We start from the raw sequence: 235778 nt of genomic DNA, 5'->3' as shown, positions 1-235778 counted from the left end.
CATAGTTGTATTTTCATATAAAATGAAAAACCACCAAAGCATTTTTTAATTCACCTCTTTTGGGCTTATTATTATGTGATTGTTCAATAATATAATTATTGTTGGAGCCCTTTGGTCTACCATTTTAGGAATATGCAATTCCAAACGGCTCCCTTTTATTACAACACCAAGTCCTTCCCATTTCATGCAGACTTATGAGTGCCCAAAAGGGGTGAATTAAAAAATGCTTATAATAATATAATAATTGGCTTAACACTTTTTTGTATATTATTTCGCTATTTTCGATTTCACAGTTTTAATTTCACTTATTTAGACTCCGTGATTATGTTATTTTTACACTCTTTTAGATATGAATTCAAAAAACAAATTCAAAGCGTAGGTAACTATCATCGTATACTAACATTGTATTCTATATAATTCGACCCGGTCTAGGACATTTCGGCGTGGCTATCTCGGCGTGGCCGTTTCGGCGTAGGGTCGTTTCGGCGTATGGCCGTAAGGCCAATTTAAGAAATTAGGTAGGCCACTATAAAATATAAATATATAAATAATTTAAAATAAAGAGAAAACATTATATTTATTTTATTATTATTTTTGTATAAAAACTGTATATAATAATTAGATATATTTAAGAGAATGCTATAAAAATATTCAGGTCATCATACTTAAATTATGTGCTATTCCTCTTAAAAAACTCATAATATTACGATTATCATAATCGCTGACTAATTTTAAAATACATTTATCAACGTCGATATATATTTTTTTTTTATGGACTTTTGCCTGTTTCTATCTGCAAAAGAAGGGGTTTCGACCACTTTGTATTCTCCTTATTAAACACTTATTAAAATTTTGATTGCTTGTGCCATGGTGACTTCTAACTACTTGACTATCTTATATTACTCAATTATCGTCTATCGATACATCGTATAGGTTAACTACCTATATCTTTATTACTTATACCGTAATATAGATTATGATGTGTGACAGTATAATATATATTATTATTATTATTATTATTATATACAGTTCATACGGCACCGACGAAAGTGAGATAAATGCTAACATTACATTATCTAAACGCGATTAAAATAATTTTATGAAAAAAATGACTATACGCCGAAATAGACCCACGCCGAAATGTCCGGATCCGAGTTCGACCATATAATATACTCGTAATATTTGTATCCTGTACTCATCACCACTATTTTGTATCTTACGTCACGCGTCCACGTTAAATGTGATCGTTAAATATTATCTTGAGCTTTGAGCCATTTTCGACTCAAAACGTATAATTATTGAAACCCTCTGTTTATTCACGTCAGGTGTCACCTTGTCCATCTCGTTCAATACAAGCGTTTAAGTATGAAAAAACAAACTCAGTTCGCTTTTGAAAACAACATGATGTTATTATTGCTATAGTGATTTTCCTTTAAGAATATTTCAAACTCACAGTGACCTATAAGGTCCTCTATTCGGAGACAAACGCGAGCAAACATATATAATGACGAAAATACACTAATATTATACTCTAGTGACGCAAATAATTAATGTAGACTGTTTACATAATACCACGTCACATAAATTCGTAAATATATTGTGTTGAGGACATTTGAGTGATAAAATCGAGAGGGTAATGGACAAAGATAACAGTTTACCCCCGACAATTGCATCCAATTTTCGTGATTACGAGATTTGTTTGATGTAATAGTAAATTTTTATATTGAAATAAAAAATCACTAGAAATGATTCCTATGTATAAATATACATTTTTATATATTTTTTTAAAATAAAATAGAGATTTTATTTTACAAATATTTTTATATGCCTAATAAATTGTTTCACTTTTTAACTAAACATGGACTATAATATTTTTACCTAGGTAATATATTTATTTGCGGGTGAGTTTTATAACGGAACGAGAGGAACATATTTTGTTCACAACAACACGACTGAACTATTGTAGCATACATGTCTTTGTAATATAGGTATAAATGATTTATAGAAAGCAGATGTTTAATGTGAATCACATTGTATATGATTTTTACTGACATGTGTGTACTCGAATACAACATAAGTATTATTAAACATTGTCATTATCAGCGTTATCGCTCCATATATAATTGTGTTATGAAAATCAGAAAATGTATGATGATAAAGAGAACCACGAGGAGAATTTGGATGAGGACATACCCCATATAACATCATGAATTTATTATATGTACCTACACTATCTAATCAAATATCAATACTCGTATGTCGGTATTTGGTCAGAAAAAAAAGAACCAAGATTAGAATTTAGGACTAACGTGAAACTTGATAGTAATTAATCATTATCGTTATTGAAGTAATATTTTTTTTCTCAATGTGGCAAGAAAATTGTATTGGTTTTACTTTTACAATGATCTATCTTGTTTTGTTTCTGTATCTGTAAAAATACTTTAATCACCAACTTGTATTGTATTTTGAATTTGAAACTGGATCTAGTTGGATCTTTAAGAAATCAAAAGTAAAAAGGCGGGTAAGTCGTGGATGTCGCTCTGCTGTACAGTAGGTTACAAGTGGGTTACTGTAATGGATGGAATTAAATTTGAATCCAATGATATTAGGTATATCATTGTATACGAAAAACGATTCTGAGCGAAGACAATTTATCTGTCTAGGATATATTATAGATTATTAAAAATTTTCAAATCTTAGATTTAAAAAGAACATTTTTTATGAATTTCTAGTTTGAAATAATTTGCGAATTTTCGTGATTTTCGTGATTTTTACATTTGGTGTCAAAATTCTTACTTTGAATCCTTGTAAAAAAAAATTGTGACTACGCATTTCTTTTATTTTTCAATTTCTATTGAAAAAATATATTATGAGCCTTGTATTAAATTTTCAAATCTTAGAATTAAAAAGAAAAACTTTTATGAATTTCTATCTAAGATAATTTGAACATTGCCGTAATTTTTACGTATTTAGTCAAAATTTGAACTTTAAATGCTTATAAAAAAAAAAAATTGTGACTATATATTTCTTTTATTTTTCAATTGCTATTGTAAAAATATATTATGAGCCTTGTATTAAATTTTCAAATCTTAGATATAAAAGGAAAACTTTTTATGAATTTCTAGCATAAAATAATTTACGAATTTTCACGTTTTTTAAAGTCGAAAATTTTTGAAAATTAAACTGTATATAGATGTCACTAACATTAACATTTGGTGAAAATTTCAAGTATTTACAGTGATTAGTTTTTGAATTACAACCATATAAAAATATCGATTTGGTCGAAAACTGGTTTTGCGTAAAAATTCCCGTTTTTCTGTCATTTTTTTTTGTTTTTCTCGATTTTTTTGAAAACTATTCGAAAATGTTTACTTTTGACCTCTATAATGCACCAAGGATCTTCAATTTTACATCGAAAACCACCTCCAAAGTTTGAAATCTAAGCATCATTTCGACTAGTTATGCACACACATCATTGTAAAATCAATACATTCATCACTTCGTTCAGAATCTAAAATATTTGTAAAAACAATAAAATTGAATAACCGAATTTTGTTTTAGTTTTGATTCAAAAATGAAAGCTGCTGTAGACTTAAATTTTTCATCAAATCAATATGTAAGAATTTTTTGTTAATATCTTAAAATATAACTTTTTATTAAATAATAAATATATAATTTTTAAAATTTGACCTTGGAATAATTAGTACTAATTATAAATATTTTAATTTCAGAAATTTTTTACTAATGGTAAAAAAGTTTTATTTGTCTTTTTATTCATAAAAAAACACACACACACACACACACACACACACAAATTGTCATTTTAATAAAGATCTCAAGTTCAATTATTGATTAATGATTATAATTGAATATTTAAACAACAACAAATCGATTTTAGTCATTTTCTTGTAATTCAAAAACACTATTCATAGAGACCTGAAACTTTCAAATTATCATAGTATCATACAGTATATTATTGTTTTTGTACACAATAAATTTAAAACAAATATTTTAACTATACCCAGAACTTATTTAAGTACGCAGTTCTGTTCTACATTCACAGAACTGTGATGTTATATGAAATATCTTAGTAATAAATTAATACATCATATTATATGGATTTTTTTTTTGGTCAAAAATCTATCATCATATAACTTTTATATAAATATATTACCCACTATCTATAATTTTAAAATAAATAATATGTTATAATAATATATTCTTAAAAATACAGGCGTACGATCTATCTCCGTTTAAAATTGTTCTTCATTGAATATTAAATTTAAAATATTAATTACGGTGCTTTACTGGTTGATGAGTACAGCATAGCTACTACAGAATTTTATTTTTTGGCGTAATGTCGTTACTAAACGCAGTCAATTAATAATATTGAATGAAATCAAACCCGAAATAATAACATCTTATTTATTGTAAGATCTCAATTCTCAATACTTACAAACAGAACGCAACCATAGAAGTATAAATAAATGTATATAAATATATAAATGTTTCAATACTCCTCATCGAGCTACAATACTTGTAGTACTATGGACGTATGAACGTCGATTTCAAACAAAATAATAAATATTTATTATACAAGCCGTCGCTGAAACCAGCTCTCGGTGTGTATGATAAGCCGTGCGCTACCCAACGTAATAGGAAACTGTAAGCAATACAAATCCGTTGCCCGGTGTCTCCACTAGATCTCACTGTATGTCACGTCTTGGAACTATTGTACCACACGTATGTGAATGATTATAATAGTCGGTCAATTATAATAAATTTATAATACATATTATGACGGATTTAGCAAATACTTTAATAATAGGTAAGTACCTCTGAATTTAGTTTTTGTAAAGTATATTACAATATATTGTCATTTAGGTATCTGAAATAATTTTTGAAATAACAAAACTTAAAATGAAACATAGTAAATACCCATATAATTAAATATTTAAAGAATGCGTGATATTTATTTTATTGAAACATGATATCCATTCATCGAATTACACCTTATGAACTTAGATGGGTATTAAAATATAAATACTAAATAATTAGATAGTCAGGTATTTAATAAAACAAATATATAATATATACAATATTAAATAGGTACATGGTACCTAGGTATTATAGGTACTATTATAGGTACTAGGTACATAATACGAATAATTATAAAAATTTTTAAGTCTATTTTCAGTCCCTTTATAATCCGGATTTTAAAATTATGAGCTTGATCACCCTATTGGTTAGGTATGTGTATGTCCTTTTCCCTTATCCCATACTAAATGTTTTTCACATTCTCGTGTTTTATAAAAGTAGTTTCGCATAAAATAAAAACTCACAAAACATTTTTTTCATCATTAAAAACGGGTAGGTAGTTTTAATGTGTGCGTAATTAAGATTTGGGTGCATGTTTTCGAAAATCAAGTTTTAGAATGCTGAGTTTTAGAAAAATATTAAATAGTGTTTTAGAAAATAAAAGAAATAAATACAGTTTTTAAATAAAATACAGTCTTTTTTTGTAATAGAATTTACGATACAGAGTGTAGAAATTATGTTACTTTTCCAAATCTGTAATTAGTTTATGTTTGATCGGGAAGACGGAAAATGTCAAAATACATTATATTTATAAATATAATGCTTTGTTACTCAATAATCGTTATCATTGTTATCAAGTTTCTATTTTATTGATATTGCCCACTATTATCGTAAGATATTATCGTTTAATAATTATCGTAGAATTATGGTTCTATATTGATATAATATATGATTATTTTATATCTAGTCGAATACGAGAAATATCAAAAAGTATTCTTAGTCTAGTGCCGTTGCCGTACATCGCGTACTAAATACCTACGTAGAGTTACATAAAATTTTATAAATTGTTGGCCAAAATGCAAAATACAATTTCTAATATTACATTGACGTTGATGAAATCGACTCATCAAAAACATGATATGTTAGATGTAAACAGGTTTTTATACGTTTTCAATAAAATTTATAATCGTAAAATTGATGGCAAAATAGTTTATTATTGGAGATGTCACGACTGTGCAGCTAAGTTCCAAACTACTATGATTGCCAACACACACATATCCGATGATAAAGGTAATTAAGTATTTCCGATCACTGTCATGGCCCAATTTCGCAGATAATTGAATGTAAAAAAATTAAAAATGTCATAAAAAGAAAGGCCGCTGAGACTAACGATACACCAAGTTCTATATATCAAGATTCAATTTCACAATTGGAAAAAATTATAGCTTCTCAAATTTCAAAATGCTCAGCTAAATCAATTGTTTTAAAAAAAGGCAAAGAAAAACAAATATAAAAAATCCAAACCACATTTCTGATCTTAATGATTTATCTGTTGATACATTGAGTGGAAAGAAATTTTTAATTAAAACTGTTAAACGAAATGATGATTATATCATGATTTTCACAACAATTGAAAATTGTAATTATTTAAAGAATTCACAATTTTGGAATTTAGACGGAACTTTTAAATCGTGTCCTAAGCTTTTTAAACAATTTAATGTTGTGCACTGTTCAATTGAGTTCAAGATGAATTTATTAATTCTAAAACTTGGTATTCTAAAAGTTTTATTTTCTAAAACATAGTGTTTCTAAAACTTAGTATTCTAAAACTCGACATTCTAAAATATGACTTTCTAAAACCTGCATCAATACCCGTAATTATAAATGAGTAATAATGAGATACATAAATTATATATGATTATTTGCTAGGAAACTTTACGCTTAGGTACTTGATACATTCGCCAACCACTCTAGATCTTACAAACTCCTAGGATCTTTTATCCAAAAATTGTTATACTTAAATACTCATAACTCATAACAATCGAAACTTATATACCTAGTTATTTTATAATAGTTTCGAATTTCTGGTTCCAAATTGAAAGACCAAGTATTATACTCTAAAAATCTGGTCCTAGCCGAAGAACCATTTTGCAAATTTTAAAAATAGCATTGCTAAATCTTATGAGTTATGAACAATAGGTACCTACTTGCAAAAACTGTGATAATTTTCAAACGGACAATTTTATGAACACATTTAAATGAGTTATTACTTATTAGATTCTATACTTTACATAATAACGTGATTTAAATAACAAATTGATGATAAATAAATGATACTAATGTACATCGATGTCTGAAATAAATTTCATGTATACCAGTTATCACCAACGGTTTTTAGAATCTATGAATAATTTTATTGTTTAATGTGTATCTACGAGAGCTGTAAGGCGTAGAGGATTTTTTAATATCGAAGGCATATAGCCAAATAGGAATATGTATAAATCACATAGAATTGTGAGTAGGACAAAGAAATTTAATTTTTAACCAGCCCCCATTTTTTAGTGAACCCCAACACAAAGTATTATGAAGTCTGGAATTGTAAATGTACACAACGGATTTGAAAAGTGTATAAGGAAAATATGTGAAGTAAAACTGTCATATGGCAAAAGGATACAAGACGCATGTTAATAGTTTTTTAATCGAATGGAAAATATTAATTTTTAAGAATCTAACTGAATAGGTTATGCCTTCGATTGAAAATAAATAATTGAAATGTCAAGCTGTAATTTTGAATTTAGTAGCTGCATAATGCATAAACAGATAATCATACAATTCCGTGTTATCGTATCCCGAAGATTACAACAATCCTTTTTTTGCATTTTTTTATAATAATAATTTTTTTTAAATGTATCCAAAAATATATTGAAAGAATTCATTCTTTACTGTTAAATGAATTTGTATTCATTTTTACACGTAGGTACAAGGTACTCTATTTTACCCCACTTACAAATATGAGGTAAATTACACTTTTTACCTTATCAATAACAATTTTCAGTGAAAATTTAAGAATTGAAATAAACTGATTTTTTTTTTATATAATAAATTTATTCACAATAACCATAACCTACAGATTAGGTAAATAAAATTTGATTTTTAATTGAACAATAGCCCTACAGACTTCAGTGTCCCACTTTTCCCCATGTTCTCCCACCCTATTTTGCCCCTCTTACGAATATTGGATGACTATGGCCGATTAAATGCGGAAACCTATTGTTCCAGCTTTCACAAATATTATTTGTACGGTGCCTGGAGAGTAATGTAACCTCGTGTACGTTCCATGTTTCAGGGGGATACAATGGTATTTTTCAGACCAAAGATGCAGGGTACCGTCGTCATGAAGGCGCCCGCCACGGAGACGCCTGAACGTTCTATTGATATTTTTTTTTTTTGCTTTTGTAAGCAACTTCAATGGTCTTATTTAATAGCATATATAAATCAGTGGTTGACAGCTACATTTTGAGTTCTACACGTGTTAACGGCTTTGTAGAAAAATAACAATTGACGGAATGCGGCTGGCGGCGACGATCAACCCAAGAGTGTATATTTATATTATTCCCAGTTTATTTCATTCCGAAAATGACCAGTCACGGTTAGTAATTCGTAGAAGGTTAATTCTATATCTGAAAATCAATAGCACATAAATAATATAAATGTATAAGAATATGTGACATATTTTTCAGACCAAAGATGCAGGGTACCGTCGTCATGAAGACGCCTACACGTTCTATTGACATTTTTTTTTTTTGCTTTTGTAAGCAATTTCAATGGTCGAATTTAATGCCATATATAAATCAGTGGTTGACAGCTGCATTTTGAGTTCTACACGTGTTAACGGCTTTGTAGAAAAATAACAATTGTCGGTATGCGGCTGGCAGCGACGACCAACCCAAGAGTGTATATTATGTATTTATATTATTCCCAGTTTATTTCATTTCGAAAATGACCAGTCAATATAGCCATGGTCAGTAATTCGTAGATGGTTAATTCTATATCTAAAATAGTGAAATATCAATAGCACATAATTATTATTATAAAATAAAAGATAAAAAAGACGCCTGCACGTTTTATTGACCTATTGTAACACCCAAAACTTCAGCAATCGATTTATCTTACTAATCGTTTATAAGGTAAAAAATAGAGAACACAACAAAAGTTTCAAAAATCCCTGTCGTATTCGGCGTCCATTTTCTACTAAATTTCTGCAGTTATACAACATACCGCATTCCTATTTTACTGTTGAATGAATTAATATTACGGTAGTCAGAAAAAAAGTAACTGGAAAAAAATCCACAGGAAAAAAAACCCAGAAATAAAATCCACAAAGATATTCCTAACTGTTATATACAGCTGTCTAAAATAATAATTAATAATAGTAAAAAATTTAAAATTTGAATGATATAACTATTATAATATTATCTTGATCACACAGTTAGATTACGCAAAAAATAAAAATAATTATTATGATAATAAATGAACTATATTACAAATATAAAATATCATATTGCACATAAAATAGCTGTATACTTAAACGAACTATATTTTGAACATCTCCATCTAATAAAAAATTCACAATATTTTTGACGTACGTAAATAAAATCTTTAAAACAAACTGTCATTTCTTTGAGTGGATTTAATTCTTTCCATAATTACACAGTCACAGAAATATAAAATTACTTAGAGACAAAGTGCTCTATACTACACTATGTACAGGGACTAGAAAAGTATAGGTACTAACCGTCTAAGAACCGTAATAATTTATCGTTAACAATAAGGGGAGTCGTGGAATAAAAGCCCAGAAAAAAAAACCTAACGGAAAAAAAGTATAACAAATATAGGCAATTTTATAAACCGATTACGGCTACTCAAATACAAAAATAGTAGGCATATAATATAGTCATATAAAGGTCAGTTGACTGTAAAATTATAACAATAATTATAATTTATAGTACAAATATTTTGTTTGGTATAGTGTAAAATGATATTAAATATGTAATGAAATTAAAACTCTGTTGTCATTCCAAAATGTAAAAAACTTATAAAATTATAAGGATAAAATGGTAAAACGGTATATTATAAGTGTTCACATTTATATTTATATTTCTGGGCTTTTTTTCCGAGGACTTTTTTCCGTCTACCCAATAGAGGTGGTTAGAGGAAGGGTAATATTAGTGATTAGTATTATAATGTTAGTGATATATATATACAGTTTAATTTTCAAAAAGTTTTGACTTTTTTTGAGTTATTTATAGACCACTAAAATTTTTGAAGTGTCGGTAAAAAAATGTTGGATGACCAAAAAAACTTGAAAATTTAATACAAAGTTCCTTATAAATTGTTCTTATTGTAGCTAAAAAAAATTAAAAATCGTTAGTCACAATTTTTTTTTATAAGTGTTTATAGTTCAAATTTTTACGAAATATATCGAAAACGCGAAAATTTGCAAATAATTTTGAAGCTGAAAAATCATAAAATTTTTTGTGTTTATAACTAAGGATTAAGAATACAACACTAAATTTTCCATAAGTTTTCTTTCGAACAGCTATAGAGAAAACTCGAAGCGTCGTTATAGAAAAAATTTTAAGTGCGTTTGAATTTTAAATTTTTTCGAAATAGCGTAACGATAACGATATATCTTCAAACGATTTTAAACATTTGTTATTATTCAAAAAGTATAAGTCGTAGATACTTAAAAGTTTTACCAGTTATTTAGATTGGCATTTTCTTTACATGATTTAATTTTCAAAATATTTTGACTTTTTTTGAGGTATTTATATACAAATGAAATTTTCAATTTTTCTGAAAAAGTTTTTTTGAAGTGTTGATAAAATTTTTTTGGACGTATCAAAATACTTGAAAATGTAATGCAAAGTTCCTCATAAGTTATTCACATAGTGATTAAAAAATTACAAAAATACATAGGCACGATTTTTTTTTATTAGCATTTGAAGTTCAAATTTTGATTAAATACATAAAAATTACGGCAATGTTCAAATTATCTTAGATCGAAATTCATAAAAGTTTTTCTTTTTATACCTAAGATTTGAAAGTTTTATATAAGGCTCCTAAAATATTTTTACAATAGCATTTGAAAAATAAAAGAAATATATAGCCACATTTTTTTTTACATGTATTCAAAGTTTAATTTTGACAACATACGTAAAAATCACGAAAATTCGCAAATTATTATAAGCTAGAAATTCATAAAAAATTTTCTTTTTAAATCTAAGATTTGAAAATTTAATACAAGATTCCTTACAAATTTGTCAATCTTTATCACAAAAAAAATGGCCAACGGAAATTCAAATTAAATTTTTATTAGCATTTGAATTTCAAATATTGACAGAAATTCGTCAAAACCATGAATATTTGCAAATTATTTTGTAGTTCAAAATTCATAATATTGTTTGTATTTATATCTATGGTTATACAATTTAACACCAAGTTTTCTATAAGTTTTGCTTCAAATAGCTATAGAGAAAATTTGAAGCGTCATTATAGGAAAAATGTTTTGAGCGTTTGAGTTTTAAATTTTTATGAAATCGCGTAATGATAACGATTTATCCTCAAACGAGTCAAACGAATTTAAATATTATTTGTTATACTTCAAAAATTATAAGTCATAGATACTTGAAAATTTCATCAGATATTTAGATCGGAAATTGAAAAATTGAAAATTTGTTCAATAATTGTACCACAGATTATAACACATATATATTAGACGAGATGATTATATTGTGATTACGAAATGTTTTCATGGATAATAGAGAAGAATTTGTTTGAAAATTTAATACAAAGTTCCTCATAAGTTATTTTTATAGTGATTAAAAAATTATACGAATACATATGCACAATTTTTCTTTATAAGCGTTTATAGTTCAAATTTTTACGAAATCTGTCGAAAATGCGAAAATTTGTAAGTAATTTTGAAGCTGAAAAATCATAAAATTTTTTGTGTTTATAACTAAGGATTAAGAATACAACACTAAGTTTTCCATAAGTTTTCCTTCAAGTAGCTATAGAGAAATCTCGAAGCATCGTTATAGGAAAAATGTTAAGTGCGTTTGAATTTTAAATTTTTTCGAAATAGCGTAACGATAACGATATATCCTCAAACGATTTTAAACATTTGTTATTATTCAAAAAGTATAAGTCGTAGATACTTGAAAATTTTACCAATTATTTAGATTGGCATTTTATTTACATCATTTAATTTTCAAAATATTTTGACTTTTTTGAGGTATTTATAGACAACTGAAATTTTCAATTTTTCTGAAATTTTTTTTTGAAGGGTTGATTAAATTATTTCGACCCCATCAAAATACTTGAAAATGTAATACAAAATTCCTCATAAGTTATTCTTTTAGTAATTAAAAAATTATAAAAATACGTATGCACAATTTTTTTTTTATTAGCATTTGAAGTTCAAATATTGACTAAATACGTAAAAATTACGAAAATTCGCAAATTATTTAAAGCTAGAAATTTATACAAAATTTTCTTTTTAAATCAAAGATTTGAAAATTTTTAATTATCTATAATATAACTATATATATTATATCTATAATTTTTATGACAAATCATCTCCGTTCAGAATCGTTTTTCGTATACAATGATACCTATCATTGCATTCAAATCTAACTTATCCTAGTCAGAGGTCCACCCCACCACCTAATGTACAGCAGAGCGACATCCACTTACCAACTTTGAGAATTTTTTTTTGAAGTGTCGGTAAAAAAATGTTGGACGACCAAAAAAAATTGAAAATTGAATACTTTTTTTTAAATTTAATTTTAATTTAACACCACTTCGTTCAGAATCTAAAATGTGACTACACATTTCTTTTATTTTTCAACTGCTATTGTAAAAATATTTTAGGAGCCTTGTATTAAATTTTCAAATCTTAGGTATAAAAGGATAATTTTTTATGAATTTCTAGGATAAAATTATTTACGAATTTTCGTGATTTTTACGTATGTTGTCAAAATTAAACTTTTTTTTATAAGCGTTTATAGTTCAAATTTTTTTTTTAAATTGTTTTTGTGAATTCCAACAAAATCCACAATACAGGTTTATGCAAGCTTTTTAAGAGTTAGCAACGAAAAACAACATAATTTAATTTACTATTTTAATTCTTGTATGACCACAGCTGCAGCAGCAAAACCCGAAATAAAACATGTAATATATTGTATACAAATCATTTACAATGAACCTGATTATATGCAGTGAAAATATTATGTTATATATGCATTGCAAAATATGCACAAAAAATTAAATTTAAAAAAAAAAAAAATACGAAAAATATATGATGATGATTGATGAAATTTACTAACGAAAAGTAATTTATTATATTACATTTACGTGTATTTATTTATAGCAGTGGCGGCTCGAAGGGAGTATATTTGAATCACGTGATTCACAAAAATATTAATGGGTGGTTGGGTGGGTAGGTCTTATGGTTGTCTTATGGTTGGAAAAGGTAGATTGGACCATTTTTGCAGGTTGGTATTTAAATATTAAATTATAAATAATAAATATAATATGTGTACTCAGCAGATAATGTACAATAATAAGTAATAACTAATAACTATATTTTAGGGTGGGTGGTGTAAAAATATTAAACGTGATTCGAGGGAAAAAAAGTTCAAGCCGCCACTGATTTATAGTTCTCGCAATTAGTTCAGGAGGTATCGAGAATGTACCTACTACCTACTATGTGGTATGTGTTTTAAGACATTTATTTAGTGTGTTTCTTGTATTAAAATACGATTATAATATATTACATTTTTTTTCCATATTAATTTTCAACTTAACAAGTTAAATTCATAATTCGTTAACTGTTAACTCTAAACTGAACTTAACTCGAGTTAATTAATTTCATAAACTTGCTAACCTTTGAGAGATATACGATTATATGCCATTATATGGCCATTTATGTACATCACAATCACAAACCGATGAAATATGCATTCCTGGTAAAAAAAGGCGATTATATGTAATTGCATACGCCGATATACAAATGATTATAATCCGCGGTCTACAATGATTTCATTTAATATATAAAATATAATATTATATATGTGTGTAGGTGTAGATGTGTGTGTAGGTACCCATGTCAAATGTCGACATGATTTATTTAGGATTTTTTTGGATACAGGCTGATTTTACACGCCCGATACAATACAACGATGTAATGCCGGTACCTACCATATTTGGGCAAATCTGACCCTTCGCCAGAAAATAATCATGTGTATTGTAAAAAAATAAAGCGTAATATCGTTGTACTACGCAGTAGTTTTACGATATAGAAACTGCGTAGTACCATGAAAAAAAAGGTCCACCTGCACATTAATATCACAATACCTACGTAGTATTATAAATCAACAATTTAAAAATGTACTGCGTAATTTTATACTTCTACAAATATAATTCTACGCGGTATTTATATACCCCCGCTGTGGAACGCCCCCAGCCAAGATATACTTGAGTACCTACATTGCGAGGCGCTGTTGAGCATTGTTTGCGATATCCATACTGAGAAAATAGTTTGTGTTATTGGAAATACATTTTATGTTGTTTATAATGTAATAATGATAATATTATGGGTGAGAAGGTTGGTGAAATGCTTCAAAAATTTTATTTTTAAAAGGCCACCGACTTCATAATTTTATGGGAATTATGTGCGTATTTGAATGAAGTGATTTTCAAATTTTAAATATTAAACGTTATATAATCTTATCGGTACTTGCTTAAACCGAACATAGACATAATTACCATGTACTTGTAAACTTGTATGATTTAGCTAGGATCATGAATATTGTATAATACACTATTTATATGCGTATTAAATATAACATACCTAATAATGTTGATGCGGGCCTTGGGAATTGCGGAAAAAAATCCCTAGCACATTTTATGTTAAGATATAATGGAAATAAATTTAATATTGCATATTATTTTAAAAATTATTATTTTATAGAAAAATAATAAAATTGCCTTTTACCCTATATCATAAATTTAAAAAAAATTATGCATGTAGTAATATAATATGACGTGATTATATTATCTAGTCAGCTACGAACTTATAAAAGGTAATAATAAATAATAATAATAAATTAAAATGTTATGTGATTATAATATTATTTATCTACGACAATAATTATAGGGTGCATGATATCCACTATCTACGATATCTTATAATCTTGTGGATTGTAAAAAATTAATGCATAGTATGCGTTGTAGTACGCAGTGGTTTATTAATACAGAAATTGCATAGTACAACGATGTAAGTGATATAACAATTTTTCAACCAGCACAATTATAATATTGTACACATAAATTTACAATTTTTGTTTTTTTTTTTTCATTGCTTATATAATTGTCGGTCCCGGCTCAAGGGGTAGGTTACGACGTAAATGTTAATGCTTTGCAATAGGCATTATAAATAAAATGCTGTACAATCATACCAGTGTAATATGAAACATTATACCGTGATTTAATATTCATTATAATATTATAGAATAGAATATAGAATAACAATAAATTATAAAATATTGCTGATACATAATACACAACATACACTACTATTTTTAAACTGTATTTTCATTTATTAAATTTCTAAATTTAATTATTAAAAAATTATTTTTTTACCTTTTATAATTTTAAAAATTTTATTTTTATTTTAAAAAGAAGACTTATCGCGGCCCAAATTTGGGTCGCGACCCACCGGTTGAAGACCACTGGGTTACGTCATTGCACTCCGGGGACGGTACATAAGTAGGAGTGGCATTTTTCAAACCGTGATTATATTATTTCGATTATGGGCAAGAAAATTTGTATAATATTCTTATGGGCCTAACCCATCACTCAATAAAATGTGAGGCATTCGATACTCCCTATATCACGCCACTGCTTGGACCAGCGCCATTAGGTACGATGGTACGAATAAACACATTACATTACTGTAATATAAATTGTTTGGTGGGCGGGAGTATTAATCGGTAAAAGCCTGTGGTATAATGTCACTTTTATTTACAGCCGGTGGAAGGGATGGCCATGGCTTCTACCACCACTAGCGATGAGACGGCATATAAAATAGCTTGCGAAGGGTGTCCCACTACCATATTGCAATCAGAATAGGTACCAACTTCTTACAGTTCACCAGTTCATCCGTCTCGTTTCTCTCACTCATCTAGATAATTTAATATTTTTCATCTGTTAGTTCGATTTCGTCAACTTTCTTCGTCGTCTTGATTGTCACCTACATATACAAAAGACTAAACTACAATGACGTCGATATTAGTAGTGATTATGTCATTTATCGTTATTTTCATTACTCCCAGAGAGGCAGCCATGCAATTAACCGATAATTTTAAACTTGGTAAGTACCAAAATGAATTTTCCTATTTCATTATTCGTTAAATTGAATTTCTAATACCACTAACCTTATTATAGATATTACTGTAGATATTAAATTTTATGAACAATTTTTTTTTTATTTTGTATAAATATTGTATTTATTTTAAATATAACTTAATACTCATACCTATTATAAACACAAAATCAAAATTATTTACAAGATGTTACAGATAGCCAAAGTTCACTTACCCGCAGGAGATGCCCCTGCCCCTCAATTGAAACAAGAAATTTTAATGTCATCTCTTATGATCAAAATTCGTCAAAGGTTGAAAGTTGTGCCACCATCGATTTCGAGTTTCAGACTAAGAACGACACGGAAATATCATTTTTCGTGACATTTGGCAGTTTGAATAACCTTGGACAACGTATGTGTAAGCCAGGTACGTGTTACAAATTTTTATTTTAGTTTTTAGTATAGTATAATATATTAAACAGGCAGGACCATTATTATGCATCGCATTTTTCGAAAAATGTGATACATTTAAATATTATGTATGTCGGTATGTTATATAGCAAATATATTATAACCATAGCAATGTTACTGCAAACTACAATTTATGCCTCTTATAATCTTAGTATGCCCCCCCCCCCCCAACCGACAAACTACTGAACACATTAATTTAGTATATTTTATTGAAATTGATATTATTATTATTATTTTTTTTTTTATAAGACTTCGACAACTGAGGTCATTAGCCTGGGGGAACTGTAGGGGAAGGTACTGTAGGTTTTAAACACGTTGGTATTTTTAGCAGAATTTTGAATGGGCACCCGTAGGTTTCTGCCATGCCCGGTTGGGGGGCGGCGGGCTCTCTCTCCAGACAAAGCAAAATGCCCAAAGAGCGATGCCGCCCGTGACCGAGGTTCGAACGGCGACTGCGTGCATGGCGACAGACGCCTTAGTCCGCTCGGCCACTCCACCCCCAAATTGATATTAATTTGATCAAAAGTATAAAATTCAAAAAGGTTAGGTATGCATTAATTGCGACTGAGTACGAAAAATTACATTTTAAATAAATTATTCAATAGTACCTATATTAAGTAGGTACCTATTTTAATATGTTACAATTTTTGAAATTACAATTTATATACATTATGTATTATTCTATAATATGCTTTATTGTATTTGAGTATTAATAATTTAATATAATTAAATTCTTAATTAGTATTTTTACTGTTTCTAATAGTGATTTATAATGTTCACATGTACATGTTTAATTAACATTGTAACACGAATATGATTTAATAATGTAATATCATAACACTTTCTTTGAACATGTGTATTATAATTCTGTTTTATTCTGCAGATAATGATCGACCGGTAATAGTATTTACCTGTGCGCCACAATCGGCTCCGCCGCCAGTAAATCCATACACTGGTAATTTGTTCATGAGGCTAAACGGCCGATTCACCGAATCGAATTACGGATGCAATAGATGTGCCGTAAGTATTTTGTGCTTATAATAGTTTAGGATTTTCCAACCAGTCCATCTGTATACATATTTAAATTCGTTATTAAAATTTGATTAAAAAAATCAAAATATTTTGAATTCCACATTATTATAATAAATAAGACGGATAGATTCTGCGCTGCATAGCAACGTAAAATTATTTTGATCATATAATAACATTATATAGCCAGAGGCGCAAACTAATTCAAATTATGGGGTACAAAACAAAAATACCCACCTATTAAAAAAAAATGTTTTCACTATGCTCACTTACAGAGGTATAAATAATAATATTAAGGGGATTGGAAGCGGTGATTTTCTGTCTTTGTCTAACACACGTAAAACATACAATACGCCTGATAAAAATTAAAGTAGGTACTTCTAGTTGCTCGATTTAAAATATGTAAAGATTTTTGAATTGGTATACAAGTTTACTTTGCATCAGTCGAAGCATATTTTTAATATATTTAATAAAAAAAATTGACAAATTTATAAAATTTAAAACATTTATTTTTATCAAAATATTGCTACAATTGAAAAAGTGCTTCGACCGATGCAAAGTAAACTTGTAAATTAATTAACTCATCTTTACATATTTTAAATCGAACAACTAGAAGTACCTTAATTTTTTTCAGGTATATTGTATGTCCCACGTGTGTTAGACAAAGACAGAAAATCACCGCTTCCAATCCCCTTAAAATGTATCAAATAAAAATATAATATAATACAAGTGTATTGATGTACGCTCATCGTAATGTCTGAAAATTGACCATCGAATATCAATCAATTGACCACCTACGTCCTACCTATCAAATGAAGGGGAGCAGTTGCCTCCCGTGTACCATTAGATTTGCGCCTCTGAATATAGCCTTAAGAGGGCACAACACCCGTATTCGTTGTCTCAGTCTTACAAACGCGTAACAAAGAAAATTTACGCTCAGCAGTTCATTTTTTACTCTGTTACCTTAAAAATTAAAGTGAATTGACTTATTATGAAACTTTATGATAGGAAAATTATCCTGTGTTTTGTTAGATGTATTTTTACGATAATCCAGTTTTTAAGTGAATAATGCTTGTATGATAAATTGTAAAATACAATTTGTCATAATTCACTTAAAAATTGAATTATCGTAAGAATACTTACAACAAAACATAGATAGTGTTCTTATTATCAAGTTTCATAGTAGTAGAGTATTCACTCTAATTTTTAAGCAAACCGAGTAAAACGTGAACTGCTGACTAGAGCTGAGCGAGAATTTGCTATGTTACACGCTTGCAACACCGAGACAACAAATACGGATGTTGCGCCCTCTTAATATACGGGATAAACATAGGAATCATACAGCATAATTACTATGGTGGTGTGACTGAATTAGATTGAATAAGAACTTTTGCCCCTAGATATACACGCTTCCCCCAAATTTCTTTTGTTATTTTCCTCACATAATATGTTTAAATTGATTAAGTTTTTTCTATTTATTTTGTTCTTACTTATTTAAGATATACAAAAACGTCGAAGGCATGATGTACCTGATGGCGATTAGCGCCAATAAATCATGTGATGGCTTGCCGCATATGTTGGCCAATCCACAGGAGAGTTTCCCCGAAGGGTACGCGTTGCTGCAGTCGAATATATCCAGATACAGTCAAAGACTGAGCAAGCGCTCGACATCGGACACAAAAAATACCATTAAAAATCACTCTGGCTCCAGATTTTTCTGGCGCACAGGTTAAAATTAGTTTTATATTTTTACATAAAAAAATATTGCCCTGATTCCAGTTTTTACATCATTTAATATCAAAAACATGTAATTTTGTACTTTATTTATCTTAAATTTATCTTGGCAGTAGCCAATGTTTAGCAGACAAAAGCATTTAAATTTTCTGTAAAATAAGTGATCAAGGGTACTTTACTTTTCATTTATGAATATTATTTTCAATCATTGTATTTTATAAAATTGTAAAACATAATAAAGAAATATTCATACCAAATATTTGAAGTTATGACATTATTATCAGCCAATAGGTATTTTAAACATATTTTTATTTATATATAAAATTCTATCAACCGTAACTTATAGCCTATAGCTATTAGCTATAGGAGTGCTTAAATTTTAACACAGTGGATAGCACTGTGTGTGCGTGGTGTGTGAATGTGAGCATAGGACTAATCATGAAAAGATAAATAATTCATAAATATGAACTCAAATTTTAAATGTGTGATAACTAAAATGTGGTTGTGTATGTCATGCACGCAAAAGCTTGACATAAAAAAAGATATTTTTCGGTTTTCGATCTGATCCAAGGTCTGTCTGAAGAGCCAATTTCGAAACTTTCTATGAATACATATTTTACATTTATTTTTTAATATACTCGAAAATAAATAACATTCGTTGGGTACTTGAAATCTTTACTCAATGTTTATTATTTTATAGTTTTCTGTACACTTAAATTTTTTCAAAACATATTCAAATATTCAATATAATCAATATCATTATTATCAATATTTTTGTCCGTATTTGTAATAATGTAATAATAATAATGTATATATAATATTAAGTATAAAATTGTGTTATTTAATTTAAATTTATGATGCTTGACTGCTAAAATTATCATGAATTTCAAATTTAATATTTCACTTTCGATTTACCTATACTGAAATTAGATTTATTTAAAATAATTTATATAGCAAAACAAAAAACGTTTGCCTGGTCATTTAGTAACTACCTAATAATATTTCAATAATTTTATACATTATTTGTTAGACATAGATATACTTTTTATATGTAGAGTTTAAGTTTTTTTAAATATGTTGGAACTAATAGGTATTTTGAGTCCTCGATTAGAATATTTTTTGATGATATATGTTGACTTATTTTTTTAATGGATCTAGCTTTTATATTGTATTGTCGGTTTAGATACAGATTTGCAATACCCACAATAACGGTTTTTTATTTTGATATTTTCTCATAATTCATTTACAACTTGCTACCAATAACCAGTAACAATAAGAAAAACTACTGGCCCCACAAATTTATTGTTACTAATATTAAATGATCACTAAAAATTAACTCAGATACTACAATAACTAGTACTGATTTCAAATTAACTAAGAATGCAACTACCTAATAATATTATTGTAAATTATGTATATTATTTTATAACTTATATATGTATCGAAAATATTTAAAAAAAACTTTATTATTTACTGTTGTAGTGTTGTCATCTTAGGAATATCTTGTTTTAAATTGTTTTATTCTGCATATTTTTGTATGCAGTACACAAATGGGTGCTCCAGTTTGATGTCTGAGAGGTATATTATACTACTAAAAAATTATATGAAATATTATGAATATAAGTATCATTTGACTAAACTTTTTGAAACAAACTTTAGGACACATATAGCTGGTAATAAAATATAATATTTCAAATGTATATATTTAGGTAATTTTCAGTGATCACCACTTATTTGACTCACTTAGGGTTCAAACTTTTTCAGTCCATTCACCGAATTATCCAATAAGGGGAAAAGGCACCAAAAAATATTTAGTATTCTTTTGACTTCAAAATATTTATTCAGATTTTAGTTATTATTTAATATTATTTATAATACTAAAAATAATTTATGGATATTTAATAAAAAATATTTGTTCAATAAAAATTAAAGTAGTAAAATATTACTTGTATAATCGTATGCTAGGTTGAACTAGGTAGGATACCTACCTGACGATTTTTGATAAAAATCCATCCAAATTTGAAATACAAATACCATATTGAAATATAAAGTCTAAATCTTGATATTCCTACTCAGAAAATTACTTAAAAGTTAAAATGTATACATATAATATATTATTATGTATATATTTTAGTTTTTAACATTTGAGATAATGACATATTTTATACGTAAAATTACTGTTTTAATATATTTTACTAAAACTATTTATTTCAATAATTATGGCCGGTAAAAACTTATAAAACTTGAATATTCTATGTGAGGTACCTCATAAAGTTTTCTTAGTAGAAAATAAAAAAAGTTAAGAGTAAACCTCCAGTACATTTTTATAAGCATGTGAGGTTAAAATTATTGTGAAAATTTGCAATTTCTTTGGTAGTTAATAGAAATTCATTAACCTTTTTTGTATTTATATAGCTTTTACACACCATCACACATCCATTACTGCAGTGACCCCTTTGCACACTGCAGTACCTTTAGCAGAGCAGTACTAACTTGCCCAAGCTTTTATTTTTTTAATTAAATATAATTTTTGATTTTTCTTATTTTATTTAATTTTTTTGATTTCTATAAATATACTTTTTGTTATCTATTGTGTTTTAGGTCGAGTCCTACCTTGTATAGTGGTTATACAACTTATGTGTAAAATATTATGAATTTGTCGCCCCTATCGTAATGTTTCGTTTCAGTCACCAAATGCATGTAGACCTAATGTTTAGCGATTCTAGAGGATACATGTCTATTTATGATACATCCATAGATAAAACTATTTGAACTATTTGAACTGTTTTCCACCAGGAGAAATTAGTTAAGTTTTATAATGCCTTTTCATGATCAATCGGGAAGGGTCATATTTTTCCAACCAGTTATATTATCACTGACCAGTGTATCTTTAATCGTACTTATAAGTTAGAACTCATCATAAACTACTCGTGAACAATTTTATTTTAAAATATTAAATTACATAGGTAGTACAGAGTATCCAGATAAGGAATTAAAAATGCAGTTGTCACTAAAAATTATTAATAATAATATGTATAATAATTTATTTATAAAATCTTTTTCTTTTTAACAACTTAATATTAAGTAAAACCAAACACTTTAATAGTTTTTGTTCTAGTCTTACGTTATATAGATAACTTGGTATAAATTCTTTTCAAACTGGCCATTATAATCATTGTTGGATTATGATATTTATATTACATTATGTACCTATATATATAATATATATATAATGATATTATACTTGTCATCGTTAAGTAGTTGTACCGGCATGTCGGAATCATCAGGTTGGTGCACTTTATTACTATCAATATCGTATAATTAAATATATTTGTATGTATTTAATATTTATATTCAATTGGTTTGAGTGGGTCACTATTGGTTTTGTTATTATTACCTATTTGTATAATACATTGAGCCCTCTGAGGTCAGTCAGTGTCCACCATTATTTTAAATTGTTATAATAAAACTTACGATCTATGAATACCTATTTTTTGTTTCTAATGCATTTATGCATGTGCCAGTGTGACAAGCTACTTTCATATTTTAAATGATATTAATTAATTTTAATTATAAACCTAATTTTGAAAATATAAAACCGCACGGAAAAAAAAAATTGGTTCAATCAAATGTAAATATAGTAATTTTAACTTAGTTTTATAGTTTATATACGACTAACTAAACTTTCTATTAAAGTAACTACCATTTATTAGTTGGTGACCAACCAACATTTATAGGCAAATTAACTAAAGTTATAGTAACAGCAAATACATTTATTGTGATGATATTGTGATTTATTAATTATATTTTACAGTCTATTGAATAACAATTTATAGTAAATTTAAATAAAATATATGTTTTTATGTTTGATCTATACTTTATCGTTATTCAAATTAAACGTTAAGTTGCCTTAAATATATTTATATTTATATCTCAATTATGCTTTATAATTGATCAAATTAAGTTTATAGTGAATGTAAATACATTTGAGATAGCGCCTGAACTATATTTTTTAGTCCATTTAATTAAATTTCAAGTAACTATAATTCAATTAGTCTTTATATTTCAACCGTATTTTGTAGTCCACCAAATTAAAATTTAAGTTATTTAAAAAAAATAAAAATAAAGATTTTACTATTTTTACCTATAATTTTCAGTAAATAAAATAATTTTTTGATGACTCTAAATATGTGGGAATTATTATTTTAACTATGTTTAAAATAAAATAATAGTAAGTGCAACAGTTGCTATATGTAGTTGTTTGATACCAAGGTCTACTTGTGGGGTTAGGTGGTTAACCCTCCCCTTTCACAGGTAGCACAAGTGTCTATGAATAACATAGAAAATACAATTTTTAAATACTGAAAAAAAATATTCCATATGTCAGATCATCTTGAAACACCCTGCATAATTACTGATTTTGGCTATCTGAAAGCAAGCATAATTTTATATTGCTATTTTTGTGGTGTAAGTCAATTTATGTTTTTGTTAGTTTGAACAAATCATACATTTGTTTTATTACTTCAACATATATATCAGTGTCCAGTTCTTATGTCTAAATCATAATAAAACATTGATTAAAAACAAAAATTATATTAAATAGATGTGTTTAAATTTTTAATAAAAACTTTGTCAATATAGGTACTTAATTTAATAACAAATTTTATCTTCTATGTCTATTTACTGAAATCAGTGAAATCTGATATGTTAATAGATCTTACAACATTTAGAATAAATACTGTCGAGCTACGTAATGAGTGTAGTGTATTATTTATATGTGTATTATCTGTATGTTATATGTGTATATGTGGGTCATTGTGTAGGTAATGTGTATATAATAATTAAACTAAAATTAAAAGAAATTATAACACAATTGTTGGTGAGTAATAAGTTGTTGTATAAATGTATAATAAACTGGACACGTAGAAATAAATATAATATAAAATTCACAACAGTATTAATAATAAAAATAAAGTATAATTCACGGTAGCTACTTGAGCTGCGTGAGTAGGTATACTGTAGGGGATAGCCCTTCTAGCTCAACAGAATCAAATATAATATAAAACAATTCGTGCAAATTAATCTGCGGTCCTTATGACCAAACAAATATAATATTTTGCAAATTTGCAGCAACAAACATAAATATACAAATAATATGCGCCCTTCTGGCACATCAGAATAATACAAAATATATAGCCCTTATGGTACAATGAAATTAAAACTATTTTAAAGAAATAATTGGGAAAACGAAGTATAATGGCGTATATGTAGACATTTGCGAAAAAATAACGGTTTATCATCGTTAATAATTATTTGGTATTTACATTGTACACATGTATGTATATTTTTTATAATCGCGTCTGAGTAGCTATACTTTTCTCAAGATTTAAGGACATACATATTATTTTAGTTTTTGTTCTACACTCATAAAGTTATTGTATCTGTTATAACAGAGTATGAAATATAACAATAAATAATAATATAAATATTAAATACTGTACGGCCCTTGTGGCACGATAGAATATTATATAATAATAAGTATATAATTATATATATAATATATAATAATTATTATTATTATTTGATGCTCGGTACAAACAACTTAGTAGTAATTTTTGACTTAATACGTTGAAAAATTCAGAAAAAAAAGTAGATTTTTTGGTACAATACTCTAAAGTCGTATCTCGTATTGATAACGGTTATCTCGTAAATTGTGTGGTATTATAGTAGTATTTTCGAATAGTTGAATTATCATTTGGTACAACTCTCTCATTTCGACTTATGATTCTATTATTTTTAAATATAAACGTATGAAAAATTAAAAATCACTCAAGTCAAGTTGCGATTTTATAGCCACTTACAATATACATTTTAATAAAAATCAATATATAATTTATTATTATTGATTGGTTAATACTATTTAATTGTTAAGGTAATTAATACAAATTAAAAACGCACTGTTAAACACTTAAATAGGTAATCAATCTGAATTTTCTGGACCAAAAAGTACATTTGATAATGTACACAACTTTTATTCAACTTCTTGAACTTCTTCTAGTAAGTATAATATTTAAGTTATTGTTTTCAAATAATTATTATATTATGAATCATTGTTCTGAAATGGTACTAATTATTATATACCAACCTATAGAAATAATAATTATTGTATTTATATTAAAATAGACTCAACTAACCCTACCGAAACCAATAAAGACATTTTTTCAAGTAAAGATTTGCCATTAGTTACTTATAATGATAGTAGAAACAAAGTACCGCCTTTGCAATCCTCTAGGAGAAAATGTTAGCAATTTAGAATTGTATGAATATCTAGAACCTGAATTTCAAATATTGCTAGAAAATAATTTTGAAGAAATTGAATATTATAATATTGATAATTATATCAATGAATCAGTTGACAAACAATAATTCATGAAATAGTGGAAATAGTGGTATTACAAGTAAAAAAAAAATTACAATGGGCCTTTAGCAATATCGAAAGAAAAAAAAGAAAAATTTACTAGATCTGCTACCTCCAATTCCACCAATATTACATCAACTCTATCGTGAATTTAAAACAACAAATGAGACTCAAAATAATGACCCAGATCTTGATGAAGATAGTATTGATGGAGAATAAATAAAATATTAATAGATATTGCTAATAAGTAATTACTAAAGTGTAATTTTAAGACTGAGATTATTTTGTATTTAGTTAGTTTTATTAAAATTGATTTTTTCATAATTTTATAAATATAGCTCTGGTGATTTTTATTTTATAATTTTGATGTAGTTCTTGTTATTAAACATAAAAAACCGTGTTATTCATATTAAGTTATCTATTAATTGAAGCATTAATTTATTTTATTTTGTGTTATTGAAAATATGATGTTCATTTTATTATAATTTGTATTTGTTGACATATTATTATTTTTTGCTAAAAGTAAAAGCATTTTTTTTCTTGAAATATGTATACAGTGATATTTTTCTTATAATAGTATGTGTATATATTTTTATTTTTTTAACAATGTGGGTCGGTGCCATTACAATATTTTAGTTAAGTTGTTAATAAATTTGTTATACCAAGTAATAACACCAATCGGTAATATTGTGGTCTTAAATAAGTATTAAATCATGGTAGTAGTCAGATATTATTGTCTTAAAATTAAGACTCTTAAGTCATAAAAAAAACCTTAAATTTTAAGTAAATTGCATTGAATACCATATAGATACATAATAAGTCACACAAGTATCATATCTAACCACATAAAGTAACTCATTATTTCACTCATGATTTTACAACATTTTTCAAACTTTAAATTGCTTCTCCTGAAAACTAGATATTTTTGACTTATGTTGTTTGTACCGAGCATCAAATATATAACCCTTTTGACTTAATAGAATATAATAATAAGTAAAACAAATATAATAAAAATAATAATAATAATATAAAATAAATAACTCACAGGTTGTCGGTGCACTGCTGGCCAGCCGCTGCCTAGCTAAATAAATTTACATAAAAATAAAAACACGTGAAATGGTGTTAACACACAAATGTAATAAATTGGCGACGTGCCGACACAAAGGTATAATAATTTAATTTGTATAACAATATAATAAGTAGGCCCTTCTGGCGCTAATGATTAGAATAAAAAATAAAATTTGCACTATTTTGAGAGGGAATAGGTATAATATATAATAATATTTTGGCACACGCCGTGTTAACTCGACTACGCGTGTGTGTGTGTGCAGAGGCGGATTTAGCGTCAGGCAAAGTAGGCAGCTGCCTAGGGCGGCAATTTTAGGCCAATATTTTATTGAAAATATACTCTAGGTTTTTTTTTGATTTTCTTATGTACGGTGATTACTTTGAAGGATGGAAAATGAAAATGTTTAATATTTGTATAACATAATATTCTTGTTAATATAATTTCTTCATTATTTTATAATACTAATACATAACAATAAACGTCCAAGTAAATAATCGAACGACTGCCGGAACGTATATTATCTATTATCTAAATACTAACCATAGATTACATACAGTGAAAACTCTCTATAACGAATCTGAAGGGACCATGTGATTTCTTTCGTTATTGAGAGTTTTTGTAATAGAGAGTAATTAATAGGTTTTAAATCAAACCAACCATTATAAGTTAACTTAATGTTATTTACGTAAAATAGAGTTTTTCGTTATAACGAGTTTCGTTATAAAGAGTTTTCACTGTATTTCGTTATTTTGTTTTTTTACTTAGTCGCAATGGGGCGGCAATTGTGTAAATCCGTCTGTGTGTGTGTGTGTGTGTGTGTGTGTGTGTGTGTGTGTGTGTGTGTGTGTGTGTGTGTGTGTGACCAGTTATCCTCATTGTCCGATATTAATTAATCAAAATATAATATTTGCGTCGTAAATACGATGCGGCCGCAACATTCACCCCCGTTGATAATCATCACATTCAACTGGCGTATCCTCAGACACCGGTAAGCGACATAACATAACTACAGGTTTCCTTATTTAAATTCCGCTTGATGTACGAAGTGTTACTACACAACTACGCGTATGATCTCGTCTTTCCCTGGATGCACAGCCGTTATTCTGCATAATTTACATTTGCTGGGCGAAATTCAGTCCTTCTTCTACATCTCCAACACGCATCAGAACACGCACATGTTCGGTTCTGGCAGCAATAGTAAGGGTCCATCAATTAACAAATGACCAGGAGTTAGAACTTCTTTCTGTAATGTGTTGAGCTCTTCCAAATTGAGACAGCTATCCTTTAATATGTGATTTAAGTGGTGCTTTCTGCTTTTTACAGCGCTCTCCCAAAGTTCCCCAAAATGTGGGGTTGATGGCGGGTTGAACTTCCACTCGATTCTTTCACATGTCAACTGTGAATCACAATTCTGAATATATGAGGTAAGTTCCTTTTGCGCACCTACAAAGTTGAAGTTGGTTCCATTGTTGCTGTAGATTGTTGAACACTTCCCGCATCGGGAAATAAATCGACGTAGAGTGGCTATAAAGGCTCCATTTGTTAAACCAACTACAGCTTCTAATCACCCTTGTGGAAAAACATATAAAAACTGCAACTCATGCCTTTACACCAGTGATGCGTTGAACTCCACTGCAAACAACCAGTGGACCTGTAAAATCAACTCCACTCACGGTAAACGGCCTAGAAAGCTGTACCCATGCCTTCGGTAGCGCTGCCATAAAGGAGGCGTAAATGTTGGTCTTGCCAGGATGCACGTAACGCATTTTTTTTTTCACAGAGCGAGCCATGACTCTTCCCCTCAAGAACCAATACCACTCCCGTACACTCGCTAATAGTTGTTGTGGGCCACAACGCAAAAGCCTCTTGTGCACGTCTTCAAAAATTAATCTAGTTATTTTATGATTGGATGACAAAATTATCGGGTGCTGTTGTTCTTCAGCTATTTCGGCGTTATTCGATCTGCCTCCTACTAAGATCAAATTGTCGTCCCTAAGTAATGGATACAAACACTTCAGCTTGCTGCCTTTCGATACTTCTTTTCCTGTTTTTAATGCATGTAGCTCTTCATTAAAATTGTACAACTGTGCTCGCTTTACTAATCCGTTTTCAGCCTCTCTTAAATCGGCCACATTAAGATACTTTGGTAGGGTGCCGGCGTTTCTCGTATTCTTGAACTTGATGAACTTTAATGACCAGGTGGCTGCTTAGACTAGTCAATGCCAGGTTGAGAAGTAGTTCGTTGGGACTCTTGTGGGCTCTAATGCGATTAGCGCTAGACGAATAGGCTTTTTTCTAGTAGAAACTCTTCCTTTGGTAGTAACATGAATGTACTTAACCAATTATCTGATTTCTCTGACAGCCACCGCAACCGCGGGCCTTCCCACCACTGTCTATGACATTTCAATTCATTTGGAGTCAACCTTCTTGACAGAGCATCTGCTGGATTTTCGTCTGTCTTAACGTGCATCCACTGCTTAGGAACTGTAATCTCGAAAATTTGCTCAACACGATTCGCTACATAAGTTTTTAATCTACATGATTCGCTATTGAGCCATCCGATGACAACCATAGAGTCTGCCCATAAGTAGATGTTACCTTTTTCCAACTCTCATGCTTCAGCTGTTTTCTTGGCCAATTGAGCAAGGGTGAGTGCTCCACATAACTCTAACCGTGGTATCGTTGATCCTTTCAATGGCGTGACCCGTGTTTTTGCGCATATCAACCTGACTGTCCAGTTACCCTCCTTGCTTTGCACGTAAATGGCAGTTCTATAGGCCTCTTCGGAAGCATCGCAAAACCTGCTCTCAGAGCTAAAACTCGGAATACATTTTCTCGGAATAGGGATACAGCTAAGCTGATCAAGCCCTTTATAGAAAGCCTCCCATCTTCTGCATCTAAAAGTTTGTCCAAATGGATTTTCATCTGCCACAATTTTTGCAAAAATATTTTTCCTCGCACTAATTCAGGAGCTAAAACCCCCAGTGGATCGAATATCTTGTTGAGATCGGATAGCAACATATTTTTTGTTGCCTTAACTCTTAAAGCGTCGTTTCGACTGTGAATTGGAATTCATCTCGTACCAGCTAAGCCCCAAGGACTAAACTATATCGTTTGAATTAATTTTTAATGCAAATAGTGAGTCAGTGTTTGAGTTCCCAATATACTTCAGAACATCACGAGAATTTGAGCACCATTTCCGCAAAGGTAGTTTCGCTGAATCAAGAATCATATTGATTTGCTGCTGTATTTGACAACATTCTTCAGTTACATCGGCACCAGTCATCCAATCTTCCATATAAAAGTCACGGCGTATTATTTTAGACGACTTTGGATGACTCTCTCTTGCTCCTTCCACCAACAATATTAGACAATTGGTGGCCATAAAAGATGCTGCCGTCGTGCCATAGGTTACGGGGTGAGGCGATAGGTTTGAAGTGCTTCATCTGGTTGAGATTGCCACATTAATCTCTAAAAATCTTGATCTTCTGGATCCACCTTTATTTGTCTAAACATTTTTTCGATATCTGCTGTTATAACAAATTGATATCTGTGAAACCTTGTCAAAATTGAAAATAGATGATCCTCTTGCACTGTCGGCCCACACATAAGAACATCATTCAGTGATACATTCGAAGAACTCTTAGCTGAAGCGTCGAATACAACTCGCAGTTTTGTTGTGAGCCTCAAAAATTTAATTACTGGGTGGCGAGGAAGATAGAATAAAAATTCTGGTTGATCTACCTTTTCGCACACTCTATCCGTGTGACCTGCGTTCTCAGATATTCTTCCATAAAATTGGTATATTGAATCTTCAGCTCTTCGTTCTTTTGAAGCCTTCGCTTAATGCTCAGGAATCTAGTAGTAGCCATTTCTAGTGTGCTTCAAAGCTTACGTTTTTCAGGTTTATATGGCAGCCGTAACACAAACTGGGCCGTCTCATCTCGTCTCGAGGTTTCTTCAAAATGACTCAAAGTTCTATGTTCTTCAATACATCTCTTGTTGGACTTAGATGGTGTTTGGTATGCTTCAAGCTCTTCATTACGCAAGATTCTGAAGCTGCTCTCACATGCTTGTCCAATAGAACGTTTAGCCAAGAGTGAGATAGTAGCCATTTCTTTTGTCACTACCCAACCAAACTTTGAATATTGCAAACATACACCTATTGTTGGTAATCGAACTCTCGCTGGCTCAAACAAATCAAAGAATACTCCACCACCGATGAGTAGGCCTACCTTGCCCGAGACGTCAAAGAGAGGATCAGCCAGTTGTGACATCAGATCTTAAGGTATATCCCATTCGCCTTTTGGTTTTGGACAACTAGGTAAGCCATCAACCACTATTGGCAATACATGACAAACCAAATCTACTTCAAACTCTTTTACACGAGACCTTACCTTAACAGACATACAAGAGACAGACTGTATTAGGTCTGCTCCAATTCTTAAACTAATAATATATATGTACACAAAATGTATTAATAAATGTGCTTTAAAATTCTACAGAATTTAGTACCTATACAATATTATAATAATTTCTTCAAAATGTAAATTTTGAATATATTAGAATTAAAATTTACTTTTAAATTAAATAATAATTTATAGATTTCCTGATATTAATTATATTAAATATATTTCGTCGTGATGTCAGCATGATAAAACATATAATTCCATAAGCTTCAAATTAATATATACATAAACAACATTATTTAGGCTCTGGGGGGGATATATCCCCCTCACCCCCACCCCCTTAATTACGCCCCTGGTACCTAGTGTATTTATATGTGTATTATCTGTATGTTATGTGTGTATAATGTATATATGTGGGTATGTAATGTGTATACAATAATTAGACTAAAATTAAAAGAAATAATAACACAATTGTTGGTGAATAATAAGTTGTTGTATAATAAACTGGCCACGTAGAAATAAATATAATATAAAATTCACAACAGTATTAATAATAAAAATAAAGTATAATTCACGGTAGCTACTTGAGCTGCGTGAGTAGGTATACTGTAGGGGGTAGCCCGTCTAGCTCAACAGAATCAATCAATCAAATATAATATAAAACAATTCGTGCAAATTAATCTGCGGTCCTTATGACCAAACAAATATAATATTTTGCAAATTTGCAGCAACAAACATAAATATACAAATAATATGCGCCCTTCTGGCACATCAGAATAATACAAAATATATAGCCCTTATGGTACAATGGAATATAACAATAAATAATAATATAAATTATGTACGGCCCTTGTGGCACGATAGAATATTATATAATAATAAGTATATATAACCCTTTTGACTTAATAGAATATAATAATAAGTAAAACAAATATAATAAAAATAATAATAATAATATGAAATAAATAACTCACAGGTTTTCGGTGCACTGCTAGCCAGCCGCTACCTAGCTAAATAATTTTACATAAAAATAAAAACACGTGAAATGGTGTTAACACACAATTAATGTAATAAAATTGGCGTTTCGCGCCGCACAAAGGTATAATAATTTAATTTGTATAACAATATAATAAGTAGGCCCTTCTGGCGCTAATGGTTATAATAAAAAACAAAATTTGCACTATTTTGAGAGGGAATAGGTATAATATATAATAATATTTTGGCACACGCCGTGTTAACGCGACTACGTACGATGCGAGACAAAAAAATCGCGGCGGCCGTGTTAAATAATATTCACGTAGCCGGTGTGACAATTCTTTTAAAATAAAATAATTATACTATAAAAATAACTATAACGGTTAGGTTCACTAACACTGGTTCCAAAACTGGGGGGAATTATTTTCCGTCTAAATATCTCATTTTATCAAAATTCAAACTTAAAAAATCTATTGAAAAAAAAATGTTTATAAGTACATAATTTTAAAAGTTTTTGGTTACAGTATGAAATGTCCTAAGAAACCTTGTTGTGATGAGAAACATTGTAATGATGAGTTTGTGGTTGAAGAACTAGTCGAGATTAATTTGATACCAAAAAAGTGATTGAAAAGATCTTAACACCAAGTTTAGCATGGGTAGGCAAAGTCACTTCTTATTCGGCGTTATTGGGGGCAACTTAAAACACGAAAAATTGTAATCGAATGGGAATTTATTTTACGAGTAGGTACCTACAATTGGAAAAACTGCTTACTGTCTTGTAACACCTGACTTATATAATAATAACAGAAACTGGTTTATATAAAACTAAAAATTTTTCTAAACGTAAAGATATTATATTTATTGATTGCAAAAAATTTGTTGCGATGGCCGGGAATCGAACCCGGATCAACTGCTTGGAAGGCAACTATGCTGACCATTACACCACCATCGCACATGATACATTGGGAGTGATAGGTATTTTATTTATGTAGAGTATCTAATATTAATATCTAACATCATTTTACAATATTCTGGATAGGTTAACCGATTTTTTATAACTCATTAAGACAGTATAAATATGAATTGTGTGAAAATGTAAATTAAGTTAATAAATAAAAGTTATTTTTATTATCGGTAACAGTTACATCAGTTATTTTGAAAAACAACAAGTAACTTAACATTGTTTAGAATCAGTTACTTTTTTACAGTTTATTTTTTTATTAGCTAATATAATAGTTGTTAATTTTGTATACAAACATGAATAAAATATTGGATATATCGATTGTATTTTTATTTTATCTATAATAACTTATAATAATGTTCTATTTAATATCAATTAGCTTTAGGCCATATAGGTATGTTATTTTCTGTGAATATAATTTGCATTGTGCAATAACATAAATTATTATTATAAAATTATTGTTTATTAGTTTATTACTTATTATATTTTAAAGTTATTCTTAATTTACTCATTTCAAATATTTTGCATTAATGAATTAATGCAATAAATTTTTTATGCACCCAGGTACTGCCTACCTGTTTTTATTCGATTTTGATTACTAATGGTGTCTAAAAATGTTTGAATCACATCAACAGTACAATTAGCAAGTGGCTATTTAATATAATAATATGATTTATAATTAATAATATTTAATATATATTCCCAGTTGCCAAAATTGAAAAAAATAATGTTCAAAAAAGGTTAAGTTTTAAACTCATAAGGTTTAATATTTATTAAATTAATAAATTTAAAAAAAAAAGTTTAATATCATGAAAAAAATAACTAAACATCATGATAAAATGAATAAGTTACTGCATATAGAAGGAAAAAACATTCAACTTATCAAGTTAAAAGTTATTAACTATTTAACACATTGTCTATCACTCCATGCTATAACAGTCATTATACAGTTTTGCAAAAATAGAAACTTTATTTTAACTTTTTAATTTTTAATGTCTATACTTGTATTTTTACATAGGTTTAATAGATTAAAGGAAACGTATGTATTACTGAACAATGTTGAATTGAATACTGTACACATTGTAGTATTGTACACACTGTATCCAACCAACCAGATATTGTAATTAGTTTTAAATAAGAAATGTCCCAATCATAAGAAATTTTAAATATAAATTGTCTTTTATTATTTAGTTATGGGCCCCAGTAGATATTAAAAATATTAAATATTCCCCGGCATTAATTATTTTAAGGCTCATTATTGATTTGGTGTCTAAATAATTAGTGTAGGAAGTTCTGTTATTTTTGTTCACTTATTTAACATTGATATTATGACAAATCTCTCACATTTCTTATAGATTTATCATCAAGAGTTTTTTTTTATGACTTCCATTAGTATTATAGTCTTAACATAAAATAAATCGATCAATACATGTTATTCAAATTTTTAAATTATATACCTACCTAAATTGACAATTTAAAACATACCTCTGGCCAATATGTTTCTATGACTATTTCTATGCCATAAACACATTTTCAAACCTCATAAAGCCAGTATAATTATTTACTTAAATCATTTGAACTTTGGAATATGGATTTTGTTCACTTTTGAATTTAAAAAAATATATAAATTAATAATATATATAAAAATGTAATTATATTAAAACTATTTGATTTTAAACTGCAATTTTTATTTAATTCAATAATAGTAAGAATATTACAAATGATAATAAATAAAATTAGCATTAAAAAAAATGTAGTAATTATTCATACAAACATGTATAAACAAACACATAATTATAAAATTAAAGTAAACTTCAATCTTAGAATATGTTATTTTTTTTTCTTGTCTTTTGTACATTTTGGACAGATCCATTTTCCTTTTGGCTTGGTAGTTAAATTGACACATGCAAAGTGGAACCATTCAATAACACACTACAAAATAAAACACACAATTAAAAAGTATAGGTACTATACAAAAACAAAAAAATTAAACTATGTTTACAATACAAATCCAACATTATTAAATTTTTAATAGTACCTAACAATATTAAATAAAATGTTTGTGTAAAATAAAAGGAAACAACGTATAAAAATATTTCACTGTTATAATTAGGGCTGGAGTTATTTTCGGTATATTGAAATACCGGTTAATCTTAATACGGGTATAACGAAATTTAATAAGTATACCGGTTTACCGAAAATCGGTTATTTGTTTATTTCGATTATTCGGTTATTTCGAATATTCGATTGTTTACATTACTAATAAACCGTACGAGGTTTATTTATTTGCAGCATTTATTTGTATATTTACTTTAATTTTGGAAAATAATTTTAATCAAGACGTTTTAACTCGTTATCGTCTTATCGTTAATCGATAATCATTTGAGTGTGACCATATTGTACCCACTACCTACCTCCACATACATCTTACGGGCTACGATTATCTAGTTTGATTGATACACCTTAGTACCGAAATACCGGTATCAATAACTTAATACCACCAGCCCTAGTTATATTTAAACTAAAACACTTACATCTGGATCATCACAGCCTATCATTTCACCGAAAGATACTTGGTTGCATAAACAAAATTTTGGTTCATTGGGATCGATAGGCATGTCTGCATCAGCCAAATTTACAACTCCTGTGTCAGTATGAGAACTACGATTTACTACATTAGCTACGCTATTGATAGGCTTTGGACGATCAGCGACAGTACTGACTGAAAATGGTGCACTTCTCGACTTTATACCCCCTAAAAAATATTATAATACCATTAAATAATTTTAAACAAGACTAAAAACATGATATCCAAATACTTTGTTGTTGTAAATTTCTAGTAGCATTAATGACAGTATCACGTATTTCAGCATTCAATTTCATTTGAGCTTCAAATTTAGCTATTTCCGAGTCTAATATTCTAATATGTTTATCCACCTGAAATTTAAGTACAATGGAGTAGAATAATTATAGTGTAACGATTGCTACATCATAACTTAAATCATATTAACACAATATGTAAAATAGATAGCTATATATTAATATATTAATATTATATATACATTTATATAAATATTATGCTGAATATATATTAAGCCCCTCATGTTTTGACACATATATTATTAGAAGGCTACGACCAAATATGAATATGTAAGAGAATACGTACACCTGAACTCCGAGACAGCCCAACATTTTGCTCGTAAGTAATAATAAACTTTTATGTATGAGCAATTATTTAGACCAGTCTGCATTTATTTGTAATATTAAAATCCTGAATACCCTTCATGCTCCCGACAACGGTTAAAGTATATTCAAAAGAAACTAACTTCTTTCCTAAATATCATATATTTATCTAGTCATCCCCGACCACGTTACAAAAGTATTAGGTACCTATATTAATAAATCAACATAAACATACCAACTCATAAGTTTGAATGGATAGTTGCACCTTGTCGTCACTCAACTCTTTTGCAGCATCAAACTTTTGTTGGATGTTTTCCATATTTTTTTTATTTTCTTCTGCTGAATTCTTTTTGAAATTTAACATATAATTGTCGGCCATTTTATCAATACCAGTCATCAATTCTTTAGATTTTGATCCAAGATCCAGCATCATAGTTAAATTTTGATTTAACTCATTGGGAAGTTCCTTCAAACCTAAGATCCAAATCTGTTAGTATTTTATTGAAATGCTATACGTTTAGTACTTACTGTCTTCCAAGTCTTTTAAGTTTGTTGCTGAAGTCATTATTATTTTATGGTTTGACAGACAATCCTAGTTTAAAAAAATAAAATGCGAAGCACACTCTAAAACAAACACAATCTGGAAATTGCTGTTTTATCAACAGGTTACTTCAAACTACTACAAAGACAACTATATACTACTTTTTTTTATAGTGTACACTACAGCTCTGTACAAGTAATCTGAAAACAAAATACAGAGAATTGATTGGTTGAATCAAATAGTTAGGTTGCGGTACTACCAGGTAACCGTAGTATTACCATAATATATTTCATATGTCAGATAGGAGAATCTAATCCTAACCATGGCATAATAAATGAAATTTACATTGTTTTTAAATAATTTTTATACAACTTACGTTATAAATACATGAACTAAACAGACACATAAATATAATAAATGAAAATTCTCGTGAGTCATACTATTTTATTTACGTGGAGTGCTGTTACAAGGAAGGTTCACTTTGTAGTTTATTGACCTTATCAAGTCAATGGGCAACCATTACACTACCACAGAATAACCAGACTATAACCAGTATCTGTGATACTACCTTAAATCAAGATGTACGGTTATATTTGCACAGCGTGCAAGATGTTCACTAAAATCGTAATACCTCCTAAAGCCAGCGACTTATTTTAATTGTTTTGGGACATTAAGTCATATGCTTATAAAAAATTAAAATATTTTGGTTTTTGTAAATAAGACCACGAGCCGCATACGACTGTGACGAGAGCCGCATGCGGCTCGCGAGACGTGATTTGGCCACCTCTGCCATATAGAATAATGAGGCCTATACTTTTCAACAGTTTCATATCTTAACCCCCTACCCTCCTCAGAGTAGTTGACAACAAGTTGACCATCACGTCAACAACAGATCAAGTTATATAAATCAAATTAAAAATTAAAATTTATAAAATATGTTGATGTTAATCAATCGACCATAAGCAACGTTTAAATTGATTGGCTCTTCTATGGCTCCACTATACAATTATCCTACTGGATACAAGCCTGATAGTGAACCTTTTCAACTATGTATTACATTTTTACAAACAAAATTCAAATACTCTATTTTTTAATCCTTTCAGATGTTTGTATTAAATAAGTATATTGAAAATAAATTAAACAATTTTTTTATCAATTTCAAAAATAATTTAATTTCTTTCCTATATCAAACGTTTACTATATAATTATCATAAATTATTATTAAATATTATTAATTGATAATTATAATTATTTCAATTATATTATTTGTTTAATATAGACATTTAATATTAGACCAATTTAATATTCCATAAAACAGGGTGAGGTATTAAGGAAATATTTTCTGTAGCTAAGTTCAAAATCCTAAAAATAGAAATTAATATGGTGTGAATAGTTTGATGTTATGCTAAACATTTCAAATTACGCAAGTAGTTAAAAATATTCACCGAGGAGATACATGATATACTATTTATATACATACATTAATAATAATTTTAATTAATTAATAACGTTATCTTCCAGTCAGTGGGGTATTTAGGAGGTACCTGGTTTAACCCCCACTCCAGAGAGAAAAAATAGTTACTCTATGTTAAATCAATATTTTATTACTGGTGTTTTGATTATTAGACTGACTTTGTAGTCATAATATACAAGGATATAATTTTTTTTTAATTTTATAGAAGTTGGGCCTTACCATATAATATCTTGCAATATTTAAAGAAAATCTAGTTGCTATGATAAAATCAATATTAAATATTCATACAAACTTTTAGAACCATGATATGAACATTATTTTTAATATATCTGTGCAAACTGAATTAACTATAATAATTATATTTAGTCATGGATCATTAAAACATTGACAAAAAAAAAAATGTGTAAATACATTAAATATAACAATATAACAGGAGATAAGTAACATTGGTCAAATGTACAGGGCCTTTGAGAAACTAAAGCATAATAAGAGAGTTCCTTGAGTAGCTCTAAGAATCAGTTATTCTTATTAGGTACCTATCTAAGTCTAAGCAACTTCATGCCAATAAATCCTGGTTTGTGACTTTGAGAAAAAAATGTAATTAGAATATTTTTTTTACCATTACAATTTAGTTATCTCTAGAATTAAAATATTTTATTTAATCATTAGAGCTACATTTTTTTTTCTTTTTAATACAATATCGACAGTTAAATAGTTAAATTATAATAAGATTACCTACATATAAAATAAATTTTTGTGATACCACTGTTTATTGTTTAATAAAATATCCAGAAACTGTTTTGTTCCTTGATATTATGATACTTACAAATCCCAGATTAAAGATATAAATCTGATAGAATAATTTGTAAAGCAAGTTTACCGCCCCCAAGGTAAAAACTTAAATTTTGAATTGTATTTGTTTTAATTTAGTAGATACCTAATTAATTTATAAATTATAAATGTTTTATATTTTAAAAATAAGTTATTAGTTATCACTGTTCAAATTATTCAATTATCTAATATAATATAATATAATATAACAATTGCCTAATAAACCGAAACCAAGCAATGTTTATACACATTTTTTTTTATTTACAACACCAAAATAATTATTATAGTTACACAAGTACCAGTGTATAATAATTATAATTATATAATATTAAGTAGATTAAACAGATCACTAACTTTGGAAATCTCAGAGATAATATTTAGAGATATTAGAAAAGTTAAAAGAATAGTTAAAACTAAGTTAAAAAATAAATCAAGTGCTAAATCCAATCTGTGACTTGTGGTTACCTATCTAGATTGAATTATTTCATAAAGCTAGGTACATTGACACTGTTTGTCTGTAACTGAGATGCACCTATACAACATATTATATACTATGCAGGATATTCTGAAAAATAAAAACTGCATTTGGGCGAAGCTGAGTAACTCAAAGGTATGTTCCTGTCTGTAGTATTGCATCCTTTTTTCTGAAATCAATGATGGCAAAGCTTTCAACAAAATGCACCAGTAGTTCTGACAGTGTTGTCAATCATACGAAAAAAAAAAAGGTTATTAATCGGTTTCATAGGTAGGTATAGTAATTTATATAGGAGGTAACCTTTTGTAAAATTTTTTAATTTTAATTTTTTTTGACCAATTTTTATTAGCTTTTAAATTGATAATGATTGTAATTTTGTAAAAATCCAGATTATTCAATTACAAACAAAAATTCTTTAGGATACAAATATTTGATGTAAATTAATTAGAAACATTTTTTTTTTTAAATATAGGATATAATTAAGTACCAAAAATGAATCTTGTTAAATACCTACCTATATTATCACTCTACCACGAGGTGGAGTGTCTTAAAACCAATTATTATGAAAGCATTTATATGTATGTGTATTTTTTTTATGATACCTATTATATACTGTAAAGTATAATAATATAGCGATAATAATAATTTGTCTCTTTACAACATTTAGGTGGCTCTCTATCCTCTAATTATAATTTTTACAGAAATATAATGTTAATTTAATTATTTTAATATATAATATTATTAAAAACACATAAATTATATTAAGACAACAAATTTAATAATAATTATGTATATAAAACTAATATTAAATGTTTTATGTTAAAGAAATAATATATACCTACCTATTAATCTTCATTATCATTATTTTTTCCTTTACAATTTCATGGCTCTCCTAATAAATTCTTGTGACACCTCTTGAAACTACAACACATAGTCTGATAACAGTTGAAATAAGCAGGAGAAAGAGGTTGGCTATCCTTAGGAACACTCTTGTAATGAAGCTGAGTAAGAAGTTATTTCAGTAAAACAAAAATTATTTTTAAAAGAATTTAGTATTAAACTCATTAGTCATTATATTTATAGTTTTGTGTTAGGTATTGAATATACCCACATTGTTTACTTTATAAATTGACTTAGAAGATAAATTTGATTATTTTCCACAGTTAGAAATAAATTTGGATCTTTATTGGTATTATTATGCTATTGTTTGGAGAACAAGGTATTATGGTGTCAATGCAACGAGGAAAAATTATTGGGTGTGTGGTGGGATACATTATTTCAAATGTTGCAGGGTTCCAAATATAAATTAGCTAATTAACCAATACCAAATCACTTGGAGACTCAATTACACCATAAAGTATAATCATTTTTTTAGTTTTTATTATAGGTTTCAAAAAAAAAAACCGTTTTGGCAACAGTACTTACTCTTAAATAATTAATTAAAAATATTCTTGATAAAATATTAAAAACTCATAAAAATGAAAATATTCCATTGACTTAGACAACTTGTACACGTTTTTTAACTTATGAAGTTAATTTAATGTAGTTTAATAATAATATATGTTTTAAAAAATACTTATATAAATATACAGCTATCTATAACACACACACATATATATATATTTAATAATAAGGAGGCAGCACAAAACAACTACCAATTACATTTGCATTTAAATCTGAATTGTAAATACTTGAATAACTAAGTATTCGTCTCCATATTCTGGTATTCGTATAAATAGGAACAGCTTCAAAGAAAAACTAATTTTCAAACAAAGTAATAATAGGTATGTGCTTTAAATGTCTGCTTTATAAATCAAACAAATAAACAATCGTATTTATCTGAAATTACAAAATGAGTAACAAAATTATAAAATGTAAGGTTAGATTACTACTTACTAATTAGAAAGAAGACATTATGAATTCTTATTTTATAGTATAGTATAGTTTAGAATTAGTTTTATTTTTACATATGGTACCTAAATACAGATAGACTATAATATACAACTACAACAGTGAAAATACAATATTAGTACCCACTAATGAGTTAAAAGTATAACAAATAAGAATATGAGATTACCAAACGTTTTTAGTGGTAGTGGAAATAAAACACATTTGTACGTAGTTCATGGTATCGACATAAAATAAGACATACTTACCTAAATACTTACCGTGGATGATGTATGCTATAATGAAACGATATAGACTCAATAAGAGGTACAGGTAGTCTAACAATATTAGCAAAACCAGAATCAAAACAACGAGTTCGGTTGAAAACTTATTAATTAAAATTTATCAGGGAGCCGTCGGCATTCAGTAGTCAGCACGCGCTGGGCATGGAAAATGCTAGAAAAGGTATACTAAATACTAAAGTAGTAAAATACTTTTTGGCGCATAATCACAGTATCACACTATCACGGAATATGCCGACTTTTCATAGGTAATTAAAAATCTAAAATCTATAATAATGCTTAAACTCAAGGATAATATTATGATCAAATGTATTTCAAGACTAAATTGTCGTTCTATGGAATATAAGAATTTCCAAGAATATATATAAATGACTCCTAGAATATATACATATACATATATATATTTAATACTTTCAAATTCTATATATAAATATTTAATAATAACAATATAATTATATCCAAGAATGAGTGTTATCTCGTGACTCTCTGGTCGCAAATAGGCAATTTGATACTAAAATAATACAGTACCTATACTACCGACTGATATTCCAATGGTTCACGTCGATTCGCGAGGTTGGTTGTTCTATCAGAAATATATCATTTTGCGTTCTAAACTTTAAGTCTATGTGCAAATCATTCGAAGCTAAGTAAAAATCCGGTAAGTAGAAAGTTTAAGTCAGTGTACATCATTCTATCATACTTTATCCGAGATTAGCGTTCTGAAATTATGCTTCTTAATATTATGTAATATTATTATATTATAATTATACATAGTTGTATACTATTAAAAATTATTTCGATCTGACATTTATAAAATGTATTTATTTGGAACAATGCTTGATTTAAGTTTATGTAATTAGTTCTACTCATTGACAACATATTTTAATATACTTCCACCCAAGCATGAGCATCAACGATAGGTTTTAAATACCTACCTTATTTGAAATAGCTAGTATGCCATCACAATCATTACAATACTTCCTATTTAGAAGAAATATTAAACAAAAAGTATTTACTTCATTAGCTCTCCGTGGTCTCCGTATCTAATTTGATATTTAATTAATTTCTTGATTGAATAAAATTCCAACTGCAACAATACTTAAATACTATATAAAAACTAAATTATCATTACTACTAAAGAGAATTAGCCACCTTCAAGCCAAAGGATATGTTGAGATCCTTGAATCTATTGATACAGTTTCTTATACTTTATGCAGGAAAAACTGAAGTTACATTTAAAGAATAAAATTATGAACTGTATATATGTTACTATAATACTGTGAATATCCGCAATTGGTGAATGCTGACAGTCACCAGATAAATGTTAACATACACCTAATAAATTAGTGAATGTTGAAAAATTTGAAATAATACAGAGATTTACTAGTGGATGTTGACATTTATTTTATGTTAGGATTTTGGTAAATGTTGACATAGGTAGGTAGTAGGTACGTATTCGCACATATAATATCATAGTATTATAGTAGGTTCTATAGTTGGATATATCATATAATATTATAAAATAGAAATAACATATTATTTTTAATTAAATCAAATAATAATAATTATATTATTACTTATAACAGCATGACAATGTGTACTATATAAAATGGCAACATTTCTACAGCTGCGATTTTTTGTAGATATAATTGTTTATTCAGATAAAATAAGAGTAGTTGGGTCAGGTAAAAAAACATGTGATCAAAATTATCAATTTTCTACAATACCTTATACTGCAGCATAGGTACTAGATAGTATAAGATACTATTTTTTAATTGAGACCCTTTCCGTTATTCCTAAATAAGATTAAATAATATTGGCATTACCAACATTCACCAATATTGTTGTATAAATGTCGACATTCACTAGTGAACGTTTACTAAAATCAAAAATTTAATCAATAAGCAAACATTCACTAATAATTTTGGTGTACGACAACATTAACTGATGACTGTCAGCATTCACCAACCGTGGACATTCACAGTAACATATACATTTTCTATTTATTATTTATTCATTATAAATACATTATATATTATGATAAATTAAATTAATGTAATTGTAAACTATTCAATAAAAACTTTAACACCAAATACAGTAAAACTTATCCTATGATTTATTTTATTACTTTACAATTTATTTACAATGGTTGGTATGAACAATAAGTTGTTTAAAACTATTGGAATTTTAAAAGTCTTGGGGATTAACTTTAAAATTATGAATTAATAATATTGCCCCGTTTGTCCAAAAATAATTGTTTTTAATTTACAAATATCTGTTTTAAAATATATTTAAATCTTGTTTCATGAGTATAACTATGAGTAAATAGTGAAGTAATAGTATTTTCATTTTTAAATAATAGTGTACAGACGAATAATAAATGAAGGGAAGTAACATTAAATATTTTTTTATTCTTTATTTAATAAATAATAAGTAAAATGAAACCATGACTTATCGAATAAATACTTAATTAATGAACTTATTATGATCTTCTATTTAAGTGTTCTATAAGCAGTACCTAGAGATCAATACCATACAAAACTATTGAATTAAATATTAAACCTTCATATATAAAAATGATCACAACAATAAAAAAAAAAATGTCATTTTTGGTTTTAATATGTACTTTTATCCAAATTTGAACTAAACATGTCTCTATCATAGAACTGTGTTTTTATAATATGTTAAGATTATTTTTGTTACAGTGTAGACTATTAATAAGAATCCTTGATTTAAATTTTAAATTCTTAGCTTTAAACATTGAACATTTTATATTGTATTCATCATAAAACAACAAAAGAATTATACAATTTTCGAAATTTTGATTAATTTTGACAAAATTTGAACTTTGAATAGTTGAAAAGAAATTCGTTACTATGGATTATTAATATTTCTCAACAGCTATTATAACTTCTTATGAGTTACAATCAGTTCAAAAAGTTATCATTTACAAAAAAAATTCAAATTTCAAATATTTATTATTATCTCAGAATATTTTGAAAATGTTATCATGAATTAGAAATGATAAAATAAACATTTGATGAACATTATATATATTTATAAGTTAGCTTATTGGTTTTTGAATATCATCAAAATAAGAAAATAGTTCTTTGTTTCGTTCGATTAGAATTTTAAATTAATCCAAAGAGAATTATTATCCAGCCAGAAATTAACATTGCTTTTGCCAAAATTAATTTTTTTCTCAATACCATTTAAAAGTTCCTACTTAATATAATAGCAGTGTAATCTACAAAACATAATATTTCTCCTTCAAAATTTTGGTTAAAAAGTCCATATAAGTAAATAATAAAAAGTAAAGGTCCCAGTACTGTACCCTGAGACATATTTTACAGGTCACTTATTTTTATTGATTTTAACCATTTGAAGCCTATTCGTAAATTATGACTTGAAAAAGCTTAGTTCAACTCCATAGTATTCTAGTTTTGAGACATTATGGTTAACAGAGTTGAACGCCTTGTTTATATCTCACAAAACATCAACTACTATTTTGTTAGTATATAATTTTTGGGCATAGTGAAGTATGTCAGTAATAATTGAATCTGGTTTTTACTAAAAACGTTAATTTTAGCCAAAGTGTCTGTCAATCTTCATTTTATACATTTTCCAAGCAGTTTAGTCAATATTAATGTTATTGGTCTATAGCTTGTAAAATTTTTAATGTTTTGATGGTAGTATAGCAACTGACTTTTGTAACTCAATGGAAATTCTCCTGTAGATTAACATTTGTTAACTATAATAAATAACAGTATACACCTCTAGAACAAGACTACCACAACTCAAAATCTATGTTTTAAGAAAAAGCGATTTGAAATTTGAATTAAGATAAAAGTTCTTAACCTGTGTGTTTGAAACTAAAAATTTCAATCATGGCTAACATACTTTACAATTTGACTTTTAAAATATAAAGTACTCTCTTCACGCAAAAATTTATACTTTTGGCTTTTTACAACAATTAATTAAATAGAAGACTACCATATTTTGAAGTGTACAAAGAAATTTATTTTTAGAGAGATATGGCAGTATTGAATTTAAATTGTGGCTGTAGCCTACAATATCACAAGTTACAAAATGCAATGCTGCCACATATCTAAATATTGCTGTTTTTCATTCAACATATTGAACAATATTTAGTGCAAGAACGCCACAAATCAAAATAAGGCAGTCTTGAACTTTGACTTTAATACTTAATTGAATAAATAAAAATAAACATACTGTCGTACAGTAAATGAATTTGCTTTCTTTGAAAATTAGCTAAAAATTAAATAATTTAATACTGATATTATGAAATGTAGTGTTCCTGCATTTTATATAGGTATTAGTACATTTTTTTAACAACAAGTTAGTCAACAATCCTTTATAAAAGAAAGAAGGTTTTTTAAATTTACTTATTAAATATAACTTATTTAACGAACTTCAACTGATTTAAAATAAATAGTGTTAATTAAATAACAATGATTGTTGAGTTGATTTCATTCTCTTCATTTAAAATCGTTTATATTTTAACTCCCATATAAGTAAAAAAAATATTAAAAATTTATTTCAACTTTATATTTCTCTGAAGTCATCAGTGGTGTATTTAAACCTGAATTTGGGGGAGGGGGATATATTTGAGTATCTTATAGTTTCCAATTTATTTATCATGTCATAACAGACTATGTTTACTAATTGTACTCATTGTCAAAAGATTTAAATTAATAAAAACACAAACTCTTTATTATTATTACTTGATGTTGTATAATATAATATTAATATTAAATATTTTGTACTGATCAACCACTTCTAGAGAGGAAAAAGGGTTGAGATACGCTACTGTCAAAAAGTAGAGGCCTCATAATCAATTTTGTTTTATGACTCAAAATACCTACATCAGACCCTGAAGGCCAATCACAGTTCTGTATTTTTTATTTTCAGAAATCACAGTGTACATATTAGTATACAACTATACAAGAAATTAGTTGTCTATGTAGCAGTGTGAAGTAACCTGTTGATAAAACAGAAAATTTCAGATTGTGTTTATTTAAGATTGTGTTTTATTTAATTTTTGTTTCTCTAGAATTTTTTCCAAACCCTAAAGTAATAATGGCTTCAGCATCTGATTTTATGGACAGTAAGTACTCTATAGGTATACATTTCAACGAAATACTAACAAATTAACATTTTAGGTTTGAAGGAACTTCCCAATGAATTGCATCGAAATTTCTCTCTGATGCTAGATCTTGACTCAAGATCTCAAAAACTTATGACCAACATTGACAAAATGACCGGCAGTTATATGTTAAATGTTAAAAAGCATTCGGTAGAAGAAAAGAAAAAAACTATGGCAAGGATCCAACAAAAATTTGATGCTGCAAAAGAGTTGAGTGACGACAAAGTGCAACTATCCATTCAAACTTATGAGTTGGTATGTTGACATTGATTTGTTAATGTAACATTATAATTATTGTTCTACTTTATTGTATCTGTTTCAGGTGGATCAACGTATCAGAAGATTAGATTCAGAAATAGCCCGATTCAAATCAAAAATTCAGTTGAAAGCTGGGATACGCGAATCTGCCTTTAATGCTAAAAAAAAGTTACAACTGAAAAAAGGTTTGTTGATAGCATGATTTTAGTCTTGTTTAAGGTTATTTTAATGTAATACAATATTTTTTAGGTACACAATTGACAAGTGCAACATCTTTAGTCGGTGCTGTCTCTGATCTAACAAGTCCTGCCTATAGTGTAGCCAATGTTCCAGTAGAGACTAGTTCCTTTACTGGCTCAGTAGTTGACGCAGGAGTTATACATGCGGCTGATGCAGATATGCCTATCGATCCCAACGAACCAACATTTTGTTTATGCAATCAAGTATCTTTCGGCGAAATGATAGGTTGTGATGACCCAGATGTAAGCATTTTAATTTTAATTTAATTATTACATATCTATACAAATTGTTTCCTTTTATTTTACATAAACGTCTAATTTAATATTGTAACCATTAAAAGTTTAATAATCGTCAATTTGTATTGCAAACATTGTTTCATTGTTATGTTTTTAGTAAGTGTACTTTTTTTCTGTGATCATTTCGTTTTAGTGTGCTATTGAATGGTTTCATTTTGGGTGTGTCAATTTAATTACCAAGCCCAAAGGAAAATGGTTTTGTCCAAAATGTACAAAAGATAAGAAGAAAAATAAAAAAATCTTAAAATGAATTCAATTTATATTGGTTATATTCATAGGCACATATATGTGTTTTATGTATGTATATTTATAAATATATTAAGTATATATATTATTTGATATTGTGTTGATTTTTAATATGAACAATTTATTGATTGTTATTTTATACATAGAGATGATAAGACATTGTATATAATATAGCCACTTGTCACAGTCTATGCAGATATTAAAAGATATCCATTCAGTGTCTATTTGTATTTTTCTCAAATTTTTCAACTAAATCTAATTCATGATACTGCATGCCATTTACAAATTTTACATATATTTAGAAAAATTAAATCAATATATTTCAAGCAAGTTTATCATTTTTATGAGAATTAAACATTTATATATGTAACTGAATATAAAATAAATATCTTTCAATGGAATGTATTAATTAGTATAGTATATACATTTTGAGTCCCTAGTATGTTGTTACATTTAATTTAACAAATGAAGTACAAACATGTCCCTATTGTTGGTCATCCAAAAATTGTTGCTAACTTCCAAATATCCAAAGTAATAACAAAACATATACTTTAAAGTATCACTAATTGCTAACAAGATCCAGAACTGCATATCATCTAACAAAAAATATGGAAAATATTATGTTATTTTAGAGCAAGACTATTTGGTAAGCAGTAAATAAACAAAATAATTAATTAACTTAAACTTAAACATATAAAAATAACCGTGCCTTCGATAATTCAGCGCTGCTGAAAGCATGATCATAACATATTGATGTACTTATATGGTAAGAACGTATGATGAATATGATTTTGATGATAATTAAAACACAATAATATATAAAATATCTTAGTATCATAGTATTACCACAGAATATATGAAATATATATATATATATATATATTAAATATATATATTCTGTGGTATTACAATTGGTATTTGATTATAAGTTCTACATCTGACATCATAAACTATGAATGAAGCCACAGCTTATTATACTTATACAAAATATTAAATAATAAAGCCGATATCAACGACGAGTCCCCGTCTTCCCGAATTAGGTGTTTGATATGCGCATGTGCAATGAAATTGATCGCTTATTTATCCACATGTTATATATTGTAATATTTTGGCTTTGAGTGTGGCATATGGATCATTTTGCAACGAAATAGATCGCGCATGCTCATGTCGCACATCTAATTCAAAGAATCATCGCAAATATTGGCATCAAAATAATACGCTGTAGCTCCATCCATAGAATGTGATCTAAGTTATAAACCACAGACTATCTTAGTCCGTGTTAAACGGTAAGCTCACAAAATTACTAGTGTTATCAGTAATTATCAATGTGATGGATTTAAAAAACACTATTTATCACATACAGCATAGTTTTGCTCTGAATTAAAAAATGTCAATTTAAAGATACTGAGTAAGCGATATAGCAGCGCTGAATTATCGAAGGCATGGTAACATTTATTGAGAGGTATTTAAGTGTGGACTATCAAACAGTGGCGCCGACATGGCCCGACATATTTTGAAAATTTAAGATAGGGCCGCTTCATATTGATCATTTTCTTCGACACGGCATGTCATTTTTTCCCATATTAAGATGTTGGGCCTCTTGAAATATTTTTCGCCCTACTATATTTTTAGGACTTCGACGCCACTGCTATCAAATCTACTAACTGTTATCCATGGCCGGATTGGCAAATTTTTTCGGCCTGGGAAATATATAGATCAAACCGGCCCATACAGCTATGCATCACAAATGTAACTCCTCCCCTCCTCTCCATGATATATTATACATATACATTTTTTAGGTACCTAAATTTTAATATATTTTAGGCTTAATTTACAAAAATATTATTTTTTCTAAAATATATTATAGGTAAGTTTAGCGATCCTCGCAAAAACCGGTCCATAGAGAAGATTCCCGATTTCCCAATTGGTCAATCTGCCGCTGTTGTTATCTTATGAAGCTTATTGAAAATGTAGAAAATAGTTTGTCTAAATATTTTAATTTTTAATTTACATTATTATGTAATGTCAAATTTTCAACTATAATTATGGTAACATAAATTTCAGAATATCAAAAATGTGTATCATAAAAACATTTGTAAGTTATAGTCTATTTTAAAATTAAATAAGAAATCTATAAAATCTATACTTACTAATAGTGTTAAAACAAGATCATTATTATTTTCATCATTAGTTGTAACATTACCAGTCAAATCAATTGATGAGATAGATGCAGTAGAAGCACTTTTGACAGATAATAAAGATAAATTAAAAACTCAAGAGTAATAAAAATTGTATTTTAACTAGCAATGTTAATATGTTAATATGTCAAAATTTAATAGGTATTTAATATAGTTTATGTTATCTGTACTTGAATTACATTTTTATAAAGATTGAATAGTTGTATTATTAAAATGTAACTATTATTTGTTTTCACTATAATATATTAATTGCATTTTTATAATATAATATATATAATATATATAATATATATGTATGTATGTATATACACAGGATTTTCAACTATAGCGATAACTCTTGAGATAATGAAAATATCAGAATTATGATAATTTAGATATATTATTCTACAAATCAAAATATGTATATTTATCATTGATAAATCAGCCTCCACTGGCTCCACTGCTCAAACATTTTTGAGCTAAGTCCTTAAAAAAAAACTTGGTTCTATAATTTGTATCTTCATTATAAATGTAAATACCTCTCTACAATATGTCTATAATTTTTACGTCTTACTCCCTTCTCATATCACTTATTATTATTTTCTTTTTTTTTTTGCAAATTATTCAATGCCAATATTTATTTCAGAATTAACTTGTATTTGCACAATTTGGTCCTAAAAGTCTACTCGTTAACTCATAAAAACCATTTCCCTAATCCATAAGTGTCTCCAGGATCTTGCAACATTATCTAGCACTTAATTATTACGTATGTATTTGCAAACTTACTTAACCATCCTCGTCCTGCCAAAATCGTTTTCCTAATTTACACGTGTCTCCTAATTAGGAAAATTAGGAGGTATGGGGTCATGGGGATAGAAGAGCAAATGTTGAGTTTTTTTTATAGTCTTAAAATTTCGTAATAAGGAGTAATCAGGTTAGTCACATGTAATAAGTGGTTAGTTATTTAAAACTACCTGCAACCTACTAGCGGAATTGATAGGTTTTGGTAGAGCGTAGGTAGTAGGAACTGCATACATGCGCACACTTATGCGCATGCGCTAAAATATTCACCTTCCAGATTTGGTTGTTATAAGAGGGATTGTCGTACTCAATTCGAATTGTCACAGTTCATCACCTGAAATACTTTGGCCGCTCGTGTCTTTCCAAGAAGGCTATTCTGTACTGTAGCAGAAAAAAGATAAAACGATGCTCACTAACAACAAATACGTCCGGGGGCGGATAATAGTCATCATACTACTGCCAGTCGTCTTCGCCCAAAACAAAGGTATGATACATTCATATAATTGTAAGGTATAATGTCGAATCAGCCTTCATTTATTTTTATATTATCTATATTATTTAATTTAAAGATTAAATGAATAATCTTTATGCAATACTAACGAAGGCGTGAAAATCTATACAGGTACATCGCACATTCCTATTTTTATAAGGGTAGTATATTTCTCTATTTTATAGTACCCCTTTTAGAATAATAATATGTATGACAGCTTCAGTGCCTAACACTAGCGATTAATGATGTTTTTTACGATAATTGTTTATTTATACAATTAGTATTGATGAGTATACAGTTAAATTGTATTCTGATGACCATGACGCGGTTTAAGTTCATTTGATATACAAGCATTTTTCAACTTCAAATGGATTTGTTGAAACCACATTTTTGAATTAATTTACAGGCTTATGTCATTTATCTCCTAAGGGGTACTGCAGATATATTAAGAATTATTTTCGTTTTTTTTTTTTAAAAGATAATAGATGTCACAGACCGGTTGTAGAAAATTGCGATGCTTCAGAGTCTTTTGTAAAAGGCTGGAAATTTACCGGGTGGTACTACGACACAGAAATGGGGGCATGCCGACCTTTGTACACAAAAAATGGATGGTATCTTTGCACGGAAAACTATAATCTGCCTTATACAAGAGAAGCTTGTGAAGAATTATGCGGTAAGTTACACTGATATTTTGTGGATGTATGGGCAGGAATACGATGAATGACAAATATTTATCATTTATAACTTATAAATTTTAAATTTGATTACTTTTTTTATTTTGTGTTTTTATCACCAAACAATATAACTTAACTTTACGATCATTAATATAATTAAGGAGAAAGCCATTGATGATGGCATGAATTTTTCGGATTTTTGGACTTATTTTTTTAATTTATTGTTTTCTAAATCAAGTAAAACAAATAATGAAACAGTTGGTAAAAAAATATGTAATCGCTGAATCAGAAAACTTGTGACTGATACAGGTGGAGCATTAGTCAATTATGACATCTCAATTTGTAACTCCCCCTCATTTTAATGAAAGGATGTATTTGAACAACTATAGTTAAGTTACAGGTGTAATCACTGTATCTTGCACAATACTAAAAAATATACCTAGTATAACCCACTCAAAAGTCAATTCATGATAATACTGTATAATGAGCTATAACGTAGATATAATATTCTTATAATATTTAAAAACTGCCGGATGAGACTCCGCTAGGAAAAGAAAGGTACGCATTACGACAATAATAACTAATAAGTTAGTAGGTAAGCAGTATTTAAATGTCTGGTCAAGTACTATCGAAATTATCAACAAGAGTTTATTCACTACTCACTAGGTATAACTAACAATATTGGTGAACTTATGGAATTTATTTATTTTTTGTTACAGCTGATCCGTGTACCATGACTAATGGCGCGCCCGGCATTTGCATGTACAATAAAATATGCAAGATGTATCATAATTGGCCCTCTGATTACATGAGATGTGGCAGTTCCAGCTTAAATTGCTGTCCAAAGGTACCCGACAAACACTTGAAATCACTTGGAGAACTTAAAGAAGACGGGAATGGTATCGTCCAAATTGGAGTCATTAACATCACAAACCCAGCGTATCCACCCAATGTTTTTAGTTATATATATTTTCTCCCGAGTAATTTTAGTATAGATGGCATACGTTACTATTAGTTTCTTGTGCCAAGTTTGGTATTCGTGCCAGCAGCATTGCGATTCAGTGTTACAAATAGTACCCAACTATCGGTTTTTTCTTTAATTAATATATTAAACATCATCATTTTTTAAATCTTATACCATTAATTATATACTTTATACCTATATTACCTAATAGTATACCTGCCACCTGGTATACGTTACACAAATAATATTCTATTATGCATTATGCGTAACGTCGCCTTATAGATTATTGGTACACTCTATCGAGTGTATCGTACAAAAATGAATTATTGATGAAATTCCATAGCGTTCGACCGCTTTTTCGAACAATATTGAACGTAGGTGAAGTCTATATTATAATAGGTGACGTTACAGTATTTATTACTTAGCAGGTTTTTCTTTAGATTTCGTATTTATGATGTACTTTAATTTTTAATTTTTTAAATTATAATATTTCATATAACATTATATTATGCTTTTTAACGTTACAGATTATAAAAATTAATCATTAATATTGCAACATTTGTATACATTTTTTGTTGAATTTTTTTCATAATAAACTAAATAAAAACTTGATAATATATTTGTCTTCATAGTTATTACTGTTATTAGTTATTATAGTTAATACACCATGTATAGGCGCGATTTCAGTTTTTGACTGGTGGGAGGGGGGCTATCCATATATAAATCAAACAGGACCCTGGTTGTATACAATATACAACCAAATATATTTAGAAATGTTTTGAAGCCTTTTTCCTACTTATACATTTTTCTCACTACTATTATAGTTTAACTGGAAAATACACATCCCTAACACATTTATAATTACTAACTAATAAGAAAATTATAAAATTACAAATATTAATAAAACAATTATATTTTATTCGTTTATAGTTGTAATTTATGATCATTTTTTACAAATTCTTTCAATATTTCGTTACTATCTATTTCATTAGACTTCTTTCAATATAAATTATTGATAAGTTAGTGAAACGATCTTGCTCCATAGAAGTGCGCAGCCAATTTTTTATCCCGTGCATGGCCGAAAATGACCTCTTATTCGATGCTGATCTTATTGGTATTATGAGCGCTAATTGTACAAGTTTAAATAAATTTAGATAAACAGCACGATTAACAACTATTGTTAAAGACCATCAATATTGATTTCATTTTCCTCATTTAATCTTAATAAACAGTTTTTTGTTACTTTCATTTCACCTTTTATAGCATCAATATCAATGTTCAATAACTCCTAAAAATTATATAATTATAGTTTTAAAATATTTGATTGAATATAATATTAAAATATAATTTTATTCAAATAGTTTTTTTCACTTACTTTATAATGTTCAATAAAACATATGCTGTCATCAAAATTAAGCTTAAGGAAATTGTCAACTCCAATTTTTTTATATTAAGGCTTTCTGATGATAATCTTTTTTCCAAGTTGGTAACTAGATTGTTAATTATTTGCAAGTAAATTATTCTTCAATGATCTTCTATTCCATTTTCTGTTTGTTCAGTTTGCATATTTTCAGCAGAAGTGGTAGGTAGTGATATAAATCATTAAAATTACTTAATTCTTTTTGATTGTTATACGTATTATTAATATAAATAATAAGATAAACATGTAGACATTTATTGTTAACAGTATAAATCGTAATAACGTACAGTAGGTATACTGGCTAATAACCGATGGACAGTCCCCACCGATCGTAATATTATGATACTTATGATTATTATTAATATAGACAGTAGACGTGTAATATCATAAATATAATATTAAATGTTGAATATGCAACAGAAATAAAGTAGCATTCAACCATAACTATACCTATTGAGTATAGTTGTATGTCACAGGGGCGTATTTAGAAATGTCTTAAGGGGGGGGGGGGCACAAACAAAAAGTTTAAATTTACGTACATGGGGAGTAGAGTTGTAAAATTTCTCATATAATAAAAATAAGTATAAAATACGGTGAATGGAGGCACGGGCCCCATGTGCCCCTCCCTTAAATACGCCCCTGGTATGTCATATAATTCGGCAAACAGCTATATTTACACTAGACCACACATAAGGAAAAGCAATGTTTGAACATTCATCTTTTAATGTTTTTATGATACAATTAATAACAGAAACAGGTTGTTCTAGCGTAGAAGACTTTCGTAACTGAGTACTTAAAATGTTCATTATTTGTAATATGTCTTCCAACACAATAATATGAAATATAAATGAAACTGAATTCATTATTGTCATAATTCCTATGTACATAAAAATGCATTAGGTATACCACATAAATTAATACAAATATTTTACAGGATACAGTTTATTTTATCTATAGCTTGGAGACATCTCTATCATTTGAACATTCAATCTCATCCTGTAAGTCGTAAGACACTGATTATGGCTTTTAAATTGTGTTTAGCAGATGTGCTATTACGCGTCCTACAGTTCCAAGGTTAGGTTAGCATGATATACTCGCATTAAGGACACACGATTTATTAATTTTTTTTTAATTAATTATTTATTAATTGAAAAGGGTATTTTTATACCCCCCAAGTTCAAAATTAGTTTAACTTTTGTTTTTTTTTTTTAGGTGTAACTATTTTTCTAATAATGAAATACAATACTATAAATTCTATGCTATTAAATTATAAAATATTTTCCAAAACATTTTTATTAATTTTGGTATTTTTATCATAATTAATAATAATAATAATAATATATTTATTGCGTTTGAAGAAATATATACAAGTAAAATGTAAATAAATTACATAGATTATTGTCTCCAAAGCCCAATGACTTGTTCAACAGTTATCATTTATCAGCTGAGTTTATCTTTATTCACAATTTAGATAATAACATTAATATTTTATTATATTTTAATAAAATAACTAAATAATAATAATAATAAGTAAATTAAATAAGCAGAATATTTTTTGAATCCAGTGCATTTGATAAATAAAAGTTTTTAACTAACAAGATTTGATCTTGCATATCTACTTTACATAATTTTTTTAGTTATCATAGCTATAAAAATGATTTATAGGAATGTCATGTAGCATACATGGTTTTTGTTCATCTCAAGGTACCAAATGAGTATCTATTACCATTGATTTTATAACATAATATTTTATAATATATTATAAAATCAATGCTATTACCTAATATAAAAATATATGTGTGAATGTGTGATCAAAATTTTTGGTTAATTATTTTTATACTAGTGGTGTTTATCATTTCCTAAAAGAAAGGAGAATATTAGAATTGGCCGCAGGCTTAGGTAAAATACTGTTTAAAAGTATTTTGAATACTTAAAAAAATTTGTAATACTGAAAAAAATGAATTCTAAATTTTTTCAATTACTTTTTTTTAGTAGATTTAGTGATTTTTTATTAGATTTCAATAACAAATTTTTTTTTTCAATTCATTGTTTATAAATAAACATTATAATAAGCTGGATAATACACACCTATCTGGCTATCTATTAGTTATAAATTATATTCAATTTCATTGGCACAACTAAAATCTATTTGGGTGGGATATATATTTATGTATAATTGAGTCTATTAAATATAGACATACAGATTGGTTTATTACTTCTTATATGGAAATCCTAGAATCAAAATAATATCTTATTGTCATTGCTACAAAATTGGAAAATAACATTTCTGTCCACCTAAAAATAATAGAAAACAAAATAACATATTACTATAAAATATTTTGTATGGAAATATATACAAGTAGGTACAAAAGCAATCTTTTTCCATACCAAAGACGGAAAAATAATGAAATTATTTTTTAAATATGATTGGACGTTAAAAAAGTATTCCAAAACTACTCAAGTTTGGAATAGGTTGATAATCCTTATAATAGGTAATACCTAACTAAAATATATTATAATATATACATATTAATGTGAAAGTTGATAAAGTGTAGTAATAAAAATTTTTATAGGTAGTGGCAAAATTAATAAAAAAAATAAGTGTATATTTTTTTATACATGTTGTGCTTACATTTTAAAAGTAATTTATGTTTACAAAATTGGTGTGTTATAGATAATGCTTTGAAAAACAAATTTAAAATTCTAAAGGAGGGAAAGTATCCCGTCGTGCCCCCCTGGGGACCCCCATATGTACTCTACAGAATCAGTCAAAATATACTTAATAAAATTGATGAAAACAAAGAACTAAATTAAAATAAAACGCATTAAATTTTATAATATTAAATCTACCATCTACGTATATAATCAATACTAAATTATAAACTGAATTTTTATATTTTAATTTATAATAGGTTTACTTTCACATACATTTTTTAACTTGAATCATAAATGATGATTTCCCAAATTTTTTTTTATACTAATTGGTTGTTGATATCATATTTAATACCTAATAGGTATTTATAATGAAAACATTGTGAAATAATATTTAAATATGTATTTGAGGTAAATAAATAATTCTGTAGCTATAGAATGGTCGTGACCAATTACAATAAGTCAATAAGTACTTTAAATCCAAATGTATAATTGACATAAAAATACTAACTAGGTATTTATTTATTAATTGAATATAGGCGCAAAGAGTGGGAAATCATAATAATATTTTTTTTAAATTTAAAACGTTCTTAAATTTTAAATAAACTTAGAATAATTTTCGATGCTAAGAAATATGTAAACTTAATTATTATAGGCCCACATTATGAATAATCCATTTATCCCTGTACCTATTTAATATTATAATGAATTTATACGTATTATAAAATTTAGAAGTAAAATAAATTTCATAGGAATCCAGAAACAATATAAAATTTTATTATAATATTATTTATGCTAAACATTCAGTTCGGGTCATTTGTTATTTTATAAATTTCAGCATTAACTAGGTAGCTATTAGCCAGCGTTCGCACATTGATTATTATAACATTTATTGTAATTATATAGTACTTATATAAGATGCGGATAAAAAAAAAATTTAACGACAAAACGGTTTGAATTGAGTAAAAATGTAATTCTGTGATTATATATGTCAAATCTTAATCTCGAAATCTAACATGAAATATCAAAATAAAATAAATTTTTTTTGTAGAAGGCCGTTTTAACACTTATTTTTACAAATACAAATTGTTGTATAAATGTAATAATAGGTAGTTCATCCGAAATTTGATTTTTCCTTCTGCAATATTACAGCTACAAATTGTATACACCTAGTGGCCTAGTGCCAAGTTTACGTTTTTTGTGAATACTGATTAGTTATAATAAAGGGTGATCTGTTTGGCGTAAATCACTCATTAAAACAAATAACTCAAGTTTGTTTATACTCAAAAACTCATTTCAAATTATGAATACACTTTTAACAGTCTTAACCTCCTTTTCAATATCCTTTTCTTATCTTAGGCACTACATTTAAGATCTACATAGTTTTTTAACTTTAGAAAATCTAGAATGAGTTTTTTTTATTTCACATCAATGTTTCATTTTCTATTTTTATTCATCTTTCATAAATTAATATGGTTTTCGGTTCACATAAAGTTTCTCTGAACAGCCCCTACTGGCCCTACTAACTAACATAGGTATTGAAATACTCCATTTAGCTTCTTTTCTTTGTTTAGTCTCACACTATAATTGTAGAATTTTTGCGTAGATACCAGATATTCGATTATTCTTACTATAATATTTGATAAATTATTATAATCGTACAAACGATTAACAATGTTTGTTATAAACGAAGTCAGGTCTTGTAGATGGATCGATGTTGCTAGAAAACTGACAACGTTGCATACAATGAGAATATTTTTTTTGCACTCAATCAGGCTGTTAAAAATGTGGCCTAACCGTACTCGATGCGGTAGGTACAACTGGAAATATTAACTGCGCATTAATTCGGATACACCTGCCTCTGTGAAGACCTTTTTTTGGAATTCCATTATAAATAATGAACTATAGAATGGTGTATAGTACCCACCTACCTGTAGTAGTATAGTACCGTATAAACGTCACATCAGGGCTTTTAAATTTTCTTTGCTAGATTCCAGCTGTACAAATACAAAAGCGTATATCCTGAACAATTGAAAATAACAATTTATAGACCTCGAACACACATGCAAAATGCTATATTGTAAAAATATACAACTACAGGAAACCATTAAAATACAATTTTGTAATATACTTTAACCAGATACCATGATGTTCGCGTTTATTTTGAATTATATTTTATAATTATACTAAAACTGTATATTAGGTGAAGAAAAGTTGAATGGGGACTTCACCACTCCTCTATTTATAATTTTTGACTCCACTAGTGCCTACTTTTAATAATTTTGGGTACTGGTCTGTTATCGCTTTGCTACGGGAACGAAAAATTTTATCGCCCTGCCAATTATATGAACATGGTAACACTATTTAAAACGTAGGTATATAGAAATTGAAATATATATATACTATACGAGTATAGTGTATAGAAATATCAGAAAAAATCATTTATTTGAAAAAATTGATTTAATTCGTTAATTATTTTCAAAACTACCTATATCATAAAAAAAAAATATGTATAAGTATATAAAATAAATCTAAAATGTAATACAATTTAAAAATATATAGATAAAATAAAATAAAATAATAATAATTACTGTATTATGGCGATTTTCACACTTTTAAGTTTGTAACAAAACATTTTTCGTTTGGAGAAAATATTAATCTTCATAAGAGACTTCGGAATACAAATCTTTTGAATTCATTTTTCAACTACTGCAATAAATACTTCAACATTGATACGATTGATACGAACAGAGCTTTATACGTACTGGACATACTGCTAAGTAAAATTACCTGAACTAATAAAATATAGCAATAATTGTCGTAGGTATAAATAAAAAAATGCGTTTTATATGGTTCGTAATTGGTGAGGCGATAACAGACCAGTACAATCATTTTATTAGTTATTCATCGATGTTTATAGGAACAGGACAAACAAATTAACGCTCTTCAATATTATTGTAATGCATTTTCATAATTAAATCATTTTGTGGCATAAATTTCATCCATTGAAGACATAATGTTATACTTGGTAAATATCTAAAGGCGTCTCGTTGACTCCCTCCTCCCTCCTGACATAGGAATTTTGGTAATTTTTTTCCATTGCCTTACCCTCTATTTGTACGTATTTATACGTGCAATATAAGCATTCATATCACTTTGTTCCTGGGAGCCATGGGGGTTCCCAGACATATTTCTAAGGGGAAGAGGAAAAAATAGAGTAAAATATAATTTAAAATTGTTTTACATTTATACTTATATTTTATTTATAGTACCTTATTATGTTTTGTCATTATTACAATTAGGTAATTAAGAAGGTAGAACGAGTGACTTAGGAGTGGTCTAGTGTAGACTGCCTGTATACACCCGTGTCTATTTTGCTAGAAAATCCCCATATATAAGTCCTCATCATAGTTTTATCATAGACGTGCCACGTGCGTAGAATCTAGCTCCAAGAGCAGCATGAGATTAATCCAGCCCATTTCTCAATAGAATATTTTAAAAAAAAATAAGGCTTTTTGGTGAACGTTTTCAAAGGGATTATATAAATTCAAGGTCATCACATGCTAATTACTGTCATAAAAAAATACAACATTGATTTTTTGTCATTTAGTTATTTGGGCCCCCAACGTTTCCACATATTTTCTAAAAAAAAATACAAAAATTGTATTCAATCATAATGTTTAATGTATATAATTTGCGTAAATATAATTGTATGTAAGCAAAATTTACTGCGGCTCTTCATTCAGTATTTAGCAGCCGGCAGCTGCCCGAGGAAAAGTTCAAAACTGCATAATGTACTGTATCTACAGAATGCCACCCCCGTTCACTCGTTACAACAGCTTCCTTAGGTCATAATTATTATTTATTGTATAGTTGATACGTAATATAACAGACAAAAGCAAATCTAAACACCTAGATCGCGTTAGTATCCCTTATTCGGTGATAATTTATATATTTGATATAAAATATTTGACTGCCATGTATTTTTTGATAACATAAATCACGATTCGTGACGTCGTATAAAGCCTAAACAACTGACGGATTTGATCTCCTTGGTTTACAAGACTACAAACAAAACCACCCTTTTTAGGTGGGATTTATTTATCAAACTTCATTTAAGAGTTTCATTTTCATTTTTTTTTTTTTGTAAATTATAATTAACATTTTTGAAAATAATAATTTGAGTTACTTTTATAAGCTCCATTTTTTTTTTATTTCTTTGGAATTCATAAAAGTTTCTACAAATGGATTTGATCAACGAAGTTATCGATGAAGATAAACTTGATGGTTGTCTACAAAACATTATCTTACAGGATAGCTTAAAATGGATTTTTGTCGGTGGCAAAGGAGGCGTTGGTAAAACTACTGTCAGGTAAACATTGTACCATACTAAAATACATCATTGATTTTACTTATTTTGCAATAAATTATTAGTGTGTATGCCTACTTGATATTAATAATGTGTCTTCCAATTTTTAAATAATAATTTCAGTTGTGGTTTGGCCATTCAATTAGCTAAGGTCCGCGAAACAGTTCTAATATTATCAACTGATCCAGCACACAACATTTCCGATGCTTTTGGACAACAATTCACTAAAGTACCTACTAAAGTTGAAGGTTTCAATAATTTATTTGCTATGGTAAGCATTTTAGTATAAAGGATATGAATAATTGTAAATGTATTGTTTAAATTTATTACTTAGGAAGTAGATCCTAATGCTGATGGTGAAAATGAAACTTTATTTGGACCTAACGACGGATCTGATACAATACGGTTATGTAACAGTATTATGAAAACCATGTTATCAGCATTCCCAGGTATTGATGAATCCATGAGTTATGCTCAAATAATGAAGTAAGTCTACACAAACATTCGATAATTTTCTCAAGATTTTAGTTTGGTTAAGATTTTTACTGATTAATACTGGCTTCATAGTTTATGTCATACCCCATTAAATCATACACCTAAATTAAAATGTTAAAACTATTCTGAATGCTTATTTTTATATTTTTAATAACTCTGATATGGTGTAAATAATCTAAAAATATAAAATTCTAAAAGTAATAACAATAAGATAGTCAAAATTCAATAAATTCACATTGTAAAACAATTGATAAGTCATATTACTTAACATATATTATAGGTTTTCAAAACTAGAACAAAACAATTGTATACTTGTATTTGCATTATTTTTTAGCTTAACTATTTTTATATAATTGGTTAAAATAAATTATAGAGTTATTCTTAAATTTTATGTTTGATTGTTGTGGTATAAATAATAATAATAATAATAATCTAGAGCCTCTTTGTGCTGCAATAATTATGATTATAATTATTATAATTATTATTATAGAGGTTTAGTTGATAATATATCTTTACGGTCCAAAACAACTGAAACTAAAATTCTTAATTTTATTGCAATTTTACAATTTATTTTATATCTATTAAAAATTATTTACAATTAATTTATTTTGTGTATTAATTATGATGGTAAATACTATTTTTTCTTTTTTTTGTAGAAGGGAAAAATTGTAATGGAGTAGAGTTAACACAATCCTACTCCCACATATGCCGCTGCAAACATTTACTATTAAACTAACTCTAGATATAAATAGGTGTAACATTATATTTTACTATTAATTGAGCTTGATTAAAAATAAATTTTGGTATTGCAATAATGTAAATTGTAAATATTTAAATAACACACTGAATAAAATAAATATTAGACCTTTTGAAGACTTATAAATAAAAACTGAATATCCTAATAGGAAATAATGTTTTATTAAATGATCAAATCGGCATTGGTTGCAACATTTTTTGTTTAATACAATGACAAATTAATAGACCACGAGATTTGTATTTCACATGATCTACCTACATATAAATGTATTATGAATGTATTATTATGAATTCAGATATGATTTCACTGTATTTCAAAATTATTTATTTAAATATTGAAAAATGTATGATGAAGTTCTTGTTTTGAAACTACTATTGTATCAGAACTTTAAGGCAATGGCTTTTATAAAAATAAGTTGAATGTGTATGAAACCTATATGGAATATCACATAAGCTAATCAATGTTGTTAAGTGTCGTATAAATTTCTATTTCTTATAAAATAAAAACTGAGATATGCCCAAAAAAACTAAAGTATGAAATAAATGTAAAAAGCTTCTATTATAGCATGAAAATTAAAAAATGTTTAAATTAATTTACTCTAAAAAGTTTTATTGTTTTAATCATAAAATCCAATCTATACATTTTTGCTTATTTAGCATATTATAAGCTAACCTGAGTAGATAAGTTAATGTATTCAAATTTAAATTCTACTCATTAACTTATTTAACAAAACCATAATTTTTTTTTTATAAACAATTGATTACGTTTAGAATAGATTTTTTAAGACAGTATTTTTGGATTCAAGTTATGAAAATTTTGTTGTTAAATTGTATTGCATATTTGTACTTTATTGTAATAATATATTATCAAGGCAGCATGACAACCATTTTTTAATATTTATGTGATTTTAGGTTGGTTAAGAGTATGGAATTCACAGTAGTTGTATTTGATACAGCTCCAACAGGACATACTTTAAGACTACTAACATTTCCTTTTATGTTGGAAAAAGCTTTAGGAAAAATTTTGGAGTTCAAAGATAGAATAAGTCCTTATCTAAATCAAATAAGTATGCATTTGGGATCTGGTATTAATCTAGAAGATATAGCACAAAAAATTGAAGAATTGTTGAGTACCATTAAAACTGTTAATCAACAATTCAAAAATCATGTAAGGAAATATAAAATATTTTTAAAACGATCAGAATGAATTTATAAGTATTTTGTTTTAGAATAAAACCACATTCATTTGTGTATGCATTGCTGAGTTCTTGTCGTTGTATGAAACAGAAAGGCTTTTTCAAGAATTAAACAAAAATGAAATTGACTGCCATAATATTGTTGTTAATCAATTATACACAAACAATGGAGATTCAGATCCCAATTGTAAAAAGTGTTCTTCCAGAAAGGAATTACAGCGCACCTATCTAGCACAGGTAAAAATATGATATATTATAATAAATACAGTATATATCATAACTATTTTGTTTTGTTTTAGATAAATGATTTGTATTTTGATGTCCACGTCACTAAGCTTCCATTATTAGAAAAGGAAGTACGAGGTGTTCCTGATTTAACAGAGTTTTCTAACCACTTAATGTTCCCAGATTATGATCCTTCCCGTAATGTAGAATAAGTAATGTTCATTAAAATAATTGATGATGAAATTAAAATTATTTTCAATAAAAATATCCTTATAATTATATTATATTTTACAATTAATTAATTAATACTTGGTACCCTATGGCCTATATATTAAACATTTAGTCATAAATTCTCTCATGAGTTTGCACTTAAAACAGTGTTTTATTTATTGAAATGATTTTATTCACTTTTCATCCGTATTGCTGTGTAATGTGCCCCCATGGCCCATTAATATTGGTCAAGGGTCACCTTTTTTTTATTATTATTAATTATTATATGACAAACATAGAGCATTGTAACAATCGTTAATTTACTTTAACTTTATGTTTTATCAAAAAATGTTTTAATACTTTTCATTATTATTTTCTTCAAATAATACAAATAAAAACTACATTTCTATTTATTCTATAAGACTTATTTCATAAGATTTAATTAAATTTTTATTTTCTTAAAAATTTAATTTTTTTATCTATTTTACTTGATTGTTACTTTTTTATATACATATGATATACAAATATAACAATAAGTGCTCAAAATAATTGGTGAGTCCAACACTTCAGTAAGTTGGTCGGTTTCTTTGGTTTTATTCTCATATTAAATCATTGATTAATTTAAAATACAACAAAAGCATTTTGAAATGTTGTCAATTCATCAATTATAATTATATATCTGTCTTAAAATATATAAAATAAAAGAATTATTATTTTAATATAATATCTTATTATTTATTTATTCATAAGTTATGTAACAATAATGACGTTTTTGTTAATCCGGCAGTAACATGATCTGATATTTATCAGATTACCGATATTCTACTATATTTTTATGTAAAACAATCATAGATATTCCATAAAAGTAATAGTGATGCAAGTTATTATTTAGTATAGGCTTATGGAGAAAATATGCTGAGACCATAGAATAATCATTGTAAATTGTAACACAATTATGCAATGATGACAAGAAGTGGAATTCTCATCTTAAGTGTATGTCAAGGTCATAACTTGTATGTATTTTTAAATTATATTTATATTTCCTAGTGTGTTAAATTAACAAAGGTTTTTTATGTGTAAGCAACTATTTTTTAAAAACAATTAAGTATATTACTGGATAAGTTTACTTACTATATTATGTACATTAATTTGATTTTGTTTTCATAGTAAATTATTAATTTATGTATACAATGATAAAAGATTTTGAAATTTTGTTTATTCACTAATATTTATATAAGCCTCTCATAAAGTATGTAAAATGTAATCTTTTTTTTTTTAAATTCAAATACACTTATTGTAATTACATTTAATTAAACTATGGAGGTATCTATAGTGTAATATTTTACCTACATTGAACATATAATGCATTTTCAAGAAATGATTGTAAATTTATATTACTTATAAAATTAATGTTTACCTACACATAAAATTCATTGATTTTAGCAAAGGGTAGTTTATCCCTTTTGATTAATTTAGCCTTTAATTAAATTGTCTTGATTAAATATTTATATTTATTATAGATATTGTATGAAATAAATATTATTAAAACATAGATATTTTATTTATCATTTATTATATCATTAAATTTATAATAAAACCAACAATCATGTCATCTATTATCGATTAAATGGCCTATTGATAAATGTTAAAAAAAAAAATTGAAAAAGTGGCCACTTAATTGTGAAAATTAATAACAATAAAAATACTATATAATTTATTGTAATATTAAAATTAATTTTTAAGTAGGTACTTGAAATGACGCATGGTGAATAAAACTAAAAATCGTTTGGTTTTTTAAAATTATTATTTGATACCTTAAAAGCACATTTTTATTTTATTTTTTTTATAATTAAACAATATGATAAAAGCTTTAATTTAATTTAAGTTATTATCTAGTATAATTAAAATCCATTTTACCTTTTTCAATTGATAACTATTAAATATAAACTATAGCTTTCAATTTGAAATTTAAAAAATAATTTTAAGGTTTATGAATAAATTATAAATTTGTTTTGTAAAATATTATTTATTAATTTGTTACATGAGCGTTTACAAACTGTGTAGGTGGTACATAAAATGGTTGAGATCCGCTGTGCTAGGCAATAAAGCTAGGTAGATACCAATGTATTTTTAAGGAGTTTTTACTTGGCAACAAAAAAATGTTTCCTCAAAAGTCAAAATAGATTTTAAGAATCCTCATAATTAATAAAAATAAATGTTAATGCTAGAAGAAAATAGGTAGGTAAAAGTCATAATATATTTTAAAAAAGATAATTAATATTATATAATCTAATATTTTTATATTATAATCACTTATTTATTCTATAAATTGAAAAAAAATATCAACAAATTATATTCAGACTTAAAAATATTATATAATATTTTTCAAAAATCTTTTTTATAAATGAACGATTTTTATATGTTTCTTGGTCTGGAAGATTGTAATGTCGTTCATTTTTTCTTAAAAACTTAGACACTGATGGTCCAGGATCGAAATTTGATACTTGGTTTATAGTAAAAGAAGTATTAGAATTTGAAGTTTCGCCTGGTAAATGTTGAGGTAAAATATAAGATTTAGGATTAGATGTTTTTTGTTTTTTTGAGAATACTCCAAAAAAGTCTGTAATGCGTTTAACCATAGCAATTAGAATTTGAATTAAGCTAAAATGCAATAATGAAAGAATTAAAAATTAAAAATTGCTTATAAAATGTATTTTATATACTACACTTATTCTCTTTTAAGAATATTTTTAACTTTTTTAATTATGATTTTATAATATAAAAATATATCGTATCATAAAGCATCTTAAGTATGAAATTAATGGTGACAATCAGTGGCGGCTCGTGGGTGCTGGTGATGGGGGTGCGACTTTAAATATAATACATTAATGCCCTGCCCCCTAGTCATAGATATAACAAATTGTCAAATTAAGTATAATGAAAATAATAAAATGAAACATTTATTATAACATTATTTGACATGTTGAAATAGGTAATTAAAATAAAAAAATAATAAATTGTTCACTTACAAGTTATAAGATGTATGCAATGACGACAATCTTAGCCGTTTCCTACTAGTCGCAGCCTCGCAGGCCGCAGAAGAAAATAGAAATGAAAATAATATTATAATTATATATAATTATATCATGGACGACGCTACCAGTCGTCAAAAACGCGTATATAAGACCGCAGTTCAAATGTACACGCATGTATACATGTATATATTATTTTATTATTAAAGTGTCATAAATAATAAAAATGTTTCAAGATAATAATCGACAATAACAATAGCGATTAGCAACCGATAACAACGAGCGTATACGGTTAATTTTAAAAATAAACACTAATATTTTTCTTTATGGACGACGCTGCCGATCGTCCAGACCCCGCAATAAGTTCGCAGCTAAAACGTACCCGCACGCACACGACTGCAGTGCCATCGGTTATAATGTACGTATTCAGAATTACGTCTGGACGACGCTGCCGGTCGTCCAGACACTGCTCGTGTGTGCATGCGTACCAGCGTACCCATACGCCTCCTGGTATCTAAGGGAAACAAATTTAATGTTCGTATACGACAAAATATACTAGAAATTTAAGTTAGGTCTTAATAAAAATTATTTTTTTTAAATTATAGAATTAAAAAAATAAATAAATTTTCTTCTTTTAATTAATTTTAGTAGGGGGTGCGATCGTCCCGTCGTCCAAGCCACGAGCCGCCACTGGTGACAATAATGATTATTTGATTATCACGACTCTGTATAATAATAATAGCAATAATAATTTTAGTATTTGAGCAAAATCCAAATTAAATATTACAACATATTATTTTGCAAACCAATGTTAAGTGACAATATATTGAATGTAATAATGATGCGGTGACGTTACACAGCCGACGAAGTCAATTATTGTTAGTTATAAACGGTCAACTTAAAAGTCTTAAATAAAGATTTTTTCCTGTGACCAATAACCCATTGATCTATATTGTATTCGATATTTAATGGGGCTGTACTCAGGGCTTGGCCGATCAATAGCGGCGCTTCTGGCAAAATAAAAATTTGCGCCCCCTCCTTTGATTTTCAAATTTAATTATATCAAATTTTGTACCCCCATTCCTACTCCATATTTTGCGAACGTGGCAGGCACCCACCTTTTCAGGCCCTCGGATGAAGCTTGCAGGTACCAATGTACCATAACAACCATCCATGCATTGGTGAATGCTGGTGTATCATTCGACTTACCACTTACCAGTGATTTATAATCAGGATTTGATGAACTAAGTTTTAATTTGATTGAAAAATGCTTAAACTCTAGTCTGATAGTTGTGTCCTTGTGTACAATTTATTCTTTTTGCACCAATATGTTTATTTATAATCGAATTAAATTGTTCACATGGATTACTATCTACGTTTTCTATCAAACTAACGGTGTTTATAGTGAGCCTATAAACTATATTTCGCATATCAGTAATTACCCCGTTCTCTCTAATTCAGGTACCAAATTTGTTTCTTCATTATTTTTTGATCCAGAGTAGAAGTACTAAGCACAACTACTATGTTCTCCTAAAATATGATATATGCTACTGGAAATATCTCTTCCAAGTCCTAAAACGATAACAATAATAGCGGGTAAGTGGATATCGCTATGCTATACAGTATAGGTTACTGTGATGGATGGTATTAAATTTGTATTCAATGATATAATATCATTGTATACGAAAAACGATTCTGAGTGGAGATGGTTTGTCACTCTAGGCTCTTGGATATCTGAATATGTAATATTATATTAATAATATTGTGTAGGTACCTATATAACCAATTCCTATAGGTAGTGTTCAACATTTTATAATCATAAATTGTGTCATTTAGGTTATAACTGTAGAGCGTGGATTTTTATGCACTAAAAAGTAAAAAGTATCAAAATATGTAGTCAAAATCGTAAAAATATATAATTAAATTTTAAATTAATTTAAAACTATTTCACGTTTTAATGGATTATATTAATATCAAATTAAAAATCAATGAAATAAAATTATATTAACTAAGTTCATATTATTACTTTTTTAATATTGGTACGTATATTTATAAAATAATTTGTATTTTATCTTTAAACAAAGTTTGTTTACGATTTTGATATCTATTTAAATTTTATTGACCAGTTATAATTTAAATAATATAATAATAAAGAAAAACAAACATTACAATAAATAAACTAATAATTAATAGAGCCGAGTACCATTGAAGTAATAATATTTAATATTAACCACAATGACATCATTCACTAAAGCAGTATTTCAAGTTTGTTGACTATAATAATAATAATTGTTCTTATGTATTAGATATGCGATAACAAAGTACGCCATATTATTAAATATAAATAGTCTATTGAATTTCAAGAAATTTGTTAAAAGAATTAAGAGGACGTCGTACCTAGAAAATGTGTTTTTCCATCTTACACACATATCACATAGCAAATATTGCAGATCATTCAATTTCTAAGTAAGTTATGAGTATGTAAAATATTAATATTCAAAAATATTCATAATATTTTAAAATATGTATGTGCCATATAATGTTTTTACCGGTTAAAGTAAATCAATATTGAGAAGCATATTATGAAAGGCTGAGAAAAATCCGCGGAAACACTCAAACATGAAAATACCTGGTACTAACTAGATACCAATCTACATTGTTCTGTAGAAGATACAACAAGCAATATTGCTCTCTGTACCTACATAACAAAACATATATAACACAACAACACATCCTTTTCGATTTCATTGTCGGCTATATGCGGGTCTGCAGTCGACAGATGTTCCTTTTATTCTCCGATAAGATGGAATGGCATTAAGGACCTTTATTGTCCAAAATGCAATAGGGTCGATGTTATTATTATTATTTATCATATTCAGTCGTCCATTGTATCGATTTTCTTAGAATGTATACTGCCATACATACCTATATATTTTATTTCAGACCGTTTTAATGGAAACGACTGTTATTGAATAGGTACATTATCGCAATACACGATCGGCGCCGCCAAGTCGCCTCACATCAAAAAAAATTCTGAACAAGAAGGTGGACACAAAGCGACAATAAATAATTGGATATAGAATAATAATATATAGGTAGTATGATTTCTTGTTGAATACGAGGAAAAAAGCATTTTTACCATCTACTATACAGGGTGATTTAACAAGCATATCCAGTGCTCAGTGCTCACCACCTATGTTATTCTTTAATAAATCAAATTATTCAAATTATAATGTCTAAAGAAATTATCCAGTAAATAATTTATGATCAAAAAGGGGGAGGGGAGATTCTCGTTTGAAAAATAGAAATCTGCATCGCTCTCAGCACGGAGGAAATACGTTTAGGCGTATTTATTTCTTTGCATATATTAACATATTTTAGTACTAAATCTGAGCCTACTAGGGATACCCCGAAGACACCGCAAAGAGCACAGTAATCTTTCAAAAATATTTAAATTTTTTTATTAAATGTCTTTATTCAATTTTTGTTCATTATTAATTTATTATTTATCAATATTATATATAATATTTTATGACTTTTTCTATCATTTTTTCTCAACATTGTTGCACAAAATTTTGTTGTGCCCAAAGGTGTTTATTTAAACACTCAAACATATTAACAATTTCAAGATAAATTGCTTTTACTGAGCCCAAGACATTATTTGTGTTCTCTGGTTTGTTTTTTACAATATTTTAATTTTTAAATAAGTTATGTGCATTTTCAGATATTTATACTTAACATTCACATTAAACATTTAAAAATTTTAATATTGTAAAAAACCAAAATATATAATATTCTTATCTAAAAGTTTGATTATGGCTCAATTCACTCTAAAGTCAAATTTAACAGCACACTATTGGAACTACCAGTAGTGAATGAAAATTTGCTATGTAACCTTACCTAACCTATAGTACATGTGTAAGACGGAGTCAACACACGCGGTGTGACGTCCTCTTAAGAGTTACAAAAAATGTCTTAATTGGAAAAAAATAGTCTTTAAGTACATATACGTAAAAACTTAAAAATCAGAATTTGATTTGTTGCACTATTAAAGGGAAAAAGGTGGTAAGCGTACTTGGTGAACCCACTGAACCCTCTTTAAATGATTTAATGTTTAGTACAAAAATCACACCGTATTTTGTATATTATGAATCACGATTGCTGTTAAACGTTTTAATTTTCGGTAAATAAGTCGCAGTCGGTAAATATAACGTCAGTAGCCAACAATAGTTAAAACAAAATCTACATCCTGTATTAGTGTGGTCAAGTATTCCAGTATAATCTAATAGTATAATAAATTATATTGTATTTCATTTGTATAATAGGAAATATCAAGATCTATAGAATAAGCATATAGAATATCTATATTATATATATTTATATACATAGATTCGTGGTAACTTACCAGTTTTGAAAATTCAGGTGAATCGTAGCACTTGCAGTTGAACGTCCACTATAAAAGTGGGCATTCAATAGACTTAGGTGTTATTAAAAAATTATTTATAAATATCCATACATAATAATATAATGATATTATAGTATACATGAAAATTATACTATTACTATACTAAATTATATTATACATGTCAATAGGATATAACATAATAAATATGGCCTATGTCAAAAATATGAAAAATTAAAAAAAATCTATAGACCCGAGCATAATAGTGTGTAATTTATTATATAATACCAATAATATATTATACACAGTACGTGATCGAGTATTCACGTGTGGTGGTGATCATTGGTAATTGATAAAATATTGTGTTGAGCGGAGGGTATGAGCTACTTTGCATGTCCTAGATAAAAAAAATTGTCTTCCAGATGCATATAGTGAGGAGGTATTCAAACTGTCAGGTTAAGTATTATACAACTACAAAAATTATTATTAAAAAAGCTAATATCTGAACTATAGTGAACTCTGAAAACGCCCATGATATATACGTGGCCTACGCTGCCACCCTGTCGGCTCTAGTTCTATGGTTAGTTAAAATTTGGTAGGTACCTACACAGTTGGCTATAAATAAAATCAGCGAAAATTGTTAATAATTTATCATTATAATCTACGTATCAATTATATTTTTATTCTGGAATATTGAAGATCAGAAAAAAAAATAATATGTTACACAGGTACCTAAGAATTTATGACATCTTTATAGTTATGTGTACCAGATTTAGGCCCGTAATCGTCATACTTTTAGGAAACTGCTAAATCAACCAATATATTATTACAAATTATTTGAATTGCCCAATTTTTTTCTACAAAAAACATAAGTGTAGATCTTCAAATCACCTGTGCTATATACACTGGTTAACACACAACATACAACAAACATTATTTCCGTAGAATCGAAAATAACAGTAAACAGATAAAAAATAATTTGAAATATTTTTAAAAACATAAGAAAAAAAATCCATAATGATTACTGGTCCATTCGTTCTGGATTCAACAAGAAGCTTTTCATTTTTATTGTTATATAAATTATCGTCCTTTTTTATAAATGCCTGTATAAATTTAATATAATATAATATTAATTTATATTATATGTTTTATTACAAACACGATATTTTAAATTTCGTTTTGTAGAAGATACAACAAGCAATATTGCTCTCTATACCTACATAACAAAATATATATAACACGACAACACATCCTTTTCGATTTTTATTGTCGGCTACATTCGGGTCTGCAGTCGACAGATGTTCCTTTTATTCTCCGATAAGATTAATGGCATTAAGGACCTTAATTGTCCAAAATGCAATAGGGTCGGTGTTATTATTATTATTTATCATACACAGTCGTCCATTGTATCGATTTTCTTAGAATGTATACTGTCATACATACCTACATATTTTATTTCAGACCGTTTTAATGGAAACGACTGTTATTGAATAGGTACATTATCACAATACACGATCGGCGCCACCAAGTCGCCTCACATAAAAAAAATTCTGAACAAGAAGGGTGGACACAAAGCGGCAATAAATAATTGTATGTAGAATAATAATGTGTAGTATGATTTCTTGTTGAATACGAGGAAAAAAGTATTTTTACCATCTACTATACAGGGTGATTTACCAAGCATATCCAATGCTCAGAGCTCACCACCCATGTTTTTCTTTAATAAATAAAATTATTCAAATTATAACGTCTAAAGAAATTATCCAGTAAATAATTTATAGTCAAAAAGGGGAGGGGACGTTCTCATTTGAAAAATAGAAAACTTAAAATTTTAATATTTTATGAAAATGCAGGTTAGAAAATATTTGTAATGTGATTAACCTACAGATATATATATCTTTATTTTTTTTAATATCGAATAGATTGTTATAAAGGTAACTGCGCAGGAGCTTGCCCAGAAATTTGGTATGGTGGGGGGATGTCTTAAATAAAAATGTATTATTTAAAATTTTTATTATTCTACAAAAAAAAAATTAGTAATCCAAAATTAGTATGTATATTTCGATATTATTTAGGTAGTTGATTTTTCGAGTCGACTTGCAAAGTTTTACCTTTTAAATCTATACGACGGGAATTAAATGAATAATATAATCGAAAATTTCGGATTATCAAAGTCTGAGCTATAAGGAATTGTGAACAATGAAAACGGCGGTGAATACATGTCCTGGATTTTTTTAACATTTTTTGTTAGGTAAGATAATTTTTTTCATTATCAATATTACTTACGCTTATTTTCAATTTTGAAACTATTGTGAGCGAGTCTAAATTCCAAAATTAACAATAAATCAATTAATACGATCGTTATATTAGTTTGACTGAAGAATATTTCTAAATTTAACCAATACGAGTCTGGAAGTTTCTATATGGTCACGCGTTTGTTTGTTTATTTTTATTTTCAAGCAACGACAAAATAAACAGTTATTATGAATTATGATTGTATTTTTATCATTATAGTGTTACTCTAGAAGCTACAGTCCATGATTAACTAACTTTATTAAATCAAATAATTAGTTATCATGCTACAGTCGTTGCCAGATAAATTGAGACGGTGGCGATAACGAAAAACCAGGGGTTCTCTGCATTTGATTTTCAGCTGAGTCATTTATTTTTATAAATTTATAACAAACTAATTGATGAGACGACTGAGGCACGCCGCATGGTCGAAACACACTGACTAGATTGGACTTCACCTACTGAAAAGCGCTGCCGCCGACGCCTACGTTTCAATTTATCTGGCAACAACTGTACTCGTGTAACTCATTCCGACCGTGTACCAATCTTGAAGGTAAGTTTTCAATATGATGGGTCCCATAAAAAAATAAAATATAACGAAACATACTTGAAATTTGGTCAGTCAGAAAGCGAAAAATCACAAGTATAATAATAATAGAATAGTTAAGATGTTAACGGTAATAGGTACCGTAATACTATTTTACACGGTATGGTATACGGACGCGATGATAACGATCCAGTAGCATAGACCTAATTTATATATATTTAAATAATTAATAAATACCAGGTGGTAGTTTGGGATAAAATAAAAAATTGAGCTGACTAAAAGAAAGATTTTACGTTTTATCATATTTATTAGGAAAAATGGATTCAACCTGTGCTTAAAAGTCCTTAATATAGGTACTGTGGTAACATTATCTTTTTATATTATAATAATGTAATATATTATTACGTAAATAAAAACAGCATGGAAATTTTTTCCACGAAACTGAGGGTTTCGTGTCCATGTGCCAAACATTGTTGGTGAAATGGTGTACGACGGTGCAGATCACTTTGTGATCTTAGCACATGGGTGCTTGGTTCGACCGCGATGGCAGCGGTTGTCATGTCTAAGTGAATTACAGACTCGGGTCGAGATCGAGGAACGAGATATTTGTCTCGAAGGAAGTCGAAACGAAAGAGATGGAGCCCAGCCCTGTACATTGTGGCATCAGCGAGGGCGCCGCTGCACGACAGATGTGGGTCGGTGTCGCCAACTGTAGCAGGAGGCCCGACTAGAGAGAGTATTTTCCAAAATATTTAGGTATGACAAGATCATAAATACAGACAAAGATTTATCCATTATTAGTTCGTTTTAAATTGTATTACTTTATAAAGTAGTAGTTAAGTCCGTGACCACAAAATATTATTACTACTTAGATGATATACCTGATTCCACAGAATGAAGAATGAGTACGTATTACTAAATAGTATGAAAAGTTCTATGGCGATAACGGTTAATTTGTATTACCACACTATCCTATTAAAAATTAAAGTCAATTTTGTTATTTCATTTATGTATTAATTACATTTCTTATTTGTTTGCTTAAAATATTCAATTCAATTTTCATCCGTTTCTTGTAATTTTAGCCACAATGGTGCCTTCATCAATACAATGGACGATGGCTCCTCCGGTTCATATTTTAGTGTATGTATTATAGTAATAATAATTTATTGGTTTGATTCATATCCTTTTTCAAGATAGCATATTATGTTATTAACTGTAGTGTGTAGTAAATACATATAATATTGTTTACGAAATACTTTTAGTAACGTAGGTATTTAATTTTTTTTCTCCATAGTTTTGAATTTATGACGTCATAATGTCATCATAAATCATGATAATAATAATATAATTGTTATATTTTAAACTACATTCAGTAATTAAGGAATATAATTAATTAACTGCATTGGCACATTTTAATGTTACTTAATGTTAAACTTCAGAGAACAGAAAGTAATATAATATATTTTATTTGATTAGTTATGATTTGGCGACCGGAGATAAATTAAAAGTATTATACTCACTCCATTAATTCGCTATTTAATCTTTTTTAACCATTGGCGTGTCCAGCACAAAATAATTGGTTTGGGCCGTTTTTTTTCTATAATGTGTTATAACCATTAGGGAATATTTGTCATATCACATGGTACATGGGTAGTAAATTGTTGGGTTTTCAGTTTTGACTGTTATGCTTTTTGTAGCATGGTAAATTTTTTAATACTGAGAATGTTAAAAAATCAAACATTATTTAACAATATTGATTGAATACTATGAGTAATATACTAAGAATTATAACTTCAGTTTTAATGCTTTATAAAATTTTAAGAGAAAACAACTTAAAAGTAACATAATTATAAAATTAAATTAAAAATAATATTTTACCTAGATTTACTTAGATTATACCTAATATGTGGTATTGATATTTTAAAAATGTTTGTAAAAATAAATCAGGGTCTAACTAAAATTTAGTACCTAAGTGATGTAATACTGTAATAAAAATAATAGAAAAAATTAAATGATCATTAGTAAACGTTATATTTTAAGTATGATCATATATAATATATTATAATTTAAAATTTAATCTTCCTTGACTTGATCGAGTAAAATCTTCACGATAACACGATCACGCGAACATCGCAGACATATTTAAAAGTGTTCAGCTGGTCTGCAGTGGTGATTCAAAATAAATACTTGCGTCATATACTATGGATGAAGCCATAGCGTTTTAAATCAATAAAAAATAATGTTCAGTGAGGAGTAACCGAATTAAGTGTTCAAAATATGCATGCGTAATCGTGACTCAACTTCTTTCATAGGTAGGTATATTATATTCACAAATGATTGTTATCAAATCACCATAAAATATTTTGAATATCATTTTATATAGAAAAAATATTATAATTTATAACACCTACTATAATAATTTCTGTCGATAGTAATCTATGGACACCTAATATTATGCGATGAGTTGCATCGCGCAAAATGTTATTCGAAGACTCTTCGCTAATATTGGTAACAAAATAAATAATGCGTTGTGGCTACATTCATATTTTATGATCAATGGATATACCATTATTTAGTGGTGATAAGCACATTCTATAATAACAATAAGATGATTGCGATTGCGACGGTTTTAGGTTCTAAAAACCATGATTTGTTAAGATATCACTGTATAGTGAGGCCCGCTGTTAGGGTACAAGCAATCATGTGTTGATTTAGGGTAGCATGCAATTGAAATTGAAGCCAGCAAAATTAAATAAATATCGGTAAAGAAGAGTGGCATCAAAATGTTCGCATTAGCGTGGTACATATCTAACGACGGGCATGTATACACTGCATAATTCTAATGAATTAGGCGATGATGTTTTTGACACTCCCTTAAAATGTGGGACAAGGTCTAGGCGCTCTTGCCCTCTTCTGCCGTCTTCCCCAGCATGGCTCTGATAATACTTATAAATAAGCGTTCTGAACATTAATTTGACATTAAATTATGTGTTAATTTCTTTAATTAATTTGACCGTCAAATGTGGTTGTAGTTATCCAATATCAAAATACGTAATATCACCCGTCATCAAGTCGCCCAAAACAATCGCCAATCGCCGCGTTCAACGCCAGACAGCAACGACCAGCCAGAGTTCCAAAATCGTTAGTCGTTGCAGCGAATCACGCTTCCGTCGTAGATTCCCCTACAACTATGGGTACTGCCAGTACTGGCGATCGCAAAAACACCGTCATATGCAGATGCATCTTTCGAAACGGTCTCCGTATCGCTCGAAAAAGTCTCCGTGTGCCTCGAAACGGTGTCCGTATCATCGGGAAAACGACTGCAGTAGGTCACAGCGTGATAAGCGCTGTGGATCACGGGACACGTGCAACAGCGGTGTGCGATCTACGATCCAACGTCGTGATAAGCAAGCACCGCCGCATGATCGAAAACAGGAGCAAGACGAGGACATGAACTTGGACGTGGTCATGCAGTCTGAAGAGGATGAAGACGAAGATGATGAGGAGTTGGAGGTGGAGTTAGAGGACTGCGTTTACAATTCTGATAACGATAACATCTACGACGATGACGATTACCACGATGGCGACGACGACAAAGTCAACAAAGACGAAAACAGCAAAGATGAACATGAAGAGCAATTGGAGTTCCAGTGGCCAGGGGCCCAGGAATACGAATATAGACGGTCAGACTACGTTGACGACACAACAATTACGTGCAGCTTGGAACCGAGGCTACCAGTCAGCGAGTTAAATAATCGAGTCATGCGATGTTCCGCTAATGTCGTATTGCTGGCTCATGGCAACCGTTCGCTGTACGTGCTCACGATTCAACGAAACCAGGTGACTTCGGTCGTCAGCACTTCCGTTCGTCACAAAAACCAACGTTCATCATCTAACACCGTGATCAGTTATAAGCTGTAAGTACCTATTTACATTATACATAATATGACATAAATACGATATACATATTACCTAAATTAAAGAACACATTTCATAAAGCTATTCAATAACAAAGTGGTCTCTAGTTGTATACTTGTATACGTACACCAATGCTTTAATAAAAATAAATGATCAAAAGGTCATATAAAACGTGATATGCACAACTAGGATTCAATTTCTTAGTAGGTGGCTATAATTCAATCCTCAATAGCAAAACGGTGGTGCTATTTAGGTTTTTTTTCCATGTCAGTGACAACATTAAAACAGGGCGGATTTTTTTACTATCGTACTATTTTTTTCTTAATCATAGTAAATAATAAAATTTAATGTTTTTATGGTGCGTGTGTGAGGAGGTTGAAGTGTCATTTATTTAAAATTTGTACGAATTCAAAAAATTGAAAAGTTATAAGTTGAAAATAGCTCTTGTCATGCATAAGAACAGTATACATTCATAAATATTATATTAAATTTACATTTGTACAGATTAAATTACTCTTATCAAGTTTCATTATATTACTATGTATTTCAACTTTGAGCATCAGAGCGTTAAATTTTATGGCAGACTAATATAAGCAAAAAAGATAAGATACTCCCACTTTCTACCAAAAGTGACGAACCTGACTTAAAACAACTCCCAGGAAATTATCCTTAGTTCTTTATACCAACTACAATACTACATACTATCAGACATTTTAAATTGTACTATATAAGCGTCAAGCGACAAATGTGTACCTATATTGATTTCACAATTAGGTACATTTATGAATGTGACACTAATACACTATCATGAACCAAATAAACCATTCGTACAAAATATGGTCAACAAAAATTCTATACACCAACAGCAATATTATGATTTACCATTTTTTTTACAACGAATTACTAATATTATAAATTAATTTACGTATAACATGAGAGAATAGGAAAAGGAAAATCATTTCATAATCAACTGTTTTTTGGGGCGTCGCATTCAATTTAGTCTCGTTTCAATTTTTTATACTTTTCCTATAGTGCTCCGATAACATTTTCAAGTCCAATAAGTAAATTATATTTTCCTACCTTTTTTATGCTCCGATCGCGTTCTACATTTATTGTATACTAGGTAACCATTAAATTATACTATTTTAATATGATTTTAGTAATAAGTGTTGAATAAATAAAATAAATAAATAAAAAAAACTGTTGAATACATTTGTAGTTCTAGGATCGATAGGATGGAAAATGAACACTTAGTCACAATTAGTAATTATTTTGTCAGAGATATTCAAAAATAATGACACAAAAACTATAAAAAGTGGTCGAAATGTATAGAGTTAAATAATTAAAAAATAAATATTCTTGTTGTTTTAAGTGATATAGTTTTTAAGTACTGTAAGGGGATATAATTATATTTTTAAACTATTTATTTGTGTATCAATAAATTCTTGTCTTTTATAAGTTAAAAATAAATAAATAAATAATTAAAAACGTTAATCTGTGTTTTAACGGTATAAAATGTTGATACACCCCTAATTTTACCCCACCCACCATGTTATGTAAAATTGATCTAACAATCTAACGTGAAAAATTGTTTGTTATGTTTTGGTTAGACCGGGTGGAAAATTCATTTTGACAGACGATGAGCAACACAGTTATCACAGAGATGGCAGAAATACATGTACTTGTCCCGATGATCAAAAGTGGTATTCGGCAGCAATTTCTCATTTCATGACACAGTTGACAGTAAAATAGAATTTATTTTTTTACAAACACATATCGTATAAATTATTATACTGTAATTTAGTATCATAACTTATAGGATATAATAGGTATTAGGTACTAGACACTTCCAATAGCTTAGGCTCAGAAACTTTCTACTTTCCGTATAGCCCGTATAGGTGTTATTTATAATGGACAATGGTACTATTATAATAGCCAACAGGGGTGGAGTGGCCAACTGGGCAACCGGGAAATGTTCAAATGTCTATACAAAATATGGCCCGTCATATTTCTATAATTCCATAATTTTGTAGTGCATTTAATTTTTGGTTATAAGCGTATAATGTTTGATTGAGTTTAAATTAGTATTATAATAGCAAGGAGATATCTGATATATTGAACTTATAAGGTATTAGGGTTATTAATAATTTATTGTCATAATCACATTTAATTGCAATTTACTGATAATCATTACAGTGTAGCAAGTAGAGGCCATTAAAGATATATCTGATGGAGCCTTGGAGGCATAGAGTAATACTATTCTACTAGTGGATGCCGATGATACATCCGTTATGATTAAAATTTAAATTAAACCAAATTATTCTTTGTTTAGCATACAATATGTAATCAAATACTCTTCTTAAGGATAAGTTTTATTTTATATCAAATAAGAAGATATTATATTAAACATTGTAAAGTACAGTCAAACTTGTTTAACTCAAAGTTGAAGGGACCGGAAAAAGAGTTCGAGTAGTTCAAAAAACCAAACATACAAAATTAGGTCTAGGGATCGGAGAAAAAGTTCAAGATATTATTAATGATTTCGAGTTAACCACGTTCGACTATATTTGTTATTTGTTTGAAACATTAAACTTTAAACCTTACACAATTTAATTTGCAGATTATTTACAACTAAAATCAAATAAAAATAATAACATTCAGTAAAAAATTTCAAAAAGATAGGTCACCAGATATTATTCACTAAAAAAAAATATTAAAATATTAAAGGCTACACTGGCCACAGCGTAGTAAAAACAAAAAAATTAATTACCTACGTCAATGTATGTAGAAATTATATTGAAAAGTGGCCTGAAAATATTAGTTTGCCCAATAAGAATTTTAAAGCCACTCTGCCACTGTACTATAATTTTATTCGTTTAAATACTTAATTGAATTTATAAATGTATGAATACACATAATATTATTAGGTTTTTGTTTCATGAATCATAAATATTCATAATTTACAATTTTATTAACATTATAAGAGTTATTACTGTTATTAGCTTAGTTAAATTTGTCATACTACTAAGACTGAGTGAGGTAAGGTTGTACACTCTAGACTAGTTGGTCATTAGTTTAAAGTATTAATTAATATAGATATACATTTTATATTATAATGGTAATGAACATAGATAGTATACAACAATGACAGGTCGTATTAAGCTGTCGAAAGTTGGTAGTTTTTTCGTGCATTTAGATAAATATGTGAAAAAAACTTCAAAGAGTCCGATATAAATTTTGAAAAAATATTTAAATTTGTTTCTATCTTGCCTGTAAAAAACTATTAAAATACCTACTTAGAGTCTTAGTTGTCCCTTCCTTTTCGATTCTGATCTCCACTTTTCCGATCTCTCGTTTGCTTTTGATCCTGCAAACTTTCCCACTAATTATTATATTTTTCAACTGCTAACAGACTCGTGGGCTGACGACTTCGACGACTACGTCTATGATGACAACAGCGACTGGACAAGCCATCGAGGACCAACCACAGTTCATACCACTGGGAAATTGGTATCGGACCCAGCAAGACGACGACTACAAGGTCATTTTGGCAGCCGGTGGCGCAAAGTACGACCAGCACAACCACAGTAACAGCAATTATTACCCGTACAAGCCGGCGCACGTCAGTCGCAAGTTGGCCGGCCACAAGCGCGTGTACGCCGTGCCGGATGCTTGCCACCTGTTCCCGGGCGCAGAGAACACGTTCCAGTTGCAGGCGCCATGCCCTAAGACCAAAACCACCACCACCAACACCAAAACATCCACCGTCACTATCACCACCACGTACAAGTGCAAGTTCGTTCCGCTGGCAAGGCTACATGAGAACAGCCGTCTATACGGACCGGTCTTGTCGTCGCTGCCGGCCGTCTTATCCAGGTAAGTCATACGTTGTGTGAGCACGTATTACGAGTATATTATATGTACAGTGGCATGTCCAAGGGGATTAGGGGTTTTAACCTCTCGATAAGTCGATTTGATCCGACATTATCTATTTATTATTTAATACAAATTTACGTTCAATTTTAACTCGTGTTATCAGTGTTTACAATGTAGGTAATACAAATTTATAGTTGCAATACAAACCACATATAATTTAAAAAATTAAAATTTTAAAATTGTTTAATGTATAGTATTATAGTGCACTTATGTTTTAAATTTGGAAACCTACCAACTCATTACATATCTTATATCATATTTTTATTTTGTCAAAGTGGCTTCAGAGTCCAGACCACATAATATAACAGTAAAAAACATTGAGCATTGAAAACTTTTTCTTTTTTAGTATGAACTTGGTTTTCTCGCCCTGAATTTGACATCGCCGTTTTACAATCGCATCAATGCGAAATATGGGAACATTTTTACTGTCAACGAATAATATCCAAGCATAATTGATTTAATATATTTAATTTGATACTCATGAATGGCCAGTAATAATGATACCCGCTATTATTGTCATGTTTATATGAGCTTTTTCGTTATGTTATAATGGTATTTTTTTTAATTGACATTATGTACTAACTTTTTTTTTCATTTAATTATGTAATCATTTTTAATTAACTTATATAATATATAATATACGATTGGTGAATTTTACTGTGTACAAAATACATTTAAATGCACTTATAAAATATCACGGTTACACAGTTAAAATAAATATATTTGAATTAAATTATGATATGGTTTTCTTAGAAATGAAATAATATAATATAGGTACCTATATTTTATTTTATGATATTATATTAAAGAGAGCAAACTTACGAAGATGATATTTCATATTGTTGCTGTATATTATTATAATAATAGCTGTTTTTAATCATATACGACTAACCTATAACAAGAACTTATAAGCATTAACTGAAATTAGTAATACAATATTATTATTTAATAAATAGGCATTAAGGACAAATTAATTATCAAAAGAAATGTAATAGAAATACTGCAAAGAGCAATATACAATAATATAAGAAATTAAAGCGCATTATTAATTCACTGCTCGAGTAATTTGGTAGTTATTAACTATATAATTTGAAAAAAACATGTTACATAGATTCATTATTAAAAAAAAAACCTAAAAAAAAAAATATGACATTAAGCAAATCCTTATTTCAATGTTCTTTACATATTCATTTTGAAGAGCCATGCTTATAGAATAGCTCATTCTCCAGCTACAATATGAATAAATACAGTGGACCTATTTTCAAATGTCACAAAACTGATACTAATCGCATGATTGAACTAAACTTTGAACACAATCTTATTAATCTTTTAAAATATATTAATTCCCAGTTTATTTCCACCATATAAAGTGTCCGTGATATACAAATCAAAAATCAAACAATATACAGTACAAAGTGTCCGTTTACGATTTACCTATAGCGTTTATGACTTAATAATAGGCATTACTACAGATGAAAGTATACGTCGATTGATAAAGTTACGTTGGTATATCTATAATGGATAAAAACATTTCTATATGAATTATGGTTACATATTACATAATATAATACATACATCTGCACGTTATTTAGTTTTTTAAATTTTTATTTGAACCTTGTGTTGAAAATAAGTGTAAATAAATAATAATTTATTATGTTCATGTTTATTATGTTATTCGTTTTCAATGATATTATTTTATAATAATTTATATTATTATTTTATTATATTATTCCACTATAGTTCAGACCCTGTTTTTCATAAAAATAAGTAAGTACCTACTACACATTTAATGTACAATGATATGATACAGAGCCGTGCGATGCAAAGCCCCTCCTTTGAAAAATTTTCATATGATAATAATTTTTAGTACAATATTAACTTTTTTTTTATTAATCAAATTGCGCATTAGGTACTATTTATTGTTAGATAGATACCAAACAATCAATTTGTTATTATATTTTATAAACTGAAAATATACTTATATCTGGTATAAGTCTAAAAACTATTAACAAATTATTTATTTAAATGTGGGATACCTATATGGTCCATGTATAAATCCATATCTAGATTTATATATATATATCAGATTCTTTATAGTCGATTGTAGTTGACGATAAGTGATAACTAGAAAGGAAACTAAGAAAACATTTTCTTTTTCTTTTTTAATTGAATTGTATATAGGTACCTACTATCTACTATTCTACTATTTAGCATTTAGTCTTATTTATTAAGGTACATACTTCACTAATTCGTAGTACATATTTCCAATTTCGAGCTAATGCTTTGCGTCGGGCCCTCGACTATCGGGATACTTTTATGTATCCTTATATAACTATTATTAGTTTTCATTATCTCTGGCCCTTTACTCCTTAGTAAGTTTATAGGTCTATGGATATAATTATAACGTCTCTTGTCGTCAGTCAAGATTTAGTATTTAGGTATTCTTTAATCTATGATCATTATGTAGTTTTTGTTGGTAAGTAGGTACCTTAACAAAATGTTTATATGCTATTTTTCATCATCATCATATTATTCAGTGTTACAGAAATTATTATAATATGTCCGTGGCGTTTTAAAAACGTTGAGGTGTGTTCGTGTTGAACACCGATTCTTATCCAATTTTTTGAATTTTTTTGAAATATTCATATTATCTGAAATCAGGATTTCCAATGATGATATTGGCAGTAGGTAAGGAATAGGTACGTAAAGACGTATACTTTGACAAACATAATCATTCGTGGTCTGCGTGTCTCAGTGTATATTTCCGATACTTCCGATATTGTTATATGTCCGAACGAAATATGTCACAAGAAAGTGATAATATAAAATTAATTACTGGTCAACGAGGCAATTTATTGGTTGTATTTAAAAATTATAAGTACCTACCCGTATAATAAAAATATAAAATACGCGTCTGGTGAAATAAAATGGAGGTGCTATAACAAAAATTGTAATGCATTTATAAAAACTGATTTAAATATTTAATGTGAACGATATTATATTATAATTTTTTTTTTAATAGCATATCATATTGATTTTCTTCACTGACGGAGTTTACAGTAAAAAAAGGTAGGTACTTGTGGCGGAGTTTACATGCGCCCAGTTATTTATATGTATTCATTTCGAAGACCTAAGCTTTGAATTTTCCGAAACCACTTGAATTTGAAAAAATAATAAAAATCCATAATTTGATACATAAAAATCAACTATAATCGTTGATTGAGAAAATTCTAAATATATTTTTCTCAATTTTTGTATGTATTTCCAGCGGTGTAACTATGGAGGTGTTAAAGGTGCTTAAGCACCATCCCCACTTGACTTTAAGCTCTCCAAATTTATGTCATTGTAATTCCAGATAGCTATAGTTAAAAATGTAATTTTTATTTTTAAGAATTCATCATTATTTTTTCTTATCTTGCATTCTATTAACAGTATATTTATATTATTGTATTATAGATACCTACTCTTAAATTACAATAAAATAATAATTAATGTACCTAAATTTATTATTTTAGTAACTTTATTACTTTCAGATATTTGGTCGAATCCCGGGAAAAAAATCCAAGGAAAAAATAACCAAAATAAAAAAACCAACAGAAAAAAAAACCAAAGGAAAAAAACCAATGAAAAAAAAACCAAAATACATAAAATAAAAGTTATAATAAAAATGAATCAAATATTAAGACTATTAAGTAATGTACTATACCTAATCGTAAAAGCAATCGCTTTTAAAAATGTTGGTATATCTGTAGTATTAGTATTATATAATATTATATAATAGTGTTATAATTTGTACATAATTGTTTTAATTTATTTTTAACGTCTTCATCAATTTTTCTTTTTTTTTGTACTATACCTAATGACGCTTGTGCCAATTTTGTTTCATCTGCTGCTATTTCCAACCGTATTTTATTTACCATTGTCCAAACTGTTGGATGATTTTGTACAACAAGTTTAGTAAAACGATGATTTCAACCCTCAGCGCTATATTCAAACATGTATCTAAAAATTTGAAAAAAGTATATTTTAATATAATATACTATAATATTTAAAATTTGGCGGTGGTATGATAAGTGGCATGATCTATGATAACAATTATGGTATGTGATTTGTGGTATGCTCGTATAGATACTACCTATATAATTTATATTTTGGTTTTTTTTTCATTGGTTTTTTTCCTCTGGTTTTTTTCTGTTGGTTTTTTATTTTGGTTATTTTTTCCGTGGTTTTTGCTTCCTTGGATTTTTTTTCCGCATACCATTTGGTCAGAGTTATTGACAATCTCAGCTGTGAAATACTAAAATCCAAAACAGCTACACTAGGGGTGGTTGGCAATGGGCACATTTCTGATTTATCGTTCTAAACATTCTTATCATTTTTCGAACCACTATCAGGATCTGATATTATTTATTCAATGATCTGACTTAAAAATTAATACTATAAAAACTTTTAAAGTATAATCTCGTCTACGCTCTACAGTCTACATTTAATGCTACTGCTATTATGAATTATAATTTTAATAAGTGGATTGAGTAGTTTTACTTGTGTAGTTAAGTAACATATTTGATATCGGATGTACAATATCTAAACGAATCTTTTAATTTACAAAACCCTAAATGAAATGTTTGTTTTGCTAGTTTTAAATGATTCAAAACAGTTTTTTACAAACTTTACATACAAAATCAAAAAAGAATGATGGTTACAATTTTCCAATGATTTACCTAAATACATTGCTTGGCACTGAAAAGTTCTATAAGGAATGGAAACAGGTAAATACATTTAAAAAAAAATAGTTTTAATTCATAGACATTTTATTATTAAATTTCTTATTACACATAATTTAGAGATGGCAAAATACAACAACCACCCTAGAAATAAAGGCTGCCGAAGTGCTGTTATTAAAAAACATATTCATTTGACTGGAGTTGGATGACCATTTGTTGTTACCAGTGTTGGGTAGTTAAGTTACAAAAGTAACATATTACTGTAATTATGTTACATTATTTGTAATTTTTTGGGAGCGAATTTAAATGCACTAAAAATCAGAAGAAATGGTTTACAAAATATCATTTAATACACTTATAAATATATTTTATAAATAGAATTATTCATTTTTTCTTTTTAGAGAAAATAAATATGCATTTTATGGTAATATTATAAAAGTTTGAATTATGTAAAAATAGTAAAAAATCGTTAAAAACCTAAAAATTCAACATAAAAGTTCAGTTTTTAATTATTTGATGAAATTAATTTTGTGGTTAGAAAGCGTTGTTTTGGGACATAAAAGAAATCAGTGTATTGTAAAATGTATTTAAATCAGTTCTTTATTATTATTAATGTATTACATAATTTAGTTAAAATTGTTCCCATGGCCAAAAATGATGAGTGATTCCTATATAATATTATAACGATTTACCGTTTCAGCTTGTTTAGAGTATTGTGAATTTAAAAAAAATAATAATAATCATTAGAGAGAGGATTTGTATGCATTTGCACATTTATTCTGGTTGATCGTATGATATGCTAAGTGAAGCACAAAATTTGTTTCATGATATAACAATTTAAAAAATAAAATTTTGTTAGTTCATATTTTTGCATATTTCGTCATTTTTCTATTTTAAGGGCTTATTTTACAATTTTAATTCCATATTTCATCTTTTAGTGCATATTTCAAAGTTTTTTTTGTTTTATTGGAAATTTCTTAAATTTATACTATTTTCAATTATAATATAAGAAAAAAAATATATATTTTTATAGTTTCGATTGTTTCGATTAATATCAAAATATCAAAATATTGTTAAATACATTTATTTTAGGAGACATTTTTGATATAAATTTATTTTTTTTTATATAGATTAAAGCTACCTGAAAATAGTGAAAGTGGAAAAAATAAAGAAAAGTGTTTTTAGTATTGTTCAATAATTTTTATTTATAATAATATATTGTATTAATTAAATATTCCAAAAATAAATTTTTTTATGCATATTTTAAAATTTTAGTGCATATATTTTATGCATATTTAAGATTTTTTAGCGCATATTCGATTGGTTTTTAATGCATATAAATTCGCGCTTTAATAATCATAATACTAATGCATGTCTATAATGCGGATATTGAGCTTATAAATAAATATAAAAGTTTATTTTATTTTAAATTGCAACAGTTCAGTTTCCAATGGTTTGAACCATGTTTTCACAAGAAAAATAATTAAATAAATAATATTTTTGCTCTCAAAATACAAAATAGAAATATATTTTCAATTTTCATAGTTGAATATTAGTAATTATTGTATATTATATATTTTTAATATTGTTAACTGTTTATTTTTTTTTTTCTGGCCTATGCAGGAAGAGCTGACATTCTGACGAATGAAATAACTTTTTTATAATCAATATTTAAAAAAAAATAAATTTTTTTCAAAATATTTTATATGAACATTTTTAAATACCATATGTACCTAAGTAACTTACCCAACACTGTATATCACATGAACTGAAGCTCAAATGGATATATTACCTTGTAAAAGTTGGATTTCTGCAAGTTGTCAGTTGAAAATGTCATAAAGTATAACTTCATTTAATGTAACACAAGGTAAAATTATTAGTATATACTATTTTATGTACATTGGTACAGTTAAAAAAAAGTATGTAAAAATTTAATATTTTAATGCAATGTATTTTTAGATATTGAAAACATAATATATATTTTCTAGTCTATATTGAAAATGGTCAAAAAAAATGTATTTATACATAAAAATTGCTTCAGATTGTGAATGAAATAGCAGAACTATCATTTTGAAGAACTAACCAAAATTGGAACTTCTAAAATAAGTATTAAAATATTATTTAAAATGTATTAACACATATTATAAACTATATTAAAATATTTATATCATATTGTTAAATTTTAAAGAAAAATCTTCAGTTGTACAACAATTACAAGCAAAAGATGATGTTGCAAAATGTACAGTCAACTTCATGGGCAATAATCAATTCAGCATATTATTTTAAAAAGTTAAAACAAATGGAAGATGGCAATTTTCTTTAAGTAATTTAAATATATTGTTGAAGTCATTCATTAATATAAGAATCAAATCATAAAATTAAATATTTTTAGTTATCAATTTAATTGGTACTCCCAGATTATCTTGACTACCCAAATATTTCTAGAATTACTTCTTATAATCATCGAGGTTATCTCGACTGCTTAAACATTTCCAAAATTATCTTGTATAACCTGATAAACTGCTGTTGGAATAAGTTGCTTGAATAAAATCTGTATAACAATGTGTATTATATGTACATTCTTAGAATCTATATCATTGTAATTTACTTAAAAAAAATCAATCATTTCTACAGAATTTTAAAATTTCTTGATAGTGTTTCTATAATGTTTATAAAAGGAAAAACCAAAAGAACTTCAAATTTCAGAAGTCTATAAATAGCTCAAAACTATTCAAAATATTTTGAAAATTTTATCATGTAAAGAATTAATAAAATGAACATTTAATTAAAATTTAAAGTACTTATGGCTATTGTTTTTTTGAATTATAACAAAATAAGAAAATTGTTCTATGAGAATTTATTAATTTATGGGCGAATATCCGATATTCAACATCTAATGCTTGTTAAAAATTAATTTGAATTTCCAGTAAACTTTTATTTTTGTTAACGTATAAAAACTTAGGAGAATTTTGTATTAAATTTTAAAATCTTAGATAAAAAAAGAACATTTTTTTTTCATATTTAAGTCAAAATAAATTGCAAATATTCTTAATTTTAAATTTCTAATTTCAAATACTCATAAAAAATTATTGTGATTTACACTCAACTTTTTTTTCTAACATCTATTTACGAGAGAACTTGCATTTCATTTTCAATTTTTTTACTGGGTTGATATTTTTTATAGACTTGAATAAAAAAAACTAATAATTGAAAATTATTACAAAGTGAATAATTCAGTAAACATTTCATATATCAACAGAATTTCTTTTTTACAAGTAGACTATAAACCAAAATCAATTTTGCGTAAAAATCTTAGTTTTTCTTAACTTTTTATTTATTTATCCTGATTTTTTTTAAAACAATTGATACATTTTTACTTTTGACATCACAAAATACTAATCATGTTCATTTTCTTTTCAGAAAAGATTTTGTTGAAAAAAAATTGAAGTATTTTTAGTGTCCTTAAGATGATGAGAGACAAAAAAGAACACCTCAATGTATAACAAAATTTCATCACTGCTTAGAATCTAAAATATGTGTATATCATTTAATAATTCTAACTAGAATTCATAAATTTTATTCTATTCTATGAATAAGCAATTTATTATAGTTTTATTTATTATAATTTATTTCTATAATATATATTATAATATATTAAACCTATATCTAAATTATTTGTTTCACATATTTAGTTTACATTTATATGTTATCTTGATTACTATTATAAAATCTAAAAATAGTGAAAACACTAGACAGTACAATTCAGAGGTTATTGAAATACATATAATTTATGATTATTAATTTTTTTTATATATCAGATATTTTTTTTTTTTAATTAATGTACAAAACATAATAATATATTATACTTGTATTAGAAAAAAAAACTTAATATAACAAATAAATTAATCAACTCATAAGTCATAAAGTCATAGGTTACTGTACATTATCACCGATCACTCAATTTATATATAACACATGTCATAGTAGATTTTTTAGATGTGATGCCCACCATAACATACTGCTGTGTATAGCATCCAGAATATATGTTTAAACTTAAAAATATACAATTAAATGTTACATTATTTATTTGTGGATGCTTTAATTTTGATCTTATGGTTAAATTATAAAAATAGGGGGAAAGATGAGGGGCTCTTGGTGTATGATGCCATAGTATATTTTAAACACTATTTTACTGCATACCAATGTTATTATTTAGGAAAGTGAATCGTTATGAAACTTCATTTTAATGTTTTATCTTTGATAATACCCAGCCTTAAAAACTAATCATAAAATATTAACTTTGCAATATAGAGTTTAGTACTTACTTAAATCATATTATATTTTAATTTTATATGTCCTAAATAAGAAATTGTCTGATAATTATTTTTATATTAGCACAATATTTGATTTTTTTTTTTTAAATTGTTTTTTTATGATTTTTAGTAGGTACTCTTAAAGTAATATAATTACAAAATTCAAAGAGGACAATATTATTAAATGTATGATATTATATCGGTTTCATATTTTACTATTATTATTATTTGAATTTTAAAATACAATAAAATAACAACAATTATTCTAGTAAATGCGTATTGTGTATGTTATGCATGGCCTGGAAAAAGACAATTTATACTGTGCTGATATCTACATAAGATGTTATATTATATCATATAAATGTAATAAACAAGTTTGAAATAAGTACCTATGTTCTTATTTTGTTAAAACAATAATGTTAATTTATATTTTTATAATTTATAATAATATTATAATATAATAGGTAATAGTAATATAATTTTAATATTATGAAATATTTTAAATTAAGTAAAAAGGGAATGAGTCAAAAATCACAAAGATTTAAAAACAGAATAAACTTCTTATTTCTTTAATAATTTTATTTTAAAATCATAATTCTTAAAAAATATGATATATATATATGATTTAATGTACAATGTCAAAAAGTATATCCATTATGTGTAGGTACCCAGCAAACACACATCCATCTATTTTAGGTATACTAAAAGTCTATCTGTCTACAGCGTCTACGGTCTATCGTATACTACAATTAGACGGTTTATAACATATTATAATGTATTGTCTACTAGACGTTATGAAAAATACTTTGAGCATATTAAATTAAATGTCTAATTGTAGGTGATTTTTAGACAGTTTATACTGGACTTAAAATAGACAGATATAGACATTTATTGGTTGACGAATCGTAGAGGGTTTTTATGCATTTTATAATAGACTGAAAATAGATAGTTTTAGACATCTACCTATTGTTCGACGATTTTTGATGAATAGTTTTAAATGTCTATGATGTTTAGACGATTTTGTATATATTTTGTATTTTGTTAGACATAGGTGTAGATGACATATTATTTATTTTATATATATATAATTAGTAGTCAATTTAAATTCCAAATAACCGGGATTTTATAATAATACGTGATCGTCGCAGGCCGTATAACCGCGCCCATTATTTCCGTGACTGTGATAGCCGCAAGCCGCGTCATTATTTATTATCATCAGGCGCGTTTTATCAGTTTATCACAGTAATACAGATTACAGAATATAAGTTTTATACACAATTTAAGTTTATCTTTATTAGTTTAATAATACTTTCACTTTAATAGTGCACGAACTAATTTATAGTATAATATTAAAGTCCGTTATTTTGTCGCCAATACTCGTTACTCTGTTTTCTTCTATAACTAATATCGTCAGTGCCCGTGGATCGTCTGAAAAACCCTGTGGCATGAAAAATAGTCATGAAAAAATAATCTAATCATCCTAATCTGAGGTGTGTAGTGTGTTGCCGCCATGCGTTAATTAACTGTTATTATTTTGTTTGTAATTTTATATTTATATCATTGTGGACGGATTTTTTGAAACTTCAATTACCTCAACATCGCATATTTACGTTATTAGTCTTGCAGTGTCCAGTGTCTACAATTTATCATTGGTAAGTACTTTAATTAGTTAAATTAAAATGCCTAAAAATTCGTACAAACTAGTCACCGAGTTGAGTAGAAGTCAACGATTCCGTAGGTTTTAAAGCACATGTATTGAAAATAATTCCAACATATCATGCATTGCTAACAGTAGTAACAGTCACATAACCTATAGTAATTTGACTAATACTAGTCAAGACACTACTAAATCCATTCCAATAACTTCAAATTCAATAAACCAGTGTAACAAATATAATCTTAACAATTTAAATGATTCAGACTTGTCTGATAATTTTGAACTTGATTCTTCTGATAGTAGTTCTGGAGATGAATTTAATTATGACAAATGTTTTGACCAACAAAATAAACTTTCTGATGAATTGCGAAAATGGGTATCAAATAAATGTATTTCTGCAAGCGCAGTAACGTCTCTTTTAAAAATTCTTTGTTCTTGTAATCCCTCTGATTTGCTTACTCTTCCAAAAGATGTAAGAACTTTAATGAGTACTCCAAGATTAGCTTTAGTCACAAAAAAGTAGGAGATTATGGGGAGTATGCCCATTTTGGCTTAGAATCTGGGTTACGAAATAAGTGGTTGAAGTACAGTAAGACTATTTTAAAAAATGTACATGATTTTAGAGTGTACATTAATTTTGATGGTTTACCAATACACAAAAGCTCTGGTGGTTCTTTGTGGCCCATTTCATGTGCAGTTATTGAAGTTAAAGATGATACGTTTGTGATAGGGTCATAGTATGGAACAAAAGAGCCAAAAGGTATTGAAGCTTATTTAGAAGGATTTTATTAATGAAGCGACTCATTTAACCAAGAACGGTTTATTTTTAAATGATTATCTAATGTCATTTAATATTGTAGGATATATATGTGATGCACCAGCTCGAGCTTTAGTGAAAGTTATTAAACGACATAATGGATATTTCGGTTGTGAAAAATGTGAAGTTGAGGGAAACTATATAAATAACCGTATGAGTTTTGCTGAAATTTCAGCTCCACATCGAACTAACGATCGATTAGCTGCCGCTAGTTATGATGATCATTGCCTAGGAAAATCTCCTCTTGTAAAAATTCCAGAAACTAAATTAGTAACTCATTTTCCGTTAGATTGTTTACACTTGATTTACCTTGGTGTTGTAAGAAAAATATTATTATTATTAACTAAAGGTCCTCTTACTGTAAGACTTTCAGCTGCTACAGTACAAAATATTTCTTATCAGCTTTTCGAATTAAGTAAAACTTTAACATCAACTAACACAATTTTTAAATGTATGTGATCTATATAATATTGTTTGTAGGTATTTTATCAAAAATTGCCAATTTAATGGAAAAACAATTGAAGTCATTGTCTGCTCCAGGATATTTTAAAACAGAATAAAACAACTTTAAAAGATTCCAGTACTGGTGTCCAGGAGAAGTTCAGAAATGTATTCAATAATTTTCCTCTTAGATGCCTTTCTGATATTGTGGAAATGGAAGAAAAATGTAAAGATTCAGCATCATATCATTTAATGGTAATAAAATATATATTATAAATATCTTCACTTTTATTAATAATTTATATAGAAAACCAGATTACGACAATGTGGGTGTTCTTCCAACTTAAATGATTCAGTTACATTAATGCTTCGAACCCTTTTTACTGATGAATGTGCAACGTATTACAATTTTGATGGCAAAAATAATTCGAAAAATGCTTTTAAGTAGTTAACCATTTATCATATAATAATTGGTAAGTAATATATTCAACATTTTCCAATTGAATTATAAAACTATAAATAATTGTGTATGTTGATAGATTAGATGAATTTTCACAAAGATGGCACCGAACACGATATTAAAACCAGAATAAGAACATGGTTAAGATTGGCATCCACAAGAATATCGAACAGACAACTAACAAAAAATAAAAAATAAAAATAGTATATTTGTAGATAATTGTTTTTTCATATAGATATAATGTATACATATAAAATATAATGAGCTTTTTTGACTATTAAGTATACCTATACTTAATTATACTTAATAATAATAATAATGTAACTTAATATATCCACTGACATTTTACTGACTAGAACTGGCTGCCATTACATTACTGACTGATTAGAACTAATATTATTTTTATGTTTGAAATCATGTATTTATAATTTATAAAATGACTACAAAATGATTGTTTTTCTTGTTTCTCGTAAATTATAAGAATAAAATAATGTAATTGACTAAAATGTCTTTAGTGAGATTAATTATTATGATCTCAATATAATTATACTGACTGATTTAGAACTAATATTATTTTTATGTTTGAAATCATGTATTTATAATTTATAAAATGACTACAAAATGATTGTTTTTCTTGTTTCTCGTAAATTATGAGAATAAAATAATGTAATTGACTAAAATGTCTTTAGTGAAATTAATTATTATGATCTCAATATAATTATACTGACTGATTTAGAACTAATATTATTTTTATGTTTAAAATCATGTATTTATAATTTATAAAATGAATACAAAATGATTGTTTTTCTTGTTTCTCGTAAATTATAAGAATAAAATAATGTAATTGACTAAAATGTCTTTAGTGAGATTAATTATTATGATCTCAATATAATTAGTATTAGTTAATAATTATTTTTTAATATTGAAATAATTTTAGTTATTGTTGCGTTTGTATATAATTATTTTTAAATTTATTTTAAAATAATGTGTCTTTATTATTGACATTAATGCATGGTTATAATATTTTAATAAACATTTTAGATAGTTTTGAATAATTATATTGAACATTATTTGATTAATATATTATAAGTCAAAGATCTATGTAGATTCCAATAATATGTATCTTTTTGACGTTTTAGTAATAGATGTTATTTAGATGTCAATTGTTAGATGTCTAATATCAGTTAGGTGTAGACCCAAAAAAGCGTTGCATATAGACCTATTATAGACATCTATGTCATCTCCTTTTAGGCATTAAATGTACATCACAAATGATTTAGGATAAAGTATATTAGATGTCCCATAGATGTTTCAGTGTTTACTGGGTAGGTAAGTAGGTAGATATTATTAAACAATATAAATTTCAAAATGTGTTTAAAATAACAAAATATTGTTATTACTTATTTAAGATCACTTATAAAATTAATTAATATAAACAATACTTAGGTACTAGTCACTTATAAGTTAGATTATATTATATTAGATCATAAACATTATATAAACAAAGACAAAATGACACTAAATAAAAATTACTTAGTACTACCTAATTATTAGGTATAATAAGATATTATTAGTGTATCGAGTTTAAAAATAATAATAAAATTAAATAAAAATTCTTGAAGTACTTGATGTTAAACAAAATGTAGTTGAAGTTTAGTGACTTAATTGCTTAATATGGTTCTTGAACCAATGGATATTGATTATTATTATTATACAACAATGGTTTTTATTCCAATCATGGTACAAAATCTAGAATAAATTTCATGAAGTGTAAATCTTTTTTTCTCTTTTGAAATATTAATATTTTTTGAATGACATAATATAGAAGCTTTAATTTCTGTTGAATTTTCTATATATCATCCATGATTTATTATATCTATAAAGCAAAACTCATAACTTTTATTATTTTTAATTTAAAACTATGCAAAGTCGTTTTGTATTTGTCGTAAATTAATTTATGTTAATTTATTTAGCAGAATTACTTACCACCATTAAATTAATTAAACAACATGATATCAGCTTCAAAGTTTAAACCTGTACTATTTTGATAGATTACATATTATAAAAATCTGAAATTTTAAAATACTCAATGAAAAAAAAAAACAAAAATTATCAATGCAATTTATGTATGATTATATTAACTAATATGAAAACTGCAGAAAAAGATTCTTCAGGAATAACAATATTAAATATTATAGATAATACGATAGAGCTCGGTTAAAAAACCCTATACATTTTGTCCCTACGAGAACGTATGATTGCCTACTTAAAACATTTTACGGCGTTAAATTTAATTTGGCGCCAAGTACTATCAATTTCTGATTCATTATTCATGTACAATATATTTATATATATATTAACAACCGATACCTATTTATTGAATTGTCTAAATATAATAAGAAATTCAGTAAATATATGTCTGTATAATTTGGTAATATAATTTTTGAGTTCGACTACGCCCGAGTATTTTCATATAGGCAACTACTACGTTTTTTTGGAAGAAATACCATTATATGTTTGCCATGTCGTAAGCGCGGTTTTATAAGACAGTGGTACAAGTATTTTAATATTAACTATCCCGTATTAATATCTATAGTATTTTATAAAATCCTATCTAAGCAAAATGAAGAGAATAAATCAAAATTCAATATAAAAGCATCTAAGTGTATTAATGAAAGCGTGGAAAAAATATTGGGGATAAATTTTAATTTTACATGTAAATACATGCATAATATACTTAATGAAATATTCTCGAAAAAATGAAGTCGATTTGTTGACTTGTTGTACAAAGTTTTTACTAATCGTGAGATTGTAGATGCATATATATACAAGGCTCATAGGCACAACAACTACCAACTAGGTACTTGGACACGACAGTGCTTAAGCTCCAGGATTTTTGTGACTCCTTGTTAAATACGGTTTGTTGTTGGTGGTGCGGACCAGTCGGCTTATCTTTGTACGATAGGCGATGATCGCCAATGGTCCGCGAAAAAACAAAGATTACAATAACCGATTACGAAACAACAAACAGTCGAAATCCATCACGTACGGAATAGAAACAAAAATATTTTTCAAAACAAATAAATTAAATTATAACCATCAAATGTTTTGCGTATTGCCTTATAACACTCCCTATTCCATTGTTTTTATAAATGCACCTAAAATCAACCACTAATAGAAATTGAAAACACTAAAAAGTCATTAAAAGAAAAATCCTAAGAGATCAATTCACTCTCATTTGTATAAACTTACGGAGTTAAACGTGGTCTGCTGATCTTAAAATGTTTTATGTTACGCTCTTGTAAGACGGAGACAACACGTCATGTCCGTGTAGCGTCCTCTTAAGTTGTTATAATAGCAGTTGTAAATGTATATTAAAGATACATAGACACACTTTAAAAAAAAAAAAATTAATGTTCATATTTTTACGAAAATTGTCCAAATCTCGAATTTTTAGTCTTATTATTTAAGATCAACATAATTCAGATGAAGACACGGACGAGGAACCAGATCCACCAATCCGATTACAGGAGGCAAAGAAATCTTTGGAAACATTGAGATTATTTTTTCTTCAACAAGGAAATGAAGAAAGCCCGATAAGTGCTTTGGATACTTGTTCGGACTACATTCGTCAACAAACATTAAAATGTAAAAAACAAAGTAATATTCTTAATTTTTTTAAATAAGATAAAATAATAAAAAATATATATATGTGTGTACTTTTATAAATATTTAGGTTATACATAATATGTACTATGTTTTTCTTTTTGTACTTGTAATAATAAAAACATAAGAAATCAGTTTTTCAATAAATTTATATGTTTTTTTTTTCATTTCGGATTATTGGGACAACCGCTTTATTGGGACAAAATAACATGCAACCAATGTGTCCCAATAAAGCGGAATCGACTGTATTATTATTTTGTAATTAAAAATAATCAATTTTTAATGTTATGGATTAAAAATGTAAAACAAAGTTTTTTATTTGAAGTTCATACTGTAACAAAAAAATCAAATAATATGTTTAAATGCCGCTTTTTTTTATATGGATATTTAAGTTAAAATTGAAATGAAATAATATATGTAAACATAGAATTACAATTTCAGTTTTTTTGTTGTAATTTATAAATATTATTTGTAGGTGTGTTAAATTGGATTTTTATATAAAAAAATTAATAAAGTGATTGAATTTTTTAGGTAATACATTTATGTCATTAAACACAAAATAACAATCATTAACCAGTTCAAAACGGCATCAAAGAAAAAAATGTCTAAAAAGAGTTGAATGAACTATGATCGGAAACACTTTAGTTTTATTCAAAACGAACACAGCATTTAAATATAATTGTTCGTGTTAAGAAGTTATAGGTATACAGTACAACTATGGTGTACCTTATAGCAAGTCCGCGATATAGTAAATATTGGTGTGTACTTAGAAAATTCTCTTGTAGTGTAGTCCTGTTTCCGCACATGCTATATACAGCGAGTAGTTACTACCAAGTTAAAAATTCAAGACATGTGCCAAAACGATTTCAATTGTGTGTTGTTATGAACACTCGTTTCAAGGAAACCTATTTTAATTTTTAATTTCCTTGTCACTCGTAAAACTTAGATACGATAATGAAATAAAAAACGTATAATAACCTACACTTCGTACATTATGTACCTATATAATGTATTTATAATAGTGCGCCCATTTTTGTCCCCGAATATTTGGTTTTATCTTGATTTGAAAAAAAAAATAGCATTCATTGCTGGTATTACGTAGGATGAAGTGCAATGTGGTGTTAGGTGTTGGCTGGTACAGACGGTGAATTCCCGATGACGTACCTATATTTACACAAGCAGTAATGGAATGAGACATTACACGTGATAACAATAACAATAATATCATACATACCTTCTGAATATTCATTTCATTTAAAATTAATGAAACATAGTATAATACAATACCTACCTATAGTGTCTGCGACGTACGCAGGAAGTTTTTATGGTGGAGGGTAGGGGGTAATTACAATTTCATTTTATCCGATCTAATGATTTCAAACGTTTAGGTAAAGTACTTGTTTGTAGAATTTCAACTTCTTAAATTTTCTAAAGTAGAAAAAAATTATCTGATCATACATTTCGATTAAGGTTTTTGGAAGCAAATTGGATCTAGTTGGTATTTTTGAGAGGCCTAAATTGATCATTCTCAGTACTTTTTAAAAACAAAAATAAATAAATGAAGATTTGTTTGAAAACTTCGGTTGACCACCTTCTCTTGGATTGTTCTTGATTAATTTTAGTTTTTTTGCTAAAAATGTCAACAAAAAAATTATTCATTCGTCAAAAAATTTAAAAATGTAGTTATAAGATTATATTTTATAAACATTTAAAATTAAAATTTTGAAAAAACCACAGTTAATTTGTTCTTAAAAACTATAAAATATTAAATTTATGTAAATGTAACTAAGGCAAGCGAATTTATTATAATATCTTTCTATGCGTAGTTCATACTTTTACTAACAAATAACAGATCATTAAAAAAAAAGCGGGTAAGTCGTGGATGTCGCTCTGCTGTAAAGTAGGTTACTGTAATAGATGGGATTCAATTTGAATGCAATGATAGGTATCAATGTATACAAAAAACGATTCTGAACGGAGATGATTTGTCAGTCTAGGATATATTATATTTAAATGTTGTCATATATTCTATTTTGAAACAAATATTTTATTTTTCAATTAGGACGCATATTGCATAAGGCATAGCTAATCAATTAGTGTAGTTATCATAATTCATAATACCTTATATATACGAATACCTGGTTTGAGGATAAATCGTTATCATTACGCGATTTCATAAAAATTTAAAACTCAAACGCTCAAAACATTTTTCCTATAATGATGCTTCAAATTTTCTCTATAGCTAGCCTTGTATTAAAGCCTCTAGAGCCTTGTATTAAATTTTCAAATCTTAGGTATAAAAGGAAAATTTTTTATGAATTTCTAGGATAAAATAATTTACGAATTTTTGTGATTTTTACGTATGTTGTCAAAATTAAAATTTGAATACATGTAAAAAAAAATTGTGGCTATACATTTATTTTATTTTTCAACTGTTATTGCAAAACAATATTATGAGCCTTGTATTAAATTCTCAAATCTTAGAATTAAAAAGAAAAACTTTTATGAATTTCGATTTAAGATAATTTGAAAATTGCCGTAATTTTTACGTATTAAGTCAATATTTGAACTTCAAATGCTAATAAAAAAAATCGTGCCTATGTATTCTTATAATTTTTTAATCACTATAAGAATAACTTATGGGGAACTTTGTATTAAATTTTCAAGTATTTTGATAGGGACAAAAAATTTTTATCGACACTTCAAAAAAAATTTTTCAGACAAATTGAAAATTTCAGTCGTCTATTAATATCTAAAAAAAAGTCAAAATATTTTGAAAATTAAATCATGTAAAGAAAATGGCAATATAAATAACTGATAAAATTTTCAAGTATCTGCGACTTATACTTTTTGAATAATAACAAATATTTAAAATCGTTTGAGGATAAATCGTTATCGTTACGCTATTTCGTAAAAATTTAAAATTCAAACGCACTTAAAATTTTTCCTATAATGATGCTTCGAGTTTTCTCTATAGCTACTTGAAGGAAAACTTATGGAAAACTTAGAGTTGTATTTTTAATCCTTAGTTATAAACGCAAAAAATGTTATGATTTTTCAACTTAAAAATTACTTGCAAATTTTCGCGTTTTCGACAGATTTCGTAAAATTTTGAACTGTAAACGCTTATTAAAAAAAATTGTGGCTTACGATTTTAAATTTTTTTTAGCTACAATAAGAACAACTCATAAGGAACCGTGTCTTAAATTTTCAAATTTTTTTGGTCGTCCAACATTTTTTTACTGACACTTCAAAAAAAAATTCTCAAAAAATCGAAAATTGCAGTGGTCTATAAATAACTCAAAAAAAGTCGAAAATTTTTGAAAATTAAACTGTATATAGATAACACTAACATAAACATTTGGTGAAAATTTCAAGTATTTACAGTGATTAGTTTTTGAATTACAACCATATAAAAAAATCGATTTGGTCGAAAACTGGTTTTGCGTAAAAATTCCAGTTTTTCTGTCATTTTTTTTTTTTGTTTTTCTCGATTTTTTTGAAAACTGTTGGAAAATGTTTACTTTTGACCTCTATAATGCACCAAGGATCTTCACTTTTACATCGGAAACCACCCCCAAAGTTGGAAATCGAAGCATTATTTCGACTAGTTATGCTGTACACTGACACAAAAACAAAAAATAAATAAATTAAAAAATAAACACACATCATTGTAAAATCAATACATTCATCACTTCGTTCAGAATCTATAATTGGCAGGTGAATACAATGTTTCCGCATAACTTAATTCAACTAAGGTTATATATTAGATACATATCAGTTATTAGTTATAGGTAGTCAATCTGATAAGACGTAAATTAATTTAGGTCCTTAGTCCTTACTTAATATATTTGAAGGCAGTTTTTATAAAAAGTTATAATAATACATGCAATAAGGGGATTTAGCCCATAAACCTGTACCCCCTATTAACTTCTAGGACTTTAATAATATTACCTATTAAAATTATATAGGTATACCTACCAATTATAATATGATATGTACGGTAAGGTGTATTTTTCTCAGGATGCAGATATATAGGTATAATAATTTTCAAAACTTCATTCTGCTCATTCTAACGTATCATATTGTATGGTGTTTGATACATATAAAATAAAAAGAGATTCCTATAGTTAATTTATACAATATTATTTACATGCTTGTTTATCTACGTCAAGTACCTATTCTTCAGAACACAATGTTAAATGTGACGAAAATAATACGATTTAATGTGAAGTTTATTGAAAAATTCAATGTTGTTACTTATTTGTTTCATATATAGTGTGCACTGCAATATCTGATGAACATAATATTAGATATTTAATATTTAGCCGATGGTGCGCCTATAATTGTATATAATATACACATAGGTAATATATTATGTTATTTTCGACGCGATATTACTTACTATACTAAATGATTTACACATCATATTAAGTGCGTGATCGACTGATAATACGTAATATTGTGATATTATGAATTACGATTGACTGATATTTATTAGATGTATATATATATATTATGATGGACATTTCAAAATGAGCATATTGGCCGTACGGTTAATTATTAATAGGAAAATAATCGAGTGAGCATAATATATATAAATATATATAAGTAATAGGTATAATAATTACTTTTGAATGACTTTATATACTTTGAAATAATAACGGTGGTAATTATTTAATTAACAGTTGCCTATAAACCTATATATACTTATATCTAAAATTCAAGCTTTGGTTATACTTTCAATTTTACCTACATTATATAATAGCGCATATTCCTATAATATATCTAAAAGCTTAGCATAAAGGTCATAAACTAAGAACATAAAGAATAGACTAAAATTTATACTCTATAGACTATATTATATAACTTAAGCTACAGATATTTCCTGGAGTTATGTACGACGATATGTGTTAGGTTAGGTATATATGATGAAGGTGAGTAATAGATGCGGGAAGATAGAGTGAGAAAGAGGAAGTAAGAGGTAAACACAAAAAAACAGATAAAATAATGCTTCCACATTTTATGAACTTTTTAACAGTAGTACGGTTAAATAAAATAAATATTTATACACCGAAAATCGTGTCCCATTTTTTAAAAATTTTAAAGATTATGTATACAAATTAAAAATGTTGTATAAAAATACTTATTGGCAGAATGTTAAACTATTCACAGTATTCACACTATATTTTAAAACGACTATCTTGAAAAGTTAAAACAATACATATATATTTTTAATAGTAATTAGTATCATTTAGGAAATAGTTTCATCTATTTTTGACTGCATAAACAATTAGCACTTAAATGTAATACTATAAATTATTGTTATGGTCGCGCGTGTAAAGTCAATAATATAATCATTAAAATTTGTAGAAAAACTCATAAATGTAATAAAAATAAGAATAAATAAGTAATAATAATAATAATAATAATCAATTAGTTTTGCAGTAATAACTTCATAATAATATGCAGTTTATCAATTATAACAAGTGCGTATATAATATGTTCCTATATAGTTACCAGTTGTAAGGACAGGTCCCCTACTCCTGTGACAAAAGACTTGAGTTTTTGGCCAAAAAAACCTTGTCCAAATAATATTCACGATGGATAATCTAATTTCAGCCCGCATTTTTCCTCTTCGTCCCAAGGTCATTTTCGCAGTAGGAAATAGTGAAAATAATAATAATATATAAATAGGTAGGCGTAATAACCGTAATGTTAAAACACCACGCACCGATAAAGCGACGCCACTAGAAAATAAAATACGAATATAATTTATAATAACATCATGTACATTGTATATTTGTATATTATGACCTTTCAAACGCCACCGTTTTTTCACCGACGATAACTTGGTGTACTCGAAAACAATTCATCTGTTCACGCTTAAAGTTATTGTTATTTATTAAGTATCGATGATTATGGTAGTCGGGACACTAGGCCGGGACAGAGTGCCTGAGTGCTTTATCAACAATAGGTAATATAGGTATACAACTTTAAATGGTGACAATAATAATGAATGCTTACCTACCTATATTATTTATTTACTTACATAACACGACACACGTGTATGTGTTACCGTCAATGATGTAAATTAGTTAATAACGTAAATGCCTAGCCAATATTATAAATTCCTAACATTAGTAGTCGATATTGTCAATGACTAGGAATTAACTGACAACATAGGCAAGGTTGTAAAATTTAAATATTTTGTTAACACATTTAGAACTATGACTAGGAACTTACTTTAATGTCTAATACTGATAGGCAATGTTGATAATTATGTTTAACGAAATATTTTAATTAGGTCAGAAATGTAAAAATACAAGATAAATTATACATAATTAATAATTATTTATTTTCACAATCTCCAGCAGCCTCACGAACCGTAATTTCTTTTACTCCGGCAGTCGCGATTGTTTTTTCATAATTCAATATATTTTCAGGACACGGAACGAGTTGTGCTCTAGTGAACCTATTTTTTAGCATGCCATACTCCGTACCTACATAGTAATTTATTTTAATATTGTTATTAATTTATTTTAACAATTAATTTTTATTGTACTTACATAATTTATACATATCAGCTTCATATGAAACAATGACCGCCAAAAGATTAAGGGGTGAGCCACGTGCTCTATCCACGTCAGGTATAAATACTCTTATAGTAATTCCTACTTGAAGTTCTGTTAACTTAGTATTAGAATACTTCATCATTTTTTGTGCTTGCTTTTAAAGGTTAGTTATGGCCCTTTGTCTATGATTATTAATTTGATCTTTGTTCGAATCTAAGATATTACAAAAATCCAAAAATGTAAAAAGGATTAGATTTATCAGCTATATCGTACGTACTTATTATATCTAGATAAATCGATTTTACAACGCAAGAATATTTTATATTTTTGTCAATTATGCCTGAAAAATCCCGGAGTTATTGTCATTACCTAGGAGATATTTCTAATTGCATCGTTGACTGATTATAATAGACATTAACGATATTTACTAGTCAATATCGTGTACTGCCTAATTTGATCGGAAATATCGTTATTGACTAGTCATTAACATTAATTCCTTAATTTACGTCTTTGCCGGTAACATATGCACTTGTGAATGAGTGTGATGTGAAATGCATATTATAGCCTAAGAAGCTAAGATCTGTCACTGTATTATAACTTGTTAGCTGTATAATAATAAACCGACCACTGCCGTAAAACGAACAACGAATTCCGAACGAATTATATATTACATCCGTCGACGCCGGTGATGGTGTTCTGATGGTAATTTATATTTTTATTTTAAAATTAGGTATATTATACTATATGCATAATATTTTATCGCACCTGTGTCGTGCTTAGGTTCAATTTAGGGGAAAACACAACAGTAAAAAAAATATAAAGTAAAAAACATTTAAAAACGACATGGTATATGTTTTTATAGTTATAATATTTGGTAAAGTCAATTAAACTTTTTTAAATTCAATTATCTTTTCAAAATCAACTGACAAAGTGACAAGTTGAATTCCATAATATGACCACTCGGTGGTCGTTATTTTTTTAAATTTTAGTCACTGGCTTCTAAAATTGCATCTTATACTTGTTTTCTAATATAAATTATAAATTATAGACGATAATTATTAATCACATATAATTTTATGATGATAAATTAAGAATTGTGTTGGTTATATTATTATACGTAGCAAATTAATGTTAATGAGATTAATAATAGAACTGAATGACCGACGACGACTATAATCGTATAATAGGTTATAACTTATAACATAAATATTTAGTAAATTAAATAAGTTTAAATTTAATTAGTTAATAAGTAAGCAAACAAATATGTTTATTATTATATTATGCATAATATTATGAAAGTCTTTTAAATGGTAATAAATTATGTCAAAAATCACTTAACTACTTTTTAAGGAATTAGAATGCTTAAAATCACAAAATATAGCATGAATAGTAAGTATACTTATATATGAAAATTATATAAAAATAATAATTAATAAGTAAATACGTGTGTAATTTGTAAGAATTTTAATTTACTTAAAAATTATAAAAGTAATAACACATTCTGTGTCGTTTTTTTTTTAAGTATCATGTTTTTATTTTTATTACTTTTTGGGTCACACAAGGATTAGGTCACACAAGCGATTAAATTCGATTCTAACGAAAACAAGACGTGTCGATCATTATTTTATTGTAATGTTATTATTTATTTGCATTATTATTATTATTATTATTTGTATTATGGTTTTCACCTTCAAACAAGGAACAACTCGTCGCATACTACAGGGAACCTCGGGACCACGCAGCGGGCTCGGTGTGTGCGTGACAAAATGTAAAAGGTGAAAGAAAATCAAATTAAATCAAATATAATATTTTAATATTTATTAAAACATAAACGCATTAATCCACAAGATAGGAGGTCGTGAGGAGGCGACGGAGGAGGTTTACGTTGATTATTATTGCCATTGCCGTCGTTTATATCGGAACAAACAGTGTATTCAGTGTAAAAAATATAACATTATGATATTAATTACAGTAATAATATAACATTACAGCCACGTGAGAAAATAAAACATTACCATATTAGTAGGTATTATTATTACTTTTAATAATTTTATCGTACACTAAAGTAAATAGTAACTGCTCTTATCGAACCAGACAAAGGTCGAACGATTAGATTTTAGTCAAAATAGCATGTATTCGATTCCCTACTCCTGACTTACGTCTTCGTTGTTTGTGCAACACATACACACGCACACTCGCACGCACGCACACGTTCGGCCGTTATAAGAGCGACCGCCGCTCACTGTTCGATTGATTGTCACAGTCAGTCACGTGAAATCGCTCGTCTCACTCTCGCCGTTTGCTCACTCGTATATCAATCATTAATCGTCGCCGGAAAGGCCGTATCATCCTGCTCTTGAACAAACGGACAAAACCATGTTCGCCACCGTTGCCAAGGTCCGCGGGCTGATGATTGTCGTCGTTCTGTTGATCGGCGCCGTCCTAGCCACCAATCCTCCACGTGAAAAGCAATCGATCGCCAACCCAATGAAAGTCTCCAACGAGAAAGGTATGTACCCACCCCGTACGGAATACGACGTCACGACGTCTTGATTTCTTTAATTTTATTTTGAGCTATTCTATCATCGATCAAACGAATAAACTGCCAACCTTAAAATACGAGAATCTATATATTGTATATATATTTGTTTTTTATCACAGAAGTATTTCTGAATTTTCAAGTACCTATCCACCTCTAAGGAAATAATAATATTATAATGTATTCCGCATCGGAAAATCATAATTTCTCGGGTACATATTCAATGAAAAACCTTGTCAGAATCTCAGAATTATGTTTATGATGGATAATATAAAATTTCAACCAGCATTTTAATTCCCGAAGTTTTATATCTCAAGGTCGATTTAGCAGTGACCAATGGCAAAACTAATAATCATTTTAACGATCGTAATAAGAGATAAAATAACGATAGCTAATAGGAAAACACTACACACCGATTGCTTTAGTGGTATAGGTTCTGCAATAGCAAAATAACATTAAATACATTTATGTCTCAAGAATAGTGAGGTTTGGTCGAATTTAGTTGTACAACGGATTATACAACCAAGAGTGTAAGTAACGAAAACCGTCAATTATTGTAAGTGTGATATTATGTTAATACTAACATCACAAATTAATAATGATGTATTGCCTGTTTAGACTAAGTAAGCAGTTTTATCGTAGTCCTACGAAAATTTTTTCGCAATATAAATGTTCTTATTGTGTAAGTATGTTGTAAGTTATAAATAAATACCTTAAACTTGAATTTTTCACCCCACATTTGTACTACTTAGTATTTTATATAAATCAAATAATTTTTTTAAATGTTAATTTTTATATATCTATATACATATTATATAATCTAAAAATATCAAAAATAAAATATATGTGTAAAATTTTTTATTTACCAACCAGTGGTATTTTTACACTAAATCGAAAATTACTCCCGCTGGAAATTATTTAAGTGCCTAGCCCACTAGTTAACATAACCGTGCATCATATTGGCTTGAGAAGTTCCCTATAAGTATATACATACAATTCTATGTGTATTATGAATGACCATGGGCGGAAATTTTCCATAATTTTAGAGGGGGCTGATATTTTAATATACTTTATTGCATATCAAAGCCAAAAAAATAAATATATATATATATAATATTACCCTAATTATCATGCAAAACCTAAGTGTGATTTATTTTAGATAGATATACTATACTATGCATATATTAATATACCCATACATATACTTGAATTTTAACAATCAAAAATACTCTTTAAAATAAAACTAAAAATATTTATTTTAAAATAATGTATCTATTTTTTTTTACAAAAAAATCTATAGTATGGCTTCTTTATCAATTTTTTTAGAAATATCATTCTCAATACTAATTATAGCTAAATTGTTAAATCTATTCTGTAACATGGATGACCTCAGCCATGTTTTAATCCTTCTCATTTCAGAAAAACTTCGTCATTATGATGAAGTCTATTGTACGGTTTACACTTTATACTAAACCTGGTCGTATACCCGGTCTAATGTCATATATGATATATATCATTGAATATAAATACTAGTAGATATATAAATAATTAAATCCAATACTTAAGCCTAATAGTAATATTTATAATAACTAAGTATAAGTCATTAGGCACGCACATGCCATATAATATTATAATGTATTTTACCTGGAAACCATTCTAGTCGTTATACGTGAGAGTATCGTAATCGACACACGATTAGTTGATTAGTTATTACCACAAACATTAAAAATAGTGTTTTTTATCCAGCACGACGGTAGTGGCGCGAAGCTAAGTAAAAAAAAAAAATATCGTAGTAGCCACGTATAATAACAGGAAATCGAGCTGTAAGCACACAGTACATTTTAACTTTGTGAAACTAGTTTATATTTATAGGTGTTAATATAATGCACTTAAACTACATCTCCGTTTCTTTTCTTATATAGTGGTGATGGATGTTGGAATGTTAAAAGTTTAAATTTCAATTTAACCATAGTACTCGTATATTACCACAGACAGTTAGGAAATGCACGGGCGTCGTTGATGAGTGGTAGGAGTATACATTTGCCCGACCCAAGATTTTAAAGTAGCTCCTGGCTGGCTACCGTGGGTTCAAATGGGCTGACTGTCAGGTCTGAATTAATCGGCCCTTGAGCCATTGTGGACTGTGATACAACATAGAAATCATTATGAATCGAAAATGATTTACCAGTAATCTACAATAATACGAGTACGATTGTACAAAGTATGTCAAAATAAAGAATATACCGTATGTTATTAGTTATTACATAGCACTACGATTTCTGAACACATAGAAAATGATCTCCAGAACGATGGACACAGTTTATCTCCAAAAATCATGAGTCCAGAATAGGAAGAAATACAACTTTACAGCTCTTTCAATGTATATAATTATGATATTATATAACGTTAGTCGGTGAACTTAGTGAACGGCTTTTTTTTATATGTACTTAAAATACGTACTTTATTAGGCCGGTCAATGTTATGCACTATCCTAGAAAATATTGAAATTACACCCCTGCGAAAATGTAGGTTGACAGTTAACAATATATTTTAGAAACTCTTTATTTTCTATGAAATTATCGACCATTTATCTAGCACGAAAAGGAGATACAATTTTGATAAAATCCGTTTACATTTGAACAATGATATCTATAATATACCTAATATATAGAGAATGAAACAAATACACAATATCCAAAGTGTATTTCATTATAATAATATTTAGTAGGTATGCAAAAGTAATATAGTTTGAATTACAACGAACGTATAATAATAACACGGCGGATAGGTATATTATAAAGTATAACGTCATTTCTCATTAGTCATTACATTTCGATGGATTGGATTACTAACTATTTAATATTTAATATTGTTATGAGTAATATTATTTGTTAATATTATATTAATATCATTTATATTTGTATGCTTATATCATATAAATTCTATAAATTCATAATAATTAATAACGTAAAATACGTTTTGCACGACGTAAACACAACTCAAAAACGTGTTTTTTCATTATATTATTGTGAATCGTAAGAAGTTTCATCATCGACCATAGTCGGTGATATTACGAGTATCTCATCGTAATAGAAAATCGTTGCACGGAAACTATCACGCGTGTGGGTATTGCTGTCGTAAATTCGTAATCGAAAAATTCAGTATCATCATAATACATAGGTCATAAAATTCAACAATTGGTAAGCTAAACTGTTGGAAAACGCTAAGTATGAATTCAAAAAAGATTACTTGGTATCATTATAATGTGCATTATAGGTATCATAAATTAGTAATTATATGATAAATTGATAATAAATGGCTGAACTGAGCAAATTAATATAACAGTTCTAACTTCAACAAATTTGTATAATATGTAATAAGTATTTTTAATATTTGAATTTAAAAGGCACTCCACTTCTGATCAGTCACTTCACGGTCTATTTATATATAGCGGTTCGACGTCAAATGAAAAAATAAAAAAAATGTCTAACTTTGATTGTATTTTTTTTGTTCGTAATAATTATTATATTATGTACTTAGGTACACAATTATTATTTGTATTACTAATATTATTATTATTGACTTCAAAAAACTATTAGGATCAACAAAATATTGATCGGTGTATGATTGGACATCAACAATAATTATGATTATAAGCCGGGAATTGAATCATTTACGTATTATTTAATATGTTTTTATAGGATGTTTACTTCTATAGAAATTTGATTTATGTCTCGCAAAATGCAAGTATACATTCATATATGTAGTCACCTCTTTTTGAGTCAAACTTTTTGTGTAGTTATTTTGCTGAAACTAATTAGATACATGAATTAAAAGAAACTCTACTCTTTAGTTCAACTCAACCCATTGATAATATTTACATGAATCTATTATTTTTATAATAATTACAACAGGTGTCATGTATAGGTACAGTCGTATCACGCATATAAGTACACATACTCATAATATGTAGTTCGTAGGAACTTATTTGTTTTCTAATCGCTCGTATTTATTGACATTATAATCACCAAATTATTTTTCCAGATTAAAGACTTTCAAGCGATCAGTTGACGTTCTATCAGTAAATTTTTTTTATAATCCTTTAAAATTTAAATTATTATTTATGCTAAATCATATACAATCATAATCATTTACATCTATCAACATTTAAAAAAAAAATTAAAAACTTAATACTATATTCCGAATTTTTGGAGCATTTTTCGGATTTTATTAGGGTATTAATAATCCCAACCCTAGTCATGACAGTATTATATTTTGTATTATACTATTATAATATATATAATATACTAAGATTATAAGGAAAGTTATATGACTTACAATTATTATGAAGTTGGACCCTGTTAATAAAAGTTAAATCATTGTGTTCGATAATAAACGGTTATTATGTTTTTCTTTGGTACTTGAATATTACAATTAAAATTGTTTATACATAACACAACACTATAAGAATGAATTGAGTAGATAGGTACCTACTTACAATAGGTTATAGAAAAACAATTTAAAATCAATAATTAATATTAAATATTTATATTTAAAATTATCTACTATATTGTATTATACTTAACTATGCGCAACCTAAGAATTAGTAAACAACGAAGAACATAATATACGAAGTAATATATAAAATGAATTTAGAATTTGTATAATATTTTAATGTATACAACAAATGCGTGCTATACTTTATAAGTTTTTTTATTTTTATTTTAAAAGGCATAGGTATTTACAATCTATACAATTTGCACAATAAGTAAATTTGATAACATAGGTAATAATAATATAATGACTTGATGTATTATGGAGACCATTTTTTTGTTATGTAAGAGCGTCTCTTTGCCATTTTCTTTTTAACCTCACCGGAAGGTTGTTGGGGATGGTTATAGAGGACATGCGGTAAATTAGAGGGTTTTGGTTTGAGTGCAGTGTGGAGTAGAACTTTTTGTATTGCCGAGTTGCTATTTCGTTGACTGTTAGGATTTGTAGATCCTTATGTAATGCGTCGTTGGTCATATACCGTGGGGCTCCAGTTAGTTGTCTGAGATATATAGACTGGAAAGCTTGTTTGGGTCTTATATTGGATAGTTTGGCTTGGCCCCAGATTTGAATACCACATGACCACTTTATAAGTTATAATACATTGTTACATCCATAACAAAGGTACTTATCTTTGCTCATAATAAATCTAATATCCAAGGCTGGGTATGTTAACTAATTTGTTTTATAGATAACTACTACATACAAATACTGCAGGGTTGGGCAAGATACACAAAAAACAGTATCGAGATACAAGATACTTTGCTTTGTAGTATCGCGATACAAGACACTAGATACTTGGCTTTGCAGTTTCGCAATACTAGATACTCGATACTTGGCTTTGGAGTATATCGTGATACTAAATACTCGATACATTTTAATAAAATTAGTCACTGGTTTAAAAAAAAAAAATATGTTTGTTATTATGGGGATGACCACCTTCGTTAAATATGGCAAATAAAATAATAAAAATTGACACTTATTCAGTAATAACAAAACAAATCAATTACGACATAACGTAATCTCGTTGTCGTCAACGATGCACTAATAACCATAATACAATTTCAGAACAATTAAATAAGAATAATTATATCAATAATAATTCTACATTAAAAATTATATAAATACATAATAAAAATAATTTTAGTAATAACATAATGTCCTAAATCCTAATATATAATAAATAACAGTTTATAATTTTATGATTTATCGGTACTGAAAAATAATTTCCAAGGGCAAGATACTAAAAAAACAGTATCGAGATACTAGATACGAGATACTTTGCTTTGAAGCATCGCGATACAAGATTCTCGATATTTCATACAATTGTATCGAGATACAAGATACAAGATGCAATTGTATCTAAGATACTGCCCAACCCTGTACATATAGTATAAAGTTGTAATACTTAGTATATAATGTACATAGATCCGTTATTTTGATTCCCATGAAATCCAGGAATAGTGAATTCAAAACTTTACACTTTGGTGGTCCAAAATTTTGAACTCATAATAAATACCGAGTACCTATATGTAACTTTTTAAATAACATTTAAAATAATCATCTTTTTTGTCAATGAATAAATTGTATTTCGTTCAAAATAAAATATATTTTTAAATTATCTAGAGACAAAATAACATACAAATTTACAGTTATTTAAATGATTAGAAACTGCATATCATGAAACACATTTTAATTCGTCGAGTCAAAAGTAACTTTAAAAAAAAGTAACTCAGTTAAAAGTAATTTAACTTTTTAACTCGACAATGCACATTGCACAGCCTTGATATACACTAATATATATTATCCATTATGGCAACACCACTTAAATTATATCACCATTATCTTTTTTTTTTATTGATATCAGCGGATTCTAGAACATCGTTTCTATTTTATAATACCTAGGTATTAAGTAATACGTTAACATGCACCTGTAGAGCTGTAAAGCTGTATATTGCGTAACATCTATACGTAGGTACCTATAGTTACTAGTTACTATATCTGTCCGATGTCCAACATAAAATTTACTGGTGAAAAAAGTAAACGGTTTTGAATTTTGTCACAATATTGTAAGGCTCTTATCTAATCGATAATACTAATAATAAATATTTAGCAATTATTATAAATTAAAATAATATGATGATGATCATGGGTACTGTAATATCGATTATTTTATACAAAGATTCCAGAAAGTAATTTATTATTATGGAGATTTGAAGTCATCATTAATTTTGGTTAAATCGTATTATCTACATATAAGATGTAACTATATATATATATTATAGTACTTAAGTAGTTGTAATTCATAATGAACAGCAACCACGGTTTTAGATATGTTTTATTTTGATATAAAACTATTTATTATCCATTTGAATCAATTATTACGTTTATAAGGTGGCGTTAAAACGCTTGCACTATGTAGTTTAAGAATTTAAAACCTATTTAATTTCAAACCGTTTTAACGCCATCATATAAACGTAGTAAATTATTTTAGCAATTAGGTAAATAATTTAATAAGACAATACCTAAATAAAAATAAGGATATTACTTGATTTTTAATCGATTTGAAAGCTGACGTGCGCAAAATTAATATGTTAAAGCATAACATTTTATATCAATTGTTCTACTCAAAAGTGTTAAACTAAATAGTAATTTTATAATATTATAGAATTATTATTAATCTTATTATTAATAATGTCAAAAAAATAAAACACTACGTAATAGAAAATAGTATCTTCTATATTGTGTAAACTTTTAGTGTTTTTACTAAGGGTACAGATTGAGTGATTCTATCCCGCGCTAAATAGTCTTTGCTATAATAATGTACCTGTAAGATGGAGATAACACATGCGGGTACGTTCTCTTAAAAATACTGATAAGTTATAGTTTACAGCCAAGTTTGAAGTAAACATACTGTTTCAATTGATTAAACAATACACTAAAAAATGACAATCATTTCAAATCTGAATTGTCAAAATATGTATTTATAAAAAAAAATGTTAACAAACTAACAACACGGTTACACATAATAAAATAGATTAAAGTTAAACTATAATGTAAATAATGCAATGTCAAGTAGGTACTACTTGTAAAATACGTTCACCAGTTAATATATATAATTTCGTATTTTTTAATATTCTTGATTTGTATAAATATATTATTTCGATACTGTCATAGTACTCTATTAAACCTTTATATATTTTGATTGCAAAAAAATGATGAATTGTATTTTATTTTTATACCAGGTACTTATATAATATTTTGTACACTTAGAACATATAGTAGCGAGTATTAGATACCTTAATCGTGCTGACCTTACTGATAATTAAAATGTATAATAAAATAACTATATATTATTTCTGGAATGATTAAAAGTATATTAATTAAGTTCACAAGGATGAAATAGTAATTTGAGAGAGAGAGAGAGAGTCATCGACAAACTTAATTTATTGTATGTATAAAATATACATTTTTGTTGTATACTATACAAATCAAAAAGTTTTTATTGTTTTCAAATTATTTTTTATGGTGTAATATAAAAAATCATAATATTATTTCATACTTCAAAAGCCCAGTACCTATTTTAAAAATAGTACAAAAAAAAAAGTAGGCGATAATTTACCACTATGCTGTACGGTAGGTGTTGTATGTGTAGGACGTGTAGGTACTTAATTATTGAGTAGGTCACTGTCATGGATTCAAAGTTAAATCATTGCATATAAAAAAAACGATTCTGAGTGGAAAAAATCTATCAGCTTAAAAAAGTTTATTTCATATTAATTATATTGATAATTTATTTTACTATATCAGTTATACGGCATGTTGAGTTCATCTTTTACTGATTACACAGCTTAACTTTAATTTTGAATAGGTACTCGTATTTTTTGACGCCAAATGGTTTTTGGTGAATACAACACACGCACAAGATTCAATAGAAAAGGTTCAATCATTCAAAATTGCTGACATAATAATTACTTTTTTTTCCAAGGTCCCAGGTGCCACCACCCGACGACACACAATTGTAATACTTCAGTGTACCCGATTTTGGACTGGGAATTATCCGGATGGTTTTACCACTCGATGTTCAAATCTTGCCGACCTCTGTACTCTTCGAAGGGAGTAAACGTTTGTCCTGAAAACAAAGACCTACCAAAGACTAGAGAAATGTGCGAAGACTTATGCGGTAAGTTACACAATGATGACTATGTGTGTGTGGGTCCCACAAATAAGAAATCAAATAGGTAAATTATTGTTAATAATGCTAGTACATACCATTCAAATTATTTATTTATTTTTAATTAATCATTAAAAATTACAAAAAATTGAACTATTATATAATTATTAAATAAATTGCATTTTCCAATTTAGAATTAAAGTAAATTAATTAATATGGTAAACGCATTTATACAAATATGGTACCACGATGGAGGCCAAAATTCTGAAATATCTGATAAAATTTATTCAAAAGGCTAGAAAATGAGACTCAAGGAAATTTCGAGCAGTAGGTACCCGACTTTAACTTGTTCCCCCATTTTGAAGCACCCTGCATTCAATTTATGTTTTGGTGGTGGCTTCAAGAAATTTCTATGATAAACTATTTCTTAAATATTTTTTTTCAATTTCTAACAGCCCAAAAACATTATTGGCTCCAACCAAATAAAGTGTTGAATCAATGGTAGTATAAGGGTTTTTTCAAAACAATACACACTTTTTGAAAACACTCTTTGGTTTTTTGACAAAATGACAAATACTACAAACTACCCGTTGTTGAATAAGTATACAACCACCATGGTTTTTTGCGTACAAAAATTATTTCGTCAATTTCCATAATCAAAATCAGAAGTCTCATTTTGTGAGATTACACATTGAACCACTGTGGATAATGTGGTAATTTTAAAATTGTAGGATTACTGTGATGCTATTTAAATGTCTGACCATAGATCTATCGAAATGATTTATAGTGAAACCTTTATTAATAGACATCTCTCAATAATGGACCCTTTTAAATTCCCCAAGAAAAATGTACGCACATAATATTGGAGTTATAACCTCTTAATAGTGGACCCTCCTAATAGTGGACACAGCCACTTAAAGCTGGTACCAAAATTAAGAACTACCTCTCATAAATTATCACAATATATGTACATATGGTAAAAAAAATTGCACAAAAAAGATTACAAATATATTTAATTGTACATAAACATTGTTATATCCGCTTTTAAATACATACATATTGTTTATATAATAAATAATAAATTTAAATGTACTAAATTCAATGTATGTATGTGTAAATGTATAACCAATTCTTTACAGCGTTTACCTATAATGGACGTTTAGTAATTTCTAGCAAATGTCCATTATGCAGAAATTTTCTCAATAGTGGACAATTCCCATAGTGGACATTTTTTTAATTTCCCATGACTGTCCACTATATAGAGATTTCACTGTACAATATTTTATACAATAATGCTAAATTACACTATAAATGTATTCATTTAATGGGCCAACCATGGGACCACAAAATCATGTTTTAGGGAGTAAGAGGGACCATCAACTTACCGATTTATTGGCTAGATATTTAGAAATTGTTTATGCAACCCGGTATACCAATATCGATGGAATAGAGAAAGATTTGTTTTTTTTGTACAGGTGAATCGTGCGTCATGAGTAACGGTTCGACAGGTATTTGCATGTTTAACCAAATGTGCAAGATCATAAACAACAAGCCTTCCGCCCACCCGAGACCGTGTGGCAGTTACAATGTAAATTGCTGTCCTAAGGTTTCTGACAGCGACTTGATACCATACAGGGATCCTTCAGGAAACAACAACGGGAATGGCGATATTGGAAACCGCATAAACGCTGCTGACCAACCGTCCTCCCAAACCGATACAATTTACATCTATCGTCTTCCGAACGCTCCACTCATGGAAGGAAAACTCAACAAGTAAAACTCGCACTCGTACCAGTAACATTGTTATTCTGTTTAACAAATCGTGAACGACGTTTTTTTTCTCTACTTAATATTATTATTATTACTTTTTTTTTCTTATTATTACTATTATCATCATCATTGTAATTGAATACTATTATTACGCATCACTTAAAATATTTAAACCGGTGAAATACGTCAACATATAGCACCGTACTGGCCGGCTATTATATGTGCCTTTTAAATTCTATCCTTATTGTTATACCCTTTATTCGCTGTATTATACGAACATAAATTGTTCAAACGCCAAGGCTAGCGGGCTTGCATTCCGTCATACAATATTAAGCGAAGGCGAAGCTCACATCATATGTACGACGTTACTGTGTTTATTTATTACGTTTTGCGCAGTTGGTTTTTCTTAAAAGTTTGTTATATTATGTATTTTTTTGTTCATGATAAAGTTACTATATAGGGTGTAGGTATTGCAAAATGCTGACTTATGGCTCATATATATCCATATGGCGTGTATGTCAGAACTCCGTGATACACCATGCATATAAATATGTTCCGTTATAAATATCAAACAATTATACTGTTAAACGTACTTATGATTAATTATTGATATGTATTCTGTTGATGTATTTTTTTTTTTAATTTTAACATAATAAATAAAAAAAAAAACCTTTTTATAAGAATTAAATTCATGTATTGTATCGATGCATTTGAAATTACAATGAAAGATCTTTCTGCAGTATGACATCGCCGAATAATAATTGTTACCATTTATAACACAATCCGTTAGATTTATTTTTATCTAAATTGAATTAAGGGTAGAATGGTAGATATATTGTGCTATATAATATTATGATGGTATATTTACTACTATTATTAAATTCGTTCAATGTCATAAGTTATTTTTGAGTGTATAAATAGGTAAGTATGTGCATATTTAACAATAATTTCTGCATACAAATCCTGGTCCTAGTCATTACGTTATTACTTATTAGTTATTAGTTGTATTATTATATATTCACTCCAAATTAATAAATATCTAAACATGAATATTTTTAACACGATCAGGTTTTAACAAAAATAATAATAGTAAAAATAATATTTTAAGTGTAGATAACAAGTTCGTGATATAATAAGTTTCAAGTGATAATCTATGGCTTTAATATAATATTAAACGAAATAGATGTTGGTATAACTTAACTTATAATTGTAACAAAAGTGCGACACCGGCTAATGTCCATTTGGATGATTTATCTTTGCTTTTAAGACTAAAAGTCCACACATACGTCGGCCCTCTCGTTCTAGTCTTGTACACAGGACACTCGTAAACGTTCCGTGAATCTTGTTTGTCCTGTGTAATCGCCTGGAAGTTCAACATAACAAACGTATGGTAAAATGCGCTAAATAAAAGTATGTTATATTAAAATATATATATTATGCATAATATACATATTTCTGAACGTCATCAAGATTTAAGACAAACTATAGCTGACGATACGTACATCGTTTTAACTGTAACTATATAAGTCATAGGTAATGGAATATCATGATGTGTATAGGTACACCAAATTGTATAGGTAGGTATTTGTTTACGAATGGTCGAGAGATGATAAAATACGGTATTTTATTTTTGTTTGTATAAATCTACAGTACCGTATTTTACCACTTAGAACTTGGCCGTTACTAAACATAAAAAATTAAACAAAGGTGACAGGTTAACTCAATATGAAAACGCCTTAACAATTTCATAGTAAATTAATATTTAATGCCATCATGTTTCCAATCCTGATATGCCTAGCGATTAGAAATAATTTATATTTATAATAATATTTCTAGTTACAAATTATAATTCACAGTAAATTATAACCTTAAAACATATAAAACTAATTTTCTAATGATATTAATAATATGTTCTTTTCTATACAATTCGCATAAAATAGTTTTACCAGTAGTTTTTATACCATATAATATATATGTATAATACCTCGTACCTATTGTGTTACTGTATACCACTGTATACTCACATCTCCAGAATTATTTGTACAATTTACTTTAAAATGTATTTATAAACTTACTCGGACATTAATCACCGGCATTTGAGGGAATAACTCTTTGAGTTTAGATTCCATTATGACTCCTTGCATTACATCCCATCGGGCGCCTTCCATGAAAAGCCCATGAATGTAAGCTCCGTCTCTGGCGGCTCCACTGGAAAATCGTTTTCGGTAAGTATACAGAAATAAACTACTTTGTTGTTGGCCGTTTAAGTTGCATATGTATACACGTATCAGGTATAATTATTATTTATTATTAGAGATGTCAAACAATTACCTAAACTCTTCTTTGTGCTTTTTCGTCACATCACACTGGAGACACATTTTGTCGAGAGGCAATTCGTGTTTCCTCGCTGTGCTCTGCATAATCGCCGTCAAAAACGATTGTGGATTGAAAAATCCAGAAAGCCAAACTGATGTGGGAACCTTGAACATTAACAATTTTATCATTTGTTTGATACCTATATTGTTCATTTTATTGCAATTATTTTATTATTATTTTTATTTTTCTAATAAATATCGGCAACATCGGAAATTAGTTGTTAATTATTTTTACAATGTTTTTCTTAATCCATAAAGATTCTTAATCTATTGTAATTATTATGTATGTATAATATACATATAAGTATATTATCCGTTAAATAATAGTAAATTATAAGTAATTTTTAACTATACACTTGTGCACAATGAATTTTTACCGATTAATTCTAATAATTGTCTTGAAACGTACATATTATTACCTATATTTTTTAGGATAATTTAAGGTAGTTACAATTACATATGTAACTCTAAAATATCTATACATCTTATACTCTTCATTTTATCACCATCAGGAAACCATTAAATGTGTTTTTAAATGGTCATATGTAATTTAAATGATTTAATCTGAAGTAAAATAATTTTATAAAAAGTCATATCTTTAAAAATGTATCATAACTATAGCTTATTAAACATTTGACGTGTGACATCATCACATCACATATTATTATATTAAATACATACACGACATAACATTATAACCTACATTGATTGTATTATATTAATATTAAGATTTATCATAACGTACAAACGTTTCCATTCGTTTTATTTTTTTAACGAAAAGTTAAGTAGTTTTTGATTTCTGTATGTGCAAAAAGTAAAACTATATTCCTTTTCAAAATATACAATTATATATTTAATTACGCATACTCACGACAAAATCAGTGGTCCATGTTTCCAACTCTCTAATACGTAGTAGAAGATCGGAAAACCATGCTCCAAGACCTAGCAAAGACGGATAAGCTCGATTCGTCCATACCAAAGGGATCTGGTCCAAGAATAAGGCGTTTTCCAAGTTTTCCATGTCCGAAGTAATGGTTAATTCACCCTAAAAATATAGTTAATTTTTACTGTTAATCATAAACATATTATAATTCACACGTTTACCTTAAGTCCAAGTTCTAGTTCTTTCAGAGACCGTTTCATTTCGCTAGTTAAGAAATTCATCCGTTGACACTCTTGAAAGGCTACAATCACATAAGGTGTCCTTTCTTCGACTTTACCCATCATCTCAGTTATGTTGAATTCTTCAGGTAATTTTTCTAACGTTTCGTCGACAATCTGTTTAACCTAAAAACATATTTAAAAAAAAAACTAAATATTTAAATTTTTACAATTACTCGTTCACATTTATTAAAATTATTTTATTTTACTCTAGACCATTATTATATATTTTTTACGATAAAAATAGTTGATGGGATAAATATTCGACACGAAGAGTGTCGAGGTCATCTGTAACTTAGAGCCAGATGCCCAGACTTAGCCTATCGTGTTTCCATCCCGGGAATTAGTTCGTTACAGACGGAGGTTTTACATATGACCTATATTATAATGTTTCGAGGCGCTTACCTTGTCTTCTCTAGTAACGTTCGTACCTCCGATCGCACCAGCTTCCCGTGGCTGCATTTCGAATACTGTGCGAAACAAATTCTCGGAAGTTGTACTCATGAATCCAATTTCAGCGTTAGGGTGCAAGCCGTATAGCACAGGGTTCTCGGCAGGTAAGACTTCGTCGATGTAGTTGTGATAACCTTGATAATCTGTGTTAGGTGGTGCGGGGAAACCCGGAGCGAGGTGAAGATCACCGTCGATCTAAAAGAGGTATACAGGTAAGATAATTCGATTTGTTGTCGCTTGTAAAAGGTTAATACCAGAGTCAAACACCCATTAGATCTCGTATAAAAATATAGGTATCATGTATTTTATACCGGAGGAGTGGCCAAAAAGAAACGTTCACGGTCTTAGCGCAGAATACGGATAACATTACTTAAATATTAATATTCAATTCTAGGGATTCTTGAATTCGAATAAAAAAATTAGAAATATTCTAATTCAAATTTTCAAATTTGTCATATAAGATTAAAATAAAAATAATAATTAAATTCAGTTTAGCCTAATAATGGTTTAGCCACTCCCACTAGTCCCACTAAATTAAATATATTAAGCTATAGGTATATTAGATATTATGTTTTATACTCAAATGAACAAATCAAGATTTATCTACCAGGTCAGGCTGCATCAGTTCCTCCAAATATGATATACACAATTTTCTATCCCAATCGTCTGTTATATGGCCTCCGTACATGATTTCTCCAAATAAATACCGTAGATCTTCCCATGGAACTTTGTTATTTGCTTCTAAATAGTTAAACAGCACGCTGACGCTTATATTTAAGTCACCTGAACGGAAAAAAATATGGTGAGATACTATTTTAATAAAGGTTGAGCGTGCATAGGCCAACGGATCGAGACACTATTTAAACGTTTGGCAATAAGGGTATTCGTACCGACGTTAAACGGATAGATCTTGTTCCACCCTTGCGCACCGAATTTTCTACGTTCGGCGACTACGGCGTGGAAATAACAAAGTGAAAATAGGATCGCTTTGAACTCGGCTTCTTTGGATGACATCTCCAGTGTTTCTTGATTGAAATTTTCTAGCGCCTTGTGCAAATTTGCTTGCATACCTGTAGGCGGTTCGTTCGTAATTTTGATACACGATTCCAAAATGCCCTAATGTCATAATAGAAAATAATATTATAAAAACAATATAATCCTGGCATTTTACTAATAGATTTAAATATGTTTTATAGCTGTCTATATTAATGGGAAATCTATATTAGTTATTATTTATTTTTGTGTATAGATTAAAGTGAATTTATTGACTTTATATATGTAGTAGTTAACTATATAACAAGCAGTTTTGCCTAAAGTTTTTTTTTTTTAATGATATTAGTTTTATTCTATTTGAAAGTCGTCAGGGTTAAGCCAACATTTTACTAAGTAGCGTTTCCTATTAAATCCCATGCTAAGTGAATATAATTTACAGAGTTTAAAACAATGTTTTTCAATCGCTGTCCAAAACATCTATTTCCGATTAGCTTTCTACAAGTAAATGTATAAAGTTAGGTACTTGTGGAATAATGTGTGCCGATGCCGTAGCTGCCGGTTCAGCACTTAAAAATAGTCTATAGCTTGGATGAGCAGTGTCTCCGAGTAGTTCCATTTTCTTTTCAAGCGTCGGCAGCCACTTTTTCACTAAATGTATATTCTGAAGAAAAAAAACATGACGTATGAACCAAGCATGTTCCAAACCATTATTTGAAAAAAAAATTTATTTCTTTTTAATACATAATATAAAACTTCGTTAATAACTAATTTGAACATAAATAATATTATAAAACTATTCTGTACAATATAATATAGCAATACATTTTGACAAAAACTTCGTCTAGCATACTTTTTTAAATTACAAAAATTAGAGTTGAAGCGGTTCCACAATACCACTCAGCGATTTGGCGAGGTCGAATAACACTCAGTGGCGTAGCCAGGATTTTTTTTAGGGGGAGGGGGGGTTTAATAACAGAATACATTTTACCACGACCAAATGATTGTATTCCTATATTATAAACATTATATTTTTGATATAAATACGGCTGAGGTTGAGGGTTATAACACCCAAACCCCCCCCCCCCTAGCTACGCCACTGATAACACTGGTGTGGTTAAAACCGAAAAAGTCATCACACCAGTAAGGATGGTATCTAAATTGCCTATCCTAAACGCCGCGTCATATTAAATATTAATTTAAATTCATAATAAATCATTTTTTAAACGCGATAAGTTAAAAATATTTTTATCAACACGTATCGACCAATTTTTCCAAACAATTGTTTTATATGATACACCACATATCTTTATTCGTATATTATTTGAAATGTGTCTTGGTAAGACGCGATCGTAGTACTAAGCGTATCTACAGAAACACACTGAGCGTAGGTACCGGCTACATTTGTTAGCTCTCGGATGGGTGACCACCCATATACATGTACAAATACGTGTTACAACCTACTAACTTAAAAACATACGAATAAATACACAAAAATAGCCCCTACCGTACCACCCTATACCCAATGGCCTATGTTTCTGTGAGTACCCCCTAAAAAAAGCATTTGAAATGCATAATAAAAATAGTCACGTTATATATATATAATCTTGAGGTTGAATGATAACCAAACTAGATAATTATTGGTATGATGGTAGTACAAATTTTGGTAAAAAATATATCACCAATTGATTACATAAGATTGTAGTCATAATTTGAGTTTTAACCTAAGTTAGAAACTGAAGTATTATAGTATTTTTATATTTGTTTAAAACAAGATTATTATTTTAACATTAGAATATATGTTATTTATTTGAACATACTCGTAACATTTTTAGAAGTATTTTTATATTTTTATGATTTTAATTTATACCTGAAGAACGACCCAATGACCATTTTGTGCCGAAATTTCCATTGCACTTTCTGCAACAACCTCTTGGCCTTGACCTAATGACACGTTGTGAAAATTGTTTAGAGCAGTAGAAATTCCAAGTTTATGTCCCAAATCTTCAACATCCTAAAGAAGTAATATTAAAATAATCATTAGGTATAGTACCTATATACAATATATGTAATATATCACATTATAAAAATAAAAAGCATGGATTTAAATAGTAATTTAATATACTATATTACTATATAATAGGTATAAATATTTAAGTATATTATATGCATTAATATATATTTGGTACGTAGACCATATTTTCATAAATAATGTTGTATTATATGTATAATATCTGATTTTAAAAAGTTATTCTGTGAATACATATTTTATTGTTTGAGTTCACTTAATTTCTTAATATAACAAATATTTACATGCCAACTTTTGATATTTTTACATATCTATATATTATGCTACAATTCCAAGTATTATAAGAACAATTAATATTGTTGTCTTGAATTTGAATCAAAATAAATTTGAAAATTCATATAAATAATAATCGCCATAACTTAATTGTAATTCGAATGTTTTTGTTTTTCAAAGAAACTGTTGAATCATGAACTTTTTTTGAATTGTATAAAATTTTAATAGATGCTAAGGTACTATTCTACTTATAGTACTAATATACTATACTCTTTTATAGTATAATATACGTATACTATATTTCCATTAAACTAGTAATTTAATTCTAGTTATCTCTGATACAGAAATCAAATTCAATCAAAAAATATGCGAGCATTTTTGAGAATTTTCTACATTATTGTTTAATATAATAAATAAAAACTAGTTTCTAAAAAAAAAAAAAACTAGTTTTAAATAATCAAATTCAGTTTTTACGAAAGTAGTTTGTAGAAACTAATAGTTTTACCTAGTATAGTAACTAGTTTTTCAGATTTCTGATTTTTACTGTAACGTAAAAACAAAACATTATCATTTAACAGTTTTAACCATTAATTCCTTAGATGTTTCCTTGTTCTGCACTCTCAGAATTTCTAATTAAAAATTATTCAAAGTATAACTTATTATTTAAAATTATATGCATCTAAATAAGTGCTGAGTTATTTATTCGGTAAATATTTGTCTAACTAAAATATCGTAAGTACTATTATCAATAACAAGAACATTACTTTTAATGGATTTACTCCTGGGGAAAGAATAAAAAATATCGGAGTCGTTGGACTAGTTTCTTCAAATGACTTTGCAAATTCCACGCTTCTACCTTCTACATACTTTGAACCAAGTTTTTCTTCAATAAATACCCTTAACAAAATAAATAATAATTAAATACCCTTAACAAAATAATTAATAGTTAATTAGCTTCGAATACAATTAATTAAACAATTTAGATTTGATAAACAAACATCAGAGTATTATCATATGAATTGAAAAAAATAAATTGAAATACATACGACATAGCATAAGTCATTCGGTCTGGTCGTAATGCCCTCATCATCATGAGTCTTTGTAACGAAACTTTATTTTTCCATTCTTGAGGGAACTTTTCGCGTTCTGGACAATCCGACTCAACAAATTTTTTCCATCTTTTTGATGATGTTTCGATATCACGGTCTAAATTTCTAAAAACAAAATATATATTTTCAATTTTAATAATTTTAGAAATTATTTCATTTCTTAATTTTTATATAATTGTTGTTTGATGTAATTGGATATTTTTAAAATACCTGAATTCGTCTTTTGTCGACAAACTTCTAACGCCTGACCAACTTGAATTGGACAAAAATTCTACTGGACTACTAATATGCTGAGCTGTTGGGAATCTCAAAAAGAAATCTAATTCTTGTGGAGCTATTTCTTCACTCATTAATAATATCTGTAATATATTTTTATTTAAATTAAATAACTATTCCATCGTAACAATATGGATATAAAAATAAATTGAGAACCATTATTGATATCCCGAATTATTGATACAATTGTTATTTTTGTTATTAATACTAAATTATAAAATTTTTATACCTTAACATAAAAGAACAAATAATATTTTGTAATGCTATCACAAATAAAAAATACTAGAAATCAAAAACTATAAAAGCGATTTTAATGAATAGTGACTCAATAATAAATTAGATAAAAATGATAAACAGTATGATGCATTCATTTTTTTTTTTAATATAAACATATATAGAATGCATATTTATATATAATAGTACTAAAACTATAATTTAATTAATGATGATAAAAGAAACCTGGGAAGTCACCAGTCACCCCGCTATTATAGTAAGCTTACGAGATACGCGATAGAGGTTAACAACGAAAATACGAAATAAAAAATCCAGTAGAACTCGCAAGTTATAGATTTTGAGTATGTACCTCTTCATCTAGTAGATAACTGTAATTAATGGGTTTAACTTTAATTCAATGATAAATGTAAACAAATAATTTTAAAATTACTCTCAAACAAAATAAAAAACAAGAGAGAGACCTCAACAACCATGAATAGACAGGATCGTCATAGACATAAAAGATGCGAAAGAAGTAGACAATAAGATGACGTTCTGAAATCGTAAGAAATTAAGACCAGTGAAAATATTTGAATGAAGCTTCAAAAAGGTATCAGAGGCCTATTAAACATTAAAAATTTTAGTTTTGAACCTCCAAAGTACCAACTAATTTTAATTTTTTACATCAGGAAACACTTTCAAAGTCGAAATATTTTCTCTTCAAAACGTGAAAACAGATAAATATCGTTTAAAAATTAGTACATTAATTTAAACGTGTAACTCAAAAAAAACTATAAACTTAAAACTGATTATAGTCGTTAAAGAAAAAAAAAACTTTTATGATATATTTAAGTATTGTATCTATTTTTATGCAAACAATTAGGTGTTTGATTTAATTTAATTTATTATCAACATAGGTATACCTACATATTAAAAAAATAGATTTTTTTTATTTTTCATTTATTATACTTCAAATTTTAAATATACCAACATATTATATGTTTTACAAGTTTTTTTAATACAATTAATACAGTTAAGAGTTTATTCATTAAATATGATATGTATTATAATATGAAGATAAATTTTTTATGAACTATACGCTCGAAGTATGGCCTGGACGTTAAGTGTGAATATAACGCTAATTAAAGTTTAAAAATTAATCTCGGTCTCTCGACCCCCGTATTTAGCCGATAATATTAGTAATGACTAGTGGCTTTAGGTACCTGATAAAATGTCTATATTGTATAAATATATGCGTCCCTATTAATATATATAATGCATATTTATGAATTATTATTTTCGCAATCTCGCTTACTTGGAATGTCATCTGTGACGCAAATATCAGTTTGTCGCATTCGAACAGCCCTCTAGAAGTGTACACGAAGACAAAGTAAGTTATACAGTCGATCAAGTTGTTCACTCTCAGCGACACGGTGTCTGCCGGTACTGATTTTTCAATGGCATTGTTAAACACTACGCTGAAAGCCTACAGTTTTCGACACGATATATTATAAAAATGTTACTTGAATGCGCATGATTGAATCGCTTTGTTTTCTTATGAGTATTTTTACCTTAAGCGAGAATTGATAGACCAGATTGATCGTATTCAGTTCGTTGAGTATGAAATACAACAGACTAGCCCTCGCAGCTGCCGGTCTATAATGTTCTCTGGCTTCGTCAATTTTTTCCGACGTGATTTTTGCCTCGGCCACTTTCTGTTGTATCTCTGCAGCAGTCCGTTTAGTCGTTTCCAAATTTTCAACCAATGCGGTGTCACTTAATATGTTGTCTTTAAAGTTAAAATATTATTTTCAAAATAAACAAGTTATACTCAGGATGATAGAAAAATATAGTAAATACAAATATTAGCCAATGATATTCTAATCAAGTAAAAGTGTATTATTTGTGGGTACGAATTCAATTGGTATCGTCCTCTCTTTTAAGAGAATCTAAACTGTTGGGCTTTTCTTAGAAAGAATTTTCAATGTTCCCCGTTCAACATTAATGACTATAGGCGATAATTGGTGTTAAATATTAAGATTAGTAATCTCTTTATTTGTTTAACTACCTATCTAGATAATGTATTAAGTGTGATTATATATAAAGTGGCACATGCAAGAGTCAGCATGAAATATTTGAAAATTAAAGTTGGTACGAACTGCAAAAATATTGTAATATTAGTTTTAACCAATGCGCCATGTGATGAGAGAAGTTAGAAAATAATATTTATTTATTAAATTCGGATACACTCAAACCTTCATGGCTTTATACAATAACGTTACTTACAATTATTTGATTTTGGGACTATCTAAAATTTATATTATGCATTTATAATAAAATATTTCTGATAATTTATAATAGTTTAACTTTTGTTCAAATCTGTTATTTTTTTTTTACTTAAGTATAATTTCAATATAAACTAAGAAATAACTAATAAGGACTTATATATTTTTCCGTTTTTCCCTACTTGCAATTTTTGTAATCAGTTACGTCATAAATAAGGAGTTAAATGATCCGGACATAGATACGCCTCTATCTATAATACCTAAAATGTACTTAATGTGAATTTAGTTTTCAGAAGATGAAGAAACGATATGTAATCTTTGAAAACTAATAAAATGTCTTTGGCAGTTTGGCATAGTATTATTGAAATATATTTAATAATCTACTCTATATAGTGCCTGACGTTCTAAATATGTATATAGAAGTGTATAACTATACAAGTATATTATGACATTTCATAACTTAATAATAAGTAATACCTAGCAACTATTTATAAAAATTAACTTTATATTGCATACCTCCTGCAGAGGACAAACGTGAGAGCAAATCGTCTTCTAATTTTTTCAACATGATTTTGAAATCATTTTGTTGCTTAGTCAATTCAGCCTAATAACAATATAAAAGTATAAATTAAATTATATTTGTGACTACATTACTAATGTAGTAAAAGTATAAATTGCCTTAAGTTGTTCCAAGTCAGGTCTTTCGGCTTTTACAACTTCAGCAAGTAACTGATCTTCTAAACCATCTCTCGTCACAGTAAAATTTATCAAAGTCGTTTGGGCTTGCATTTCGGGTTTATAATGTGGATTAGCTAGTTTTGTATGGAGTAAAAGCCGAAACTCTTGATTGTATTCAACTTCTTTATCTCCCATCTTAATGGCTCTATCCGAGATGAATTTGAAAGATTTAGTACATATTATTTAGTCAAATCATAAATGCCGTTACATACTAATGGCAACTAGGTACTTACTTTCCTTTTTTTATGAGATTACGACCTAACAAAGGGTCTAAAACTGGATCTAAATTTTCTTCAATATTTTCGAGCAAAACAATTCTCCCGGTTGTTATACTTTTTTCTAACTCTTCCATTGAACCTTTTTGTCCTAAGCGCAAGACAACTAAACTTTCTCCGTACTTTTGTTTGATCCATTTAACACCTTGTAACTAAAAAATAAATTACAAATTATATATGGTAAACAAATAAAACAAACAAAACATGATCACACAGCAGATCTCTTATATTGTGTTTTAAATTTAAATTTTAAATAGATAACTAACCTATGCAGATATGCCTAATTATTAGAAATATTTTTTAAATATTTATATTAATGTATTATGTCTATTGGTATTAAATATTTTAATAATTCGCCAATTCCTGATTACATACACAAATAGGTTAAATCAAACGTGTTTAATGCAGCAAAAAACGAATAATGAATATAAATTTATTACTGTTTATATTAAACTCATGATAGGTACTAATCCTTTAATCCTTTATATATATATAAAGGATGATATTTTTTTTTAGGGAGATCCGCCAATATTATATAGATACTAATAATATATTATAACGCATAGTAATAAAAAAGTACCAAAAACGAAAATAATTTCTAATAGATATTAAAATACAATACAATACATATTCATTAATTATTAACATACTACTTGAGTATAAGCATTGAACATAAATAGTAAAATGTGTAGGTAATACAAATCAAATTGAATAATTTACTTGTGGATCAATCATTAACGGCCAACGATCAGAATTTGTTAATATGGTTGCATTTTCTGTTGACATACGATCACTGGGTAATCCTTCATTATTCCAAATTGCTACTTGAGTGTCATCAGTCAATAAAGTCAACGGATCTAACCCTTCGGTTATTGGTACAGCAGGCTGCAAACGTTTAATTTATTCGAATTAAACACTTATTGTAACTTTCGTGTGTTTTGTACTTTAATAACACGATAACATACGAAACGACTATTTAAAATTAGTTACATAAAATTGTTATCTATTATTCAATTAGTAATCTCAAAAGGAAGTTATTTTTATAGAATCACTTAAAATATATTAAATATCATATAAAGAAGGTAGTGTATAGTGTTTAAACTTTGTGTATACTATATTTTTTGTATAATTGTTATTAAAATACATTAATATGTTATTTTTATGATATTCAAGTATACATAACATTCAAAGACAACTTGAATAAAATTTGTTTAAATATTTTGAGAAATGGATATTTTATGAAAGACAAACTATACTTTAATTATGGTCATACCAGGTTTCAGTTAAATAATAATAATTACGAAAAACATAAAGTAACTAACAACAATAAAAAAGTGTTTATGTTTGTAAGACTTACAAACAGTTTTTAAGAATTTTCTGTCGTGAGAATTCGATTTGTAATATAAATTAAGCTGAACCAATTTAAATCAAAACTAATTAAATAAATATAATAATAAATATACCTACTTATTATAGAAAACAGCATTCACAGCAGCCTCAAAGGTTCACAATGACTTGAAAGGTTTCTATTCCGAACCACTATATATATGCGTAGTGCAAGAGTACAATTTATTAATGTCCAAAAGTCTACACAAGCTAAATTTTATAATTTTTATTTGATTGATCGTGATATTTGATAAAGTGTTGTAATTTGTAAATCTAAACTACGTCTATGTGCCACATTTAAACAATATTGGTCTCGTACGCCAAATTATTGTTAATAAACGTTTTTGATTAGTTAAAATTCTTTAATTTCTTTAAATGTAACATATACATACATCTAAGGTTTTTACGAATGGCGTCCATATTTTGTGTAGCAGTTCTTGTCTATAATGTTTAGTAAAGCATCCGACATATGATATGAACGCTGTAATGAGCAGAACGTCTCCCGGCAAAGTGGTACTTTGTTGCATAAAACTTAAAAAAAAAAAAAATGTAATTCTGAAATTTTGAAGGGCAACAATAATATACCAAGCTACAGCTTCTGCCCAACGGACATTTTCCGACCCCAAGCCTCCAATCAGTCTGTTCGCTAATTCGATCGTCTTATTAGTCGCATCAGCTTCTTGTTGACAGTGTAATTTTTCGGATGTGGCCTGCTCAAAGTCAGCCGTCAATTTGGAAAGTTGTTCTTCTAAGGACTTTATAAAAAGTGCTCGTATTAAATCGGTTTTCATATTATTCTACACCGCTACAAAGTATTTCATATTTACAGCGACTTTTTTCTTTATAACAGCTAACTTGTCTTGGGCCTGAGCGAGTTCCATATTGGCTTGAGCTAAGGCTAATCGTTTTGGTTCCACGTCACAATATACTTCGTAAAACTTTATTATGTTTATTACCCAAGCACAGAGACCTGAAATTAAAATATACGTACTATATTAGATATTGATTTATTTTCAAATGTTTATGTGGCAGCACGATTATATTGAAACTCACCAGCAGCTGCGGCTGACTTTGATCTTACAAATTCTGGCTCAAACTCTGGATCTTTTAAGTATGGTTTAATAGCTTTAGTTACTTCGGGATGAATGTTCTCTTTGTCATAGTTTATGAGTAAATCAAGGAAGCTGTCCACTTTAGCCATCATAATCTAAATCGAAATTAAAGAGCTTAGGTTAAATACTTAAATGGGTATCCATTTTTTTAATTTCCTAAATATAGGTACCTAATATTTAATTATTTAGACTCAACGATGTCTTTTCATATTAAAATGTCATTTGGGTATAATATTATATACTACAGGTATATTATCAACCATAGACTAAAATTGTTGCTATAAATATGTGTTTCTTTTAATAATATATTGTATAAATTATAAATACATAAAGTTGATACTAAATCGTAAACATTTTAAAAATCAATAATATATTATACATGGTGAAGTGTAATCTTATTTAATCTTAACAGTTAACACTATTACTTTAGATACATTATTATACCAAAAAAAGTTAATTTTTAAATCAGTTGGATCTATTATTATGCATACAATATAATAATATAATATAGGTACAGTATACGTACTTTAGTAGCTTTCCAACTACGGTCTTTGGGTATTTTACCGTTTTGTGCCAGTAACACCATCACAGCAGCCGTTACATTTGTAACAACACCGGGAGGTGATCCAAATGATTTCAATTCTGTTAAATTTGACTTGTTCAATGTATTTAAAGCTTCCTAGAGGAAAAAAATACTATACTCGTACTTTTTCGATTCGATTTATCAATATTAACAAAAATAAAATAATAGGTTGTATATGCACAGTAATCTATAGGTACACCGCAAAAGTTAACGAGGCCCACACATTAATTACATTGAAAATGTTATTGTAAAAGGAAGGTAAAGTAACCATAACACGAATCACGGATAAGTTCTATTCGTACCTTCTAACAGTATTTTATAATAATACCTATCACTTATAGTCATAATGAATAGACGAGTTACACTTAAATTATATCATTGTATTTTTATATTTAATCAGTGTTATTAAATACATTTTTATTAATTCTAATGTTATATGTATTTCATTTTATAGAGCTAAAATTGGTTTTTTGTTTTACTTCCACAACATGATGTATTAACTGTTATAGTCTTATAGATGTAAATAATAAGTATTTTACTTATATTTAAACAATACAGTTTTAAATTTATAAATAGATTAACTATTGTTATAATATTTTTTTTTAATGTAATGGGCAATTATTTAGTAATATATATAATATTAATAAAAATCCAATTATTTGGATACCAGAAATTGCAATCCTTACAAGCTTACATTGATAGGTAGGTACGTTATACAATATAACAAAGTATTATAATGTATTCTTTTTTGAAGAACCTTGTCATTAAGATACAAATTATGTTTTTTTTTTTAAATATATGTTTTAAATACAAACTTGAGCAGCGAGCAGTGCTGGTTCAGCCTTTACGAGATCTTCTTCGCAATCCCGTTGTTTTTTCTTCACTTCTTCTGCTATTGAACCAACTTTTTTTTCCTCGTCATCGGCTGTATAAAAGTTGATTAAATGTTTTAAAATGGAAAAAATATTATTTTTATAATATTAATTTTAAATTGTACCAAATGCTTTTTCTTTTGATACTTTTTCGGTTTCAATACCAACTATTTGAATGAGTTTGTCGGCTGCATCGTTTTTAATTTTTAATTCAACTTCTTGAATTGCTAATTTTTCTTTTAAATTATCCACCTAAAATAAAAAATATACAAAAATACTCAAAGTATACACATAAATATATGTGTTACCACCAAAAAAAAATGGATATTTTCAATCCATATTCTTACTAGGCCATAGTTTTCAAAATGTAATAACTTGTTGTTTTTTGTGTATTTACAGATATTTTAATTATTATTCATATTATAACTAACACATAATTTTATTTTTGCATGAAAACTCTAAATATAATACAATATTAAATGCATACAATTTAAAACTAAACACAGAGACAATATAATATATACAAATTTAAAAAAAAAATTAATGTGGTCACAACAATTTGATGTATATTCAAACGGATAATACCTAATACAACCTATCCTTGACTGTTGACTGGTTTTTGTTATTAAGTTATTATACGACAAAAATAAATATTAAAATGTATTCTAATAAATATTGAATATAAAAAAAACTTAAACATTTCCCTGATGAATAAATTATCATTTTTATACTTAAATAAATTTTCTAAATATTGCAAAAATTGTGGTCTTTTTATAGACCTTTTCAATTTTTGAATACTTATGCAGTACAATAAGTTTTTTAAATCGATCCGCTTAGAATCTATAAAATTTAAAATATCTTTAGAAATGTACCATATACCTCTCAATGATGAGGTTGCACATGAAGGTGCGTACCTAACTACATTTAAAACCTACTGATAACAACTGGATGTATATAGTCTATGTATATAGTGTTACAGTGGACCAAGCTCCCGGACAGGTTATTATGTATTCAAATACGATTGTAAAAATCTTTTTTTATTTTAAGCAGTCTTGTGAATAATGCAAACTAACTTGATTCGCAGTACTTTTCAGTTTTTCCAACCCATTTTCAAGCCGATCAATTTTGCTTGCCAACTCAGCTGACTTTCGCCTTAGTAACTTGGAGTAAAGCGATATTTGTTCCAAAAACGATTTTGGCGTGGTGTAATTGTACCGGCGGTCGCTCTGTAAATATATTCGCGATATGATGTTGACCTGCGTGTGCGCGTAACCCATGAACTTGGCCACTGATTCTCTGAAGTTTTCCTAGAATTAGTACATACTTCACATATTGATCAATGGCAAAGGTCAATGAAGACGATTTTGGTTAAAAAGTAAAAAAGAGGTCATTTACGGGTAGCACTTCAAGCTCCGATAAAAACTGATTGGACACAGACATGAGCGCTTGTTGGGGCCACTCATGAAACCAATTAATGGACGTGCAGTTTACCAGTGCAGGAAATTTTCTGGAACGAACCCTTAACACCGATCCGACCGGTGAGAAGCACAGGACGACTTTTAACTGTCGTCTAACCCGATCGATGAAAAACTTCCAACAATTTTCACGCGTGTCCAACTGTCCCGCGCCCTTGACCTAATTGAGTATAATATTGTTAGGATTCATTCATTTTTTTAAAATATTTAAGTTAACTATTTTGGAGTAATTTTTTAGTTAATAATATATTAACTCCAAAAATTGACTAAGTATAGTATAAACACTTTTCCTTTATTTTTGGCCAATCTAATTCGTCACGGAAGTAAAAATTTTCCTGTTCAATTTTATCATATAATTGAGAGAAACGGCCAAGTGTCCTAGTCTAGACACGATAATGCATTATCGATATCATCTTTTGCTATTTATATTTTACTTGAAATCGTAAAACACTGCATACTTACAATCTACTATTTTTATTTTGCTTTTTTTACAAATAATTATTTAATTATTATATTATAGTATAATATGAGTACTGAGTAGTATTGTGTTATACTATTATATATACTACATGGACTAGGAGGGCTCAGGTCTAACCTAAGCTTTGGGCCCCTCCCTAAATACGCCACTGATTTTATGCTGATATAATAATAATATTTTTATTATGTTTTGACTTTTTTATCATATTTTATGATTATATTCACTGTAAATATGTTTCATTTTTTATTACCTACTGTTTATTATATAATAGCTAATATAATTTTTCAGATGATTAGAAGGACTCAACTTGTTCAAAACATACATTGCAGGAAGTGTGGTTTTATGAATTTGTGTGCCTATTAAAATAAACTAAAGGCGATCTTTATAACATCTCATCATCATAATATTAAAATATTGTCTCAGCTTGAATAAGGCGTGTTATGATGAAACCTTCATACAGACTACAGAAAATATAAGTACTAGATTCGAACTTTACAATATTCTAGGGCTATCTATGATAGTAAAATATAATTTATATAAATATAAATTTAACCTGGAATACAGGTATTAGACACTAGCTTAAGTTACCAGAACGGAAAACACTATTTGGACTAGTTCAGATATTGTTTTGATTTCATTAGTACCCAGTACTAATTTAAGTTGTATCTATTTTATTTTAAACAATAATAGCTATCCAACGGCTAATGGGCAACGGTACATACTGGGCTTATTATCGATTACATGAAAGCTGAAATTTACATTATTTTATTTAATGATAAATCGTTTATAGGACACATAAAACTATAACAACTTTAAACTTTGACAACAATAATATTTTAATGATAATTTATATACTTCTACAGTTCTATAATACTATGATGATCGTGTAACAAATGAATATACAAACTTCTTTTTTTCAAATGTCCCCTGCCCCCCCCCCCCCCCATCAACTTTAAATATTCAGCAGATATATACATATATATATTTTTTTGAAGTTGATGAATCTAAATCAAAATTCTAACGAGAAGTTTTAGAGTTATACAATTCTGTGTAAATGTGAAAGTAACAAGGAGCTCTTTTTTTCGTTCTAAATGTGCTGGTAAAAACTATTGCCTCCCCCTCCTCTTAATAAAACTATATAATGCTAATCATTTATATCTTACCTTTGTACCAATTTTATTTAACTACATTTTAAAAGATAATGTAAAATCTTACTTCGTTGCGAACGCCGGCTATAATATTTTCAACCTCATCGTCGGGAAATAGTTCTGGGATTTCACCCGTCGAAAGCATGTCGTTGATCAGAACTAGAAACGATTCCGACGGTACTTGAGCGTCCGTCATCAAAAACACGATTCCTACGTTTTTTAAGCCCGACTTCAAATACAAACTGGATAATTCCATCTATGGGCAATCATATCAGTCTATTCAAAGGTAGGAAAGTAAACGAAAACAATTATCTTAAATTATGATAAACAGTTAATACGCAATATATTCAACTCAAAAAGCATAAAGTTTATTAAGAGAAAAAATTAATTGAACCTATTTAAAAAGTTATTTTTTTTTTATTTGAGTTAGACCCATAACTGCTGTGCAATTTTCATTTTTAATCCTGACCAATTATTTTGTTAAAAATAAATTTTATTACATTTTACGTTTTATTATTAATAACTGCTGTAGTAATTTAAGCAATTATTACAAGTTAGTAACAATTAAGTTTCAACTAAATTATTTAATCAAGAAATTTGTATTTGTTTATTTTTATTCAAAATAATTGTATAAAGCATAATTAAACCAAAAATAATTAATTGTATTTATTACTGTCTATTAAAGATACATAAAATATTTATTCTAATTTAACGTGCCAATTATTTTTAAATTAAATTAAAAGTTGAGTTATGACAATAGATACTTAGATACTTTAACTATACCTACCTAGTTAAACTATTAATTTAGTTAGAAAAGTAATTGACTGCGAGAATTCAGTTTATACATTTAAAAAAATTAACTTTTAACTTATTTATCTAATAAGCATGATTTTTTTTTTTAACGTAAAACCTCACTTTGAGATCCAAAAGCCCGTAGCCTTTGCGTAGTTGTATTTGAGCTACCTCCAAGCTGGAAATAAACGCCGCCAAACGCGCTAAACACTGTTTTCCACTACCTCCGACTCCTACCAATAAACAGCTGCCCCTTGGTGATTCCAATATTCGGTTTATTCTATAAATGTCCACAAAACCCGTTTCATAAGTATCCAACCATATCAAACCTTTTGATCACCCTTGATTCTCCTCACAAACCTGCAAATGTGCATCATAGCGTCTTCGAATAACACTAAATTCATGGCTGCGACCAAATCATTGTATAAATTTAGAGCTTCGTCCAGTAATTTTGTAAGATTAGTCCAATTTCTAACCGATGAATACTTAGGTTCACCAATACCTTGAGCAAAATGGCAATAAATATTTGGTTTTTCAAAAACTGCACATTCATCGATTTCCTATGCATGAGAATTGTGATTTTAGTTAAAAATATTAAATAATATACATTTGTTATAAATATAATATAGATTTTAGATTTTTAATTAAAATACCTAATTAAATATGATAAAACGATCATTGATATTATACGTAATTATAAATTAAAAATCTAATTCTATACGTATATTCTATATATATATTTGTTACATACAATGTCCGGAATTGTACAAATTGCGAAATGTACCTTCATTGTAAAAACACAAAATTTAAAAACATAAATTACAATATAATAATTAACTGATATATTTTCAAAGTATTTTCTTAACAAATATTACATATTAGTATATCATATATAATTAGATACACCTGGTCTTTACGTATTAGTATATTATAATCATCGAACAAATCACAAAATTTAAAAACATATTATAATAATTACAAATAGTAAGTATAAAACTACATATTACTGTACAGTGAACACAGTACACATTGTGATATGAAATAAAATACGTGAATCTATAATAAGATGTATAATTTCATTTCGTATAGTCGTATGAGTTGTTTTTACCACGTTATGTGGAATCTAACATATTAGTAAAGGTATAATGCAATAAAAATGATAAAGTTTATATAAACGACTTTACGACAGGTACTGTCGTTGAGTCGTTCAGAAATATAATTTAAACAGATTTTAATACGGACTAGTACATTGTAATCGGAACTGCTGCAATATTTCAACTTATATTAGTGTGATTATAGTATTAAAAATTTTTTTTATATGATATACTAATATGCAATATTTGTTAAGAAAATACTTTTAAAACATACCACTAATTATATTGTAAATTATATAACTTTATATCAAAATATCCAGTATTTCTATTTATTTGTTAATAATAATTAAGATTTTAAAACTAGCAGTAATCTTGTGATTTGAACAATGAAGGTACATTTCGCAATTTGTACAATAATTATTGTACACATCGCGAATTGTATAATGAAACTTGTACAATCTAGTTACTTTGTACAACTACATTGTACAATTTGGGATGTGTACAAAAATCACTGTACATATTGCGAAATGTACAATTCCGGACATTGTATGTAACATATTAAAAAAAAAAAATTAATTTAATTTAGTTATTAATTTAGATTTTGGTTTCTATATATATATATACCTTTTTACTTAATTGGGGAAAAAACAAATTATTACAAACTTAACATTTTTTTTTTACATTTTTGATATAAATTTAATGTAAGTAACTATATTTTGAAATATCATTAACTAGCCTAGTCTTTTATATAAGTGTTTGGTGTAAGTTTGGTTGCCTACTTCTAAAAATGTTTGATACATTATTAAATATTAATAATAAAATAGTGTTTTAATGTCTATCACTAAAATATCATCTACAAATACCTGTATTTAATATTTTTAAAGTAAATCAAAAATATCTGTTGGTATTTAAATAAGTAGGTAATATAATTTTAGCTTTTTCAAATTTTGACATGACAATGGCCAATGACCATGTTTAAATGTTGTACTTTTAATATAAAATGTATTCAATTGTTATTTGTATGAGCATAATTGTGAACACTTACATCAAAGAATTTTTTCAATGCATCAGTCTGTATTTTAGTAAAAGCATCTGAATCTTTGTCATCAACTAGTTTATCTGAGTATACTCTTTGGCATTCGTGCATCCACAGTCGCATTAGATCTGCAGTGCAGTTCAAACATTCTCCAGTACTGAACAGCAGACCCTAAAAAACATTATTTGAAAAAATATCATACCTCATCCTTACGTGATTTGTAAAAAAAAAAAAGAGTTTTTGATTCAAAACATGTAAATACTTGAAAAACATTTGATAAATCTCTCAAATTGAATATGTAATGAAACTTAGTGGCGGTTGGTAGGAAAACTGAATTAACTTTGTTGTGTAACCAAATGGTAGCTTCGATTACGTTATCAGCTAGTTTGGAGGCGACTTGTGGGATTCGATATTCGAAATTCCCAAAATGTTGATTTAAAATTGAAGCATAAATCATCGTCAACGACTCCGACCCTGGAAAACTGTACGGTAAGATTGATTAAAGCCAATTAAAAATATATATTCTTATTGATTAGGCCACACGGATATGATTGTATAATTTAATATACGTGCATATTTGGTTTGGTGCAAATTATTATTATTTTTTTTTTTTTTTTTTAGTGCATTTTTATTATTTTTTTTTTTTTTTGATAAACAAGTATCAATACTTAATGAGAATTCATATATTTTTCAACATCTAGATATTGATTTTTTAGTTTCTAACATTACACATAATTCATAGGATTTAACAGTAAATTTCTAACATTTTATTGTAGGCTAAAGCATCAAATGTAGGAGCATATAAATGTCTTTTAATAATTAATTTTAATTTTACTAATTCGATCATTAAAATAAAAGAGTAAATGAGTAATAATAATAAAGTAAACCAATCTCATAAGTTTCTGAAACCTTCCCCTTGAAAATTTGTATTTTACTAAAACATTTTTAAAAAGGGATGCAAGACATCACATTATGTGAGTATAGTAAGTTCTATATATATATATATAATATTATAAAAATTATTTTTTGCGTGAAGATAATGAAAATAAAATCTTTAATTTGTTAAAGACGCATGGGTTATTAATTGTTATACCTCACAGCGATGACACAAAAATGCCGCTGTAATCGAGGATTGATAGTAAAACTTCCTGCAGTTGGATTCATGCAGGACACATACTGACAGTTGTGAATGTCTTTTAATGACAGTTTAGTTCTGTCGTACCAGTGGCCGTAGTCCAAATGTTGTCGTATCAGAGTGTGTGGTTGAACAGTTCCGTAGCAATCTACCTGGAATTTCAAACAATTAGCAATTACATATTCATACAATCATAATAGAAGATATACCATGGTTTTCTGCCCCTTAAATAATCACATTAATTTACATGCTCCACGATTTTAAACGTTTACTAAGTTCATATTATAATAAACAGTTAATTCAGATATTTAAAGTAATATTGTTAATTGTTATTAGTTATTAATTATATTATTGTATAATAATTATTTTACTTCAGGCATATTCATGTCATCTATAAAGTATATGAGTGTTTTATTCCCCGGTGGTCCATAATTTCGGCCAGCTTTTTTTTCTAGTGGTTTTTCGAGTATTTTTTGCAACATCTCTGTAATTACCCAAAACAAATAAATATAAACACAGGAAAAACTATATAAAAATGTACAAGTATTTAACACTGCATTTATCGTAACCAGAGCTTATAAATTCCTATGCATGCGTATAGTATCAATCTTGTCCACTCATGTTCAATGGTAAATAACATTGAATACTTACTTTCAAAATATAATTACCAATTTTGAGTTTAATCATAATTTTACCAATATACAAATAATATGTTTTTTACTGCATATTCGAGTAATTTTTTTTGGCACGGATCGGGCTTAAAAGCTCTTATTGACCATATCGGCAATGACCATATTGATCATGATGAACGAATTTATCATAACGTTGGATGCGTAATTACCCGAAGTCGTATAGTAGTTGAACGGTATATTGGTCACTGCATAATTTTCCGAAAGACTGGCCAGTTTTTCATTCATCAATACTGTTTTTCCGCAGCCTGCGCTCCCGACTAGCATCACTGGGTGTTTGTGGTCCATAAGAAGGTCCACAAAAAATCGGGTCCTTATCGATTCCGGCGTGTGGACCAAAACGCTCTACGTGAAACGGAACAGTGGCATGAAACGTCGAGCGGTTAATAAACATTGTCATACCTGCAGGGGCATGTCCGAGTCCAGTTCAAATTTTGGGATGACGTGAGTCCATGGTAGGAACTCCTTGGTTTCCGTGTCGATGTAGTAATCGAATACAGTGCCCTGGGATGGATATTTAATGGTTTTGAATTCGGCTACCCACCATTTGGAAAACTCAACCTTGTAATCGACTACCTGAGTGGCAAAAATAAGAGACGATTTTAATCGGTGACGTAGTCTCCAGGTGGTTTTAATAATATAATCAACAGCTCCCAAAAAAATCACGAATTAAAGAACATTTTGAAAAAAAAAAAATAGGTGATCGATTCCTTCGTAGTACCTAACGCAAAAAGTATGCTCCAATATGAAAAATTATAGGAGTGGAGGAAGTCTTCAGTTCACTATATCGTCATATATACATATTTGATAGAATACCAGAGATTATACAACATATTGGACTATAAATATTTTTTTAATGAAAGATATAATATAATCCTGTGGGAGGATTAATATGCTGTTTATCACCCATGTATTGTATATTTGAGGTTGTCGACATTTTAGGATCTATAATCTCCATTCCTCTAATTTTTGATGCCCTCTATGTACTTATAGGTGTCTTAAATGACCAGCAATCGGCATTTATTACTTATAGTGGTGTATTTTTTGCTGCCTGTGTATATTTTTTCAAGGGGCAGAAGTGCTGTTATCCGTTAAAATATTTTAATGGCGGTAAATTAGTGTAATATTATTTTACGGGATTCCTGATCTTTATTCTCACCTGTTCTTGGTATATAGCCGCTCCGAATGACCATATGCATACAAACGTGAAGTATAGTTCGTACCATTCTTTCGGACAGTCTGTTGGTGTATTCGCTGGCACTAAAATGCACTCGAGCAAATGACACAACATTTGTATATGTGACATTTCCGTAATTGGTATGATTTTTTTGAACCTGTTACGAATGTTTTCCAGACATGGTGGTATATATTTGTCGAACAAGATTACGAGGTTACTCTTCTCCACAGCGTACTCTCTAGTCTCGATCCAACTCGTCACATACCTGTACAGAATGTAAAAAAAAATGATTGCAGATTGTTTAGATTTTATAAATAAATATTAATTTTTTTTTACGGATTCCATCCCAAGTCTTGTGGATTTAAGTATAAAATACCCGCGCGGGATACGGTGGCTGGTGTAGCAGTCCGTAAGTTGGATATTTCAAAAATGAGTCTCATCGAAGGAGTTAAGGCAATACGTTCATTGCTGGCTAACGTTAAAACCTAAACAACACAGATGTCTCAAATGTATAGATTATACATTACATTTTATTCTTTATTACATATGCTATGTAAATACCTTGTTGTCGTCCATCACAGTGTTCAGTGATTCAATCCACATTGGATCAATATCGCCATCCAATAAAATCCATTTAGGAAAGCTGTTCGGGATGTTTGCTTGTTCTCTCATTATAACAGAAAATAAACCTTTAAACGATAAAAGAAATAAACAGTCAGAATCTGGTTTGAAATTAATGATATTATACTATGATGTCTTAGATAATATTATTATTACATATTTTATTTTAGTAATATTTTTAAAACACTATGATATCGAAATTTACCGTCTTTCCACTCGCGGGTAGCAGGGTTGATGACACCGAATAGTTCATCATTAGTTACTGCTTTTGGGTTCAAATCGTTGTAAATCGGTTTTCGTTTTATGTTTTGATATGTTCTAAATAGCGTTTTCCAAACTTCAGTTTTTCCAGTGCCCGCATTTCCGACAACAAATACAGAATGACGAACTTCCAAAAGCTCTTCTAACTGTACAACCTGTTTAGTAAAACGTAATTATTACACTGAAACTAGATATTTACTAATTACACGATTTTTAGTGTACTTTGAGTATGAAATTTTCTTCGGGTTGCAACAGTAAATCAACGGCCGCTTGTTTGACAGTCTTTTCAAAATCCTGGTCCCTTTTACGCGGTACGTCCAGCGATGGAAACAAATCCCCAATAAGTCCCATAAATACTGGAACGTCGTCACTAATAATTTTTGGTATGTTGAAATCTCTTAAAGCCCTCATCAACACTTCTTCTTCGATACGTCCGGGATCACCTCTCTAAATAATTTTTCAATATTTTAATCGTGCGATTCGTGTTACGAATAGTAAAATAATTTACCTTCAAAGAACCAGCTACAACTAACACAGACTTGATGGCCCTTAATCCCCAGTCATAATGATCCTGCTTGGAAAGCAGCTCTTTACACAGCGTATACAATGTTATAAATTTCCTAGCAAGAACTTTTGCTTCTTGAAATCCTTCGGCAACCAACATTATTTCACAGATTAGTTCAAAATCTGGTACTACCATGGCGCACGGCCTATTGAATTGAAATGCTTATTTAGTAAAAATTGTCAATTTTCTTTATCAAGAGATAAATATATCCCATTTACTAACCTAAATAGAGCTTTTAAATTTTCTGGTAACTCTGTTCTACCAGCATAACCAGGATTCATCGTTATAAAAATTCCAACAGACGGAATCAAACTTATTTTTTCTCCCATAAAATTAAACGTGTGTGCTTTTTCTCGAATTGCATCCTGGAAGGGACAAAAAGTATTTTATATTATAGTAATATTAATTTCTAACATGAAAACAAAGAATTAATATTATAGCTGCTAAAAAATATATACTTGGATTAAATTGACATAATACTTAAATACTAATTATAATACCATGTACCTGAATAGATTTTACTTGGACAGCGACCACTGATAATACTTCAACAGATATTCTGTTGAACTCGTCAAAACAACCCCAGGCCCCTGTCTGAGCCAATCCTTTATAAATGTTGCCACACGACTAAAATGTATATATTTGTTTGTAAAACAGTTGTGTTCATTGGTCACGCGTTACAATACATATATAACATGATATTATACCTTGTAATCCATTTGCTCTGAACAATTGAACACGTAAACCATGACGCCGAGAGCGCGACCGAGATCTTTAGTTGTCTCTGTTTTTCCCGTTCCAGCGGGTCCGGCAGGTCCTCCACCCATTACCAAATGTAATGACTGATAATTGAAAAAAAAAACAATTTCTATTATTTTATTCATAAAATGGTCGTAAATGTGATTCCTACTTGCGTTAGGGTTATGTAACATCTGTCTGTTAACGGAGTAATTACTAAACGCGGTGTATTTCCTAAATATTCATGACTGTATCGAAATTGTGCATCACAGATATTAGCGAAACAATCTTTTTCCTTTTCGTCCCACCTAAAATTAAAATAATTTTTACTTTTTAGGTACCTAGTTTTTATTTTATCTCAAACTCTACTATCAGTATACCTCTGTTAATTTTGTAGTATTAATTTTTAAACAAACTATAATTTATAATATGCATAAAATTGTTTAATTAATAACAACACACACATTTTAAATTCTTTATTCTGTAGCAGAGGAATTTCATAAAACTATTAATGTAAAAATATATGGAATATGCAGCGATTAATTTTCTACTAATTATAGTTTAAAATAAATAGATAATTTGAGTAATAGTGGTGCACCGCAAACTCCTTACCTTTCTACTACTTTTATCTAAAGTTAAACTCTTTACACATAAACATTGAAATAATGTTCTTTTTTAAAGGTGAAAAAACATCACTATTATTTATAAAATAAAATTATATATAATAATTTACTATTTACATTTAACTGCTCAGAAATTAATAACATAATAATATGTTGCCATAAGAATAATAAAATTAAATGTACAAAATGAACGTTATAAAAAAGTTTTAAATCATTATAATTACTAATAATTATTAATACTGTAATTGTTAATCTTATGTACAGTGTACACGAACATCTCTTTGACAAATACTTCAAATTATCGAGATGATGTATAATTCGTGTTAAAAAAAACAATACTGTATAAAGTGTATATAGATACAGATAACAGGCCTATTTTTAATTAGGTTAATATTAGAATTATTATTTAAGTATTGTTATTATTATTATTATTGTTATGTATTCAGTAGGTACATACTTAGTATTAGTTCTGTAACAAACCGTTCAGTGACGTCCACTGTACTATAAGTAATTAATAATTATAATATATTATAGAAATAAACCCTCTATTATAATGTTGTCACATATTATATATTTTCATATGAGTTATGACCAGTGGCACCGTTCATTTAATTTACCATATAAGGTTATAGTAGATTTTTTATATGGGGTGACCCACCGTAGGGTAAGCACTACAGGGTTCAGTATTTACGTTAAAACTTAAAAAATAAATGATTAAACATGATTATGTATTTATGTAGATGTTTTTATTTACTTTTAACTGTTAAATTTAAAAAGGGGGATGGTGGAAGGTCCCATGATGTACGATATCATAGTATATTTTACACTTCACTTTATACATTTTGTATTTTGTCTTAGATTTTAGTGCATTTTAAAACGTCGCATGCATTTAATTAACGTTTAAGTATATACTTGCCTGTGTCTGAGTTGTGATTGCCACTGAAACGCAAGAACGTTTTCAATTTTTGATTGTATTAATCTACCTACGACGTCTCTAGAATGCACATCAATCGTACAAATTGTCATTATTTTTTGTCTGTCTTGTCTGGTCAATTCTCCCAATAATAATGATATCAGCGTGTTCAGTTGAGAAATCTATATATAAACGAATAAAAACTTGATAGACACACAATAAGTATTTAGTATTATCTACATACCGACAATAAAATATTATTAACTATATACCAGGGCTTGAAACCGAAAAAAAATTTTCCGATTTCGATTTCGGTTTCGGATAACGGTATATATTTTTTCCGATTTCGATTTCGGTTTTGGATAACGGTATATATTTTTTCCGATTTTGATTTCGGTTTTGGATAACGGTATTTATTTTTTCCGATTTCGTTTTTGTTTTCGAATACCGCTATTTATTTTTTCCGATTTCGTTTTCGGTTTTGGATAACGGTATTTATTTTTTCCGATTTCGTTTTTGTTTTCGAATACCGGTATATTTTTTTTCGATTTTGGGTTCATTTTCGATTCCCGTGGTCCCCACTGGTTGAAAATATTAAACTATTTCACCTTGCGGTAATGCGGTTAGCGGGGGAGCAACACACACCCAAAGAGACTTCTTTATTTAATGAGGTGGCCACTAAAACTTCACATTAACACTAAATTATATTAATAGTTAATACTATAATTCTATAGTGGACAGTCAGAAAAATCTTACTCTAATGGGCGTCCATTGTACTTTACTATGTGTCCATTTGGACACAAATAACATCCTTAAATAATGGCGACACAAAGCGTGCAGTCCTAAATTTAAAGTGTGCACATGAATCTGAGATGTGTACTAACTACTAGTAAAATATAAGTTACATCTTACATAACAACATAGCAATTTGAAAAGTAAAATAAAATATTTTACTAGTAACTACTGAAAAATTATACAGGGAATATAATGTATATATTCTCATTACAATGGTCAAATAACAATAATAGGTTTTTGTAAAATTATTATTATGTCATGGCGTATTGGCGTCATTATATTCCATCGGGCACCGGCGGTAAAGAAAACAATAGAATCGCCACCGCCACCGCTGCAGTGTGTGGTGTCATGGGGACCTTAACAACTTGGAGTTTGGACCAGACCAAATATAGTAATATACTAATAATATTACCATTGATTTTATAATAGATTTATTATTGTAAGAAATACAAGTTGTAAGAATAACAACTGTGCTCAGTAATATTGGGCAGTATGTTATACAAATGTGTACAAGTTATATTGATATAGAATTTATGATAAAACTTACAGACTAAAATATTCGTGAAAAATTACAAATCAATTTATTTTTAATTCCGAGATAATATTATTAAAAATTTATAAATTATACACCTGTCACCATAAAATATGATCTAACCTATTTTACATCCTGTTTATTTATAAAATAAATTACCAAAGTACTTACATCAAAGTTATACCTAAACAGTTATAGTTATATATACAATTTAATTAGGCATACGTTACAACATTTTACATTTACATACTATTACGTCATATAAGTTATTAGTTATTACCACGAATTAAGATATATATCTTAATTCGTGGTTATTACTTATTCCTTATAATGAATAGAATATAATACTGTTTATAGAGTATTATATATAAATATTATTATAGTCTAGACTTTAGAGTGAATTTGCAATCTAATTACCCGCATCTCACGACTACTATATTTATACTTTATTTCCTTCGGACGACCCAACACTCCTCAGTTGACCGTAATTATAACAGCTTAGCTATTTAAGTTTAAATGTGATATGTTCATTTTAAATTGTTTTCCGTTTTGGATAACGGTATTTATTTTTTCCGTTTTCGTTTTTGGATTCAAATATCGGTATTTATTTTTTCCGATTTCGTTTTTGCTTTCAAATATCGGTATTTAGTTATTAGGATTTTGATTTCGGTTTTGAATACCGTTATTGATTTTTTTTGTTTTTGATTTCGGTTTTGATATCGATTTCGTTTTTTAACGGTTTTAAACGGTATTCAAAAACGGTATCAAATACCGGTTTCAAGCCCTGCTATATACCAACTCGTTTAAAAAAAAAAAAAAAAAATATTACGAAAAGCCAAAACAAAAATTTGATTAAATTTAATTAAGTTTATAATACTTAATTATAAAATTGGTTTAAAGAATAAATAATACAACTATACAAATAATGCAGTTATTTATTTAAACATGAATCAATTGGTAAAATAAATAGATTTCTTTTCGATAAGCGATAATTCAAGTGAGTTATGTTTATTATGTATCAAATGCATCAATATTCAATATATTATTTTTCAAATACATTATGATTAATTCTTTGTTTATAGGTGTTTTAATTTTAATTATTATTTCTTGTTCGAACTACCTAATATAATAGTTAATACTTAATGATGTACTAAGTCTTAAAATAATATTTATTAATTTTATTTTGATAAAACATAAATTCTGCAGTAACTACCTACCCGATAATATTTTATGAGAGCATTTATCATTTAACAGTTAGGTACCTATAATAATTTTTATTATTATGGGTCACGTATTCCTTGAGAATTATGACTTTTTGAGTACCTATTGATTTTTTATATACTCTGTTACACAATACACATACAGAATACGGACATTGGTAATGGATTGCCGAATGAGTTCTATTTTCAAATACTGTATAATTAGCCCCCCCCCCACCCTCTATCCACACACACTCCCTAAATAGTTTCATGTATTAAATTTAATCTTAATGGGATAATATATTTTTGATATTTTGGTTTCCTATACGTATTAAATTTTACGTTATAACCTTAAGACCCCTCCTTTCCACCCTGAAATTTATTTTATTTTCTCGCATATGATGACGTAGGTATTTACACTGTTTTAAGAATATATTTTTTTTATAATCACTTGTTTTCTTTGATAGTCTTTGAGGGCGTTTTCGTAGCCTTCTTCAAGCCTAGCAAATGCTATGTTTACTTCCGTAGTCCACCAAATCTGAGTACCACACAACGATACTTGAGCAGGATAATCAAACAACCACTGTTCTCTTGGTTTCTCTTCATAGGATAAGGTACTTTCTAAAAAATTATGCCTAATCGTTTCACGCATCATTGCTTGTATCTTGTTGAGCCATTTTTCTACCTGTAAAATACATAGTATGGTAAAATATCTATAACACAATACAGTTATATGAATATTTAATTTCTAGTTCATAAATACTAAGGGTAGGCAATTATATTTATTAATAATTAATGATTTTTAAGTATTTGTAATTTTTATTCAAATCTGTAAATTTTATTCATATTTTTAAACTGCGATAGTACCTAATAAAAAATATTTATTTTATATTTATATGTATATTACTAATACCTAACATAACTATTTCATTATAATTGTATTAATTGTCGATCAATTTTAGATTATGTTCCTAACTACATATTATAGTATATTATCAAAATTTTAAGTATAGAATATACATATTTCATTGAGTTAAAAGAATAAGAAATAAAATGAATACCTCTTTAATTTACTATAGATAGGTAAATAAGAATATTATTATAACTACTTGTTATTAGTAATATAAATACATGGTAATAAACTAATAAATAATTATCTAATGGTTATAGAATTAGATTAAATCGGATAATATATGCATTAAACAGAATATAATATTACCATAAATATTAATGTTTTAATGAATCTATAAATTAATATACTATACAGAATTACAGAATGCCACTATACACATGTAAACTGATTAAATGTATTCATTATATATTTAGTATTTATTTAGTTTATTCGCTTATAAACAAAATAATATTCTAAAAAAGTGTTGTCTAAAAAATTTTGTGTTACGTTATACTACCTAACAGATTGTAAATATTTATGAACTACTAGTTCCTACAATATTAATAGTTAGTAATTTTAATTATTTGCCAAGTTGAATATTTAAAAATTGTATTTATACCAAAATACTTAATACATAATAATATAAACTTGTATGTAAAATTATACTATAAATTAAAATATTTACAAAAGCTCATTATTTTTGCTTTGAAATTATCTTGAAAAATAGTTCTAAAAATTAAAATACGTTTACTTATACAATAATATATAACACCAAATATGCAATTTGTTTGAATTAGATATTCGTTTAAAAATGAATAAACATCGCATAAAACATTAAAAAAAAAATTTTTTTTATAAGTTAGGTAACTGATGAATAATTATTCTACTATTTCTACTTCTGTTTTTCGATCTTATACAATTGTTTATATAAGTACTAATAAGTAGGTACGCTATACCTTATACTGTATAGGTACATAATATTATCAAGTCTGTCAAAACAACAACACTCGTCAATCGGTATGAACTTATTTAGTAAAATTGTTTTCTAAATAATTTTTCCAGTCCCCAGTAAGTACGTTAGCTGCAAGTTGATTTTCAATTTTAATTTTAATTATTAACTATATATTACTATCTTTTTACTTTGTTTTATTCTAAAGGTCTTTAAACTCTAATGGACTAGGTACATTAGAAACTGAAAATAGTCTTGGCAAAGTATTGAGAATGAATTACTCTTCTTGGTGCCAATTCTACTAACCTTTACATAAGAGTATATATATATATATGATATCGAAATAAATTTCACTCGTAATCTAAATATATAATCATGTAATAGTTATTATTTTATTTTAATATCCAGGGGTAAGCTAGTGTATTCCATTGGATTACAACCAACACATTTTTACAATTTTTTATGTTTTTAACATTTACCAAAAAGATTTTATGAGTTTGTACAATTGCGCCTATACGGCTATACAGCACACAAAACGTACCTACTAATATAATATGTTATAAGTAATAACGCAATTTCTGAAGCTCTGGTAACGTTAAGCTATTGGTTTCTATTATTATAGTTAGATCGACTGAATCCTAAATATTTAAGACCACGCAAATATGAAAAATTATCAGAACGGATACAAAAATGGGCATTTGTTTTTATTGGCAAGTATATATTATTGCAGTGTATATTAGTGTAGTGTTACCTTTTTTATGGAGACCAAAAAAAAATCATTTAAATTAACAATCACATCTGAAATAACTTTTTACAAAGAACCATAGGTAATGCATTATTGCATGATACATACAAAAAATTACAATTATTATTATTGAACAAATTGACAATAGTTAAAAATTGGTGGTGTATTTCAACTTCGAAATACAAACCCGATCAAGCATGGATCATTGAACTTTATGTCAAACTTTGATGGTTCTAACGAAAAAAGTATGTTTTGTGTATTTTGGGTTATTCCAATTTTTTGATATGACTTATGAGATGAAATAATATTATTTTCGTAAAATCAACAGATTCTTGGCCTCGTATGAATTTAAAATAAGTAACGTTACTCAACTACAGTGTACGTAAAATTCAAAGAAAACGTTTTTCATCTTGGATGAAAAACATTTCTAGATGTATTTTTACCATAGGTACAATAAATAAACTTCAGTATTATGATAAAATAAATAATATATTTTTCCGACGTTTAATTTGCGCAGTACACATGAGAGACCACACTTTATAGGTCAAAAACAACGACCACGTCATCAATTATAGTAATAATAATAATAACAATAATAATTAATTGTAAATATAAGTCTTAAAACACATATTATATTAAGTATATGAATATATTACATAAACATTTATTATTTAAATGTATAGATTTATAGCACAAGAAATGCTTGGATTTCAAATTTTAGGGATAATGGTTTCTGATAGAAATTGAATGTAGTATTATAGTTGGTATTTTTTAGTCAACCCTAACAGTAGGTTAGGGCTCTCAGTAGGTATTTTAAAAAAACAAAAACAAATTACAAAACCAATTTTCTACAAAATATTTTTTAACTTAAAAATGATTTGTACGATCGTTTATGATCGTATATACTTGATATTATCATATAATATTTATATTAGCATCTTCTATAGGTACATTATAATTTATAATATAGGTATAATATAAAATTCAAAATATTTTGGCGCTTTTTGAGCTGCTTTAGATTTAAGTTCAATAATTTATTTATAAATCGTTAAAAATGTATTACAAGCCACAAGGTTTCTCATAACTAGTCATAAGTCAAAATCACAAAATTTTCCATATTACTTTACATTTAAAAATGTAATATAAGCTTATTAAGATTCTTCATAAGCTTTCTTATCTTGAACTAATAAAAAAGTTTACATAGTAAGCTTTTACTTTTTATCATAGATATTTTAAAACATTAAAGATATATACACAAGCTCGATTTTTTTGTTACAAACGTTTTAATTTTAAATATTGAATATTGTTCTAATCATTTTTTAGCTTAAAACATTAAAATATTCAATATGTATAGCTAATGATTGTAGATTGAATAAAAATTTCTCATAAATATTTTATACATTCAAAACATCTAAATGTATATAATATTAACAGTTTTTTCTATACAGACATTTTACCGTATTTTATTTTTCAAATATTAAAATAAATTATAGTTTAGCAGTGTAAATGTATAAAAAATTATACTTTGCAATATGATATGCCAAATTATTATATCATTTTGACAATTATTTGTAATTTAATTCAAATATATAAATTACATTGACTTCCTCAATGACGAGGAACACTCAACACCTACTGTATGGCAGATTATAGCCCTAATTATATATATTATTATTGTACTTTAAGTAGGTATAATACCAAACAAACAAAATTAACATTTTGTGGCCATGATTATTTCAATTATACTAAACGAGAAAATTATCATATTCAAACGCACGAAACCTAGATAAAATATGTGGGCTGTAATAATTCCAAATCGAGTCATCATTTTATATCATGTTGGTGGGCACAAAATTGCAATGAAATTTGTTGTAAACAACAAAGTACTCCAATATTGTAAGACGTGTGGGCGTAACAGGATATCAGGAGAAAACGCACACACCCGGCACCATCGACGGTCGATAGCGTAACGTCGGAAATTAAAATTTATTTTTGTCAACGAATTATCGAAATCATCGTTCGAGTAGTAGTTGTTTTCGTTGTTAACTGAATAACAATAATCTCGTAATAATATGATAAAAAAAAAACTAATTCACTAGTACAAGATTATTTATATAAAATAATAAGTGGCCCGTAACTCGTTAGAAGTTATGTTTTTTCAGAAGTAGTGGTACAACATATTGCCAACAATTTTGAATATCCAGAAAGTGCAATACTTGTCGCATACCCACGTCCTCTAAAAACAAGTATCTACATAAAACATAATATTTGACTAGGTTGAGTATAAAAAAACAAAATTATATCCTATCATTCCTATCAAACGAGTAAATAAAAAAAGTAAATAAATCTAAATTCGTAGAGAAATTAGTAAGGTTGAAATGGAAAATATAAAATTCATTGAAATGTTTTCTTTGTCTATATTAAGTTATTTATTTATCTATTACTTTATCTCTTTATCTATATTCGTATATTTATATTTTATAATGATACAATAATATAATGACATGAAGAAATAAATAAAAACGCGTAGGTACGCTTCCTAGTATCTTGCTGCGTATATGATTAATTGCAATATGCTTAAAACACATATTAAGTGCATAAAAAAATTATTAACAAATATATTTAACATCTATTGATTACAGTTATCCTGAAAATCCAAACCTTTCAAAATATTACTCTTAGAAAACTATAATGAATCCTCCACTCAACGTGTCAAATCACACATTACCGACTTCAAACTACTCGCAAATCGATAAACGATGAAAAACAATTTTTTTATAAAAGTCCTTTAAATAGTCATCCAAATCAACTAATATAAAACGTGGCCGCTCTGAAAATACCTGGCAATCCTCCGAGACGTTTGAAGCGTAAGAATTAAGTGGTCTCGTGCGATCTCTTAAATTAAATTTACTATCAAGCTATAACAGAAAGTGATGTTATAAATGGGTTATTTCTCGCAACAAAATCTCATGACCTGTATGTTAACCTTTATCACATATTTTTATTATGTCAAGTATAATTTGATACAAAATATCTATTATTTATAAAAAAAATAATAATAATAACAATAAATAAAAATCTATTGTAGTGATTCCTAACCGAATAAAATCAACACCCCCGAAAAAAAATATATTACAGATATCAGCAGTCACAGAGTATTTTTGAACCAGGTGATCGTGTGATTTAATTTGATTTCCAAATAAAAAGATAACTTATTATAAAATCGACACAAAATAATTATATCTACATATATATACACAATAATATAATCTCAATAAAAGAACCAAACTTAAAATACCCTATAGATACATACAATTATATTAGTAAATAGACAATAACAGAATTTTACGAGTTTATAAAAATAATGCTTTTGTATTGAAGCTAAAAAAATAGGACAATAAACCTATTCTCAATATATATATTTTTATTTTTATTTATTGGGGGTTGAGGCTTCGACAACAAAGGTCATTAGCCTGTGGAACTGTCGGGGAGGGAACTGTTGGTTTTGGTACTCGTGGATGAAAAAATCTCAATATATTATATTAAACTTTAATTTATTTATATAACTTAATATGTTATAATTACCTATATAAATGCTGTAAAAGAACAACTTATGAGGAACCTTGAATTGAATTAAGCGTTTTCATCAAGAAATGTAATCAATTTATATTGAAGTAAAATAAAATGTTAAATGTCTATAATTGATCGAAAAAAATCAAGTGTTTTGATTCTGGTATCGAAAATATAAATTTAAATACTTGATAAAAATTATAAGTTCTTACTAGGTAGTTCTACACGTTTTCAAGTACTTTCATATTCCTATATAAATTATAAATGAAAAAAAAACCTATAAAATATTTGAACATCTATTTATAGGTACTACGAACAATATTTTAATAGAAAAATATTTTTTTCGGATGAAAACTATTCGATAGGTACAAAAATAAAACAGACAAAAAATATTTTATTCAAATAAATCCGAAAATGTAGAAAATAATGTCTGACCTATAGATGTCAGATTAAGTATTTTCGCTAACATGATTTTAGGATAAATTACGTTCCGGATGAAATATTTTCGGTTGTTTTACTTTTGGTATTATAGGTACATATATAATATATATATATATATATATATATATATTACTTTAATACAAAATGTACAATTTTGAAAATGCATGAATGGGGCCTATAAGTCGAGAAGCTGTCCGTCTACCCGCACGTATGTATATAATAATTATATTGATAATATAGTCAATAAACGATGGCGGCGCCGCGGAAGTAATGCGAAAGCAATTCCCGTGGCGTCATAGGTTAAAAATGAAAAAAAAAAGGTACATAATATAATTACTTCGGACGAAATACGGTTATTACTATGAAATATATTCGGATATCTTATGCACCCTCTAGAATTTGATACCCGAAAGTATAATATATTTTAAATTTTTCACCAAAAAGTGTCTCAATAAAAAAAATATGTACCTAATTAAAATTCATTCGTTCGTTTCGTTCGATTCGTTCGTTTAGTACGATTCGTTCGTTTCGTTCGATTCGTTCGTTTCGTTCGTTTCGTTCGTTTCATTCGATTCGTTCATTTAGTTCGTTCGTTGGTTCTTTTGTTCGTACGTCGAAAACGCGACAGTCTACCAGGGTTATAATCGTAACCGGCGCGCGTAAGAGCTCACAACGTCCGTCTCCGACGAGGGCATTGTTTGAGAGTCCTGTACTACCAGGACCGCATGCAGACGATCGTCGCGGTTCTTACGGCCGCCGTCAATGTGTCGCGGTCGCAGGCCGACGGACACACCTGTTGCACGCGGCGACCACCAATTTTTTTTCTCCGACAAAGACCATGGTCGGTTACCCAGTAACAGGATCCCATCATGTATGAGGTATACGCCGCCGCGCTGTGAACATACTTTGTACAACAATCGCGGGCACAATATTGTCATGACGCTTTCATAATAATAACAATAATACATGTCAACCCTGTGGCTGTGCCGCTGTGGCATTACCGTCAGCAGCAGAATACCAAAAAAAAATAAATTGTATAATATTATTATAAAAATAAATTAATAATTTGTAATTATTAATAACGTTTTATTTTTGTTTTTTTTTTTTTTTTGGGGGGGGGCTTCATTGTAGTCACATATTCACGCCTTACATATGTAACATACATATTAACTCGTGTAAAAATCGATATACTTAGAAAAAAAACTAACAATAAATTAGTTCCCTATTTAATTATGACATTTTGGCAACAATCTATTTGTATACATTTCTAAAACATTTAATAATCTAACAATCCAACAATCAACCAAAAAACATAAAATTCCATCTACATTAATATTATGATATGTTACAGAGACACACGTGTTGACCGCATATTATGTTATGCAGCCGTTCTTCAGTCGTTAATGTTGTTTACTACTTGTTTACTACGCAGTAGATACTGTAGTAGCGTCAACACTATAATATATTGCTTAATGCAGCGAACACGATCGCCATAATAATATTTCCATTGACAATTATATGATGATTATATTCTAATAAATGAAATATTTGTGAAAAAATTACGAAATCGGTCATCTTGATATTTTCAAGCGCTTAATATAATATAGTAAAGTCGTATTATAATAATAAATATATTTTTTATGTTATAAAATAAGTACATACCTGACCTGCCTACGTCAGTGCCGGATAGACAAGGTATCGGCCCACCGAGTTTTAGTTTTTTAACCAGCCCTAAAAGGGGCCTTTTTCGAATAAAAATGTAAAAATTGATCTAAATTTGGCGTAACGCACAGAGTTAAATATAAATGTATTCAAATTTGTGTTATGAAATAATTGCCCAAACACTTACGATCGACATTTTTTTTGAGCGGCCCACCGAGATTTTCTCGGTAGCTCGCCTAACCAATCTGGCCCTGGCCTACATTGTTGAGGGATGTTATAATTAATGTATAGATCTGATATTAGTAACATATGGACAATTTTCGTATTTTATATAATAATATCAACTAAGAAAGCTAAATAAGAAACATTTACATTTAAGCTTTCAATATTTTATAATTTATTTCAATGTCACATTTGTCAAATAATATTTACCTAATTGTTTCAGCTTATAATATTATGGACAGTACAAATAGCATTCGTTTTGAGTTTTTAACTTTTAGGATTAAATGATATAATATACAAATAGTGATCGGTTTCGAGTATGTATTTCTGATTATTATTATCATTATGTGTTGTAAACATAGTATTTTTATATGCACGTTAATGCTTTCGACACGAACAAATTATTGCAAGTGCCATGTGCGTATTTTAATTATTTATCAACAGTTGTGGTGTCAAAACAATCAGTAAAGCCCTATACAGATAGTATAATATTATAATATAATGGCAAGAGGCTACTCTGATACAGATTTGATATGTCGTAATATTAAATGAAAATTATATTTTTATATTCTAGTGTACGATGTGAGTACGTGACAACCCACACGTGCACCCGATGCGACTGGCGGCGTATTCGTAGTCATGTAGAGTATAGTTGTAGTATATACAGTACGTATATACAGTGAATATACGCATCACTATAATATTAAGACTAGCTTTTAGTAATCTAATAGAAATATTACAGGAGTATTTGGCCGACAAACCTTGATGACGATGATATAAGAATCCTTAAATCTAATCTAGAGTCGCCAAAACCGAAATTATATAATCTGAATACCTCTATTCAAATATTAAATCCTGCAAAGTCATGGAAATAGTTAGTAAATGGATTTTTTTTTTTTTTTAACAAGAAAACAAGTAATTCTGTCTGGGTAGTTTGTAGTAGTAATTATCTTACGTGAAAATATAGTGATTGTATATATATTGTATAATACAATTTGTATTCACCATTCGTATTTACTTTCGTATACCACCGTCCACCACGGAATGTAGGCATATAATATAATTTATGTACTATGAATTAAAGTGTACAATGCAAATGTACCTAGGTACACCATATTAATATATCATCGTGATTGTTTAATAAAGTTATTATACATATATATATATATATATATATATATATATATAACCTAGGTACCAGGTACAGTGCTTCATTTTACGACCTGCCTAAACACCATTTCCGCACTTTATTATAACATATACATACAGTGAGGTAAAAGTTTGGCTATTTCGTTTTTATTTTCTCTGCCTATACTTGAAATATGCAAAATAGTAGTGAACTTGTGAGCAAAAATTTAACACGCAGTAATATATTGTGTTAAATTATCAAAAATGTACACAAGTAAGTACTTATCGGCCACGTATTTAAATAAGGCACACACTACACAGATAAAAGTTTTAATAAATCACTTGTGTATACGATGATTGAACACATCATGCACGCAATGGCCAGCTTCAACATAAATACGCGCGTGTGTTTATGCGTGTATCGACGTCATTCTGCAGAGAAAACAAAAGTGATTTGATTTGATTGAACAAATAAAAAATATGACTCCGAATATTAAACGTAAAACAGATACGCCCGTGAATATTAAATCGTCGTTTTCATCTATTATAGGTACAACTAGTGTTTACATATTGAGTGACACTTTTAATGCTGGCAATAAATATATTTTCGAAAATTATTATTTAATGTTTAGAAGAGAGGAGTGGAGTGCATCGAAGTTGCAAATTAAGTTTTAAATCAAAGTTTATGTTATTATATCCTAGTTTTGGCTACCATAAAATTGTTAGTTTCTCTTAATTTGTTTGAATTGTTCCTGTCCCAAAAGCCATTTGAATCTTTGATGTTTATTCTAATAAATAAATAAAATATATTTTTTTTAAATAACATATAATTTTATATATATTACGCATAACCTTTTGAACTTAAAGGTAATTAATTGTAAACGTAATATACATTCGATACCTATACCAAATAGCAAATACTTATAGAAGCGATTATTAAAATTATATTTATTATTATTATTATTATTATCATATGATTATTTTTAGATTAAATATTTTCTTAATATGATGAAATTACACGTGTACGACTTCGTCATCCTATACATTTATTAGTTTACAACAAAATAAATATTAGCTACATATAAATATATTCAACGGTTTTCTTAGATTAAGTTGTACATATATTAATAGACAATAAGATTAAGAAATGAGATGGTTTTGTTGGTATATTGTTTTCGATTGTGATAAGGGTTTCGAAGAAATTGTATGTTCACTTGAATACGAATCAATTATAAATTTATAATAATAAGCTTTAACGTTTAATATATAAAATATAAATTCTAAAATTATCAATATAAATTACAATCAAATTATAAAATCGTCAAAATAGAATAATATCATGCATGTTACTTCGTCAGTTCTTCGTATAATGATTTTATTAATGACACAAAAATGGGATCACAAAAATAAAATGACACTATAACGAAATTATATCTAATGAAAAATGTTATCCTTATCACAATTGATCATCTATATCAGTAGGTAACCCCATTCAACTTAACATACTGCACTCATTCAGCACCAAGCAGTCATCTAACAACGCAGAGTCGTAATAAATAGATCTAGCAAAATTTCCATGGATCGACCATGACTTTTTTATGGCCAGTATTATTTTACCGTAATAAAACAAATGCTTATTATAATATTGTTTTGATAAAAACAGCAATAACAACTATATTCAAAATCTCATGTTTTTTATGTCTAATGAAAGTGTTCATCATATTTTATTTTATACTTTGTTAATTTAAACGAAGTTGTGTTGTAGACTTGTAGTTATCAAAAACTTAACTTAATCTAACTCTGTAACAATCTTTTAATAGGTTGGTATCTCACCTAGCAAATTATTTTTAAATAATCATTTTTGTTAAGAGGACGCCACACCCGCATGTGTTGTCTCCGTCGTACAAGTGCGTAGCATAGAAAATTTGATAAAATAAACGTAGGAAAGAGTTAACTATGTTAGATCATTTGCTTATCTCATTTGGTAATAACCATAAATGATTGTCGATTGAAACGTATGGTAATGAAATACATATATACAGGGTGATTCTTTTATCAAACAACACTCATTATTTCAAAAACTATTGACTTTTTTCAAAAATGTAGATCCATCTTGTTCTAGAACTATATATTTTTTTAAATATTTTTACCCTTATATTTATCAGGTAAACCATTATCAACTTTTGATTTTTAAATGACAACCTATAATTAAAATTTCATAAACTAAAAAGGCTATTTTTTCAATGAATTTTCACGTTTAAATTTTCATTTTTCGTTAATCCGTTTACAAGATATAGCCTCTCAAAGTTGGGTGGTGTTTGTGTGTTACCTATAGGTGTATGTTAGGTGGTATTTACACACAAACACCATATAAGTGTTGTTTGATAAAATAATCACCCTGTATATATATATATATTATGTATGACGAATGATAACCATCACGAACTAAGACCTTTATTCTAGTCTAATCTAGCCTATTCTAGTAGGTATCTGTCTATTGAATATTTGAATATTAGTCTGTGTTATAAACAGTTCAATCTTTAATGCCTTAGAACAAAGATTCCCAAACTTTTTATTGTACGACCCATTTTGAAAATTGTTTTAAATTTGACGACCCACAACCAATGAATGACCTTTTTCAGTACATATAAAATAGGTTTTACTGAGATAGAGTATTCTTTAGTAAATTTAATTAAAAAAAGTCAACTAAAAAGTAAAAATACAAAAGAAGGTAGTACGTATACCTATAATAGTCAACGTTTAACTCATTTTTATAATCTTATATCATAATCGGTTTGAAAAATTTTTTACGTCTAAAGTATAGTAAGTTATTTAGATTTTGGATATAGTACTGATTTTTGGATTTTTATTTAACATTGAGCTAATGACGATTGGCCGTCAAAATAATCTATATCCTTGATATATTTAGTAGTTAGTGTCATAGAAACAATTATTAATGAAATATTGAATAATGATTTATTGTAATTGTTAACTGTCAAGTGATATCTATTGTTGATTTGTCCTATTTTTGTGAATGATTGGCCTTCATGGCTTCTTATTTTAGTTTAGTATAATACGTTTTCTGTTGGAATTTCTTCAATTAATTTAACTTCAATTAGACAAAAAATAATCAATAATCATCATGGACTGAAAATTATTCACAGAATTCAAATACGATAAGTATATTAAATTGCTGTTTAAAATATTAGAAATGTGCCGACTATAGAATTAAGTAAAATGCTATATTATTAGACTTCATTATTCTGTAGTATTAGACTCAAATTTTTTTTTTATATATTAACTGTTTACAAATGCCTAAGTATAACCTACATGTAATTACATCCAATGCAATAAAGACTCAATATTTACTCACTACAATAGTAGGTATTAAGATCTCAGATTTTATACTCAACTACAAAAACCTGTAAAATAAACAGGCGCTTGTAAATTGCGCCCACATTAAAGTAGGTAGAAAAATACTATAGTAAATTGCGCCCGGGATGTTTCGGGGTCTAAAACGGGTATAGTAAATTGCGCCCATAATATCTACTATCTTGAATTCATTGTTACCTATAATGTGTATTTAAATAATAATGTTGTTCATTTATTGGTGGATAAGCTGAACGTTAGGTTAGGTTAGCGCTGAATAAGTGAAGATGATTTCTCATTACTATATGCAGATAACTTATAACTGTATTTTTTATTATTAACATTTTTAACCTAACAAAAAATATTTAAACAACTATAATTAATACCATAATATTTTTAAAAAAAATTAATTTTTCTATTTTTATTAATTCCTATTTTTTTTTTTTTTAATTTATTCATTTCAAGTAAGCCAAAAAAAAAACATTTTTGGAGGACAGTGATAGTCGCCTCCTCGTGGTGTCCTCTGGGTAATGCTAAATGACTATCATAAAAATAATACTTCTATTGGGCGCAATTTACTATACAGAAATTTGTACCTGAAAAATACTGGGCGCAATTTACTACACAAAAATTTATACCGGGCGCAATTAACAACTATTTCCTTTCGTTGGGCGCAATTTACGTTTGCCCAAATAAACAATAGTACATTGTCACTGCATTCGATTCAACAAATAATAAACAAATTAATGGACAGTTGTGATTAATATTTTTTATTTTATTTGAATTTAAAGATTATAATTGTAGACATCTAATACTTCTATAATGATTAATATTTTATTTCTCTTGACATAAAATAACCAACTATATTTTACAATTTTAACATTATAAAAAATTGATAGACACTTAGAGAGTAAATTATTTATTGTATTATATACCTACCTACATTATAATCTGATTTGTTATTATTTATTAGACATTGGCCAATCCTTGATTGGAATATCGTAGTTTATATTTTTTAGAAAAATATTCAGTTTTAATATTAGATACCTATATTGTCCAAGTTTTAAATTTTCAAATGTCGAATAAAATTGGTAGACAAGAAAATGAAGGTAAACACAATACACTTGCATAATTTCAAATGAAAATAATGTACAATACACATAATAAGAATAATAAAAATAAAAAATATGTATATTAGGTAGGTATATTATTTTTCTGCTACTCGGAACTGATTGATTTTGTTGATTTTGAGATCTGTAAGACTTGATATGGCCATGAATTAAATATGAAAATTGTATAGGTAATTTGAAGTTATAGGATTAAGTTCCTATATTGAATTATTATGATTTATACATTTTTACGAATAATTTTGCATGATTTTAAAAATATTACAATACGCCATAATATATGTGTCTAATGTCGCTCAGCTGTAAATTATTTACGGTGATAGGTAGGGTTAGTTTGAGGTAGATATATCTATAATAGTTTCTTTTTAAATCAATTTACCCATATAACAAAATCATTGGACCGGTATATTATGAATTATAATAAAAAAGAATAAGAATGCATAAAAATTTAAAATTAGTTATATAGATTTCAATAGAAATTAAGGATTTTCATTTAAATTACAAAGCATAATATTTAGTACCAAAGAATAAATAAATTTAATACATATTTATAAACCAATGAATTTTTATTTAAATAACCATAATTTACGTATCTAGCTACTCTATTATATGAATTTAGTTTATTATGCTTTACCCTATTCTAATTATCTTATTTTTATCAACGAATTAAAAAATACTAAAATAAGTATATAAATGTAACCATATTTATTTTTTTAATAAACGAAACAATAAATTGTATAAGTAATTAAAGTTTCAAGCATCATATAAATTATATAGGTGATTTAATTATCTTATTCTAAATTGTATATGAATGAATTGTAAATTTGGAAACACATAACCATGAGTTGTATATAGGTAAGTTTTAAAAACCAGACACACTAGATTTGTTTTGCTTTAGTATTCTAAAATAATAGCTGAAAATTTCAATTATCTCTTGAAAAATGGGAATTATTAAATATTTATAATGTTTAGTATGTATACCAACCTAGTCATATTTTGTACGATTTAAATATAAAATTTTTAATGAAATATTCATAAATATAGTATTATAGTGATTGATGACTCAACGATAATATGAGTCAATACTAAGATCAGTTACCCAAATGCATCTACATAATATAATAGTGACCATGAAAATAATCCACATGCCTAATATAAGATAGCCATTCAAGTAATATTATAAATATTATATTATAATATTATAATATTATTGTATATATAGTAATATTATAATAGGTACCTATAGTTGTAGGTACCTAATAGTGTATACAATGAAAGATAATTACTTCCTACGATTAAGTTTGTTAGAAATTTAAATCCACTGTTAAACAACAATAATAAGGTTAACTGTAGAATATTATTTACAGACGAACCAAAATAATAATATAGGTAGGTATCTATACTATTTACAATCCAATAACTTGTCAAAAATCCTAATTACCTATTTGAACTAAATTAACAAGATTTGTCTTCACAAAAATCAAATTAATACCTTCATCATATAATATTATAGTATTATTGACTCTCAATTATGTGAAAGGATTTTTTTTATTTCATCAAATTTTTGGATTTTTACTTCTAAAAGTAGTATCTTTTACGTCCAAATACATAATATAGTCATATATACATAAAAGTAGTACCTAGATTACCTAGGCTAGGTATATTGTAATAATATGCATTTGTAAAACGATAATTTAAGATTTGATTTTTACGTTTAATTTAATTTAATATTTAATATTTGTTTTTTGTATTTTTTTGTTGAAATAAATCTATAACTTACACATATTCTTTGTATAATGAATAAGTTTGATAAGTAACAAATAAAAATAGTTAACATGAATCATGAAATTAGGGAAGATATCCAAATGGTAACAACCTATATGTAATTTAAGTCTAAGACTGTATTAAAATAATAGGTTACAATGATAAATTGTAATTTATATTTTATGCCGGCAAAACTGCAACGATAAAATAAACATCCATGCTATATAACTACGATGAAGCCCCATCAGATTTAAAAATTATATTTTAACAATACGATGAAGCGAATATAAATTGTACCTATATTATTTTTGAATAAAGTTATATTGTTTTTTTACAAACTGTTGTTGTTTCCGTATCAATTTTGATGAACACAGTATGATGATAGGTAACCTACCTTTTTAATATGAATAAGATCTAACGCAGAGTACGCGAGTTACCTTGAAGTTAATTTCAAGGTTAACATCTCGACTATCCATGCAAAGCTAAACTGAATTTTGAATATCACACTTAACCAACCACATACATTTTGACAATATAGTTTTAAGATACTTAAAGGTAATTATACAAAACAAAAAGTTAAGGATCGAGAAATTTTAAATCCTGAAAATTGAATACACCTACTATAGATGTAAAAGGAACTTAATATTTTCTTTTGGTTTTTATCTAGTAAATTTATCTACTTTTTACAATTATTTATCACACAGAGATATGATATGTAACTCATTCCCAGACGATTACTTACCCAATGTCAAAAATATTAAATATTTCTAAATTAATAATTTTAAATTTATTTACCTACATATTACAGTTATGTAATTTATATATATATATACAATATACACCTACAGTGAACAATGATAAATCTATAATGAGGATGGAGAGATTATAATATTGTCAAATTATCGAAACAACGTTTTATTTTGACTAATATATAGCCATATAGATAATATTATTTAACTTTTTAAGTCTGGTAAGTTTTTGCAACGAGTACTTTTGTTTTTAGTCGTTATAATTATAAGATGTATATGTATAGTTATTTGATGGGATTTGTTACACTAGCTAATTTATTTGGGTTTGCAGATAGAAAATTCAGTAAAATGACTTGTAGTGTTTGGTGGCTAATTGGTTGACTGAATTACTAAACTTTAATTTTAAGGTCTGTGTGGAACGTATCGTGGTGTAGTTTATAGTTATTAATGTTATTATATAGAGAGTGATCGATTGGAGTCTCGAATACTTATACGGTAAGCGAATTGGAATGGTTTTGAACACCACCGAAATCGGTAATGTAGTAAAATATGAATATAATACAATGTATGCAAAAATTATAATGTTATGTACTATCAAATGGAATAACATTGGCCCACATTTCATAATTTTTTTTAATACATCCTGGTGAATTTTGGAGAAATCTTTACAAAAATTGATTCTAAATATTTTTTTTAGCAAAATGTAGATCGAATATTTAATACCATAAATCACATTGATATTTTTGGCGTCTTATAAATTAGGTATGTATTTCACTGTATAAGGGGAACTTAACAATATATTTTATCAAACATTGATCAATTTTTTTTCTAATGTAGGTATCATATTTAAAATAAAAATAATAATAATTACAAGATCAAGATCAAGATAACGATTTACGTAACATTAAATAGGAACACGAACTTTATCACAGATATGATAAATCAACAAATACCTATTAGATATCGGTTGTTATTATGCTTCAGACTCATTACTTAAATATGAATCGATCTTTAGCTAATAAATTAAAAGTTTTATGAATTCTGTTAAACGTGGCATTTAAAAAGTCTTCAGACTACCTATAAGAATAATAATTTTTCATTAATTAGTCAGGCAACAAAAACTATTTCTGTAAAACCAATATATTCATCGGTCCACTCGGAATCAAAAATAATAAAATATTTATATATTATATTAATTTATAACTAAAACTAAAAAAATACATAGTATGAGATGATTTAAAAACCGGTATTAAAAACAAAGTTATTTATTTTTAAACAAAACATAGATGTTCTATAAATTAAAAATTATATATATATATATATGTTACTGTGAATGTCCGCAGTTGGTGAATGCTAACAGTCACCGGTTAATGTCGTCGTACGCCAATATCATTAGTGAATGTTTGCTTATTGATTAAATTTGTGATTTTAGTAAACGTGTGAATTGTCGATCTAACACTAGTGAATGTCGACATTTTTATACAACGATATTGGTGAATGTTGGTAATGCCGATATTATTTAATATTATTTAGGAATAACGGAAGGGTCACAATTAAAAAAATAGTATCTTATACTATCTAGTACCTATGCTGCAGTATAAGGTATTGTACAAATTGATAATTTTGATCAAATGTTTTTTTACCTGACCCGACTAATCTTATTTTATCTGAATAAACAATTATATCTACAAAAAAGTGTAGCTGTCGAAATGTTGCCATTTTATGTAGTACACATTGTCATGCTGTTATAAGTAATAATATAAAATAATCATAATTTGAATGCCTTATAATAATTATTATTATCATTTGATTTAATTAAACATAATATTATGTTGTTTCTATTTTATAATATTATATGATATATTCAACTATAGTACCAATATAATACTATACCTAATATTATATGTGCGCGTACGTACCTATTACATACCTATGTCAACGTTGACCAAAACCTTACTGTGTATGTCAAAATTTACCAAAATCCTAACGTAAATATCAACATCCACTAGTAAGTCTCTATATTATTTTAATTTTTCAACATTCACCAATTTATAATTAGGTGTATGTTAACATTCGCCTGGTGACTGTCAGCATTCACCAATTGCGGACATTCACAGTAACATATATATAATCGGTGGACGCATAATACGATTTATACTCTTCTAATAATTCTCAGATTCTCTTTTTTACATTTTTATTAATTGTTATATATATTGAAGCAATACTTTTAAAGTGGTACCTATGCTTATATGTTTATTAGGCATAATTTATTTATTACATAGTATGTACGATTTATATTATTATATTAAATTATTTTATATTAATTTATAAACAAAATAACAATTAATAAACTATAATAATCATACCATATAATCACATTTTTCTTAAAATGTTTACACAAGTTTTATATACATATATTAGATTGAAAAGTAAGGGCTTTTCATTTTATCATAATTTATTTAGATCCATATTGATAGGTCGCATAAATTGATAGGTTCGAGTAATCACATTTCTCCATTACTGTTAAAAAATTACGTACTCATGATTTATCATAAATACGAAATGAAAATAAATTGACAACCAGTGGCGTACTCATTGGCAGTGTCATGGTATGGTATAAATCTTATTTAATAAAATTCTAATTACAAACCATGAAAACGGTTTTATTGAAACATTTTGAGGATTATCAATTATTTGTAGAGGTCATACAGTTACGGGATAAAATTAAAAATAATTACGACCTAGTAACGGATATCAAATTGTGATTTACTTTTATTAGCCCCTCCCTTAACATTAAAAAATTCTTGTTTCGTCACTGTTGACAACGGTATTATTGTTACAACAAATTTAGTATTTTCAATCCAATAAATTAGTTTAATGTTCCTATGGATGGATCGTACCGCAGCGATATATAATTTAAGTAGCTACTATCAAGTACCTGTATAGGCCATGTATATAATAATAATTCATCGCTATTACATTCGTTTAAATTAATTTAGCTGCATCTTCTTAGGTAGACCTAGTAAAGTAGTGAGCTGACAGGATTTCACACAAGTTAAATAATATATCTGATCATCCATTAAAATAATATATTTAGTTGTTTAACGGCAAATAATTTCAACAGGGAATCAACAATTTTGAGGCTAGCTAGATTTATTTAAACGAACAATACGCACCCATATCTAACATAATACTATGTATATATATATTATTATCTGATGATTTTAATCTTGGTATAGAAATATTCTGAAAACCATGCTACATGTCACAAGAGAAAAATAATGATTAAATAACAATAGTCACAAGACTTAAGATATTGAAATTGTAACATTTTATATTAAAAGTATTATCTTTTCTTAACGAACGCGTCATCGTGATTTTTTAGAAACTTTGATATGGATATAAGAATATGAAATCTATTTGCTTAAGAAACAGGTATTTCAATTGAGAAAAATCATATCCGAATCTCAATGAGATTACCAACATAATGTTTTTTACAATAATGTATTTTTGATGTTATTTTAGTACCAAACTTAAAAAAATTTAATTTTGAGCTATTTATACTTCAAACCTAATTTCACACCATTCTACTGTACGTTGATATAACTTATAAGTTATGTATGATGTTTTAAAAATTACTTCAACCCATTTGAAAAAAAAATTACTTATAAACTAATAACAAAGATATGATACAACATAAGTAAGTACACTATATCCTCAAAAACACTCGTCACTTTAGTTCAAAATAATTTTTCATATACAAAAATGCTTGATGGTTGAATCAAAATTTAACATAGTTATACGGAAGTTATCCATTACAGTTCTAACTCACTACCTATCCAATGACAAGATACACTCGAAACCTTCTACACGAATAAGCAAATTCCTAAGATTTTTTTTAAATATTATATACTCGTATTTATCAATAAAATTGTGTTTTTTTAGACCTCTTATAATCGTACCACCTGTTACTTTAAATAACCAACATTTACCAAAATCTACCTCTGCTCATTATTTAGATAGTTATTATGGTAAAATCAAATCACCATTTAACTTAGATGATTTACCTTGCATAAATCTTAGCCCTAAAAATAATGTATGTTTTTTAGACTTATAATTAATATCGATGTGTCTCATCAAAAATCTACTCACATACGTCTTTATTATTATATATTATATTAACGATTTTGTTTGTTGGTTTTGACTTGTAAGGTTTTGTGTCTGATGTATAAGTACACATATTGGTCACATTGTAAAATCAATTCATATATTATCACTCCGCTCATAACCTAAAAATGTGTAAGTACTATTACTTATACTAGGGTATTTTTATGAAAATGAGAACTGTCTTCAAAAATACATGTTTAAAATTAATTTTAAAAGTATTCATATAATACTGGTATGAATTTCAGTATAAGGCAATATTATTCGATGGGTATTCAGTATTTACTGTTCTGATGACTGACACCAACAATCAATAACCTAAAATTTAAGTAATATTTTTAACTCTAAAATCTAGTTTACCATACGATTATACATTCTATAATCTATATAATCTATATAATCTAGTATCTACCGTTAACTTCTGTATTCAATAGTTTAAAATTTTGTAGGAACGAATAAGTCTTATTATTTTAAAAAAAATCACCAAAGTTCTATTGAAAAAAAAATTTCTATATTATGTAATGTATAATTACGACACTACTCACTGGTCCACTACAGTCGCAGTCCTTGTTAAATTTTACGTATTCGCCATCCTTGGCGTGCATTCCTGCTGCTACTTTCTTTTCAGTTGTTTTCAAGTCGATAAATTCAAGTGATGCTAATGAGTCAAATAATTTTATCATATGTCTGAAACATTAAATTATATAATTAATATATTAAGAAAGCAAGAAAGTAAAAATATTTTTTGTACTAATTTATAAGAAGCTTTTGAATTTTAAATATACTTTGAAATTCGATTTTATTATTATTATTATTGCGTAGGATTTGGTGGTCTTACGATATAGGTACATTGGATAAGTTGGTTGATTATTCATAGATTTTAATGTAAATTGCAATATTGCAAATTGTTAATTGTAAATAAAAACCAAAAATAACTAAAGTTACCAACAATTTCTATTTACCTACATAGTTTTCACTTTTCAGATTGCATTTTTAGAACATAATAAATTAATATAGTAGTAGTAATACGCAGTGGTTAATGAGGGAAAAATATTGTGGGAGAACTAAAGTTACCAACAATTGAGTAGCGTTCCCGAGTTCTTTTAAAGTCTATAATATCTAACCAGGCTTTTTTTAAAAACCCACTAGGTATAAACCTCCATAATGTGTTTCTTTCACACAACGTTGTTATAAAAAAATTCTAGTCATCAACAAAACTAAACACATTTTTACCAAGTACCTACAGAATATTCCACATCACCAGCACCAATATACCCGAGTCATTTGCAGAAATTCTCAATTATCACCCCCAATCCATAGCCAAACATCACCTATTTTATCACTGCCACTAACCTTCAAACCAACGTTTAAATTTAATTTATGGAATAAGCTCACTTTATATTTGCAATAGTTTAAATTTTTGTGTAAAATGGACTAATATGTATACAATGTTGATTATTTGTGAATTTATGAATAATGTCAATCTATTAATTATATGATATGTTATTGTATGTAATTAAATATGTATATTAGTATTGAAATTTAAGTCCATAGGAATTAAAGAATTATTGCATAAATAAATAAAAAAAATTATTTAATGCTCAATGGCTTATAGATATATACCTATATATATATGTATACACCAGGCATATTAAGACATAATATTATTTACAAATTAAATGTAAATAAAATAATTTAGAAAGTTAGATTTTGGTAAACGCTGTTAACACTAAAAGCATAAATAACACGTTTCTCATATTTTAAGCAGATTGAAGAAGTAATTATTACTATTATGTAATAACTTATTTTAGTTGTAAATATTCTGAAATAAATTATTGAAGCTTTTGTTGAACTCGAAAATTGTATATCATAAAATAGGTGACATGTAAAACACGTAAAAATGTTGATTTAAATTAAATTTACCAAAATGGGAATATATAATATTATTTATATAATAAATGATGTTTTTAATAATAAAATCAGATACATGATTATATAATACTTGATTAGATAAAACATCTAAAAACTAAGAATTGTTTTGTCATAGCAATTAAGTATTAACCATGGTTATTTATAATCATTATTTCATACGATTTCCAAAGCCTACGTATACTAATGTCGGATATGATTTATAAATCTAACATTATATGTAAAACGTATTTTGTTCGATTTACCTAACAACTAAATCTGGATTATTTCCATTAGACAATATGTCTAAGAGATCGGCAGCGGACACAAAATAGAATCTCGGAAAAGCTAAGCGTTTTGTTTCTAAATATTCCGCCAGAGCTTTTTCACATAAGGTCAAATGACCGTGCAGATCGTCCAAATGTTTGATTAAACCGGGTTTATTTGTAGCTTCGATCACTATGGGTGTCTTAGACATGTTAGCCATTAATTCCTAAAATATTCAAATTTAAACTATTTCAATTAAAAATTCAATCATACCTTAAAATCTCATAATTAACTTACTTTAAATTCAGAGTCGATACGGAAAAATCTTTCTGAATCTTCTGGTAATTGTTTGCGAATATCATCTGAACTCATGAATATTGATTCTAAATGCATCCACGTGCGTTGCACTTCGAACCACGAATTTATAACTTGATCAGCTATACTTAACTTTTGCTGCCAACTAGAAACTTCTTCCAAGAAAAATGCCACGAACTTGGAAGTCATTAAATTCTGTAATTGTACCTTTAACGTAATATTATAAACAAAAAATTAATCAATAAAAAATTAAATAATAGTTGTTAATTTATGAAATTAAATTAAAATATCTATAGAAATAACTATTTAATTTCAAATTTATTTACAATATGAATTCTAGATAAATATTAATCATATAATATAGACGTGATATTATACTTATTACTTATTAGTATACTAATTTCTAATACTTTGTGTATCCAATAGTATCTTATATTTTGATAAATTTAAATTAACTTTATTCATTGAGCTATACCTATGACTGTATATTTTATTTTAATGCAGTGTATGTATATTGTATAGATGTTATGACTTATGGATAATTTATTTGAGATTTTTGTTATTGTGTACCTACGGATTACTAAGGAATAATTACTAATAACTAATGAGTCATAATATAGGTACCTAAATAAATTAATAAAATAATTTGAAGTTTTAAGTGTATATGGTTATAGCGTATTATACATTTATAGATACTTGTACGATTCATATCTACAAAAATTGTTTTATAAACAATCTTTACTAATATGTACTAGGTACACAATTATAATATATTAAAATATTATTTATTTTAATATTAGTTTATAAGTGTTTTAACATATTGTACCTATACAATTTGTATAATTATGAATTATTAAAACCTACTTGCCGTTATAAGTTAGTGTACACTGTACATTTCATAATTCAAATTTGTTTAAAAACCAGTACATTTTCTTGCATACATAGACAAATAGTAGCCGAGAGAAAATAAATAATTGGACATATGGCACAAAATATCAGTATATAAATCATCTTCCATAAAATTAAAATATTTTATATGCAAGAATGACTAATGAAAACAAAGTAATAAGACTTCTTTACTTGTTTCCACTAACTACTATAATTCGTTGCCTATTGTAATGTATCTTATGGGTACAAACACTACAAACGCACAATTATTATTATGTTGTTATAAGTTTTGATTGCATGTTTAATACAATGAAAAGGACAAATGACAAACGTGATCAAATTCTAAAGATCCCAGTTCGATGGCCTTATCGTTAGTCATTACAGTATAACAGTAAAACGCTTAAATAGTATACACAGTATACCATGACCTATTATCTCATAACATGGAAGAAATCTCAAACATAAATTCATGTAAAACTTGTTTTATATTTATAGTGGAATATCAAATTGAAAACAAATGTTACTGTTATTCAATAGTTAAAAAAAAAAATGGAGATTATATAAACTGCGTTCTATATGATTATATAATAATTTTTTAATACGTGTCTGTTCAAAATTTTAATTTTAATGAATACAAAAAAAAATGTAACGTGTTTGGAAGGTGTCGTATCATTCTTCATAAAAACACTACTAATATTACTAAGCCTCTATAATAGTTCAAATAAATTATGTACCTATTTACCTTTATTTACCATGAAAAAGTAATTTAATCATTTAAAATATTATACGATAAATATAATATTAGTCTTAAAAGTATTCAAGTAGTATTCAAGTAATTTTCACAAATTATCATAATAATATTAATCACTATAATTTTAAAAACATCATAACCCCAAATCTTCTGAGCTGTTAGCAGATACCTACATAAAGTTTCATAACTCTAAACTACTTGTTCAAATTTTAATTCGTACTTCAACTAAAAAATCAACTGCTAAAAATGTAGAGAAAGAAAATGTGGTTGTTATTTGAAAAAAGGAAATTTATATCTAAGATATATACAAGATGAAAATCACATTCTCAGTTTATAATTTTGTTTGAAACAGAAATAATTTGCTTACTCGTAAAATTAATTATTTAATATAATTTAAAATAAAAGGAGCTCACTTGGTTTTCTTCTAGCGTTTCAATTAACTTTTCACTTGCTCTTAACAAACTGCATCCTGTACGGCTGTGAGTTTCTTGATAAAATTCCATTGCGGCCCAAGTAGTTTGAAGCTCACGTAACATTTTTTCCATAGACATTTCTTTTACAGCTTTGTCAACTATAGTCTTTACATCGTCTTCACATTCGTGCAAGTTTAATGCTAATAACTCAGCTAAGGTAGTACCTTGATCCATAACAAACTTAACCTAAAATTTAAATCAATTAGTTTTAATATATTTTTATAAATTAGTTTGACTTATTTTAATTTTCAAGTTATAAACTACAATTACGTTTTCCCTATATTAATTAAAATATGGACAAAACACATTCAGCGCAAAATAGTGTAAATAAACTTAAATACATTATATGAAGACGTACAAATAAATTAATACATCCTTTATAAAATGTTTATACTAACAGTGTGTTTTTTAACGTGAGACTTAGTGAGATTTTGTAATTCCAACCTCTATTGTTTATTTAAATTTCCTAAAAATAGAAGATAAGAGTAATTTCCATTTTAAAACGATGTATATTCATCATTCCATACAATTACATTTACAATTAATATTTTCGTAAAAACGTGTTATTATAACATTATAACTGTATGGAATATACATTTTTTTTTTTTAATATTTTAATTAAGCCTCAACAACAAAGGTTATTGGTTAATATACATTTTTAAAATCATAAAAAAACACGAATGTCTCACGTCAAATAATTCAAACTGTAAGTTTATAAGTACATACAATTTATTTAATAAATTAACTATTATTTTACTTATCGAAATTGTTTTACTATCATTTAATTATAGATATATGCTATACCTACATATATCTATAATATATATAGTACAATTTTAATGTCTTTACATATAATTTTATGTATTTTTTTTATAGCCCTCGAGTGATTCCAAGGCAATACGCAAATAATATAGGACGATTCACAATGCATACAACACACACAAAAGACAAATACAAGTACAACAAGCAACGCACGAACACATTGTGTTTCGATTATTTACTCACATCATACGCTTCAGGTAAACCAGCTAAAGTCTGTAAACATGTTTTCGTATTGATTTGTTCAATTAGGGATTTTAAACAACAAAAATTAACTTTATCTTACTTTTGTAGAGCCCATGAGTTGTTTCCAATGACGTTCGCGAATCGCCGGGTTTTGCAGTTCACCAACAGCCCTCAGAGATGTTACCATATTCTTCACTGTAGCTTCTAAACACGTATAGGTGTCCCACGATCGCATCTCTTTATCCAACGCTATATTATATCACGAGTAAATGGTAGACTTTAACATTGCAAGCCCATGATATCATTTTATATAAACATTTGTTTATAAAATAAATGTTTTGTTTAATAATACACTACGTAGTGTAGTGTTATGTGCATTAGCTATGGGCTATGACGTATATAAATATTTCAATTATACTACGAATTGCGCCGATAATATAACTGCTGGTAAGATAAAATGATTTTTAAGGTATTAACTAGGTACATGGTTATTAGCCGGTTTTTACTGTATAGGGGTACGGATATTGTTGGTTCTTAACACGTGTATGTGGAGGTTGAATTCATCACTAAAGACCCGGGTGGTCATCCATCCGGGTACTAGCAACATTGGCTGATGCTTGACCTCAGAACACGTTAGTGACTGCGGCCAACCACCGTGCCACACCTGTAGGTCTCAATATAGTTTTGTATCTCTATTTTTAATATATTATACTGAACAAATATTAAGAGATTAGATAATAATTTATAACCAACCTCTAATTTCTTTTGCAAACTTTTTACATTCTATGTCCATGTTTTCAACATCCACTTTACGCCAAGGCGTAGTTTTCCAATCGTTTATGCACGAATGAACTAAATGAACATAATCCCAAAGTTGCTGGAATAATTGTTTTTAAACCACGATCGTTAAAATAAGTACTAATGTTAAATTCAAAATATACCTAGTATTATATTAAAACCACTTTACGAACCTTCAACAATTTCAATTCTTTTCTACATTGTTTAAGTAACTTGAATTCTGGAACGTTCACCTCAAAGAGTGACGCAGATTCTTGTATCTGAGCCATATTCATTTCGAAATCCATTATCTTAGAGTTTGCTTCATTTAGTACAAAATACGGATAAGGACAATCATACCTAAACTTTTACTAAATTAAAACTGAATCGTCCATCATCGTAATTAATTTGATAATCACGATAATATTTTATACATAATCAATATATTATAATATACCTACTATCTATACTACTCGTAATTTAATGCATAGGTAATTAATCTACTAATTTTTACCTGAAAATATTAGCTTTTTTGAAAATTTCTCTGAAAAAGTTAATTCTACTATCAAAATGAGAGATTCTGTTTCGTATATTATTGACTTCAATTGCTTGCAAAGGAGCTACTTGTTGTTTGATATTAATCGCCAATTTGCAAGTATTATTCCAAAGTTCAGGAAGCTCCTAAATTAAATTATTTCTTTTATAATTAATACATTTTTCTTAACTATTTATAAATTATAAAGTATTTATTTATTTGAAACCTGTAATAGAACGTTAACTTCTTCTGATAGTTCCATGTCATAATATTTCAACAATTGTATTGTATCTGTGAGGGGTTGGAACATTTCGTCCGTTGTAGATTGTCTTTCTTTTACATTGTATAAATAACCCATAACACTAACGAGAACCTCATAATCACCCTCAATTACTGGTTGCATTAAACCTCCGTCTGCGTCTTGGATGAACTTGGCTAAATCAAAAAGGCTAAAAAAAATAATAACAGAATTATATTTTAATATACCTATAACTTGTTTAAATGGCTACAATAAACTTTGGATGTAGATTTTGAAATTTTGATAATACAGCTAGTTTTTATTTTTATTTAAATTTACTAAATTATAATTATTTTTAAGGATTAGTATTTAATATAAATATTTAATATTTAATATTCAAAAAATATTTTTAATATATATTTAATAATTATTATATATATATATTATATATATTTAATATTCAATATATTTTGTAAATTTATTTATTTTGTAACACAATTTACCTATTTGTTACAGTATCCATCAAATGTTGTTTAAACATATGACTCCATTTACATACAGTGTTCAATAATGCTTGCTTAAAAGGTCTCATATCTACTTGAAACCATGAATCGAATACTTGAACTGACTTTAACTGTTCGATTTCACAATAAAGACTTTCAAAATTGTCAATCTAACAACGAACATTAAACATGTGATAGATACATAATAATATTAATATATGATTTAAAAGACTAATACTAATCCAAATAACTTTTTTAAGTAGTCAAAGAATAATATAATAATATTGTATATATATAATAATATAATAATACTTGTTCCTTAAATTGATCCATTGTAGGATTCACAATAGGCGGAGAATAAGTATCATCAAGAGACATATTTTCATATTCTTCGATTGAAAGTGGATGTCCATATCGTAAAAAATGTTGCATGTAAAGTTCTCGATCATCCAACCATAAGTAAGAATAATTTTCAAAATTTACACAATAATCGTTTGCCTTAAACCAAACGTATTCATAGTTTCAAAAAAATATTTAAGAGGATAGATGTTGATTACCTCTGCTATCACTCGAGTTACAGTATTCATAATATCTTCTTTCATGTCACAAATGTCAGTATTGGAATTCATTTCTTCCTAAAATGTTTTAATAAAACATCTTATTTATTTTTATTTATTTCGTCAAATATCAACATTTATAAAATAATATTAAATATAATCAAATTAAAACTCAAAATCAAATGTTTCTTGCTTACAAAGTAATCACTAGCGTTATTTTTGTCACAAATCCGTGGCATTAACTTTGAAAGTTCAATTATTTCTTCGATTATCCCTTGAATGATGGAACAAAAATTACCTTCGGTGTTTGAATCTAACGACGGTATAAAAACCAAATCCGGTTCATGTAACTCGAGACAAGCCTCAAATAATGGTGCATTTGATACACCCGGAATCATATTCTCTGCTATATAACATAAACTGAAAATATCGGATGAACAAACATGTAATATTTCAACACCAACAATCGATAATGATTTTTTTTTTTTGATGTACAGTATATTTTATAGGAAGTCTAGACAAATGTAGTAACTTTGGTATAATTTAAATTTTTGTTTATTTTACATACAAGTATATAATTAACGCTTGCACTACACGTGTTATATAATATTTTTATTTTTATTTTATAATACTGAAAATAAAAAAACTCAAAATGGCCAATTTAATAATTTGATTTTGTATAAACATTTATCTAAATAATGTAGTTTAATTTTTTTATAATTTAGATGTTCATATTTTTTTAGTAAGACTAATTCATTTAAATAGTAATAATTTAATAACTTAATAGTAGGTAACTACTTCAGAAATTTTCGTAAATACTAAAAAAAAATTTATACTTTTTAAGTTTTACAAGTGGATCAGCATAGCGCCAAACGAAAAAACAACATTATTTAACAAGGATAATGAGATTTAAAAAAAAAAAATAGGACATTACTTAAATAAATAACATAGATTTTATGTTTTCAATATTAAAAATAAAAAAATGTTATATTATACGAGTAGCACAACAGTCAATAAATTAGAGAAAAAAATATTTATTGGAAAAACAGTTATATCATTTGTCTGATCCTTTCATTAAAACTGTATATTTAAACGGTCACCTGCATCCTATAGCATTCAACAAAGCATCTGCGACAATAGAATCAACAAAAGCCATATAATTTTGCCATTGCTTGACATTTGTTTGATCCTGCATGCCAAATAATACGCAATTTTCTTTGAGGAGCTTATGGATTTCTGTAGCAGCTTTTTCGATTTCTTTTCGTCTACTCGGCATGAACATTGTAATTAGTGACAAGTTGCCAAATATATTATTAACTATAGCTGTTTACAAATAGTTAAATAATATTAATAGAGGCTGTAATATTTTATGAAATTGTACATCCACGCGATGAAAAATATTTGAAATGTTTCAAATCAAACCGATTTTATACACTAAATTATTGTAGTTTGCATAATATAAATATAAATTAAAATGAAAAGTTAAATTTTGTTATTAATATGTACACTTTGCTCATTTCATATACTTTTAAGCGGATAAGACAATTATTTAATCTCTTCATTTATGAATATTTAATTATTTGTGATAGAAACTATTATCTGATCGGCAAAAATTAAATATTAAATTTATTCAAATTACATAGAATTTTTTTCTTTTATAGATACATGTTTAGAACACTGTAAATTTGAACAGTTATCAAGAACGAAGAAAAATACTGACAGAAAAGGTATTTAATAAAAATAATCTAATTTATTAGTACATTTTATGATACAACAAAATAAAAAATAAAAAATGAATTTCATGAATGTTTATTTATTACCATATTGGTGTATATTTTGCCGTTTTTGTGCCCATAGGTATTCAAATGGTATTTAGTCTCATAACCTTAATTTTGTATCATATACTATTATGCTTCAACACACAAATAGATTAGGTTAACTTGATATTATTAATAGATGCATCAATGCATGTCAAAAAAATTTAAGAGTATAAAATGTTAAACATTCGTAAATTACATCCATATACATAAATTTAAATAGATTAGGTTTAGTAAACCTAGGTAGGTACCTAACTTAGGTATACCTAATTCTTTGTGGCGATTTTTTGTATAAGTATGTAAATTAACTATTGTAGCTATCATAATACACATCACCTTTTGGAAAATCGTTCCACACGATCGTCCATTGCCAATAGAGTATCCTTTTTATTATCCTTTCGACATAATACTGGCAGTCTGGCCCACGATGATATAGCCGATCGCATCCGTTTAATATTTTCTTGTGTTTTTTGTACCCTTCGGTATAATTTATAAACAAGATCTTGAACACTTCCAATGTACTCGTTAAGGCCTACAAATATTAATTTAATTAAACATTACATGATTCAAATTATATATAATTATATGCTAAATATAAGTTAGGTTACTAATATTAGTTTGATAATATTTTTTTTATAAACGTCAATATTTATATATTTGAATATACCTTCGGAATTCCAATTTAACGAATATTCGCCTTTTTTAACTAATTCATCGATTTGTTGAATTTCTTCCTGGACCAACTGAAACTCAATTTCTCGGCTATTGTTTCTCAATTTATTATAACTAATTAATTTACAATTCACTTTATTATTAGCAGGTACTTACATATTATAATAGTACCTAAACTAAAAAATAACTATCATACCATTCTTTTGTATTATTAAGATTAATGCAATATATTCTAAATGTATCTTCGCATTCGTGAAATTGCAATGCTTCAATAGGAATATCATTCAACTCATATGAACGAAAATAATGAACTTCTCTTAATATCGCCACCAACTAAAAATATTTATATTATCAGATACAAATGAAACATTATATAATAAAAAATACACTATGTATATTCGAATCGCACCTCTGGATGAAAGTTGAGTTGCAACTCATTACACTTGGATCTACGATTAAATAACGGCAACTTTAATAATTCTTCACATCTTTTTGATACAGTAAGTTTCCAATTATCTATCAATTCTGTTTCAAATTTATTTAATGAAGAAATCAATTCATCTACTTCTTTTATAACTGATTGAGCACTTTTAGATTGGACTATTCTATAAATTAAAATAATTAGTTTTAATCAAAGACAATTAAAATAGTTTATTACGGATGATCTAGATTTTTAAAACACTGAGTTGGATGTTCAATTCTAGCTTTAAGAGTTTTTGACCATTTTAATGAACCAGCGATTGGAGGCATAAGCATATCAACGTCTGCTGAACCTTGAGTTCTTATAGCGATTTGTTGGCTTTCAAATAGATTCTATTAACAAATCATGAATATAGAAATTACAATAAAAATCAACATATTATAATTTTAAAGCAAGTTTATACAAACTTTACAAATTGTAACTTCGTTAGACAACATGTTCAAAATTTTACTATAACTATTTGTAAACATATCTTTCATACCAGACCGATCCATTACGACACCAACAATTTCAATTAACTATAAAATCATAATTTATGTGTTCATAATCGACATTATATTATCATGGATAATTATTTTACATCATAATTTACAATTAAATAATATAGGTACTTATATTTTTCGTATTAGTAAGTAAATTCAATAGACGCATTTAAATATGCAGGGGTTCAAGGGGATTAATCCCTCCCCATAGACTGTATACACACAATTAATTATAGTCGTTACTCGTTATAATTTGACGATTATTATTTAAAATATTATGATTATTTATTAGATTCTGAACGAAGTGTTGAATGTATTGATTTTACAATGATGTGTGTGTTTTTTTTTTTGTGTCCGTGTACAGCATAACTAGTCGAAATAATGCTTTGATTTCAAAATTTGGGGGTGGTTTCCGATGTAAAAGTGAATATCCTTGGTGCATTATAGAGATCAAAAGTAAACAGTTTTCAAAAAAATCGAGAAAAACAAAAAAAAATTACAGAAAAACGGGAATTTTTACGCAAAACCAGTTTTCGACCAAATCGATTTTTTTATATGATTGTAATTCAAAAACTAATCACTGTACATACTTGAAATTTTCACCAAATGTTTATGTTAGTGTTATCTATATACAGTTTAATTTTCACAAATTAACACATTTTTGACTTTGACTTTAGATTCTGAACGGCGCGATGAATGTATTGATTTTACAATGATGTGTGTTTTTAATTTTAATTTTAATTTTTTTTGTGTCTGTTATCACGTTTTAGGATAGTAAAAATGCTTAGATTTCCTTCAACAGTATCTTTTCTGATAAGAAAGTGAGAATCTATATAGTACTTTGGGGGGTCAAAAGTAAAAGTAATTTTCCAGTAGTTTTCAAATGCGCCGTGAAAAACAAATGAAAAATTAAGGAAAAAACGGGAATTTTTACGGAAACCCGATTTTAGTCAAAATCGATTTCGGTTTTTGGTGTAATTCTAAAAAAAATATCCGTAGATACATGAAATTTTCACTGGTTGTCTATATTAACACTTTCTATATTTGATACAATTTTCAAATATTTTGACTTGTTTTGAGCTGTTTACGGATATACTTAGTTTCCAACTTTATTAGGTTTTTTTTTTTGAATGTCAATAAAACTTTCTTTGTTGTCTGAAACAGCTTGAAAATTTAATACGATGCTTCTTATATATTGTTACAATAGTGGTTGAAAAATATTAAAAATCCTTAGTCTCAGTTTTTAATTATAAGCATTTAAAGTTAAAATCTTGACAAAATCCGGAAAAAACACGAAAATTAGCAAATTATTTTGAGTTAGAAATTCATAAAAAATTTTCTTTTTGAATCTATGATTTGAAAATTTAATATAAGATTCTTCCTAAGTATGCCTAATTTTATAAAAAAAAATCTCTACCGGAAAGTCAAATTAATTTTTTATGAGCATTTGAAGTTTATATTTTGTTTCTTGTATTGTAATAACATGATTAACATGATTTTGGTTTAATAAAACATTTAATCTCAAGTAATGTGTTATGTATTATAATTTTGGTAAACGTAAAAAATATATTTAATATTAATAAGCTTGTATAATTCATAGAAACTTAGGTGGGGGGTGTAGCCCCCCTCAAGTTAATAATTGTCATAAGAAATCATATCCCTCCCCATGACAAAAACCTAAATACGCCACTGCATTAAACTAATGTGTTGTCATTCATTTCAACGGAACAAGCCAGAAGGCCACTGTTTCAACCAAAATATTTAAACAGAATATAACTTATACAATATACATTATAATACAAACCTAATTTTAAAGATAATTTTAATTGCCTATCTATCCATTATATTCCATTATTTATTATAAAGTGTTGAATATTTACATTCTAAATAAACAATTTATTGTAAATAGGTACCTACATCAATTCTAAATATTTTTGAGTTCGTTGCATAAAATCCTGGGAGGGGGGGGGGTATTTAACGCATATTATTATTTAGTACTGTAATAATAAACTATACAGCCATGTAATTTAATATTTGCGTATATTGTTGTACCTATATTTTGCATGCATTATATTTTAGGTATAAAAAACACTGACCTTGAAAACACCGTCTAAATTATAGCTATCTTCGAATGCCTGACTAAGCGTAAATGCTAAACGATGGTCTAAGTCCTTGATACTCTCTTTAAACTGTTCATAGTCTACTTCGAAACGCTCGTCTTCTGGTTCAAGAACATCGTATGCTTTACTGGAAAACAACGAAAACTGCTCATTGAAATCTGAATATATTTCAGTTATACGAGCGCTGAGCAATCGACCTTTAAGTCCGCTAAATTCAATCCTTTCCAGTTTTGTAAATTCGACAACCGTGTCAAAAAACCACTATCGAATAAAACGTATGTTTGTAAATAAACATATAATAATTTAAAATGTACCAACTCGCTACCGATAGGTACCTATAATGAATAAACATTAATATACATACTTCAATTATCTGTAATCTTCGAATAAACAAGTCGGTACGGTTGAAAATAATATTTGGATGGAAAGTCCACAAAAGTGCAGTTTCTTCACTTTCGAAATATGACGGTAATTTTTTACGATAATCGTTGAATATATTCCTTAAACATAATATAAAATAAATTTAACATATAATATATTTACATATCAAAATCAAATAACACAAATATTAGCGACAATAATTAATCTTATTGCCAGAGAATGGATTTTGTAGAGATTTCCTTTTTTTTGTAACCATGAAATAAAATACATGGCATTTAATAAATTACATTTAAAAATATATTTTCAGCTATTTTTTAATACTTTTTTACGAAATTTGTTCTTAATCATTTAAAATACTTTAAAGGTCAATATTTTATTATATTGTCATACGATATTTGCTAACGTACAGCGTACTCAATCAGTTTTATCTCGTAAGTCATAAATTTGATGTATACATATACATTATTATACATTTATACAAATTTAAAATTTTTATAAACTATACTACAGCAAGTACTAGGTATGTTATTAAACTCAAATAATAATAAAATAAAACCAACACATCATAAATTAGTTATTTAGGTTTTGTTCTGTAAAGCTACAAAATCCAAACTATTATACTTATCTACTAATAGGTAATTGTTGATTTTATTATATAATTTAAAAAATTTTAATTATATTACCTAAACTTTTCGAAAACAAATATGCAATGACGAACTCTCAATTTTGTTTCGTGAATATCACTTTGAAATATTGACGTAGGGTCCAAATATCGAACTGCCTGAAGGTAAAGATCACTATGGTTAATTAAACTATATTTGACTAAAACGTTTATGCTAACCTGTGCTATCAACAAATTACATATTTGCTTTAAAAGAACAATAATCTTGCCGGAACTACAGTAAAATCGTGAATTGGACCACACTAAGCAAACGACATGTATCAGTGGACTTAAACAAACAACTATGTCACCAAAATCAGTTTCTTCTAATAATTTAAAATGCTTTTGTAACGGCTTTAAATAGCGAATGATGTCATTAGCCTCTTCCAATGCTGATAATCGGAAGAAAAAACAATCAGATTGGCTATCGAGTAGTTTCAACTAATTACAAATTTATTAAAGACTAGATACCAGAAACAACATTAGCGTAGATGTTTTTTAAACATGGATAATAAGCACTGTTAGTGAGCTGGACGATAGTAGTCATCTTCATTATCCGTTGATCTCTCAATTGTTCAAAAATATATTCTAAATTTTGCACCCGATTATTCCAAAATGACACTTCTATAACAATATTTAAACAATGTTAATACTTATTAAACGTAATTAAACCGTCTATTAATATTTATATATTTTTAAAATTAAATTTTACTCTACACATTTTTTTGCTAATTTTAATATTACCATCCCAAGGAGTTAAGTGTTGATTACTCTTAAATGCAGAGACAGAATCTGCGCTTAATACTTCGGTTATTTGAGTTGCCCATTTAATAATAACACCTTCAACAGCCGATTTAAAGTGTAAATCTACTATTTTACCATCGCTATAAAATATAACAACTTAAATTATATATACTTATATAAATGTATTTATAAACATTTAAGTTTATGTTAGATAGCCTGGTATATATAAAACCAGTGCCATATCTAGGGGTATGGGCTATTAGGTGAGATATTTTTTTTTTAATAGTGCATAATAGATTTATATCATAGTAATAATGTTGACGGGTGAGCTTAGATTTAAAATTGTGAAATAAACATTTTCATATTAAATACATAATACATTAACTGGGTACGGCACTCGATAACACAAAAATTAATAATTAGCATTATTTTTGTGTGTATAGACCTGTATTATAATATACAATTTACAAAACAATTTTGAGCTTAAAAAGAAAACCAATAGAAATCAAGAATTACATTCTAAAATACATGATCTACAATTATTTTTCAAGTATTATTTTAACTACATTTTAACGCCAATAAAATATGTGAGTACATTTGTTAATCCAGAATATTTTATGTCCGTGCCTTAAATTATCTATAATATAGAGTGAGGCACTAAGATACAGAATTAACACTTGGGACATCATGGCTCATTAAGTATAATGTGTATTTAATATAACTTTTTATTCATTACATTAATAATACCATAACTATGTTATACGTTCGATAATATTTATTTCTACAAAATAACTGTTAAATTATAATTAAATTATAAGATTTACGCCTTACCTTTCTTTAACTATTTTTTCTATACTATCCAAACGTTCCACACCAACCGGCATTGGCAAAATAGTTTGTCCATTTATTTGTCCTTTAACTTGATACACAGTACTCTTCAGACTATGAACATGTTCTTTAACGTCTAACGAAACGACAGTTGCCCAATTTTTATGGTTTTCTGGATTTGCAAGCAATGGAACAAAAATCTGTAAATTAATGCATTTTAAAAAGGATAACAATTATATTATTTAAGAATATAACCTATTGCAATAATGTATTATAGCGAAATAATAAGCATATGTTTAACAGTATTTTTTTGTATTGACGATTTATTCCAAGTATTTGGATCCTAATAGTCGAAATTGTACTCACTAGATAGTTAGATAAATGATCATACTTGAATTAGGACATTTTTATTTTTATTCATAGTTAAGAATTTAAATTTTTGCCTACTGAAGAAAAATATAAAAATTATGATTCAAGTTCAAGTTCGTATAATTTTTGAAAGTGGAAAATATGATCTAAATATATTTATTTAAAAACCTTTGAGTATAAGCTTATAAAATGTTGTTAAGTTAACGTTATATAATAATAATTTCAGTCGCTCTAATAGTTATTTAAATTCTTATACAAATATAAAACCACATGGGAAAATAAACAGTTTTGTGACCAATTAAATAGATAATTATCAATTAAATAGGTAGTTACCACAACCATAAACTACGTTACCTGAACTAGGGTTTTTACCTGACTGAATTGGGACGGGAACGTAATGCGATTAAAATTGAGCCTAAGAACTTATTATAGGTATATTAATAAGTCTAATAACGTATGGTAGGTACTCATCTAAAGCATGAAAAGAAAAATATTTTTTCTTACTATTCGTGTCTTTATTAATTAATTACTTTTTTTTTTTAATTTAATCACCACCTCCTCGACTGATGTTATTCTTTTCAATGTTTAATTAAATCAGCTGTACTATAGTACTATATAATATTCAATAATAATTTATGTTACATAAATAATTTTTTCCAAAAATGTCGATTAGATTTTATTTTATCTACATTTCAATTATTTGATGATTATTTTTTAAAACTTAAAACATTCCACATCTATAGCTTGAATGATAAAAAAAACAAGTTGATGAGTGTCTTATTAAAAGAGTGTGCGCGCATCATAGGTTCACTATATCTAGCCTATAGCTATAATATAATAAAATGAATTGAAACAAATAACCTAGTTTTACGGTAATGTTATATATTGTTTTGTATATATATTATATTGTATATCCATGTACAATGTACATAATATATTATATTACCAATTTATATCATAGAGTAATATTACTCTATGATTTATATATACTATATTTAATATATTATAATATGATATATTATGATGATAAAACAATATTAAACTGAAAATAATCGATCAATATAATCAATATTCAAATAATCAGTAATAATAATAATATAATATAACAATATAAGAAGTTATATTTTTTGCTAATCAGTGTTTGGCAAACACACAAACGCTATAAGGCGCATTTGATGGATGGAATAAATGAATAGGTAGGTACCTATTGCAGTGGTACATAGCCAAAACCTACATGTATACAGAAGGTCATAACCGTGGGCACTTTGTTATCAGCGTAGACATAATATAATAATATTGTATTGTTTTGTTCGAACCACATCATAGGCTAAGCTCTCCGGCGTTATTTTTTTTCACTTTTGCGACGTTGTAGATATAAAATAAAATACTCTGAGGTCGTACTACGTATGTATATATAGGAATCGCTTATGGCACAAACAGAGAAAACAAAACAATTATAATAATATAATGAACGATCAACAGAGCAGACGGGAAATAGTCAAACTAACGAACGTCTTGTATAATGATATTTAATGATATTATGTGTGATTATATTATATTATATTACATTATATGACACGTAGCGTGTGTGTGTGTACGTGACTACTGACTATACTATAGGCAGACCTTAGATAAATGATATACTTATCTATACAATCTATATCGATTGAGTCGAATAACATCACAATATTGTAGTTACATTACTTATTTTGAAAACAAAATATATAATTAGATAATACATATTATATAATCTAGGTACATTACAAATTACAATATTATTATTCAATAATAAGTTTGAATAACATTACAATGTTATTTTAATTGCTAGTTCTTAATTTTTATATTACACTCCAATAATTATTGTACCTAATGAAAATGAATTCTGAAATCTTTAATCTAATTTATATTATATTTTATTGCTATGAATGAAACTTAAACATATTATATTATAATAGGTACTATTTTGGTTTGTCCACAGGTTAGACATATAGTGTGACCTACGGGCTACGTTGATAGATCAAATATTATTGAATTTGAATCAATAATGAAAATAAAATAAACAATGATTTAATAACATTATTAATTATAATACAAATTATTATAATATGTATAGTGAAACTATAATTGTAATTTGTAGGTATTCCTAATTTCAGTTTTGTAGGTAAATAGCATTTTAGATGCCTATTTTAACATCGGCTTTTTTAAATAGATATAATATATAGGTCATGTTTGAGATTACAAACATGTGTTGTTTCATTACAACACTAAACAAAACATTTTTTACAATATATTATAAATTATTTATAAATTAGTTATATTTACCAAAAACCAAAATATACTACCTAATAATTTTGAAATATAATTGGTTATTAAATAGATTTGGCTCCGTAGCCTACAGTTTGACAACCATTGCTCTATAGGGCGGCGTGCAGAACAAGAACTAATTTTTAACAATGGTGCAATTTTTTTTCAGTAGCAGAAAACAATTTATTTTATTATATTTTAAAATATACAAACAACTGTTCCAAAGACCAAATATAGCAATTGAAATTAAAAAATGAAGTTGACATGGGCAGAACATGCATAACGGAGAATATATGGTCTGTAGTCAGAAGTCAGAACAACTGCTGAAAAAAATCAGGAGAGACCCCTGGGTAGGCTACATCTACGTTTCAAATACTACATGAAAGTGGAAGCGGAAAGAATCCAACCAGATGTACCATGAGATCATATCGATAGAAGATAGAGATAAATGGAAATACACTTTTTTGGGAGTATGGTCTAGATCAGTGCTTCTCATCCTTTTTTGTCTCCTCCCACAAACAATTTTATTATTATTAATAACAATAATAACAGTAATCTAACATTAGACTTTATCGACAATGATTAATCATATATGGTTGGTTATAATATAATTAAATAACCTAAAATATTTTAAATGAAATAAATATTTCAAGGCCCTCCAATCATAGAGCCAAAGTCCCCAGGTTGAGAAGCACTGATTTAGATGACCGGAAAAAATTGCCATCTATGAATAACGATCATATTTTATTTTTATATTTAAATATTTAATAATGTTTAACGTTATCGTACATAATAATCATAATATTATAATATACTGTTCGTATACATCATGTCACATTCCACACCTACTACACACTACTAAAACACGTAATATAAGAATAAATATAAGTATAACTTTATACTTACGTCATCTACAATAGTCGCCAATTGTTCAATAGGCTTGCTCGCCATATCACCAATTATAAGAACTGAACTTGGATTATCTTTAGGTACAACAACTTTGGCAATTTTCACAAAATAAATTGCTTTAGTTTTTAGAGGAACTGGAAAACTGTCCATGGCAAATAATTGTGCCGCCATATTCTAAATTATATAATTATTTTTGATATTATTACTGATAAGTATCATACTTAGCAGTTAGCACTATATGTAGTTCAAACATAAATTATTTAGATTTTTAAGCAAGCAAAAGTACATATTTTTTTGTAAATTTATAATTTATCCATCACGGATCTATTTATTTGTATCTTATAATCTAAAAATCATAACATTTTTAGTTAACATTAAATTAAATATTTTATAGAAGATGTATTATAATTGTTATAAAATATAAGCAAGCCATAATAAATTCTATTATGACTAATATAAAATTTCTCTACTCTTCCATCACAAGCTAAAGAAAGTAAATGCAAATCTAAGATGGATATATTGGGTTCCTATATACCGACTGTATTTATTCATAATATTGTATTATATAGTATTAATTGTTATATTGGAGCGTAAAAATTTATCTTTGATAGTTTGATCTAATAATAATAAACAAAAAAAAAAAAAAATTATCAATGTCAACTATTTTGGAATAAAGAATTATTTGACAAAATGTATGATTTTTACATTTAAGTTATTAAATAATTTGCAATTTTAAATTAGAATATCTGTTTATTTAATATGAGATCAGTCATTATTTTCTGTTGTAAAAATGTTTCGAAAATTGCCATTTAATATTTTTATATTCGCATTGAATTGATGTACTAAAATACAGAATAGATAATACTTAATTTTATACATTAATGAGGGAAATAATGTCAATTGTTTTTATACTTTTATATTATTCCGTGTTTTTTAATTTTGTTTACAAATTGTTTTAATATGACATAGGTAGCTAGGTAAATAAAAAAAATAATCAAATATAAATAATTATAAAATTATATTCTTTTCTAATAGGAGGAGTGGGCAGCAAACATTTCTCCAGCCCCCCGTATATATTTTTGAATTTATGGTTAAACCAGTATCGCACAAATTCTGAAAATAAAGGCGTATGTAATTTGCGCCACATCTAAAAATGTATTTTGGTAACTTGCGCCACTTTTTAAATTTGTAATTTGCGCCTAATAAAATTAAATAAAAAGGAATTATGTAATCTGTTCCCTAGAGTACCTACTAAAATTGTAATTTGCACCATTGTTCACCTTATTAAAATTATGATTTGCGCCAGTTATATTATAATAATATAAATAACTCCATGTTTATCAAATATGTAAATCTAAATCTAAATTGTCGTTAATTAATAAAACATATAAAAATCAGTAATAATTAAAAATAATTCGACAATATTGAGACGATATTATGTGACACGCGTCGGACGCATCGGTACGTATTATTGTATATCCTATGCGATATCACAAAATTTATCTGCTGGTAAATTCCAACTGCTATTAAAGTTGAAAGTGTGGCGCAAATTACATATTCCATTTTGTTTTCTTTAGTGGCGCAAAATACATGTTATATTTTTATATTTTGGCGCAAATTACATACGTACTTAAATGTACTTATTCGTGGCGCAAATTACAAGTAATAAAAGTGGCGCAAAATACCATCTCCCGAAAATAGTCCCTCAAATACAAACTTATCGAGCACTAATAATAAGCAAAAACAATTTTTTAATTTTAATTTTGGGAGGCTGATGAAGTATATATATATATATATATGAATATTATGAAACATGATTAAATTATAAGTAAAATGTGTATAACATTGATGTTACATAAAATTGATTATTTTATTTATACAGTTTTCTTTATAATAGTAAAATTAGAACTAACGTGATGTGCTAATTTATTAATCCTTTATCCTGTTATCATTTAAAATATTGGAAACAGTTAGATCTGATAAATATTTTTATGACTTTTTCATAATACAATGTACCTATTTATCAATAAATGGACCTATATAGAATTTCACTGGATATTATTTTAATATTGTTTTATATTATATTTATTACTTATTCTAATTTAATTGTAAAGAAAAATACTAACATTTGTAAAATAAGAATTAAATTTACCGTTAATTTTATATATTTTTAAAAGTGTAAAAGAAATCGATTTTGGTTATTTTTTGTAATACATATCACTGATTATTTACTAAATATTTTTAAGACGTGAAATAATTTTCAAATAAATTTAACAATGTTTTCTTTCAAACATATAGGTAGGTATAATGTTCTAAGGATATTTATTTTTATTTTTAATCATGCATTATGGTTAATGTGTAAATGTAAAATGACAATTTAGTCAGGTAATGTTTATTTGATACCTATACTGAACCGAGTTCAAGATCTTTGTTCGATGAAATTGTTCATTTTATAAATAATGTAAAACTTTATTATGTTACAAAAAAAGTCTTTTATTTAAATTTAAATTTAAAACAATTCTTGCACATTATGACATTTTAATTATGTAAAATGTAAACGTATAATATTTAAGTGCAGTACCTACTACCTACCTGAAATATAATTAAAACGGTGCATTCCGGGTTATCCAAGAAGTTGTAGACCTTTGTGCCTTGTTCTTCCGTCACCATTAATCTGAACCATTTTTCAGACTTAACTTTTAGAGCCTTTATAATATAGTTTCCAAAAAACTCGGGTCTTGGATCTTGTGGATTGTCATTACCTTCTGACATTTTGTTTAAAAATGAACTCTCAATATGTGTTGAAAAAATCTCACTTAATAATATTATTAAAAATTAATATTTTAGGTAAAATCACTAAAAGGTTTAATGACATTAACACATTATTTTTTACAAAAATTTAATTAGGTAATTATCAATCTAACATCAACATATTATGACAATATTCACTATAAAAGTATTATAATTACATGATTACGAGTGCACTAGCTTATAATATTATATTAATACGATTTATATTTATGTATATAGTACGAGTATTTAACGATTAATAGTGATGAAAAGACTTGCTCGTTATCGTATATTTCAGCTAGTGAACCGTTTTGGTAGATGAACAAAATGTCACAATAAACCTAAGCACGAGACAATATTATGTACAGTAATTTATTGGAGTATCGTGTCTTAAATGTCGTATGCGTGACAAATGTTTCTCAACATTTTCTTAAAGTTCAAATCGCAAACGTCTTGGTTTAAATATATTGGTTTAGTAAAATGATGTTTGTCTATAATAAATATATAAAAAATAATAATATGTAATATTTAATACAAAGGTAATTAATAAATAAAATTAAAATTATATTTTTAAAGATGATGTTAATCTCCTATTTGGGAGTTTTCGACTTTTAAAAAATATTCTTAGAAATGAACATTTTCGAAAAATTAATTTACATACAATAATATTTTATCTGTCTAATCAAGATTCTTAATTTTTAGTTCAAGCTCCTCATATAGATAATAGATACAAATAGATATAGAATAGAATAAATACAAAGCCAACTGATTCTTAAAAATTGTAAACCCCTGAATTGTATATAATATAAACATATAAATCTGCAAACAAAAAAAAACCATGACTGGTTTAGTCACGCGATTGTAATATAATTCCTTGCTATGAAAGTTTTTACGTCCAAAAGAATATAAACCCAATATGAAAAATATAAAATAAACAGATTGTTTATTTTATTGTCATAGTAAACTCGTTACAAATAATGTACTTTTATACCTACTCACTGCGGAACATTTTAAACATGCTATAGGCTATAATAACTAGTCTATTTTTCCATTAAGATTTTTATTAAATATCTACCAACATTTTTATATTTTTTATACGAAGTCCATTTAAACTTTTTTGCTATTAAAATCTTAAATTATTCCTCTAAATATTATTATTATTAATATATTAAGCTAAACATTTCTATAAAAATCAATGTTTTAAAATGTTTTTAAGACACTAAATACCATTTGGCACTGGGTATATATTGTAAATTACTTGTTGCATCTGTATGATAGATAATATGTTTTATAGGACATTAATTTATCTATTGTTTTCAAGTGATATTACATATCTAAAATAAATTAAAATTGTTTTAATCTCGCCACAAATAATATTAAAGAAAATATGATAAATTCTATAGGTAATATTAAATATTTATTACAATATTTTTAAATTGACTGAATTCAAATTTACTAAATTCCGTGGCTCCGACATGGGTAAATAATTGGTTATTTACCCATGACACTGTGTATGGTCTGTTAGGTATGAAGAAGTCCTATATGCGTATACATATATTATTTATTTGTAGTATACCAGAGGAATACTAAAACTATTGATATTAAACATATTAACATAATATTATTATGTTATGGATACAAGATTTTTATCTACACTTAACATATGCTTTTTAACCAACACATTACATAATAACAATGATAACTCAAAGTTCGACAGGAGTTTCTGATTGTTAAAAAAAATTAACATTTAAGCTATAATGAGTAGTCATATCATATGGACATATGGTCATCTCTTATGAATGTGTAAAATTTTATTTCAATGATCATCCACTATACAGGGTGTCCCACAGAGATCTGTAATTCTGACAAGTGAAATAACTTTTGTTGTAATCAATATTTTTAAAAAATGTCTTCTAAATATAAATTATAGACACTTGCGCTACATTTTTTATTTTTTAATACTGAAAATAAAAAACTTAAAAATTGATATAAAATGTTTTTTGAAATATTCAATATAACGAATTTGTAAATCTGATTTTTAGAAAAATTTACATGGTAAAAACACTTATTTAAGTCAAATGGCTGATTTTTTCCAATTTTTTTTAATATTAATATTTTCGTATAATAATATAAACTATACATTTATTTGGCCAACATTTAATAATTCAGCTTAATTCTTATAATCGCCATATAAATGGATGTATTTAAATTAAAAATATTTAGTTAACGGTCCATGCGTTACATACTATAGTTAACTTTTTCGAAGTTTTAGGGTTTTTTTTTACAACAAAATCGATTCGTTTCTAGAACCATAGAAACAAAATATCAAAACACGACGGTATGGCGTGTGGATGGGTGGAAAGCTCTATTTTCGTGTATCCCTTCTAAACCAAAATCGTACCTACTTCATTGTAAACTACGTCATATTCATGTGTAAGTAAATGTGCGTGTAACACATTGCCTTTAACGAATTCACTATACCAGAAATAATAATTGTTTACATATGTATACTGTACACTATATTATTAGTTAAAATATAATTTTAATTACAACATAATAATAATTTTTAAAATATTTGAAAAAAAAATGAATTCGATAATAGTTCCCGAAAATTTACCAGAAATATTAAAAAAATATGTGAAAGCCGCGATCCGATCTCAGCCTGAAGACATTGTAAGTTGGTCTGCGGAGTATTTCAAAAGCACAGATGATCAATACGTTTCTTTGGGTGCCCACAATAATATTATCACTATTACTAAAAATCAAGATCGAACTCTATTTAGAATATTAGCTTTTCAAGTAAGTATTCCATGATATATAAATAAATTGTATGCGATAAATTGAATATACATTGATAATGTTGAAATAATTGTTTTTTGATAATAATTATTTCAGTTAGGTACCACAATAGGCACTAAAGAAAGAATAGAAGAAGTGTGGTCGGACTTATCACTCGATTTCGATCTATTAGAACAAATTTATACGATTGGGAATTTCCGTGCAGAACATGTGGACATGATAGAATTTTTGGGCATAACTTTTGGACATTGGACAAAAGTAAGATGAATTAATAATTCTAATGATATATAAACAAAATAGGTTTATTACGAATATATAGAGTGTAACAGAAATATATAACAAATAAAATATAAAAACGTATAAAAGAAACGTATGACATTTTCTCATATCTTTCGGTTACACACTATATACAATATATATATATAATATATATATTATATTATAATAAATAATAAACATTTAATTTTTTTCTATTTATAGTTAACTAATGAATATAAAAGTTCATAGAAATAACATAAAATCAAGTAGGAAAAATACATGTTTCTTTTGTTGGTCTATCTATAGCCCATCTATAAGTCAGAGGACTGAGCTTCGATCGCTACCTATAGTTATCTCAACCAGGCTAACACTGATAATTCAAATTTTTGTTTACTTGTTTTGATCCACAATTCAAAATATACGTGTTTATCGAAAAACCAATATTTTTTCTTTAGAATTCTTATGAATTATAATGAGAACTAGACAAAGCTGAGTGCGAGTACAGTACACGGTGTACAGTATATAGTATATACAGTATAGGTACACCGACTGTTTCTGTTTATAATGAAGTTATTTATAAATTGCTTGAATTAATATACGCTTGGTAATTTGGTATGGTTGACACGGTTAATTCAAACACATGCATGTATTGCAAGGAATTGTCACTTAGAACCCGTGAGTGGTCAATGATCATCCATCAAGAAACTAGTGGTACCAGCCGCGGTGCTGGCACTCAGAGCACCAGACGCCGAGCCACATCAAGCCACAGTATTAATGTTTATAAACAATGTTTTACTATTTTTACTTAAATCAAAACTTAAATTACAATTTCAATTTGGTTCATTATTTAATTGAATGGAAATTCACTTATAGTTTACTATTTTTACAGGTAAAAAGTGTTTTTGACTTGTTGTAATTTTGTTGTCTTAGTGTAAAAATTGGTGTAGATGACTTGGTTGATTAAATAATTTTTTTTTTGTTTTAGTCACTAAAAGAAACCATGTTATTGTGCTGCGAAGCTTTCTGCAAATGTTTGGCCAATGACGGTTATTTCATGCACGTGGATGTCGCCTGTAAGCTTTATAGGTACCTAGCGAAATTGGATTGTTCACTTCTTGCTGATGACAATTGCACAGGTCTGTCGTTTAGATCCTATATGGTATGATTTATAATTATTAGCTAGAATTTTGTTAGTTCTTATACATGATTATGTGAAACTCTTCATGAGTGGAAAAAAGGTGAGATAGTTCATTTGATTTTTTTCCAACATTTGTTACACCCTCGTTTTATACATTTTCATATGAAATAGTTAGTGTTAGTAACAACTTACTATTAACTATAACGAGATAAAAATACACCACAATTCTTCTAGTCTGTTTTTCGATAAATATGTGTGCGTGCGAGTGAGTAATGAGTATAAAAACGGTAACACACTTTTGTCGTTCTTTCAAACCAAGTGGCTGTCAATATTTATACTACGAATAATCATATCCAGTTCTTTAACTGGAGTACCTAATAATTACTGTAGGTTAATGGTTGGTCAATAGTTACATAATCCCTCTACACGAATCGGTATTGAGAATTGGATTTTTGGACCGATATAAATAAAGTGATTCACGTTATATTTTAAAGATCTTAGAAACCAAGTAAGTCCGTAACTGCAGCCTGCAGGTAACCCCCGACATTTTTAATAGTAGAAACTATAGTTAATATAGTTTATTGACTATTTGACTATAAATTTATTAAGAATTATTGTATATTTTCATTTAAAATAAGATAAAATGTATCATTTTATTTTTACGTTGTAATAAAGATTATATGTAAACAAGGCCGTATATGGGGGGGAGGGGTAGGGGTTCAACCCCCCCCCCCCCCCGGAAATATTTTACAACTAATAAATTTAATTGTATAAGTAACTTAATTATAATAATTTGCTATGCGGCCAATTTGGCCATTTGGGTACCTAATAAAGTAATAATATAGTAACTAAGTTTGATGGCGATTTCTATAATATAGGTAATATAATATTGTTAAGAACCACTGTTTTAACTAGTATATGTATATGTTAATATTATTATATGTATATGTGTGAGCCGTCGTCGGGCTCAAGGAATGTGCTGATGAAGCCATCGAGACCCGACGACCGGCCTGGACGCCTCGCGCATAGAAGGCGAGTGCGGCAGTCCAGGATTGGAGACAGAGCATTACGTTTGTACAGAACATTCAGAGCCTTATTTTTCATTAATATAGTTGTACGTTTATTCTTAATTACAAATACAGAAAGTTAATCAGTCCTAAAGTGTTTGTGAATTTATTTGTGAGGACATCTCAGGATCGTCCATAACAATATTAATATATTATTATATTATACATAGATAAGTCATACAAGATTAGAGACGTTTTGTCGATAGACGAAACGTCTATAAATACTTAATATATTATCGAACAATAAATTATCGATCGTATTGTCAATTGTCATTTTATCTCAAAAAACCATGAAAAGATTAAAAAACTATTTACGCAACTCATCAGGCCAAGAACGATTTACAGGTTTAGCTCTTTTGAGTGTTCATAGGCAAATGCATATCGATCCGGCTGAAGTTATTGATCGTTTCGCCAAAGAAAAAAACCGACAAATAGATTTTGTGCTATAAAATATTTTTAAAATTAATAATTGTATATAATATAAATTTACTTTAAAATAATTATAATGCATTAATAACATAGTAAAATGTGATTTTTTTTTTTAAATAAATGTTTTTTTAATTACTTAAAATGAAAATATTATTTGATTTAAAACCCCCCACGAAAATTTGTTCCAGCTACGGCCCTGACGCCCTGTATGTAAAGTTAGCCGGTTAGATAGTAGGTAATAGGTACAATAGAATTAAAGGTGATCGCAGATCGACACAGATAATATAAACTTATATAATATAAAAGTAGGTAACAGAAGATCTAAATTGTTTAACAATATAACAATATTGTAGTACTACTATATAGTTCTGTGCGTATAGTGTACCTATATATTGTGTATTATGAAACAATGAAACATTGATTTTACTGCTATTTATGTTAACGTAAACCTTTATGTAGGGTGGCAGTATTGTGATAAACAGTTCCCACCCGTTCCTGGTTTTTGAACAGGAAACAACAAAAAAAACCTTTTTGTAAATCATCACAATTAATAACATGTGATTTAAATGAAGTAGTGACATTTTTCGAAACTCTTTTAATTTTTAAACAGTTTATTTTTTTTTACAGCCAGTAACGTGAGTGGCAGCAAACCGGTGATGGTCCAAACCAGTAGGTCTCTGGACGCGTCACCGACACCACCAGTTAGAGGAGACCAGATGCAGCAAAGTAACGTTTGCGTATCATTGGAATCGATTTTGGCCCATCGTCTCACAACTGCTAAAGACGGCGGACCGAAGACCGGATACCATGTACCAGGTATCGGGATGGCCGTGTCCGACGGGCAGGTGCAAGCGATACTCGTGTATTTTCGAAAATGCGCTGTCGATAACGGCGGATACGTGTACGATTTCGACATCGAGAACGACCGTTGCCCCCAGTTGGACGCTATTAATAATAATTAAATTGCGACCTGCATTTTGCAGTTTTGTTGCGTAATATCATTATATTTTGCGGTTAACTCGCGCGTGTCGTCGACCCGAGTGCGGAAATAACGGAATTGGATTAAAATATAAACGCGGGCAGCGTGCACCTATCTAGCAAATAAGCCGTATATAGCGATACGGAATATACACATAGTGTATTGTTTTAGTTATACATGCCATGAAATACAAGAAGCTAAATTAACTAAAAATAAACCATTAGTATTCAAAACTTCAATGTCATAGATGATTACCTTCTCGTTCATAATAAGAAGTTGCTTACAGCTGAATAGTAAATAAAATATATACATATAGGTATTAACATCGATTCATTTAAGATTTTCATGTGACTGTTAATCAAATTTCTTTTGTATTCTGTTCGTAAAACCACAGTAACTGACAATGATATTATCCTGGAATTGGAACTACAGTATTTTTGTATAATTAACTACTTGCCTACCTAATATTTTATTTGATACAAATCACTTTAAATATCTATTATACCAAGAAAATAGACATTTATAAAGATTCATGTAACATGCATAATACCCAAGACTGATGAATGATTAAGAAAAGAAAGACTAAGCTGCAATGTGATCATTATAGATGACTTCAGCAGTTGTGCTAGACCGAGTGGTACGATAATATCAGTTACTACACGATACTAAAAGTCTACAACAGAGCTAAAAGGTATTTTGCCACAATAATGGTAGGAGAATCACCAAATACAATTCCTCATTTATGTCCATAAGCCATCGTTGGACACCTTGGTGGATTCACATAATGATAACTATACACCAACGACCGACAATCAACATCAAATGACACTACGAGGGTTCCGGTAATAATATCGAAGTGCAAACTTTGTTTAGTTCGGTTGAAGCAACTTTTGAACAAATAAACAAACTTACTTCCATTAAAGAGGTTCAAAATTCAATATTTTTTTTTAAAATAAAATAATAAAATAACTTCTGCTACGTTTACAGAATTTATCTTTGTAAAGATGAAAGAATTTTTAAAATTGGTTAAGCAGTTGTGGAGTTTATCCAATACGAACAATTTTATCTTTTTACAATATTAGTATACATTACAAATGTGTTAAATTTTAATTCGATCAATTTCAGTGATCCGTCATTGTATACATTGAAAAACTATCTGGGTGGAAACGGCCTAACTTTTTGGTCACCTATCAGTTATTTTAATAATTATATTAAGATGATAATTTTTGGTTTTTCCCAATTACTTTGAAACGTTTTGATATTAACCTATCAAAGTACGCAGAAACTAACTCCAATATTTGCTACCGAAGACCTCCTTCAAAGTTGATAATTGGAGCATTTTATTTATAGGAAAAATGTTAAAACACAAAAAAAAACATAATTGTAAAACACTATTATCGCTCAGAAATTATAAGTTTAAACATATAACTGTTATTAAATACATTTTATACCAAAAAAATAGTTTTTGGAAGAGTTATCCAAAAAAAAAAATTATTCTGCATAGGTACCCACGTGTCATGAAAAAATCCTGGGTTCATCATTGTTAGTTTAACCACAGAATAACCAAAATAGACAATCACTGAGAACTCAAAAATCTGATCAATTTGTTGGAAGCCCGGACGTGTATCTATGTGTATAACAAAAATATACAATTTTTTTTATGGTTACATCGATATTGCTAATGGTTAAAAAAAAACACACACAAGATAGTATTATCATTTATCATTACATATTTGTTAAGATAAAGATAATTGCCTTTATTCGGAAATACAGTTTCGCTAGAAAAATAGAATACCTAATGAGAATAATTATCTTTCATCTTGCAGTACTGGTTTCCTAGTTTTCCTGGTGTTGCAAATCTGTCCCCCATAAGAACCCATGTGGTGTTTTTTCTGGTTATTCTATGGTTAAACCCTTAATTTTATCAATTTTTTCATCACTTGTCTTGACTTCCATCAGTAGTCATTATTCATTATCAACTGTAAAATAGCCTAGATGATAAGTTACGGAACACTGCTAATCTTTAACACTCTTAAATTTTGAATGCAAAGTTGAAATTTAAGTAGCGGAAGCGAAACATAAAGTACTATTATAATTTGAAATTAGTTACCTATTTACCCCATGAAAAAATTGTATCAATATTTTTGCAAATACATTTCAGAGTTGTTTATAAAATTTATGTGCAATAATAATTTGTGTTATAATAATAAACTATAGAGAAATAGTTTATTTTTGTTGTTTTATATTTCATAAAATACATGATATTGGGTGAAAATGTGAAATACTTAAAAAGTAATTTCACAAGTCTTATCTAAAATCTCGTAAATGAAGGAATTTCAAATATAACTTCATGATTTTATGGTTAGCTTCATTTAAATATGTACATTTTTATTTAAAAACCAAAAATCCTCAGTATCCACATAGTGAAAAAATAAAAAATAATTTCTATAGAGATTGTTATGATTTATAATGTTCGATAATATTTCAGTGAACTCTACAAAACGTTAATCAATAATGAAATTTTAAAAACATTATTTACGAGAATATCAATAGCAATTTAATACCGTACAGTCTATATAGAGGTAAAATTATTGATGCACGTAATGACTAATGACGCACATAAATCATAATAATGATTCTATAATTATATTTTAAAGGTGTGCCGCTGCGGTGTATAGTAGAGTATATTTTATCACTTATCAATCGGAATCAGAATAAAAAAAAAAAATTCCGTCCATTTCTGTTTTCCATTATTATGTATTTGCATAATAGAGATTACTATTTAATTGTAATTGTGGACTGTGCAGTGTGCACCGTATAGTCGAGAGGGGGAGGACCACAATACGATATACGGTTATCTTCAATATAGAGACTAAATATTAATAAGTAAATTGAAATTTGAACTGTATATTGTCTGTATTTGTTTATATACATTAATGTAATTTATTATTATTTTCTTTCTCAGCATAGTCAATTGTTTAATAATAAATCAAGATTATTATTAATTAAAAATGCTAATAACTTATTCAATTTCTGATTGTTAAATCAGTATTTTATAACTTCCGTGAATTCGAACATAAATAATAAAGTAATTAACCGGACTCATTTCGATAGGTAAAAATATTAAAAAATCACAATACATAATAAATATGCTTTAGTGTACCTAGATCCTCGTTAGTAGGTATACATTTATAGTTTATACTGATATTATGCAATCTTCATTAATTCACATCGTAGAATAATAAAATTAGAATATTTGTTGAGTATATTGAAATCACTGTTGTGTTGAATCAGATATTATGGTGATGGTTTCCACTTACTTAAACATAGCTATGATTTTAGACGCGATTGGATCTTACAATTTCTAGGTATAGCATTTCAATTTTTTTTTTTGAAAAACCTTGAATGTTAGACTTGGTTTTTGTAATTTAATTGAAAAAAAAAATTATTTGTCATAATTATTAATCAGCTATGAAATATATTATTATGTTTGTATAAAAATAAGTTCAAAGTCTTAATAATAAATCATTTTGTCTTGATTATGAGTTATGACTTATGACTTAATATATGAGTTTGGATTAGGAGATCGTCTAACAAATAAATCCTCAGCCCGCCCCTATATGCTATAAATATTAAATTAAATTTTATACGAATATGACTCTTCCAATGTTTGCAAGTCTATACGTTATACATAACATAAACCATAACAACATACGTTATGTATAACATAACGAGTACCTATTCTATGAAAACTTCGTCGACAAAAACAATTTTAAACAGTAGGTACAACACAACAAGAATATTATTATCTGTCGACTGGCATATCCAATTATCCTTTACATTACTCACTACTCATTCACTGCTCACTAGCATATTAGCATTGCGAATTTAAAAAACTACAATACCTACCATAACCATAGTATCAAAAAATTTCCTGAATGACCAACCTCTTCAATAACATTTATTTCAGTAGAATCATTACAGTTTTTCACTAGGAATATATAAGGTAAAATATTAAATGACACTTGAAACATATTTCGGTAAATTTGACCATATCAAACCGATTCTCGTATCAGTCATACCTATATATCAGTAACCACTATGTGTAATTGATTATACAATATACATGCGTGGAATTTCAGCTAAAATACAAAATTAGCAGCTGCTGTATTTTAATGTAGTCATATACAGATATACAGATAGATCCCCAGAGCCTTTACAATATATAATATAATATATTAATATGTAATATTTATATTTATTTATTAATTTGGGGCGACAAAATATATTTTAAATAGTTATATTACTATGCATTAGCTTTATGAATTTTAAAAAATAGTACTCCTAGTCACCATTTACCACTTTACTAAAAATGTAGTATTTTATATTTTTGATGTAAAAAATGTATTTCACCATTATAGATAGATATCTAGCATAATAAATATATAACAAACATTTTTGATTCTACTATTATAGTTATTATAGTCATTACTACACAACTATACAACTATATATAACTATATATGTATTAAGCTAAAACTATTGTATATAAATTAAAAGTTATAAGTGTTATTATACATGAACAATATTAACATGATATTTCAACGGGGAAGAGTGAGGGAGACCTAAGCAGCTCTTCAAAACTCGAAAAAATGTCCTTTTATACATTTTACTTTATATTTAGTATTCACCACTCCAATGATCGCATACCTACCTACATATACCTACTGTATGGGTTGTTGCCTATGATTTATGTAGAAATATATAAATATACACTCTTCTACGGTCTTACTACAAATTTCAATACTTATTGAGAATTATTCATTATTGATTCTACTCGTAAAGTTGTAAAACATCTAACGCGCCAGTCATTGTCGGTTGATCGCCTCAGATTCACCCAAGACCCAAGAAATTTGAAAACCGACATGCATGATGTGCCAAATGATATGTAATCATGTAATATCAAGCTTAGACGGATGAAGAGAAAAAATACTACCAATAAAACAGTAGGTATAGATCCCCTAAGACTTCAACCCATTCTAAAAACCGCGTTTGTCGAAAAATACCGATCGAAAAAATTAGAGACGAGACGCTTTACAGGCTTAAAACAGTGTTATTATTGTCAATCAGTATTCGAAAACTGAAATAATAATATTATAGACGGGTACTATAATAATTTGTTAACGTTACATCGCATCGTATTCGGCTCACGAATAACTTTCATACTCTTCGTAACGCCGTCACGTTTACGTAAACACAACGAGCCTTTCACCGAGACGGCGGCCGGCATTAGGTCGATCGAGAAATCACGGCCCTGCCCGCACCAACAACCGACAACGCCGCAGAGGTCGCAACCGCTGTGGCGGTGGGTAGTGGCGACGGGCGGTCGGTGGTGTGGCAATGCTGAACGTACGCCACTGACGAACGGCGGCGGCAGCTGCCGCTGCTGCTGATACTCGACGAGTAGCAGCAGCAGCCTCTCACATTTTGGTTTTTTTACCACCCGCCGCACAGCAACAGTGCCGAGTGCCTTTGTTCGTGGCCTGTGGGTGGAGAGGGTGATGAGGGGGGACAACATTGCCACCAGGCTACCGATCGGCATCCGCGTCGACGTGTGGTGGGGCGATCGCAGCGAGTGGATGGGCGGCGGGTGGGCGGTGGCACACTGGCACGAGTAACCACTACTACTACTACTAACTTACGTAACACGGCTTTTGTTGTTGAATGACTTTCACGGCGGTGCCGCTTCCCGCAGTCGTTCTCGAATTTCCATCCGTTGCGTTTTTGCCAGTGGCGACGCGCTCCGTTCGCATCGCATTGTGACTAGTTTATTCGTTATTAAATTATTATTTGTATCGTTTTCGCCGTCCACAAACGACGGCCGAGACGGCATTTGTTTATTTTTGCACGTAGACATTCACGAAACTAGCGCGCGTTTGTCGACGGAGAATCTATACGCAAACAGTTGAATTATATTATTATTATTGTATTATTATTAATTGGCGTCGTTGCCACATTAATATTAATATAATACCGACTACGTCCCGTCACCTACCTTTTGTTGTGACATCGCTATTGCTGTTTCGGCGATTTTCTTCCGTTCGTCCCGAGTGCGACAAAGAAACGGAAGAAAAAAACATTGTTCGCTCGTCAGTGCGGTACCGCATCATTGTATTTTATTATTATTATTTTCATCTTAATAGCAGTGAGTTTGTGTATCGTTGTTCGGTTCCATTCGATTTTGCCAGCTTACGAGCACACCTAGCCGTAGAACACATACGCCAGGCCGCGGCCCGTGCTGTGCGTGCGTGCGTGGCGTCCGCCATCCTCATCACGGCCCAGAGATTTTGCCGCCGACGTCGTTACCAGAGACGACGACGACGTCCGCCACCCATAGGTGACCAGGTAAGCAGATGCTTCTTTTTGTTTGCGCGATGGAAACCTTTCATCATGGTTGACGGGGGGGGGGGGGGTGGGAGGGGGAGAGGGATATTGCTGCTTAACGAGGCCCATGTTGTTTCGGTCGGGTGCGTTTACCGCTCTGGTGGAATGGGAGGGGGTGAATTGAAGGAGAGTGGGGCAACGGGCAATTGCGATCGAATAGTGTACTATGTATGTTACTATGTTCGAGCCGATTCCATGGAAAGTGCCTAACCTACCTACCCAGTGTACTCTGCCCAATGACTTCGTTGTTTTGATGTTATTATTACTGTTACTATTACCGTTATCGTGAAGCTTTAAGCCGAGCTGTAGACGTTATATTTGCTGACAAAGTGATCTATGATCATTACCTATGATATTATAATATTGTGTTGTCCTACTTGCATCTTGGAAATCGCGTAGGCGGACATCGCACGAGCACCAAGTGTCACAGGTACCGATTTGGGATGACTATCTTATCATTTAAATTTATTTTTATCTTTACGAAACTAACTATGCAGCCTCGCTCAAAGCGTTCACAAATCTTTGTTTGGCATTTGTCCAACCTTTGGTCAATTCTAATAATTTGAGATTTTTGAGATTTTTTTTCTGCTGATGAGTAGGTGTACCTGTAATTTAAATAGTTAGAGCCGTTAGAGGTATCAATGGCAAATTAATTAATTATCTTAACCTAACCTAACCTAGCTAGGGGGGCTTTTGGGTGTTAACCCTTTTATTGAAGTTTATTATTCATTGATTTACAGTCGACTTTCAATAATTCAAAGTAGATGGTACTGTTGAAAAACTTTGAATTATCGAGAGTTCAAATTTTTGAGTAGTTTGAAATAACAAGTGAGAAAAAGAAATTCGAATTACTGAGAGTTAAGAAAAAAAATTTTTTTAGTATTGTACATAATTATTAATTATTTCAGCAAATTAGGTGGTACATATTAGAGTTATATATTGTCAAATAAAGTGTTTTTAAATTATAAATTAAACTGTATAATAATTATACTGTGTAAATTAAATTACAATTATAAAAGATTATTAGTTATTATTTTTTGAAGAAATCTGTAATGGTTTTATGCTTCCATCGAATTTAGTTTTTTTTCTTAATTTTTTTGCTTTTGGTTAATATAGGTAGGTTCTTTGAATTACCGAGCGTTGAATGGATAATACTTTGAATTGTCACGTTTAGTGGACAGTTTTCCCAAAATTTAATTTTGAATTACTGAGTGTACTTAAATACATTGTTTTTATTTTACCGGGTGATTTTCAACGGACTGAGAATTTAAAGGTTTTCAAATTATTGAACTTTGAATTATCGAGAGTCAGCTGTATTTATTTGTTATTTATTTAAGCCGGTTATATTTTTTTCTTTGGTAAATGTACTATTAGCAAAAATTGTAAAACTGTTTAATTTATACTTGAACCTCCTTCCCAACCCCTTTCTTAATCCTAGCTGCGCCACTATTCATGAAATACCTATCACCTTAAAAATATAGGTACAATAAAATCTCCGCTTATTGGACTCACTTTGGAATCAGAGTATATAAGACCTTTGAATAATTCAATAAGGCGAAACCAAGCAAACAGTCTAAGATTTAAAATAGATATATTATTGTACTAAAAAAATTAAATTTGGCCATGTAGGTACTGATAAATTTTCATTATTACCTCGAATATTACCTAATTATGTATTTCTTTATGTGTTTCAAATATACATTGTCATTCTTAATGAAATGATAATGTTATAATTTATAAAATATCAATTTTTTCAAAACCATTGTTTAGTATATAGGTAGTGACTGATGTTTTCAAATACTTTTTTTTTGATGGGAAAGTTTGAAAAAAAATTCCAGAATATAGGTACTCTTAAAAATAAATATTGACCCATTAAACCAGCATACAGGTAACCTAGTACTTAAACTGCACGTGCTCTTAGGGGGATAGATGTAAATTATTGGTTTCACAAGGAAGTTTATACATTTATAATATAAACTTGGTATAGTTTGTAATAATTAATTTCTTGAACTAAAGTGTTAAAGAGAACACCACACAGGCATTTGTTGTTTATGTCTTACAAATGTATAATATGGCAAATTTTACTAAATAATTTTTGCCTTTAAAATGTTTAAGAGGAAAATTCACTCTAGTTTTAGAAATTACAGGATAAAACGTATTATAGTGAACGTAAAATTTGCCATGTTGTACATTTGTTCGACGGAGAAAACAAATGGTGTCCTCTTAATAAGTGAGTATAATTGAGTAAATTATATATAAGCGCACAATTGAGTAGAGTACATTAAGAATATTTATTCTTTAAATAAAAAAATGGGTAGGCAAGTTACTTTTTTAACCGCATGTGCTATGCTCTCAAAATACCTTTGTCTCCACTGAGTGGGTCCAATAGACAAATTATTTTTTCCTACGTATGTGTAAGTATACCTACATTTAAATCAGGACCAGTCTATTTGATTCCATTAATTATTAGTCCAATAAGCGGCAACTACTATATTTACCATAAATGTACTTATGAAGTAGGTAGTTATAATTAGTTATACTTTTTGTTCGTTCTCATAATATTAGATCAATTATACCCTCGATTATACTTAATCTTCTTCATCATATTCATTATTAAGTTTTGTTTTTTGCAGTATCACTTATAAAAATAATTATATTCTGTTAATTAAATTTTACAAAACCAATGTTCTAAGGAATCTATAAATTTAAATATTCAACAATTTTTCCTTTTATTTTTTTACTAAAACTATAATGATTCCATAAAATATAGATACATATTACTACAAAATTTTATATAAAATACTTTTAATCTGTAAAATTATCTGAAGTACTCTTCAAGATCTAAGTAGATAGGTACATTCTAATTGTCAGAAATTATTTGTCACAACTTAAAATTTATAAACAAACAAAAAAAAAATTAAATATTTATGCTCGTATGTATGTGAGCATAACTCAAAAAAATTATTTCTCTGAACATTTCATAATGATAGGAAAAAGTAAATAGGAACTCTGGTCAGTATTGAATGAAATGCTATACTATATTCATGTATCACCGTAATGGTTTGTAAAGTATTTACCGAGGTATTTACCATTATTTTTATCTTTAATTTCTAATGGAAATTTTTGTTTAAACACTGTTTATTATCAAGTGGCTACAGGTACTGAACTTATAATTTTATCTAAGTTTTTATAATACCATCTTTTGCTCTCTATGTGTATTGCTATTGTACATACAATTTAATTATAGTATACAGATATGAGATAATTATTTGAATATTAACTTGATATCTAGATAGTAAATACCTATTATTACTTATAGTCGAGGTTATAGTGTATTGTATCTTGTTTATTATACAATACATTAATTTTAATAATTATTTGACTATGATAAATAAAAACAAAAATAATATTATAAATTTTTGCAGTGTACTAGACACAGTTGTTTACCATGAATCAATTTAACTGACTCATATTAAATAAGCCATTGACCAATTAATCAGATTTTAATTATGATTTAAGAACTATAGATATACTTATAAACATATTCAAAAATGATATCAAATAAACTACTTTTACTATAAATAATAGGATCTTTAAAATATATAATTAACTATAGAATCAGACTGTCTGTCTTGTCTTTTTTGTATTAGTTTATCTTAATTACATGAGAGCGAGGAATTAGCGGGTAAGTAACAACAACTTAGGCGTAAAAATAAGTAAAGTAAATAAGTAGTTATGACGTTTTATCACCACAACTTCAAAACTAAATTCTAAATGCACCATTGTTCGCCAAACTTGATATCCTATGCGCGACGTTATAAAGCAGTATTCAGTGCGTTTGTATAAACATAAAATCCAAACTTTGGAAGGTTTTAACTTCTAAAGTAAGAACGAGAAATTCTGATTATTTGCAACTCAACGAGTTATACAAGTTTCGATAAAAAACAAATTCAAAATGGCGAGGGGGAAATAAACTGAATTTATACCAAATATTATTTAAATGACTTAACCCCATTTTACACACAAACGTGATTTACTGAACGTTTCATTTTAATCATTACATGTTAATTATTTGTTATTTTAAACAATGATATTAATAGAAACATTTTTTTTTATATATATAGGTTGACGTTGTTCATTAAGTATAATTTAATGCAAATTATAAACATGTACAAACCAATTCGTCCAAGGAGAAACAGCTTACCAAGCAATGTACATAGAAGTAAAACAAAAAACGTACCTAAAGCAGAATTCAGTCCCTCTAAAAATTCTAAAGTTAATGAATCAAAGAAATCAAAATCAAAAATGCCTAATTGCGTTAAACAGCTAAATTATAATGAATCTAATCCAACAAATGTAAGGAAATTCATGGATCATAGTTTGTCGGACGGAGATGAAATTATGGATAGTAAAACAAATTTACATAAAGTTGCTAAAAATAACCAAATAATAAAAAATAGAAGACCTCAATTGTTATGCTCACAGCCTATTGACACTCCGAATAAATATCTACCAGAAGTGCCATTACATCACACTCCCCCATCTTACGAATCCCCTCAAAGATATGGTACTTACAAAAAATTTAAAGAAGATGATATAGAGCAATTGGTTATTGAAAAATATGCCCTGCTCAAACAACTTATGAACATTGATGAACGATGCGGCTCACCTAATGGTGATAACTTTTATGCTGGTGCCAAATTCAATAACTGTCCGTCTCCTGGAGATTTGCCATTACCACCAATGCAATGGCTTAATTCTTGTCAAGCACAAGCAAAATCTATGCAAAAATCACCTCCTATCTTCAACATAACTATCTAAGATATTCTTCAGAATCTAAATGTTGACAAATGTTTTTTATTTCATTATTAATATTATTATTATTATTATTTGATTTTACATAACACTAATTGTGATTTTTTATCACCATAGTGTATTCCCCTTCACCTTACTACCTATGTAAATTTTAAATATAATTGTATGTGACCCCCTTACCCGTATTCATGATGAAGTTGTCTTTTAAATATTTTCAACATTTTAGTTAAATTTTATATGTATTAATAACTTTTATTTTATCTTATATTATCAGTCTCTTTTCTTAACTAAATTTTTAAACTTAAGTATCATAATTATTTAAATGTAAATGTTGTTTTTAATTATTATTATTATTATTATTATTATTATTATTTTTTTATTGTTTTTGTGGCAAAACTCATCATGGACTGATTGTTGCATCAGTATCTAGTCACTTGTTTAGGTGAACTACAAGTTAATGCAATACAAATATTAGTACATAGATAGATATGAAAATTATTAATTTAAACTGCTATAATATATTAATATAATTGAATTGCTGATTGGTTGTAATATTTATAAAAATCAAATCTATGATTAATAAGACAATTTTTATACATACCTAGCTATATTATCAATCAATGTGTTGTGTCAGCAATACCCACCCCACCCAATACTTAAATTTAAAAAATATTATTCACTTATTAATGTGATATTTGTGATAATAATAAAATCAGCGATTCAATTTTTATTTTTGTCAGTTGTTGGTAAAATTTGTATTTGAATTAAAAGCTATGAAATGAGAAGAAAATAATATAACATTTATCATATATCAATTCAATTAGATATATGTGGAATTTTCACCATCCCTTTAAAAGTTACCTTTTTACTTAATATTTATTCAAATTTTAATTTAATTATCAATTTTATAAATAATGAACATAAGTATGTGAAAAAAGTTAAAATAAATGTTACTTCAAATACACTTTTTATCCTTCTCTGATATTATTTAAGTGCAATTGTGATACGGAACAATATTATTTTTTTTAAGGTTTACTTACCATAATTATATTAAACATAGTAAGTCCTTATGTGTGTTGTATCTTGTGTAATGTTTGAAAGATTAAATTAATGTATAAATGTTTAATAGATTGATTGTTAAAAAAAAATGTGAATGGATTTAAATATCATGATGTCAACCTCTCTTAAATAAGTATTGTAGTTCTATATCACAGATTATTGTTTATTACTAATTGTCTATTAAAAACTAACTATTCCACCGACTGTATCAAGTAGAATAGATTTAGTATCTTTAAGTGTTTTAGAGGTTGGTATGCATTTCATATCAAAGAACTTAATACAATCAAAAATGTAAATTGCTATAAGTGATGACTTAAAAAAAAAAGAATGTAAAACAGCAATATGTTTTTTATTGTTAGCAATATGTGTGTTTGTCTATTACTGTATATTGTATAATATGTTGTCACTTATGCGATATTAATTTTTGACATAGATTTTTGCTATACATAATATTGATATACAAATTGTGTGATTGAAAAAATGGGCACAAACCATATCTCATTAAACTTCTTATATTGTGTGTTAGGTATTAATCAGTTAAGGTAGATCGATAATGGATAATTCTTCAATTTAGTTTTAAGGAACACAGTATGTGTCTGTTTTAGTGGCTATCCTATTATTGTTGATATTATACGTATAAGGAATGTGGCCATTGGTGTGATATTACTGTGTTATTTTTTTATAATAAATTATTTTATTATTGTTTAAAAATATATGTTAAGAATATTAATGTTGAATTGGAATTTTTTTTGTGAGACTGTTACAGTTATAAAAAATTAAGTATTCCAATCCATTAAGTGTAAGATGAATCACCAATATTCAAATGTATTTTTATTTACTTAAATTGTTTTACAGATATCTTTAAAATTGTTATTAATGTTAAAACATTTAGTAGTGTTTTCTTTTTCAATTAGTGTAATAAGTGAACTCAATACTATTTTTTTTTTTATCAATAACTTTAGGAAAAAATGTAAAAACCAAAAAAAAAGAAAAACAAAAAAAAAACAAAAAAAAAAAAATAATGAAATACAGCCATTCCTAAGCTGTTAGTATTCCTTATACGATCTCATTCTTATAACAATACTACTACAAGTACACCACATACATTTATTTATTCCTTTCTACATCAGTTTATCACCACAACAAAAAATGGTCATTCTTTAAAACAATTTCAATTCCAAAACATCTTCTTTACAGCACAAAAAATCAAAATCAATACAATTTTTCTCTTAAATAAATGTTGTACATTTTTGCATAAATAGTATAAATATAAATAACATTCCGAATTCAGTTATAAAACCATAATAATTTTTTTTTTCAAGTTGTAAATGGCTGTTCATATTTAATTATATATATTTCTCCTTGTATTGTACCGATTGCAATAATATCTTTTCTGTATAAAACAATTAAATTATTAAATTGTTATTCCCAAACACTTAAACTTTTTAATTAAAACCTTTTTGGATTAATATTCATTGCAGTGATATCACAAGATGTAAATTTTTTGATTGAATCTGTTTTCCCATTTGTCAGATTAATTTTTGCAAGTTCTCCATTCTCTTCACCAACGTACACTATAAACTCATTTTCTAAACTCCAACATAATCTAGTTATTAGTTTTGGATTAAAAATTATTTTTTGTGGTTCCTTCTGTGAATAAATTACATTTAAACAATTTACTATTATTTCATAGTTATTTTTACCAACTTGATAAACATTGTATAATATTATTGTAGAATCAAACTGTGTAATGATAAATGTATTTGAATTTTTGTGACAAAATTGTATATCTTCAATTATTAACGAATATCCATTGTATGTTATGACTTTTACAGCTTCTAAAACTTGGTCTTCTAAAACGCACAATTTAAAAAAATGCATCACCGAAAGTACAAAAATACAAATTATTATAAAGCTCTTGCAGCTTAAAATTCTAATAAATTAATTCAACTATATACTTGATATTTTTATACAAATTATTCAAAATTTAAATATGAACGCCATCTATTAAAATAATAGGTACTTATACTACATTTGCATCATTTTCTGTTAGATTAAAAATCATAAATAACCAAGTATATAAGTCAAGTTAATATACTAATTACTATACTTCAATAAAAAAAAATTGCACGGTACAAGTAATAATCCTCTGTACTTCTCATAGTGGACTAGGCCTATTGGGGACACCACTTTAAAAAAAACGCACCTGACACACAACCTCATGGGTGGTGTGGAATAGTGTGTAATGTGTAATTACTAATTTATTTTATTTTTAACTACTAAGACATACCTTTAATGTTTCTTGTCATTTCGCATAAATGACTAGAGATTTTCCCATTTTCTAGAGCTGCTAAAAAATGCCTGTTTGAATAATCAAAACACCGTATACCAACTTTCCCTGGAATCCCTACTAAATACCTAAATACATGTAGTTAGATATTTATTATTCATCAGATTCTAATTACATACTACAAAAATATGTGACTAACTACTTGAGTTCAGGTTTTAGTTCTGGATAAAAAAACTAACAAAAATACCTTATATGAAAGTCCATTTTTGGAAGTATTAATTGGTATATTAAATTTCATAATGTTAAGTAATCGTATAATAAAAAAAATTTTTTCAAAAATATTGATATTTTTAATCTGATTATACAAGACGCGATTATGAAATACCTTATTTTTTCTCGATATAACTAAAGGTCAGTTGACCATACCAGTTTAAAAAACACAAATTTTTAATAGATAAATACAATATTATGTTTGTTTTATAAAATTCATTATCAACAACTAGATGTACCTAACCTACCTGAGAGTGAAAGGATCTCTCATGGTAAATTTAGGGCCTCTAAAGGCATTTTATTATATTTTAATTTTAAAGCAGGTTATGACTATTTTAAGATGTACAAACAATTTAAAGTATTAAAATACTTACAATTCACTTTAAAATTAAAATATAGTAATATAATAATATAATAATATAATAATAAGATGCCCTAGATAATAATCTAAATTTTAAATTTCATTGAAGGCCATTTCACTCTAATTTTAGAATTTAAAGAGTAAAATGTATTATTGTAAATGTAAATTACGGTTGTAGAGTCCTCTTAAAATATTTGTATCTAAATTCAAAGTACTTATTGTCTTACAACAAACAGTTAAAAATTTTACTCGTAGAGCAATATACGACATATATTATATGGTCAGGCTGGTCAGCTAGTACCTAACAAAAAATGCTTTTGTGTGGCTCTGCGTCCCTAACATTGTTCTTTAAAAAGATATTATAAAAAGAAAATTTGTATCTTATATAGTTAATAATTGTTTGTCTAACCATTAAATATTGGATTTTACTGTCCTTTTAATTGTTTTAAGTACCTAGTTAATGGATTTTGTATTTAAAAATTATTTTATAGAATTTAATTATTAGCAGGTGCCTAATCAGGGGCAAAACTAAAGGAGGGCAGGGGGGCAAATGGTGAAAATGGTGAAACATGCTTTATTAATTATTATAATTTACAAGTTATAAGTTACCTAAAACACATAGTTAAGTTGTTAAAATGATATATTTAAAATGGAACATTAATTTTTAAATTTATGTAAATTGATAAATGTTAGTAAAAATATTTATGTAGTCTTTGTAGTTCTTAATGCTAGTCTATAAATGTTCAATTCATAATTTACTAATAGCTTTGAACTTTTAAGACATTCTGACTGTCTAAAGCCAAATTTTTAAATATGGTTAAATGAAGAAAAGTGCAATGTGAAAGTTGTGGAAGTATATTTGACAATGATTTTAAGACCAGACATGAGACAGCTTGTCACAATGGAAAACATGTAAGAGTTAAGGAACCAGGAGCTTCCTAAGAATCCGTTTGTTGCTGCGCTTAAAGCTTCTAATAAAAATTTACAAATGGCTTCATCAAATTTGTTGGAAAATGTATGTATTTAAAGTAACAATTAAAATATAATTATTTTTAAACTAATACTTGGAGCTTAAAAAAATATTGGGTTAAATACAAATTGTTATACTGGTTATCTTAGCTTAGTTTTAAAACTGAGAATTTGTTAATTGTTTTATTACATATATTATACATGTATGAAATTTTTTTTTTAAATAGTCAGTCGGCCAAATGGACTTAGTTCCCCCCCTCTCAAAAAATGGCTCCGCTATGCCCCTGTGCCTAATACACAAAAAAATATAATAAAACATTAGAATACATCTATTAAGTCTTGATCAGACTAAGAAACATAAGTTGCCATTAAAAAATGTTATGTTACCAAACTGCAGCTAATGACAGAAAATTAGAAACATTTTCGATGACAATGTCTGAAGCAGAATATGTTTCCGGAAAATATTTCTTTAGTCTGAATGGGGCTTTATAAATACAATGTTGTGTGATGTATGTACTCTACTATTTTAAACATTAATATTAATTTGTGTTTTTGTTTGTATAATATAATAAGCAGTTACAACACATGTCCATATTATATTTTATGCTTAAATATCATGAACTAATTTTATTACTGTATACAATTCCAATATAGCAACAAAATAATTATAATTATTATTATAAATGATGATTATAATATACCTGTACATTCGTTGGGTTAATTTTACTTTATCACTCATCATAGTTCCTACACAAACATATCCATCTTTTCCAGCAGTTATCAATACGACACGATGATCAGATCTCACAAACCACAATGACTCAGATACAGCCATTGAATGCCATTCAAGGGAAACCATAGACATATTATCATTTGTGTTACAAACAACCAATTCACCTAAAAATTATGATTAGTATCTTAAATACATTGATATGTAGTAAGTGTAGTTTATACTAAGTTAGATACTTAGTACCTCAGTAATATATTATAACTTTTGCAATCTAGATATTAAAGCATACTGGACACTGGTGTCGTAAGCGATCTAACAAAAAATAATGTAAATACATACAAATTATTAAAGTAAACATAAATAATAATTATTAAGTGTGTTGCATAAACTATTGCAGTGTGTTCCGCTTAATGTGATCCTGGTTTATAGAATCAAAAATGAAAATCCCAAACCAAAATGTATGTTATTAATTTCAAATTGACCTTTTATAAGAGAATCACTAAGTACCGAATAATTATATCACTTTTATGAAAAATCTTATTGTTTTTATGATATATATTTATACTATTAAAAAATAAACTAATATATAAATTTATACTATTAAGAAATAAACAAAAATCCTAAATATGAATTTTAATTTGATTTCATTTGATGTCAGGCTAATATGAAAATGAAATTAGTAGACTGTAAAATAAAATAAAAATATATAGCTTCATTAATTTGTTTTGATTGTATTTATTTAATTTTAATTTTATTTCAAACATAAATATTAAATGTATACCTTTAAATAAAAAAATAATAATTTTATGTTTAATAAATTATTAAATATATAATTTTATAAAATGATTGAATTATGAAAAAATTGTGTAAATGTTTTATAGAATCAACCGGTTAATACAGTGGGTGCCGCTTAAGAAGACGCTACACCCGCATGTCTTGTCTCCGTCTTACAAGCGTGTAACATTGCAAAAACTGTTTCGCGCGGGAAAGAACCGAGAAGGCTACAGCTATACCTAAGAAACGAAATTTTCACCACATAATAAAGAGAACATTTACTGTGCAACGTTGTTATCAATTTTTCGATATCACAAATAGAAAAAAAGTTCTTATTGTTTCAAAATTCATTATTTTTGCGTTTTTTAAAATCGAATAACTTTTTTTTCAGTTCTAATATCAAAAAAATAAAAACAACGTTGCACAGTTGAAATTCCCTTTTATCTGTGGTGAGAATTTCGTTTTTTAGTTATGACTGTAGCCTTCTCGGTTCTTTCCCGCGCGAAACAGTTTTTGTAATGTTACGTACTTGTAAGACAGAGACAACACATGCGGGTGTAGCATCCTCTTAATGTGATCACTTTGGTGCAGGTTATTTTAATTCTATTAACCGGTTGATTCTATAAAACATTTAGAACATTTTTTTCATTACTCAATCTTTTAATAAAATTACATATTTATTTATAATTACATATTTAATAATTTATAACACATGAAAATATTTATTTTTACATTTTTTTATTTAATAGTTCTTTATTTAGGTATACATTTATGCTTGAAATAAAATTAAAATTAAATAAATACATTCAAAACAAATTAAAGACTAAAGAAGCTATATATTTTTGATTGTACTTGACAATCTACTAATTTCATTTTCTTATTAGCGTGAAATTACATGAAATCATTAATCAAATTAGAATTCATATTTAGTATTTTTGTTTATTTGCTAACAATATATACCGTGTGTTCACCAATTTAGGAAACACTAAATTTCTCGGCCTGATTATGTTAGAATTAATCGAATTCTTTTTTTACAAGCTAGTGGTAAAATTGTTCCATATGTATCAATAAAGATTTTTCCTTGCTTGAAAGATGAATGCAAGAAAAATGATAAAGAACTATGCATTTATCTAAATGACAAAAAATCAACCTTTGTGGTAGTTATAGTAATGGTATTTTTTTATACAACAGCCTTTTAAAAAAAAAAAAACTATTTTTCATATTTTTGAAATAATAATACAATGAGTTGTGCTTAATGTGATCACTGATTTATAAAGTCAACCGTTTATTAGAATCAATGAAAATCTCAAACCAAATTGTATGTTACTAAATGTTAAATTGATCTTTTATTAGAATCACTAAATACCGGATAATTGAATCACTTTTATGAAAAATCTTATTATTTTTATAGCATATACTGTGTGTTCACCAATTTAGGGAACACTGAATTTCTCGGCTGGATTATGTTGGAATTAATTGAATTTTTTTACAAGCTAGTGGTATATAAATCAACATTTTCAGATCAATTTCAAATTTTTAACCCTCTCTGTAAGCTCAAGCGCAATGCAATTTTTTTAAATAGCAACTGGTATTTTTGATACCAAATTTGGATAGCCTGAATTTTTTAAGTCATTTTGACCAATATTAATCATAGCTCTAAAACTAAAATTGACTGAATGAGAGCCATTCAAATTTTAATAAATAATACATTTTTACAATTCATTATAAAATACATAAAACCATTTATAAATATTTATTATTGGTTACTTTTTGAATATTTTTATGTACACATAGTAATAAATAGTTTTATGTATTTTATAATGAATTTGGTATCAAAAATACCAGTTGCTATTTAAAAAAATTGCATTGCGCTTGAGCTTACAGAGAGGGTTAAAAATTTGAAATTGATCTGAAAATGTTGATTTATATACCACTAGCTTGTAAAAAAATTCAATTAATTCCAACATAATCCAGCCGAGAAATTCAGTGTTCCCTAAATTGGTGAACACACAGTATATGCTATAAAAATAATAAGATTTTTCATAAAAGTGATTCAATTATCCGGTATTTAGTGATTCTAATAAAAGATCAATTTAACATTTAGTAACATACAATTTGGTTTGAGATTTTCATTGATTCTAATAAACGGTTGACTTTATAAATCAGTGATCACATTAAGCACAACTCATTGTATTATTATTTCAAAAATATGAAAAATAGTTTTTTTTTTTAAAAAGGCTGTTGTATAAAAAAATACCATTACTATAACTACCACAAAGGTTGATTTTTTGTCATTTAGATAAATGCATAGTTCTTTATCATTTTTCTTGCATTCATCTTTCAAGCAAGGAAAAATCTTTATTGATACATATGGAACAATTTTGTTTTGTAGTACATCATTGTACTGGATATGGGCTCTAGTTAATGGGTTAATAAATGTGACTCTTAATGTTTGTACAACAAAATGTAAATTATGAAAATTATGGTTAGATTGCTTACAACACCATTACTTTATGAACGTATATATAACAATTGATAATAAATATTTGAGACAATATAATGTCTCTAAATGTCATCAATCTAAAGTTGACCAAGTAAAGTAAATTTTAATACAGTAAATAGTAACAGCCTAAATCAGCTGTTCCCAACCTTATTAGCAGGCGGTGCTCTATTGTTTGTACAAATTTTGTTAGGTGCCCTTCTGTGAATATTGCGAGGAACATGATAAAAATAAACACTAGTTTTCATTCATAACTGATTTAAATAATTTTATCGAACATATTATTAACAAATTATAATTTTATAGTTGAAAGTAAAAAGAAAAAATTCTGTTTTAATATTAAAAAAACTAATAATTAATGAGATATTTGAGGCTGTTTATTTTTGGAAAGTTTGGCAATATTTTTATCTGTTTTTATCTATTAAATATTGGATATATAGATAGTATTTTAAGTAATTTTGTACGTAAGATAATTTTTTGTCTTTTCAACTACAATAAATTTTTTTTTTTAATATATAATTTAATAATTTTTTTCATTCTCGGATGAGCCGTGCATGGCGCCCCTTAAATGAGCTTGTGGTGCCCTTAAAGCACCGCGGTGCACAGGTTGGGAACCGCTGGCTTAAATATTAGTATATTTTTCATAAACATTCAAGTTGTACCATTATATAATCCAGCTGTTATTAGGTGTTCGTTTGTTGGATGTGTAGCTAAACATGTGATACAAGATGTGATTTCCAATATATTAGACACAGTACTGCCACTATTCTCTAAACTGAATGTCAAATAGAACACTTATTACAATTTACAGTATATTTTATTGTTCATTATACTAGATAGGTATTATAAATTAATATTGAATAATAATTTTCATAAAATTAGATACCAATATCAAAATAATTTACTCACTCCAACATAGAGTAAACAAACACTGAATTTAAATGATTGCACCATTGTGTATGGCAATGTTCACCAGTAGCTACCATTAATTTATCACCACTACAATTCCAACTAATTGTACTGATGTTTTTCTATGGAATCAATTCAAAATAAATAATTATAACACATTATCAATAATTACACCATTCTAATATTATACACATATTAAACTGTGCAAATTCATAAATGGGAATTTTAGTTTCATTTTCATCAAAGCATCAATTTTTAAAATGATTGAATTAATACGGCATGTAGTAAGTAATAGCTTTATATATTTAAAGATTCTAGTAGTCGGGTAAACATCTAAAAATTAATTAAAAATAGTAAATTAGGTATGTATTAATTAAAATCAGAACTGCTTACTAATAATATCTGAGAGTAATTAACTAAGGTTTTATTGTTTTACCAAGGATATCTCTTCATCTTAAACTAATTTGTTTATACCTATATAATAGCTTAGGCAAAATTAATTTTTTAATAAATTATTTTTGTACTGCTAAATTAATATTAATTATTATTTTATATTGATCATAGTATTCAAAACTAAAGAAATAATTTCATCATTAAAATACAGTTAATATTATAATATTATCTTTTACATAAAACAATATTTGAAAAACTACAAGTGATTACCGTTCCAAATGAAGGGTGTTCTTTTATAGATACTTTAATTGTTTTTTCATCATTTATATATTTTTGAGTTGTCTCTAAACAACCAATCATTTTTGGCCAGCTATAACATTCAGTTTTTAAAAGTCTTAGCCCGTTTTCCAAACAACTGTTTAATGCAACAAGATCAACATTTCCAATATCAATGTTTTTAATGGCATCAGTCTGCGTCTAAAACATTCAACAATCAATAATATGTTGTACCTAGTTAAAATTGGTGATAAATTTTACTAACATCAACAGTTTTTACTTCAATGGTATCACATGATTTGTCGTCAGTGAACAGTCCATTATATTGACTTGATTTTTCAGTTTTTCTACTCAAGCAAATGATTAAAAATAATCATAAAAAAATATTAAGACAGCTTCATTTTTTACTTAGCAACATACCCTTTTCTATGCGTCTCGGTGTGGTTAAACCCAACTACATTCACTGGGCTATCACTAAACATTATATTTTAAGTATATTATAGTGTCATAATTTCTGATAATTAGAAAAAGTATTAATTATCTAGGTAGGTCAGTATAATTTAAAATATAACGCTACTACAAATCAATGAAACAGTTGTGTAAGTTGTTACTATGGTGATCAAAATCATCACAATAATTGCTGTTTGTTGTTAAGCTATTGATCTAATCTCTTTAATATTTGCTAAAAAAAAACTTAAAATGTAATTACCTATGTATTTAACAAATTTCAAACAAACAATCACACATACACATTATATATAATTTATCCGAAAAAAAGAACAGATTTATACAATTACATAAGTATGTATCACGTACCTAGGTGCTAGTACTAGGTAGGTACTTATTTTACAAATTATTAATCTCTGTTGGTTGATAAGTACATATTTTATAGTTAGACCTATAGTTATAATTAAACTAATCAAACTAAGCAGACTAACTAGACTAAAGGTAAAATTAGGTGAAAGTTTCTACATAATACCTATGTAAATAAGTAGGCAGGTAGGTAGGTACCTATTTCAAATTAAATTTATCATTGGTATTTTATTTTTCACCATATTTTTATTGTTTAATTTCGGTTACTGTACTATAGTCTATAAATTCCGTAGGTACCTTTCTAAGATATACTTTTCCAAATGGTATTATTCTTAAAAATTCAACTTGCTAAACTAACAATTGTTACAATTGAAATTTATATAGTCCATATTATTTAACTATCAGTATATTTTAATATCTATACAGTTATTTACTACATATGTATGGGTAGTCAGTAAAAAAAGCCACGGAAAAAAAGTCAAATTACAATAATTAAATATATAACAATTAAAATTAAGTATTATTTAAATTTTTTTTACACATTACTGGTCAAATATATAAAAAATAATTATAATTTAATATGTAAAAAAGTAAAATTTAAAGTATTATTCAAAATTTTTAAACATTGGTCAATGGTCATATTGTATATAGGTATATAATATATATAAAATGTAATACCTATTTTAATTTTAATTGTTTTATATTTAATTATTGTAATTTGGCTTTTTTTTTCGTGAATTTTTTTTCTTGGCTTTTTTTCTTACATTCGTTTACATGATACGAGTCGAACCGTTCTTAATTGAAACCGATTTTTTTATGAGTCGATCTAAATTTCCTGACCTTTTTACATGTGAGTCTTAATAATATTAAATCGTCAATCGGTGATGTTATAATATTCATTATTCTGAAAAATATCACATCAAAATAAAAGTGATCGGTTTAGAGTGTTTACTGTTTACATGTACAAAAATACAGCCGACTTTATTTATTAAATCGATTTAATTTAGTTAAGCCACATATTCGAGCGTTCTTAAAATAAAAACGGCTATTAAGGTCGCTTTATCTAAAGCGTTTACATGATGCATGATTTAGATTTTAAACAGACTTCAATTATGCATGTGAATGTAGTAATAGTGTCTATATATTCTGAAGCGATGAATAGAAAATAAATATGTTGCCGAATTAATTGATTGCAATTTGAAAAATTATTAAATTAAATTAAAATTAAAATTATTAAAAATGTTGCAATTAAGAGGATGCCACACCCGCATGTGTTCTCCGTCATACAAGTGCGTAGCATAGCAAATTATATGCTCAGCAGATCACGTTTATCTCCGTTAGTTCAAAATGTATAGTGAATTGATCTATTATGAAAATTAAAGGCAAGATTAAGATTATTATCTAGGGAATTTCATGTGATTTTTATTATATTTTAATCTTATAGCGATTTATGAATATTTTAAAATTGTAAGTTGTTTGTATACCTTAAAATATAGGTACTCTAAAATAAGTCAATTTAAAATTAAAATATAATAAAAAGCCCATGAGATGCCCTATATAATAATCTTACCTTTAATTTTTATAATAGGCCAGTTCTGAGTTCACTCAACATTTTTTATATGCTAAGCATAACATTTGCTATGCTACGCACAGTACCTACGCACTTGTAGTACGACAAAGACAACACGTGCGGTTGTGGCGGTCTCTAAAAGTAATTTTAATTAATTTTATTATTATAGTAGGTTGAATCAATATCTCCAAAAACTATTGTTTTTATTATACTTATAACAGTTTATTATTATATAATAGATACAATAATATAGAATATATATAATATAATATTTATAATATTAATAATTTATAATAATACTAGTTGAATAATAACCCGGCTTCGCCCGTGTACAATTTTTTGTGTTACCCCTACTATTACTTTTATTTTATCAATTTTTATATTTTATTACAGGTTGCTTTTGGATATATTGATAACTTTTCAAGGAAGCCGTTTGAAAATTTGAAAATTCCTACACGTTTTAGTGTTACAACCACAAATATTACAGAAAGCATTTATGTATATTAATCATATTCGTATTACATTATTTACATTTATGACAAAATTCTTGAATTTATCATTATGTACAGATTTAACTGTAGTTATGCCATTTGGATTTCAGATTTTCTGACTTATGTCTATTAGATTCTGAGCGGAGCGATGAATGTATTGATTTTACCATGATGTGTGTTTTTTTGTTGGTTTTTTTGTTGTTTTTTTTGTGTGTGTGTCTGTCATCACGTTTTGGGGCAGTAAAATTGCTTCGATTTTTGACTTCAGTACCTCGTTCGATCAGAAAGTGAATCTAGTTGGTACTTTGGGGGGTCAAAAGTAAAAAATTCTTAATACTTTTCTAAATAATTGAGAAAAACAAACTAAAAATTAAGGGAAAAACGGGAAATTTTACGCACACTCATTTTTCGACAAAATCGATTTTGGTTTTTGATGTAAATATTAAAACAAATGACCATAGATACATGAAATTTTCACCTAATGTTAATATAAGTATATTCTATCCACCATGCAATTTTCAAAAAATTTCGACTTAAGTTAAACTATTCATAGGCATTTCAAATTTTCGATCATTATTAGTTTTTTTAAAATTAATATCGATAAAAATTTATTTGTTAGGCATAAAAGCTTGAAAATTTAATACAAGGCTCTTAACATATTGTTACAATAGCAGTTGAAAAATAAAAGAAATTCATAGTCACAATTTTTTTTTATAAGCATTCAAAGTTTGAATTTTGACAAAATACGTAAAAATCACGAAAATTCGTAAATTATTTTATGCTAGAAATTCATAAAAAATTTTCCTTTTATATCTAAGATTTCAAAATTTGATAAAAGATTCCTTACAAGTTTTTCAATCTTTATCACAAATAAAAATTCCACCGGAAATTTAAATTAAATTTTTATAAGCATTTGAAATTTAAATTTTTACAACATTGGATTTTCACTTTTAGCGATTTCCTTATTTTGGTGTAACCCTAAAACAAATTACCGCAGATACTTGAAATTTTGACTGAATGTTTAGGCGTTTTATATATTTTATAAAATTTTCAAAATATTTAGATTTGTTTTGAGCTGTTTACTGACATTTTAATTTTTCAACTTTTTTAGTTTTTTTTTCTATAAATATCGATAAAAATTTATTTGTTCGGTAGAAAAGCTTGAAAATTTAATACAAGGCTTCTAACACATTGTAACAATAGAAGTTAAAAAATATTAAAAATTCGTAGGCACGATTTTTTTTATAAGCATTTAAAGTTCAAATTTTGACTAAATACGTAAAAATTACGGCAATGTTCAAATTATCTTAGATAGAAATTCATAAAAGTTTTTCTTTTTGATTCTAAGATTTGAAAATTTAATACAAGATAGGCTCCTAACAGTCCTAACATATTTTTACAATAGAAGTTGAAAAATTAAAGAAAATATACATAGTCACAATTTTTTTTTATAAGCATTCAAAGTTTGAATTTTTACAACATATTATGTAAAAATCACGAAACTTCGTAAATTATTTTATGCTAGAAATTCATAAAAAAATTTCCTTTTATATCTAAGATTTGAAAATTTAATACAAGGCTCATTATATATTTTTACGATAGCAATTGAAAAATTAAAGAAATATATAGTCACAATTTTTTTTATAAGCATTTAAAGTTCAAATTTTGACTAAATACGTAAAAATTACGGCAATGTTCAAATTATTATAAGTTTTGTTTCACAAAAAAAAAGTTGTATTTAATCAGATTCCCTGAGATCTGGGTCATATGTCGGGTCTTAATTTTGCAATGGTTGCTTTTTAAATTTGAAAATTATGAAAATTATCAATGTATTGTTAAGAGGACGTTTCACCCGCATGTGTTGTCTCCGTCTTACAAGTACGTAACATTGCAAAAACTGTTTCGCGCGGGAAAGAACCGAGAAAGCTACAGTTATAACTTATAAGTTAGTTACAACTTATAACTAAGAAACGAAATGTTCACCACATAAAAAGGAGAATTTTGTCTGTGCAATATCGTTTTTATTTTTTCGATATCAGAACTACAAAAAAAATTATTCATGCTTAAAAAACACAAAATTAATATATTATAAGGCAATAAGAATTTTTTTTGTATAAGTGATATCGAAAAAACAAAAACGATATTGCACAGACAAAATTCTCCTTTTTATGTGGTGAAAATTTTGTTTCTTAGTTATAACTGTATCTTTCTCATCGGTTCTTTCCCGCGCGAAACAGTTTTTGCAATGTTACGCAGTTGTAAGACCTAGACAACAAATGCGGGTGTAGCGTCCTCTTAAGTAAGACATCGAACAATATTGAACAGCAATGTCATGAATCTTGATATTTACAGTTAGTCCGATATAAACTGCGTGTGCGTTCATATTATTTTCACATTTTAAAATTTTTCACAATTATATAAAAGTATAAGTATAATGGATAGAAATATTGGTGAAATTATTAAAAGTATCAGAGTCAAAGATTTATATTATATAAAAATTGTACGTATCAAAAAGTTCACGAATCGAAAAATTTCTCAATACGATGGCGTTGCACTGTCAGAACTTGCACTGCAAAAGTGTATACTTCCTTAGAAAACATTGTACAAATAGGTACCTAGTTGAAATTGTAAATGAACATAACGGGCATGATCAACCAAGTATAGATAGAAAAATGTATTTAAAGGATGTAAGAGAAAAGCTATGGAAAATCTGTATATTAAACCAAGTAAGATATTACGAACAGAAATTTCTGAAAATATATCTAATTTACAAACTATTGCTACCGATGAATAATGATATATCATTAGTTCGACGAAATATAAGTAATAATATGTTTTATTACTTAACGATAATTTACATATTTAATATACTTGGAGTTATTTATATTATTATAATATAAGTGGCGCAAATTACAATTTTAATAAGGTGAACAATGGTGCAAATTACAATTTTAGTAACAGATTATAGGACACAGATTACATAATTCCTTTGTATTTAGTTTTATTTGGCGTAAATTACCAAAATATATATTTAGATGTGGCGCAAATTACATATATATATATATTTTTTGGGGGTTGATTTTGGCGCAAATTACATACGCCCATAATGACTTCTACAAATTAGGAACAAGATAGGATTGTCATATACTCATGTCTCATATCAATCAGCTGTATGCCTGTATGCAGTATGCTCGAAATCAATTTGCAGTAGGTATGCAAAGAAAATTGCTATCTTATCCAATAACATGAAGTCTTTCATTGACACAACTAGGTGAAGCAAAAGAGTCTTTAGCAGCATTGAGTTCATATTTAGTACCCCTTACTATTTAGATATATTTATTATTATTATTATTTAGTGGAATACCTACCATCAATTTTACGTTTGTAAAATTAAGAAATATTTATCGAAAAGATATTTACTATATTGGTTATAATCGGAGCCCCACAAGGAAGGGATCAGAAGAACCAGCCCATGATACTGGGGCCCGGTGATCATGCAAATAATTATTTCAAAATTACTTTAATATATATTAGAAAAATGTTCAGGGCCAGGATTTAGTTTTGTACCAGGGCCTAAAATATTATGTGATGTGCCTGGTTATAATATTAATTTGTTATAACTTATAAATTACCTGTTCCGTGTTCCTATAATTATTGATAGGTAGATTTTAAGCATTAAGATATGTATTACGTATCACTATTTTCAGTTTATAGGCCATATTAAAAAAATTTTGTCATATTATAGGTACCTATAGTTGTATGTTGTATATACATGCAATGAGGTTGGACTGTCGGTTTATTGGTATAGACTAGTTGAGTTTTATACCAAGATTTTTATTACCTATATATAATACAGTAAACCTCTCTATAACGGACCTTCCATTGAACGGAACCCTACGTATAATGGAAAATGTCAGTAGTCCCAGTGCAAATAGTATATGTAATTTCTACCTCGGAAAACTCGGAAAACTAACGGAAAAATTTTTGGTCCTATGTGTTTCAGTTTAGAGGTTTTATAGGTTTCATTGTATATATATATTGTTTTTACCTCTAACATCAATGTGTTAAAATTCGTATAGCTTATAAAAATTTGTCAAGTATTGATTATTATAAGTGTGTTTAAGCTCTGTAAGGTATTTAGGTACTAGTATAATATTTATAATAACGCTCCACGTGTTAGAGGTCTAGCCGTCTAGCTATAGACTAGTTGTATGATGCATTTGAAATAGATGAATTATCGAAAGCTGCAGTTGGTTGTAAACATGGTGGCGAATGGTGTAGATAAGAATTTTCAGTTGTGAGGGGATATATAGTCATTATGTGTGAACTTTTCAGCGTGGATGATACGGTGCCGACCGTTCGATCGATGCGGACGTTTCGGCGATATGCCAATTTGGCGATGTCCGTATTGGCGCGTGATCATCTCGGTAAAAATGAATTATAAAAATTAATGTAATATAATGTAAAAACGTATCATAAAATATAATAAGTAGGTAATTTCAAATAAAGTAACTTTAAATAAAAAATAAATAAATAAGTGAAAATAATTGTAATCATTTATAGTTAATAAAATTAATAAATACCTCAGTGACTTTAAATCATAAATAAATACAATTATTAGTTATAGATACTTCACTTTCTGTCAACTAACTAAACATTTTAAAATTATATGACCGGTCATCGACTATCGTAGGGGTCAGCAACCTTTTTTGACGGAAAAGTCAAAAGTTACAAAGTACAAATTTTTGTAACTTCAAAGAGCCATTAAAAATTTTCATAATTTTTTAAAAACAATTTTATTTTCAAATTCTAATAGCCATAATAATACAATTTCACAGTTATTAGTTAATGGGTTACATCAAGAGCAATACATAAAGATCAAGATACATAAAGGGTTACATCAATGGGAGCATTGATGGCTTTGCATGCCTTTTAAAAGTTTTGTTATGTCTGGCTCATAAGTTGTTGTTTTAAGTATCAAGTTATTGTTGTGTATTATTTCATATTTTCAAAAGCAACAAAAATAATATAATATAAAATTATATTAATTTTTTATATTGTACAATATTGTTTTTGAACATAAAATATTAAGTTTTGCGTGTGGAACTGGAGAGCCGCGATTTAAGATCGAAATGTGGCTGGCGAGCCGCAGGTTGCCGACCCCTGGACTATCGTAACCACTAACCTTATCATTTAGTAATAATAACAATAACTCATAGTAATAAAGATAATATTTCTAAACCACATTCCATACGGCGCACAGTGGGGCTAACGACATCATAAGGTGGCAAAAATACCTTTTATCGAATCTAACTATCTTATCACATTATCATATATAATTGGTAGAGGAGTTCATATACTATCTAAAACTAGTTTCGTGTATTTGTTGACGCTTAAATTTACTTAGTTTTGACAATTGTAATGAAAGTCCCACAATGCATAATTGACATTTCACAATATAACCAACTATTAAAAGTTGTACTTTTTTTTAACATAGCTTTCTAACTTTAATGTGCATCAACTTCAAACCATTATGGACAATAGCATCAGGGCAGTTAATTATGTTAATCCCATAATTATTTTAGTTTTTAGATTAGACGTGTAAATTACATTTAAACATAGTAAAATAATACTATGGCATTCTCTTATGATTTCATAATATTGATATAAAGATTAAGTTCACCTAGGATTCTTTCCGAGCTTTAATTTTTGCAAAATATAATACCTAAAAAGGTTATCTATCATATCAACAAAAAATTTTTTGCACATATTTGCACTATTTAGTACAAGTAGCTTCAGAATGTGGAGTCACATTACAATTTCATACGAATATTCCATAAAATGGTATTTTGTGTTATTGTTAATTCATTATTTTTTTTCCGTATAAAAAGAATTATTTAATAGATGAATCTTGTTTCCTAATAAAATATGTGCAATTTAATAACTTATCAAAAAAAAAAAAAAATTCTTTTAGGATCGGCAGTATTGATATTTTTCTGACGTAAATTTTTATATAAAAAATGAAACGAATCTGGTCAAAGTAAATTGGATGATCAAGTTATATTCTTAAAAAAAATATTTAGAAAAACGAAACAACTGCCCAGAGTCTAAAATGTCAGAACTACATAAAAAGATATCATACTTCATTTCTGATTTTAAAAAAAAGTGGTCAAGTTCTTATAGGATGAAGGTAAGATTTGAGACTAAAAACTCAGTTTGGTTAGAAACATCACTAGGTTTCCCAAATTATAAACTTTCTTCAAGTAATTCTGCAGTAGGTAGACCAAAAATAAGCTTTAATTTGGCATCAAAAAGAACTAAACGGATTAAAACTCAACATTTAAGGACTTCATCTTCTACCTATGAATTGTGTCATGCAGCACATATATGAGTTTGCGTGCATCAGGTGAAACAGATACGGCAAATTTGGTAAAATAAGTTACCAGTACAACGCCTAAACGCGCTACTCGTTATTAAATGGCTTTTAACAAATGGGAGACGTCCAAACGCATTGAGTTGTCACCAGAAGAAGCATTATCTATGTTTGTAGAAGCTGAACTTACGAAGCATCAATATATTATCATAAGAAACAAAGATAAAGAACGATTTCCATCCTATAAAAAAATTCAACAAGCCAAAAAAAAAATGTTACCCAAAAAGCTATATACTTCAACTACTGATTCAACAGTTGATATAAACCTGCAAGGATTATTAGATCACACAATTTTACGCCTTGCGAAAACTCGACATGAAGTGATTGAAAGACAAGAACATTTGCAAAAATTGTGTTTAATTACTAAGTGGGGGTTCGACGGATCGTCTGTTCATTCAGATAATATAAGTAAAAGTTTGTAAATAGTTTCACGAATAATGCAAGTATTTTTTTGTCTTCACTGGTACCTCTAAGGCTCATACCTGGTGATCCTGATTTACCAACACAGCAATAAATTGTTCTTTGGAATAATTTGAGGTCTTCATCAACAAGATGTTGCCGTCCTATTAGATTTCAATTTGCTCATGAGACAACGGACCTTGCTAAAAAAGAGAAAGAATATATAGAAAGCTAAATACGTGAATTAGTACCCACGTTATACGAAATAGATGGCCGAAGAATTGAAATTAACCACAAATTATTATTTACAATGGTTGACGGTAAAATATGTAATTAATTGACAGAAACAACTTCAACCATGAGATGTTTTTTATGTAATTTAACATCGAAAGACTTCAATAATGTTGAAAAGTGCAAAGCAGCAAAAATAGTATGCGAGTCTGCATTATAATTTGGTATGTCAACACTACACGCTTGGACACGCTTCTTCGAATGTCTGTTACACGTAGCATACAAATTACCATTGAAAGCTCGTGGCGAAGAAAACAAAAAACTTTACGAAACCACCAAAAAAGTAATAAGGGAAAAATTTAAAAATCAACTTGGATTAATAGTTGATAAACCGAAACCGGGATATGGAAACAGTAATGACGGCAATACAGCTAGACGGTTTTTCGAAAATGCAGATGTATCAAGCAGTTTTACTGGAGTAGATGTAGAAATGATCAAAAGATTTCGAACTATTTTGAAAACTATGGCTAGCGGATATACAATAAATCTAAAGCTGTTTGAAGAATATGCTCTAAAAACGGTATAGTTATTTGTAGAAAAATATCCCTGGTATAATATGTCATCTACTATACATAAAGTATTAATTCATGGACCAACTATAATAGAAAAAGAAATACTCCCTGTTGGGCAGTTAGGTGAGGAAGCCCAGAAGGCAAACAGCAAAATGTATAAAAGGTACAGAGAAGAATTCACACGTTCATTTTCTCGTCAACTAACTAATGAAGACATAGTTAATAGGTTGTTTTCGTCTGATCCACTTATCACTAGTATGCACCAACCTATGAAACGGAAATCCACCTTAGAAGAAACTGTAATCCAATTATTACAATTACCAGATATCAATGAATCGGATTCATCTTCTTCGTCAATCAGTGAAAATTAATTAGTTAAAATATTTGTTTTTATTATTTACGATATCTTTTTAAATATATGTACATGGTAATCAATTGTTATTGTAAACATATACGATTATACGAACACAAGTTTGAAGTATATTTATTTGTAACGTATTATAAACTAAAAAAATAACAAAAATAATTTTTTCCAACTTTTCATGTCACTGGCCTCGGCTAAAAAATGTAATAAATATAAATAAATTACCGTATCGCCAAAAATAGAAAATACCAGTATATAAATTCATTAAAAATGTCATGTATATATATGGTAATTTGATCTAGAGCTACATTAATATCTTAAAATGGATTTTTACAAAAATTAATTATGTGTAAAAATATCCGTTTTCTTTATTATTATTTTTTCCCCGCCTTCCCGGTGCTTTTAAAAACTATTGGGAAGTAGGAATTTCTAAATTTGACCTCCTTAATGTGCATCAAATAGATTCATTTCCAACCAAAAATGCTACTGAAGTTGAAAATCGAAGCATTATTTCACAACTTATCGTGTACACGCACAGACACAAAAATAAATATAAAAACACACAACATTGTAAAATCAATATATTCATTGCTCCGCTCAGAATTAAAAAATAAAAAATTCTTGGATAAAATAACGTATTGTTATCAAATGGTTTTAGATATAAAATAAATAAATCAAATATTTAAATATCCTAGTCTCCGTTTAGAATTGGTTATAGACTATAGTCCCTATTCTAATATATAAATATAAATAATGTTATGAATTTATTTATTTCGGCGATAATTATTGGATACTGAACAACAAAAATATTCTTTATGAGAATTCGTAACAAATTTTGTGCTGTATGTCAAAAAGCTGAATCCAATGAAAAAGAAGTAAATGTTTCATGAACCTCGAAGGAATTTCTACTTTGATGGAAGCAGTTGTTGGGGAATTTCGTCAAAGCATGTCAATGCAAAACGTAATTTTTAATGTATTTATTGATGATGGGGACTCAAGTAGTCAAATGTAATAAAAAATTATCATTGACTAAGACTTACGGACCAGATATTTAATTATAATAAAAAAGATTATCCAGAAATTAATTTTTAACTATGAAATAGTTTATAGTTTTGTTTCAACTTTTACTTCTATTTTTTGAATTCTCGATTCTTTAGTCAAAACTTCTGATTTATTATATACTATTTTATATTTTTGTTTTTCAATCAATAAATTTGATAGTTATAATTTTTTCTGCAGCTTTTATATCATACGAAATTAAATTACTACGTCTCGATGTTTAATAAGTTGTCTTTCCTCTTAACTTTCTATTTTAAATGTAGTACCTATATTATAGCATAGGTGTGCGCACGGGTGTAGCGAATGCTGCTTTCACTGCACCTGACAATTTATTTTGGATTTAGTAGGCTGATAGATATTTATTTTATCAACGTATACACTAGATTACAGTCTAAACTCTAAAGATACAGACATAACCATAATGACAATAGTACTAAATTATTAACCATTCAACCAGCGCAGCGATACGAAAATGGAATAGATGCCAGCAGTAGGCAGTAATCAGTAATAGCATAACCTAATCGACATTATACTTGTAGGCTGTAGCCTGTAGGTTAATAACTTATTAGTAACGATATTTCGTCGTTAGTTGTGACTTGTGACTGCTGTCTGCAGTTTTAACACTCTTATAAATATCAAAATTTCAAATCGGAACTTGTTCTGTAAATTTGTTAATTATTGTCAATTTGTCATGTTGAGTAAACTCAACCCCGGTGGTTAAGAAAAAGTCCGTGCAAAGCAAAAACTTTTGCTATTAAAGACTAGTGAAAAGTGCCACAAGATAAAAGATTTATTTTCAAATAAAAAAAAAATCTGAAATAAAAGAATTAATAGCAGGTAATTGATTTTTATTAGCATTATGGTAGTAATGTAATTTTATAAAGTAGGTATTCATATTTATTATTATTTTTAGTAGGTACTAGGTAAATAGGTACCTACCTAGTTGATTTTTCATTATTAATTTTAATTCAGTTTCTGTTTGGTAGATAGTTAAATTTAAAATTTTGATAATTTTAATATATTTATTAAATCCTAATGTACCAAACTACAGTGAAAACTAAATATTAAATTAGGAATACCTTAGTTATTAGATTCAAGGAAATATATACAACTTTGTAGTTACTAGTTAGTACTAATAACTATGTACCTACCACTGATTTATATATATTATGTACATTTTTTGTTAAGAGAGGCCCCAAATTAAAGAAAAAGAACAAAAAAATTGTGGGCATCTCCCATAATTCAGATCTGCATGACTGCATTACCTATAATTATAATTTATATTGATAGATAATTCCAAATTTGTTCTATTTCATCTTGTTTGACACAGTATCATTTTAAGTCATTCTCATAATTTTTCAATTTATTTTGTGAAAACTGTTAGGTATTTTATATTTAAATTAATCTTCATGTTTTCTTAACAGATAATCAAAATGCAAAAGTTTCGTCGCATGAAGACTGTACGCCATCCAATGTGTTATTTATTAATACAACCTAATGATTATGAAGACATTAATTTACTTCCATCATCAGAGTTAAAATTAAACAATTTTAAATGCACAGAGGTTACTGCTGGTAATTAATTACATATATTGATAAATTATGTATGAAAACTAAAAATACTAATAATACATATATTTTTATTTTTTAGCTGAAAGTATTAAATCATGTGCTTTATCATTGATGAAGAATAATATATTGATCCATGTAGATGATCCAATAAATCCCCTTTCATCTAATCGACTTGAAGTTAACGAATGTATAGACAAAGGTCCTTATGTCCAATTTTAAAAATATTTCCAAGACAAAAACAAGGAAGTTATATGCGTTCATTTCAGAAATCATTGTATGATTTATATGACTGGCTTGAATATAGTCAAACAGTTGACCTTGTGCCAAATCTAGTAATAAAAATCCTAACCAAAATCGAGTTTTGTTTGATTTTCTTGGAACCGTTTAATTTGCTTACTCAT

General features: G+C 27.6%; 13 protein-coding genes, 5 long non-coding RNA genes and 1 other non-coding gene across 28 annotated transcripts; 12 read left to right on the top strand and 7 right to left on the bottom strand.

The window, feature by feature from the left end:
• Positions 1-16030: 16030 nt before the first annotated feature.
• Positions 16031-19545, top strand: LOC149060636 (uncharacterized). Its single transcript, XM_089217739.1, has 4 exons — positions 16031-16255; positions 16455-16673; positions 17601-17737; positions 19246-19545. The coding sequence occupies exons 1-4, from the start codon at positions 16162-16164 to the stop codon at positions 19477-19479; spliced, it is 684 nt and encodes a 227-aa protein (XP_089073865.1). The 5' UTR covers positions 16031-16161; the 3' UTR covers positions 19480-19545.
• Positions 19546-28129: 8584 nt separating this feature from the next.
• On the bottom strand, positions 28130-29539 carry LOC149060635 (uncharacterized). Its single transcript, XM_089229889.1, has 3 exons — positions 29302-29539; positions 28572-29170; positions 28130-28363 (listed from the first exon to the last, which is right to left on the bottom strand). The coding sequence occupies exons 1-3, from the start codon at positions 29537-29539 to the stop codon at positions 28130-28132; spliced, it is 1071 nt and encodes a 356-aa protein (XP_089086015.1).
• An 899-nt stretch (positions 29540-30438) lies between these two features.
• Positions 30439-31244, bottom strand: LOC107166757 (uncharacterized). Its single transcript, XM_015515549.2, has 2 exons — positions 30863-31244; positions 30439-30809 (listed from the first exon to the last, which is right to left on the bottom strand). The coding sequence occupies exons 1-2, from the start codon at positions 31242-31244 to the stop codon at positions 30439-30441; spliced, it is 753 nt and encodes a 250-aa protein (XP_015371035.2).
• Positions 31245-33231: 1987 nt separating this feature from the next.
• On the bottom strand, positions 33232-33303 carry TRNAG-UCC (transfer RNA glycine (anticodon UCC)). The gene has a single exon. It is a non-coding gene; the product is annotated as a tRNA-Gly (tRNA).
• Positions 33304-35116: 1813 nt separating this feature from the next.
• Positions 35117-41244, bottom strand: LOC107166756 (inhibitor of growth protein 5-like). 2 transcript variants are annotated; one of them, XM_089215904.1, is made up of 6 exons: positions 40659-41244; positions 37024-37236; positions 36731-36969; positions 36132-36249; positions 35847-36067; positions 35117-35244 (listed from the first exon to the last, which is right to left on the bottom strand). In XM_089215904.1, exons 2-6 carry the CDS (start codon positions 37058-37060, stop codon positions 35143-35145), a joined length of 717 nt encoding a protein of 238 aa, XP_089072030.1. In that variant the 5' UTR covers positions 37061-37236; positions 40659-41244; the 3' UTR covers positions 35117-35142. The 2 variants fall into 2 exon arrangements, with proteins under 2 accessions (XP_089072030.1, XP_015371033.1); XM_015515547.2 differs by lacking the exon at positions 40659-41244 and having other exon boundaries at positions 37024-37496.
• Positions 41245-42483: 1239 nt separating this feature from the next.
• LOC107166761 (inhibitor of growth protein 4-like) lies at positions 42484-48264 on the top strand. Its single transcript, XM_015515553.2, has 6 exons — positions 42484-42663; positions 46938-47133; positions 47189-47427; positions 47495-47615; positions 47680-47912; positions 48100-48264. The coding sequence occupies exons 2-6, from the start codon at positions 47106-47108 to the stop codon at positions 48214-48216; spliced, it is 738 nt and encodes a 245-aa protein (XP_015371039.1). The 5' UTR covers positions 42484-42663; positions 46938-47105; the 3' UTR covers positions 48217-48264.
• Positions 48265-51566: 3302 nt separating this feature from the next.
• LOC149060633 (uncharacterized) lies at positions 51567-53683 on the top strand. Its single transcript, XM_089217695.1, has 3 exons — positions 51567-51674; positions 52159-52353; positions 53074-53683. Exons 1-3 carry the CDS (start codon positions 51596-51598, stop codon positions 53367-53369), a joined length of 570 nt encoding a protein of 189 aa, XP_089073821.1. The 5' UTR covers positions 51567-51595; the 3' UTR covers positions 53370-53683.
• Positions 53684-61481: 7798 nt separating this feature from the next.
• On the top strand, positions 61482-65054 carry LOC107166755 (ATPase ASNA1 homolog). The gene is made up of 6 exons (XM_015515546.2): positions 61482-61762; positions 61883-62030; positions 62094-62245; positions 63923-64178; positions 64240-64443; positions 64506-65054. The coding sequence occupies exons 1-6, from the start codon at positions 61635-61637 to the stop codon at positions 64641-64643; spliced, it is 1026 nt and encodes a 341-aa protein (XP_015371032.1). The 5' UTR covers positions 61482-61634; the 3' UTR covers positions 64644-65054.
• A 12680-nt stretch (positions 65055-77734) lies between these two features.
• On the top strand, positions 77735-83306 carry LOC149060632 (uncharacterized). The gene is made up of 5 exons (XM_089229882.1): positions 77735-77805; positions 77947-78831; positions 80443-80575; positions 82245-82708; positions 83115-83306. The coding sequence occupies exons 1-5, from the start codon at positions 77735-77737 to the stop codon at positions 83137-83139; spliced, it is 1578 nt and encodes a 525-aa protein (XP_089086008.1). The 3' UTR covers positions 83140-83306.
• A 3765-nt stretch (positions 83307-87071) lies between these two features.
• LOC107166764 (uncharacterized) lies at positions 87072-91578 on the top strand. Of its 3 annotated transcripts, XR_016189619.1 has the most exons (6): positions 87155-87537; positions 87613-87754; positions 89116-89359; positions 89452-89598; positions 89681-89815; positions 90913-91578. It is a non-coding gene; the product is annotated as an uncharacterized LOC107166764 (long non-coding RNA). The 3 variants fall into 3 exon arrangements; XR_016189620.1 differs by having other exon boundaries at positions 87072-87537; positions 87613-89359; positions 89481-89598; XR_016189618.1 differs by having other exon boundaries at positions 87075-87537; positions 87613-89359.
• A 1480-nt stretch (positions 91579-93058) lies between these two features.
• On the top strand, positions 93059-95830 carry LOC149060631 (uncharacterized). 2 transcript variants are annotated; one of them, XR_016189622.1, is made up of 4 exons: positions 93059-93457; positions 94760-94975; positions 95028-95193; positions 95260-95830. It is a non-coding gene; the product is annotated as an uncharacterized LOC149060631 (long non-coding RNA). The 2 variants fall into 2 exon arrangements; XR_016189621.1 differs by having other exon boundaries at positions 95265-95825.
• A 9295-nt stretch (positions 95831-105125) lies between these two features.
• On the bottom strand, positions 105126-105501 carry LOC149060630 (uncharacterized). Its single transcript, XR_016189753.1, has 2 exons — positions 105416-105501; positions 105126-105349 (listed from the first exon to the last, which is right to left on the bottom strand). It is a non-coding gene; the product is annotated as an uncharacterized LOC149060630 (long non-coding RNA).
• A 2159-nt stretch (positions 105502-107660) lies between these two features.
• Positions 107661-119143, top strand: LOC107166765 (uncharacterized). The gene is made up of 3 exons (XM_089217431.1): positions 107661-107930; positions 116500-116694; positions 118161-119143. The coding sequence occupies exons 1-3, from the start codon at positions 107798-107800 to the stop codon at positions 118460-118462; spliced, it is 630 nt and encodes a 209-aa protein (XP_089073557.1). The 5' UTR covers positions 107661-107797; the 3' UTR covers positions 118463-119143.
• Positions 119144-119300: 157 nt separating this feature from the next.
• On the bottom strand, positions 119301-205925 carry Dhc93AB (Dynein heavy chain at 93AB). 4 transcript variants are annotated; one of them, XM_089217425.1, is made up of 80 exons: positions 205786-205925; positions 193216-193388; positions 190621-190797; positions 187045-187241; positions 186214-186353; positions 185941-186093; positions 185650-185861; positions 185492-185589; positions 184792-184927; positions 184404-184688; positions 182233-182343; positions 182003-182157; positions 181754-181949; positions 181541-181677; positions 181340-181458; positions 181009-181204; positions 179956-180120; positions 179053-179275; positions 178856-178933; positions 178611-178796; positions 178299-178468; positions 177784-178006; positions 177537-177703; positions 177217-177382; positions 176999-177122; positions 176346-176494; positions 176246-176275; positions 175181-175426; positions 173111-173335; positions 172813-173039; positions 171184-171325; positions 150308-150541; positions 147334-147512; positions 145967-146102; positions 145764-145898; positions 145564-145683; positions 145279-145421; positions 145000-145201; positions 144714-144938; positions 144436-144646; positions 144171-144298; positions 143946-144094; positions 143592-143874; positions 142835-143008; positions 142585-142777; positions 142115-142227; positions 141702-141895; positions 140871-141090; positions 140618-140779; positions 138839-139038; positions 138602-138758; positions 137754-137942; positions 135981-136220; positions 135659-135892; positions 134711-134837; positions 134529-134638; positions 133657-133809; positions 133072-133225; positions 132846-132988; positions 132604-132773; positions 132411-132549; positions 131353-131517; positions 130591-130784; positions 130298-130502; positions 130136-130223; positions 128906-129123; positions 128650-128820; positions 127056-127204; positions 126783-126950; positions 126501-126633; positions 125305-125448; positions 123961-124098; positions 123335-123560; positions 123052-123227; positions 122397-122639; positions 121935-122117; positions 121702-121875; positions 120787-120935; positions 120531-120663; positions 119301-119818 (listed from the first exon to the last, which is right to left on the bottom strand). In XM_089217425.1, the coding sequence occupies exons 2-80, from the start codon at positions 193291-193293 to the stop codon at positions 119657-119659; spliced, it is 13347 nt and encodes a 4448-aa protein (XP_089073551.1). In that variant the 5' UTR covers positions 193294-193388; positions 205786-205925; the 3' UTR covers positions 119301-119656. The 4 variants fall into 4 exon arrangements, with proteins under 4 accessions (XP_089073551.1, XP_089073549.1, XP_089073553.1 ...); XM_089217423.1 differs by lacking the exon at positions 205786-205925 and having other exon boundaries at positions 193216-193921; XM_089217427.1 differs by lacking the exons at positions 190621-190797; positions 193216-193388 and having other exon boundaries at positions 205786-205896.
• On the top strand, positions 168409-177005 carry LOC149060629 (uncharacterized). Its single transcript, XR_016189759.1, has 4 exons — positions 168409-168482; positions 176117-176259; positions 176354-176692; positions 176759-177005. It is a non-coding gene; the product is annotated as an uncharacterized LOC149060629 (long non-coding RNA).
• LOC149060628 (uncharacterized) lies at positions 178622-180657 on the top strand. Its single transcript, XR_016189760.1, has 2 exons — positions 178622-178757; positions 180517-180657. It is a non-coding gene; the product is annotated as an uncharacterized LOC149060628 (long non-coding RNA).
• On the top strand, positions 195820-202312 carry LOC107172146 (ropporin-1-like). The gene is made up of 4 exons (XM_089217245.1): positions 195820-196212; positions 196309-196470; positions 197456-197606; positions 199732-202312. Exons 1-4 carry the CDS (start codon positions 196000-196002, stop codon positions 200064-200066), a joined length of 861 nt encoding a protein of 286 aa, XP_089073371.1. The 5' UTR covers positions 195820-195999; the 3' UTR covers positions 200067-202312.
• A 425-nt stretch (positions 205926-206350) lies between the features above and the next one.
• Positions 206351-211884, top strand: LOC107166760 (uncharacterized). 2 transcript variants are annotated; one of them, XM_089217430.1, is made up of 2 exons: positions 206351-206488; positions 210652-211884. In XM_089217430.1, the coding sequence occupies exon 2, from the start codon at positions 210680-210682 to the stop codon at positions 211346-211348; it is 669 nt and encodes a 222-aa protein (XP_089073556.1). In that variant the 5' UTR covers positions 206351-206488; positions 210652-210679; the 3' UTR covers positions 211349-211884. The 2 variants fall into 2 exon arrangements, with proteins under 2 accessions (XP_089073556.1, XP_015371038.1); XM_015515552.2 differs by lacking the exon at positions 206351-206488 and adding an exon at positions 206701-206957.
• A 1505-nt stretch (positions 211885-213389) lies between these two features.
• On the bottom strand, positions 213390-222438 carry LOC107166762 (cytoplasmic dynein 2 intermediate chain 2-like). 2 transcript variants are annotated; one of them, XM_089217429.1, is made up of 10 exons: positions 222294-222438; positions 222139-222220; positions 221868-222074; positions 221205-221326; positions 220958-221070; positions 216993-217188; positions 214692-214819; positions 214109-214254; positions 213858-214051; positions 213396-213794 (listed from the first exon to the last, which is right to left on the bottom strand). In XM_089217429.1, exons 1-10 carry the CDS (start codon positions 222353-222355, stop codon positions 213719-213721), a joined length of 1326 nt encoding a protein of 441 aa, XP_089073555.1. In that variant the 5' UTR covers positions 222356-222438; the 3' UTR covers positions 213396-213718. The 2 variants fall into 2 exon arrangements, with proteins under 2 accessions (XP_089073554.1, XP_089073555.1); XM_089217428.1 differs by having other exon boundaries at positions 213390-213794; positions 213858-214254.
• Positions 222439-235778: the final 13340 nt, after the last annotated feature.

The sequence above is a fragment of the Diuraphis noxia genome, unplaced genomic scaffold (genome assembly GCF_037042655.1).
Source record: "Diuraphis noxia isolate RWA-SAM2 unplaced genomic scaffold, SU_Dnox_SAM2 contig0001, whole genome shotgun sequence".
NCBI lineage: Eukaryota > Metazoa > Arthropoda > Insecta > Hemiptera > Aphididae > Diuraphis > Diuraphis noxia.
This window is presented reverse-complemented; position numbering and strand designations above follow the sequence as displayed.

Coding starts and splice junctions, on each gene's coding strand:
- LOC107166756 (XM_089215904.1), bottom strand. CDS start 37,060: ATGACTTCAGCAACAAACTTAAAAGACTTGGAAGACA. Junction 36,250..36,730: donor CCATTCAAACTTATGAGTTG/GTATGTTTATGT, acceptor CTTAAATTTCAG/GTGGATAAACATATTAGAAT. Junction 35,245..35,846: donor TAGGCTGTGATGATCCAGAT/GTAAGTGTTTTA, acceptor TTTATTTTGTAG/TGTGTTATTGAATGGTTCCA.
- LOC149060633 (XM_089217695.1), top strand. CDS start 51,596: ATGCTCACTAACAACAAATACGTCCGGGGGCGGATAATAGTCATCATA. Junction 51,675..52,158: donor CGTCTTCGCCCAAAACAAAG/GTATGATACATT, acceptor TTTTTTTAAAAG/ATAATAGATGTCACAGACCG. Junction 52,354..53,073: donor AGCTTGTGAAGAATTATGCG/GTAAGTTACACT, acceptor TTTTTGTTACAG/CTGATCCGTGTACCATGACT.
- LOC107166761 (XM_015515553.2), top strand. CDS start 47,106: ATGGCTTCAGCATCTGATTTTATGGACA. Junction 47,134..47,188: donor AGCATCTGATTTTATGGACA/GTAAGTACTCTA, acceptor TTAACATTTTAG/GTTTGAAGGAACTTCCCAAT. Junction 47,616..47,679: donor AAAGTTACAACTGAAAAAAG/GTTTGTTGATAG, acceptor AATATTTTTTAG/GTACACAATTGACAAGTGCA.
- LOC107166765 (XM_089217431.1), top strand. CDS start 107,798: ATGTTCGCCACCGTTGCCAAGGTCCGCGGGCTGATGATTGTCGTCGTT. Junction 107,931..116,499: donor GAAAGTCTCCAACGAGAAAG/GTATGTACCCAC, acceptor TTTTTTTCCAAG/GTCCCAGGTGCCACCACCCG. Junction 116,695..118,160: donor AATGTGCGAAGACTTATGCG/GTAAGTTACACA, acceptor TTTTTTGTACAG/GTGAATCGTGCGTCATGAGT.
- LOC149060635 (XM_089229889.1), bottom strand. CDS start 29,539: ATGGTTGTCATCGGATGGCTCAATAGCGAATCATGTAGATTAAAAACT. Junction 29,171..29,301: donor GAAATCAGATAATTGGTTAA/GTACATTCATGT, acceptor TAGTCTAAGCAG/CCACCTGGTCATTAAAGTTC. Junction 28,364..28,571: donor AACGCATCACTGGTGTAAAG/GCATGAGTTGCA, acceptor TGTGATTCACAG/TTGACATGTGAAAGAATCGA.
- Dhc93AB (XM_089217423.1), bottom strand. CDS start 193,395: ATGTCAGAAGGTAATGACAATCCACAAGATCCAAGACCCGAGTTTTTT. Junction 126,634..126,782: donor CGAATGACTTATGCTATGTC/GTATGTATTTCA, acceptor TATTTTGTTAAG/GGTATTTATTGAAGAAAAAC. Junction 119,819..120,530: donor TGCCGGTGATTAATGTCCGA/GTAAGTTTATAA, acceptor TTGAACTTCCAG/GCGATTACACAGGACAAACA.
- LOC107166755 (XM_015515546.2), top strand. CDS start 61,635: ATGGATTTGATCAACGAAGTTATCGATGAAGATAAACTTGATGGTTGT. Junction 61,763..61,882: donor GTTGGTAAAACTACTGTCAG/GTAAACATTGTA, acceptor TAATAATTTCAG/TTGTGGTTTGGCCATTCAAT. Junction 64,179..64,239: donor ATCAACAATTCAAAAATCAT/GTAAGGAAATAT, acceptor ATTTTGTTTTAG/AATAAAACCACATTCATTTG.
- LOC107166762 (XM_089217428.1), bottom strand. CDS start 222,355: ATGTTTAGTGATAGCCCAGTGAATGTAGTTGGGTTTAACCACACCGAG. Junction 221,071..221,204: donor TTTGTTTACTCTATGTTGGA/GTGAGTAAATTA, acceptor TTTGACATTCAG/TTTAGAGAATAGTGGCAGTA. Junction 213,795..213,857: donor ATGAATATTAATCCAAAAAG/GTTTTAATTAAA, acceptor TGTTTTATACAG/AAAAGATATTATTGCAATCG.
- LOC107166757 (XM_015515549.2), bottom strand. CDS start 31,244: ATGTCACAACTGGCTGATCCTCTCTTTGACGTCTCGGGCAAGGTAGGC. Junction 30,810..30,862: donor GCCATATAAACCTGAAAAAC/GTAAGCTTTGAA, acceptor CTGAGCATTAAG/CGAAGGCTTCAAAAGAACGA.
- LOC107166760 (XM_089217430.1), top strand. CDS start 210,680: ATGCAAATTATAAACATGTACAAACCAATTCGTCCAAGGAGAAACAGC.
- LOC149060632 (XM_089229882.1), top strand. CDS start 77,735: ATGTATACACTGCATAATTCTAATGAATTAGGCGATGATGTTTTTGAC. Junction 80,576..82,244: donor ATTTCATGACACAGTTGACA/GTAAAATAGAAT, acceptor AACTGCTAACAG/ACTCGTGGGCTGACGACTTC. Junction 82,709..83,114: donor CTGCCGGCCGTCTTATCCAG/GTAAGTCATACG, acceptor TTTCTTTTTTAG/TATGAACTTGGTTTTCTCGC.
- LOC107172146 (XM_089217245.1), top strand. CDS start 196,000: ATGAATTCGATAATAGTTCCCGAAAATTTACCAGAAATATTAAAAAAA. Junction 196,471..197,455: donor CTTTTGGACATTGGACAAAA/GTAAGATGAATT, acceptor TTTTTGTTTTAG/TCACTAAAAGAAACCATGTT. Junction 197,607..199,731: donor TGCTGATGACAATTGCACAG/GTCTGTCGTTTA, acceptor TTTTTTTTACAG/CCAGTAACGTGAGTGGCAGC.
- LOC149060636 (XM_089217739.1), top strand. CDS start 16,162: ATGACGTCGATATTAGTAGTGATTATGTCATTTATCGTTATTTTCATT. Junction 16,674..17,600: donor ACAACGTATGTGTAAGCCAG/GTACGTGTTACA, acceptor TTTATTCTGCAG/ATAATGATCGACCGGTAATA. Junction 17,738..19,245: donor ACGGATGCAATAGATGTGCC/GTAAGTATTTTG, acceptor TACTTATTTAAG/ATATACAAAAACGTCGAAGG.